Raw genomic sequence first — 227084 nt, forward strand, 5'->3', positions numbered from 1 at the left:
CTCCCAACTGGAGCCTGCACTTTGCACCTCAAAGCCCTGCCCCAGCCCTGAGCCCCCTCTTGCACCCCAAACCCCTGCCCCAGGTTCAGCCAATGCACAACGCACAGTTGAGATTGTTACACTGATTTGTGACAGTCCCTGAAGGATTTTGGATCTATAAACCACACACGACACTAATAAAAAGTGAAACTCATGAAATGTCCAGTGGATTCTATGAGATTAGGTGCAGTGTGACCACATGACCCCTGCACCCAAACTCCCTCCCAGAGCTTGCACCTCTCACTCCTACAGCCCAAACCCCTGCCCCAGGCTCAGTGTGGAGCCCCCTTCCACACTCAACCCCTTGGCCCCAGCCCAGAGCCTGCACCCCAACCCCCTGCCTCTGCCCGGTTAGAGTGAAAGAGGGTGGGGGAGAGTGAGCAACAGACTGAGTGGGGCAGGGCAGATCCTGGATTAATCTTAAATTCAAAGTGATTTTGTGCATATAAAGGTTGGAGACCACTGCCTTAGGCATAAGGTTTTAATCACTTCAGACTGCGAATCCTGTAGTTGACAACAGCACTTGGTTTCTTTCACCAGCAAGACTTATTGCATCTAGTGATAAATAATTAAATATATGCTACTTTGAAAGGGAATTTAGGAAGTAGCTGCTTAACTCACATATGAAAGCAAACAGAAATTTCTCAAAGTAAGCCCTTTTAAGAGACCAAGTCAGAGACATCTCCTTAATTTCATTGTTTATTTTAAAAATAAATTTATTTTAGACAATCAAACAAAATTATGTACAATATGTACATTGGGTAAATTTTTTTTTTTTTAAACAAATATACACTTTTGCTAAGTGTGATAGGTGCTTACAAGAGTTTCATAAGTCATATGTTATAACTTAGTGTCCATTATAACATTACCATCCTTGTCCTTAACTCTTACTCTCCCACAGACATATTTTGTTTCCTGGTGTCCATTCGCATACACAGTCTTGACAGTGCCATCTGGATATTCACGTCTCTTGAACTGTGGCGTATGCAGCTCTCTCTGGCCATTGTTAAATTCTATAGTTTTGCTTCCATCTCTGTATTAAATGAGTGTATACAATTAACTATAAAATACACAAAAGGCACTGTATATAGACTGACAGGGCCAGCCTTAAACTGAAATTCCAACACCATACTAACAGTTAGTAGGCAGGAATTTAATTGAATGTAGAAATTTGTAAAGATTCTCAAAGAGCATGCACTATTTTTCTAGAACTTTATAGTTGTCAAAAAACAAACTCATTAAAATCACAATAAAGTTGATAAATATCATCTCAGCTGATCACTAGTGTTGCAGTTAATTTTAAACAATACTAAAGCTGCATTCTGAAGGCAATTTTTAAAAAAAAAAAGTTCAGAGAGGCTGTCTTAATAGTTAAAGCAAGGAAGGAGAGGTAGAGATCACTGAAGTGTAAAAGTATGGGAATCATTAGAAACATGCATCTTTGGAAAGTTTATTCTTGATTTAGTTAAATCAAGGTATGAAATATAGCTTACCATCCTATTTGAAGCATTGGAAGGCCCAAACAAATTTGTCCCTGATTCAGGAAAAGTATTTAAGCATGTGCTAAAGTGCTTTCCTGTTTCAGGGCCTATATTAGTACATGCAATTAAATAAATGAATGCTTGGACTCTGTCTCTTAAAAGCAGATTACAACATGTACTTTGTGTAAATACATTATTCAGTATAAACTGCTACATTTCTTCTATATATCAGACATGATGTATCAAACTTTTTCAAGTGTAAGCTTCTCAAGAACTCAATGAGGTTTTAAATGAAGTCTTTTCTATTACTAGTGGATTACCACACAGTTATACAAATATTCATTTTTCATCCTTTCATACAATATATCCATCTTAACTTGAAGACAAGCACTGTACACAGAAAATGAGTACTCAAGGAAGGGTGGATGAACTTCAGTGTGCCAAGAACTCTTCCCCCTCCCCCCCACTGTGTGGGAACCTGTAGGGTATATTAAAAGTAAAAATTTACCTCTGCACACGAACAATAGTGCCATCTGGAAAAATGCTTTCCTCTCCCCCATCCATAAATAAATTCTTAATAGTTTGGTCAGGAAATGTAATTTCTTTCCTTCCATCAGGGTAATGCTTCTCTGTAACAATGTGCATATTTTGTTTCAAAATAACTATAGAAAGTTTTTATATGAAAATTAAACTATACAGATAAAAGGTTCATAGTTTTTACCTATTTGTCCATTTGAGAAATGTAAGACTTCTAACCCATCAGGGTATGTAGTATGAGTTGTCTGGGCATCTGCATAATAGTAAATCTGTAGAGAAGAATAGATCATAAGTGTCTAAGAAAATCTGGCCATATAAACTGTTGGGAAGATAATTTGGATACATACCACTCTTTGATCAGGCATAACTTGTTTCACATCCCCATTAAAGAATGTTACAGTTATGGTCTTTCCATCCGAACTCATTTCTTTCCGTGTTCCATTAGGGAAAAATATAAGATGACAGCCATTTTTTAAAACCTTTTCAACCTAAAAGGTAAATTACATAAAGGCGGATGTTCAGCAATAAAACTGGTATAACGTTTCCAACAATAATTTCAGTTAAAATTAAATTCTTTGGTCATTTTAGCAGTTTGACAGAGTTTGAGCTATTGACAGGCAAATCAGCATTAGACGAATATTTGTCTGGCTTTTGCCCAGACTTTAAGACTGAGCTCTTTGAGAACCAAAGTTTGTTTGCACTTCTCATCCAACCTTGAATTTCCATAACTTTCCATTGTCTGGTTTGACACAACAGTAGTAATAAAATGCAGCCAGAGACGCTGTTGTGGAACCAGAAAGCAACACACAGGAATAACCATTTATGGATTTGTCATCCACATTCCTGAAACAGTTTCTCACATTTTGTCAAACCAGTTCTCCAATAATTTTCTCCAATAAGCAAAGAAAGTAGTTTCTTTTCCCTTAATTGTATAAATTCTTGTTAAATTGGGCATCTGGCCCAAGGACTTATTTATTTAAAATAGAGGTTGGAAATATTATTTTTAATATCATAGCACTAGGGAGCCTCAGTCATGTACATTGACTATTAGGTTAGGTGCTGTACAAACAGAATAAAAAAAGACAGTCCCTGACCCAAAGAACTTAAACTAAGTATAAGACAAAGACTGATTGGGGTGGGGGGAGTGTGTACAAGAAACAAATGAGACCCTCATTTTCCCTTTTTTGCTGGTTTGGTCATTTCCAATTGGACTCAAGTAAGAAACCATCCTATGTGTATATATGGAACACTTTACAACACACAATTTTTATGAAAGTGATTTAGGTATTTAGATTTTAACATTTATCTTAGACTCTAAATGCCTCACAAATGAAAGGGATACCCACCCAACAGCCCCATATATAAATTGAACAAGAGAGGCACCGCAGCCCTGACAAAGATGAGTTCCCCTGAAAGAGTGAATTAATTGCCCAGATCTATTCTCTGTAGCCTCGTAAAGGAAATCTGATCCTACCTTTCCATCAGGATAGTTAACTTCTCCCTGTATTTCTTTACTACCTGTAGACACAAGAAAAGGGGACTCTAATGGCACACACGTTTCAGTAGGGGACATGTCCTGAAATGAAAAGATTTCTCTAGTAAGCAACTGTGACAGAGTACAACCCTGTATTAATACCCTCCACACTACTGTAATAATCATTGTACAAATTATGTCCTGTGAGGTATCATTTGAAAACTAATAACTCACTGTCAATATCACAATGAAATACATACAATATTACATATAAAATTCGGAACAAATTGAAATCATGACTGAAGTTTATCAGACAAGTCTGGGGAGGGGATAAACCTGTTTCTCAAAGACAAAGGACAAGCCTCTTGCCAGGTGTAAATCTACAAAGTGGCCATTCTTTGACAAAGAAGGGGGGCTTGAACAAACATCTGCATCTTAGCAAACAGCAGCATGAAACCTGGTTCACCTCAAGACTCCAGCCTCACAGCGGGAATGAACTTCATTTAAGGGTAGCCTTAAGGAAAATGTATTTCAAAGGGGGATGAGCTATAAAGTGAGGGGCAAAAAACCTCTAAGTTATCTCTCCCTTGATTTCACCTTGAACCAAGTCTGGAGTGTTATGTTTTAGTACTAGGAAGCATTTGATCTCTATTTCTCTTGTAACCATTTCTACTTTAATGCCTTTCACGTAAAACCTCTCTTTGTAATTAAATAAACTTGTTTTATTCTTTGATCAAAACTAGTCCAGTGTTGTCTCTGAACTGAATTGTGTGGGTAGCTCCATTTAAAGTAACAAATTGTTGGATATGGATCCCCTTAGAGGGGCAACAAATGTGAGAAAGCTGGAGAGGGCAGAACATGTTTTGGGGGGAAATCTGGGACTGGAAGTGTGTTGGGATCACCTTGCAAGTGGTAACCAAGGCTTATAGAAGCTGGAGTGAGCTGGCAGGCTGCAGCTCTACATAGCCACTTAGGGTGTGACTTGCATGCTGTTTGTTAGGGGCCCAGGTTGGGAGCTTACAGAAGCAAAGCATTGTGAGACACCCCAAGTTGCAAGGCAGGTGGCGAGACAGCCCCTCACTAGTCTGGATTGCAACCTGGAATTAAATCAAGCTCCATTTTTGTGGGATTTTTCTGGAACATAAAGGTAATCTAACTTTTCTATCACATCTGGTATCTTTTTTTATGCAGCCAAATTTGAGGGATTTTTTGGGAAGTGAGAAGGCAGCTCATGAAAGCAAGGAGGGACCAAGAGAATCATCAACCCAAAGCACCTAGAGAAAAGGTCTGATATAGCTTATTGGATAATGACAAATCCACACACAAGACTTGTTAGGTTTTGGCAATCAGCTTTTGCCCAGATTGTTAAAGTGGATCTCATTATAACAAATTCCAAACTGGTGCTTAACTTAAATAATCAGTAACAGATTCCAAGGCACGGAATCATTATTCAAGTTGCATATACTTCTAGCAAATGCTACATACAATAATTGATAAAGATGTATTATGTCTCAACTACCTGCATTCTTACAAAATTCACTGTTCTTTCTTCAGAAAAGAGATAAACATCCAGTTTTTTCTACAAACATTTATTAAAATTTGGTAAATTTGGTAAGATATTTTGCTTAGCTACAATTGAACATCACCAAACATCTCCCCCTGCTGTAACCAAAAAAAATATGGTTCCAAATACTAGATGCAAGTGTAATTTTCTGTACAAGTATTCTGCATTACCAAAGTGTAGTTTAATATTGTAGTCATTACTAAATCTTGTCTAGTGTTCTTATGGCAGTTTCACAAATCACTTTTCAGGCTTCACATTTATGTAATGCAGATAACTATTCTATTATTTGGAATCGAGTCAAAATAGACAACATTCTGGTATAGGACTTACTATCATAAAAGTCCTAGAGGAATCTTCTAGTGTCATCACTGTCTTGTCAAAGTTACTCTCATCACTAACAGGTGCTGATTTAGGTCTTCTAGAAGGCTTTCCTGTTCAAATTATAAAAACTGTTAATTTTACATCATCTCAGCAGCCAAGAAGCAGTTTGGGTGTTATAAGCAAATATAATGATCAGAATGATAAACTATACTGGATATCTGCATACCTCATGTGCAGTATTAACTTGAAAGCAGTATCTTCAGCTACTCAAGAAGAATTAATATCCAGTTAAGTGTGTTACCTCAGATATATTATTGCTTGCTATAGTAGCAAAGAGCTACAATTTAAGTTACGTGTCAGAGTAGCAGCCGTGTTAGTCTGTATTCGCAAAAAGAAAAGGAGGAGTACTTGTGGCACCTTAGAGACTAACAAATTTATTTTTATGCTTATTTGAGCATAAGCTACAGCTCACTTCATCGGGTCCATTCAGTGGAAAATACAGTGGGGAGATTTATATACATAGAGAACATGAAACAATGGGTGTTACTATACAGACTGTAACAAGAGTGATCACCTAAGGTGAGCTAATACTAGCAGGAGAGTTGGGGGGAAAAAACCTTTTGTAGTGATAATCAAGGTGGGCCATTTCCAGCAGTCCTTGCTTACAGACAGCCCCCCAACCTGAAGCAAATACTCACCAGCAACCACACACGACACAACAGAACCACTAACCCAGGAACCTATCCTTGCAACAAAGCCCGTTGCCAACTGTGCCCACATATCTATTCAGGGGACACCATCATAGGGCCTAATCACATCAGCCACACTATCAGAGGCTCGTTCACCTGCACATCCACCAATGCGATATATGCCATCATGTGCCAGCAATGCCCCTCTGCCATGTACACTGGCCAAACTGGACAGTCTCTACGTAAAAGAATAAATGGACACAAAATCAGATGTCAAGAATTATAACATTCAAAAACCAGTTGGAGAACACTTCAATCTCTTTGGTCACTCAATTACAGACCTAAAAGTTGCAATTCTTCAACAAAAAAAACTTCAAAAACAGACTCCAGGGACAGACTGCTGAATTGGAATTAATTTGCAAACTGGATACAATTAACTTAGGCTTGAATAGAGACTGGGAGTGGATGTGTCATTACACAAAGTAAAACTATTTCCCCATGTTTATCCCCACCCCCACCGTTCCTCGGACGTTCTTGTCAACTGCTGGAAATGGCCCACCTTGATTATCACTACAAAAGGTTCCCCCCCCTCGCTGCTCTCCTGCTGGTAATAGCTCACCTTAAGTGATCACTCTCATTACAGTGTGTATGGTAACACCCATTGTTTCATGTTCTCTATGTATATAAATCCCCCCACTGTATTTTCCACTGCATGCATCTGATGAAGTGAGCTGTAGCTCACGAAAGCTTATGCTCAAATAAATTTTTGTTAGTCTCTAAGGTGCCACAAGTACTCCTTTTCAATTTAAGTTATGAAAGTCATAATAAATGTGCTATCTATACTATATTTTATTTATAGATTTCAAATGATAAAAAAGGCACCTTTTCAAAGCTCTAGGTGCCTAACTCATTTATTAATTATATGATGAAATAACAGCACTGAAATAATCATTCCAATAGGAACTCAGCCAGCAAAACACCACCTACAGAGAGACTTTCTACCCCTTTTGATTTATAAGCAGCTCATCCTTGTCCTTTTCCAAAATAACCCTATAATGGTGTGTCCTTGCAGCATTCATGGAAGGTTTGGAACAAGTGAAGGGAACAATTTCCAGCATCTCGAAACCCTCACAGAGAACAGAAATGTCCTTCCAGCTACCCACTCTTTTATAGTGAGGGATGTCCAGTTTAGGCACTGCTGCAGACTGTAGCTGTGGCAACCTGGGACCAAAAGAAAGGTGATCTCTCAGGTACACCAGTCTCAAGATAGATAAGGCTTTATAGGTCATAAGCCAAGACTTAAACTATACCCAAAGACCAACGAACACCCAGTGAAGATCCTAGCATCAGATGCTCCCAACAAAATGCCTCACTCAGTAAGCGAGCCACACCATTCTGTACCAGCTTCATTCCTTGAATGATTTTAAAGATGTAACCCCATATAGAGTGCTTTCATTGAGATAATTGCAAACAGCAGCAAGGTTCACATCTGAAAGATTGCAACCTCCTAGCCAGACGCAGATGTAAAAACAAAAAAAAACCTGGACTACTGCTGTAATTAGAGAGTCAAACAGCAGCTGGGATCTGAAAAAAAAAAATCACTCCTAAAATGCAAATCTTAGTAACTAATGGTGGATAGATTCCCTCAAATCCAAGGGACCAATTATCTCCAGCTGCTTCCCCATCACCTCGACTTTTACTTCATTCTGATCTGGATTGAGCAGCCAACTCACAGTCATTCATGGCCCAATCTTAGTTAGAAGCTGTCTGAGTCACATCATCCAAGTTGAAAATGACAGATACACTTTTTGGTGTCATCAGCATACTGAAAACATACTTTATGCTTTCTTACTAACCCGCCTAATGGCCCCATATATATGTTGAACAGGAGGAGGTGACAGAATGGCACCCTGCAACATCCACCACTTTAGAGGTCTTCAGAAATTGCCTCCAACTACCTCTTTTGTGATTTCTCAGAGAGAAAATAATCACACCACTGAAGAGCAATCCTGTGCTCTCCCACTAGAGTCTGTAAGCACGCGAACACTACCTGGTGATCAAAACAGTATCCAAGGCAGTTTATCAATCTAATACTACTAGCACAGATACCTTATCTTCATCCATTGCCAGGAGATCATTGGCCAATGCAGTCTCTGGGCCATACCCAGTTCTGTACCCAGAGTGGGAAGGAAATCAGGGACACACCTACATACTGACAGAGCTGTGTCCACAACTTTCTCCACAGTCTTATCCAAGACGATATTTATTATTTATCAGAGCATTAAGTCTGATTTTTAAACTTTCACATGCATTATATTTTTGGACTATTTAATACATGCATTGCCTGAGGGAAATAAAGATATTACCAATTATCAGTTGCTGCAAACAAACATTAAAACTGGCAGTTTTCTTTTAAAGAGTTAATATGATTCTCCTATTGAATAAATATTTATACCTTTTACTGGTGAATAACCTTTGCCATTCATCTTGCTACTCTTTTCTATTTGAGGAACTGGAGACAGAAACTTTTTTTTTTGAATTCTAGTTGATGGACTCTGAAAATACATAATAAAGATTTTATTTAGTTCAAGAATGGTTTATTCATAGCGCTCATCAACACAGACCACTTGTCCACAATTTTTATAGCAATGACTGTTAATTATACACTTTTAAAGTATATTGTGAAGGGAATAAAAAGACTGAGCTCCTCTTTCCTCTACTTCCTCACTATGCACAATCCCAGAATTTTACCTTGGTGCAGTTAACCAGGGATAAGTATACTCCTTACATTAGTTTAAGTTTTTGTAGTCTAACTGTGAAATCTTTCAGTGAAGACTGGCTGGTTTCAATGGATAATCTTTAGAGTGCACAGGCACCAAAGTCAATTGCAACTGATTTCCCTATCGAACTCCAAAATAATTCAGTTTGAGAGAGCAAGATCCTGGAGAGCATGGTACCTGCACACAGTGAAAATCCAGGTTTATAGGGGCAGTAGAAATCAACAGCAGTGTACTGTCTTACAAGCACCAATACACCCCCATTAAATTAAATGAAACATCCAACTGGTCTCTTCTGAGTACCAACTGAAAATATCAATGAGCCAAAACTCACTATGCATCAGCAAAAATCAGTTTAAAATACCTCAAAACAAACAACTTACTATAGATTCTGCTTTCTTCAAATTCATTCCAGAACTTTCAGCCTTCCTGTTACTTTCAGCAGCTTCTGCTTTCTTCCAAACTTCTAGACGAAATCTTTCCATGATTTTGATCTCTTCTCTTAACTCTGTGTTCTCCTTTGTTAAGGTTTCTATCTGGTTTCTAAGGCGACCATGAGTAGACGACCATTTTGCTTCTCTTCGCTTTAAGTCTTCCTGCAAATCTGCAAGCTGCTGTTTTAAAGCCTTAGAAAAATATTTATCAATTGTTTGTAGGAGGATACAAGCCAGTCATTTTCTGCTGTATTAAAACATAGACTAGAGAAAATAGTAATCTTTTATTAGCAGTGACAGCACAGAAGACAGTGACCCAAAACTAGTGAAATCTTCTGTGTGGGAAGGGCAGGAAGTGTGTTTTCATAGAGAATCACAGAATCATAGAATATCAGGGTTGGAAGGGACCTCAGGAGGTCATCTAGTCCAACCCCCTGCTCAAAGCAGGACCAATCCCCAATTAAATCATCCCAGCCAGGGCTTTGTCAAGCCTGACCCTAAAAACTTCTAAGGAAGGAGATTCTACCACCTCCCTAGGTAACGCATTCCAGTGTTTCACCACCCTCCTAGTGAAAAAGTTTTTCCTAATATCCAACTTAAACCTCCCCCACTGCAACTTGAGACCATTACTCCTTGTCCTGTCCTCTTCTACCACTGAGAATAGTCTAGAACCATCCTCTCTGGAACCACCTCTCAGGTAGTTGAAAGCAGCTATCAAATCCCCCCTCATTCTTCTCTTCTGCAGACTAAACAATCCCAGTTCCCTCAGCCTCTCCTCATAAGTCATGTGTTCCAGACCCCTAATCATTTTTGTTGCCCTTCGCTGGACTCTCTCCAATTTATCCACATCCTTCTTGTAGTGTGGGGCCCAAAACTGGACATGGTACTTCAGATGAGGCCTCACCAATGCCGAATAGAGGGAGATGATCACGTCCCTCGATCTGCTCGCTGTGCCCCTACTTATACATCCCAAAATGCCACTGGCCTTCTTGGCAACAAGGGAACACTGCTGACTCATATCCAGCTTCTCGTCCACTGTCACCCCTAGGTCCTTTTCCGCAGAACTGCTGCCTAGCCATTCGGTCCCTAGTCTGTAGCAGTGCATTGGGTTCTTCCGTCTTAAGTGCAGGACCCTGCACTTGTCCTTGTTGAACCTCATCAGATTTCTTTTGGCCCAATCCTCCAATTTGTCTAGGTCCCTCTGTATCCTATCCCTGCCCTCCAGCGTATCTACCACTCCTCCTAGTTTAGTATCATCCGCAAATTTGCTGAGAGTGCAATCCACACCATCCTCCAGATCATTTATGAAGATATTGAACAAAACCGGCCCCAGGACCGACCCCTGGGGCACTCCACTTGACACCAGCTGCCAACTAGACATGGAGCCATTGATCACTACCCGTTGAGCCCGACAATCTAGCCAACTTTCTACCCACCTTATAGTGCATTCATCCAGCCCATACTTCTTTAACTTGCTGACAAGAATACTGTGGGAGACCGTGTCAAAAGCTTTGCTAAAGTCAAGAAACAATACATCCACTGCTTTCCCTTCATCCACAGAACCAGTAATCTCATCATAGAAGGCGATTAGATTAGTCAGGCATGACCTTCTTTCCTAAAATCAGGAGCTACTTTGTATTAATAACTTACCTGATCTCTCTCCCAATCAGGCAGCGAGCTTCATCCCTACTCAGGCCCCTTTACACTAGATAAAAGGTCCAGAGCAGTATAAAGGAGCCATAAAAGCCTTCCCTTGCCAGAACAGGGGATTACCCTGGTACAGGAACTGGAGTGCTTCAGAGGAGTCCTTCACAAACCTGGCCTCAGGGGCATACTGAGGATGGGGCTGCAGCACACAGCACTACAGAGGTTCTGGGCAGCCTGCAATATTTTAGACGGGTTCCTCCCCCAGGACTGCCTAGTTATATGGGTGGTCTCTCCAGCCTCCAGAGCAGCCCAAGATAGGGAGGGTGCAAAGGAGGCTTAAAAGACAATTTACCTCACCTTCTCCCTGGGCTGTAAGTTCTGTGCACAGTGTAACACAGAATCTCACCCTAGGTCCTAGGGAAGGAAAAGGACTTTTTCTTCATAGTGTTCAAGATTGTATTCTTGTCTTTTTTTTTTTTTTAAATTAAGAAAAAGCAAGCTAAGTTTCCCCATCTGTAAAATAAGGATAATGATATCACCTTTGTAAAGCACTTTGAGATCTTCTGATGAAAAATGCTACATAATAACTAGGTATCATTATTATACAGAGATGTCTAACTAGATGGTTTGACAAGAGTCATGGTGCCATGTAGATTATATTTGGTTTCACATTTCAAGCCAAAAAATTAATAAATGAATATTATATATAAATATGCATAGAAAAAGTCCATTGGGCATGATGGGCCAGGAAGCACAATCATGTATAGTTACAAGCTTAATAGCAAATAAAAGGATTTTTAGGGCAGTCTGAAAAACAAGAACAAATTTTCTATTCCTCTTTCCCTCCCCAAACAAGCTCACAGGAAATCAGGAATTAAGTAATTTGAATTAAACAACTGTCACCTTTTATTTTGATCACTTTAGATTAAGTTAACCAAATAATAATGGATAATTCAATCACTAACTTTAGCAAGATATTAAAAAAGAAATCCAAAATTCTAAAAGATAAAGGGAAAGATACCAAGATTACAATAAACTGCATTATTCAGACATTTTTAGCAACACGAATGTGCTATACACCCTAGTAGTGACTAACAAGTCTTATCTTGTTCTAAGCAATAGGATTAAACATGATGGAAATGAGAAGACATGTTTATGCATCAGACACATTATAATCAACATCTATTATGAGATAAAACTGTGCTTGGCACGCAACAATTATGGACAGAACGATGCTTGATACAGGTTCAATTTTGCATTCAATTCACTACAGCGAATGAATTTGTTTGCAACATACTTATTACAGTAATATTTTGTAACTTGATTTAGTTTATTGGTCTGATGTCATGTTCTTTGTTAGTGCCATTCTGCACCTTTTTTGGTATGGGAGTCTGACAGAAAGACAACAGTTCTTTAGTACTGTTTTTGTTTTGCTTTGTATTTTAAAGCAAAACAATACTTATGTGAAGCCTGTGATTTTCAGTGTGGGAATACTGATGGATGCCAGTCATCTTGGTCTAGTTTTATATATATATTTTCTTTCCTATCAAACTCCTTCAAATTAACAGGATCTACGAATTCCAAATTGCAGAACTGTTAAAAGCTGAAGTTTCACTGTGAAGATCAGAACAATCTTTATATTTTTCTTACCTGAATTTCATCACGCTCCTTTTTATCTGGCATCGCTCTAGCTGCTGTGGAATATTTTTCAAAAACTTTACGGTCTTTTTGCAGTTTTCTCATTTCTTCTTTTTTAACTTCTTCTATCCGAGCCAATTCTTTTGTTTTCTGCTGTTCAAAGTCTGCTATTTCTCTCCTGAAATTACACAAGGTAGCTTATTGTTCTGGAATAGAACAACTTCAAGTTTGGAGTATTTATATTTTTTTTGTGTTGTTTTTTAAAGGAGAAAATTAAGATTTAGAATTTTACTCCTCGGTAATTGAAAATAGTAGTATCTCCTGTTCCCAGAAAGACTTTCCAATGTAAATAAATTACACACACTATATATTTAGTCAGAAGGGTCTCCTCACTGCCACTGCTGAAGTCTTAAGAATCATCTCTTTGCAGTTCCCACTAACAAGAATCCGCTCCATATTTACTGTTGCTTTGACTGACAACTGGACAGGACCTCTTTTCAGAGACTGCAAATAACATTCCTTAATTGGCAAAAGGGATTGCTATCGTCTAACATAAGGCATTCCCTCTCCTTCCTCCATCCCTAACTCTACCCCATTTCCAGCCTACGTGTGCCCAGGAAGGTTTTTCCAGGAACAAACATCTGATCAAAAATACAGCATCAAAGTCACACTTTAGCAAGACACCAGGTAAAAGCATCAAGCTCTGGAAAACTGATCTTATTCTATTTTTTTTTTAAAAAAAGATTGAGTCATTTAAAACAATCTATAAAGCATATGGAAAAAAACATCTCCCAACCATATGAGCTTTCATACTGAACAAGTTGGGTATAGCTTTTTTAAATCATGTTTTGATCCATTTTCTAGAGTAGCAACTTGAGTGATTAATTATATAGTTTATTTATTGCATGTTGTACATTTAAACTACCTATAGTGTCAAACTTTTTTTTAACCTATCTACACTATTATATTCTAAGAGATGCCAATTACTTACCTGTATACTAAATATATCACAGGTGGCCAAACTGTGGTTCACCAGCCATAGCCAACTCTTTTACAGTTAAAGTGCGGCTTGCAGAGTCCCTCCATTCTCAACCTACCAGACTGGGGGCAGGCGGAGCTCAGGGCCTCTGCCCAGTGGGAAGGGAGTCTAGGGGCTTTAGCCCCGCAGGAGGCACCTGCCAGGGTTCAGGACTTAGGCCCCACTCCTCCTGAAGCCCCAAGCACTGGCAGGCACCATCCGTGGGGCTGAAGCCCAGAACCTCACCACCCTGCCGCCGGGTGGAAGCGGGTGCACCAGCACTCAGACTTCTGAAGATCATCAGAGGACCAGTAAGTTTGGCCACCCCTGAAATAGATCTCTGTAATATTTACTACTATCCAATACTAGTGTGCTTACCTGCAGATTTGCTCATTTGCCTATTTATAAAATAGCTCTAACTAAACAGTTAAGGAAATGTATTTACTAAGCAAATAAAATAAAACTGAAATACTCCCATTGAAAAACTACCTGAGATTTTCTAAGGAGCTCTCTCGTTCTTCACGGAGTTTTGTTAGAGATGCATTTTCAGCTCTGAATCTTTCAATTTCTGTTTCCAATTCAACAAGCTTCTCTCTTAGTACCCGGGATCGAACAATGTCTCCTATCAAGGAACAGGCATACCCAAGTTAAGAGACATTCATACAGAGTGTTGAAGTATACGCTAAATTGTCAGATATAAGTGATTTCATCAGTTGATCTTACTCTGAGGCATGAATAACTAGTCTCCAAATAATACAGTAGGTGATAAATAAGTCAGTCCTTGTCAAAGCAATCTGTGCTTCTTGTTCAACCATCTCAGGTTTTGAATGTATTTGTTGCACAGGCACAACAGGGTATGCAAGGACTACAAATTTAAATCTGAATCAGTCTTCAAAATAGAGTAATTCTCATTGAAGTTACGATCAGGGTTCATACAGGAGGCGGAGGGGAGGTGGTCAGGCTCTTCAAAGCTGTGCCCACAAAATAAACTCTGCCCATGCAGGTCAGCAAAATAAGACCAACTTCAAAGTTTATTATGCAGATGTTCAAAGTATGATTGTTCATACTCTCATTTCGGTGAGCCTGGCTCAACCTCAGTAGGTATATCTACCCAGCAAAAAGCAGAAAGCCCCCAGCCCGGATTGACAGACTTGGGCATGATCTAGGTCTCTTTTTCTTTTCTTTTCTTTTTTTAAACTTCCAATCAAGAAGAGCCTAACAGAGCCCATGGGTGTTTTCGACCTTTACATCTACAAAGCTCACAGCAGCAAGACTCGCAGCCTGGATCAACAAGCTTAAGCTGAAGTAAAGGTCGAAAACACCCATGGGCTCTGTTAGGCTCTTCTTGATTGGAAGTTTTAAAAAAAAAAAAAAAAAAAAAAAAGGTATCTCCCAACCACTTTCTACTTGGGGCACGAAAGTGAAATGGTGCTCAAAGTTTCTTGTGGAGATCTATGATCCTCCATCTCCTTTCTTACATGAGGAAAGGAACAGTTAATATTGATGTTTAAATCTTTGTCAGTGCACATCTGAATAAACCCATTCCTGAAATTAATGCGGCAGTTCTCTCTACATTGATTACACACTGACATTTTTTAAAATTTTCTTCTCAACCATAACACTAGAGGCTTTAATTGAAAAAAGCAAGCAAGTATATTCTGGATAACAAGACAAAGTTGAATCTATACCCCATTTATGGTATAAAATTATTTTGCCAGATATTAAATGATCAGCAATGTGCTTTTTGTATTTTAGTACCTATCTTGATCAATTTTGCTAAGTATTTTTCCAGTAATGGTTTATTAGAACTGCTGAATTTATTCCAGTAATTAAGAGAAGGCAGATGCGGATACAGATTGACAACAATGGGGGGGAAAAGTCTCTCACTTCTAAGACTTTTCAGCCAAGCATTAAGCATTACATTTGACAACGTAACACAGTTGTTTCTAAATCATCTACATACACAGATGTAGTGCTGAGTCCATCCTCCCAGCCCCAATAGCCTAGGAAACCTAACATCCCAGGATCTGAACTCTTAACACAGAGGCTGCAGTGCATTTTACAACCACTAAACCATTAACAAAGTCCAGGTCTGCAAAAAAAACCAAAACCAAAACCGACAATAATAAACAACCTTCCCTCACATATTTTGCATTAGAACAATCAGCTTGTGTACTTAAAAAAAAATCCTAGTCACCAGCAAATCTAACAATTATTAAAATTAGGTTGCTGTAAAGGATGATGAAAAACTAACAAAGGAAATGTAGCTACAATCCCAAAGATTGACTCTCTAGTAGGAAGAAGAATTGTGCTCTGAAGATTGTTAGGAAGCGGCCAATGGGGGCTGTGGGGGCAGTGCCTGCAGGCGAAGGCAGCACACAGAGCTGCCTGGCCACGCCTCGACCTAGCAGCTGAGCAAGGAGGATTTTGCCGCTTCCAGGGAACCCCCAGGTAAGCGCCGCCCAGGGCCTGCCTCATCCCACTCTGTCCCCTCCCATCACCCAAATTCTGCTGCTGCTACTGGGGGGATGGGGGGAGGAGGGGAGGCGCAGAGCAGGGTAGGGAGCCTACCGGCCCCGCCAACCCCCAGCGGCCCATCCCCAGCAGGGGTCCTGGGATGCACGCCACTGCCCGCCCCCCTCCCCAGCATCAGCAGGGGTCCCCCTGCCAACGGGGGTCCCGAGCCATGCACCGCCACCTGTCCCCCTCCCCAGCACCCAGGCCATCCTTCCCCAGCACCTGCGGCCCCCCTGGGCAGCCCTCACCAAGTGTTAGTCACAGGTATTTTTAGGAAAAGTCAAGGTCAGGTCACAGGCCGTGAATTTTTGTTTACCTGACCTGTCTGTGACTTTTACTAAAAATACCCAAGACTAAAACGTAGCCTTAATTATGAATTAAGTAGAGCTGGTTGAAAATGTTTTTTTACAAATCGCAGTTTTGTCAGACAACACAAGTTTGTTGAACCCAAAATGTCTCGTGAAACCAGGTCAGATTCAACGAACTTTTGTCAAGTCACTAGTAGGGTTCTGATGGAACCCAGGTTCCCACGGTCCACAGCTTAAGAGCAGCCCTGTCACACCAGGGCTTCCAGCATCCCTGTTGTGGAGCCAGGAAGCTCAAAGAACTGGGAGCCTGGAAACCCTGGGCTTAGGGCTTCCAGGATCCATGGCTCCCAGACAACCCCATCATCTGGATGGACATCCCTGGGCCAGAGACCCCAACGATTCCAGACTCTCAGACCAGCAGACTCTCTGTGCAGCCTGATTCCCAAGTGGCCAGCCCTGGGAGATGCAGACCCTGGAAGTCCCAGAGCTGACTGACTACTGAGGTTATTAGCAGTCGTGAAAATGAAAAGAGTGTCAAATTTCAGTCAGCAGCTTCCAGACCCAGGGAGCATATTTTGTTTCAGAAATACCAAGTGTTGGTGTTCCCCCAAAAATTCAGGATTTCCAGTTCACAAGAAATTTTGATAAATTTGGTTCTATTCTGATTTGGAACAAAACCAAAATTTCAAAGTAGCAAAACTTCTTGCAAACCAGAAATCTCAAATTTCAGCCCACTCTAGAACTAAGTTCTAAGGGCCTGATTCTCCCCTTACTTACACTATTTTGACAACTATAGTTTTAGATTTCACTGACGTTATTCATAATTTGCACTAGTATAAATGAGTGGAGAATCAGACTCTAAATATTGATATTTGGTATGAATCCCTTTCAGTAATTTCAATTAATAAAATATACAAATAAAGTGATCTGATCATCTCGTTAAAAATTTTTGAAATCATGTCACTGGCCACTTAAACATTTTTTCTAATGCAATTGCAAGAGCCCTGCATGGATACAAAATTTGTATCCGCATCCAAGCCATAAAAACGAGTCGCGGATATCCACAGATTTGCATGGCTCTAGCTATTGCTCTGTGCTGAACGGTTGCAATAATCAGCAACAGTTTATGACAGCACCCACTAAATTCACATGACTGATAATTAACAGAAACTGCAAGTCAACACCAGTAATTTTTTCATTCTTCTCCATTATTTTGATTGCATGTTTTAAGAACACCTAGTGCTCAATCTACAGTGAAGTCTGTGTGTATATATTATTCTCTTACCTCCTGGTTCTTCTTGTCCCACATTTGATTTGGTTTCATGCCTTGCATGACAGCCTGGCTTCTGTTTAGGTTTCAGGGAAGGAAAGAGTTTCATCATGAGGTCTGATGTGGGAGGTGCACTTGCATCACCATCTGTCACACTCTGTTTGGGCAAATCATCTCCCTTCTTTATTGAAGCAACCTTCCTCTTTATTGTTTTATCTGGGGCAGCCATTTCACTTTTATTGTAATAGTCAGTTTGTGGAGGTACTTTAATGGTATCATTTTGGGGTACTTCATGCTGAATCTCATTTTCTTCAAGGTCAGTCCATGTTCTTTCATCATCAAACTCAACCTTATTCCTATTTGTACATGAAACACTTCTTTGAGATTCAGACACTTTGCTATTACTCTGATTTGGTAGCACATTGGATTCATCACTACTATAATCTTTGTCTGATAAGTCAAGATCAACATCCCTACTTTTGCTTTCTTTGCTGAGGTCTTTGACAGGTCCTGTGCAATCACAGAATGCTGGATTATCTTCTCTGATACTCAAAATGAACTTTTTAGCATCCTCATTTGAACATTTTATGGTAGTCTCAAGTTCCTCCTCAGACTCTGTAGTAATGACACTGCTTCCATCATCCTTATCTTCATTTACATTCCATTCAGTACTTCTGAAAGTTGGAGATGCCGCAGTGGAAGAAGTCTGAAATATTTTACTATCTGTTTTATTGAATTGATCCCTTAGTCTAATAGATGCCCTCAAATCCAAGACTGTATGTGTAACTGCTCTGTCATTTTTATTTCCTTGTAAGATAATTTCTGCTTTTTTATTTCTATTTATAATATCTAGTGCATTCATCTGCTGTGGCATTGCTTTGACAGGGGTAGAAGACATTCTACGGCCTTTTGAAATTTGCTGATCTCGATCCAAGAACCTTTGTACAAATGAGGAATTACTCGAGAAAGATACTTCATCAGCAGCCTGTTCTAGAAACAAAAATTCATCTAATTCTATGTCCTCTTTTTCCTTTTCTTTTTCCCAGTTTTCCAACTTATTTTGGAATGAAAGTTCAAAAGAATGTTCTGAATCTTTTACAGGGTAACTTGTAGAACATTTGGAAAGAGAAAAAGCTGTGGACAGCTGAGGCTTTTCTCTATCTGAAAATTTGTCAGTAGGCCTGGCAAAATCCATTATGTTTTCCTTATTTTCAAATTTGCTGTTGATTTCTGATCCGAAAGAATCTTTGAACTGCCCATCAAGATTCTTCTCAGTCTGCAGTGTCGCTGTTGGTGGCGATATATTTTTTCCATTATGATTCTTGAGTACTATGGCCTTCTGAACAGGGAAGACAGAATCATTTGTTATTTTAGCAGGTCGGTTACATTTTTTAGACTGCACAGCAAAATTCTCAGAAACCTGTTCCTTGCTTAAAGGTGCAGTTTTCCGCTGTATTTGTGGTCTGTCCGCTTTAACAATGTTTCTGTCCTCCAAAGTAGTTTGCTGAGTCATCAGTTTGCTTTCTTTATACTTAGTTACTTTAGATTTGGCATTAGTGAACCTAATTAAGCCTTCTCCCCGTTTCAGAAAGGGTCGTTTTGTCTGTAGTTTCTGAAAGGTTGACCTTCCTACTTCCTTTAAATAAAATAAAATAAAAAAAAAAAAAAAATCAAAGGACAACATTAAAACTTCCATTGTATATTTACAGACTTATCTAAGTAAGGCTAACTAATATGTAAAGTTACACAGTACCTGTTCCACTATAGTTTTAAGGAAGGTCAGAATCTTAAAAATAGAATAATTGTTTTTAAGAACTTGAATATTGCATATATAAAGTTGTAAGCTCTTCAGGGCAGGGATCTGTCTTCTCACATGTTTGTAAAGTTTCTAGTACATTTTGGGAAGGTATATAAATAACTGTAGTATTTATAATAATTAACCTCTTGCTCCTCTTTTTGCTTCAGGCGCCGGTCTTCTAATCGTATCTGTTCTTCAAGGAATTCTTCAAACGTCTGTTTCCTCTCCTGAATCCCAGCTTTAATAGGCCTAGTATAATTTTTTTTAAATTACAAACTGCAATGTTAAAGTTAAATCTTTGTTTGACAATGCAATTAAAAATATAATTTATCATACAACATATGAAAATTATATAAGCAGGTAAGGAATTAAGAAGTTCTTTAGTCATTTAGGTATCCAATGGCAAAGCTAAGGCTATTTAATTTGAAGAATATGCTAGATTACCAGTGACTCTCAAAGACAAGCACAATAATATTACCATAGAACCTCAGAGTTACAGACACCTCGGGAATGGAGGTTCTTAACTCTGAATAAAATGCAGCTCTGGCTCCAGCAGTTCACACTCCGGGCCAGTTTCCAGAGGCAGCTTCCTTGCAGGCAGTTTCTTTACCGGGCAAGCTTGTCCCCATCCTGACTGGGATTGGGAGGGGAGGTGGTGGTGACGAAAACAGCACATCCACCTGCCGGGACAGGGTAAGGTGGTGAAAAGAGCCCCCAGGCCACGGGAGGGGGTGAAAACAGCACCCACAGCTTATAGGGAAGCAGCGCAGACCCCAGTGCTGCTTGTGCTCCAGCTGCCTTGGGTTTGCAATGGAGGCTCACAGCTTTGCCTGCGAATCTCAGCACCTTCACTTCCTAGCAGTAAGTGGGTGCCCTGTATGTGGGGGTAGGGGTGGGGACAGGAAGCCCAGATGTCTCTACCTTTAAGAAGCAATACAGGCACAGTACAGTATTTGCTTCTTTTTTTTGGGGTCTCTGCTGCTGCCTAATTGGTTACTTCTGGTTTCACATGATGTTAGATTGACCGATCAGTCCGTAACTCTGGTGTTCGTATCTTTGAGGTTTTACTGTACTTTATCACATTTGTTTTAAGTAACCATGAAAGGCACATGTGACGCATGACTAGAAAGGGTTAAATATCCTGCAAAATAAATAATCCACACAAGAAATGTGGGGAGATAATATTTGTGTTTTTGTGTATTTATATATGTATGAGTAGGGTGGACAATGTAATCAACAGTCCCTGTCTCTGCTGTATTCTGATAATTCAGCAGTCAAAAGAACATCCTATCATGTAAATGAATTGTAAACATGGGCTATCTCACTATTCATCTCTCTTTGAAATGTACTGTGAATGGTGGAGGAACAAGCAAATGGCCTTATGTTAATTCGTATAGTTAAGTATCAGTGATGGACCTCCTTCAAAGTCATCCTAATTACCTTTTCTTCCCTGAGGAATTCCAACTTGTCAAAAGACATGAAATTGTATAAAAGATCCTTGGGTCCTGATTCTGTCATCTCAGATCTGCTTAGACTTCATCAGGGGACGTTTGAGTCACAAGACTGAGGTCCCAGTTATGCTGGTACGCCCTGAATATGAGATTTGGATGTTGGACTGTGACCTGTGAACTGAATTCTAAAGGAACTCTTTCCAACTACACCATCTCTGCTGTGAATCTGAACCTCAATGAATTGAACTCATGTCTGTGGACGAATGGATGGATGGATATTTTAACAATACTCTTTTGTTTTTTAATAAATTTTAGTTTAGTTAATAAGAATTGGCTATAGAGTGTATTTGGGTAAGATCTGAAACATTTATTAATCTGGGAGGTAATGTGTCTGATCCTTTGGGATTAGTAGAACCTTTTCTTTTATATGATGAAATAAGATTTACAGAAATTTTCATCATATTTGATGTGGGTACCTGGAATAAGGCCTGAGGCTGGATCACTTTAAGGGAACTGTATTGTTTGGACTTCTAACCAGTCAGGTAATAAAAAGAAAAGGAGTACTTGTGGCACCTTAGAGACTAACCAATTTATTTGAGCATAAGCTTTGGTGAGCTACAGCTCACTTCATCGGATGCATACTGTGGAAACTGCAGAAGACATTATATACACAGAGACCATGAAACAATCCCTCCTCCCACCCCACTCTCCTGCTGGTAATAGCTTATCTAAAGTGATCACTCTCCTTACAATGTGTATGATAATCAAGTTGGGCCATTTCCAGCACAAAGCCAGGATTTCTCACCCCCCCCCCTTTCCAAAAACCACACACACAAACTCACTCTCCTGCTGGTAATAGCTTATCCAAAGTGACCACTCTCCCTACAATGTGCATGATAATCAAGGTGGGCCATTTCCAGCATAAATCCAAGTTTAACCAGAACATCGGGGGGGGGGGAGAGAGAGAAGGGTAGGAAAAAACAAGGGGAAATAGGCTACCTTGCATAATGACTTAGCCACTCCCAGTCTCTATTTAAGCCTAAATTAACAGTATCCAATTTGCAAATGAATTCCAATTCAGCAGTTTCTCGCTGGAGTCTGGATTTGAAGTTTTTTTGTTGTAAGATAGCGACCTTCATGTCTGTAATTGCGTGACCAGAGAGATGGAAGTGTTCTCCGACTGGTTTTATGAATGTTATAATTCTTGACATTTGATTTGTGTCCATTTATTCTTTTACGTAGAGACTGTCCAGTTTGACCAATGTACATGGCAGAGGGGCATTGCTGGCACATGATGGCATATATCACATCGGTGGATGTGCAGGTGAACGAGCCTCTGATAGTGTGGCTGATGTTATTAGGCCCTGTGATGGTGTCCCCTGAATAGATATGTGGGCATAGTTGGCAACGGGCTTTGTTGCAAGGATAGGTTCCTGGGTTAGTGGTTCTGTTGTGTGGTATGTGGTTGCTGGTGAGTATTTGCTTCAGGTTGGGGGGCTGTCTGTAGGCAAGGACTGGCCTGTCTCCCAAGATTTGTGAGAGTGTTGGGTCATCATTCAGGATAGGTTGTAGATCCTTAATAATGTGTTGGAGGGGTTTTAGTTGGGGGCTGAAGGTGACGGCTAGTGGCATTCTGTTATTTTCTTTGTTAGGCCTGTCCTGTAGTAGGTGACTTCTGGGAACTCTTCTGGCTCTATCATTCTGTTTCTTCACTTCCGCAGGTGGGTATTGTAGTTGTAAGAATGCTTGATAGAGATCTTGTAGGTGTTTGTCTCTGTCTGAGGGGTTGGAGCAAATGCGGTTGTATCGCAGAACTTGGCTGTAGACGATGGATCGTGTGGTGTGGTCAGGGTGAAAGCTGGAGGCATGTAGGTAGGAATAGCGATCAGTAGGTTTCCGGTATAGGGTGGTGTTCATGTGACCATTGTTTATTAGCACTGTAGTGTCCAGGAAGTGGATCTCTTGTGTGGACTGGACCAGGCTGAGGTTGATGGTGGGATGGAAATTGTTGAAATCATGGTGGAATTCCTCAAGGGCTTCTTTTCCATGGGTCCAGATGATGAAGATGTCATCAATATAGCGCAAGTAGAGTAGGGGCGTTAGGGGATGAGAGCTGAGGAAGCGTTGTTCTAAATCAGCCATAAAAATGTTGGCATACTGTGGGGCCATGCGGGTACCCATAGCAGTGCTGCTGATCTGAAGGTATACATTGTCCCCAAATGTAAAATAGTTATGGGTAAGGACAAAGTCACAAAGTTCAGCCACCAGGTTAGCCGTGACATTATCGGGGATAGTGTTCTTGACAGCTTGTAGTCAATCTTTGTGTGGAATGTTGGTGTAGAGGGCTTCTACATCCATAGTGGCCAGGATGGTGTTATCAGGAAGATCACCGATTGATTGTAGTTTCCTCAGGAAGTCAGTGGTGTCTCGAAGGTAGCTGGGAGTGCTGGTAGCATAGAGCCTGAGGAGGGAGTCTACATAGCCAGACAATCCTGCTGTCAGGGTTCCAATGCCTGAGATGATGGGGCGCCCAGGATTTCCAGGTTTATGGATCTTGGGTAGTAGACAGAATATCCCAGGTCGGGTTTCCAGGGGTGTGTCTGTGCGGATTTGATCTTGTGCTTTTTCAGGAAGTTTCTTGAGCAAATGCTGTAGTTTCTTTTGGTAACTCTCAGTGGGATCATAGGGTAATGGCTTGTAGAAAGTGGTGTTGGAGAGCTGCCGAACAGCCTCTTGTTCATATTCCGACCTATTCATCATGACAACAGCACCTCCTTTGTCAGCCTTTTTGATTATGGTGTCAGAGTTGTTTCTGAGGCTGTGGATGGCATTGTGTTCTGCACGGCGGAGGTTATGGGGCAAGTGATGCTGCCTTTCCACAATTTCAGCCCGTGTACGTCGGCGGAAGCACTCTATGTAGAAGTCCAGTCTGCTGTTTCGACCTTCAGGAGGAGTCCACCTAGAATCCTTCTTTTTGTAATGTTGGTAGGGAGGCCTCTGTGGATTAGTATGTTGTTCAGAGGTATTTTGGAAATATTCCTTGAGTCGGAGACGTCGAAAATAGGATTCTAGGTCACCACAGAACTGTATCATGTTCGTGGGGGTGGAGGGGCAGAAGGAAAGGCCCCGAGATAGGACAGCTGCTTCTGCTGGGCTGAGAGTATAGTTGGATAGGTTAACAATATTGCTGGGTGGGTTGAGGGAACCATTGCTGTGGCCCCTTGTAGCATGTAGTAGTTTAGAAAGTTTAGTGTCCTTTTTCTTTTGTAGAGAAGCAAAGTATGCGTTATAAATGGCTTGTCTAGTTTTAGTAAATTCCAGCCACGAGGAAGTTTGTGTGGAAAGTTGGTTTTTTATGAGAGTATCCATTTTTGAGAGCTCATTCTTAATCTTTCCCTGTTTGCTGTAGAGGATGTTGATCAGGTGATTCCGCAGTTTCTTTGAGAGCGTGTGGCACAAGCTGTCAGCATAGTCTGTGTGGTATGTAGATTGTAATGGATTTTTTACCTTCAGTCCTTTTGGTACGATGTCCATCTGTTTGCATTTGGAAAGGAAGATGATTGGGGGACAGGCCAGTCCTTGCCTACAGACAGCCCCCCAATCTGAAGCAAATACTCACCAACAACCACATACCACACAACTGAACCGCTAACCCAGGAACCTATCCTTGCAACAAAGCCCGTTGCCAACTGTGCCCACATATCTATTCAGGGGACACCATCACAGGGCCTAATAACATCAGCCACACTATCAGAGGCTCGTTCACCTGCACATCCACCGATGTGATATATGCCATCATGTGCCAGCAATGCCCCTCTGCCATGTACATTGGTCAAACTGGACAGTCTCTACGTAAAAGAATAAATGGACACAAATCAGATGTCAAGAATTATAACATTCATAAAACCAGTCGGAGAACACTTCCATCTCTCTGGTCACGCAATTACAGACATGAAGGTCGCTATCTTACAACAAAAAAACTTCAAATCCAGACTCCAGCGAGAAACTGCTGAATTGGAATTCATTTGCAAATTGGATACTATTAATTTAGGCTTAAATAGAGACTGGGAGTGGCTAAGTCATTATGCAAGGTAGCCTATTTCCCCTTGTTTTTTCCTTACCCCCCCCGACGTTCTGGTTAAACTTGGATTTATGCTGGAAATGGCCCACCTTGATTATCATACACATTGTAAGGAGAGTGGTCAGTTTGGATGAGCTATTGCCAGCAGGAGAGTGAGTTGGGGGGAGGGGGGGGGTGGAGGGTGAGAAAACCTGGATTTGTGCTGGAAATGGCCCAACTTGATTATCATACACATTGTAAGGAGAGTGATCACTTTAGATAAGCTATTACGAGCAGAAGAGTGGGGTGGGAGGAGGTATTGTTTCATGGTCTCTGTGTATATAATGTTTTCTGCAGTTTCCACAGTATGCATCCGATGAAGTGAGCTGTAGCTCACGAAAGCTTATGCTCAAATAAATTGGTTAGTCTCTAAGGTGCCACAAGTACTCCTTTTGTTTTTGCGAATATAGACTAACACGGCTGTTACTCTGAAACCTGAGGTAATAAAGAAACCGTTTTATGCTGTCTTGGTAAATCTAGGTATTGGAATATCCACCAGCTTTATGGGTATTGTCTGCCCCATTCTTTGCCATTCACCCTAATTGAGTGACCACAGCTGGCTCCCCACTAGGACCCCGGTCACAGCACGTCTAAATCTTGCTGCTTCTTCTTACACTGGATGTCAAAGACCTGATCCTTCCACTATGTCAATCTCTTATCCAGGCTCTGGTCACGTTCCAAATGCCTACACTGCCCTAAACACCCATGGCTGGCCCATGTCAGCTGACTCAGACTCATGGGCCTCAGGCCACAGGGCTATAAAATTGCAGTGTAGATGTCCAAGAGCAGGGAGTGGTCCCAGACCCGGGTGACAACCTGAGCCCAGACATCTACACTGCAATTTTATAGCCCTACAAGCCACAGTCAACTGACATGGGCCAACTGCAGGTGTTTTATTGCAGTGTAGACATACCCCTTGTGTCTTGACTTCTCCAATTTTGCACTGAGTGCATTCAAAATGCTACTGTTAAGGTCATCTTCCTAGCCTGTCACTCTGAATACATCACCCCTCCTCTTTCACTGCATCAAACACAGACTTCCTGTCCATGCTTTCAAGGACATGCACAATTTAGCCCTATTCTATTTAACCCCATGTTCATTTTGGTTTCGCTTCATCAGTAATGCCAGTCTTTACCACCCATTAGTCCATTTTACACCCCAAACACCTTCATTCTTTCTCCCCTGCACCCACACACAAGAGAATGCCTCCTTCTCAAAATGTATAAAGTCATCACCTTATCCTCTTCCACATCTCTCCTTCAGACTCACCTCTGCCATGATGCTTACAGAAAAAAGCCATCTGATAATAGCTATGCCAGAGAAAGTTGTGATTACTGCTACTGGATTGGCTTATTACAATTATAGTTGTGCACAGTAAAGCTATGCCAAAACATGATTTTGGTTTACCATTACCTTATCCCTAGACTCATTTATTTCATCCACCTGTTATGCCACACCATAAGAATTTAGGGGCAGGGACTTCTTTTGCCATCTCTCTGTATAATGCCTATCAGAATGGGGGCCCACTTGGTTGGAGCTTTAGATACTACTCGAATACAAATATTAAATTTTAAACCACTTTCAATCAATCAGGTCTTAGAACTTGGTCAAAAAAGATTGGATAAAACTATTATATATAAGCTTATATTTACCTTTCCTCTATGTTAGCTGCTTGTAAGCATTTTCTTCCATTGGGACTTCCAGACAAATCTACATTTCTTGAACATAAATGATCAGCGTCACTGTCTTCACCTCCAACAGAGTTTTCCATCTTTTGTTTTGGACACCAAGTGCTTTCTCCTATGAAATCATGGATATTTGTCTCTTTTTCTACAAGTTTTCAGCTTGTATTTAAAAACCAGGAACAACATTCAGAGGCGATTCACAGATTATGAAGTCAAAAGGGACTATTGTTATTTAGTCTGACCTGGGTAACACAAAGCCATGAGACTTCCCTCAATTAATTCCTTTTTGAACTAGAGTTTATCTTTTAGAACATCCAATCTTGAATTAAAAATTTCCAGCGTTGGAGAATCCACCACAACTCTTGATAGTTGTTCCAATGGATACTTAGGGTCATTTAAAAATGTGCACCTTATTTCCATTCTGAATACGTCTAGCTTCAACTTCTAGTCATTGGATTCTGTTATATCTTTGTCTACCAGGTTGAAAAATCATCTATTATCAAATTTTTATTCTCCACTTCTAGACTATGATCAAGTCTAACTTCCTCTGCATCGCGCTAGAGGCTCATGTTCAGTTCATTATCCACTGTGATCGCAATACTCCAGTAGCACAGTCAATTATTTCCTGGATAGAGTCCCCCATCCTGTAAGTACAACCTGCATACTGTGTTCCCAGATGTGACTTTATATTTGATGGTACTGAAATGCATACTGATGCTTGCACACAACTTGTCAAGTGATCTAAGCATTGTGTATCAGGGACCTGTCCTCTACATTATTTACCATTTCCCCCAATTTTGTGTCATCTGCAAACTTTATCTGTAATAATTTCATGTTGTCTTTCAGCTCATTGACAAAAATGTTAAAAAGCACGAGGCCACACGATATAAAGGACCTGATCTTGCTCCATTGAAGTGAATGGCAAAACTCCCATTGGACTTCAATAAGGGTAGAATTAGGCCCATTGGCTGACAAATATATAGTCTATTGACAGGCAACTAGGATTCAATTACCATCAAGCAAACAAATAATTAAAAGAAAACTAAATGTTTACAGTAGCCTAGGAAGATACTAAGATCAGTAACTATGAAAAGACTCCAGCTTATCTAGAAAATTGGGTCTTTCAATAAATTTAACTAACCAGTAGTATTTTTGTGGTCCTTGTTCTTCCAATCGCTTTACATTTTCAGAGATGCATCTAGACGAGGGGTTCTCAAACTTCATTGCACACTACCCCCTTCTGACAAAAAAAAATTAACTACATGATCCCAGGAGGTGGGACCGAAGCCTGAGCCTGTCCAATCCCTGCCACCCCGGGGGGAGGGGGGGGGGAGGGAGGGGGCAAAGCTAAAGCCCTTGCCAGGCAGGGAGCCTGTAATCTCAGCCCCACTGCCCAAGGCTGAAGCTCTCAGGCTTCGGCCCCAGACACTGGGGTTTTGGGTTCAGCCCCTGGCATGAGCAAGTCTAAGCCAGGTCTGGCAACCCCATTAAAACGGGCTCACGACCCACAGTTTGAGAACTGCTGATCTAGACACTGTTTCTCACTGACAGAATCTGAAGATAAACTGCTCTTCAAACATCAGATGAATTCCTTGTCGTTTAACTTTTGTAGTAATTCACTCTTGTGTATGTGAAGAAACAAAAGAAAGATCATCCAGGATAGAGCATTATCTCCACTGAGATTCTGGTACACAGGTGGTGGCAAGTAAGTCACAGTGTTTAAACTAGCTGGATGTCGACATCATTGACTCAGATCTTCTGACTTTCGAGCATAGTCTTGAAGGGGGAGGGGGAAAGATGCATTATGCTTTGTATTTCCATTACAATATTGTTGTCTCTGCGAGGAGGAGACAGCAGTTCCAGAATTGGATTGGTCACATGTTCCTAGGGATAGGGGTCCAGGTACTTTTACATACATCTGGCCAATCTGTAGCCAAGGGTTTTTTTTCCCTTCCCCTCCAGAAATAGCCTAAGGGTATTTCTGTGGGGTGGGGAAGAGTGAAAAAAGGGACTTAGGGTCAACAGTGATGAAGCAGGTTTTCTGAGACAGCTGAACAGAGAGAAGGGAAAGGGAAATGTTTTGGGGGGCAAGTTTAAGAGTCACATTTTTTAATTTTGTTTTTATGTTGTCGAGCTTTCACTATTTTTCTTTCTTTTCTATTTAGACTAAGTTCTCCAAAGCAAGGGCCCTATCATGCTACGTGTTTGTACAGCACCAAACACAACAAGAACCCAGTCCTGGTTGAGGTGTTTGGATGCTACTGTAATATGAATGTTGAGTAGTAGTTTTTAAAATGAACAGGAGTACTTGTGGCACCTTAGAGACTAACAAATTTATTAGAGCATAAGCTTTCGTAAGCTACAGCTCACTTCATCTGATGCATAGAATGGAACATATAGTAAGATATATACACACACACACACAGATAAGTTGGAAGTTACCATACAAACTGTGAGAGGCTAATTAGTTAAGATGAGCTATTATCAGCAGGAGAAAGAAAAAAAAAAAAACTTGTCACAATTGTATGGTAACTTCCAATTGATCTGTATGTATGTGTGTGTGTGTGTGTGTATAGATAGATAGATATCTATCTTACTGTATGTTCCATTCTATGCATCCGATGAAGTGAGCTGTAGCTCACAAAAGCTTATGCGCTAATAAATTTGTTAGTCTCTAAGGTGCTACAAGTACTCCTGTTCCTTTTGCAGACGCAGACTAACACGGCTGCTACTCTGAAACCAGTTTTTAAAATGTTATTTTAAATAATGCAGCGTTTACCTGGGACTAATCCAGTAGTTTTGTGATAGTGTGTGAAAACAGTACTCAACATTTTAAGTAGAATATTAAAATTAAAGTGTTCAATTTCCTTAAGGTATACTGTATACCTTACTTCTCCACTTACCAGGAAGTCCTTGATGGCCAGATACCATGATAAGTAGTTTCTTTTGCTCTTCCATAAGCCTTTGAAGTTGTTCCATCTGTTGCTTCTTCAGCTGTTCTTGTTTCTTATGTTGTATTTCTTTTAGCTTTATCAAGCATAAAAATTAAGTGTGTTTGAAGTCAATAGTTTTCTTAGAATCTACATGAGATTAACTAGCATGAAATGCTTTTTATATTTCTTGCCTGAAGATGCTTTATTATAACAAGTAGCATTTGAACAGGATATAAACAAGCTATGTTAAAACTAAGCCCTTCACTCACTAATGGTACATTTTTAAACAAATTATACTGAAGGTATTTCCATCAGTGCCCAATTCTTTAATAGTTCCACTAGCCTTTAAACGGACCAACTTGTAAATTATATAGAAAACCCCACCTTGAAGACTTTTTTTGTAAAATTCTTTTGAAAAATATCAAGATTCAGCTAATACTTACGTTTGTACTAGTACCTTTTTATTAATACTTGAAATATCTAATGAAAATGAAATCCTTATCATAGGAATTCATCTTGCTCATTTCTTATTTGAAGTCATAATATAACATGTGACATCTCAGTTAGTTACAGAGGAAAAGGCTTTGATGTGACACAGCAAATGAAAAACAAGAAGCACTAAAGACCATTTAGAGTCATAATGCCCCAGTGAGGTAGGGAAGTTTTATACTGATTAAAGTACAGAGGTATTAAGTGACAACCATGGGCCACTAACTGCCACCCTTACATAATAGTGCCTTATTCCACAGGAAATCCCATTGAAAACAAAGATTACTTGCAAAAGTAAAATACTACTCAAACATGAATAGAGGTGACAAGTTGAGAACAGATTCCAGGTCCTGACTCCAACTCTTGTATTCTTACCACTAAATTGTACTTCCTCCCAAAGTGTTCTATTCTCATGCTGGTGTCTTCGTTAAACAAACAGGAAAGTAACCACCTCCAAAACATATCACACACACACACACACACACCCCCCATTCAGAAAATGATTTCTAAATAGAACATCAATGCTTTTAAAGAGGCACACGGTGCTCTTTAAACCATCAACAATTCCTCTTTAAATATCAACATAAAATAACGTATAGTCTTTGCACCTCATCATTATTCCATATTAGTGATGTATTCATTTACTTATTCATATGTAAAATACTTTTGAAAAAACACAGTTTTTAGGGTGAGTTGTGACATTTTGATATGGAGTGTCTCGTTTTATTTTCAATGTTATCAAAGAGGGCTTTGTTTTCATAATAATCTGACTCCAATACTTTATCTACCTAACCCAAATTAAACAAGAATTATAATCAAATGGCAATTCAAGTAGCTTCCAGAACCTGCATATTCCTTTATTCCTCATTCATCTTTAGTGCAGAAGTATTGTAAGTATTGTACAAAAAAAAAAAAAATTTAACAGCACTTCGAAAACGTGAAGTCTACTCAAGACTCAAAAGATTCATCTTCTGTTTATAAATTTTATCTTGATTACCCACGTCTGGTTTTATAGTCTTTTCCCTCATCTAAATTTAACTTAAAAAATAAGCTGTTAGTGTATGTCCAAACATAAAGCTGTGCACCCAGTATGTGATCACATGTAGGTGATGTACTCAGCTGTCCAGTTCAATCCTATGGTCCCTGATCCTGCCATGGCATCTAAATGAGTGCAGCCCTATGCCCACACAGAGGCAGAGTATGTCATTTCCTCCCCAGATGCAAAACTACTCAAATGGAGAGAGATTTTAAAGCCAAATATATTGGTATATAAATTTTCTCAGGACTAACAGAATATTTTGCTATAGAAGAAATGGATAACAAAACTGAAATTCCTCACTGTGTCTCTTTAGCTTTCAGATTTCCAACTGCACTTTAACATAACATTTTAGTACTACAGGTTTTAAAAACTGCATTGTTTTCTCTCAACTTCAGTGGAACAGATGATGGAACATTCTAAAATAGCTGAACAAATAAATACTCTAACTTAAAGCAACTCACTTTCAGAATGGGACCAGGGTTCGGCCCTTAATATTGAGTATTATGAAGAAGAGAGAGCTAGATTAATGATTTACTGTGATTTGGAATTCACTCTTTAAACTAGCGTTGTTCTGAAAGTAAAAGCAATACCTCTTGCCATGTTTAGGTAGCTGCAGTCACCTTGCAGTTAACAGAAGATGTAATTATAGACTATAACAAGAAATCCTAATGAATGCATGTCAAGGGAAAAAATGTTTTTTTTACCTGTTCAAGCTTTTGTAGAAGTGGATCACTGTAATCTGCTTCATTCTGATCATCCACCTCATCACATACAGTGTCAGTTTTAGGGGCTTTCCACAGAGCTGGAGCATCTTTAAGTGTTAACATGGGTTTTTTCTTGACCAAATGAAATGCTGCAACTGGAAAAGTTGTTTCAGTTGTATTTAACTGAAGTCCACCTGGGCTGCCAGACTCCAAGATTTGTTCTTCATGCATGGAGTCTTCACTTATAGAACAGCAGTTTGAAACATGCAGCATTTTAACTGGGTGACTTATAATGTTTACAGTTCCAGATGACTTCTCTCTCTATTTGTTTTCCAAACATGGAAACTAAGATTTAGTATGTCTCTGGAACAGGAAGCATTGGACATCCAGTGTATGATAAAATTTTGTTCACTATTTAAATCTGCAGCAGTGACCATCTGGAAAAATGAATTTCAATTTAATCTGTTATGCAAGCAGCAGTACAACTGGCAAAGTAACATCTGTTTGGTTTGGTTGTCAACTTTAAAAAAAAAAAAAAAAAGTATTTCCAGGTATTGAAAGTTACACGTGAAAAAGGATAAAAAAAAGCTGTTAAATGTACCTACAAATAATACATAAAATTGCTTACAATCCACTCAATATATTTATAAAACTGAATCCTTGTGTATTGTTCCTAATACAATAGAACCCACTTAAACAACTACTTGCTGAGGAATACACATTATGTAAAGCAAAACAAACAATGATGCTTTTAAATTTAGTATCCATTGCAATCAAGTAAATGAATAACATTCCAAACATGCCAAAAGATACAGCATATAAGCAGTGAATCAAGTAACATATTTAGAGTGATGGAGCCCTGAGATTTTTAAATAGGGTCCCCAAAAGTGGGAAGAGAAAAAAATTACTGAGGAGATGCCAAGACGACGCATTTGGCATTTATTTTAAGGCTGCGTTTAAAGTCTCTCTATCTAGATGTGGTGAATTTTACTGTGTTTCACTGAAAGTTAAACACTTAAAACCTTGCTCATTTTTTGAAAACCCTTCATTCAGAGGGTCCTAGTTTGTGTCTGCTCTTGTTCAGGGTACAACATATTCTTAAGCCTAAACCCTGTTAGAGCTTCTGAAGTGCAATTGAATTGCAAACTGTTACAACAATGGGGCAAGACAGGGACGGGGGAGTTCCCACTCGGGCACTCATATTACAACCCCGGGGGGTGGGGGGCGACAGGGTTCCCCAGACTACACACGTCAAGCCTTGACAATTCCGGCCAGGGAGTTTTCCAATGGTTCTAAAGCACACAAAGCAAAAGTCCTGTTTTCATGAGAAGTCGATGCTTTTAAAAACTGTCTTTAGATGAACGTACGAAGGAGACCGTCTCCCTCTTGACAGAGAAGACTTGGCAGGTGGGACATCACATCAGTTTTGAAGCGAGTGGGCAGCAAGCCTGGTAACATTCCCCTCATACACTCAACAGTGCAGCTGCGGGGAGGGCAGAACAAACTACAGCGGCATGCGCCCTCATCACCCGCAGCATCTCCCCCACCCCAGCGCCTGGACACGGGCCGACGTGCCTCACGCCCTGACACAACCACTGGGTGCGAGGGACTCACCACGGCACGATTGTTACAAGCGAGGGACACCCCGCCACGGGGCCCAACGCCTGCCCTGTCCCAATGGTGTGCGTACCTCACCATCACCCCCCGTGAATAGTGGGGGGGGGGCACAACAGCCTCCCCCCGCCAAGAACCTCGCCCCTCCCTCAACACCTGTGGGGGAGGGGGCCCGAAAGCAGCCCCTCCCAGTAGGGGACCGCCACAGCTGCTGCCCCGGCCCGACAGCTCACCCCCAGCCCTGCGCACCCAGGCAGTTACTCCGCACGACCCCCATCCAGGCACCCGCTGAGCCAAGCGCGGCCTAGGCCCGGCTTCCTCATGCCCTACGTACCGACAGCCCCTCGGCCCAGCGCCCCCCGCCAGCTCCCTTTACAGACCTGCCGCCATCGTGCCGCCTCCCAGCGCCACAGGAGGGACAATGCCGGGCCCGGGGTATTGTGGGAGTTGTAGTCCCAACTCGACGACTTCCTCTCCGGGCTGGGAGGGAGCCTTCGGCGTTCGAACTACAGCTCCCGAGAGCCTCGGCCAGCAGCCGGGACGTTATTGGGCTTCAATGGTAAATCTCGAGCTCCCCCCCCACCTTCCCCAGCCTGTGGCAGTTAGAGGGCGGGACTGAATCATCAGTCACCTCCTCCTCCCCACATTGCTCCTGCAGCCCCCGGCTCTGGCTGAGGGAGCTCCCCTCCCCTCTCCACCGGGCGACCCCTCTCCGCCTCCCGGGTTGGGGAGGTGACTATGAGCGACGTTGGACAGTGGGATGCTAAGTTGAGCCTCAGGCTTTTAGGGGCCGAGGGTTTCTCAGGACAGCCTACAACATCTCAGGACTGCTGGCCAGCCACGGCCGGGGTGCTGCAGGTGCCACCGCCAGCAGCTCTGCAGTCTTGTAAAATAATCATAAACTGAGGCATGGGCCTGCCAGGGTGGTCTAGGAGGCGTTAGAGTCGTGTTGGGTGAATGTTACCTGCCTAGGGCGTGCGCGTGTTTGTTTAATAACAGTCTTTTGGTGTCAATTGAACAGGGAAGGGGGAAGGGCAGGAGTAAACAAAAGGGGAAGTGTTGAGCTTTGTAAGTTTCCCATTTTAGGCAGGTATGTGAACACTTTTGGTCTCCAGGTAACAAAGGTTTCAGAGTAACAGCCGTGTTAGTCTGTATTCGCAAAAAGAAAAGGAGGACTTGTGGCGCCTTAGAGACTAACCCATTTATTTGAGCATAAGCTTTCGTGAGCTACAGCTCACTTCATTGGATGCATACTGTGGAAAGTGTAGAAGATCTTTTTATATACACAAAGCATGAAAAAATACCTCCCCCCACCCCACTCTCCTGCTGGTAATAGCTTATCTAAAGTGATCACTCTTCTTACAATGTGTATGATAATCAAGTTGGGCCATTTCCAGCACAAATGCAGGTTTTCTCACCCCCTCCCCCCCCACACACACTGTGTGTATAAAAAGATCTTCTACACTTTCCACAGTATGCATCCGATGAAGTGAGCTGTAGCTCACGAAAGCTTATGCTCAAATAAATGGGTTAGTCTCTAAGGTGCCACAAGTACTCCTTTTCTTTTTGCAGGTAACAAAGGCGTTAGGTGACCAGCCCTCAGTTCCAGCAGCAGGTGACTCACCATTGTACACCCAGCAACCAGTGGTACATAACAGGCTGGGACTTGTCTCCACACCTTTGTATGAGGGGAGAGAGTGGAACAATGGGCTCCGGTTTGCACGAACTAGATACAGCATTTTAATTCCTTGCTAGTTGCCAGTATTGGTCGTAACCTTAGTATCTCTTAATTTCTTCCAGGTTTCAGAGTAGTAGCTGTGTTAGTCTGTATTAGCAAAAAGAAAAGGAGTACTTGTGGCACCTTAGAGACTAACCAATTTATTTGAGCATAAGCTTTCGTGAGCTACAGCTCACATCATCGGATGCATTCAGTGGAAAATACAGTGGGGAGATTTATATACATAGAGAACATGAAACAATTTCTTCCATATATCCTCTAAGTGTGGTTCCCTCCAGTCTAAACAGAGGCGAAGCATAGGCAGACAGGGTCACATGGTGCCGCAGGGCCCCTCCCTGTGGAACAGCTGAGCCAGGCCTGCTTGGGGCAGGGAGCGGGAGAGGCAGAAGGGGAGGAACACTGGGAGCTGCTGCTGCTGCTTGTGCTTCAACTCTGGGGGGAAGAGACAGAGGAACATCTGGGAGCTTCACAGAAGGGCTGCTGCTTTCCAGAACGGGAAGGGCTCTCGGAAGAGTGGGGGGCTTGACTCCAGCTGTTTGGGGGTTGTGCCCCCCCCCGCACACACTGTCAGCAGGCACCTGTCCATAAACCTTTCTTTATCCTTCGTTTGCAGTCTGTCTACATCTTTTCTAAATGACTGTTCCCCATACTGCATACACTGTGCCACTGATGATGTAGTTAGCGCTGTGTAAAAGGCAAGAACTTCCACATTTACCTTATATCCTTTTTTGAAACTACTGAATTTTGGGATTCTCTATTATAAAGTTTTAAATAAATTATTGTAGTGATTTGCCTTCAGTATTTGTTTATAATGAAAACCCTGTGGGCCCGCCAAAGATTTCTCTTTGACTTCTCATCTATGCTAAAAACAAAATAAACCCCATTGCTAACAATGGCTCCAATCTTGCATTTTCATCTCAATGTCCTCATGAAATCCCATTGAGGTTAATAGGGTTCTGTGGAGGCCCACTAGCATGGATTTAGATTGCAGAGGCTTATAGCCAATGATTGTCGGCAACAGATTCCCCTTTGCTTCCACCCTCACATGTCCCCTCATTTGCCTCTACTGGTACTGAAAACAGTTTAATACCTTTGCATAACAGTATTGGGGAAAGCTGCCTTGTCTAGCAAACAAATCCTTTTCAACTTCAGTTGATGGGTGATTGGTGTCAGGCTCATTGCTGACAACCATTGTCATCAATGAGTTACTTGCATAGTGTGGATGGACCCTTATTGTGAAGCTTTGCAGCTCCAAAAAATGAAGGCAAACCCTTCGTTAAAATTCGTCAAAGAGCACAAGCTAAATTCAGATCCTATATCAGGTAAAAATACCTGGTCAGATTAGACTGATTTTGGAAATCTGTGTGTGGAAGTAAAATGCAAACCCTTTTGTGTTAATCCTTAATAGCAAACTGATCCCTAAATAAAGGTGCCTGATTGGAACAGGGCATAGTTGGCTGATGAGTGACACTATTATGCTTTTATTATATCTATAAAACTAATACAACAAACATGTATTTGGGTCACTAGCCAGGGGGAGGATTTTGCTGTCTGTATTGAAGTCTCTCCCTATGGGGATGGGTGGAGAAGAGTCTGTCATAGACGCAGAAAGAGAGAGTAAAATCATCTCCACCCATCAACAAAGCGAAAGAAACAGCGGCGGAAAACCCAGCCCGGCAGCTCCAGTATTGTAGCGTCCACTCTGTATTCTCCAGAGGGATGAAACGGGCGGGCTGGATTCAGTTTCCTAATCCCTAAAAGATCCCCCAGAATTCACTTGCACTGTCAATATCGCCGTCTACGTGCATTTCCGGTGCGGCTCCTGCTGCCCAGTAGGAGAACCTGCTTCTTGTTCAATTCTGTTGATCGTCTGCTTCGTAGTCAGTGCTGTCTTTTGTGCCGTTTGGACAGTCCTTTCCCTTTAGTACCATTGGAACAGGAGAACATTCCACCCCCTCCAGTCATTACACGCAGCCTCTGTCACACATCTTTGCAGATACTGGAAGATCCCTCTGGCAGGAAGCTCGCTCCCAGCAAGTGAGTTTATCCAGTTTGTCTCACTCTGTAACACTAGATTTTAGTCTAGGGGTGGACTCGGGTGCTTCTTTACATCTATAGACGTGTGTTTCTTATTAGGTTGCAGACGAATAAGGGGGAAGATGAGGGAGAGTGAAATCTTTCCTCTCCTTGGATTTGCACTTCCTCCTCTGTTTACTGGGTGATTCAGATGTTAACTGTATTTGCAGGCCTCATCTCTTTAAGAAACTTCTCTCTTTTCTAGTTGAGCAGTAAGTAGTTTGACAGAGAAAGTGTAATATGGAATGCCCTTTTTGGTGCTTTCTTGGGAATTATTGCCATCTGTTTGGGTTGTTTCTTGAATTGCGGGATCAGATCTGGGTGTGTTGGCTAGATCGACATTTGTAATTATTTTCATTTACCTTAAACTCTAGAAATAATCTCATTGCTCTGGCTGCACAAATATGGTACATTATTTTTCTAAATGTGAGTATGACATCAAATTTTAAAAGGGGGTTGCGGGCCACAGTCTGTTCTAGAGGTTATATTGAGAAAATCCTTTTTTTTGGCAACTGTACATTCTCAGAGGAGGATTTGAGATGGACTGTGGAAACTGCATTCAAATCCAGTTTAGGTTCAGTCTAAGGTTTGGGTCTGACAGTGCTGAAATTATATGACTATTCACATCAAAGGGACCAAAATGGCAAGAGCTCTATTGATCTGGTAAGATTTTCACCACTTCAGGTAGTCTCAGAAGATTTCCATTGTTCCACTCATTCCAACTGCTTCAACAAATGGGCAGTGGTTTAACTACGCAATACTGATTCATCACCGAGCGCAGTCCATCCTGTGCAGTGAATGAGGCAGAAATAGTGTGGGAAAAATAGCATGTGATCATAATGTATACACACAAAGAAGCTCAATTAAGGTTGCTTGATTTGGGCATTTCCTAACTTCTGAGAGCTTGAATTTGCAAACATATTGTTCTTTTAATGTAGTATTTTTGTGTGTGATGTGACAAAGTGGGAATTTTTCATAATATTTTGTGTGAACATCATGTGGATTTCACTTTCCCCTATGTCAGGGGTGGCCAACCTGTGGCTCCTGAGTAGGGTGACCAGATGTCCTGGTTTTATAGGGGCAGTCCTGATATTTGGGGCTTTGTCTTATATAGGTGCCAATTACCCCGCACCCCCTGTCCCGATTTTTCACCCTTGCTATCTGGTCAACCTACTGCGGAGCCACATGCGGGTCTTCAGAAGTTAATATGTGGCTCCTTGTATAGACACCGACTCCAGGGCTGGAGCTATATGCGCCAACTTTCCAATGTGCTCACTGCTTGCGGATCACTGATTGGATGCAGATACAAATTTTGTATCCCCGCAGGGCTCTAGGAATTTGCATGTACTGTAATGCTATTGTGTCAGTAAGAGACAGAGTCATTTTGGCCTTGTCTAAGATAAGAAAATTGCCCACTGCTAATAACAGATGTGATCAACAGGTGCAGCTAAACTGATTTGGAACATGATTTATCTGCAAGTCTAGACCAGGCCAGACACTGTTCAGCAGCATTTCAGAAACTATGGTTAAAACCAATTCAGAGTGGCCTTGTTGATGGAACTGAAAAGAGTATTAATAACAGTGGAATCTTTTTGAATGTCCCTAGTGTAGACAAGAATGTAATGTTTGGTGATAGGTCACTTGGGTGGGGTATGGTATGCAAGGAAATTCTGGAAGTTTTGTGAATTAAAACACTGTTTGTTTGTTTTTTAATAGGATGACTGTGGGAATCTTTGCAAACTGTGTGTTCTTTCTTAAAATGAAACATTTACCCATTCAGGAGAAGAACAGACTGAGAACATGCATTAAAGAAAATGGTGGAATAATTTATTTTGTGCTAAATCATGAGGTATATTTCACTTTTTTTTCCCCTAATGAATATGGAAGAAGGTTAACTTTTGCCTCTGGCAGAAAAATCACAAATGGTGCAGATAGAATGAGTGAGAGTGCTTTCATGTATGAAGTTTTAATATAAATAGTTCTATTTATCAGTGCAGTTGTAATGTATCTATCACTGTAATCTCTAGATGACACATAAAAATTAAGAGCAATATCCTTTCTGTCCACAAAAGGACCACATGTTCCACCTTTACTTTGTTTTACTGTGTCATTTTTGATGGTAGTCTTTTTCCAGGAGAAAAATTACCAGGCCATTATTCTTCTCCTCATCACCGAGGGAAGGCGTCACACAAAATGACAGGTCTTGCATTAGGTCTTGTATTTTTGTTTGGATTAGTGTAGAATCATAAAAGCGTAGGACTGGAAGGGACCTCAAGAGGTCATCTAGTTCAGTCCCCTGCACACAAGGCAGGACTCTGTAATAACTAGACCATTCCTGACAGGTGTTTGTGTAAACTGTTCTTAAAAATCTCCAATGACGGAGATTTCACAGCCTCCCTAGGCAATTTGTTCCAGTCCTTAACTACCCTGACAGGAAGTTTTTCCTAATGTCCAACCTAAACCTCCCTTGCTGCAATTTAAGTCCATTGCTTCTTGTCGTATCCTCAGAGGTTAACAAGAACATTTTTTCACCCTCCTCATTTATTGTACTTAGAATCATAGAATATCAGGGTTGGAAGGGACCTCAGGAGGTCATCCAATCCAACCCCCTGCTCAAAGCAGGACCAATCCCCAACTAAATCATCCCGGCCAGGGCTTTGTCAAGCCTAACCTTAAAAACTTCGAAGGAAGGAGATTCCACCACCTCCCTAGGTAACGCATTCCAGTGTTTCACCACCCTCCTAGTGAAAAAGTTTTTCCTAATATCCAACCTAAACCTCCCCCACTGCAACTTGAGATCATTACTCCTCATTCCGTCATCTGCTACCACTGAGAACAGTCTAGATCCATCCTCTTTAGAACCCTCTTTCAGGTAGTTGAAAGCAGCTATTAAATCCCCCCTCATTCTTCTCTTCCGCAGACTAAACAATCCCAGTTCCCTCAGCCTCTCCTCATAAGTCATGTGTTCCAGTCCCCTAACAATTTTTGTTGCCCTCTGCTGGACGTTTTCCAATTTTTCCAAATCCTTCTTGTAGTGTAGGGCCCAAAACTGGACACAGTACTCCAGATGAGGCCTCACCAATGTCGAATAGAGGGGAACGATCATGTCCCTCGATCTGCTGGTAATGCCCCTACTTATACATCCCAAAATGCCATTGCCCTTCTTGGCAACAAGGGCACACTGTTGACTCATATCCAACTTCTTGTCCACTGTAACCCCTAGGTCCTTTTCTGCAGAACTGCTGCCTAGCCATTCGGTCCCTAGTCTGTAGCGGTGCATGGGATTCTTCCGTCCTAAGTGCAGGACTCTGCATTTGTCCTTGCTGAACCTCATCAGATTTCTTTTGGCCCAGTCCTCTAATTTGTCTAGGTCCCTCTGTATCCTATCCCTACCCTCCAGAGTATCTACCGCTCCTCCCAGTTTAGTGTCATCTGCAAACTTGCTGAGGGTGCAATCCACACCATCCTCCAGATCATTTAATGAAGATATTGAACAAAACCAGCCCCAGGACTGACTCTTGGGGCACTCTGTTTGATACTGGCTGCCAACTAGACATGGAGCCATTGATCACTACCCGTTGAGCCCCACAATCTAGTAAGCTTTCTGTCCACCTTATAGTCCATTCATCCAGCCCAGACTTCTTTAATTTACTGTCAAGAATACTGTGGGAGACCGTGTCAAAAGCTTTGCTAAAGTCAAGGAACAACACGTCCACTGCTTTCCCCTCATCCACGGAGCCAGTTATCTCGTCATAGAAGGCGATTAGATTAGTCAGGCATGCCTTGCCCTTGGTGAATCCATGCTGACTGTTCCTGATCACTTTCCTCTCCTCTAAGTGCTTCAGAATTGATTCCTTGAGGACCTGCTCCATGATTTTTCCAGGGACTGAGGTGAGGCTGACTGGCCTGTAGTTCCCAGGATCCTCCTTCATCCCTTTTTTAAAGATGGGCACTACATTAGCCTTTTTCCAGTCGTCCGGGACCTCCCCCGATCGTCATGAGTTTTCAAAGATAATGGTCAATGGCTCTGCAATCACATCCGCCAACTCCTTTAGCACTCTCGGATGCAACGCATCCGGCCCCATGGACTTGTGCTCGTCCAGCTTTTCTAAATAGTCCCGAACCACTTCTTTCTTCACAGAGGGCTGGTCACCTCCTCCCCATGCTGTGCTGCCCAGTGCAGCAGTCTGGGAGCTGACCTAGTTCATGAAGACTGTACACTTGCTTTTTCCACATCCTCTGTCACTAGGTTGCCTCCCCCATTCAGTAAGGGGCCCACGCTTTCCTTGACCACCTTCTTGTTGCTAACATACCTGAAGAAACCCTTCTTGTTACTCTTAACATCTCTTGCTAGCTGCAACTCCAGGTGTGATTTGGCCTTCCTGATTTCACTCCTGCATGCCCGAGCAATATTTTTATACTCTTCCCTGGTCATTTGTCCAATCTTCCACTTCTTGTAAGCTTCTTTTTTGAGTTTAAGATCAGCAAGGATTTCACTGTTAAGCCAAGCTGGTCGCCTGCCATATTTACTATTCTTTCTACACATCGGGATGGTTTGTTCCTGTAACCTCAGTAAGGATTCTTTAAAATACAGCCAGCTCTCCTGGACTCCTTTGCCCCTCATGTTATTCTCCCAGGGGATCCTGCCCATCAGTTCCTTGAGGGAGTCAAAGTCTGCTTTTCTGAAGTCCAGGGTCCGTATTCTGCTGCTCTCCTTCCTTCCCTGTGTCAGGATCCTGAACTCGACCATCTCATGGTCATTGTCTCCCAGGTTCCCATCCACTTTTGCTTCCCCTACTAATTCTTCCCGGTTTGTGAGCAGCAGGTCAAGAAGAGCTCTGCCCCTAGTTGGTTCCTCCAGCACTTGCACCAGGAAATTGTCCCCTACCCTTTCCAAAAACTTGCTGGATTGTCTGTGCACCGCTGTATTGCTCTCCCAGCAGATATCAGGGTGATTGAAGTCTCCCATGAGAACCAGGGCCTGCGATCTAGTAACTTCCGTGAGTTGCCGGAAGAAAGCCTCGTCCATCTCATCCCCCTGGTCCGGTAGTCTATAGCAGACTCCCACCACGACATCACCCTTGTTGCTCACGCTTCTAAACTTAATCCAGAGACACTCAGGTTTTTCTGCAGTTTCATACCGGAGCTCTGAGCAGTCATACTGCTCTCTTACATACAATGCAACTCCCCCACCTTTTCTGCCCTGCCTGTCCTTCCTGAACAGTTTATATCCATCCATGACAGTACTCCAGTCATGTGAGTTATCCCACCAAGTCTCTGTTATTCCAATCACATCATAATTCCTTGACTGTGCCAGGACTTCCAGTTCTCCCTGCTTGTTTCCCAGGCTTCGTGCATTTGTGTATAGGCACTTGAGATAGCTTGCTGTTTGTCCTGCTTTCTTAGTATAAGGCAGAAGCCCTCCCCTTTCGCGCTCTCCTGCTTGTGCTTCCTCCCGGTATCCCACGTCCCCACTTACCTCAGGGCTTTGGTCTTCTTCCCCCGGTGAACCTAGTTTAAAGCCCTCCTCACTAGGTTAGCCAGCCTGCTTACGAAGATGCTCTTCCCTCTCTTCGTTAGGTGGAGCCCGTCTCTGCCTAGCACTCCTCCTTCTTGGAACACCATCCCATGGTCAAAGAATCCAAAGTCTTCTCTCTGACACCACCTGCGTAGCCATTCGTTGACTTCCATAATTCAACGGTCTCTACCCAGGCCTTTTCCTTCCACGGGGAGGATGGACGAGAACACCACTTGCGCCTCAAACTCCTTTATCCTTCTTCCCAGAGACATGTAGTCTGCAGTGATCCACTCGAGGTCATTCTTGGCAGTATCATTGGTTCCCATGTGGAGAAGCAGGAAGGGGTAGCGATCCGAGGGCTTCGTGAGTCTCGGCATTCTCTCCATCACATCGTGAATCCTAGCTCCTGGCAAGCAGCAGACTTCTCGGTTTTCCCGGTCGGGGCGGCAGATAGATGGCTCAGTCCCCCTGAGGAGAGAGTCCCGCACCACCACCACCCGCCTCCTCCTCTTGGGAGCGGTGGTCATGGAACCCCCATCCCTAGGACTGTACATCTCATGCCTTCCGATCGGCAGAGTCTCCTTCTGTTCCCTTCCCTCAGATGTATCATCCAGTCCACTCTCCGCATTAGTACCTATGGAGAGAGCATGAAAACGGTTGCTTACCTGTATCTGCACTGTTGGTACATGGACGCTCCCCTTTCTTCTTCTGGAGGTCACATGCTGCCAGATTTCTTCACCGTCCTCCCGTCCCCGCTGCGCAGCCTGCTCTGAATCTTCAGAACATTGTGCCCGTAGAAGCATATCCTGACGTCTGTCCAGGAAATCTTCAGTTTCTCGATACTTGTTTCTCCAGACCTTGAACCTTCTCTTCCAATATGGAGACCAGCTTGCACTTTGTACAGACAAAGTCACTTTTGTCCTGTGGAAGAAAGACAAACATGGCACATCCAGTGCAGGTCACAACAGCTGAACGCTCCCCATCCATATTACTTTCCTTTTACGAGCTTCCTCAGGAGTTGTAGTAACTACTCAGAGAAGCCAGCAAGATGTAAGCCCCAGTGGGTTCTACCCAGGCGAACTCCCAGGCAAACTCCCCCTGTTAGCCTCTCTGCTGTTTGCCACTTAGCTGGTTCTAGCTGACTGGCTTTTTATAACAGTCAGGCCCACTCAAAGCTCACCTGGAACAAAGCACTCCCAATTCACACTTTTCAAACAACCAAGCAAACACACAGTCAAACTGTCCCCACAACAGACACTCAGATACTCACCAACACAGCCTCTCTAATGCAGCCCTTAGCGTACCTCCTCTCAGACAGATCCCAGGCAAACTCACTCTGTTAGCCTCTCTGCTGTTCACCACTCAGCTGGTTCACAGCTGACTGGCTTTTTATAACAGGCCCACTCTTGAAAACTGTTACCGTGTCTCTCCCCCCCTTCCCCCCCCCCCGAGTCATCTTTTCTCCAGACTAAACAAACCCAATTTTTTCAATCTTTCCTCATGGGTCATGTTTTCTAGACCTTTAATCATTTTCGTTGCTCTCCTCTTTACTTTCTTTAGTTTGTCCACCTCTTTCGTGAAATGTGGCACCCAGAACTGGACGCAATAGTCCAGAAGAGGCATTATTAGCACAGAGTAGAGGGTAAGAATTACTTCTCGTATCTTGCTTACAACACTCCTGCTAATATACCCCCAGAATGATGTTTGCTTTTTTTGCAACAGTGTTACACTGTTGACTCATATTTAGCTTGTAATCCACTATGACCCCCAGATCCCTTTCCGCAGTACTCCTTCCTAGGCAGTCATTTCCCATTTTGTATGTGTTCCTTCCTAAGTGGAGTACTTTGCATTTGTCCGTATTGTATTTCATCCTGTTTACTTCAGACCATTTCTCCAATTTGTCCAGATCATTTTCAATTTTAATCCTATCCTCCAAAGCACTTGCAACCCCTTCCAGCTTGGTATCATCTGCAAACTTTATAATCGTATTCTCTATGCCATTGTCTAAATCATTTATGAAGATATTGAACAGAACTGGACTCAGGACTGATTCTTGCGGGACCTACTTGATATGCCCTTCCAGCTTGATTGTGAACCACTGATAACTACTCTCTGGGAACAGTTTTCCAACCACTTATGCACTCACCATATAGTAGCTCCATCTAGGCCAGTGGTGGGCAATCTGTGGCCTGTCACAGTAATACACTGGTGGGCCATAAGACAGTTTATTTACATTGACCATCCACAGGCATGGCCATCCACAGCTCCCAGTGGCCATGGTTCGCCATTCCCGGCCAATGAGAGCTGCGGGAAGCAGCGTGGGCCACAGCGGATTATCCTGATGGGCTGCAGGTTGCCCACCACTGATCTAGGCTATATTCCACTAGTTTGTTTATGAAAAGATATGCCACATCTACTGCTTCCCCCATCCACAAGGCTTGCTGCCCTGTCAAAGAAAGCTATTATATTGGTTTGACACAATTTGTTCTTGACAAATGCTCATTGACTGTTACTTATCACCTTACTATCTTCTAGATGTTTGCGAATGATTGCTTGATTATTCATTCCATTATCTTTCCAGGTACTTGAAGTTAAGCTGACTGGTCTGTAATTCTCCAGGTTGTCCTTATTCCTCTTTTTATAGATTGATACTATATTTGCCCTCTTCCAGTCCTCTGGAATCTCTTCCATCTGCCATGAGTTTTCAAAGATAATTACTAATGGCTCAGATATCTCCTCAGTCAGCTCCTTGAGTATTCTATGATGTATTTCATCAGGCTCTGGTGACTTGAATATATCTAACTTGTCTAAGTAATTTTTAACTTGTTCTTTCTCTATTTTAGCCTCAGAATTGACATCAGTTTCACTGGCATTCACTATGTTGTTTACTAATAGGAAATTAGTATTGAGTAAACGAACTAGTAAACTGCAGTAGTTACCTATTTTTGCATCTGCATAATGGCTGTGATTTTAACCTCGTTTTTAGTGTACACATGTCATTGTGGATAATGTTGCTGTACTCAGCTCTTATCATCTGAAAACTATTGAGAAGTATCGACTCCCCATTGTAAGTGCTGATTTTGTATGGAAATCAGCAGAAGAAAGAAAACTTTTACAGATTGATGACTATGAATCTAGTAAATCATTGGAAGGTACTTCTGATCAAAAGCCAAGCTGTTACGGTAAGTGTATTTAGTGAAGTTTTTTATGGGCTGGTTACTTTGGAGAGGAAGATTTAATTTAGAACTAATTTCAAATGGATTAGCAACAATGGCTGTTTGCAGAAAAGTAATATAAATAGTAGCTGCAGAAAAGAAGCTGGGCATAATGGACCACACCACAGTGGAGTTTTTCCCATTGATTTTAACGGGCTTTGGATCAGGCCCTGAATCAGGAATATGGGTAAAATAATAAATTCAATCATGACAGTCTTTTTGAACCCACTGAAAAAATATCAGTTGTAGTTAGCTAGAAGCTTTAGTTTGATTCAACAGTAAATATTGGGTTAACAGAATGCTACAAAGAAGGGTGTTAGTTTCTGAGACAACAAACTTTGAGGAATTATGAAATCTAGAGAACAGGATGTAAGAGTAGAAGGATGAAATTAACAGCAATGAGTATGGAAGAAGGATTTCAACATACTATAATTAAGATACACAGACTTCAATTTTACTCAGAAAGAAAACTACAAGCAAAAAAGGTCCGTAGTGACACTGAGAGACTACTCAAGAATTTTAAAATAGACCAAATAATCTGTTTTAGGTTATTAGGCCCCTCATACTTTGTCTTCAATTTTTTTTTTCAGATTGAGACCCATTCATTATTTCCCCCCCCCCCTTTTTTTAAAACACTTCTAAGTAACTTTTATTTCTTTTTGCTTTTTGGTGATAGCAGTGTCTCCTAATGAATTGTCATCTGTGAGTTTTGTGTGTTGTTCACCCCCTCCATAAGATTGTAGTAAAGATGTTGTTATACTTTTCTGAACTCCTTGTAATGCAGAATTTAGTATCTCATGGATAAATTAATATTATGGATCAGTGTGGTCTTGAAAAATAAACGCAGGGTTAGGAGTCAGGAGCCCCTGAGTTCTAATCTCGGCTCTACCAGTGACTCACTGTTGGACGTTGGCCAAATAATTTTACCTCATTGCCTCAGTTTCTCTATTTGTAACCTGCTACTGTTTACCTTAGCTACCTGTTAGGAGTATTGTGATATTAATTATTTAGCGTCCATACAGTTCTTTGAACATATAAAGCACTTCGTAAATGCTAAGTAGCATTATTGATTTTTGAGCTATTAATATGTTAAACATAAGTAAACCAGGTAGAAGGAATTATGCCAAGTAACGTATTTTGATAACAGGTGAAAAAAAACCCTCATCTTCTGAGCATGATATTAAGGAAAAAGAGGATACCACTGAGAAGAATGAAAACTGTGGCCCTGATCCCACTCCCTTGGAAGTCAGTGATTGCTCTGGTGGGCCAAGTATGGAGAGCATCAGGTAATCCCTCTGCCTAGCATAAAAGAAAAAATGTATTTTGATATTAAGTGTGAAAGGGGGTCAGTTTACGAATTTGCCAGCATTCCTGTTAGATTTTTAAAGTTGAAATCTAACAAATTATGTTTACCAATATGTAATAGAATCCAATAGGATAAACCCTTTTCACTGAGTCCAGGGAATGTTAGCTTATTAGTTTAGCACTAGGTTCTTTTCAGGTCAACTTTCCTGATTGAGAAGTACTGCTCACTTGCTTGTTCTTAACCAATCAACAATTTATTAATTCACCAGAATCACATTAACATAAACAATCAACAGTTCCCGACACAAGTGTAGACACAGCCAAGTGTGTGTACTACAACACAATACGGTCTTACAAGCAATTATCACAGACCAGAGTTTGAGGCTGAGTAGTTATATCAGAGAACAATGCAAATTACCAAAATTTCTCATTACATTTACTTATGGATCAACAATTCTCAATCTGTTAGTACCTAACACATTTATCACAAGTGCAAAGGTGTACTTGTCTGTAAGGCATTTTAAAGAGCATGGTTACTTCTCTTTGGCTAGATTGGTGCAAAAGGGACAAGTTTACAATATTAAAAGCAAAAAGAAAAGGAGTACTTGTGGCACCTTAGAGACTAACAAATTTATTTGAGCATGAGCTTTCGTGAGCTACAGCTCACTTCATCGGATGCATGTAGTGGAAAATACAGTGGGGAGATTTTATATACACAGAGAACATGAAACAATGGGTGTTACCATACAGACTGTAACAAGAGTGATCAGGTAAGGTGAGCTATTACCAGCAGGAGAGCGGGGGCTGGGGGGGGAACCTTTTGTAGTGATAATAAAAGTGGGCCATTTGCAGCAGTTGACAAGAACGTGTGACGAAAATCTCTACGCCAATTTGATTGGACTTACAAAGGAGTTAAAATCTAAAATACGGTTATCTGAGGTATCACTAGGGAGTGTAGACTCAGCAAGATAACGTGCAGTTATTTATATTAAAGGTTGTTTTTTCCCTTTCTAATCTTTGAAAAGAAATCTCACTACCTCTTATCCTCCTAACCCTGGGAGGGGGAAGAGTCCTTTCCATATGTCTAGTCCAGGCATCAGTTGCACTTCGGATTCTGCAGCTTCTTGTGTTAGGTTCAATCTACGCTCTCGAGCACATTGTGACCTCAGTTTTATGTACTCTAGCTTCAGGTCTCGTTGGAGGAGGCCACTCTCTGATTCTTGTTGGGCATGTGCCAAATGGGTGCTGAGATTTCAGCTCTTAGTGTCTTTTCTACTTCCACTGGTACCCAGTAGATGGCGATGGTGTATAACAAATTTCCTTAATCTTTTTTATATCAGAGGCTTTTAAAATTTGATTCATTTCAAGCAGGCCGGAACTCCATCCCCCACCCCCACCCCTCCTCCTCTACCTCCTCCTGGGGCCCCGTCCTTTGGCCAGGCCAGATAGAGGCACACAGGAGCTGTGGTAGGGTGAGCACTGAGCATATTCCCCCTGTGCAGAGCTGCACCCCCAAAGCCCCTCTCCTTCCCTCTTTCTCCCCTCCCCCCCGCGTGGAGCTGCCCCCGCCCCAAGTCCCTTTTTGGCAAAACTGGGCATTTGTTCCATTTGCTCTTGCCAACTGATGATGAACAAATGCCCATTTTTGCCAAAAAAAGTTGGGAAGTCCGGGGTAGGGCTTAAAAGGGGACTGTCCTGGCCAAAACAGGACATATGGTCACCCTAAAGTGGGGGTTGGGGCCCCGAGGGAGTCACATGGTTATTACATGGGGTGTGGGTCACAAGTTGTCAGCCTCCACCTCAAACCCTGCTATGCCTCCAGCATTTATAATGGTGTTAAAATATATTAAAAAGTGTTTTTAATGTATAAGGAGGGGTTACACGTCAGAGGTTTGCTATGTGAAAGTACAACAGTTTGAGAACCACAGCCCTAGACTGTAGTAAGAGCTGCCCGGGCAGTGTTTTCCCCAGGAATTGAAATTAGGTGGAGCGTTCAAATATACGGGGTAGGGGGCAGGGCTGATGAGGGGTGAGACCATGAGGGTGATGGTGGGCTGTATGGCACCATAGTAAAAACGGAAAAATGTTTCATGACTATTTTATTAGATTTAACTCATGTTTTAAAATCATCACACAAATTAAAATTGGCTACTCAAGCCTTCTATGAAGCACTACATCTACATCCTTCTTGGTTTCTTGTTATAATTTTGCACAACTCTGTTAATGAACTTCTTGAATGCAATGCGTTCATCTTTGGTGGCTTCTTGTGTGTACAGTACTTCCATTCCTTCAGTTGATATGCTCATTAGTTCATTCACATGATCAGGCAGAAGGCGACTTCTTTCAGAACACAAAATTCTATTCAATGATGCAAAAGAATGCTCAGCTGTAGCTGTTGTGACTGGGAGTAGCAAGAGATGAATTCCTACTTCTTTCATCCCAGGAAACATAACACAAAGATCGGTTCAAGCCAAAATAAAAAAGAAGTTGAAGTAAAATCTTCATTCATTCGTCGTATGATATTCAACTCTGTGTTCAAATTCTCTATTCTGTCCTGAGTACATGGCAGCCCCATTTCTGCTAGTGCTTCATGCTGCTCAACTGTCGGTGTTTTATAGGACAGGGATCTGTAAAAGCTACGTAGAGGTTGAGTAGTATCTAGAAGTCGCTGTTGTAGATTTTTAAGAATCAAGTCTGTGTACTTTTTCAGTTGTCTTAACAAACACTTCTTGTCCTCTTCACTTAAGGATTCAATATTAATGTCTTCATTAGTCAACTTCTGAACTGAAGTCTTTGCTTCTTCCAGTACTTTTTCAATGGATAGCTCTCTGATTCATCCAAATGTAGCTTCTGTTGCTGGACAAAGATCTACCACTGTTGTAGCAGATGCCTGGATGGCATTGTTTAATGACCCAAATGGTTTCAACAGTAGAATTACAAGAAAGAGAATGGCAGTAGTCTTCTCTGAACGTAGTAGCAAAGGTAATCCACCAGCCTCACTACTTAGATCCATCCCATCTTGGTAGATACTTTCCAAAGTCAGTAATAATGGCTGGAGTAATTTTAAGACAACAGCCACGGATTGCTCATGATAAAGCCAGAGGGTTTCCCCGGTTGTACTAATTTGAACTTCAGTCCGAGTGTATCTTCTATATTTTCCAAGATATTCAATCTTTTTGGACTCTTGCTGAAAAAATAATACAATGAAGACATTAAATTTATAGCTTTTTAAATGTCTTTTGAAGAGTCTGCAGCTCGTACTGGCACTAGTTGGAGTATATGGCCTCTGCAGTGTGTACAGGAGAGATTAGGGTTACACTTTTCTCTGAGCAAAGCTTGTACTCCACCGTGTCTTCCAGAGAAGTCTGCAGCTCCATGAAATGCACAAACAGCCATCTGTTTGGGGTCCAATTGACAAGCATCTAACTCTTCTAAGATGTGGGTTGTCACAGATGCAGCTGATGTGTCTTCTATAACTTGAACATCTAGAAATGCATCTACTGACCTACCACTGACATCAAGATAACGTACACAATGACTTAATACTTGTTGCTCATTTGCATCGATGCATTCATCAGCCCCGTATGCAAATTTTTTGAATGTTGTGAGAGAGTTCTTCACTTTTTCAGCTGTTGAGTCTTTCACTGTTGCACCACATGCTTCTTGCCAGTCAGTTGAGTTTCTTGCAGAAAGATAGTGAGCATTTGCTGGTCTTGTTTGGCACCAGTGTTCAACTTCAGGATGAACAAGTGACAATGCACTTAACATTGGCCTCCAGTTTGTAGTGTGTGGTATCTCTTGCTTAAATAGAAAGTATGATGCCACAGCCATGTTTGTTCACATGAACTGTGTTGTGTCTCCAGCAATCTTAACAGTCTCATTAACTCTCACCGGTGTTGTCCTTGGTCAGTGGAGACTCAGAGTTCAGAGGTGCTTTCACATGAGTTCACCTCCCAGGTGGTGGGCAAGAAAGCACCTTGCTCGTTCCTCCAGCTGCTCACTGTTTGCTCTGGCCACTGTTGTTCATTGTGTCACCATTCACTTCATCGCTGTGTTGCCAATGGCCCTGCACCATCACCTTCTGCTGCCACCTGCCACTGTGACCTCTGCAAGTTGGTCTCTTGAGGTTCCACCCAACTTCAAGTGATTTCAGCTGAGCTCTCAGTGGGGGAACCTCGCTGCTAGTGCAGACTGGGCTGTCTCTTCCACAGAAACACTGTTCCACAGCAGGCCTAAGCACTTAGTCCTGATTATCAGTGATTTCAGCTGTAGTGGTCACTTAACAAAACAAAAGACTGTCTATGGCAGGGGTGGGCAAACTTTTTGGCCCAAGGGCCACATATGGGTATGGAAATTATATGGTAGGCCATTAATACTCACAAAATTGGGGGGTGGGGTGCAGAAGGGAGGGAGGGCTCTGTATGGGGGTACAGGCTCTGGGATGGGGCCAGAAATTAGGTGTTCAGGGTGTGGGAGGAGGCTTCGGGCTGGGGGGTGAGGGCTCTGGGGTGCAGGAGGGTGGGACCGAGGGGTTTGGAGGGTGGGAGGGGGGATCAGGGCAGGTGGTCAGGGGTGCAGGCTCTGGGCGGCACTTATCTCAAGCAGCTCCCAGAAGCAGCAGCATGTCCTCTCTCCGGCTCCTATGCAGAGGCGCAGCCAGGTGGCTCTGCGCACTGCCCCGTCTGCAGGCACCACCCCTGCACCTCCGATTGGCCCTATTTGCTGGCCAATGGGAGCTGTGGGGGCAGCGCTTGTGGTGGAGGGCAGCGTGCAGAGCCCCTGGCTGTCCCTACGCATAGGAGCTGGAGGAGGGATGTGCCAGTGCTTCTGGGAGCTGTGCGGAGCAAGCCCCCGACCCCGCTCCATGGCAGAAGCTTGAGGGCTGGATTAAAACATCTGAAGGGCTGGATGCAGCCCCCAGCCCATAGTTTGCCCACCCCGATCTATGGAGCCTAATCAGCTCTGTCTTTAAAGAGAGGAGAGGGGCAGGTCAAATAGTACTTGTGACTCACGCAGACCATCAAGCAAAACACCTGTCCCAGCCTCTCTCTTGATGCCCTCAATCAGCACAGGCTAAGTATAGTTCTACTGCCCTTTACTCATACAATAAGAATAACAACGTTTTATCCCCCCCCCCGAACCCACCGCATTCAAGTGATTTGTAACCCAGCCCCAGCCAAAATCTATCACCTGGGCAACACAGCTCTGTTTGCTAGATACCTAGGTAGATTAGGTGTGAATGTAATGTATATATATATACATTATATATATATAAGAAAAAGCACAATTTTTAGCTTTTTAATATCAGGAGTGGTAAAAGTTGTCTTCCTTAATGTTGCTAGAGGCCTAGAGAACTGTATGAGCTTTCAGTTAGAGGCAAGGATATTGAATCTTTCATAAATAGAGCTTTTTCTCCCAAGCATTTGCCAGGAGTTTGAGTTAAATAGGTGTTACAAAACAATCTGACTAAAATCCATTCCTCTTCCGTTTTGTCAGATTTTAATCTCTTGTGACATCCTAATCTGCTAGTTCTCAAGCAGTCTAGAGAGTCCTCCATCAAAAACAGGCAATTCAAACTGGAGATTTCTGATTCATAAAACCGCATGGCACTTTTTATGAAAGAGAACCTCCAGGCCTTTTTTTTAATACATCTTAAGAAAGCAAAAAAAAAAAAAAAAAGTTTTTCCCCATTTTTAGGTCACCTTTAACTTTGACTTTCTTGAGTTTTGTACTGGTTAAATAGACACATATAACTCAATCCTGCGTCCCTGGTACATGCAAAACTTCCATTGATCTCATTGGGAATTAAATAGGCAGAAAAGACTGTGGGCTCAGGCTCTGTGTTTAAAAAATTTAATATTATAACATAAAATATAGTTATTTATTCTAATTATTATGATAATATTATCATGTAAAATAATTGATTATGATTTTAAAAGTCCATACTATCTTAAACTAGAGTTTTGTTCACTATAGCCATTTCTCTGGCTACAGAATTCCTCTGCTAAAACAGACAGATTTTTGTTTACATTCCTGTCTGGTCCTTCTGTCACATAACACTCAATTAAACTGATTTTCAGAAGTGCTGAGCACCTGCAGCTACCACAAAGCCCCCAGCACAACTGAATCTCATGTGCATTGAAGTTACTTCGATGCCAGTTGAGAGCAAAGGGCTGCTTGTTACTGTAATTAAGGAGAGAGCAAGTTGCATAAGAAGAAACAACTCAGATACTCACATTTTTTTAAAACTTATTAATAAAATGCATATTTCACTGGCATTAAAAGCCATCAGTGGTAGACTAGATGTTAATTATTTTCTAGGAGTGAATCGGTTACAAATTATACTTATTTGCTTAAAATACTTGATGTTGAAGGGCATGACTTTAAGATTAGGACATATATTTAAAGTCTAAGGACAGGGTGGGAATTAATCTCCCACTGCTATTTAGGATTGCTAAAATGCAACTGGATGGGCAAAACCAGATAATGCATTTAGCAAATTAGTGGGCCAGGCAGGTAAATCACATTTGTTCATTTGATTGCCCAATGTTTTTTGCAGGATGAGTAAGGTTGAAAGCCAATCTGCATGTTCAGCTTCAGGTTGGACGCACTGATCAGTCAAAGTATCCATGACCTTTTAGTGCAGGTCAGCAGCTTGTATGGCAGTGATTTTTACTTGTTCAGAATAAGTTTTGGTTTTTCTGGGCTGTGGGAAAATATGCTTACATTGTATAAGTGTAGGCCCTTAGTGTGATGCTGCAACCTTGTAAAATTACTAATTTCAAAGATTTATTTTAAAATGTTTAAAAGAATTTCAATTATTCTGATTTCAGATTTTATTCAGAAAATGATCAAGATATTCCTTATTTTCCACAAGATTTTGAAGTTGCAAAATATGATGCCCTTGAAAAAGTAAGCATTTTTAGTGACATCTCTTATGTTAGTAGAATGCTGTAGGCTCAATAAATGGTTTGCAGTTCTGTATGCATTACTTTAATTTTTTGCTTTAATTTTACAAATAATTATTCCATAAGGGTCACAAAAACAAAGAACACTATTGACAAACAAATTTAAAGTAGTGCGTCTTTCAGTGCAGCCTAACTTTACTTGAAACAAAACTCTAATTTTTATCACTATAGCATCCCACAAGGTAACACACTACAGTAATATGTATATTCTTCTGGCAGTTTGTACAGTTAACAAAGATTTTATATAAATAAATTAAATGTAATTAAAATACAGTAAGTTTTCATTTCAACATGGAGAAGACTTTCAGATCTCAAAATATACAAGAAATTGTACATTGTCCAGCACAGTGAAGCTCTGATATTGACTGGAGCTTCTGGGTGCTGTGGTAATGAAAATAGTAAATAAATGCTGTACATTCCACTAATGCTTTCATAGCAGTAAATCATGATGGTTCCATATACAATGAGGGGGACGTGGGGAAGTATATGTTATGACAACAAACAGTTGAAGAAAACGTTAATGACAGTATGAACGGGACATGTATTGAAGTAAAAGGGTTGTTGTTTCTTTCAGATTAGTACTGAGAAAGGCAAACAGGTTGTAGTTATTGAATTGCAGTGTTCCCAGGAATCATGTGAGTTTCCCTTTCGAATAGCTGCACACTTCAGCATGTCAGAAGGATTTAAGGTATGAGCTGGTTTTGTCATTATTACTGGTTTATTTGTTAGTTTATTTCAGTGTATTTAATAAATCCATCCCATAGTGCCAGATGCTTATCATTCCTGTTTGCAATCAGATTACTAAATATAAATAAAAGAAAAAGTCATTCTATTAGCTTCTGACATAACTGACTGAAAGTAGGCTCCCAGACACAATGAGGCTAATTAATCTTTCCTGTGACTATTGAAGCCAATATCAGTGTAACACAAATGAGTTCAATTATTTGAATGTAAATCAGGATGAATTTGGCCCATTGTGTCACATCAAGGACCCTGCTTGGAGCCAATTATTTGCCAGTCCTGTCACTTCAAAGTTGGTAAAATGTCATTTATTTTTAAGAATCTACCCAGCCATTACAGACTTTGTGAGTAATGCATCATGCTTTCCCTTCCTGACCCTCTGGTTCTTCTCCAGCAATCCTAAAAACATTACCTCTTTGGGTATGTCTACCCTGCAGTAAAAGACCTGGGGCACAGCTGCAGCTGGCCCGGGTCAGCTGACTTGGGCTCGGACTATGGGGCTAAAAATTGCAGATTAGATGTTCTGGCTTTGGCTGGAGCCTGGACTGTGAGAGCCCCTCAAGGGAGGGGGCTCTCAGAGCCTGGGCTTCAGGCTGAGCTCAAACATCTACACTGCTATTTTTAACCCCACAGCCTGAGTCCCACTAGCCCAAGTCAGTTGACCTGGGCTCTGAGACTAGGTGCAACAGGTTTTATATTGCAGTGTAAACGTACCTTGTGTGATAGGGATTACATGTACAGGTGGTGCTTCCTAGTGGTTATTCCAGCATCCCTCTCCAGCAATTGTTCTAATGCAAGGTGGTCCACTTTTTGGTAGGTAGCAGCTAGGCCTTCTGGCTGGGTCACCAATTGCATTCACTTCCTTTCAGGGTAATGGAGTTGTCAAGGTTCCTTCCCCACTCTGAACTCTAGGGTACAGATGTGGGGACCTGCATGAAAACCTCCTAAGCTTAATTTTACCAGCTTAGGTTAAAACTTCCCCAAGGTACAAACTATTTTACCCTTTGCCCTTGGACTTCCACTGCCACCACCAAACGTTTATCTGGGTTTATTTTTATTAGGAAAGCATTGTTTGGAAACGTCTTTCCCCCCAAAATCCTCCCAACCCTTGCACCCCACTTCCTGGGGAAGGTTTGGTAAAAATCCTCACCAATTTGCATAGGTGACCACAGACCCAAACCCTTGGCTCTTAAGAACAATGAAAAAACATTCAGTTTCTGAAAAGAAGGATTTTAATAGAAGTAAAAAGAATCACCTCTGTAAAATCAGGATGGTAAGTACCTTACAGGGTAATTACATTCAAAACATAGAGAATCCCTCTAGGCAAAACCTTAAGTTACAAAAAGGCACACAGACAGGAATATCCATTCTATTCAACACAACTTAATTTCTCAGCCATTTAAAGAAAGTAATCTAACGCATATCTAGCTAGATTACTTACTAAGTTCTAAGACTCCATTCCTGGTTCTGTCCCCGGCAAAAGCATCACACAGACAGACCCTTTGTTTTTCCCTCCCCCCAGCTTTTGAAAGTATCTTGTCTCCTCATTGGTCATTTTGGTCAGGTGCCAGCGAGGTTATCCTAGCTTCTTAACCCTTTACAGGTGAGAGGATTTTTCCTCTAGCCAGGAGGAATTTTAAAGGGGTTTACCCTTCCCTTTATATTTATGACAGGAGTCCAATAAAATAGATACAGTCCAATGCCCTCAAAAAAGAAAGGGTCTTCAGCCCACCTCTGGACTCCTGTGGCTGGCACAGTCTTGACTCAAGGCTTACAATATCTCTGTACTCTCCTCCTCTCCAAGGTTGGGGGGGAGAAAGGGATTTATGCCCCTCCACACAAAGGGCAGTTGGTAGGGGAGACAAGCCCTCTCTCTCCACCAGGCTCTGACCTAAGACCCCTATGAGAGGAAGTGATAGCATATACCCTCTTCAGGACTGCCTCCCTAAGCCACTTCCTACCACTTGCTTCCCCAGTCCAAGGTTTGGTCAAATGTCTCATTAAGTGATCCTCCAGAAGCTAGAGCAAAACATTCTCTACTCTTAGGGAATGGCTAGCTCTTCCTTTAGGGCCTGGGGTAACTGCTGCTAGCAGAACTACTCTTGCAGCCAGGACCAAGGTAGGTCTCCCCCCCTTCTTCTTCATACCTTGTTCTTGGCTTAGAATCTTGCACCTTTCTCAGTATTCTTAAAGAATTGCAGAAGAGCTTTTTTTATTGGTCCCCCATTTTCCTTGTATCCTTGATAGTTGTTTCAAGGAAAATTTTATTATTTTAAGGCCTCTGAGTTTTGTGTATAAACACCTCCTTTCACTGGTACAGTTTTTACAATCCCAAAGAATATGATCTATCATTTCCTGGACCTGTTACACATAATTCATCTTTATTCTTGTTAATTAGAAATAAATTACTGCTTAACCCACAATCCCTGTTAGAAATATGAAAAGAACCACTTTGTTCTTCCTTTCAGGGTCTTGGATTATATCAACATTGTCAACTGTTTGGCATACTACTTGGAATTTTCTCCCCTTCATTTAGTTTGCTCACAGTTCTTGACATTCCTTCCTTAATTTATTTTTCATTAGGTGTTTAAATTTCAGTTTGCTTAAGGAGATTCCTTGGTCAATTTGTTCACAATTAATAGCCCTTTTGCCTGTTTGTCTTCCAGTCTTTTACCTGCTATCCCTACATGCACCAGAATCCATGCTATTTCTATTGTTATATCCAGTTGCGCCAGTTTGGTTGTTAGCAGTAATATTGCATTCAGAATATCATTTCTGATGTCAGACTTTCCATTGTAAATTGCCTGCTGTCCTAATAAGGAATCAGAGAAGGTGGCCATGGCAGCTGACCACACATCTAAAGCTCAGTTTAATGCTATCATAATCCCTGTTAGCTAAACTGTAAAAATGGATACAAAGTTAGTTAGCCTTAGAACTTTCTTGAGTCTGAGTGAGGACACGCAGAAAGCTGTTCCCACTCTTCCTGTTCCTTTGTCTTTTGAACGATCTGTATATACATGGCCGTAGTGTCCTTACTTATCACAAATATATTGATTTTTTATATCTTGTATATTTATCATTCTTCTCCTTTTATTTATTTCATTATATTATTTCATGCCTACCTCAGGGGGAATGGTTTTCCAATGATAGAGAATTTTCCCAATAGCTGTAGATTTTGATCTCTTTTAGTCCTTTTTTTTTTCATTAGGATCCTTTATCCACTTCTGTACCCTGGTTACATGGGGAACTTTGAATTTTTTCCCTACTTAGCCTCCACTTAATTCCAAATAATCATTATATATTTGCTGAGTGTTACCTAGTACTTTGGCCCACAAGGTTAAGTCTAAGAAGTTCATTCTAAGAGTGATAGGCACTTCACTGGCTGCTTTCTGTAGTGAACATAGAGGCATAAGAATGAAAGCACCACGTGCAATATGCAATGGCTGTACTTGGATATAGTCTAGTTTTCTCAGATTTGTGTTCACTGCTGACCTAAAGTCTTGTCATCCATACTCAATAAGTGGTCTAATTCCTGTTCTGTATAGCATTACCATTTTTTTCTTATCCACTCCCCAGTATGTTCCAGAGTTACTTTTAAGTAACTTAACTCTACCTTTGTGCTTTAATATTTTCAATATGGTCCATGAGAGGCAATCATGTAGCTATAACTTTACATCTGTTTGGATTTTCCTTGTTGTGAACATCAATCATTCCCTTAGTTTAGTCTATGGAGAATTTGAACGCCCACCTGTTTCCCTATTCTGCACTTCCCTTAAGTGCATAATTGAAAGCACTGCCAGAAGAATAAACATTTCTGCTTTTGGTCCATATGACACAAGACATCAACAAATAATGTGATCCCTATTCCTGTACTCATCTGCTTGGGGAGGTTATTTATCATGATGTTAAAGAGGGTTGGGCTAATTACACTGCCCTGTGGAGTTCCATTTGCAATTGTGTATGTGTTGGAAAAAGCTTTCCCTATTCAGACATGTTCATTTGCTGAAGTCCCATACCCATATATACATTCTTCCTATAATACCCCTGGAGCCTACTTTATGAAGTAGTCGTACTCTCCATAACACATCATAGGCTTTTTCTATGTCCAAAAAGGTTATTCTCCCCTTCCAAATTGTCTGTTTCCCTTTTACGATTGTCCTCCAACTGGAGCAAGCTCTGTATGTGTGGAGGGGTGGAGTCATCTGGGCCCAGAACTGCTCTTCAACCCCTTCTGTCCCAATGTAGGGTTTATACACCCCATCACACTCTAAAAACCTGTTATGCTAGAGCTCTAGATAAACTTTACGCACAAGTCTCTCAGCTGGTAGTGTGATGTGCCAGAAAACTGGAACACTTCTGTAAGTCTTCTTTTTCTTATATATTTTGATGTTGTCATTCACAGAGTAAAAAACAGTTCATAGCAACTAAGACTTCTGAAGAAGTAAGAAAAAATTATGAGATTTATGTTGAAGATTTGAAGAACCAGGATTTTATATTAAGAGAAACCTTTCCACCAGGTGCAGACAATTTAGCCTCTATGAAATTACAAGAGGTTGGCATGACTTATTTGTTTGTATTCTTCTGGTCTTCATGATTTATATTAGTATCTGATTCTCTGAGTGTGAGGATTATGGTTTAGATTTAAGTAGTAGAATATAATAGGGTAGGGAAAATGGTATTTATGTGCTAATGTTTTAAAAGATTTTTAGGAATAATGAACTAATGGTTTACATTACTTCACTCTAACATATGAAAAGCAAATTTAATTGATCACTTTGTAGAGAATTCCCAGTATCCTTATTCCACCATAGGTAAGTACATAGAATACTCCATCAAAGTCAGTGGGAGTTGTGCCCAAAAAATAATGTCAGAATATTGTACAATTTGATGTTTTCAAGTGCCAGAATTCTCACTCATTACTTATGTTCATAGCCTTGATCCAATTTCCACTGAAGTCTGTAGGAAGACTCCCATTGACAACAGTGAGCTGGATCCTGGCCCCAGGAGTATTTTTTCAAATAGGTTTGATTGTCTATCTGCTATTGAAAATAGATGTAGTGTGATACAATGTTTTTTCCATGTACCTTTTTACTGTAAGCAATCTACCCTCCCCTTTGCCCCAGATAAGCTAAACTACGTGTTGACACAAAACTGGCTTTGAGATAATATCACCTATATCCAGGAAATGTTAGAATCCCTTGTATTGTTTTCTCTGAAGCAATACAGCTGTTGTCACTAAAACTTCACTATCTTCCAACAGTTCTTTCCTATTCTAAGCATAGAGAAACATTGTGTTGTGTCTGATACTGCTGTGCAGTAACTGTTGGAAAACATTGACTTTATGGCAACCACTGGAGCTCAAAAATACTGCCAAAAAAAACCCAAAAGCAAATATTTTAATGATGTTCCTCAGTACACATTAGAAAATCTCTCCATACTTTCTTTAGCTGCTTTGGATGTATGGATTGCACTGGTTTTCATGCCCTTCCTTTCTTCTTTAGCTCTGCATCCCCAGTTTTTACCTGTATGAGAGGAGTGTCTGTGATAAACGTACACAATTTTTTGCGGCTTTTTGAACCAGGAGAAATAGTATGCACCCCAAATGAAGACAACAATCATTTTGAATCCATCCATCCTGAACTTACAGGAATCAACTGCATAATAAATAAAATAGTAGGGACATGCAGTCCGTTTTAGCAAAGCTTACTGTTTGCAGTCCATTGTCCTATTCATTGTATAAGCAACAGATCCATCAATCAGCAGCTGATTGGCTACTGCCCTTACTGAGATTGGGAAAGGTGTTGGAAGCAATTTTGGGGTAGTCTGTCACAAAGAATAATGGAGGAAAGGAAAGAAGGAGCAGGGAGCAATTGAGTTAGCTGAAGAGTCTGTGCAAGACAGAGACTCAGTATGAGTTTAGGGAATTGATTAGAAAAATTGTTCATAAGAGTTATGGCTGTGGTGAAAGTGGTTTGGGGATGTTTTAAAGGGAAAGGAGAAAGAATTGCAGTGTAGTAGAGCTTTTTGTGGAGTTTCTTCCAGCAGAGCTGGCAGAATATACCGCCTCATCTGGAGCTTGTTTGCACTATCTTTTAATAATAAATCCTATTCATTATCAGATAGCCCACTCAACTTTCAAGCAAGAACATGACCTCATGCTTTTCTATGCTCCCCATCCAGAAGACTTTTTGCAAGCAAGTCTCCCATTCAAGTCATTGGCCTAAATAAGTCATAGTAAATGTTAACACATATACTGTAGTATATCGCTTATCAGAACAGGGAAATCAATGGGAGTTTTACCAGTCTGAGAACTGGAGGAGCAAGTTCTGCATCTCTATTTCTTTTATTAATTGATATTTGTTTACTGCAGCTACTTCTAGAGGAAGCCATAAATTCAAGCACTTTATCCCAAGAAATTAGTGCTTTTGTGGAATTGATCTGGGCAGAAGCACTTGGTCATTTGGACCATTTACTACTTGAACCAGTAAACAACATCAGCCTAAATGATGTAAGTTAATTTTGCTTAGAAATGATGACTCTTTAGGAACCAGTGTTATCTAAGTATTAATGTAAGTATTTTGTTTCCAAGCAAGAGTATTTTGCCCTTTCCAACCTGGGATCAGAATTATACTAGATACAGTTGTATTTAAACACACCTCCATAACTGTATCTAGTGTGTATGTGTGTATATATGTATCCAGAGACCGTGGTGGGTGCATTTTATAAATCAATTAATATATAAATTAAATAAATTTAGACATACCATTTGATGTGGAGACGTGGGAACCTGTCTACTGCAATTTCCTATTCATTTTACATAAGTCACCAGGTATTTGGTAGGTAACATTCAATCATTGCCAGTGTAAATAAGATACGAACCACAGTCCTAGAAATGAAAAGGTCTGTATCCCAATGTGTCCCTCTGTAAGAATTAATTTGATAAAATTCATATGTTCTGACTGGCTTCACTGCCAAAGTAGTTAATTCGTAACAGAAACATCATTGTGTGCAATTTCCTAAGAAATAGTCTTAAGTTTTTAAAATATAAGAATTTAAAAGCTGTGGTTCAGTTAGCAATGTTGCCAAAGGGCCATTGTGAAGCAAGGACCAACCTTGGATCAGTATTGATATAGAGTACAACTTTGTTATGAAGTCCTTGGCTTATGTCACTACTATTACACTACTGGATATTGCTTATGGTTTGTGTAAATTTATTGAAGTTTGCCTCTTCTCTACTGCTCTGTGATCATCAAACCATCACATGGCATTCTGCAGAAAGGATCAAATGGGAATGTATTACAAGTAACAGCTATATTGAAATTCAGTACAGCTATGTGAACAAATCTATTACCTGTTTTTTTCAAATGTGGACAGAATGTCAAATCTATAATGGTACTTCAGTGCAATCTTCAGACTCTTGCTATAAATAGGTGTTTGCCTTATGTACCTTTGGATAAACTAATGATTTAGAAGTTTCATTAACATTTATTGTTATCTTTTTGTAGTTTCCAACCATAAACCCTCTGGGATTGTTTTCCATTATTTAATAAAGAGTTAGTCTGACCTTGTGGATTTACAAGAAACTATGAGGCATTTGCCAGCTAATCAAATCCATGTTCTTTTTTGTTATATACTTGGGGTACATCCTGCTCCCCTTACTTTGTGAGCAGTCCTACTGAAATCAGCACGACTACTTGCGGAGTAGCTCAGCATGAAGGTAGAATCAGGTACTTGGTTTTGAATGCCAAACTCAGATACAAAAAGACATTGTGCTGATGTTGCAATAACAAAGAATAAACAAAAAAGTATTATCTTAGTGTGGAAACAAATTACCCTCTATTTCTAGTATTTACCTTTTTCAGGCTTGTTGCACTGTTCTGTCAGGATTTCATATTTAATAATCTCTTCTCTTGAAGGTGAGCAAAGGGGAAGGTATTCTACTTCAAATAAAGAATGCAATGAATGAGGGAACAGCAGCAAAGGCACTGAAAGCGATGATGATGGAGTTCTATCGAATTATACGTCACAAAAGTGGAATAGACTATAATATTACCAAAAAACTGTTATCTAGCAAACAGGACCTCTGTCAGGTAACATTTTCAGATTGCTAGTAAGCACTGATGTGTCCTGTATAGTGTCACTTATAAATACTGTCACACCAGTGAGTAGGATATTTTTTAACTCTTGCAAGGACTACTAAAATGTAGTTCCATTGTGAATCCAAATAGCAATGGGGGCTTACTAGTGGTGCAAAAAAATTACGTTTAAAATATGGTCGATATAATTATCTTTGGCCATAGGAAAGTTTCTGATACCAGAAGTCTCACATCCCATAAATCTTGCCCATGACTGATGATGTGGCAGCAATATAATGTTTTTATAGTTTAATGTTATATAATTAGTTTGTGTGCAGATTAGGTGCCCCATCATGATATGTTGTTATACAGATCATACTGTATGATCACAATGGTTCCTTCTGACCTTGGAATCTGTGAATATGCATTAATAAAATTTGTGTGTGTTTGCCACTTCTCCAGGCATAAGCTGGTGCTGGGTTGCTTGGCCTCCCCACCCTGTCTCCATCCTCCAAGCAGGAAAACTCCCTGCTAAGATTTGGGAATTGGATTGGTCCGAGTCTTGTGATAACATGATCTCAATCCCTCACCTTTCCTCCCTCCCCTAGACTGTGAAGCCCAGCTTTGTGCATCGCTTTTACTGCCATTGCCCTCCTGATTGGCCAGTGGCACTGCTGACAACACAGGATGGCTGCTGAGTGGCAGCCAGGGTGTGGGGACGGGCCCAGGAGCAAAGTCAAAATGGCAGCCAACCAACAGAAAATACTGGTTTGCTGAGTTGTTGTGAGATGGCCCAAGGCTTGGATTGATTTGGAATTTTATGAAAGCAGTTTAAGTGTATCTGCCATGTTTTGTTTACATAAGGTGCCACACCTGGTCTCACTCTTGCTATACATGCTAACAGATAAATTGAAATAATCTCTGCTTTTATCTTCAGTTCCAGTATTATTTCACTGTAATTTGTGAGAATTATTTTCTTTTACTATAATTTTCTCTCTCTTTCTTTCTTCTGGGTTTTGGTTATTTTCTATATTAAATGTAACAAGTATAAAATTACCGCCCCAAAAAAGTCACCAAAAATGTAGAGAATTAGAACATTGTTCACTAATCACTACAATATATTATCCACATATCAATTCTAATTTATATCTTTATATTTTAGCTAATCAGAGACATGCTTAATGTTTGTGAAACAAGTATGTCAAGCCCTAACCCACCATCTCGTGCTAAATACCGGGCTTTAAGGTGCAAGATACAAGCTATCAATCCAAAGAGTAAAGAATTTCTCAATGTTAAACAGCAGGTGTTGAAAAACAATCACAGGTGGGTGTTTAATAGTGATAAGATGATCTCAGTAGTATTATAGAAATAATGCATAAAATACATATAATGAGGGGTGGGCCACCAGATTCTGCCACAGCAGTGAGATCTTTGGCTTCTGGAACACTCCACTCCACTCCAGAGCCAGCAGGATTGTGGAGTAGGCAGGGCTGGCCTTTACAAAAGCAAAGTAAGCAGGCATAGCATGTCAGGTGTTTATCTTATTCCTCCTCCATCTCTGAGACAAAAGGAAGAGGAAAGAACTTGCTCCCATACCTTCCTTAAGACCAGAACCAGATGGGAAGAAATTCATGCCCAGTCATCAGCTCCAGCATCTTGCGGCTGTGTCCTTGCTTGGGGTCCTGCAGCTTTTACAGCCAGCATGATGATAGGCCATTGGTAGCTCACTCTCAACTCTAAAAACAGCTGGGTCTTGGCCCCAGTTGTTCTTCCTGCCCATCTTTGCTTTGATCAGCTGCATAAGATATATCTTCCTCTACTATGATGTACATTTGGATTGAATAGAAACAAATTCATTATGACAGTATCTAATGAGACTGAAAAAATTGCTCTATTTTTTGTTTCATTATTCAAGGCCTCAATAATTTTGAAAGGAACTATTTTTAAATTTGTTTTAATTAGATTTTATGGCTTCTGTGTTTGTTTCTGAATTTCAGTGTTTATTTTCAGGCATTTTAACGCTGATCCTTTTTTAGGTGTAAAATTTTTATTTCAGCTGTTTTTAATTTTCCTTGTGTTATTTAAAAAACCTGCCCCCCCCCCCCTTTTGAGAATCTTCTTAGCCCCTTTCAAACAATTCTCATTCATGTAAAAAACTATAAATTAAATGTTCTTTGCTATATACTTTCAAAAAGCTTACTTGCTAATGTATATTTCATTTGGATTTTATTTAATTGTATTGGTTGGGGTTATACTAGAGACCCTATCTTGTAATTAACCAGTAAAATTAAACATGGAAAAATGAATAAATTCATCGAAATAAAGTTAGAGAGAGTACCTGATCTTAGTTTTTGGGACACTGCATTTGATTTTCTGTAAAAGATATTTTTTTCAAAAATCAAACTACTGTAGAAATAGATGTTGAAGGAGCAGGCTTAAAAGGTCTTCTAAAAAAGAAGCTTCATATAGTAGCTCCATAAGTAGGGACATTAAAAAATATTTGTAATCCTCAAAAAACCTACCTCGGGTAAAGTTTTCAGAAGTGCCTAAGTAACTTAGGAGCCTATCTCCTGTTTACAAAAGTGACATATTTCAGAGTAGCAGCCGTGTTAGTCTGTATCCGCAAAAAGAAAAGGAGTACTTGTGGCACCTTAGAGGCTAACAAATTTATTTGAGCATAAGCTTTCGTGAGCTACAGCTGTAGCTCATGAAAGCTTATGCTCAAATAAATTTGTTAGTCTCTAAGGTGCCACAAGTACTCCTTTTCTTTTTAAAAGTGACATAGGTACTTAGGAGGTGATAGCCTTGTCTACACTACAAATGGCTTGCTGGTATACTAGCAACATAAGCTGCATCTACACTAAGGACTCTGACAAAAGGAGTTTTTCTGCCCATGTAGGAATACCAAGTCCCTGAACCACATTGTCTACTCTGACAGAAGCACTCATCTGTCACCATAGCTGCATCTAAACGCGGGGGGTTGCTGCATAGCTATGTTGGCTGGAGGGGATGGGCTTTTTACACCCTGACTGACAGCAATGCCAACAAAACTTTGTGGTGAAGACCTGGCCTCATTCTCTTTGAAAGTCATTGGGACTTAAGAGCCTAAGGTTGCGGCCTGGTCTACACTACAAAATTAGATCAACATAAGCCACCTTGCGTCAACTTAGTTGTACATGTGTCTGTACTTACATTTATCTCTGGCTGATGTAAGTGTCCTACAGGGATGTACTACAGGGATGCAGTAACACCACCTCCTTGAATGGTGTTGAGCTGTGGTCGACATACTGAGGTTAATGCAGCACGAGTATTGACACTGTGTGACTTACGTTGACCCTAACAGTTCTCCAGCAGCTGTCCCACAATACCTAACACTGACTGCTCTGGTCACAGTTTTGAACTCGTCTCAGAGACCAGAAGCAACTACTGCTCCTTTAAAACCCCTGTATATTTTTAAAAGTCTTTTTCTGGTTGCCCAGCCTGGCAGGCACACCTACCATCTCTCCCTTGTTGTAAGCAATTGACCATGCTGGCTCCACTCACTAGATTTGCTACTGCTTGGAGCAGACAGTGGGTATTGGATCTCCTGAGCCTGTGGGGAGAAGAGACTGTGCAGACACAGCTTTGGAGCAGTCATAGAAACATGGAAATCTGCCAAAAGATTGCACAGGGGATGCAGGCAAAGGGGTATGGTAGGAATCACAGCAGTGCTAGGTGAAAACGAAGGACCTGCAGCAGGCATACTAGAACCAGGGAGGCCAAAAGTCAATCCAGTGCCTACTTACAGACCTGCTGCTTTTACAATGAACTGAATGTCACTTTTGAAAATGGTGCAAAGACCTGACTTAACCTCTGGTGTAGATGCAACAGGTTTGTTGGAAAAATGCTTCTGTTGTCCTAGCTACTGTCACTCAGGGAGGTGGAGTTCCTACAGCAGTGAAAAAAATCTCTTCTGTTGCTATAATCTGCATCTGCACTATGGGGTTACAGCAGCGTATGCTGTACTGCTGTAGCACCCATTGTGTAGACATGGCCTTAAGAGCCAAGTCACTTAGGTACTTTTGAAAAATTTACCCCTCATCTTAACTCTGAAGGTGGCCTCCTGTCAGAGGTAGAGCCTGGAAGTGATATCAATCAACAGCATGCTGGAGCATTACATGGAGCAGGATCCACAGATCTGCACCAAGTCTGGACTTCCCAGGATCTGAAAGGATACCAAAAAAGGCAAATTAAAAAAAGCTTTGCTAAATTCCTCTCTGCTCATGCTACTGAGGGATTCAGCACCTATTCCTACTACTCTGAACTGGTTATTTAAATATCTTTAAGAGAGGACCAAGATTGTTTTGTAATTGAATAAGTATTTTGTATGTAGCTGAGCTTGTGGCAGGATTGTTCGGGACTGAGCTTGTAGGCCCAGATCCTCAGGTGCCTAAATATCTTTAACTCCCATTGATTCATGGAGTTGGGCACCTAAATACCTTTTAAGCCTTAATCAGTGTGCAACAACTTCCAGCAGCCATTGGTCCTTTCTCCAGCCTCAACAGACAAGTGTCATTGGCTGCTGGGAGTTGTAGTGTAATGCAGCTGCATTCTGTGCAGACCATGAGCTAGAAGCTCTTCCCCTTAGGTCACCCAGACTGTTGACTCCAAAAGGACAATGAGTGAGTAAGCCTGATTGGTAGAAACTTCAAAATCTGTTTTTGTTAAAATTTTGGAAAACGAACATTTGGATTTTTTCACAGGTGTGCCATAGCTTGAACTCTGTGAAACATAAATACATTGTATAGAAAAGGAGGAAACCTACTATGGGATTACAGACAATCACAGATTAGATAGCTGCTGTTGAATTACAATTTGTATTCCTGTTTGCCTTTAATATTTAAATATTTCCAGTAAATGTTCCTTTGTATTGTGTCTGGTTGTTTTTCTTTTATAATTACAAGAAACGAAGAGTAGTCATTTCTATGAGGTACATATTAGTTCTTCACCCGTTAGTTATTAATTGAATTTGAATATACTTTCTAACTCACATGACCTCGAAGTTCATTTTCAATTTCTTGCAGTGACTGTCCAGTGAAAGTTCTACAAATATTCAGAGTTGGCAGAATAAGTGAAACAGCAGAGTTTCTGAGCAGTCTTGGGAATGTTCAATCCTTATTCCATGCATCATCTGTGCGCAACTTTGTTGGAATTCTCTCCCGGTAAGAACTTGCAGTATTTTTTCCTTAAGGTTTTCCAGCATCTTTTTACTTTTTTATCTAATATTTGGGGTTATAAAGGGAATCATTTTCTTTGACATCAAGCAAACGTTTACTTTAATGTTTGAGCATTAACATTTATGCGGGTACATCATAATGGAAAAATCTACCTTTTCTTTTGAACAGATGAGTTATAAAGACTTGATATTCTCTTGAAAATGGGTCTAAAGTGGATATAAGTGGTCAGACATCATGGTAATAAGCATAATTTAAATACCTGGGTAGAGAAAGAACTTAATTTTTTTTCAGTGTGTTCTATTTAAGCTTAATTACTAACCTAAAAAAATAGAGAGAGAGTGGAAAGAGTAATAAAATGTGAATACTATATCCCTTCTTCTAGCAAGCCTTCCATTGCTGACCTACGCCCTCCATTTTTAGATGTTATTTTTTAAAATATATTTGTGTATGTAATATTAAGCACACATCACTATCTTCTGCTGCTGTAACCCGTATCTTACCACACATACTGTTTATTTTCATCCTTTGTGTTGGATCTAATTAAGGATCAAACATTTGCAGCCAATAGTAGTACTAGTAGTACTAACAAATTCTATGGGACTACTCACGATAGTAAGTACTGAGTTCATTAATGAGTGTTCATGTGATCATCCTCTTTGATTGCAGCTCCTGAGGACAAGAATCTGTTAACTTTATTTGATTGTAAAGGGCCATGCACACCTATGATACTGTATAAATAATACAATGTTAGTTTTATTTCTATAGCCAAATAAAATTGATTTCTGTCATAATCTTAACAGAATTCATAGATTCTAAGGCAATAAGGGACAATTAGGTTGTCTGGTTGAACTTCCTGTATATCACAGGCCACTAAGAGTATGTCTACACTGCAGTTAAAGAGCCACAGCTAGTCTGTGTCAGCTAACTCAGGCTTGCGGGGCTTGGGTTACGAGGCTGTGGTGTAGTCGTTCAGGCTCTGGGACCCCACGAAGAGGGGTTGTCCCAGAGCCTGGGGTCCACCCTGGGCCTGAGTATTTACACCACTGTTAAACAGCCCTATAGCCTGAGCCTCGCAAACCAAGTCAGCTGATGACCCCTGCGTTGAGCCCAATATCGGTTTTTTTGTTTTTTGTTTTTTTTACTAAAACATACCTTTCAGAAAGACATCCAGTCTTGATTTGAAGAAATCAACAGATAGAGAATCCACTACTTCCTTTGTTAAGTTTAGTCCAAAGGTTTATCACCTTCAAAAATATGTGCCCTGTGTCTAATTTGAATTTGTTTGACTTCGGCTTCTAGTCATTGATTCTTGTTATGCCTCTCTCCTCAAGATTAAAGAGCCCGTCAGTACCAAGCATTTTCTCCCTGTCATGGTACTTATAAACTGTAATCGAGTGACCTCTTAAGGTCTTTAAGTTTCTTGCTGTAAGACATTTTCTCCAGACCTCAAATTATTTTTGTGGCTTTTCTCTGTGCCTGCTTCAGATTTTCAACATCTTTTAAAAAATGTGGACACCAGAACTGTATGCAATATTCTGTTATCAGTCTCACCAGTGCTGTAAACAAAGGTAAAATAATCTGAGAGCTTCTCTGTTTCTACGTCCAAGAACGGTGTTATCCGTTTTTGCCACAGTGTCACACTAGGAGCTCATGTTGAGTTTCTTAGCCACTGTGACTGCAAAATCTTTTTCAGAGTCACAGCTTTGAGGATACCAGCCCCCATTCTGTAGATATTGCCTGTGTTTCTTGTTCCTAGATGTATGACCTTGCATTTGGTTGTATTTAAATATATTTTGTTTGAATGGGCCTGATCTACCAACTGATCCAGATCACTCTGTATGACTGCCCTCACTTTGTCCTCATCCTTATTTACTACTCTGCCAACCTTTGTGTCATCCTCAGATATGATCAGCAGTGTTTGTTTATTTATTTCCAAATCACTGATTTAAAATATTGAACAGCATTGGGCCTAGTGCCAATCCATGAAGAACCCAACTAGAAAAATCCCCATTTGATGATGATTCCCCATTGACAACTGCTTTTTGAGTTCTGTCAGTTAGCTGTTAGTTCTGTCAGTTAGTTCTTAATCTATTTTAGATGTGCTTTATTTATATTATATAGTGCTAATTTTTTCATAAGAATGTCATGCGGTACTAAGTCAAATGGCTTATAAAAGTCTAAGTATATAACATCTATGCAGTTACCAATATCAACCAAATTTGTAAGCTCATCAAAAGTTTAAATCTGATTTGTTTGACAAGATCTGCTTTCCATAAGAGAAGACTAAAATTAAGGATCAAACTGCACTTCACTCTTGGACACTCTACCTTTTATGCCCACCCTTGTTTTGCTTAGATAATGTATGTGTCTGTGATAAGTGTACAGTGTTCCACATAGTATAGGTTATAGAAAAGTAGCACTATTTTGTATAATCAGACAAATATTAAGTGCTAGTTTCATGTTAATCTGGATGTTTGCCAGTGATCACTATTTTGTTTTCACTTTGTAACATGCAGTTCTTATGTGCTAAAACTAGAAAAATAAGGAGTATTTACTGTAATATCCTCTTGATGAACCTCACCCATGGATTTCCCCTATTGTGACTAACTCAGTAATGTCTCTGTTTTACTGAACATTTTCCAGAACTCCCTTTCCATGGTTTCTGTAAACTGTATTTTGTCTGGTTCATTAGTGACACCCTATTTACTCAGTCTGTATTAATCACAGGACTGTATGTCAGGATCCTTCTACCTTCATTAACTGTGATGCTATTTCTTTTCTAGGGGACTCCTTTTACCAAAGATAGTGGTTGAAGACCATGGCGTGGAAAGAACTGATATTGGGAACCTGGGGAGTGGCATTTATTTCAGTGATTCCATCAGGTTTGAAATACTTAGTTATAATACTGTGTTCTTTTGACTGTTAAAGAAATTTAAGTTTCTTTTTGAAATGTTTTAGAGCAGGGGTGGGCAAACTGCGGCGCGCGGTCCAGATCCAGGCCACCAGCCGTTTTAATCTGGTCCTCGAGCTCCCATGGGGAAGCGGGGTCTGGGGCTTTCCCTGCTCTGGTGTTCCACGCAGCTCCCGGAAGCAGTGGCATGGCCCTTCTCTGGGTCCTATGCATAGGGGCAGCCAGGGGGCTCCACTCTGCATGCTACCCCTACCCCAAGCACTGCCCCGCAGCTCCCATTGGCCAAGAACCACAGCCAATGGGAACTGCAGGGGCGGTGCCTGTGGTTGGGGCAGCGTGCAGAGCCGCCTGGCTGCACTTCCATGTAGGAGCTGGAGAAGGGACATGCCGCTGCTTCTGGGAGCCACTTGAGGTAAGTGTCTTGAGGTAAGCCTGCACCCCAGAGCCTCTCCCTGCACCCCAACCCCCTGCCCCAGCCCTGATCCCCCTCCCGTCCTCTGAACCCCTCAGTCCCAGCCCAGAGCACCCTCCGTCACCCCAAATCTCTCCTCTCCAGCCCTACCCCAGAGCCCGCATCCCCAGTCAGAGCCCTCACCCCTTCCTGCACCCCAACCCCAATTTTGTGAGCATTCATGGCCCACCGTACAATTTCTATTCCCAGATGTGGCCCTTGGGACAAAAAGTTTGCCCATCCCTGTGGTCGAGGAATTTTAAGATAATTTTGATGTTGAAAGTTATTCCTTTCCAGTTTTCTACTTTCTATTGAAACTTAAAATAGAAATGCATGTTAATGTAAACTGTATGTGTCTGTGTGTGTGATTTTTCTTTAACTGTAGTACAAGCATTAAGTATTCTCTACCAAGTGAAATGGACGGAACTCGATTGTTGGCTGTTTGTAATGTGGCACTAGGAACCTGCCTGGACTTGTATAAAAAAGATTTGTCATTAACTAATGCACCATCAGGATATAACAGCGTGCATGGAGTCCGTAAAACAGCAAACATCTATTCAGATTTTGAGGTACAGAAATCAGATCCAACCAAAAAAAGGCACTGAGGTTGTTTAAAACTGATTTATTGTGCCAGTGTTAGATAACAGGACAGAGGGAGACTGAATTCCTAGGTTCTATTCCCAGTTCTGCCACTGAGTTACTATGTGGCAATGGGCAAGTCACTATCACTTTTACCTCCATTTCCCCATCAGTAAAGTGCATACAATACCTGCATCACAGGATTTTTAAACATTTGTATAGAGCTTTTGGGACTGTGGCATGAAGGACGCTATTTAAATGAAAAATATTAATATTATTTTATATTACAGTAGAATTTTCCTATAATTTGCTGAGAGGGATTTTATATTGAACTTGGTTCTAACCAAGGGGGGGGGGGGGGCGTATCCTGAATTACTCTGCAACATTTCAGCAGACTTTCATGTCACATAAACCACATACACAATAGGATTTGGAGCCATGGAAGGGTCAACCAGGATTTTTTGTAATGGATGTTGAATATAGTTAGGCTATGTCTATACTAGCTGAAAACCATATTCCACCAGGGTTGCAGCAGTGAATCACAACTTCTTTTCTAGTGTAAACACATCCCTTTAGTAAAGCATTGCTTCACTTTGGGCTTGTCTACACTTACATTTTATAGCGCTCTAACTTGCTGGCTCAGGGGTGTGAAAAATCACCCCCCTGAGCGCAGCAAGTCTGAGCGCTTTAAAGTGCTAGTGTAGACAGGCTCCGAGCTAATCCCCTCATGGAGGTGGATTACCAGGAGCGCTGGGAGAGCCGTCTCCCAGTGCTTGGGCACGACCACACTCGCACTTCAAAGCAATGCCGCGGGAGCGCTGCCACGGGAGTCCTTTGAAGTTTCCAGTGTAGCCATGCCCTTATAGTGAACTTTCATTCCACTATCAACTGTTTGCATTGTGCTAGTTCCCTTGGAATATACCAATTCTTATCTACTCAGATAGGTGCTAAATGCTACATTTCAAGGAACTTTCCCCTGCATCCTATAATTATCACTTTCACATAGTAGAGGGAAAGGGCAAGGAGGATCCTGGCTCCGAGTCACGCTACAGTAGCTTCCAGTAGGGAGTAAAGAGGAGCTGAATAGTATTGCTAAAGTTGCTCCGCACTGAGGGTAGAGAGGTTGCCAAGTATGCAGTTTTTGCAGCCCATTGGGCTATTTATAACTGACAGCAGCAGGGATTTTTTAGCAGTTGCAGGTTGCAGTGTTTTGGGCTATTTTGCTGCCCTGTTGCCACTAGCCATGCTGCTCCAAAGTTGGGAGGGGGACTTCTGATCTGCCTCGCCCCCTGCCCTGCCGAGATGTCCCGCCCTGCTGTCAGGATCTCAGGTCTCAGCCCCCTTCTTGGGTTACATTTGCAGAATGGATGTAAGATGCTGCTGTGCCTTAGTCCCAAAACTTTCTGCTGCTCTCCTTCCCCATACCTGCTGGTGATCGCTGTGACTCCTGGCATTAAGAAGTTATTTAGAGGCATGCTCACTCACAGAAGCTTTTTTGTGTATGGTGTCACAGGGCTTCTGCACCTGTATTTCCCCTCAGAGGTTCAGCAAGGGCACCTGACACTCAGGCTTCCAGCTCTTGCCACTCTTGGGTGGAGACATGCATTTCCAGGCTGGACAGTTCCCTGGCCTTGTCTGTGTAATTCGTAGCACAGTCAGTCTGCCTAGACAGACCTTCTTGCTTTTTCTTCAGAGATGGATAACAGTTAAGGTTACGATTTTGTCATGGTTATTTTTAGTAAAAGTCATACACAGGTCGTGGGCAATAAACAAAAATTTACCGGAACTGTGGCATGTCCATGACTTTTACTAAAAATAACAGGGTAGAGGGGGCTGAGTGGGGGGAAAGAATGACAGCAGGAGCCCAATGGGGGGGGACTTACAGTCCCACCGTCGTGGGGGAGGGGGGCACAGCCCCAGCTTCAGCCCCCACTGCAGCCATGGGGAGGAGTGCACAGTCCTGACTTCAGCTCTGGCCAAAGCCGCGGGATAGGGGCACACAGCGGCGGCTCAGGCTCTGGCCCCAGCCAAGCTCCGGCCCTGGATGAAGCTGTGGGGAGGGAAGGTGCACTGCCCTGGCTCCTGCCACAGCTGTGAGGGGGGCCCACAGACCTGAAGCCATGGGTTGGGGAGGAACAGCCCCACCACTGACAACTGAAGGCGAAGTCACTGAGGTCTGATAAAGTCATGGAATTCATTACCTCTGTGACTAAATAATAGTGTTACAGCTACAGGTATAACTTACGACACAGTTCTTTCCAACCAAGCCTACTTTATTCTTAAGGATAAAATATTTTGGAGAAAACATATTTAAAACAATAAAAGAACCTACATGCATCTTAATAAGCTTAGCAGGCGTTACGCCACCCAAGGGTTTGTTTTTTTTTTGTAGTCACAAATTCCTCAGTTTCAGTTCAGGACAAGCACACGGTCTTTTGAGGTCTCTCTAGGCTAAATTCTTTCAGTGTTCCCATGAGGATTGGTGAACTCCATGGAACAAGGTTCTGCCTGTTTGGTGTATCAGGAGAAGGCCCCAAGTCATTTTAAACTTAGGCTTTTTATCCAAAGGCCTTTTCTTTGTGGGTCTCAGGAGAATCCAGTTTGGACTAGTCTATGCATCTGTAAATCGGTTTACAGTCTTTGTAGGAATACCTGTAGGTTTTATTATGTTTGTAAAATAATTCTCTTTGCTTGCAATAGGATGATGAATTTGTTGTATACAAAACCTGTCAGGTTAAAATGAGATACATTGTTAAGTTTTGTCTTCCTGGAGACCAAATAAAGCAGTTTCAGCCTGGAATTGTGACAGAATTAGCGCAAGATCTGCCAGCGACCTCACATTGTCATTTACAACCCGAAGGTGGACAATATTTCTTGTTTGTAACTGTATTTACATCATGAATGCTCTAGCTATTAATCAATAACTCTTGAATAAAACTGATCAAATACATTTTTAATATAATTTAAAAATTCTTTTGGATTGATTTGCAGCTGTCACCACGAGTTCTTAACTAATATTGGTATCTTGGAAGCATCTGTTTAACAGATTTCCTCTGGGAATAAATATTGAGGCTGGTTTTCTCCTCCTGACAAAGTGCCTTTCAAGAGGCCTAGCAGGAAGTATTCTTGCATAAGTCATCAGACGCTCTTTAAAGAATTCACATTTTACTCCCTAAGAGCTAAACAAAGGTCTTATGAAAGACCTGTCATCAACTCATGATCCCTCAGACAGCCTTTATCTCAGCAATAGAACAATACCATTGTGGGAATTCATAACAGACACTGAGTATTATTTTTAATCCATGTATGCTGAATTACAGTTGTAAACATGGGCCAAATAGCCATTGGTGTGTGGGATTGGCTATTACCCACCACCACCACCACCCAAAACCCCAAACCAAAACACTAATCTTTCTTCAATTTTTTTATGTTTAGACTATGCATTACCAACTGTAAATCTTTTAAACCATGTGAAAACTGGTCTTCAGGACACATCTGGAAACCCAGTCCCTCTTGAAGATATTCATATCAAGGGGAGGATAATAGACTTCATAGCACAGGTACAGTGCACTGTTTATTGTTAGCTCAACTTTTCAGCAACTGACTACTGAGAATTAATTCAAATTGTTATGTACTGTTGAGTCACTTTTAGAAAAATAGACAACTCAATCTCTAAATGAAGATCAGTCTCTTACAGGTCAAAGTATTTTTAAAGGTAAGCAGACAAGTTTTATTTGTAAGTTCTTTGGGCAATGAAAAGATCAGTGAATTTTTGTAATTCCATATTTCAGAATAATTTTTCTGCCTATATGTGGTTAAATCATTGCCAGGAAGAAAGTTGCTGCGATGGAATATGCCTTTCTTTTTTTTTTAAGGGGCTTTCTTGCCTGCCAATTTGATAACTAGGATTGGTGCATTGAGCTTACCAAAATAATGAAAGGCCCATCCCCACGGATGAGGGAGAGGCCCCAAACCCAGAAATCAACAGATTACATGGGAAAAAAATGAAAAAAAGGGATGGAGGTCCAGGATCAAAACAACGAATCCAGGGGGTACACCCATCAGAGAACCGTAGACCAGTGGTTCTCAAACTAGGACCGACACTTGTTCAGGGAAAGGAAAGCCCCTGGCAGGCTGGGCCGGTTTGTTTACCTGCCGCGTCTGCAGGTTCGGCCAATTGCGGCTCCCACTGGCCGCGGTTCGCTGCTCCAGGCCAATGGGGGCTGCGGGAAGTGGCATGGGCCGAGGGATGTTCTGGCTGCCCTTCCTGCAGCCCCCATTGGCCTGGAGTGGCGAACCGCGGCCAGTGGGAGCCGCGATCAGCCGAACCTGCAGACACGGCAGATAAACAAACCGGCCCGGCCCACTGGGGGCTTTTCCTGACGAAGCGGTGGTCCTAGTTTGAGAACCACTGCCCTAGACCATGTCCACTGCTCCGAGGAGTCTAAGGAGTCAGTGGACACGGTCCAGAGGAACCATGCCCAGATGCATGAACAGACAAGGGACTGGAAAAAGGCCCCACATTTGCAGAGATTTCCCCATCCAGCTTCCTCCTCAGGACTGATGAATGGCCATCTTGGATGTGCCAGGCAGTGGTTGATGAAAAGATCTCAGGACTTTGTGGGGACATAGATAGGGAGTGCAGAGAGGAACAGGTGTGGACATAAATTCAGCAGGAACCGCTGGCACTGAAGACTGAAATTCTCCATTTACAGAATAGATATTGTTCCTGGAGAGACAGCACAGGTTTCCCAAGTAGCCATGTCAGTAAAGCTTAACCTGGTTGGACTATCTGCCTTCCTGCCTACTCAGTCCTTCAGTCTTGAGGCTACCAGCACATTTGCAGTGGTGGTTTCTGTGGTGTGGACCCCTGTCCTGTAGACACCAGATTGGTGATATTTGTAAAGTTAGCATTTTCATATAGCCGCAGATGGAAATGATTTTTATTTACTCTTCGCTTAGAGGAGATTTGAATTGATGACCTAGAGATGAAAGACTCGATATTCCATTACCAGTTTCCTGAACCATCCATTCCTGCAAGCACCGGTAGATTTGCTACAATCACTATATGTATGTGTGTTTGAGGTATTCGTGTACAAATAGGGCTTCAGAAAGATAAACCAAGTTGCACTCTGCCTCCTAGCAACATTTTGTAGTGTGAAACATAATAGCACATTTATGCTGTTAAATTTAAAATAGTGAACTTAAACCAAAACCACTAGTACAGAATGACCTATGGGAAGATATACTCTCTACCTATTGTTTTTTTTATCATTATATTTTTTTCACTTAATAGGATTATAAAAGAGATCCATTTCTCTATTTCAGATAGTAGTGTTTCAGACATACACCAATCAAAATGATAATTACATTGAGGCAAAATATGTCTTTCCTTTGGATGGCACAGCAGCTGTATGTGGATTTGAGGCTTTCATCAATGGGAAACATATTGTTGGAAAGGTAAGATGATTTAATATTTCGCTCTTCTAGAGTGCTTTCAGTCCCAAAATTCAAAGCATTAATGAGCGAAGACACACAACATTAGTGTTACTACTACTCTCACGCTGATTTTATACCATTGTCACTTAACTAGATTTTGAGTTTATGGTGTACCACTAAATGACTCTTGGTTAACTGAGACAAGGTAGTTAACTGTGTTCCATATAAAAATAGTTAATTTACTGATTTTGGAGCAATCTTTTGCAGGTTAAAGAAAAGGAACAAGCACATAAGGAATATAGAGACGCAATCAGTCGAGGTGATGGAGCTTACTTGATGGACCAGGATGCTCCTGTATGTTGAATGTCATGGTTTACTATGCATTTTAAAAACCCCAGACTGGTCACATCGTATATTAGTCGCTGAAGTCAGATACCAACAAATCAAGTTTATGACATTGATCCCCAACCCCACAAATACACATGTACTTCACTTTACGCATGAGAGTAGACCCATTGGAATTGTTGCAGAATCATGTCTTTAATGGGAAGGATTTTTTGTTTTGTTTGTTTTTAAATAATGGAAATTATTTAGGCTGCACATTTGATCATTTCAGGAAATTAGTCAAAAATATCCACTGTACGTCCTACAGAAACTAGATTTTGCCAACTCTCTGTAAAATCCTCTTTTAAAAAACAATTTGAACTCTCTCTGTAAAATATTGATTTATGCATAGATACTACTGATGAGTTTTGTCCAGACAGGAATTTTTTAGTAAATTGTTAAAACAGCATAACTTCTTGCCCTTTATCACCATAATTAGTTTTCTTCAAGCCTCTTCGCTGAAGAAATATAGAAAACTAGCATTTGTTTTCTGTACATGACAAAACAAATGATTTATTGCTTTGGAAAATATATAGTTTAAATATGCAGATTAAAGCAAGCATCTCTTTTCTAGGATGTTTTTACTGTAAGTGTTGGAAACTTACCACCTAAAACTACAGTTCTTATCAAAGTCACCTACATCACTGAGCTTAGTTTTCAGGATGGCTGTATTACTTTTCAAATGCCTGCTGCTGTGGCTCCTTGGCAACAAGACAAAGCCTTAAATGAAAACACACAGGTTTGTGCATTTAAAGTATAAACTTAAAGTAGCATCTTATTGGTTTGAAGCAGAAGTACTCCTCTAAGGGTGGTGATTCCACAACAAGTTTGAGGGGAGTTGCAACCATCCTCCCTTTCTTATCTTTTTACATGTTCTTACCGTTTCATTTAAAATTGATTCTAACCCTTATGGCTAAAAGCAAGAGCCTCCAAAAATGTGAACCAAAACAAAAAATAAATCAATGTAGTGATGCCTGCCTGAATCTACTCGAAACAATAGCTCTAAGACAAGGTTCACAACCTGGGTATTGTGACCAGCCTGCCCATATTGTTAAAAGGAAAGTGGTCCTGACTACATGGGATGAAGGCCTAGCATGGGGAAAGGGGTTCCGGGATGGAAAAGGTTGAGAACCACTGTTTTAAAACATGAGTAAATGTAACAGTGTTAGTAATTAAGGGCCCAGGCCTATAGGCTGGCTACTTTTTATAGATGGCCCCCTACACATGATTTCAGTGATGTTCCATGTGGGCATAGAGGTTTTCCCACAGAGAACAGTTTGCAAGAAGGGACAAATGACTTAGTATGTTTTCTCTTTTTAAATATCATCAAGCTTATTCTCCTTCCCATATGTATGTATAATTCCCATATGTTATACTCGCATATTGAGGAAAGAGTTAACCACTGAAAGTGAAAGAAGCTGAGAAAATTGCTGGGTGCTGTGCTACAGTTGCTTTTCTAATAAAAGCAAGAGTGGCACTAAGATCTGTATATTTCATAACAATGGTACATTTATAGTTTTTTATTTTGTGTAGGATACAGTAAAGAAGGTTTGTGTTAAGCAAATAGGAACAAAAAAGGGGTAAGTAACATTTAATAAGATATTTGATAGTCAAAAATGATTTTAAATAGTTTCCTTATTTTTGTTACTAACATCTTAGATTCTTAAATGTGAAGCAGTGTGTAAAATTTAATTTTCACCATTTATGTGGGGTTTATGGCATTTCATTCAGGTTGCATGATGAAAAGACTTTTTACTTTTGATTCAGAACTGCTGCTCTATTTGGGTTACAAACACTACATGGCAATAATTTTTAGGCAAACTCCATCTCCACCCCACTTCGTTGAATATTTTGGATTGTTTGTTTCCTGAAAACATTTCCCTCAGTACCAGGTTTTATAAAAACTTTGCATCACAAAACCTAATCCCTTGGGCCTGCACTACCTGAAAGTGTACTTTTTAAATTGAACTGATTGTTAGCTTTTTCTTTTCATTAACATCTTTAATAATTTTTTTTAATTATATTTCAAATTGTGAATTTTTTTCTGATAACTTAATACTTCTTGAGAAATGGATAATTATAGTTCTACTTCATGCAATGCCTCTGCAGATATCCACTCGCTCCTATTCATGAGCTATTCTGCTAGTAGAAGCAGTAAGAGCTTTAATGGGCACTTGTGCTACTCCAGAAACTGAATTTTCAGTGTTGGAAACTACATAATGCCCATGTACATGTATGCACACAATGTTGCGGCAAAAAGGACTAATCCATAGGCTCAGGGGCTGGAGCACCTACAGGGAAAACTGGTGGGTGCTGAGCACTTACTGGCAACCCACCTATGGTGTTCATATTTTTAAAGGATGTTGGAAAAATTGGGGAGGGTACAGAGAAGAGCCATAAAAATTATTTGAGGGTTAGAAAAAATGCCATATTGTGAAAGACTTAAAAAGCACAATCTGTTTAGCATATCAGATACATGAGCAAGTGATGGCTTGATCATGGTGTGTAAGTACCTTCATGGTGAGAAAATACCAGGTACCAAAGGGCTCTTTAATCTAGTGGCAAAAAGACATAAAAAGAACCAATGGCTGGAAGTTAAAGCTGGATAAATTCAAATTAGAAATAAGGCACAATTTTTTTTAACAGTGAGGGTGATTGTTCCTATGGCTAATCTACCAAAGGAAATGTATGTTTTTCAGGAAGGTACTCTATATTCGTACACAAATTACTGGGCTCATTACAGGAGTAATTGGGCAAAATTCTATGGTCTATTTTATACCAGAGTTCAGACTAGATGATCTCATGGCCTCTTCTGTCCTTAAAAATCTATATATCTATGAATATCCTTAGTGAATCAGCATGTCCGCTGTTTGGAGTGTCTTGGGGATAGAAACTTTTGCAAGGGAAGCATGGGGCAGAAGAGAGCAAGGAGGTCAGATTAGATGATCATGATGGTCCCTTCTAACCTTGAAATCTGAATCTACAAGTCATGCACTGCTTATTGCCTTTACCCTAAGACAGGGGTTCTCAAACTGGGGGTCGGGACCCCTCAGAGGGTCGCAAGGGTATTACATGGGGGTCGCGAGCTGTCAGTGTCCACCCCAAACCCTGCTTTGCATACAGCATTTATAATGGTGTTAAATATATTAAAAAGTGTTTTAAATTTAAAGGGGGCGGGTCACACTCAGAGGCTTTCTTTGTGAAAGAGGTCACCAGTACAAAAGTTTGAGAACTACTGCCCTAAGAGCTGCGAAGGATAGGAAACAGACTGATGTGTTCTGATGGAGGAAGCATGGCATACATGCCAGATATCATCTTCTCCAAAACTGCTTTGTGTGTCAATTGTTTTTTCTTTTTTTAGTGGATTCTGTGTGGCCATGTCTATTGAAATGCCACACAGTATTGAACGCATTCACAGTTGGACGCATACACTTAAAATAAAGGTAAGTAAATCTTCTTGCAACTGTTTTTCTGTTTTAGAGTTTATGTCTTGTATTTTAAAAGGACCCTTTTATATTTTTAAAATAAATTGCATATGATGTTTATATAGGACTCATGTAAACTGGTAATTCCATTTCCTTATATCAAATTAATTTTTTTTCATGTGCACTTTTTAGAATGGAAGTCTTTTAATCTTAAAATACATTCAGAAAAGTGCATGTCACTCTAAAGAAACATATATATTTTTAAATGAAAACCACTATCTTAATGGTAAAAAAACTTCAGGACATCTCATACTTAATGTTACATCTTCAAGCCTGAGTTTTTCTTAAAAGCATGCAGTTTTGTACAATTGAATGCTATTTTGGCAGAAATTGATAAATGTTGGCTTTTTACCCTCTAGAAAACAGACTGCAAAGCCGTAATCAGGACTGTGGAGAACAGTTCCTTGGACACCAGTGGCTTTGCTCTAGAAATCTGGATTTCTCAAGTATATCTACCCAGAATGTGGGTAGAGAAGCATCCAAACAAAGAGAGTGAGGTACAACTGCTACTTCTACTATATATTATCAACTAATGGATTGGCTAAATTCTGCCAGGACGTACCGCTCATATAAATGCTATTGACTTTAGTGGAGAGTAAGTCAGACCAGAATTTGGCCTGATATGGTTAGTTTTGTACTTTGGAAAAATTTAAAGAAATATAAGCCATCAATGTTGAAGAGAAAAAAGATTATGGAACAGTATTTCTGCGTAATTGTCATGAATATACACTTTGTACCTGACTTACTTGTGGTAATGTCTTTTTGATCAATTTAACAAATTCACTCTGTACAGTCATTCATCTTATTGATCTACGTGACCCTTTCCCTTCAGTTTGCTTTCGTATTTTATTTAGCAAGTGCTCCACCCTTTTTGGTCTTTAACTTTAAAGTACACTTTAAAACATTATAAAGCAGGTACATTGAAAAAAGTCTATAGCTAAGTTTTCTTATGTACAGTATTAAAGCACATGCATAATAGCAACAAATTATCTCCTTAACTGTTAATTTGAAGCATTTTCCTGTAGGTCTTTAGAATTATATAAAGAAAAGATTTCTACTCAGATTTAAATCTGAAGAAAGTTATATATTTCACAGTGCACAGAACATAAATGCAGCCATATTTGCCAAATTCAGTGGGGAAAAAAGTACTGCAAAACGAGGGGTGAAATGCTGGCCCCTTTAAAAGCAATGAGAAAACTCCCATGGACTTCAGTGGGGCGAGGATTTCACCCAAAATGTCTTGAGGAGTGAGGAGGGAACTAAAATATGCAACTACTGTATTTGCATCTTTGCAGCCTGCAAGTACAAATTAGTAATAGTTCCTATCAGGACATAGTTCCATTGAAATGGAATTTTCATAATTCTACCTTTTATTTTAGTTGAACTTTCCATAGAATCTTTCTGATATAAGCCCCAGTCCTGCAAACAAGCACACACAAGCTTAAATTGACAAAGTGGAGAGGCCATGGCTTATGTACTCCAAAACCCAGAATGCTGCATACTGTTTTTGTTGCAAACTCTTCCAGTCTAATATTCCAGCCAGATTGGGTTCTACAGGAACAAAGGACTGGAAAAGTCTGGCTAGAAATCTGGCATGCCATGAGAAGGCAGCAAATCACCAGAGAGCATTCCATAGGTGGAAAGAGCTTGAGATGAGATTAAGGTTAAAGGCCATCGTAGATGATCAGCATCAAGAGAAGATTGCATCAGAGTCTCTTTACTGGCAAAATGTTCTGAAAAGGCTCATTGCCACTGTGAGAATGGTTGCTACCCAAAAGCGAGCACTGCATTGCACTTCAGATCAGCTGTATGTGCCAAATAATGGAAACTTCCTTAAAATTGTGGAGCTGATGGCTGAGTTTGATGCTGTACTCCAGGAGCATCTAAGAAGAGTCACCACCCCAGAAATGTACACACACCAGTACCTTGGAAAAACAGTTCAAAATGAGATCATACAATTACTGGCAACAAAAGTCAAACAGAAGTTTGTGGAAGATCTGAAGTCAGCAAGATATTACTCTGTTATTCTGGACTGCACACCTGACATCAGCCATACGGAACAAATGACTTTAATGGTGTGTTTTGTAACAACAGAACCTAGTGAAAATGTCCCTGCAGTGGTGACTGTCAGAGAGCATTTTCTAGAATTTATTGACATTGATGATACTACAGGAGCTGCTATGACAAATGTTCTTCTCAAAAAACTGGAAGATAGCTGACATGAGAGGTCAGGGCTACGATAATGGTGCCAACATGAGAGGAAACAACAGAGGAGTGCAGACACGGATCCGAGAGCTAAACCCTCAACCTCTTTTTTGTCCCATGCAGTTCTCATTCATTGAACTTGGTGGTCAGTGATGCAGCATCAGCTTCTAGTGAGGCTGCTGAATTTTTTAATGTAATTCCAAGCATCTATGTATTTTTCTCTGCATCAACTCATCGATGGCAAATTTTGAAGCGACATCTAGGAACATCCTCTCTGACACTGAAACCACTGAGTGCCACACAATGGGAAAGTTGAGTGGAGGCGATAAAGCCTATCAAACACCAAATTGGGAAGATAGATGATACCCTCATTGCCATTATGGAGGATAATGCTATGACAGGAACTGTTCATGGGAGAACAGTGGCAGATGGAAATGGAATCACCAGAAACGTACATAACTTCAAATTTATGTGGCTTAGTGTTGTGGCATGACGTACTGTTTGAAATAAATGTTGTAAGCAAGAGACTCCAAGGTGTTGACCTTGATCTATCTGGAGCAATGGAACAACTGGACAAAGCAAAGTCATACCTACAGTCTTACCGGTCAGATGAGGGATTTCAAAACATTCTGAAGAGTGCACAGAAGTTGGCAGAGGAACTTCACACTGAAGCTATTTTCCCACCCATTCAAGAATACAAGAGTCACTGAAGAAGAAAACATTTTGATTATGAGGCACGGGATAATCCCATAAGAGACCTCAAACAATAATTCAAAGTTGAATTCTTTAACCAGGTGCTAGATTGTGCAATACAGTCAGTTGAAGAACGTTTCATGCAGCTCAAGGAACACAGCAGTATATTTGGGATGTTGTACGATACTCCAAAACTCCTCACTATACCTGAAGAAGACCTACACCAGCAATGCAGGGCACTAGAGACAGTGTTGACACATGATGACATGCGCGATATTGATGCGAGTGATTTAGGTGATGAACTGAAAGCCCTTTCAAGATATATTTCAGCAGGATCAACTCCAAAGGCTGTTCTGGAATATATATGCACAAATAAGATGACCACCCTCTTTCCAAATGCTTTTGTTGCTCTGCGCATACTTCTAACACTTCCTGTAACAGTTGCCAGTGGAGAACCCAGTTTCTCCAAGCTAAAGTTAATAAAAACACTTCTACGCTCCACAATGACACAGGAGAGGCTGGTCGTCCTTGCAACCATCTCAATAGAGCATGAGCTGGCCCAGACTGTGGACCTTCAGCAGTTCAAACTTTGCAACCACGAAGCCACGGAAAGCACCACTTTGATTATTCAAACAGATAAAGATGCCAGTGTTTACTATGCAGACAAGAAAAGTTACATGTGCTGTTCAGGCATTTGAAAGTTAAGTGTGACTTAAAATTTTTGAACAACGCATTTTAAGTTGTTAGTTCTCCTTTATTGGGGTAGGTAGCACAGAGTACCATTAGAGGAGTAGAAAAGGAAGAAGGAAGACTTGAGACCATTCAATGTTTTGGCCCAAGGGGGTATGAGGGAGTCATTTGAGCTCCCCGCCTCAGGTGCCAAAATGTTGTGGGCCGCCTCTGCGTCCACGACCCGGCACCGGTCTCCCTCCATGGCTCCGGTCAAGAAGTTGAAAAAGACTGTGAGGGGAAGATCTCTTACCTCCCTCAAGGGAAAGGAGAGGGCAGGGGGCTCGCCAGGACCCATGCCAGGCAGCTCAGCTCCGCCTCGGGAAGTCGGGCCCCAGTTCAAGTCGAGCAGTGCAGCCTATCCCATGCCTTGCCTGCGACTCAAGATAGTGGTGCAGGCCGCGGACAGTTTCAGATGCTATCAATGCCCGAAGCCCTTCAAGCAGCTCAAGAGATCCTGACGCTCTCAGTGCCGCCCTCACCGGCTCCAGCGGTACCCCGATCTCGAGGAAAACCCGCACTGGGATATGTGTGTGTGTCCCCGCCTCAGCAGTACTGTTCCCCATCAAGAGGGATGTCCCACAAGCGTTCACCCACCTCTTCAATCCCCGCACCAGGGCATCAATCGAGGGATTCAAGGCGTACCTTGCTGGTAGATTGGCGCAGAGCCTCTGAGGCATGCGCCACCCCGCAAGAACTCCAGGACCGGCCCTGACCATCTTCAAGGGATCAGTACCAATCCCAGGACTGATCGGGAACCAGAGATTGCCGATCGCCGGGCCGTCAAAACCCGTCTCCAAAAAGAAGTTCACCCTACTCAGACGATCCTCCCAGCAACTGGCTTGTAGTAGCTCCCAGTCCCATTCAACATCCCAGTACCGGTAGAGGCATGAGGCGTGGATCGCCAGGTATCTGACGCAGATCTACCAAATGCCGTCGGTCCCCAAGATAGTGTCACTCGGACAGGTCAGCTTCAGGATGCAGCAACTGGCACCAGTCAGACAAGAGTCACTGCTTAGCCCAATCCTGGTCACCTGGGACCGATCACTCCTCTGGTAGCTCCAGCTCAGAGCAAGGTTCCCTGACTGTGGGAAAAGCCCCGGTACCGATGGTGCCGACTACATTATCATCACCAAAACCTGTCCCATGGCCCCAAGCGCAGTGCCCAGCGCCATGGTACCCGTGGAACCCTTGTGGGTTCACCCAGCCTTCCCAGGAGACTTTGGGGGTAAAACCCCGCAGGTCCAGGAGGACCCAGGGGAGCAAGCTGTTGGACCACCAATGGACATGGAGATTTCCACAGCACCGGCATCATCCTCGTCATCACCAGATGAGGCTATCACAGGACCCCCTCACCCAGTTCCTCAGGATGACGCCAGAGCGCACCAGGAACTTTTGAAGAGGGTCACTTGTAACCTGGGGCTTCAGGCAGAGGAACTGGAAGAGCCCTCGGACTGTCTGTTTGACATCCTCTGATCCTCAGCCCCTGCCAGGGTGGCTCTACCCCTTCATTAAGGAGTTTCTAAGATCACTAATGCCCTGTGGCAGACCCCCTCTTCCATGGACCCTGTCTCTAAAAGGGCTGAACGCAAGTACTTTGTGCCAACCAAAGGGCACAAGTACTTATACACCCACACTGCCCCAATTCCCTTGTGGTTGAGGTGGTCAAGGAGAGTCAAGGATAACCTGGGGCCACCCCCAGAAATAAAGACTTAAGGAGGCTGGATCTTTTTGGCTGTAAGGTTTATTCATCTTCCAGCCTTCAGCTGAGAGTGGCCAACCACCAAGCTCTCCTTTACCGATATGACTTCAATATGTGGCAAGCCATGGCCATATTCGAAGGGTCGCTCCCCAAGGCTTCCAAGAAGGAGTTCTGAGCGATCCTCAATGCGGGCACAACTGCGGCCAGGGCTGCCCTCCAGGTGGAGTCAGATGCTGCTTCCCACACCATGGCTTCCGCTATCTCCATGTGGCGAGCCTCTTGGCTGCTCCTCTCTGGTTTGTCCACTGAGGCTCATCAGTCAGTGCTGGACCTGCCCTTTGACCGGTGGTCCCTATTTGAGACAGCAAATTGCACAGCCTCAGAGACTCCTGCATCTCCCTAAAAACCCTGGGTCTCTACATCCCAGCTCTGGTATGTAAGTGGTTCAAACCGCAGCAGTCGCAGGGCCAGGAGAGTCAGCCTCGGCAGGACCAGCCCCATAAACAAGCCAAGGGCTACAAGCATCGCCCGAACCACCTGCTTCTACCCTCTGCCCAATTGGGCTTGACCCGTAATAAGCAGGGAGCCAAACGGTCATTTTGAGGGTGTGCCCAAGGGCGACCTACCAGACTATTCCCTGGATCCATCTTTCCCAGTGTTCTCCAACTGCCTTTCCCTCTTCCTCCCTGCCTGGACGACTATAACCTCGAACCAATGGGTCCTCAGCATGGTGGAACAGGGTTATACCCTCCAGTTCCTTTCTAACCCCCACTTCCCACTTGCCTTCCCCATCCCTCTTCAGGGACCCCTCTCTTGAGAGTCTCCTTGCGCAGGAGGTAAAGGGGTTACTACAGCTTGGTGTGGTGGAAGAAGTTCCTCTTGAGTACAGGAACATGGGGTTTTGTTCCCAGTACTTTTTAATCTCAAAGGCCAAGGGCAGTCTACGGCCCATGCTGGACCTGCGAGACCTCAACAAGTGCCTAAAGAAGTTAAAAGTTCTGCATGCTCTCTGGGCCTACTGGTAAACGACAAAAAGTCAACGTTAGTGCCAGTGTAGAGGATAGAGTTAATAGGAGCAGTCCTCAACTAGACCTGTGCCAGGGTATTCCTGCCGCTGGAAAGGTTCCACGTGTTAATGGACCTCATCACTGAAGTCTCCGCATTCCCTCTGATTACAGCCAGGGTCTGTCTGCGCCTCCTGGGTCACATGGCAGCGTGCACTTATGTGGTCCATCATTCCAGGCTCCAAATGCGGCCCCTGCAACAATGGCTGGGGATGGTTTATTCCCAGTCCAGAGACCCCCTGGAAAAGATTGTTACCATTCCCCAGGCGATACTTACCTCGCTGCGATGGTGGACCGATCGTAGGACAGTCTTGGAAGGGGTTCTGTTTGACAGCCCCCCTCACTCCATCGAGTTGGTGTCAGACGCCTTGGACCTCGGCTGGGGTGCTCATCTCAGCAATCTCCAGACACAGGTGATGTGGTCCCTGGAGGAGGCGAAGTTGCACATAAACGTCAAAGAGCTCCGAGCAGTCTTGCTGGCGTGCGGAGTCTTCCTGCCCCACCTGTCAGGCAAGGTGGTACGAGTCCTGACGGACAACACAGCCCCATCAACAGGCAAGGGGGAGCGCGCTCGTTGGCTCTCTGTCAGGAGGCGCTCCATCTATGGGACTTCTGCTTCAGCCACTAAATCCACCTGGAAGCTTGTCACCTTCCCGGTGTCAAGAATACGCTGGCGGACCAGCTCAGCAGGGACTTCTCTCACCACGAGTGGTCACTCCATCCAGAGGTAGCCTGCATGATCTTCCAAAGGTAGGGAACTCCCCAAGTTGACCGGTTCGCTAGCAGACAGAACCGGAAATGCCACCGGTTTTGCTCTCAACAAGGTCTAAGCAAGGGCTCGCTCTCCGATGCCTGCCTTCTTGTCGTGGTCAGGGAGCCTGATGTACGCGTTCCCTCCAGTTCCACTCATCAGCAGGGTCCTGGCAAAGATCAAGAGAGATAAAGCACAGGTTGTTTTGATTGTCCCAGCGTGGCCTTGCCAACATTGGTTCGGCACACTCATGAACTTGTCAGGGGCACCTGCCGGACCTACTGTGACAGGACCATGGTCAGCTCTTCCACCCCAATTTTGAGTCCCTCCACCTCTCGGCCTGGATGCTGCATGGCTGAATCCGGAGGAGCAGACCTGTTCGGAAGGAGTCCAACAGGTCTTCCTGCGGAGTAGGACAAGGTTTTCCTTCTGGGCATCTGAGCATGGCATCTCTCCCTCACATTCTTTCATACAGGCTGTCCTGGACTAACTGCTCCATTTGAGGAACCGGGGCCTGGCACACTTTCCCATTAGACTGCATCTAGCAGCCATTTCCACATTTCACCCACTGATCCAAGGACAGATGGTGTTTTCCCATGACATGACGGTCAGATTCTTGAGAGGGCTCAAGAAACTCTTCCCACAGGTATGGACTCCTGTCCCACAGCAGGATCTTAACTTGGTCCACCCTAGGCTCACCGGCCCACCCTTTGAGCCACTGGGTTCCTGCTCCCTTGCCCACCTGTCACGGAAGGCCGCGTTCCTGGTGGTGGTGACGTCAGCAAGATGGGTCTCTCAAATTAGAGCCTTGACCTTAGAACCTCTTGTACGCAGTCTCCTACAAAGATAAGGCTCAGTTGTGGCCCCACCGGGCCTCCTGCCAAAGGTGGTCTCCACCTTCCATATGAACCAGGACATCTTCCTCCCGGTGTTCTGTCCCACACAGCACAAGACCAGTGAGGACAGACGTCTTCACTCCCTGGACATCCAGAGGACCTTGGCTTTCTACTTAGAATGTACCAAGCCTTTCTGAAAATGGATTCAACTCTTCATCACTACAGCAGATAGGATGAGGGGTCACCCGGTGTCCTCATGCAGGATTTCCAATTGGATCACCTCGTGCATAAGGACCTGTTACGACCTGGCAGGGGTTCCGCTGCCGCTGATTGTCATAGCCCACTCAGTGAGAGCACAGGCATCTTCGACGGCCTTCCTGGTACCACATCCCTATCCACGACATCTGTAGAGCCGCAACATGGTCCTCTGTTCACACATTTACTGCTCATTATGCCATCACTCAGCAGGCCAGGGACGACACTGGGTTTACCAGAGCTGTGTTGTAATCCACACTTCTGTGAACTCCTACCCACCTCCAGGGATACTGCTGTGGAGTCACCTAATATGGAATGGACATGAGTAAGCACTCAAGGAAGAAAAGACAGCTACATTTTCCATAACTGGTATTCTTCGAGATGTGTTGTTCATGTCCATTCCACAACCCGCCCTTCTTCCCCACTGTTGGAACTGGGGGTGGGTGGGGGGAGCCAGCAGCATCCCTTATACCATGTCATGTGGGTGCCACTCCAGAGGGCGCTAGAGCCGGTCCCCTACGGATACTGCTGAGGGAAAAACTTCTGGCACCGGTGCATGTGGCGAGCACACACATCTGATATGGAATGGACATGAGCAACACATCTGGAAGAACACCAGTTATAGAACAGGTAACTGTCTTTTGCTGTTCCAGCCCTTGGAGTTATGGATCCTTTTAAGCCGGGGGGGAAAGTAATAAAGAAAAGAACAAAACAGCTCTTTAGTTTGTTTTCCTTGTGGGGAGTTCAGTCTCTCATTTTTTTCCCTTTTTATCAGGGTTGCTTAGTTCAAACGAACAATTAGTCAATCAAGATTTGCCTCTTAGGTGGTGGCCACCTACTCCCAGTCTTCCCTTAAGTGGGGAGGAAATGAGAGTGCCCTACTTCCTTCTCCGGGCTCCAATCCTCTCCTCTCTGTTTGAAAGTCATCTCTACTCTTCCGTCTCCTTCCACTGAGCACCTCCTTGTCCCACTGAAAGCCTTAGGGTTGTCCTGATTGGCTATACCTGATTAACTCCCTGGGTGGATCCTCTTATTCTAGAATTCTGAACTTTAGTTTTGGAACAGAAGTTGATTAAGCAAATTCAGAATAATTCATCCACACAAAGAATTAATCAGGAATAGCTATTTCGCTAGAATTGCACTTCAGACCTTAATTCGAATTAACTTCTACTGTAGACAAGCCCTTAGCTTTTTATAGTCTCTCTGTTCATAAGACACAGCTGGTGGTTTCACCTTTCCATTACCTAAAAGGCCACAGCTGTAGTCTCTCTCAAGTCCTGGCATCAATCTCTCATGGTTCAGCTGAGGATGGAATATGCTTATCTCACCACACCATAGATGGTAACCCATGATCATACTGGAGGGAGGGATTCCACTATGTGAGAAAATTTTAAAACAATATATACAATCTTTTGTATAACAAAGTAGGTACCTGCTGTAATAAACTTGTACTGAATTCATGGGTTTCTTTTCTGTATTTCCACTCTATAAGCTTAGAGAATGCAGGTTTTTGAACTTTTTAACCAATCACAAGTGCAAGGCAATACAGTGCACGCTTGTTCTCCTGTTTTCTTCAGGAAAAACATTGTACTTTTAAATAAATCTATTTTTAAAATTCTAGGACTTCTCATGAAGTGACGATGGTGTTGATGATTTTAAAAAAATAAGGCTGTTTCTTATTTCCGAGAAACAACTCCATTCTGATTGCAGAAAAGTAAAATAGATGGAACAGAAAACACTTGAAAACTTCCCACTGAGTTTCTTACCCACGAGGGATGAGCTAGGGATATGGGACAGGGAGAGCTACTCTCGTCAAGATTTAACACAAACAAACAAAAACCCCACTTGCTCACCTCTAGACCAGTGGTTTTCAACCTTTTTCCATTTGTGGACCCCTAAAAAATTTCAAATAGAGGTGCGGACTCATTTGGAAATACTAGACCGTCTGCGGACTCTCCGGGGTCCACAGACCACAGGTTGAAAACCACTGCCTGAGACATTTGGCTTTATTATGTTCAGATGCCACAATAATGGGTGACCTTATGAAAACCTAGATACATATAGTGATCTTTGTAAAATGTTTAGCACCCTTTTGGCACTATATAAATAACAGTGGTGCATTGTGTTGATTATCAAACTCTTCTTTCTTCAGGCATGCATGCTTGTATTTCAACCAAAGTTTGAAACAAAGTTTAAAGGAATCCAGCTGTCTGGAGAAATTATTATTTGTCTAGATTGCTCCAATTCCATGGAGGGTTCAACACTGCAACAAGCAAAGAAGATTGCTCTCCATGTTCTACAAATGTCTTGTTTTAGACAGAGAGTGAATGTTATCAGATTTGGCACAAGTAAGTTTTCTTTTGTTGGATGCTGACTTTTATTACTTTCTTGTCATCCTTATCTTTATGCTCATCAAGCAGTAATATATTAAACTGGAAACCTGACGGTCTCTATTATTTAGTAGTAGAGAATACTTTTATTGTGGTTTTTCTAATAGTAAAAATGAAACCATTCACTGCATAATGTCACCATTCCTAAGTTAATGAAATATAACTTAATGTTGAAAGGAAGAACTTAATTTCAGTTTTCACGCCACAGATTTCACAGAATTTTCTTCATATTCAAAGGATATCAAAAGTGATCTTGCAGCAGTGAAGGAGTTTATTATCGTAAGTAAAATTGTTTTTCTCTGCATGCTACTGAGTGTTTCTTTGCCCGCAGGGATTCCATGTAACGTCCACCATCATGTTGTTTTGTGGCTTTATTTGAGGCCACCTTCTAAATTACTTCCATGGCTTATTTGAGTAGTATCCAAGAGCCCATTGTCCCTGGTAACAGGTGCATCATCTCTGTTGTATGTCCTGTTATAGCTCAGTGAAAATTTAAGGTAACTCATGGTAGGTGTTAGTCATAGGACAATAAAAGTTGGAGATGGGAGAGTCATATTGGATCATCCAGTTGATCTTCCTGAAATTTAGGATTATTCTATATTTATGATCTCGTCCAGTCTGGTTTTAAATGATTCCTCAAGTGATGGAGCTTCCACTCCTTCCTTTGGAAAACTTCTCTGCAGCATAATAAATCTGACTACCAGGAAATCTTCCTGATGTTCCTCCTAAATTGTACCTTTTAAAATGTCATGCCCCCTCCCTTTGCCCTCTGGTGACTTTGTAGCAGGACAGGAACAGGTACAGACATCCATGTGAACCTCCCTGCTCTCACAGCACCATCTTTCTGGCAGTGAAGACAGCACTTGAATATGCCAGTGCACTTGGTCATCCCAATGAAAGGCAAATTCAATTGGCACTATCTTGGAAGGAAGATTAGATTGTAAATTCTGGAGTGAAGGGATTGTCTTTTTGCTCTGTGTTTGTACAACTTCTAGCACAGTGGGGTTCTGGTCCATGACTGGGACTCATAGGCACTGTCACAATACAGATAATAACTACTACAGGATGGCAGAAGGCAAGCTCAGATGTAAGAAGCGAGCAATCACTTGTACTTGGAAACCAGGAGAAATTTACCATGGGAAGGAAAACTTAACTCTTCACTATAGTTTATTCTGGGGAAAGTTAGAAATAAAATCCAAACTTTCAGATAATCATTTTATTATTTTTTCTCTTTAGTCTGCTACACCTACAATGGGAAATACTGACTTATGGAAAACCTTACGTTATTTAAGTTTGTTGTATCCTTCTCAAAGAGGGCGTAACATTCTTCTTCTATCCGATGGGCACATTCAGAATGAGAGCATGACCATCCAAATTGTGAAAGAGAATGTCAGACACACCAGGTTATTTACATGTGGTTTTGGGTAAGTACAAAATGAATGAACAGTTGTACTGTGCTGTGCTTCAGACTTAAAAATCACTGATCATTTTACTTGAAATGAAATGTCAATGTGTTGAGGATCATAAGGTTTGTGAATGTGTTGTCTTTATCATGTACATATAGATGGAATGCAAAAAAGTGAATGCCACATTCTACAATTAAAATAAAAAATTCCAGGAAATTCAAATTTGAGATTCCCTCAGTAGAATTTACTTTGCACATATGTAGTTTTGTCTATTCCTCTCATTCTTCTGAAATGTGTAATTTTAATATATTCCTGTTTAATGTGCAAAGCATGCCTTAGAATGGGAAATAATTAAAATTGTTGAAACTTTAACTTTTAACATTTCCTGACACCATAACTTTAATAGTGCAGTAACATCGTTTTCTGCATTGATTTTTTTTTAAATAAAGATTTAAAAAGAAATTACCGCTGCTTTCTAAAATAAGCACTTAATTGGTTCTAATTAGGCTTTGTCTAGACTAGGATTTAAAGATGTGTTAAAAGATGTTAGCTAACATGTTCTGACTAACATGTTGCAAGAGTCTAGTGTAGATTTTTGAGGGCTTGTCTACATTAGAAAGTTATACCACTTTTACTCTATTGGTACAACCCCCCTAGTGCGGCTGCAGTTATATTGGTATTAAAGTACTTTACACTGGTATAGTATTCCCACATGGGTAAGGGAATAACGAAACCATTACAAGTTACCTTTATACCGGTATAACTGAATCCATGCTCGGGCTCTTATGGTATAACTATTTCAGTAAAAAAATTACACCCAACATACTTATACTGGTGTAGCTTTTAAGCATAGACCAGACCTCAAAGTATACTGTTAACATATTAAACTGATTGAGTTAAAGTAATAATGGTGAATGAGACATAACAGAGATAAATTCACGCCTTTCCTGATGCTGTTGATTGGATAGAGACAGTTTTATGCAAAGCTGAATTAACAGAGAAGCAGTGCATCTTTTTATATTGTGATGGTTGTATATCGGCAACTGAAGAAAATAGATTTTTTTTTTTAAATGAAAGGTTAGAATTTTTAGAATATTGCAAAATGCAATAATGGTTGTAAAGAGACTTTAAAATTGTGCATGCCACGCTTTCTCTCAGGCCTGTGAATTTTGTCCTATTTTTGAGGTAAATGCAGTTTTATTCCTTCATTTTTATTGTTTTTTTTTTTCAATTAATTTTCACCCTGTCAATGGTGTAACATTTTTTTAGCAGTAAGTCCTTTATCTTGAGAAAATGGGTTTATCAGATCCTATTTTCTTTTTTTGCTATGCCACCCCACTTAAAGTTACAGATTATTTGAGACTTGTCATCCATTTTGTTAGGCAGTCTCTTTATTTTATACATTCATTGCCCTTCCCCTTCACATTACTTAATTACAGTAGCTTCCGTCCTTTGTAAATAGATCACACAAAATTCTGCATTAGTTAAAAACTCTTGTCTGTTAAGCAATTTTGGCCCTACAATCTTGATTTAAGATCACCCATTTCCAGAAAAAATTGCTTGACAGTTCAAAATGAAATGCCGATGGCTTTCAATGGAAGTAGGGCGTCTATTTAATGTAGGCCCCTTTGAAAACCCCTGCCTCAAAGTTCTTACATCTGTTATGGAGAAACTCAAGAATGCATTTTCCTTAAAACCCTGTGAACATGTACTTCATCCCTCATTTCACTACTTCCTGTGGGAAACCAATGAGTTGGCTTTTCTCTGTGTGTGATTTGCACTAATTGAATGCTGAATTTTCAGAGCTAAGACATGGGTTTTAAACCTATATGCTCTGGGGATGAACATGGGAAACGCTGCTGCTCTTGTTGGTTTTCACTCTTGGTAGCGTTAGAATAGTGATAAATATAGGCAGCCCTCTGTCAGGATGGAGCATGCGTTGGATCTTGCCAGTTCTGAGCTTTGTTTAATGTAAATGTGAATGAAAGAGGGGGATTTAAAGAAATTGGAGAACTTGCTAGACTATTAAAAAATTAAAATGTTTGGAATCAATTTCAGATTATCAGTTTTTACTTAAAAAACAAAAAACAAATCTTTTAAAATGTGGTTAGTTCCACAGCAAATCATCACATGCTGAGATCTTTGTCTCAATATGGCGCTGGAGCATATGAATATTTTGACCCAAAATCGAAGTATAACTGGCTAAAAAAGGTAAGTTTTATCAATCCTTAATATATTTTTTCTGAATTTTACACTATTGGCAGCTGATTTGGGTGGAACTCTTTGGGAGCCTCAAAGTTTCAAATTGGGAGGAGCATGTTCTCGGGATTGCGGGGTCTTTTTGTTTCAAACAGGAGTACTCTTGGTGTTTTAACAGACAGAGGACTGCTTTATATTGGGGAATGGGGCCTTTGTGTCTCAAAGAGCAGTTCCCCCTTAAGTGAGATGTTGGACTCCACCTGAAAAGCAACTCCCTCTAACTTTCAGATACCACACCAGTTTCAGACCAGGGACCTCATGAAAAGGAGAAGCTTCTGAAATATCTTTCCACCGCCCTTCCTCTTTGATGCCTCTGATTTTTAAAATATAAGTTCACCTGGGTGAAAAGTGGTACTTCTCTCTTGCGGGATATGTACACTCCATCCCATATGCCGGGTCACATATGGTGAGAAGAAAGGAAAAAACTTTATAGGAGCCAGTTGGGTCCTGTGTTCATGACCCTGACTATAAAACGTGGCAGTACAGCCTAGTGGCTGGAGTCAATAAAGTGGCCCTTCTACTCAGGGCAGCGCAGCCTAATGGCCAGAGTCAATAAAGGCGCCCACTTCTGGGGTACTGTGTGGCCTACTGGCTCGCTGGGGATGCGGGGCTCCACCTAGGGTATGTGGTGCCCAGGGTAAGGGGACTCAGGTCTTCCTTGCTCCTTTGAGTCCTAGCCCAGGGCCCTGGCAGTGATGGAGGTGCTCACCCCCAAGTCAGCAGGGGTCCTCCCAAAACATCTTGATTGGTTCCCTGTTTCGCTCACTGGAGAAAAGTCTAAGTCCCCTGGGCTGCTTTCTACTCTTTCTCCCTCAGCGATGCTCCATGGTTCTCAAGGGTCTCTAGGGTCCTAAAGTCTCTTCTCAGGGCTCATCAGGCAGCGTGGAGTCTGTCTGGAGCTCTGTGTACCAAGGCTCTGTAGTGGGGGCATGTAGCAATTCCCTGGAGAAAGCCTGTAGTCTGCGTCCTCCCCCTTCAGCTGCCTGTCCAGACTGAGTTGGGCAGGCTGCTTCCTTTTATACTCTGCCTCCAGGCAGAACATTCCCAGCAGGGTTGGAGGGGCGGGGCTTCCTCAGCCTGCAAAGCACAGTTAACCCTTTTGGGGCTGACATACGGTAGGTACACCCCATCACATTTTAGGAACTTGGTGGGACTATCTCAGTAGTTTATGATGCTGAGGTGATGTTGGCTGCTACTCTTTGAGGTGACCTCTGCTGGAAAGTTGCAGCAGTGTTCTCTTTCAACCAGAAACTTGTCAGTTTTCACCATTGTCTCTCCTTGTTTGAACATAATTTACATTATAAGGGAAGAGGAGATGGTATTTGGTGTGAATAAGAACCAAATTTCAGTTTTGTTCCTTGTTTACAACACTGAGAGAATAAAATAAAATTAAAAGACTCCATGAATTATTTATTTATTTTAGTGTCAGATTCTGTTGTACTCTTCTTGATTAGGGCTTGGTCTATACTTAAAACTTAGGTCAATGAAGCTACAGCATGCAGGGGTATGAAGGCCAAAAAAGAATTTGAAGAACAGCTAGCCAAAGACTCAAAGTAATAGCAAAATTTTGTTTAAGTACATCAGAAGCAGGAAACCTGCTAAACAACCAGTGGGGCCACTGGACAATCAAGATGCTAAAGGAGCACTGAAGGATAAGACCATTGTGGAGAAACTAAATGAATTCTTTGCATCAGTCTTCACGGCTGCGGATGTGAGGGAGATTCCCAAACCTGAACCATTCTTTTTAGGTGACAAATCTGAGGAATTGTCTCAGATTGAGGTGTCATTAGAGGAGGTTTTGGAACAAATTGATAAACTAAACAGTAATAAGTCACTAGGACCAGATGGTATTCACCCAAGAGTTCTGAAGGAACTCAAATGTGAAATTGCAGAACTACTAACTGTAGTCTATAACCTATCATTTAAATCAGCCTCCGTACCAAATGACTGGAGGGTAGCTAATGTGATGCCAATTTTTAAAAAGGGTTCCAGAGGTGATCCCAGCAGTTACAGACTGGTAAGCCTGACTTCAGTACTGGACAAACTGGTTGAAACTGTAGTAAAGAACAAAATTGACAGGCACATAGATGAAGATAATTTGTTGGGGAAGAGTCAACATAGTTTTTGTAAAGGAAAATCATGCCTCACCTATCTACTAGAATTCTTTGAGGGGATCAACAAGCATGTGGACAAGGGGGATCCAGTGGATATAGTATACTTACATTTTCAGAAAGCCTTTGACGAGGTCCCTCACCACAGGCTCTTAAGCAAAGTAAGCTGTCATTGGGTAAGAGGGAAGGTTCTCTCATGGATTGGTAATTGGTTAAAAGATAGGAAAGAAAGGGTAAGAATAAATGGTCAGGTCTCAGAATGGAGAGAGGTAAATAGTAGTGGGCCCCATCGATTTCAACATATTCATAAATGATCTGGAAAAAGGGGTAAATAGTGAGGTGGCAAAATTTGCAGATGATACAAAACTACTCAAGATAGTTAAGTCCCGGGCAGACTGCAAACAGCTACAAAAAGATCTGTCAAAACTGGGTGACTGGGCAACAAAATGGCAGATGAAATTCATTGTTGGTAAAAGCAAAGTAATACAGATTGGAAAACATAATCCCAACTATACATATAAAATGATGGAGTCTAAATTAGCTGTTTCCACTCAAGAAAGAGATCTTGGAGTCATTGTGGATAGTTCTCTGAAAACATCCACTCAATGTGCAGAATGTTGGGAATCATTAAGAAAGGGATAGACAATAAGAAAATATCATATTGCCTCTATAGAAATCCAGGGTATGTCCACATCTTGAATAGTGTGTGCAGATGTGGTGGCCCCATCTCAAAAAAGATATATTGGAATTGGAAAAGATTCAGAAAAGGACAACAAAAATGATTAGGGGTATGGAATGGCTTCCGTATGAGAAGAGATTAATAAGACTGGGACTTTTCAGCTTGGAAAAGAGATGACTAAGGGGGGGAATATGATAGAGGTCTATAAAATCATGACTGGTGTGGAGAAAGTAAATGAGGAAGTGTTATTTACTCTTTCTCATAACACAAGAACTAAGGGTCACGAAATGAAATGAATAGGCAGCAGGTTTAAAACAAACAAAAGGAAGTATTTTTTCACACAACGCATAGTCAGTCTGTGGAACTCTTTGCCAGAGGATGTTGTGAAGGCCAAGACTATAACAGGGTTCAAAAAAGAACTAGGTAAGTTCATGGAGGATAGGTCCATCAATGGCTATTAGCCAGGATGGGCAGGGATGGTGTCCCTATCCTTTGTTTCCCAGAAGCTGGGAATGGGCAACAAGGGATGGATCACTTGATGATTACCTGTTCTGTTCATTCCCTTGGGGGCACCTAGCATTGGCCACTGTCAGAAGAGAGGATACTGGGCTAGATGGACTGTTGGCCTGACCCATAGAATCATAGAATATCAGGGTTGGAAGGGACCTCAGGAGGTCATCTAGCCCAACCCCCTGCTCAAAGCAGGACCGATCCCTGATTAAATCATCCCAGCCAGGGCTTTGTCAAGCCTGACCTTAAAAACTTCTCGGGAAGGAGATTCCACCACCTCCCTAGGTAACGCATTCCAGTGTTTCACCACCCGCATAACGAAAAAGTTTTTCCTAATATCCAACCTAAATCTCCCCCACTGCAACTTGAGACCATTACTCCTTGTTCTGTCATCTGCTACCACTGAGAACAGTCTAGATCCATCCTCTTTGGAACCCCGTTTCAGGTAGTTGAAAGCAGCTATCAAATCCCCCCTCATTCTTCTCTCCCGTAGACTAAACATCCCCAGTTCCCTCAGCCTCTCCTCATAAGTCATGTGTTCCAGTCCCCTAATCATTTTTGTTGCCCTCCGCTGGACTCTTTCCAATTTTTCCACATCCTTCTTGTAGTGTGGGGCCCAAAACTGGACACAGTACTCCAGATGAGGCCTCACCAATGTCGAATAGAGGGGAACGATCACGTCCCTCAATCTGCTGGCAATGCCCCTACTTATACATCCCAAAATGCCATTGGCCTTCTTGGTAACAAGGGCACTGTTGACTCATATCCAACTTCTTGTCCACTGTAACCTCTAGGTCCTTTTCTGCAGAACTGCTGCCGAGCCATTCGGTCCCTAGTCTGTAGCGGTGCATGGGATTCTTCCGTCCTAGGTGCAGGACTCTGCACTCGTCCTTGTTGAACCTCATCAGATTTCTTTTGGCCCAGTCCTCCAATTTGTCTGAGTCCCTCTGTATCCTATCCCTACCCTCCAGCGTATCTACCACTCCTCCCAGTTTAGTGTCATCTGCAAACTTGCTGAGGGTGCAATCCACACCATCCTCCAGATCATTAATGAAGATATTGAACAAAACCGGCCCCAGGACCGACCTCTGGGGCACTCCACTTGATACCGGCTGCCAACTAGACATGGAGCCATTGATCACTACCTGTTGAGCCCCACAATCTAGCCAGCTTTCTATCCACCTTATAGTCCATTCATCCAGCTCATACTTCTTTAACTTGCTGACAAGAATACTGTGGGAGACAGTGTCAAAAGCTTTGCTAAAGTCAAGGAACAACATGTCTACTGCTTTCCCTTCATCTACAGAGCCAGTTATCTCGTCATAGAAGGCAATTAGATTAGTCAGGCATGACTTGCCCTTGCTGAATCCATGCTGACTGTTCCTCATCACTTTCCTCTCCTCTAAGTGCTTTCGAATTGATTCCTTGAGGACCTGCTCCATGATTTTTCCAGGGACTGAGGTGAGGCTGACTGGCCTGTAGTTCCCAGGATCCTCCTTCTTCCCTTTTTTGAAGATGGGCACTACATTAGCCTTTTTCCAGTCGTCCGGGACCTCCCCCGATCGCCATGAGTTTTCAAAGATAATGGCCAATGGCTCTGCAATCACATCTGCCAACTCCTTTAGCACTCTCGGATGCAAAGCATCCAGCCTCATGGACTTGTGCTTGTCCAGCTTTTCTAAATAGTCCTGAACCACTTCTTTCTCCACAGAGGGCTGGTCACCTTCTCCCCATGCTGTGCTGCCCAGTGCAGTAGTCTGGGAGCTGACCTTGTTCGTGAAGACAGAGGCAAAAAAAGCATTGAGTACATTAGCTTTTTCTACATCCTCTGTCACTAGGTTGCCTCCCTCATTCAGTAAGGGGCCCACACTTTCCTTGACTTTCTTCTTGTTGCCAACATACCTGAAGAAACCCTTCTTGTTACTCTTAACATCTCTTGCTAGCTGCAACTCCAGGTGTGATTTGGCCTTCCTGATTTCACTCCTGCAAGCCCGAGCAATATTTTATACTCATCCCTGGTCATTTGTCCAGTCTTCCACTTCTTTTAAACTTCTTTTTTGTATTTAAGATCAGCAAGGATTTCACTGTTAAGCCAAGCTGGTCGCCTGCCATATTTACTATTCTTTCTACACATCGGGATGGTTTGTACCTGTAACCTCAATAAGGATTCTTTAAAATACAGCCAGCTCTCCTGGACTCCTTTCCCTCTCATGTTATTCTCCCAGGGGATCTTGCCCATCAGTTCCCTGAGGGAGTCAAATTCTACTTTTCTGAAGTCCAGGGTCTGTATTCTGCTGCTCTCCTTTCTTCCTTGTGTTAGGATCCTGAACTTGACCATTTCATGGTCACTGCCTCCCAGGTTCCCATCCACTTTTGCTTCCCCCACTAAGTCTTCCCGGTTTGTGAGCAGCAGGTCAAGAAGAGCTCTGCCCCTAGTTGGTTCCTCCAGCATTTGCACCAGGAAATTGTCCCCTACATTTTCCAAAAACTTCCTGGATTGCCTGTGCACCACTGTATTGCTCAGTATGGATGCTCTTATGATCTTATGAAGAATCCACGCCCCTGAGCACTGCAGTTATGCCAACCTAATCCCCTGGTGTAGACGCAGCTGGGTCAACAGAAGAATACTTCTGTCAACCTAGCTACTATCGCTCAGGGAAGTGCAGCGACAAGAAAACTCCTTCTTGTGATATTTTTCCTATTAGAGTAATGTATTTAACTCATTTGCATCTTTTTTCACAGATAGAAAGCCAGAGATCCAGAATATTTTCTCCAGGATGCAGTTCTGTCTCTATTAAATGGCAACAGTTTGATGCAAATGCACCAGAGCCATTGCAGGCTCCTGCTCAAATACAGTCTTTATTTAACAACGAAAGACTTCTTGTCTATGGATTTATCCCACATTGTACTCAGGTAAGGAATGATACAAAGAAGCATCTTTTTTTTTGGGTGAGTAAAAATTAATATATACAGTGGAGTCGCATCTTACGCGGAGGTTAGGTTCTAAAGTCAGCACGTAAGGCGAAAATCGCGTATAGTCAAAATTACCCTTAAAAATCCCTTAAATCTCCCATAAAGTACAGTATACTGTACATGGTTTTGTGTACACAATCCTTTACAGTAATATGTATAAATGTATAATGTATACAGTAATATACAGTATATAATAAAGAGTATATATGCAAAATATAATTTTACAGTACTGTATTTTTAATTACAGGGGGGTAATTACAGGGGGTTGTCAGGGCTTGATGTCGATCCAGGACACAGAGATGATGGAGAGCTTGGGTGACTGAGAGCGAGTCGTAGACCAAGTGGTTGGCTCTGGTTCAGCTCGAGAAGTTGATTGTGTAGGCTCATCTGCTGCTGGTTGTTTTTCCTTGAAAAACATGGTGATCGGCAACTGTCGCTGTTGTCTCTTGAGCTGCTCAAACATTTCTTGATGCGGTCTCAAATCATCCGTAATACTACATGTGATCCCTCGTTCCATAGAGGGATCGTATTCAGAAATTAAATCATTCAGGTGTTTCGCTGCTTGGAACACTTCAGCAAATGTATGACGATTCCAACTTGCTGGCTCTTCCTGTTCATCGTCATCATCTTCGTCTTCTGTAGACGATTTTATCAGTTCCTCTAACTCTTCGTTAGTCAATGTTTCTCTATGGCTCTCAGTTAATTCTTCAATTTCTTCCTCAAGGATGTCAACGAAGCCATCACCACCCACTTGCCTGGCCACCTGAACAATGTGTTTCACTTCTTTGTCAATGGTCGGGAAACGCTTAAAATCATTCACACATTCTTTCCATAGGTTTTGCCAACATGCATTGACTGTTTCGGGCTTGATTATATCCATTGCCTGTTTAACATAAGTGATGCAATTGGCAATGTTGAAGGACTTCCAACACTCCATCACATTAAGATTAGGATCAGCATCCATAGCACTACGTATCCGTGAGATCGCAAGCCTCGTGTACGTGGCCTTGAAACAGCGAATCACGCCTTGGTCAAGAGGTTGGAGAATGGAGGTGGTATTGGGGGGGAGAAAGATGACATCAACGTCATTATGCGCAAACTGGAGTGCCACAGGGTGGCCAGGAGCATTGTCTATGATCAGCAACACTTTAAAGTCAAGTCCTTTCTCTTCGAGGTACCGCTTGACCTCCGGAATGAAACACTTGTGGAACCAATCCAGAAATAATGCTGCCGTCACCCAGCCTTTTTATTTGATTGCCAGAACACAGGCAGGAGATTTTTGTTCTTGCCTTTTAGGGCACGGGGATTTTCAGCCCTGTAGAGCAAGCCCGGCTTTATTAAATGCCCAGCCACATTGCCACAAAACAACACAGTCACACGGTCTTTAGCTGCTTTGAAGCCAGGGTCTTGTCTTTCTGATTTCGAAATGTAAGTGTGGTTGGGCTTTTTTTTCTAGAAGAGCCCAGTCTGGTCAGCATTAAAAACTTGTTCCGGAAGATAGCCCTTTTCTTCTATGATTTTCTTTAATTGTTCAGGGTAGGCTTTTGCTGCCTCTTCGTTGGCAGATGCAGCTTCACCAGTAGTCTGAACTTTTTTGTGGTTGAAGCGGTTCCTAAAACTGTTAAGCCAACCTTGGCTGGCTTTGAATTCCTTCTCATCAGAAGGCTGTCCCTCTTCGGCGGGAGGTTTGAACAGTACGTAGAGGCTAAGAGCCTTTTCTCGCAACGTGTTGCCATCGATAAGCACACGTTTACAGTTCATGCCTTCCAGCCATAAGTTTAATGCCTTTTCAGTCTTCACTAAAGTCTTATCACGCACCTGGCTTGTAACCTTAGCAGTTATTGGAGCACTTGATGCCGTGGCTTGATGAATTTCTCTCTCTCGAATCTTGGTGGCACGGATGCTAGATTTGTTGCAGCCATATTTACATGCCACATTACAACATTTACATGTTGGTTTGGAGACCAACATACCATCTCTTAATAAGTCCAACACAGCCAGTTTTTCCTCCAGCATTGGAACAGATCGCTGTTTCTTTGATTGAGCACCAGATGAAGTAGTTGGCTTGCGTTTAGGGGCCATGTTGTATGAAAAATACGTATCTTTAAACACTAGAATCACACTCAGGGCAGCGAGATGCTCACACCTATGAGAGGCATGCAGGAACTGAGACCGACTCAGGGAAGAGCAGATTCACGTCTCCCATCTCACACTCACTCCAGGGCATACGCTTATTGAGTGGAATGGTGGGCGGAATCGCCCGCACTATTTACAGGTATCTTGTTATTTTTCCCTTTTTTTGCTGAGCACGTATAGTTGAATTCGCATAAGTTAAGTGCGCGTATGATGCGACTCACCTATAATGCACTGCAAAGCTTCCTATATATTGATTGCTGGGATAAATTTTGTGTGACTTTCTTACACTGGCTTAAAAATGTTGTTTAAAAGCCTCACTGTGCCTGACCTGTAAGAAATATGGAGAAATAGGTGGTCCCTGCCCCAAGGAATGTACAGTCTTACCAACAGTCTGTACTAGGCGAACAACCAATTACTGACAATGATCATCTTATCTGTCTTAGGTACTTACATGGTCTCCATTACCAGAGTGCATCACTGTCTTTAATATATTTATCCTCACAACACCCCTATAATGCAGGGAAGTACAATCACCTGCATTTTACAAATTAAGAACGAAGTGTCTTGTAGAACAGGGACTTGAACCCAGATCTCCTAACCTAGTACCATAACCACTAGACCATCTATCCTTCCATAGGATCATCCTTTCCCCAAATTTTTCTCAACTGGCATTGAAAATGGCTCAGCTGTTAGTGTGAATGAGACAAAACTGTTTTCAGTACAGTTACAGAAAGTACTATTGACACTTGTGTTCCCTGTAAGCTGTGCGCTTGAATGGCGGCACAGGAGAGATTTAAGTGCCACCCAGCTGATTAGGAGAGTGCGCACTGCCGGCAGCATGTGTTCAGGTACCCCTCCCCCCACATTGCTCTATCCTGCAGCTGCTCCCAGGACCCTCCTGCTGGCTGTGCAGAGTGTCGGGGGGAGGGTGCTGATGTCAGGGTGTCCCCCTCTACCCCGCCCCTGTACCCCATCTCCACAGAGCAGGGGACACAGCTTGGCTCAGGACTCAGAGCTGCTGCCGGGAAGGGTGAGTGACTGAGTGCCTTTCTTAAAGAGACAGTGCACGGTTTCTGAGATTTCCCATCCAGCAGCCAGCTCACACAGTCTCTCTCTCACCCCCCCCCCCCACACACACACTCGCTCTCTCTCTCTCTCTCACCCCCCCCCCACCCATGTACCCCATCTCTGCAGAGTGGGGGAGGGAAGACAACAGGGGTCAGGACAGAGCAGGAGAGCTTTCAGTGAGTTTCTTAAAGAGACAGCGCAGGACGTCTGTCAGAAACTTTCCCAGCAGCCAGCACACACACTGTCTCTGTGTCAAACACACACACTGTTTCTCTCTCACACAGATGTGCAGGTGAACAAGCCTCTGAAAGTGTGGCTGATGTGATGTGATTAGGTCCTATGATGGTGTCTCTTGAATAGATATGTGGACAGAGTTAGCAACAGGCTTTTTTGCAAGGATAGGTTCCTGGGTTAGTGTTCTTGTTGTGTGGTGTATGGTTGCTGGTGAGTATATGCTTCAGGTTCGGGGGCTGTCTGTAAGCAAGGACTGGCCTGTCTCCCAAAATCTGTAAGAGTGAGGGATCGTCCTTCAGGATAGAATGTAGATCCTTGATGATGCGCTGGAGAGGTTTTAGTTGGGGGCTGAAGGTGACGGCTAGTGGTGTTTTGTTACTTTCTTTGTTGGGCCTGTCCTGTCGTAGGTGACTTCTACCAATGTGATATATGCCCCTCTGCCATATACATTGGCCAAACCGGACAGTCTACGCAAAAGAATAAATGGACACAAATCAGATGTTAAGAATTATAACATTCAAAAACCAGTCGGAGAACACTTCAACTTCCCTGGACACTCAATTACAGACCTAAAAGTCTCAATTATTCAATAAAAAAACTTCGAAAACAGACTCCAACGAGAAACTGCAGAACTGGAATTAATTTGCAAACTGGACACCATTAAATTAGGCTTGAATAAAGACTGGGAGTGGATGAGTCATTACACAAACTAAAAACTATTTCCCCATGCTAATTTTCCCCCTACTGTTACTCACACCTTCTTGTCAACTGTTTGAAATGGACCATCCTGATTATCACTACAAAAGTGTTTTTTTCTCCTGCTGATAATAGCCCACCTTAATCGATTAGTCTCGTTAGAGTTGGTATGGCAATCCCATTTTTTCATGTTCTCTGCATATCTATCTATCTATCTATCTTCCGACTGTATTTTCCACTGCATGCATCTGGTGAAGTGGGCTTTAGCCCATGAAAGCTTATGCGCAAATAAATTAGTTAGTCTCTAAGGTACCACAAGTACTCCTCGTTCTTTTTGCTGACACAGACTAACGTGGCTACCACTCTGAAACATATATTCTCTGTAATTTTATTCTTTCAAAGTGTGTTATTTTAGTGTTTTGACTGGTCTATGCATTTCATAATTTTTATTTCTCTTACACTTAAATTGAATTCTTTGAGTAGTGAGTTCTATAATGCCCATAATTTTCTGTCCTGGCTGGAGTAATTATCCCTATTTAACTTTTTTAAAATATATATTATATCTAGGTTTTTTGTTTCTGCTGGTGGCGTACATCCGCACATACCTTGGTGCACATAACAAAATTTATTCTGCACATGGATGGAAAAAATTAGAGGGAACATTGATTGACACACTTTTTGTTAGCCACCAACCTTTATCATACAAGTTGTAGAGGGAATCCAACTTTAATAGAAACCATCCTCTGAATAAAATGTCGTATGTGATGTTCCTGTCATTGTGCTTAAATACATTTAGGATTCCTTTTTTGTGGGTCTTCTGTATAGATTCTTTTGTGTACCAGGGAACATGTTTTTAAAGATATGCATCTGATTACTCACAACTCCAATTCTGTTTGCATTTCTGAAAACGGAGCATCACTGAAGAAGTACTGACAGCACGGAATGATAGGGAAAAATGAGAAGAATACATTTCTTATTTCTTTCAGGCCACCTTAAATGCACTAATAAATGACCAAGAATTGCAAGCAATGGTATCAACCACTGAATTACAGAAGACAACAGGAACAGTGAGTTAGGCCAATGTTATTTATACATACCATATGTTAGGGGGCTTATTCCTTCACCCACTTCCTTCCCTGGTCCTTCTCGCATGAACAGAGAGCAACAATACCCGAAGTCCAAAGGTGCAAACAATTCGATGTTTATTGGGGTAAACTTCCAGCAAGCATGATTCCAGTTTCCTTTCTTAGTGTCCCCCTTTCCAGCTCTGACACCACAGAGCCTTACCTGTGTCCCTGTTCCCATTCCCCCCCCTTAGCAAAACATGATTCCAATTTCCCCACCCCCATTTCGTTCCCATTCCCTCTCTTAGCAAAACATGATTCCAATTCCCCACCCCCATTCCATTCCCATTCCCTCCCTTAGCAAAACATGATTCCAATTCCCCATCCCCATTCTCTGTTCCCTTCCCCCCACCCACCCTACTCACTTCTTGATTGACTGCAGACTATATAGTAAAACTTGAGTTCTGCTTAGCTATACCTTAACCAATCATTTTACTGAAATTTAACTAACCAATCCTAACATATTGTAACATGATTACCAATTATATCCCACCACCTTAATTAGTTTACACCCAGCAAAATTAATTATACAGCAGACAGAAACAATCACAGAACCAGACAGAGATTATACAGACAAACAATAGGGAAACGGGGACTACAGTGATAGAACAAACACAGAAATGAGGATTTCACATCCCAGCTATTGATAAGTGAGTTCTTGCCAGACAGGCTGCTATCAAACTAAGTTTCCTTTTACATCTTTTAGGCACTTCCCTTTCTCTGGAGGCAATAGGCATTATCAGGACAGGACTGTATTCCTAACAGCCCAATAGCACCTTATTTCAATGTGACTAGTTCGGAATGTGAGGATGTGACCGTTCACTTCCCAGCTTATGGCTGCCTCTGCTGCTTAGCCAAAGGCCTTAGCCTAAGAACAGGGCCTCAGACTGTCACAGTAAGAGAAAGCTCTTACACTGGCAGGCAGTGATTTTGATTCTTTCTTTTATACCTCTATAACTAGCTAAGTGATAAGAATACACCTAAATTCTTAGAGTATAGGCCTTTACAGACAGGCCTGAATATCTATATCCTAACACCATATACATGTTGTTTTAAAATAGCACATACCCTTGTTTTCAGCATTTTTGCTGTTTTAATAAAGAACCTCAGCCTCATTTGAAGGAAGCTTTTAAAAAGGCAGCTGACCTATGTGGGATAAGTGAGCACATTTCCGACATGCTTGATGGCCCAGACTGATTTGTAAAATATAAACTTACCTGGGTGGAAGGTGGTTCTTCTCATTTTAGGAATTTGTTGGGGCTCCTCTGTAGTTTCTGACGTTGAGGTGATGTTAGCTGACCTTTGCTGGGGATGATGCAGCAGCGTTCTCTTTCAATACTTAAGCCATTGCTTTTTGGAAAAATTCTAAAAGAACTGAGGCCTGTTCTACACTACATAGTGAGGTCGACGTAGGGCCGCTAGTTATGACCTAATTATGTCAGTGTACACACTAAAGCCTTGTCCCGCCGATGTAAGTGCCCAACTACATCGACATACTAACTCCACATCCACAAGAGGCATAGGGCTTATGTCAGTGTAGTTAGGGCAATGCAGCATCTGTGTAGACACCTCATTACTTACATTGGCTGTTGGCCATTTCAGGGCTCCATGCTGGATCCGTGAAATTGATGAAAAAACTCAGGGAGGTGAGAAGCCCGGGTGGCTCACTCCCGCTCCCAGTGGGGAGGCGAGAAGCTGAGAATCCGGTGGGCAGCTGGCCTCAGCTCCCAGTTGGGAGGCAAGAAGCCAAGCTGGCTCCTGGCGGGGAGCTGCGCCTGGCTCTCAGTCCTGGCTCTCGGTCCCCAACACTATCCCTCTTCAGTCTCTGGAAGTGTTCCTGGTGAGGATGTGCACCATTGACAGGAAAGTAGTGTGGACATCAGTGACTGCAGTAATTGCTGAGGTGGCTGTAAGTCAACCTAACAGGTCAACTTAAGTCTGTAGTGTAGACTGTAGTGTAGATTCCCTGAGAGAGGAGGAATTGTAAAAGGCAGCACTATCCAGTGTGACCAAAGGTTGTGACTGTTTCAGTTAATATTGAAAAAACTGCAAATCCACTCCCTATGGGAAAGCACGGCAGCAGTCCTAAATAACTTCCTAAACTGAAAAGAGGAAAATGGCTAAAAGAGGCATTTATTTACTTTTCAGAGCTTGTGTACTCCTGGAAATTCACCTAAATAACTATTCCAGAATAATTATTTATTAATAATTATTTTGAAATCGTTACTTTGGTGTAAATACATGTGTGAGCATTTTTATTTATTAATGAGTGCATCTTTGCTGTTTATCTTAATCCACATTGGAAGCTATTTCAGTAAATTTCCAAGCTCTCATACAGACAAACTGGGTTGGTGCGAATGGGGAAGGTACTCACTTATCCTAATGAGTCAGGTACTCTTTAAACTACTGTCCTGAGAGGTTCAAATGTTCATCTGGGCTTCAGATCAGTATTCCTCTTCATGGGTCAAGTTTTTAGTTTGTACCTCCACAAATCACACTCCTTCTTTTGACCCCACAACTAATCAAAGGTGCAGAAAGGACAAATGCAATTTTGACAGGTGCAAATTGTGATTGCAAAAAGAGAAGCTGCCTTATGAAAATCTGGGCCAAATTTCGAAGATGAGTGTTATTTTTCTATGCCTCAGATAGAATCTGAGAATTCCCACCATTTTTTCCTTTCCCCCGTATCCAGAAAGATCCCTTTGTTTTGGCTACCAACATCTGGCCAAAAAGGACTCACCAGGGGTTCCCTTCTGAGTCAGTCAATGTTTTTTTTTAAAAATGGACCTGTGGAGATGATTGGATGACACATTGCTCCATGTCCTTACTGGGCTGGGTTTAACAGTCCTCAGTACTCCCACTCCTTGTTGGCTTTAACATATTACAGATGTACAGATTATTTTCCTCCTCTTGGCTAGAGTGGTACAGTTGAAACAGAAATTACATCACCAGTTTGCACAGTTCACTGTCCCCCAGAGCAGGAATTAGTTGATGGTATAAAGGTATGATGACTTTTAAAAGTTAAAAAAATGCGCACTAATCATAAAAATACAAAATTATTTCAAACAAGGTGTGGGATGTAATGCTCCTCTATGGAAAATACTGCCTTGAAACTTTTAACATTCAATAAAATGTAACTTTAGATGCCAGTTATCCTGAAACTGAATCCTCATTGATCAGAAGACTTTAAAAATCAGAAAACCTTATACATAAAATGGAGATTTTTAAATACAAGGTTTTAAATTGGTGATCATTTGAACTTGTCTCTTTTCCTTAATGTAGCTTCTCCACAAACTCACAGCAAGAGCCATCATTAGGGATTATGAAGATGGGATACTTCATGAAAATGAAACAGAACATGAGGTTTGTCATTCTAAAGATAAGAATATGAACTAGGAACCACTATTTTATCTCAGTTTATGCTTAAAACAAGAACTGTTAAAGGGGTTCAGTGAAATGGGGATAGGAAGAGGAGAGGTGGAGAGAATGTTTGACTTGGGAATGGAAATTGGAAGGTTGCAGTATGAATTCCATAGATTTTAAGGCTGAAATGGACCATTATGATCATCTAGTCTGATGTCCTGGATAACACAAGCCAAAAGAACATGCCCAGTAACTTCTGCATCAAGCCCAGAACTTCTGTTTGAGCTATAGAATATCTTTTAGAAAGAGAGATAGTCTTGATTGAAAACCTTCAGGTGATGGTGAACCCATCACATCCCCAGATAAGTTCCACTTAGTTTCTGTTCAAGAATTGTCTACTGTCGGAAATCTTTACCTCATGTAGGTACTTGTAGACTGTGATCAAGTCACTTCTTAACCTTCTGTTGGATAAACCAAATAGATTGAACTTCTTAAGTCTCTCACTAGAAGGCATGTTTTCCACATCTCAAATCATTCTTGTAGCTCTTTTCTGAACATCCTATTTTTCAACATTCAGTTTCACATATGTTTATAGACATGAGGGCATAATCCTGTAAACCTTTACTTGCTTGTATGTGTGAGGACCTGATTATGCAAACTTTATTCACCTGAGTAGTCCCACTAGAAGTCAGAGTTTTAGAAGCCAGTAGGACCCTCATGTGAGAAAAGTTTGCAGGAGTGGGTCCCAAGCTTTGGGGTCAGATTGGGGGGAAATATAGTAGTGGTACTTTCACAGCTCTGCCTACAAAATAAGCTCTATCCATGTGAGTTGGGTGTAGTGCTGCATCACAGTAAATCATGCAGATGTTTAAAATATGATGGTGCATGTTTTCAGAGCTCTACTATTTCCTTGAGCTTGTCTCCCCCTCACTGGGACTTGATTATGCCCATGTGCTCTTCTAGGCAAATTGGGGTTGATTGGGGGGAATAAATAAGTGATGGTACCTTCCAAATGCCATCCTCTTGATGCAGTAAGTGAGACAGTTAATTCACAGATAGTAAATTTTGCAAATCTGTGACACCCCCATACTGCTTTCTTACAAATAGTTAACATTGTTGACATTTAAATGATCGTTATTGGGCATTTGAGGAAACACCTCACTAAAATGAGTGGGCGGGGGGGTCAGTCACACATTTCAGAGCTACTGGTCCATGCTCTGCATACCAACAGAAATCTCCGCACCACTTACACTCAGTTCACATTTTTGAGATTTTCTTCACAGCCATGACAGCTAGAGGCTTACTTTATTTTCATTAAATGAAAGCTGAGATTCTGGAGAACATGATTGTTTGTTTGTTTTCAGAGAGGTCTCAGTATATCGTATGTCTGTGTACAGGATGTTTCTGAGTCCTGAACAGGCTTGAGCATTGCCATTCCTGACTTGACACAAATTGTGTCCCATAGGTGCAAGGTGTTTTGCTTTAGTTGTGCTGCTGACATGCTGACCTTTAGGTTTCAGTAATGACTGTCATTGATGCAGAATCTGATAAGGAGTCATATGCTTGCACTGGAAGGAGCTGGAAGCCCAATGGAGCCCTGATTGACTTGTGACAAGACCATTCCAGTGCAGTTTTTCTTTAAGAATTACCAATTCCAGTTTCCTCTCCCCCAGCACAAGTGGATAAATCTGCAAGTAGCTGAGAGGGTTAGGATTAGCCCCTCTCCCTTCAGAACACTTCTAAACAGGAAGCAGGAAATTGGGTACACAAACATAACCATATTTGCACTGCTTAGAAATAGCTGCAAGCTGAGCTAGCTTACTTACATCCATAGTGCATAAGAACATATTGTGTATATTCAGTTTTGACATTGACACTTATTCTAGCGAATATTGTTTTCACCTGTATGTTTTGTTTTTAAACATATTTTGTCATTATATAACAACCTAGATGAAGAAACATACTTTGAAAGTCCTGATTATTAACCTCAGCATGGAGAACTCCATCATAACCCAGTTTACAAGCTTTGTGGCAGTAGAAAAAAGGGTATGTGTTTCCATTAAAATATCTCATTACTGTCTATATGTCTCTAAAAATTCTTTAGAAAATAACTGAAAAGAAAAACAATTACTGTAATCTTGTAAGAATTAAAGCACATATTGCTTAATATTATCACAGTGAACAATTTTAGTTCTTTTACAGAAGAACTAAAATTATTTTTGCAAAAGCTTGTGTTCTTTGATGCTTTTTGAATTATATGTTACTTTCCTTATAAAGCTTCTTTTATATCATACGTTGTTGGAGTACCTAGGCATCCAAACAAAGTCTGTTTCTGTCCCACCCACTACCCAGACTGGATGTTTGCAAGTGAACCAACAGAGAGGCATAATCTCTGTGTTTATTTTGGAGATACTTGCTTTTTTAATGATTTAGAAACTGCAATTTTCTTTTTGTATCTGTGTATGCATGTGGCGGAGTTCAGAACTGTGCAAGTGTTCTGACTTTGGGACTGTATCTGTAGGCACAACTCCTATAAAGGCACCATCTCTGGTCCAGAAAGAACTTTTTAATCTAGAAGAACAACACTTTTACCCTGTAGTGCTGCAACTGTAATTGAAAGAAACTGTTTGGATTGCGGGCAGCAAGTACTGTGTCTTCCCATATGTCTGTACAGCATCTAGCACGTTAGGAACTATTATAGTATAAGTAATACTGATAGTTATTAATTATTATTTATTTAGGATTATAAGTATACTAAAGGAAAATAATCAATTCCCTATTATGGTATAATTATCTGAATGTCATGGAGGGCACTGAGTAAGTTGAACTAACTTAAGGAACAGGAGACGTCCATATTTTGGACCATTACATTTGTACTGCATTTAAAACTAAAAATAGGCTGGCACAGATTTTGTTCATAGAAATAAATATTGTTTTGTTTGTGCCTTTTAAGAATATAACTTATACATTTGACAGATGTCATCGCATGTATAATATCCCAGCAATCCTGTGTAATAGTTATTGGTGGAATTATTGTCCCTTTCTTGTAAATACGGCTCCTTAATCAGCCAAAGATTTACTGTTAAGCTCTGTGTGGCACCCCTCCGCACTTGGTCACTATCTCCCTAGCAAAAATCTAGTCAGAGCTTTCACTCTTCTGGCAGTTCTTGCTCTGATTTTCAGACAATGTAATCATCTGTGTTGTTACCTCCTGGTAATGATCTTTATATAATACAAATTTTATAAATAAAGTGCCATTCTACTCAGGCTCTCTGATTACTGTGAAATATCATAAACAACAGTTAAACGTAAACAGTATAAACTTGGCAGTATAAAAATCAGATAACCTGCTAAAAAGCATACTGGTTCCAATACATTGGAAAACATCTTTATCATATACATGTATAATAAAGCAGGTCATGTGTCTTGTACATATATCAGAAAAAAGGAAATTTAAACATCATCTTTTTATTTAGGATTCTGTACATTCATCTACCATATTCCAGACCACTGCATTATACTCACAGAAGAAATACTCTTTTCTTTTCGTAATCTACAATATGTTGGTGTGTTTGGTTGCTCTTAACCATTGACTTATATACGGGAGTTGTGATGGGGAAGTGACACATGAGTAACAGCTGACATCCAAAATTAAAAACTGTCTGATTGATCTGCCCGCTGAAAGCAAGTGAGAGGGTAATTTCTGAACTGAAGTTACATAAGATACAGAAGAGGTTTCTCAAAATACTTGGAGGTGCATTGGCAGTGTTGTGTGCCAGTCCATTTACTACCAATAGCGTGTTATGATACGACAACCCTTAATGCAGTCAGGCATTATAAAGTTACATTTACTCCGTGTTTGTGTGTACTGAGCATCTTTTATATACTGAATGCACCTCCTCTCTATATTTCCTCGCAAGTTTCACCCAGCATTTGACTCTCAACCTTACATTGTCTGATAGAGAAGGAATCTCTGGCATAACAAGCATCACTTTTAAGGATTATAATAAAATTAAAGACAGTTCTCTAGTTTGTAATTCTGTTGCGTTTTAATTAAGGATGTTAATGAAGTTAAGCATGCTGGTCTTCCAAACATTCTTGAACTTATAGCTGAGGAAGATATAGACTTTTTACCCTACATGGACTGGGAACATGAGACATCTGGACATGGATACCTGTCTTCTAATAGAGGAGTGGGATTTGGCAGATGTGAATCGGTAAATATGCTTTATGTGTTCTTGTTTTTAACATTTTTTGTGTATTACCCAGTTGTGGTAGTAGATGGTTTATAAGGTAGCAGTTGGTAGTTGTTTATAAAGTCTGCACCATTTCTTATTATTCTGGATGCAATTAATTTCATAAATGTTTGTGTGAAGTGCAAAAAATCAGAGGACTCTCTCCCAAAGAAAGCAAGGTACATAAAAGGTGGTGTGGCATCAGGCCCCATTGCAGCAGAGATCTTTGAGAGAGAAGAGGATTCTAGTGGCCCTTTACTCTCTTCCAGGATAAATTCTTCCCTTTCCATCCAGGGTCTTATACCATGCTTTCAGGCTGCTGTTTCCCTCTCTTGGGAATATATACTTTATATATACTGCGCATATATATATATATATGCTTATTAACAAGGAATGTATAGAAAACAAAAAAAAGTTTCTTTGCTTATAACCCCAAGCCTCTTTGGGTCTAGTGCTAGCTAAAGATCTCTCTCCCTTGCTTTTTCAGGGTCTTATACCATACTTAAATTACAGGTTGCTGCTTCACTTTTTTGTGCCATGTCTACACTACCAATTTGTGTCAACAGAAGTGATGCTGACATAATAAAAATCACAATTTCGTGTTCATTCTTGCTCCCTCTGTTGGCAGATCATGTCCACGGTGTGGCCTCCCTCCGATCCACAGGGGGAGGAACCACTTTATGTGCCTGGGTGGGTGGAGTCAGGCCGGGTTCACCCTTCTCACTGGAAATTGAGAGAGAGGACGGGAAGTACAAAAAGAGGAACCTTCAGCTCAGTTGGAGCTGAGGCAGGGCAGGAGACAGGCGAATATTGCTCCCTGGTGGCCTCTTACTCTGCTGCTGAACCAAGCGGTGCCCTGACCCCAGAGGAGACCAAGTCCAAGGAGGAGCTGCTGATGGCTGTGTACCCCCGGGAGATGGACGACACCTACAGAGCCCAGGTACCAAACAAAGAGGTAGTAGAAAGTGGCCCAGGGACACTAGACTATAGTCTGGTTGCATGGTTGCCTGAATCCAGGTCTGTGTGTTTCGGGCGGATCCCCATTGACCCACTGACAGAACATTCTGCCACCTATAGCCTGGGGCTGAGAACCAGTAGAGTAGGGAGGGCCTGGGTTCCCCTACCCCCTGGTGTTAAACCCACCCCAAGGGTGGCAGCCTCCCCACCATAGGTGAAAAGGCCTGTGTTTGTCTGCTGTCTGCCAGATCTGAGACAACAATCTGTGTAGTGCTCTGCCCTGCACGAGGGCCAGAGCCTATAGCCTGGTTGTTAGCTCTGCTGTGCTGGAGAGCCAGAGCCCACAGACGGTTTGGCGCGCCACCCCACCAAGAGGGTCAGGGCATTAGCACCTGATTTGCTAATTCCCCTGATGTTAAGCAGTGACCCCAGTGACATAATGAGGCAGTGTGGCTTCCCTCCGACCCAGATGGGGAGGGACAACCACCACCGCACTACATACCCCTTTTTGACCCAAGCAGCTAGTCAAAATTTGAGGCCCTGGTATTCCAGTTGGGGGTAGAAATTGATGAAAGACTCTGCATCAAAAAATATCCTGATCTTGCTTATTAACAAGGAATGTATGAGGTCCTGGGTCCCCGAAGGTAGGAAGAACCAGGAAACAACAAACAGTTTCTTTGCTTATAGCCCCAAGCCTCCTTGGGTCTAGTGCTAGCTAAAGATCTCTCTCCCTAGTTTTTTCCATGGTCTTATACCATGCTTTCAGGCTGCTGCTTCCCTTTCTTGCTGTTTGTCTCTTTGGGATTGGGTATGAACGCACCCTATAATTAACATAACTGGCAGGATATGTTAAGCAGGAGCCCCTGCCCACCCAAGACAAAAGCATCTGTGAACCCACCCAGGGAACATGCATACACTCCTTGCCGAAACCCCATTCACCACTCAGTCCAAAACTCCTGGATGGGTTCACAACACCTTATGGCTTAGGTGAGGAGGTCGTGCTTAACTTACCCTGACAGTCATGTTAATTGTAAGAGCGCAGTCACATCTAATTTCAAAGATGTTTTAACTAAGCCCATAACAATACCTTCCCTTCCACCCTGCTATACACATCCTCACCCAAGATCCCACTATGGATAAGGTCCTGTGTAAATCATGATTTCATGGATTACATGGAAATTGTGAAATTAGCCCAATACCGTGATGTTTCCTACAGCAGGGAGACTGTTGGAAAAATCATGGAATTGGGTTCAATTGGCTGCTCATGGGGAGGAGAGGGAAGGGCATTGTCCTGGATGTGGGGTGTCTCACCATGTGGCACTAGCTGGCAGGCCCGGGGCAGGGATTGGGGCCTGTGCTCAGTTTCATAGAATCATAGGACTGGAAGGGATCTCGAGAGGTCTTTTAGTCCAGTTCCCTACACTCAAGGCAGGACTAGATATTATCTAGACCATCCCTGAGGGGTGTTTGTCTAACCTGCTCTTAAAAGCCTCCAATGATGGAGATTCCACAACCTCTGTAGGCAATTTATTCCAGTGCTTAACCACCCTGACAGTTAGGAAGTTTTTCCTAAAGTCCAACCTAAACCGCCCTTGCTGCAATTTAAGCCCATTGCTTCTTGTCCTATCCTCAGAGGTTAATGAGAACAGTTTTTCTCCATCCTCCTTGTAACAACCTTTTATGTACTTGAAAACTGTTATCGTGTCCCCCCCTCAGTCTTCTCTTTTCCAGACTAAACTAACCCAATTTATTTCATTCTTCCCCTTCTTGACCTTTAATCATTTTTGTTGCTTTTCTCTGGACTTTCTCCAGTTTGTCCACATCTTTCCTGAAATGTGGCACCCAGAACTGGACACAGTATTCCAGTTGAGGCCTAATCAGCATGGAGTAGAGCAGAAGATTTACTTCTTGTGTCTTGCTTACAACAGTCCTACTAATACATCCCAGAATGATGTTTGCTTTTTTTGCAACAGTGTCACACTATTGACTCATAGTTAGCTTGTGATCCACTGTGATCCCCCAGAATCCTTTCCGCAATACTCCTTCCTAGGCAGTCGTTTCCCATTTTGTATGGTTGTAACCAGTGATGAACTGCCAAAAGCTGAAGAACTGGTTTCTTCACTCACTCCGGGACTTCGGTGGCAGGTCCTTCAGTCGCTCCGGGTCTTCGGCAGCACTGAAGGACCTGTCGCCGAAGAGCCGCCAAAGTGCCACCGAAGACCCGGAGCGAGTGAAGGACCGGAGCGAGTGAAGGATCTGCCGCCGAAGTGCTGCCGAAGACCCGGAGCGCCACCGGGTGAGTAAAAATTAAAAAGGGATTCTCAGGGGAGCTTCCCCAGCCGAGAGCTCAGGCGGGCCGGACAGGATGGTCCCGCAGGCCGGAGTTTGCCCACCCCTTTAACAATCAGTTCTAAACCAGCTTCAAAATTTACCAACCGGTTTGCGCAAACTGGTGCAAACTGGCTCCAGCTCACCACTGGTTGTAACTGATTGTCCTTCATAAGTGGAGTACTTTGCATTTGCCTTTATTGAATTTCATTCTATTTACTTCAGACCATTTCTCCAATTTATCCAGATAATTTTGAGTTTTAATGCTATGCTCCAAAACACTAGCAACCTCTCTCAGTTTGGTATCGTCCACAAACTTTATAAGTATACTCTTATAACATTATCTAAATCATTGATGAAGATATTGAACAGAGCCAGACCCAGGATTGATCCCTGTGGGACCCCATTCGATATGCCCTTCCAGCTTGACTGTGAACCACTGATAACGACTATCTGGGAATGGTTTTCCAACCAGTTATGCACCTAACAGTAGCTCCATCTAGGTTGTATTTCCCCAGGCAACCACTGCTGCTTTCCTGTCTGGCCAGCTGGTGGGGACAGGGGGTATCCCTGACAATGCCCAGAGATCAGAAGGCATGGCCCTACCAACAGCAGCCTTTGGCAGGCCCAAGAGAGACACTGCAGTGCTGGCTCTGTCTGACTGGCAAGGAGCTGAGACCAGGATCCGCTGTTTGGAAAATGAGCAGGTATGTGAGGGGTCCCTGCCCCAAAGCGGGGATCAGCAGCCCTGCATAGCCCATAAAAATCAAACACTTACCTGTGGTACTGCTGTGAATTTTTTTTAAAAGCAAACTAATTTTCACTGAGCCTCAGCTATGGGTCACCATCCTGATTTAATGTTCCCTCCCACATCTCCAGTACTCAAATAGCTGGTGACCCCTCTGTGGATCATAAGCTGATACGTTTGTTCTAACAAACCACAGGTGGCAGTGTGGAGCTGGTAGCTGAGGGAGTGTGAGGAGAGGGACGACTTACTCCTGTCCTACTGCTGGCAGACCCAGGTGGCTGCTGATAGTTCACTCTGACAATCACCGGATGGCTTATGCAAGCAAGAGAATCAGCCCTTGATCCACAACTGAATCTCCATTTCAGTAGTGGCTCAGCCAGAGTTGGGGGATTACTGAGATGGGGGTAGGCATGTTTGCTGGTGGAGGAGGAAGTATTGTTGCATTGTGGGGGACAGAGATTGCTGTCTCGGCCAGCTGAGAGACTACAGCACAGAGCAGAGGCTTATGGAAGGGTGGGACCATGACTGGGGAGCATTTATAGTGGAAGGGGGAATCTGAAGAGGACATTGCTGTAGAGGCCATGGGCAAAGAGGGGATTCCGACCTGGGGAACTGAGGAGGGTTGTTGGCCAAGGGAGTTGTCAGCACTGGAAGCTGTCAGAGTCATCTGCACCGATTGTGCCAGTGAGATGCTTCTACACTGTCACTCAATTAACTGAACCGTAACTGATCATGGCTTTACTTCTCCAAGTTACATAGAGATTGCCACCATAAATTGTGGTAATCTACAACATATTGGTGTGCCAGGTTGCTCTCAACCATTAACTTGTATAAGGAAGTTGTGATGGGGAAGTGACACATGAGTAACAGCTGACATCCAAAATTTTAAACTGTCTGATTGATCTGCCCGCTGAAAGCAAGTGAGAGGGTAATTTCTGAACTGAAATTACATAAAATACAAAAGAGGTTTCTCAAAATACTTGGAGGTGCATTGGCAGTGTTGTGTGCCAGTCCATTTACTACCAATAGTGTGTTATGACACGAAACCCTTAATGCAGTCGGGCATTATAAAGTTACATTTACTCCGTGTTTGTGTATACTGAGCATCTTTTATATACTGAATACACCTCCTCTCTATATTTCCTCGCAAGTTTCACCCAGCATTTGACTCTCAACCTTACATTGTCTGATAGAGAGGGAATCTCTGGCATAACAAGCATCACTTTTAAGGATTACAATAAAATTGAAGACAGTTCTCTAGTTTGTAATTCTGTTGCGTTTTAATTAAGGATGTTAATGAAGTTCAGCATGCTGGTCTTCCAAACATTCCAATGGCTCCAGAACATTTAGACGTTTTACCCTACAAGAACTGGGAGCATGATACATCTGGATACCTGTCTTCTAATAGAGGAGTGGGATTCGGCAGAAGTGAATCGGTAAATACGCTTAATGTATTCTTGTTTTTAACATTTTTTGTGTATTACCCAGTTGTGGTAGTAGATGATTTATAAGTTAGCAGTTGGTAGTTGTTTATAAAGTCTGCACCATTTCTTATTATTCTGGATGTAATTAATTACATAAATGTTTGTGTGAAGTGCAAAAAATCAGAGGACTCTCTCCCAAAGAAAGGCAAGGTACATAAAAGGTGGTGTGGCATCAGTCCCCATTGCAGCAGAGATCTTTGAGAGAGAAGAGGATGCTAGTGGCCCTCTACTCTCTTCCAGGATAAAGTCTTCCCTGTCTGTCTAGTCCAAGGCCTTGTTTTCTTTAGAGTACTCAGATGGTGGTACTTCTGTCAGTTGTATTGCACTGATTGACGTACCATTAACTGTCCAGTGTAGCCACCCTGAATCAGGGTAAGGCTTGTCCTTGCTTAGATCGATTTGGATGTGGGATGTCATATATCCCTCAGCTGCTGTTTCACTCTTTTGGGCCATGTCTACACTACCAATTTGTGTCGACAAAAGTGATGTCGACATAATAAAAATCACAATTCTGTGTTCACACTTGCTCCCTCTGTCGCCAGATCATGTCCACAGTGGGGGCACCATCATCGACAGTGTGAATAATGCACTGTGAGTACCTATCCCACAGTCCTTCTGTCACTAGGTGTTGTGGGATGACGGAGTGAATCATGGCACATCTTGGGACAGTGTTAAATGTCCCGTGATGCATTGCTTTCTGTCCCAGCACTCCATGAGCTTCCGACTTCCTTTTGCGGTGTTTTTTCAACGGCCCTTCTTTGCTGTGCACCCCGGCATTTTTGTGAGAAGGGTTGGATCCCGCACTGCTCTCCTATGCTCTGTTAACTGTCATGAAGACATTGCGGATGGCAGTGCAGTTAATCGTGAAGTTTCTAACTGAGGAAGACTCACAGGCGCCTTACATTCTGCATGATATGAATGGGAGCAACTTTAGATTGCTTTTGGCATTCACTGAGCAGGTGCATAGGATAGACCGTCACTTTTGGGCTCATGAAACAAGCACTGAATGGTGGGATCGCATCCTCATGCAGGTGTGGGATGATGAGCAGTGGCTATAGAACTTTCGGGTGCAGAAAGCCAGCTTCCTGGAACTATGCTTGGAGCTTGTCCCAGACATGCGGCTCAAGGACACCAGAATGAGAGCTGCCGTCTTGGTAGAAAAGCGTGTGGCAATTGCTGTGTGGCAGCTGGCAACTCCAGACTGCTACCAGTCAGTCATGAATCAATCTGGAGTGGGGAAGTTGACCATTGGGGCTGCGTTAATGCAAGTGTGCAGGGCAATAAATTGCATCCTGCTACGAAGGACTGTGACTCTGGGAAATGTGTGTGAAATAGTGGACAGCTTTGCAGAAATGGGGTTGTCTGTGGAGGGGCGATAGATGGCACACGTATTCCAATTTTGGCACCAGACCACCTTGCAACGGAGTACATCAATAGGAAGGGATACCTCTCCATGGTGTTGCAAGCATTTGTGGATCACCATGGGCATTTAACTGACATCAGCATAGGGTGGTCTGGGAAGGTGCATGATGCACATATCTTCAGAAACACCGGCCTCTACAGAAACCTGCAAGCAGGGACTTTCTTTCCTAACCAGAAGATTGGGAGGGGGCGGGGGGGGGAGGTGTTGAAATGCCCATAGTGATCCTGCGGGACTCTGCGTACCCCTTACAGCTGTGGCTCATGAAACCTTACACGGGACACTTGGACAGCAGTAAGGAGCAGTTCAACAACAGGCTCAGTAGGTGCCGAATGACAACTGAATGTGCCTTTGGCAGATTAAAGGCACACTGGCGATGCCTTCATGGCGGGTTGGACCTCACTGAGGATAATATTCCTATGGTCATAGCCATGTGCTGTATGTTGCATAATCTCTGTGAAGCTAAGGGTGAAAGGTTTGCTCAGGAGTGGAGTGCTGAGGCAGACCGCTTGGCCGCTCATTTTGAGCAGCCAGATACCAGGGCTGTCAGAGGTGCACAGAGGGGAGCTATTCGAATCAGGGAGGCTTTGAGGCAGCACTTTGACAATGACCACCATTAATATATATCTGTGTCTGAGTTGCTTCAATGTTACATGCCATGTCGTTTTCTAGGGGGCAATAGTGACATTTGGAGCCTTATATTCCTATAATAAAGTGATCAGACTGCCTGTGCATGTATTAGCAGTGCCTGCAGTCTCACCTTGTAGAAAAAAATTAAAGATGATTTACCATTATAAAAGTTTGCTTTTATTGCACAAGAAACAGCGCGCACACAAACACACAGATGCTTGCCAGGAAAGGAGGAACCAGGGAAGGGCAGACTTTCACAGCTGCGTGGAGGTCCAGCTATCTTTGTGAAAGTTGTCTGAGGAGGTGAAGTAAAGGGGAAACGAAGAATCCTGGAAGGTGGAAAGGAATGTGTGGGCGGAACTTGGGGGGCAGGGAAAAGAGTTCTGAATGTACTGCAGTGGAGATTGAGCACTGATCTGCTCAGTCTGCAGCATTATTAAGGACTTCAGCATCTGCATTTTCTCCTCCATTACTTTAATCATCAGCTCAGTAGCGTCCTTAACAAATGTGTAACTCTCTTTTCTGTCCTGCCCTTCAGCTTCACAGCATTCCTTTCATTCCCTTTTTTCTGCATTGGATCACTGCAGGACCTCCCGGAACATGTCTTCTTTGCTGCATCTTGAGCGCTTTCTTATCTGGTGGAGACTCTCGGCCGGGGTGCGTGGGGCCTGAAGGCCACGTCTGGTGAAGCACAGGGTTACAATGCACAGAAGCGAGATTATTAAATTCACGCACAGAATTGAAACATTTCTGTTAAATACACCTTTTGCAACATTGCAATCACTTTCTCACTGACCCTAGCCAGGCACACATCTCTGCAAACACCCAAAGCATTCTGAGTGTTGGTGTGGGGGCGGGGGGTCCACATGGAGAAAAGAGCACACAATCTTTGCAAGGGTCATGGTGCAGCATACTAGGGAACAAATTCTAAAATTCTCCCACACTTTTCCACAGGCGGGAGTCATTCTAGCAGATATCTCACTGCTAAGGGTAAGCAGGGAAACAAGGGTACTCCATGCTTGTGGCTTCTGCCCTGCTCCCTATGCTGCTCACCTGTGTGCCGCTTTGGTTCCTGCACAAGTGATTGCCGAATGGTGCAGAAAAGTTTCCTACAATGGGGAAGGAACAAAGCTGCTCTGCCACGGAACCTTCAGCAGAGGATTACCGAATACCTCCAGGAAACTTTTCTGGAGATCTCTCTGCAGGATTCCCATGAGATCTCAGCGTGCATCAACACCCTGTTCCGCTGTACTGATTAGCTACACAGGAAAATGTCCATCTCACAGAAACACAGTCAGGCTCCCACATTTCTATGCCCTGAACCCACGTCTCCACGACACAGGCCACAGCCACTTACCAGGAGTTTCATCTCCTGCTTCTTGCTCACCAGAGAGCAACTGCTGAGACTGGCTAGACACCTCTGGAGTGGAGAACCGTTCCTGGCTGCCTGCCCCACCGGACGACCCAGGTGGGAGCTGCACATCCTCATCTAACTCCACCTCTTTATCAATAACTTCGTCCTTGGGTTAGGTCCTCTTTCTGCCACAACAGGGCTCTTGGCTATCCACCGAGGTTAGTGTCCAGCTCCTTATAGACCCAGCAGATCTTAGGTGCAGCACCAGAGCGACGGTTTGCCTCCCTCGCCTTATGGTACGCCTGCCTCAGCTCCTTTATTTTCGCTCTGTACTGCAGCGTGCCCTGATCACAGCCCTTTTCGCACAAGTCTCGAGAAATGTGCCCATAGGTATCCCATTTCCTATGGCTTAAGGCAGCTGTGACTGCACAGCCTCCTCTCCCCATATGTTGATCAGATCCAACAGCTCTGCAGTGGTCCAAGCAGGAGAGCTTTTGCTGTGATAACCCACCATGGTCACCTGGGAAGATGCGATGAGACCTCTTCACTCTGAGCAAACAGGAAATGGAATTTCAAAAATTCCCAGGGCTTCTAATGGGGAGGGGCGGATGGTTGTTTACCTGGCTGCGGGGCAGTGGAGTTCAAACTGCTGACCAGAGCAGTCAGAATGGGCATTGTGGGACACTTCCTGGAGGCCAATTAAAGCGATGAAATGAAGCGTGGTGTCTACACTTGCATTTTGTCAACCAAAATTTAGAGGAAAAAGACGTAAATCTCTCATGAGGGTGGATGTATTTTGTCGCCAAAACCAGGCATTTTCCCTGACAAAAGTCACCTTGCAGTGTCTACACTGTTTGGGTCGACAAACAGCAATTTTGGTGACAAAACTTGGTAGTGCAGGCAAGGCCTTGCTGTTTGCCTCTTTGAGATTGGGTGTGAATGCACTCTACAATTAACATGACTGTCATGATAAGTTAAGCAGGACCCACCCCTCATAAAACAAAAGCAGTTGTGAACCCACCCAGGGAACATACATATCAAAACAATATTCAGAATAACCCCATTAACCACTCAGTCCAAAACTTCTGGGTAGGTTCACACCCCTTTTGTCTTTGGGGGGCATTCTGCCAACCTTATCCTGACAGTCATGTTAATTGTAGAGTCCATTCACACCCAATTTCAAAGATGTTTTAATTTAGCCCATAACAAGGTTTCACCCAGCTCATAAGAATACCTTCCCTTTCACCCTGTTCTACAGGTCCTCAGCCAAGATCCCACAATGGGTAAGATCCTGTATAAAACATAGGTTTCAGAGTAATAGCCGTGTTAGTCTGTATTCGTAAAAAGAAAAGGAGTACTTGTGGCACCTTAGAGACTAACCAGTTTATTTGAGCATGAGCTTTCCACGATATGCTATGCATCCGATGAAGTGAGCTGTAGCTCACGAAAGCTCATGCTCAAATAAACTGGTTAGTCTCTAAGGTGCCACAAGTACTCCTTGTATAAATCATGAGTTCATGAATTGCATTGAAATTGTGAAATACCTCACTATTAAAAATGTGCACCTTATTTCTAGTTCGAATTTGCCTGGCTTCAGCTGCAAGGAAAGAAGTTGCTTGTTTAATTGACAAGAAGAATAGGCTTTGTGTTGAGCATGATGATCATTGGATTGATACTGAGTCTAATGAAAATATGGTCTTAATCACAAAAAAAAAAGTTGGTTTAAACTCCAGAAATATTTTGTTTTCTTATAATTTTACTCGACAGGTTCCTTTTCATGCAGTAACTAGTGGTTTTTCTGACCATTTCCTAACTGGAGGAGATAAACAGCTGAAAAGTCTCCAATTTCGAAGTGACGAAGAAGTTCCCTTGGTTGAAGAGTGCATTTTACCAGATTCTACTGAATTGAGTTTTATAAAGGCTGCTAAAGTTAAATATGATCCTGGTGCCGCTAGAGTTGGACTATTTGGGTCTATCTCTGTGCCACAACCAAAATTCAGCCTGCATGATCAATCACTTTTAAACATCAGGCTTCCCAAGCCTCCAGCTAGTAAGCCTTTTTCTTTTCAAGTTTCTATACCTCCTCCTTGCCCTCTTCCTTATGCTGCTTCTTGCCCTCCTCGCCCTCCTCCTTGCGCTCCTCCTTGCCCTCCTCCTTTCCCTCATGAATTCACTCGGGGGCTTTGGTCAGATTTAAAGAGTTCATTTACTCCTGTGGGCAGAACCCTGAAGAAGGCAAATTTTGAAACACAAGTTACTCCTGAAGTTCTTGCTTCATCAGCTAGGTTCAGACTAGGATCACCAATGCTACAAACTGCACCAAAGTGTGGAGAAAAACTTCATCGTGAGCTCAGCAAGGTTAGTAGAAATCTGAATTATGCTTTGCCTTTCTCTGATGTTGAACATGCAGCCAAAACAAACAGGAGTAGTTGCTCTCGATCGCATTGGACTTCTGCATCAAGGGATACTGAAGAAGAGGAGGTAAATTCTGCTCTTTTATAGTGATTTATATTTTGGAGGTTTAATTAACTTTTAATGGAGTGTTATAAACTTAGATCTTGTTTCTTCCACCCTTATTCATGTTGATTAATCTTACTTTACTACACTAGTAGTCTCATAGATCTCAGTGGAATTAGTTGTGTGATGAAGTACTATTTAATATGAATAAGGCAGAATCAGGTTCTTAGTGACTATTTCTGGTTTTGTTTTGTTTTTAAAGGATCTTTTCTTAACAGCAATGAGGAAAAAACAGCTTGGTAAAACATCACCACAGATGAGGATTCAACAAAGCCCACCAAGTGCTGTAAGCTGGACTCAGATTTTTGAGCTCCAAAATCAGGTACAGTGCCCTTGTTTCCATATCTGCTTTACTTAAAAGCAAGATACAAGGAATAACTTTTTTTAAATTATTTTTATTACAAACAGTGTACTTTGGGTTCTTCTGTTGGCATCTAAAAGTAAATCTACATCTAGCAAAGAGTTCTGCCGGGTCCTACAGGAGAATTTACTTAGTATTCCTCATGGTTCCTCAATATAAATAACAATATTGGTATCTCTGACAGGGTGCGCTCACCACTCTGGCACCTCCTGCTGGCTGTCTTGGGAATTAGCTCTGCATGTTAGTGTACCCTCTTTGGGTAGTGCCTCGCCGCCGTCACTCCTGCTCTAGGACCCACATCTCTTCAAGGACCATGGCATCCTCTTTAATGACACAGCCCTCCAGCTGTGCCACACACTGTGCTCCCCCCTTCCAGGGGACCTGCAGTCCCCTGTTCAGCCACTTCCCTTAGTGGCTACTGCCGTGAATTGTCTGGCCACTTCCTCATAGCCCCAGCATTCTCTTTGCCCTTGCCTCAGGGCCTTAGCCTGCAAACCGCAGTAGCCAGCCAGGAGCTGTCTTCCACTCCCCCAGTCCCTGCTAGCAGCACTGCTCTGTTCAGGGTGCTGGCAGTTGTCTCAGCCCTCCAGGGACACAGTCCTTCCTCCTTGGGCTCCCAGCAGAGAACTGCACTCTCTGCCATGCAGCTCCCTTTTTATATGGGCCTGATTGGCTGCTCCCTACAGCCCTTCTCTGATTGGCTGCCTCCGGCACAGCCTCCCTACGGCTGCTTTTAACCCCTTTTTTGCCAGTGAGGGGCAGCCACCACATCACACAATCTAATTTATACTGTGGATTTACTCAGAAAGAAATCAATTTCCCATATGTTGCCTTTTTGAAAGCCAGTTTGTTCAAAAAGCAGTTGCACTTTCAGACAATTCAGTCCTGCCATCATATAAGCAGGTTTGCATTGTGCAAATTCATCTTTCTTATTTGTTTATAATCTAATTTTGTAAGATGCACAATGAGGCAAAATCTTGGATGAGTTTGTTGATTTCATTGGCAGCTCCAGTGATCCGACTAGGAATCCTCAAAATTGCCTCCTCACAACCAAGAGATGTGTCTCAATATTTTTGAGATGCTGAAATTATAAGATAAATTTTCAACTCAGTATTCTGGTACAATTAATAAGTCAGAATCTTTAGTATTGTATTAATGGGAGCTAGAGTGAGAACATGGAACAGCCATACTGGATCAGACCAATGGTACATATAGCCTGCTATTCTGTCTTCTGACAGTGCCTGAGCCCAAATGCTTCAGAGGGAATGAACAGAACAGAGCAATTATTTACAGATCCATCTCCCGTCATCCAGTCCCAACTTCTGGCAGTCTGAGTCTTAGGACACCCAGAGCATGGGGTTGCATCCCTGACCATCTTGGCTAATAGCCATTGATGGACTTGTTCTCCATGAACTTATCTAATTCTTTTTTGAACCCAGTTATATTTTTGGCCTTCACATCATCCCTGGTAATGAGTTCTACAGGTTGACAGCGTTGTTTGAGGAAGTACTTCATTTTGTTTGCTTTGTTTACAATAATTTAATCAGGTGACCCTTCATTCTTTTGTTATGTGAAGAGGTAAATAACACACTTCCTTATTCACTTTTTCCACACCATTCATGATTTTATAGGCCTTTTTCATATCCCCCTTAGTCGTCTCTTTTCTAAGCTGAACAGTTCCAGTCTTTTTAATTTCTCCTCATATGGAAGCTGTTCCATACCCCTAATCAATTTTGCTTCCCTTCTCTGTATTTTTTTTCAATTATAACATATATTTTTTTGAGATGGGTCAACCAAAACTGCACACAGTATTCAAGGTGTGAGTTTACGATGGATTTATATAGTGCATGATGATATATTTACTGTCTTATTATCTATCCCTTTCCTAATGGTTTCTAACATACTATTATCTTTTTTATCTGCCTCTGCACATTGAACAAATGTTTTCAGAGAACTATCCACAATGACTCCACAATCTCTTTTTTGCGTGGTAACAGCTAATTTAGACCCCTACATTTTGTATGTATAGTTGGGACTATGTTTTCCCATGTGCATTTCTTTGCCTTTATCAACATTGAAATTCATCTGGCATTTTGTTGCCCAGTCATCCAGTTTTATGAGATCTCTTTGTAACTCTTCACAGTCAGTTTTGGACTTAACTATCTTAAGCAATTTTGTATTATCTGCAAACTTTGCCACCTCACTGCTTACCCCTTTTTCCAAATCGTTTATGAATATGTTGAACAGCACTGGTACCAATACAAACCCATGGGGGACCCCGCTATTTACCTCTCTCCACTATGAAATCTGACCATTTATTCCTACCCTTTGTTTCCTGTCTTTTAAGCAGTTACTGATCCATGAGAGGACCTTCCGTCTTATCCCATGACTCCTTAGTTTGCTTAAGAGCCTTTGGTGAAGTATCTTGTTAAAGGCTTTCTGAAAGTCCAAGTACATTATATCTCCTGGAACTCCCTTGTCCACATGTTTGTTTATCCCCACAAAGTATTATAATAGATTGGTGAGGCATGATTTCTCTTTACAAAAGCCATGCTGACTCTTCCCCAGAAATAGTGTTCATCTATGTGTCTGATAATTCTGTTCTTTACTATAGTTTCAACCAGTTTGCCTGGTACTGAAGTTAGTCCTATTGGCCCGTAATTACCAAGATAGCTTCTGGAGCCTTTTTTTAAAAATCAGCATTACGTTAGCTATCCTCTAGTCATCTGGTACAGAGGCTGATTTTAGGTGATAAGTTATATACCACAGTTAGTAGTTCTGCAATTTCATATTTGAGTTATTTCGGAACTCTTGGATGAACACCATCTGGACCTGGTGACTTATTACAATGACTGTCAATTAATCGCAGTTAAACAAGTGATTAACACAAAACAAATTAACTAGATTTTTTAAAAATCATGATTAACCACAGTTTCAATTTACATTTATTATAAATATTTTTGGATGTTTTCTACATTTTCAAATATTGATTTCAGTCACAACACAGAATACAAAGTGTACAGTGATTACTTTATATTATTTTTATTACAAATATTTGCACTATAAAAAAGATAAACCAAAAAATTAGTATTTTTCAATCCATCTCATACAAGTACTGTAGTGCAATCTCTTTATTGTGAAAGTGAAACTTATAAGCATATAATAATTTTTTAACATAACTGCACTTAAAACAATGTAAAACTTTAGTGTGTACAAGTCCACTCAGTTCTACTTCTTGTTCACCCAGTTGCTAAGACAAACAAGTTTGTTTACATTTATGAGAGATAAGGTGTGGGAATCTCTCTCACATCTTCTGTAGTGAAGTCTGATGTGAAGAATTTATTTAGCTTTACCACAGTGGCCTTGTGTTCCTTGAGTGCTCCTTTAGCAACTCGATTGGTAGCCCATTGATAGTCTTCCTACTTCTGATATACTTACAAAAATTTTGCTGTTAGTGCTTGTGTCTTTTCCTAATTGCTCTTTAAATTCTTTTTTGGCCTGCCTAATTATACTTTTACAGTTAACTTGCCAGAGTTTATGTTCCTTTCTATTTTCCGCAGTAGGATTTTATTTCCAGTTTTTAAAGGGATGCCTTTTTGCCTCTAACTGCCTCTGTTGTTTTGCCATGGTGGCATATTTTTGGTCCTGACCTACTCTGTCATTCCTACATATTTTATACCCTAGTATTACCATGTGCTCCTTTGCACCTGTTGGCTTTCCCTCAGCCCTTCGTTTAAAAACTCCTCTACAACTTCTTTAATTTTACATGCCAGCAATCTGGTTCCTTTTTGGGTTAGATGGAGCCCATCCTTCCTGTATAAGCTCCACCTTTACCAAAACCCTCCTCCAAAAACCATCATCTCATCCATGCTTTGAGACCCAGCAATTCTGCCTGTCTAACTGGGTCTGTGCATGGAACTGGAAGTATTTCAGAGAATGCTACCGTCGGGTTCCTGGACTTTAATCTCTTACTTAGCAGCCTAAATTTGGCCTCCAGGACTTCTCGCCTACCTTTTCCTATGTCACTGGTACCTACATGTACCATGACCACCGGCTCATCCCCAGCATTGCACATAAGTCAGTCTAGATATCTCAAGAGATTCACAACGTTTGCGCCTGGCAGGCAATTCACCATGTGGTTCTCCTGGTCATCACAAACGCAACTATATTTCTAATAATTGAATCCTCCATTACTATTACCTGTCTGTAACATACCAAGGTACAATCTAGACCAGTGGTCACCAACCGGTTGTTCTTCTTTGAGTAGTGTCCCTATGAGTGCTCCGCTGTAGGTGTGTATGCGCTCTTGCGCCTCTAATCAGAGATTTTTGGTAGCAGTGTCCGTTGAGCCCATGCATGTGCTCTCCTTCCCTCCTGGTCTGGCACTGCAGGGGCAAAGCCCCCTCACTTCCTTCTCAACCGCCTTTGGCCTCAAACAGAGCGAGCAGTCATCCCTTCCTTATCTGTGTCATTAGCATAAGTAGTAGTTGTTTTTGTTTCTTTTGGTCTCCTTAATCGTTAGTGTTTCATTTTTATTTACTCCTTTGGGATTAAAGGAGAAAAAAAGAGAAAGAAAGAAAAAAAACTTTAGTTTCCTGCCCTGTCTGAGGGCACCCCCACCTCCCAGGCATTTAGTAGACTCTAAGTTTTTCAGTTTATTTAAAAAAAAAAAAAAAGAAAATAAAAAGGAAAAGAAGAAAAGGAGTAAAGAAGACCTTTTTCTGCATTCCCCACTGCTAGAGGATGATAGCCCCCTGCCCGGGGGCATGTCTGGTTCTCCCTACTCCAAGAGGTGCCTCTCCTACAAGGAGTCAATTCCTGTAATGGCCAGACACTCTTACTGTGTCTGGTGCCTGGGAGAGCCTCACAGAAGTGCTTCAACTGCCACAGCTAAAACAGGAGTCTCACAGGAACTGGGACCTGAAGTTAAAACTCCTCCTTATGGAGAAGGTACTTCAGTCTCCAGGGGACTCCGGGGTTGACCCCGGATCATCCTTGGAGCCTCTAAAGGTACGTCTACAGTACGAAATTATTTTGAAATTATTCTATTCAAATTTTTGGAAGCAATTTTATACATTTGGTCTTGTGTGTCCCCACTAAAGCACGTGAATTCAGTGGAGTGCATTCACAGTACCGAGGCTAGCATCGAATGTCAGAGCGGTGCACTGTGGGTAGCTATCCCACAGTTCCCACAGTCCCCGCTGCCCATTTGAATTCTGGGTTAAGCTCCCAGTGCATGATGGGGCAAAAACATTCTCGCGGGTGTTTCTGGGTGTGTGTCGTCAGTTGCTCCTCCCTCCGTGAAAGCTACGGCAGACAATCGTTTTGCGCCTTTTTGGTATGCAGACACCATACTGCTTTCAGTAGATGGTGCAGTACGGTGCACTGCTTCTCTCCTAGTACTTTGAATCCACCTCACATTTCCTCTTGTCTTTCTATGTAATCTCTATAAGTATCTACTCTTTCTATTCCTTATCAACCGCTTCCCCTGCCAACTCTGCTTGGCCATCATGAACCGAGCAGCACAGCTTCCACCGCCAACTCTGCTCTCCCGCTCTTGCCGCGCTACCGAGCTTCTCCATGTTGTCTGTCTTGGATCCCACCTCCGTGAAAGCTACAGAAGACAACCATTTCCCACCTTTTTTTGTTTATCGTGAACCAAACAGCACCTCTTCCGCTGCCACTCTGCTCTCCTACATTTCATGCCCTTTTTCCAGGATTACCCATGCAGGCGCCTTAGCACAGCAACCGTGGAGCCCACTCAGATCTCCGCTATAGTTTTCACCATTGTAAATACCTCGCCCATTATCCAGCAGTATGTGCAGTACCTGCAAAACCAGGCGAGGAAGCAACAATAGCGCGATTACTCTACTGTTGAGGACATGGACCCAGACATTCTTAGAAGCACAGCATGTGGCAATTGAGTGATCATGGTGGCTCTGGGCCAGGTTCATGCCGTGGAACGCTGATTCTGGGCCCGAGAAACAAGCACAGACTGGTGGGACCGCAGAGTGTTGCAGGTATGGGATGATTGCCATGGCTGCGAAACTTTCGTATGCATAGGGCCACTTTCATGGAACTTTGTGACTTGCTGTCCCCTGCCCTCAAGCGCAAAGACACCAAACTGAGAGCAGCCATCACAGTTGAGAAGCAAGTGGCCATAGCCCTGTGGAAGCTTGCAACGTCCAACAGCTACCGGTCAGTCGGGAATCAGTTTGGAGTGGGCAAATGAGGGGAGAGGGATAGCTCAGTGGTTTGAGCATTGGCCTGCTAAACCCAGGGTTGTGAGTTCAGTCGCTGAGGGGCCATTTAGGGATCTGGGGCAAAAAAAATTGGGGATTGGTCCTGCTTTGAGCAGGGGGTTGGACTAGATGACCTCCTGAGGTCCCTTCCAACTCTGATATTCTATGATTCTATGAAATCTACTGTGGGGGCTGCTGTGCTGCAAGTAGCCAATGCAGTCATTGACCAGCTGCTATCAAGGGTAGTGACTTTGGGAAATGTGCAGATCATTGTGGATGGCTTTAATGCACTGAGGTTCCCTAACTATGGCGGGGCTATAGGTGGAACGCATATCCCTATCTTGGCCCCAGAGCATCGGGGCGGCCAGTATGTAAACTGCAAGGGGTACTTTTCCATGGTGCTGCAAGCACTGGTGGATCACAAGGGTCGTTTCACCGACATCAACGTGGGATGGCTGGGAAAGGTGCATGACGCTCGCATCTTCAGGAACTCTAGTCTGTTTGAACAGCTGCAGGAGGGGACTTACTTCCCAGACCAGAAAATTACTGTTGGGGATGTTGAAATGCCTATAATTATCCTCGGGGACCCAGCCTACCCCTTAATGCCATGGCTCATGAAGCCGTACACAGACACCCTGGACAGTAGTAAGGAGCAGTTCAACTATAGGCTGAGCAAGTGCAGAATGGAGTTAGAATGTGCTTTTGGATGTTTGAAAGTGCACTGGTGCAGTCTACTGACTTGGTTAGATCTCAGCACAACCAATATTCCAATCGTAATTGCTGCTTGTTGTGTGCTCCACAATATCTGTGAGAGTAAGGGGGAAACGTTTATGGTGGGGTGGGAGGTTGAGACAACTCGCCTGGCGGCCAATTTCACACAGCCAGACAACAGGGCAATTAGAAGAGCACAGCAGGGCGCGCTGCACATCAGAGAAGCTTTGAAAGCCAGTTTCATGACTGGCCAGGGTACGGTGTGACAGTTGTGTTTGTTTCTCTTGAAGTTACCCGCCCCCTATATATATGAAGGGAAATAAAGTCACAATTGTTTAAAAAATGTTCTTTATTATTTGTTGCACAACACATTGAGAGAAATCAGAAGATAGACCCGGGGGCGGTAATTGGGTTAAGGGGGTGGAGCAGGAGGGAAGGACAAGTTCAGAAACCAAATCAAAATTTCGGATATGCCAGCTTTCTGCTGCTTGTGCAATCGTCTGGGGTTGAGTGTGCGGGTCCCTGTAGCCTCCCCGCCGCCCCCCCGTGTTCTTGGGCGCTTGGTTGAAGAAGCTATGGAACTTGGGGAGGAGGGAGGGCGGTTATACAGGGGCTGCAGCAGCAGTCTGTGGGCTTGCTGCCTTTCCCGCATTAGATCCACCATACAGCGGAGCATGTCAGTTTGCTCCCCCATGAGCTTGACCATAGCATCCTGCCTGCTCTCATCGCGCACGTCCCTCCTCTCTTCCTGTTCTTTTAACACTTTACGGGACTCTGCAATTGTTTGCCTCCACACATTCAGCTGGGCCCTATCAGTGTGGGAGGACTGCATGAGCTCGGCGAACATGTCGTCCCGAGTTTGTTTTTTCCACCTTCTAATCTGGACCAGCCTCTGGGACGGAGTAGATAGGGGCCGCGTTGAAATATTTGCACCTGCGGGAGGAGAAAAAGGGAGGGTAGTATTTTAAAAGATCATTTTAGAGAACAAAGGGGACACTCTTTCCCAGTGAAACAAGCAATTCATAGTACACAGCACATGTTCTTTCTGTACAAGGTCACATTTTGCCTCTTACACTGAAGTGCCTGCCACTTTGGTGTGAGTAAGCCATCACACATGGCCAGGCAACAGAATTCAGCTTGCAGGCAGCCATGTTAAGCCCTAGGGGCACACAGTGTTCTGCTTCTTCCAAATTCATTTCAATGCTTTCAAACTGCCGGGCCCCCTTTCCCATAGCAAGTAATTCCTGGTGGGTTTGCCATATAAAAGGAGGGCCTGTGGGCTTTCTGGGATTATTGCTTCACACAACACACACCCTCACCCACTGCGTGGCTCCGATGAGGCCATGAGCAGGGATGAGCCATTTAAACTAAACGCGAACAGCCCCGGGTGGCTGGGTTTTCCCCCACCCCTCACCGCGTGGCTCCAATCAGGCTCTCACTTACCAGAAGTGCCTTCTCCAGGGTCATGGTCTGGGAGCCCACCTTGGGAGTCGGGGGAGGCTATTGGGTCCAGCGTTAAGAATAATTCCTGGCTAGGGTTGGGAAACGGATTCCCCACTTGCCACCTGTGCACTGTCATCCTCCTCCTCCTCCTCCAATAACTCATCCTCCTCGCTCTGTGCAACTCCCCCCTTGCAGGTGTCCATGGACAGTGGCGGGGTAGTGGTGGCATCACCCCCCATAATAGCATGCAGCTCACGATAGAAGCGACATGTATGGGGCTGTGACCCAGAGTGCCTGTTCACCTCCCTGGCTTTTTGGTGTGCTTGCCTGAGCGCCTTGATTTTTGTACGACATTGCTCTGTGTCCCTGGAGTAGCCTCTTTCCGTCATGGCCCTGGAGACTTTAGCGTACGTATTTGCGTTTCTTTTTTTGGAACATAGTTCTGCCATAACAGATTCGTATCCCCAACATGCGATGAGATCCAGTACCTCCCATTCAGACCATGCTGGAGCTCTTCTGCGAATCCGGGACTGCATGGTCTCTTGTGATGGTGGACTCTGTATGGTCACCTGTGATGGTGGACTGTGCTGATGGTCACCTGTGCTGATGGTGACCAAACAGGAAATTAAATTAAAAAGTTCCCTGAGCTTTTACTGCCTACCTGGCTAGTGCATCAGAGTTGAGATTGTTGTCCAGAGCGGTCACAAGGGAGCATTCTGGGATATCTCCCTGAAGCCAATATCGTTGAATTGCGTCCACAGTACCTGTAACCCAGAACTGCGATCTCGATTTTAGCGCTACTCCACTTGCCAAGGTGGAGTACAGAAATCGGATTAAAGAGCCCTTTAAATCAAAAACACCGGTTTGGTTGTGTGGACGGAATCCATTTTATTTCAAATTAACTCGGCTAATTCCGAAATAACCATGTACTGTAGACCAGGCCTAACTTCAAAGGGGATAGAGTCATGAAAAAATACAGCAGACCCCCTGTAAAGGCTCATAAAAAGGGGCTCTGAGTTGTTGGTCAGCCAGAGGGACTCCCCAATGCAGTCACCTCAGTACCAACTGCACCAGCAACTCTGAAGCACGGTACCAAGAAGGGGGCCTTCACTATGAGCTCTGCTCTGCAGCACCAGAATAGCCAGGGGCTCTGGCAGTCAGGCTCTAAGGCAAGGGTACCGCCCCCTAAGGAGACAGACAATTACTGTACCGTCTCTAAAAGAGCGACACAGAGAAAACCTGTGGTACTAGGTATGACAAAACTCCTACCCTATGGAGTGCTCTGCACCTTCCCAACCATCAGTGCTGACAACATACCACAGAGTGAGCCCATGGTACCACATGAGCTCTGGTACCCTGGAGACCTGTTTCCCTGGTACCCAGGGAAAGACAATTACTGTACCATCTCTAAAAGAGTGGCACCAACAAACCTTTCTGTACCGGGCACAACAAAACTCTCATTTATGGAGTGCTCTGCACCTTCTCAACCATCGGTACCGACAAAGTACCATGGACACTTCTCCGCAGTACCCAGTGAGCCCAGGGTACTGCATGAGCTCTGTTACCCTGGAGACCTGATGGTTCGGGAAGAACTGCAATCCCCATTACTCGGTACCAGGGCCCCGGTACCAAGCACATCCCGGCACCTGGAATCGCTCTTAGCACCGGGTTGTGTACCACCAATCTCCCAGTTAGTGCCGCGCTTACCCAGTGACGAGTCTGACAGTGCCCAGGAGGAGGTCATTTCCCTGGCCTCTCATTGTGGCCCACCATCACAATACAAGGGCCCTCCCCAATTCCATCGAGCCAACTCACAATTGTGATACGGGCCCCCTGGAGTAACCTCACCGCCCATGCCTGCCCTCCTCCCCACCACCCCGCCCCCATGGCCATATTGCAATCCTTGGGCAACATACACACACATTGCGGCTGTCCAGTGTCTCTCAGAGAGAGTCCACCAGATGGTCTGCTACAGCCTGGCTGTCCAGAGTCCCTCAGCCAGGGGAAGAGGAAGCTTTTTCAGAACAGGAAGAAAGACTCGAAGGTGAAGTTACCCTCTCCAGAAAACTTCTCCTCAGCTCCACCAGATGAGGCTGCAATGCCTCCCCCGCCATCACTAGGTGATGATTTTAAGAACTTTCTGTATCTTACCAAGAGGGTGGCAGATGAGCTGCAGAGTCCCCTACATGAGATGGCAGATACCCATCACAAGTTGGTGGATATTCTGCATACCTCTTCCTCATGCAGAGTTGCCTTCCCAGTTAATTCTAGATCCTACCAAAGTCATCCAGCAGACATCAGCCTCCATCACACCAACCAGCAACAGAGCCAAAAATTAATTAAAAAAAAATACTACATCCCTCCCAAAGAGGCAAACTTCCTGTTTCAACATCTGCAACCCAACTCCATCATAGTGGGGGTGGTTAATGCACAAAGCAAGCAACATAATGCCAAGTCGACCCCATACACTCGGGCTTAGCAGGATGGCATGTTTGTCGGCGACATTACCATTTAGAGTCATGAATTACCAAACTGTCATGGTCAAATAAAATTTTATTAATTATGGGAAACTCAATGCGTTTCTGGAGCATTTACTGGAGACAAAAAAGGAGCATTTTCACACCATTCTTAGACAGGGTCAGTTAATAGCCAGACTGGTGCTAGAGACAGCACTGGATGCAGCTGATACAGCAGCCCGCCCAGTCTCCATGACAGTGGTACTGAGGCAGGCTTCTTGGCTACACTTTTCTGGATTTCCCAAAGAGCTGCAGAAGACTTCCTGTTTGAAGGGCCCAAACTCTTCGCAGAGAAGACAGATTCTTCTCTCCACATCCTGAAGGATTCCCAGACCACATTACACTCCCTAGGAAACTACACTGTGGGACAGAAGAGAAGATATACCTCTCAGCCACAACATAGATCACAATCTCCTCAATATCCACCATCTCAGTGCTGTTACTAGCCCTGGTGTAAGAGAACCAGAGCTCAAAAGCAGAAGCAGTCCACGACCTCTGAAACCGCCTCTTCTAAGCGCTTTTGACGGGTTGGTCAAGGGCCTGAACAATTATACCTTTCAACATCAGCTGCCACCTACACGCTTGTCACCTTCAGAAGTCACCTGGCCCTATTTCACAGCAGTTGTGAGAATATCCCCTCTGACAGATGGATCCTGGAGATTATTTCGAAGAGTTACACCATTCAATTCGTCTCCCTCCCCATTCCAACCCTCCTTCCCCGTCCCCCTTCAGGGACCCTTCTCATTAGAACCTACTTCATCTGGAAATATATAATTTGTTATGCCTAGGGACCATTGAACCAGTTCCGGTTCAACTCAGGAGCAAGGGGATTTACTCTCATTTTCTGATCCACAAGGCGAAGGGAGGTTGGAGGCCCATTTTAGATCTAAGGGCATTAAACAAATATGGGAAGGTGCAGACATTCAAGGTGGTCACACTAGCAGCCATTATTCCAGCTCTAGAGCAAGGAGATTTATTTCCAGCCCTCGACCTACAAGATGTGTACTTCCATATCTCAATACAACCATCGTACAGGAGATTTTCTACAGTTTACCTTTGGTGCAAGACCATTATCAGTACAGACTGCTCCACCCAGGGTATTCTCCAAGGTTCTCTTCATTGTAGCAGTGCACTAACCCCGGTACAGCAACTGGAGTTTATCAGCATCAACCTTGATACAGTACAAGCGAGAGCATTCCTCCCACTACACAGACTCACCACCCTGGGACGAATGCTTCCCTAATAGGCTGGGGAGCTCACCTACACAACCACAAGGTTTAGGGCAAATGGCCGTCCACAGACGTCCATATCACTCTTTGGGAGCTAAGGGCTGTTAGGAATGCCTGTGCACACTTCCTGCCTTTCATCAAGAACACCCACATGAAAGGCATGATGGACTTAACATGACCTGTATGTTTTACGTAAATCGCCAAGGGTGTGCCAGATCTCTCTCCCTCTGCAAGGAAGCACTCAAACTTTGTAATTGATGCACCCATCACAATGTGCTCATCTCAGCTGTCTATCTACCAGGGATACAGAACATGACAGCCAACTGTCTCAGTCAGAATTTTTGTCACGACCATGAGTGGGTACTGAACTCAGAGGTGCTTCAAGATATATTCGCCCTTTGGGGAACTCTGACTATGGATCTCTTTGCTACTTCCCAGAACAAAAAAGGTGCTCATTACTGCTCCAGGGCTGGCCTGGGAAAACATTCACTGGAAGACACCCTCATCAGTTTCCTCTTCTATCCAAGATCCTGTTAAACATTCAGTGAGACAAAGCAAGAGTTATCCTGATTGCCCCTCCTCGCCATGACAAGTCTGGTTCCCTTACCTGACACAGATGGCAATATGCCCTCCTGTTCCTCTTTGGCCCATACCTCACCTTCTCTCTCAAAACAATGGGCTGATTCTTCACCCCAGCCTGCGGATTCTCCGCCTCCAAGCTTGGCTCCTTCTTAGTTCCAAGGCTTAGAGGCAGAATGCTCTGATGAGCTGAAAGACATGTTGCTACACAGCCAAAAGTTGACCACCCCACATACTTACCTACAAAATGGAAACGATTCCAAGTTTGTTGTCATTCTAAACACATAGACCCAACCTCATCTTCCCTCCCTCTGATTTGACACTACATTTTAGACCTCAAGAGGTCAGCACTCTCTCACAGCTCCCTTAAGGTACATCTCTCAGTGAAAATGGCTTTCCACTGCCAGGTAGACAGATTCTTGGTGTTTGCTCACCCGCTGATGCGTAGATTCCTTAAGGGCATTGGGAATCTCTTCCTGCATCAGCCTGGGATCTTAATCTAGTTCTCAGGGCTTTGACTAGACCTCCCTTTGAGTCCATGGCAACTTGCTCTCTCTTACATCTGTCCATGAAAACAGCATTTCCAATTGCCATTACCTCAGCTAGGCACATAGGAGAAAAAGCGGTCCTGATGGCATACCCACCATTCACGGCCTTTTTTAAAGACAAAGTAACCCTAAGGCCATATCCCAAGTTTCATATGGAAAGTGCAGAGAAAGTAGGGAGAATCAACAGATTCATCTCCCTGTTTTTTCCCAAAACCGCATTGTGATAACAGGAAGACAATTCTGCATATGCTGCATGTTAGAAGGACATTAGCATTGTGCTTGGACAGAACTAAGGACTTTAGGAAATCCCCTAAATTCTTCCTTTTGTCCACAGAAAGATCCAAAAGCTCTGTGAGATTGGCTCAAAGACTATCCAAATGGGTCTCTGGTTGCATTAATCACTGTTATCAAGGGCGGAATCTGCTTCCATCCAGAGTCCATGCGCACTCCACAAGGTCAATTTCTACCTCAGTCACATTACTTAAAGATATCCCTATCGCAGTAATCTGTAGAGCAATGACTTGGGCCTCTGTCCATACTTTTGCAGAACATTATGCAATCACTTAAGATTTGGCCCCCAACGCCATCTTTGACTCCACAGTACTCTCTGTAGTGACAGACTCCACTTCGAAGTCCCAGACTCCAGTGATGGGTACTGCTCGGGAGTCACCTATAGTGGAGCACCCATAGGGATACTACTCGAAGAAGAAGAGGAAGTTTCTCACTTTGTGCAGTAATGATGGTTCTTCGAGATGTCTGTCCCTGTGAGTGCTCCACAATAGCCCTCCTCCCCAATACTTTGGAGTTCTCTATAGGGCTCTGCAGTGGAAAGAGAAGTGAGGGGACTTCGCCCGCGCAGCGCTAGATAGCCTCGAGGCAGACCACGAGGGAGGGAGAGCACATATGTGGGCTCAACTGACACTGCTACCAAAAATCTCCAATTAGAGGCGCAGGGGCACACATACACCTACAGTGGAGTACCCTTAGGGACAGACATCTCGAAGAACCATCGTTACTGCACAAAGTGAGTAATTTCCTCATTGCAATTGACTGGTCGATCCTGGAGACTCTCCCAGTCGATCACGATCTCTAGGCGCTAAAAGTCTGGTGGTGTAGCGGGGCTGCCGCTAAGGCAGGCTCTCTGCCTGCCCCGGCCCCATGCCGCTCCCGGAAGTGGCCAGCACACCCCCACAGCCCGGGGAAGGGGAAGGTGGGCACGGGTCTCTGCACACTGCCCCTATTTGCAGGCACTGCCCCTGCAGCTCCCATTGACCAGGAATGTGGAACGGTAGCCAATGGGAGCTGCGGTGGCAGTGTCTGCAGACGGGCAGTATGCGTACCCACGTGCCCCCACCCCAGGGGCCGCAGGGGCGCATTGGCCCTTTCTGGGAGCAGCATGGGGCCAGGGCAGGGAGGGAGCCTGCCTTAGCCCCGCTGCGCCGCCGACCGGGAGCCACCTGAGGTAAGTGCCACCCGGTGGGAGCCCACAGCCCAACCCTTCTCCTGGAGCCAGCACCCCATACCGCCTCCTGCAACCGAACCCCCTCCGAACCCACCCCAAGCCTCGGCCCCAGCCCTGAGCCCTGTCTCAGAGCCAGCAGGCCATACCCCCTCCTGCACCCCAACACTCTGCCCCAGTCAGGAGCCCCCTCCTGCACGCAAACTCTCTCCCAGAGCTTGTACCCCTCACTCCCTCCTGCACCCCAATCCCCTGCTCCAGGCTCAGCCTGGAGCCCCCTTCCACACCGCAAACCCCTTGGCTCCAGCCCAGAGCCCGCACCCCCTCCCGAACCCTAACCCCCTGCCCCAGCCCAGTGAAAGTGAGCGAGCAGCGGAGAGAGGGGGAGATGGAGTGAGCCGGATGGGGCTTTGGGGAAGGGCTGGAGCCTCAGGGAAGGAGCAGGATAGATCCTGGGTTGCCATTTAAATTCAAAAAGTGATCTTGTGCATAAAAAGGTTGGAGACCACTGCTCTAGACTAAAGAGTAGCTGTGCCACCCTTGCCCTGCAATCTTGGGTGCCTTATGATGCCATGCTGAAGGAGTTCCCACCTGGCTTGCTCACAAACAGCCTTCCAGCGTGCAAGCCATACCCTGAGTATTTGTGTGTAACTGCAGCCTGCCAACCAGATTTGGGTTACACTCCAGTTCTCACCAGCCTCGGTTATACTGCAGCGTGACCCCAACATACCCCCAGTCTTAGATTTCCCCCCAGAAATGTATGTCCTTTACTGCCCAGCCCTCTCCTGGACAACAGAAGTTATATAAAGTCTGTTTCAGAGTAACAGCCGTGTTAGTCTGTAGTCGCAAAAAGAAAAGGAGTACTTGTGGCACCTTAGAGACTAACCAATTTATTTGAGCATAAGCTTTCATGAGCTACAGCTCACTTCATCGGATGCATACTGTGGAAACTGCAGAAGACATTATATACACAGAGACCATGAAACAATACCTCCTCCCACCCCACTCTCCTGCTGGTAATAGCTTATCTAAAGTGATCACTCTCCTTACAATGTGTATGATAATCAAGTTGGGCCATTTCCAGCACAAATCCAGGTTTTCTCACCGTCCACCCCCCCCCCCACACAAACTCACTCTCCTGCTGGTAATAGCCCGTCCAAAGTGACCACTCTCTTTACAATGTGTATGATAATCAAGATGGGCCATTTCCAGCACAAATCCAGGTTTTCTCACCCCCCCCCTCCAAAAACCACACACACAACTCACTCTCCTGCTGGTAATAGCTTATCCAAAGTGACCACTCTCCTTACAATGTGTATGAAAATCAAGATAAGCTATTACCAGCAGGAGAGTGAGTTTGTGTGTGTGGTTTTTGGAGGGGGGGGGGTGAGAAAACCTGGATTTGTGCTGGAAATTTGTGGACGGGTAGTGATCGATCCCCGAATCGACACCTGTACTCCACCTCAGCAGGAGGAGTAAGCGGGGTCGATGGGGGGAGCCGCCGCGGTCAGCTTGCCGCCGTGAGGACAGCCAGGTAAGTCGAACTAAGATACTTTGACTTCAGCTACGCGAATAGCGTGGCTGAAGTTGCGTATCTTAGTTCGAACACCCCTCTCCCACAGTGTAGCCCAGGCCTTAGTTACATTCAAAGCAAAGTTTTCTCACCACATGCTTTCAGCAGTCTTACTGACCAGACTTCTTAAGTCAGGACCTCTTTTCCCAGAGTCCAATGAATGCTTTCTTTGTCGCTTCAGGTGCCGTTAGTGCGATGGGCAGGGAGAGGAGGTGTCATGGGGTGTGTCCCTTTTTTTTTTTTTATAGTTTCAGTTCCCCACTTAAAAAACATTTCCAGCTGGATACCAAGAGACAAAAAGTCTATGGGGAAAGATGTTTCCTGCTGCTTTTTCCTCACCGGTTTCAGCTTTCTTTATTTCCCTTCGTGCTTGATAACTCTGTTTGCAGCTTAAACTCAAATTAAGCACACATTCCTTTGTTTGAGGTAGACCTGTTTGCCAACTTCTGCTTGGGTAGGGCTGTGGTTTGGAACATATGTTAATAACATCATACAGGGAAATTTTATAACTTAACATACAGTGTTGCCACACATATTTTATCAGGATAGTATTTACTAGCAAATTATGAATTTTCAAATGATACCTTACAAGACATGCTTTGTACAAAAAAAAATTACAATTGTGTGGACACGGATACATTCTGTCACACTGTCTCTTCCTAATAACTGGGGTCCCCTCCACTGGACAGGTATCCTAAGTGCAAGAGGATACCATGACATCATCTGAAAGGAGGGTCCCAACTATGGGATTATTTCCCTCTACTCCAGTTTGACGTTTTCCTTCCCCAAGTCTTTCAACCTCCTCAGCAGCACAGAGGCTGTTATACTGGGAGAGGGACTGTTTTACTGTGTCCTGGAAAATCTCCTCTACGTACATCTGTTTCTCTTATCTCATCTAGTTCATTCACTCTGGTCTCAAAAGCCTGTACTTGGTATCTGAGGGCCGTGAGCTGCTTGCACTGAATGCACACACATGCCACCTGCCCCCAAGGCAGGTAATCGTACATGCTACATTCAGTGCAATAAACTGGATAGCCCCCACTTTGATGTTGGACGTCTGGCTGCATTATTTTTACACTTATAGGGTTTTTTGGGTGCAGGGAGAGGGGAGCAGTGTTTATTGGCCTAAGTTTAGAGAATGTTTATTGGGTATATCTGGCTTCATGTTCCCTCTTTAAACTCACTCTCATTTGCTTCTCCTGTTGCCTGTCTCCTCTGGTCATTGTAACAGCCTTCAGCTGTATTGTCTATAGCAGTTGTTCTTCACTTTGGGGTCAAATCTAGTGAGTTGCAACATTATATAATTCCTGCAGGATTGCCAAACTTGAGCATTCATTAAAGAAAAAACGTTTCTAGTACAGTGTAATTTACTATTGTAATTAAGTTTAATGGGACAGATTTTCCAACACCTTGCCTCCATTTTAATGTTACTTTGTGTTTACCTGATTATGCCTTTAAATCAGATATTTAGTCATCTAAATTACCTTAATTGTGTCCGCAAGTAACTGTGGGCACAAAATTGCACTTGCAGTTTTTTGTTCTTGTAAAGCTGCAAGAACAAAAATGCAGTTCCAGTTCAGGCTAGGCTAAACATTTAGCCTATTGAATATTTAACATTAGAGAATCAATATTTTTAAAATTATGCAAAATCAGATTTGATTTCAAGATCATTATACTTATCAACTGGGACACATTTTGATTTGAATGTGAAAGTTCAAAGCTTTGTGTTCCACCTGTTTTGAGAGTAGCAAACGGTCTAGTGTGTGTCTTTTTCCTACTTATCAGCATTTCCAATCTCGTGTCAAATAAAATGGAATGGGATTTAATAAACTTCACATTGTATTTTACAGTGCAAATAGCACATTTACTAATTTCATGGAGGCTGTTTTCTCAGTGGAGCGGATCCTTTTCTGCTGAATTCAGTTGGGGAAGTACTCTACTTTGAGCGTTATTTTTAGGGTAATTTTCAAATTATTTATTTTAAAACTTCTCGCAAGTTAATATTTTATTGTTTGGTTTGTATCTAACTGAGTATCTGAAAACAAAGAACTTGCTGCTGGTGCCGCCACTGCTGCCCCACTTCCCTCTGAACAGGGCCGGCTCCCGGTACCAGCGTTCCAAGCAGGTGACTGGGGCAGCAGTCAGAAAGGGGCGGCAGAGTTTCCGCCACGGCGGCTACTGGGCAGCAGCTTCTCCGTTCCGCCGGCCACGGCGGCAATTCGGCAGCAGCGTCTCTCTCTCTTGCTGTCTGCGGCGGCAATTCAGTGGCGGCAGGTTTTTTCACTGCTTGGGGCGGCAAAAATGGTAGAGCTGGCCCTGCCTCTGAAACTCAATGTTCCCACCTCTTGTGCTTTCTGATCCCCTGTCTCAACCTCCCTATCCCACAGAGGTTCACTTCCCACTCAGCATACCCCACTCATTATTCTAACCCACACATATCATTGCAAATAACACACATTACTGTATGTGGGATAAATAATGGAAAGAAGCTAATGGTTTGCATTCATCTTATTGGCTTGTTTTTAGTACTCCATTGATGTAGGACTGGTCAGATAATTTATTCCAGAGGTTCTCCAACTGTGGTACATATGTCACTGTTAGTATGCCGGCTGCGGCCAGGTAGTATGTGGATTGGTTAAGGTATAGCCTCACAATAAGAATCCATTTTAGCTACACTAGTTAATGTCGATACATCATGTTTTTGAATTTTAGATCTTAAAGTTTGAGGATCACTGACTAATTCACTAAAGTTCATTATATTTTTTGCATAAGTCATTTGAACATTTTATTGTAATTACTTTCCTAGCTGTACTTTGATATTTCTAATGTGATTTTTGCAATGTCTTGAATGTTTTAGGAAGACTTTTGTCTGTTTTTTTTGTTTGGTTTATTTCACAGGATGGTTTTTGGAATCTCAGCCCAGAACTTGGGGTTATCTTGGATCTTGATGTGGATTATTTAACCAATATTTTCCTTGCAAAAAAAGGCATTTGGTCCCTAGGTAAATCAGTTGTTTTCTCATTCATTAAAAGTAGCTGGACAGTAGTACAGTTAATGTTTTGGTTTTTTTTAAATGTACATGTGTGCAGTAGAGCTTATATTAATGTATATTTTCCATATTACTAACAATGGCTTAAGATTGGCTCACCCTGAATTTTAAATAGACACTATCAATTTGAAGTGTTCTGAAGTAATTAATTTTTAAAAATTCAAGATTCTGCTAGAGCGTCCTTTCAGAGGTGTGTTCTGGCTGCTGTGTGCCTGTCCTATGGAGGCAGCACGTTATGGGCATCCGTGGAGGTTCTTTTTGTCCCGGTTATGATACATGCTAGATTAAGCAACTCTGAAATGTTTAATTGTATTAGCAAAAAAATCAGACTCAAATGTTCCCACTTTCATCCTCAGATGGGTGGGGCCCCTTCTACATAATGGGGAGGAAGGCAAAATGGGGCCCAGCTGAGGCTATCCCTCCCCCAGCACCCTGCTGGACCCAAAACTATGCAGGGGAGTCCCCCCTATATTCTGGGGGCAGTAGGACCCAGGTAATGCTGCTCCTTCTCCCTCTTCCCTCCATGTGGGCTTGGAATTAAGCAGCAAAGAGGAGCCAGCCACTGTCTCCAGCCACTAGTGACAGAGGCATACAAAGCAGGGATCTTGGAGAACTTTCTGTAGACTAGACTTTCTCTGCCCTGTGCTGAATGACTGTTTGCTTCAAAACTCCCCTCCTCTCCTTCAGTTTCCTCACCTTAGCTTTACTCCAAACTTGTTGCCCCTTTTACCCTCTTCTCCCCTCACCCTCTTCCCTTCACTTTCCATTTAGCTGACCTGCTACCTCTCCCCTTCATAAAAATGGAACTATCATGACATTTGGATGCCTATAGCCAATCGTCTGCTCAGCAGATTGGTTGAGGGTAGAAGTGAACAGGGACCAGTTGGATGCTTTCCACGCAAAATGTCAACGTCATATACTGGGCATAAAGTGGAATGACTTCATCTGTAACGCAGATGTTTATGGTTGTTCAGGTCTACAGACTACTGGGGCCATTGCCTGTAGGCAGTGCCTGATGATTTTCAGACATGTCACTAGGATGCCACAAGACATTCCAGTGAACGCTGTTCTCCGGGTGGCTTGTAACATCCGAGATAAAATTGCACCAACCGAGGGGTGGAGGCGGCCAGAGGCAGACCCCCTATGACATGGGTTCATCAAGTCTGTTCCAATGTTGGATTCTCAGGCTGTCAAGCCTTTGCGGTTGGGCAGGAACGGACCAAATGGCGAACAATTGCTATGGCCAACTGTCTGGCTAAGTGTTGAAGAAGCATGACATTTGCTTCCATCATATTGTTCACTCTGCTTGTGTGTATACCCTTCCCTCCACATCATGTGTTTGTGTTGTTTGTTTAGATTGTAAGCTCTTTGGGACAGGGATTATCTTTTTGTTCTGTCTGTAGAGTGTCTAGCACAATGGGATCCTGTCCATGATGGGGCTCCTGGGTGCTAACGTAGTGCAAATAATAAATAATAGTACATTCTGTGTCATCTTCCAGCTCACACATACATTCCAAACTACACTGATGTACTGCTTCTTCCCACCCTTTTCTATTATGTTGTTTACATCTTTCATGTACACATGTCCTTATTTCTTTTCAGCTATTGCTCTGTGCTGTTGGCAGGCAGAAAATTAACATGAACAAAGTTTGTCTTCTCTGAATCACTAGGGGACAGGCTTAAAGTGTGCATGGGGAGTGCAAACTGGGCAAAAATAAAAATTGGGTTGAGGTATGCACTTTAATCACTGTCTTACCAAAGCTGCTGCTCCAGTGCTTCATCAGAGATCAGAAATCCTACAAGTTTCCCCTTGCTGCTTGCACAAAGACCTAAGTGGAACATGATGGAAGCAACCCCAGACCACAAAAACCCAGCAAGCAGCACACTGCCAGCCCTTGGGTTCTGACTCCAACCCAGGAGCGAACTATATGTCTCCGAAACTGCTTTTAAAAAAGCATGGATTACTGTGTATATTGGGTGATGAAACAAAATTAAACAGCATTAGGATAACCAGATTTTGTGAGCATGACTATTACTTTGCCAGCAAGTACTACAAAATATCAAATATTAACTTTCTATGTCGACAAGTAACAATTATACTAAGAATCACACCTTTCCCCCTCCTTTTTAGGTCCTAAAGGAAGAGAAGTATTGCAGTTGATTGCTACACTTTTGGTGCTGCAGTTCATACGTTATAAACAGCAATTGGAAGGGATAACCTTCAAATCTCTAATGAAACTGGATGATTCGCCCACTTCAAGGTGTGCTTTAGATTCATGCATACATTAAATATTTAATGTATGAATGTAAACTGAACATTTTAACATGTATAAAATGAATAGTTATTGGGTATTGGTAACTAATATAATACAGCATATGGATGTAGACGAAGAATGAAAAGTATAATTGACAGTGTCGATGCATTGCTTCTTACAACAAAATCTTTGTTTTGAAAATACGGTCTATAAAATTAAGAAATACATAAACAATGTCCTGCATCAGCAAAAAACCTTTATTTATATAGTAAATGGGAACAGAATTAATTTTAGGGCTCGATGAGGCTCTTAGATATATGGCACAGATCATCTACCCCTGATATCAACATCCTCCACACCACAGTCCCCACCCTGTCCATTAACCCTCCAAGTGGCCTGGGAAATGCAGATGCTCCCCACACAAGAACCCTCTGCAATGTAATACAGCTGCATGCTATATTACGTTTTGCATGGACGATCTCTGCATCATGGAACTCCCCTTTACTGTGGGGTATAATGAACACCAGACAGCTGGGGAACCTGTCAGCATCACTCCACCAAAGGGAAGAGGGAGAGCAGCAGAGATCTAGGAGAGCATGAAGGAACAGGAATACCATACAGATGGCTCTGGCCTCCAGCAGATTCCTCATGGTATGTGAATTCTGGGAGTTGAACCGCTGCATGTAGTGTGGGATTATACCCCACCTTCCTTCTCCTTCCACCTACCCCCAAAAAATTATAGGAACTTGCAGCAAGGAAAACCTTGCAAAATCTTCCTCTGCAGTCTCTCTGCCTCTGGTGTTTCTGTGGGAGATGTTATCTGGCTCTATATACCTAGCGTTTCTGTGACAAGTTACAAATAACACGATAGATGTGTCATGTTGCTTAATGCGCTACTGGAAGGCACACACCTACTACATGCTGAGTATGGTATAAAAACCTAAATAGACTAGAGAGATGCTTAAATTGGTTTTGTCCTGTAACCTCAATCAGGAATGCAGTACATAATAAAATGTAATGTTGGGTTAAAACACAGTAGGGAGAGAAGGAAAATGGGAGGAACTCTGCATAGATGTGAACACATTGAGAACCCAAAAGTTGAGAATCAAATCTGATATTACTGTCTTGATGAGATGTTTTTTATGGACTAATTTCACGCCACCGAGATCGCTGGAGTAGCTAGTGCACATTAGCTACTCTGCATTCTTACACTTTGGAAGTGTATTAAGCTAGAGTGCCTAAAGGCACTCAGTGCGAATTAAGAGAGTCCACACAGGGAGTTTGTGCGAAGTAGACAGTGCACTTTCAAATCACTCCCTAGCTTATTCCACACTAACTTCCCCATGTAGACAAGCCCAAACATTTGTGAATTTGACCCTACATCTCTTCCTCCATGACAGCTGCTCAGGCTAGACTCTGTTTTTTCTTGAAATCTCTGCCTCAAATTATCATATATATATAAAGCGATCTTTTGTTAATGATTGGGTTGAAATATTGTTGATATTTTCTCCACCAAGTGACTTTGTTGGCAAGGACAAGATTTTTTTCTTGTATGCTGTGGTGCATTTGATTGTACTTAGTTTGTAGACAGCTGCAGTAGCTGCTCGGTCAAGTCACTGTTCTCATATTTCAGTATAATCACACTTTATTTCTATATACAGTGCTATTCACTGGGCTTTTGCTTCAGTAAAGAAAGCAGTGGAATGGGTAAGAAGAGTTGACAGACAATTTCCAGCCATCTGCCATCGACTTGAACTTGGGAAGGATTGGGACTCTGCCACTAAGAAGTTGTTGGGTATCGAGTTAATCAGCACCAACTTTCCTCCAAGTATTTAATCACAGAAAACTTCTATAAGAGTTAACTACTTTACTTTACTCATTTTGCAATTATAAGACAAATTACAGGAGTTCACTGCATTAATAGATAATTTGATTTTATATCTGTATAAGGATTGGGTAGTTTTAATATCCAGGAAATTAACCAAGGACATGGAAATTTGGGGTCTTTTCTTATATTGTCATCAATAAGGACAGCGTAATTTTAAATTTAAATATAGTGTTTTACTAAGAGTAAACATATACTGCAATTCACTGTTTAAAACTCAATGTCTAGCTTCCATGTTAGATGATTTTTAATTGAAATTAACCATTTTGCAGTGCTAATGCTTTTATAATATGTTTAATATAAACTTGATTTCTTCTATAAATCTTATCCACTTCTTTGGACCAGTAGCACTATATAAAAAAACTGTAATATAATAAAGGAATTACATCAGCAAGGAAATACTTCAATACACTGATGTTGACAGGTATAAGAACCTGAATAATAAAAAGCAAATAAACATTCTTTATTACATTTCAAGGTTTTCACTTAGGTAGTTAGATAATTCATTCAGTTGAGTTTCTCATTGAAATGCAACCAGAAGAAACTGCGTATCTGTGATAATCATTAGGGGCATATTACTCTCTCATGTCAGCAATCTGTGAATTATTAGATCCCTAACTGCTTCTGGATGTCCAGGTAGCAACCTTTTCTTTCCAACACAGACATTGCTACTTTTACCTGTGTCTTTGGCACCTTGTGGTTGGACTACTGCAATGTGTTTTAAATGGAACTGCATTTTAAGACCGTGTGGAAAATGCTGCAAATGCAGAAAATGGTTATCTGCTTATTCAGAGAGACAATATAATGCTAAAAATCTCACTTTGGTTTGAAAACTTATTATCTACTGTACAGTTGTTACAATAAACACCTAATGACTAATCTCTGAAAGTCATTTAAAAAAGCATATTTTTCTGGCTTTTTCAGATTGTTTAACAGCATTTTGCGCATAGTCAAATTCCCCTGTTTGTGTGAGTCTTTTACACAAGGAGAGAGAGAGAGACACTCTTGAAAAATAGGAAATGTGATTGCAAAACCACAAAAATTGGCAGGGAAACTTGGGGCCGATTTAGGCCTCTTCTACACCACAGAGTTTTGTCAACATACAGCAACTGCTTTAATTAAACCGCTGTTGCATGTCTACACTATGCTCCTAGTGTTGGCAGAGTGCATTCACACAAGCAGCTCTTGCATCGATATATAGAGCAGTGCACTGTGGGTAGCTATCTCACTGTGCAACTGGCCACAGGGTGCTTTGGGAAGGGTTTGCAGTGCATCATGGGGCAAGTACAGCATCATATGATGCACATTTCTCAATCCCATTGTTCCATGGGCATCCTACTAGATTGCCAGCCACTTTTCAACTGAAGTGGGGTGGGAGGAGAGTGTGTGTGTGTGGGAAGAGACAGAGTGTGTGGTGTTGGGGGAGTATGAGAGAGAGTGGGTGGGGGGAGTGTTGTGGGAGAGTGAGGGTGTCGGCATGCTGTCTTTTTAAGTTCAGACAGCAGCCAGAACCAGCTAATCCTGAGGCAGGGGGAAGGAGACACCCCCCTCCCCCCCCACACACACATCAGGCCCCGCCTCCCTCCCTGGTTCTGTACAGCATACCAGTCTCTCCCCACCTCTCCCACTCGCAGCAGCAGCCTTCTCTGCCTGCCACTGTGTTCCTAGTGCGAGGGAGCGCAGGATTCCACATTAATGGTTCTGTGATTCCTCTGACTTTTCCCACTTCCCTCAGCCCACAGAGCAATGATCCACCCTTCCCCTGTAGTCCAGGCAGGAGAGCATGTTGCTGTTTTCCTGCTGGGAGCTGCATGCTCAGCATATGAGCTCTCCACGCTGAGGAAATTAATGTCAAAACTTCCTGGAGCTTTGAAAGGGGAGGGGCGCATGCCTGCAGAGAAGCAGAGTTCAAAAGAGGGAGCAGAATGGTCCCAGCAGGCATTGTGGAATATTGGGGGAGGCCAGTTACGGCGATATAACGAATGGCGGCGTCTACACTGATGCTTTGTCGCTTTAACTTTGCTGCAAAAAGCTCTAAGCCTCTCATTGAGGTGGTTTTATTTTGTCAGCAAAACAGGAGAATTTTGCCACAAAAAGTAGCATTGTATGGACACCTCCAATGTTTTGTCAGCAAAAGCTGCCTTTTGCTGACAAAACCGTGTAGTGTAGATAAGGCTTTAGTTACTGAAACTACCTTTAACTCTTCTTTAAAAATTACATTTCAAGCTAACATTGTCCCATTAAGGATTATTTCTCACAGAAATTCATTGATTCCAAAGCCAGAAGGGACCATTATGATCATCTAGTCTGCCCTTCTGTATAACACAGGCCATAGAATTTCCCCAATAATTAATTCCCAGAGCATATCTTTTAGAAAATCATCCAATCTTGATTTTAAAATTGCCAGTAATGGAGAATTACCATGATCCATGGTAATTTGTTCCAATGGTTAATTACCCTCACTGTTATTTCCAGTCTGAATTTGTCTAGCTTCAACGTCCAGCCACTGGATCTTGTTATACCATGTCTGCTAGACTGAAGAGCCCATTAACAAATATTTGTTCCCCATGTAGGTAATTTTAAACAGTGATCAAGTACTCCTTAACCTTCTCTTTGTTAAGCTTCAATAAATTGAGCTCCTGGGATCTCTCACTATAAGACATGTTTTCTACTCTTTTAATCAGTCTCCTTGCTCTTCTCTGAACCCTCTCAATTTATCAACATCCTTCTTGAATTGTGCACAGTATTCTAGCAGCAGTTGCACCAGTGCGAAATACAGTGGTAAAATAACTTCTCTCTGCCTATTTGAGATTCTCCTGTTTGGAGATCCAAGGATTGCATTAGCAGAGCCAGTGTCTGGGCCCCCTAATGAGCACAGCTAGCCTGTAGTAGGCTGCCTGATTGGCTATGCCAGTGGGTCTCAACCAGGGGTACATGTATGCCTGCGGGCACGCACAGGCATATATTCCGGGGGAGGGTACATCAACTCATCTAGATATTTGCCTAGTTTTACAACAGTCTACATAAAAAGCACTAGCGAAGTCCGTACAAACTAAAATTTCATACAGACAATGACTTGTTTATACTGCTCTATATAATATGCACTGAAATGCAAGTACAATATTTATATTTCAATTGATTTATTTTATAATTATATGGTAAAAATGAAAAGCAATTTTTCAGTAATAGTGTGCTGTGACACTTTTGTATTTTTATGTCTGATTTTGTAAGCAAGTCATTTTTAAGTGAGGAGAAACTTGGGAGTATGCAAGACAAATCAGACTCCTGAAAGTAGTCTGGAAAGGTTGCGAGCCGCTTGGCTATGCTACCGAGTTGGAAGAGTCAGCACACCAGCTCTTAAGCCCAGCAGCGACATCAGTTGCTCAAAGCATTTGACCATGGCTGTGATAGCTCCTGCACTTGCTTGTTTTCAGTCCTGCTCCTGCCTTGTTCCAGGCCTGCTCCTGCCTTGCCTTACTCCAGGTAACCTGGCTCTGACCCTCGGCCCTGGCATCTGGCCTCTGACTCCAGTTCTGACCCTGTGCTCTGATTCCTTACTCAGGCTCTGACACTGGGCTCCATGGGTGGTGGGTGGAGCCCTCCTCTGGGGAGACTAGCCCCAAGCTCTGCCCCTTCCACCTGTGCCCTTCCCACGGCAGGAGCCCTGAGACCCCCCTACACCCCCCACCCAGAGAGCCTCCCCCAGCCGCAGGAGTCCCGGGCTGGCTGAAGGCCTGAGTCCCTCCCTCCACATGCCCGGAGGAGCCCCGGGCCAGCCGCAGTCTGGAGCACACACATACACACACGGCTGGAGGAGCCCCAAGTTGGCCGAAGCCCCAAGCCACCCTGCCTGGGGGAGCCCAGGGCTGGCCGAAGCCATGCCGTGCCTCCCCTCCCTGGACCCAACCAAGCAGGGAAAAGCGTCTGTTAGAAGACACTTTTGATATGCCCCATGCAGATTCCAGGGCAGCTGCACAGGCGGTATGGGCCTCCTCAGCCACCCTGGAACCTGCCTGGGGCATGATAAAGCAAAAACTTTGCTGCGAAACCCTGCAACTGGGGGACCGGCGGCCACGGCAGCACCAGGGGAGGCAGAATTTCCCCCGGTCTATTATACCCGCCACCCATGCTGGGCTCCTAGCCCTGGCTACCAATTCCTGCTCTAACCATTAGAAATAGGGTGACCAGATAGCAACTGTGAAAGAATGGGACGGGGTTGGGGGGTAATAGGTGCCTTTACCTATTGGGATATCTGGTCACCCTAATTAGAAAGAACCATCCATGTCCTGGGTACTGACAGTCTGAGCAGCGCAAATAGAAACTCTAAGAGAACTACAGCTAATACATGAAACATGAATTCTAGAAAGGCCAATTTCTCTCTGATGAACATAGTGGGAGCCCTACAGACCTTGCAGGCCCAGGCTGCCACCCTGCAGGTACAGAATGTGGTCCTACAAGCTCAAGCCATGCCACCTTCAGCTCCAACCCCGCTCCCTGCAAGCCCAAGCTTCCTGCCTGGCAAGTTTAATAGCAATCATGACAAATTTTGTGGGTTTTTCAATCAGTCATAGCCCAGTGACCAAGCCCGAGTAGTTACCTGACTGATTATCAGCCTACTTACCGGGGGAGGCCCTAGCTTGGGTGTCTCTGCTCCTAGAACAATCAAGCCTGCTTCTAAGACAATTTGAGGACATTTTTAGAGTTATGATGATTTTTGTTGATCCAGGTTGTGAGTGTATGGCCAAAGCTATGCTTCACCTGTTGCAGGGACCCCAGCCAGTGCTAAATATGCAGCAGAGTTCTGACACTTTGGTAGTAGACACTAGGTGGAATGAGGGCACCCAGAGTTATCATTTCTGACTTGACCTCAACAATGATAGATGAACTGGCACAAGTGGAATCCCCATCCAGCCTTAATGCTATAGTCGACCCATGCATCAAGATCGATGACTGCCTGACCAAATGTCGCTGAGAGAAAAAGATAGTCCTCCTGGCTCCCGCCAGCCCTTCCGGCTCCAGCCTCCCATATCACCAGTCCTTCCTCTGTTGCTCAAACGCATGCAAGTCAATCAGGTCTGACCCCACCTCTCTGACATGGAGAAGAATCAGTGCTGGGAACCAGGACACTTTGCATCAAGCTGCCCTGTGAAGGTCCAGGCTGCACCCTGATCAGAAAACACCAACCCTCAGCCCTGATAGGGGGAGTCCAGGCTGGGTTGGTGCTATTCCCCTTTCCCCAGCAGGCTACTCGAACACGCTGGTTTTGGTAGAGTGGTGTTACAAGCTGCACGTCTGTGAACTCTGAGCCCACCTCCAGGGATACTGCTTGAGAGTCACCTAGAATGGAATCGACATGAGCAAGTGCTCAAAGAAGAAAAAACGATTACCTACCTTTCATAACTGTTGTTCTTCAACAGTGTGTTGCTCGTGTCCATTCCATTACCCGCCCTCCTGCCCCTCTGTCAGAGTTGCCGGCACAAAGGAACTGAGAGGGTGTAGGGCCGGTGGCGCCTGATATACTGACGCATGAGCGCAGCCCTCAAGGGGGTGCCACAGCCAGCCCTAGGGATATATTGCTAAAGCAAAAGTCTCTGACAGCTTTGCACATGGGCGCGCACACACCTAGGATGGAATGGACATGAGCAACACATCTCGAAGAACAACAGTTACAAAAGGTAGGTAACCATTTTATCTGAAGCCCCAGTCCTGCAAAGATGTATACTTGCTTAAATTTAAGCATGTGAGTAATCCTTTCAATGAAACCATGCATGTGCTTAGAGTTATACCTCATCAAAGCCCAGCTCTCACTCCCATTGACTTAATTAGAAGCAAGCCCTATACTATTAATGCTATAATTTATTACTGTTGCCAGATTTTATGTTACTATTTGATTATGAGTGAGCTATTTATTTATTTTGCTAATTTTCTTGCATATATTAGTAGGTTCAAGCTGAATCCATACTGTGAGTGGAAAGTTAAAAAAAACACTGACTTGAATCTTCCATAGATTTTGTAGATTGTAGATTTTTAAAATGATTTAAATAGGCATTTTAAAATTAACAAATGTTGATATGTAATCTGCAAGTGGTATCAAATTGATCAACTTCTACCCTGGAATGATAACCTTGAGAGATCAGTTACAACAACATCTCTCTCCCATGCAGTCCAAAATCCAAGGAGAGGAGTTAAAGACTTGTTAAAATGGAGAAGAAAAAGACCATGTGTTTATTCCTGGTTCCATTTTAGTCAATGACAAAACTCCCATGGATTTTAATGAGGCCAGAATTTTACCCCATATTGTCCGAAACTTACAATTCATAACCCGATGAAAGAAGGAAAAAAGGTACATTAACTGTGAAACCTGACTGAAAGTTGCAGCTACTGAAGAGTGAATAATTCACAACCATTAGTCCTAAGGCCTGATCTGAAAGACTGAATGAAAGAACAAACATTTATGCCAAATTCGTCTCTGATGTAAAGGAAGTCTATCAAGTTAAGTAGGGATGAATTTGGCTGATTATCCCAGTCTCTCTGCCTGAAAGAAATTTGCAGGTTAAATAGTTTTTAGTTAGAGTCAATACTATTTTCCATCAACTCATCTCCATTTTTTCATTCTTGGATGGGTTTAAAAGTGGGACATTAAAAATTGGTAGGCTTTGCTGCAATTTAAAACATATTTATGCCACATGCTATCTTCACAAGGAAACAAACTAGGATGCTGGTGCCTTAAGAGCAAGAAAGTCTGCAGCATGTACGTGCTTGTATAACAAGAAAAGCTTCTAAGTCTGTGGTTTGTGAAGAAGCTTTCGTAATGTAAACTGATGCACCAGTACAGACTGAAATAATAATATGAATAGAAGGTAAACTTTCCTTCCTTCATCTTCATTAACTATATTAATAGCAACATGTAACCACTTCACTGATCATGATGCAGCCTGCACATGTCCATCTACAGCGCAACTAGACAGACGTGGCACGGCCTGACATTCCATAGGAAACTACGCTGGAATATATTAAAATCCCAGCAGCAGTAAAGTCAGTCAAACAAGCAAGTGGTTTGGGTTTTTTGCCCCTACAGGAAAAGGATATCTCTGCCATTTTCCCCTGGACTCTTCTGTAGAAAACAAAGATATCTGACCAGAGCTGGGATTGTCTTTAAACATCACTTGATTATTTCCAGATGTAAAATACTACTCCATTTAAAAAAATTAACTGAAGTGCTTGTTAAATTCCTCCTTCCCAACCTTACACAGGCAATCTCTGTATTTTCAAACCCCTCTGTGGAAAAAGCAGTGTCTGTGCCATTGCTGCTGCCCAGTGCTTGTCAAGGAGTAACAGCAAAGAAATTGATGTGATCTTTGTCAATTTAGCACTGCTAGTTCACTGAAAAGGAGCTATGGCTAGCATCAACTCAGGCGGGATCATTTGCTGCAGATGGGAGAGGATTCCTCTCTCTACCACCGCCCCCCAAAAAAACTTCTGACCCTCCCCATCACTGGTGAAGGACCACATTTATGTCTCTGTTGTATAGACCATCACTCCTAGAGATACCCACCAGCAACAGTAGAGCAAACCAGATAAGGATCACAGCATGTTCACACTAGAGCTACTGTCACTGAAGAAGCAGGGTGGCTGCCTAGAACCATGTTATATCAAGAACGGGAGGATGGACAGAGAGATCCAACAATGGAGAAGAAAAAAAACAAAACAAGGGGAGATGGGAAGGACAAGGAAATATATGAGAGGGAGATAGATAGACTGAAAGCAAGGGATAGCTGCATGTCTAGGAGAGCTCATATTAGTTTGGCACTAGCTTCTTGGGTGCATAGGGCCTATGAACACTAAAACAGCATACTCTGCCCACCAGATGAGCCAAGCATCTTGTACCACTCTTATACAACCCCCTTTGGCTGACTGAATGTGCAGTATTTACAAGCTAAAAAGTAACCTGTAGGCTGCCAAAATCTTACTGTGATAATGATTTTACATTTAGGATCCATTTTTCATTCTGGATTACTATTTATATAGTATCCTAAATCTGATGGGACTGTACATCAAAGTAATAAAATGTGCCTGCCACAAAGAGCTTACAGTAGGGGTTCCAAATGATTTATAAACAGTAATGCCCACCCCAAGCATTCTATAATAATGAGTCAAGACCCAAAATCATGAGTTAGCTAAAAATAATAAAATGTGGGTTCTTTTTATTTGACTAAGGGCTGATCAACACTGAAAAGTTATATCAGCATATCTTTGTCTCTCAGGGGTTTGATGTAGTTAAGACAATCTAACTTCTAGTTTTGACAGGCTGGGTTGATGAAAGAATTCTTCCTTCTAACTAGCTACCCCTCTTGGGGATGTGGATTATCTACAGCAACAGAAGAATCCCTCCCATCACTGTAGTAAGTCTACACTGAAGCACTGCTGCAGTGTATGTGCCACTGAAGCTATGCCATTGTAGCATTTTAATTACTCCTGGGAGAATATTGCACTACCACACAAGTGCAGAATTAATGTCACCCCCAGTCCCCCATCCCCCCCCCCACCCCCGCAGAATAATTGCTTCTGATGGGGAGGCAAAGGGAAGCTGCAATTATACCTTTCACTCACCAGGGACTGATGTGGTGCCAGAAGAGAGGGCAGCTAGATTACTGGCTAGCCAGCCATGGAGAAGGAGGGGCAGAGGTTGCCTTCCTCACAGCGCCGTGCCCATGGGACCAGGTGAGGAGGCATGGGATATGGGGGTTGGACAGGGCAGGTCACAAGGAGCTGCTGGGGTGGCGGGGTCACACAGACTGGGGTTCAAAAGGGCTAGTGGGGAGGACAGACTGGGCCAGGAGAACAGGAGTTAGTGTGGTGACATTGAGCCAGGCACTGAATGGCAGTGGAGGTGCAGGGCCACATGGGGGTGGGGGGAAAGAGGTGGCTGAGTGTGGCTGCAGGGACACATGGAAACAGGGACAGATATGCCTGTTTGCATGGTGAGTGGGGGGTGCAATGCCACATGGAAATGGGAGGAAGTGGGGGTACAGGGCCACATGGGGACACATGCAGCTATCCCTGGCTCAAGAGACATGGGGGTGCAAGGACACATGGGGATGGGGCAGATGTGCTTGGCTGAATGGGAGAGGCACTGCATGGGGGATGATCACCAACTCCCTAACAATCCCCCTCTTCCCCAGCAAAAAACTGTTCCATACTTCTTCCACCCACACTCAGCAACCCTCCAGGTTCACTCCCAGGCTCCTTCCCAGCAATTACTTCCCTCTCCCACCCTGACTCCCCCAAGCCTTTGTGCTGCTTGTGAGGGGCATGGGTAATACATTTATGTATTGTAGTTTAAATGAATTATTGCTCAAAGTTCTGTATTAATATGCCTAGTAAGGAATATATTTGTCAATAAAACATTCCCTGAATCTTTTTTTGTTCTCTGTATTGTTACAGACATAATTGCTGACAAGTATTTTGAAATAAAGACAAAAATAAGTGAAACTGCCATGATTATATTGTGTTATTTTGACAAACAAAATATGCAGAATTTTACAGAATTTTTAAAATTGTGTGCAGAATTTTTAATGTTTTGGCACAGAATTCCCCCAGGAGTATTAAGTGTAGACATAGCATACGTGATTTCTGAGCTTTAGGGTACACTTGGTTCACATTTGCTGGCTATTCTCTGCAACGTGAAGGCTAATAAGGTTTTCTGGGTCTTATAAATGAAAATTGAGATTCTTAGCTTCAGGACCTGGGGCTATAAGAAGCACAGTAAATATTGTGAGACTCTTATTGCCAATGCTATAGAAACTATAGAGAGTTCACATTATCCACCTCTGAAATGAAGCCACTTCTAACATGAAACACAATAATGAAAATATGCAGTAGTTTAGAACAGTAAGTGATAATACTGTGCCCACCAGCCTTTGCAGGTGATATGGGTGATGGATTGTACAGCATCCTAGATAAGAAGGTTCTGATCCTGATTGGGATCTCTAGGCATTATTGTAATACAATACTAATAATCAATGTGGGCACAGAGGTATGCACGGGGGGGGGGGGGGGGCAAGTAGGAGAACAGCCCCCTCCCAGTCATCGGGGGCACAGAACTCCTCCAGTCCTAAGGCCGCGGTGGCAGAGAGAGGGAGCTCCTCCTGCCTGGGGCTGCAGGGAGGAGAGCGAGCTCTTCCTGGACCCAGGGCAGGAGAGAGGGAAGAGCGAGTCCTGCCAAAGCTGGGGCAGGAGGGAAGAGCTGAACATGCCCCCCCAAAAGGGGTCAAAGTTGAATTTCTGTGCACGCCCCTGTGTGGGCAGAAAGCAATTACTATGAGTATAATGTGGCGAGTACACTTGAATTAATGTGACAGCTTTCATCTTTGCCAACACACTGGAAATTGCACTGAGGAATTCCAGAGTTGAATAGCAAAAAGAACAGGAGTACTAACAAATTTGTTCATCTCTAAGGGTGCCACAAGTACTCCTGTTCTTTTTGCGGATACAGACTAACACAGCTGCTACTCTGAAATCTGAGAGTTAAACAGATGAATCGCTGGAGACCGAGTCAAGTAGCTGGCTTTGTAGGTGAGGCTGTAATAGACACAGAACCTCTGTGAATTCAACCCTTGATAGTCAAGATATTAAAATTGTGTCAAAACGATGGGACCTTGTGCAGGGCATTGAAGGAGAGGCCCTCTGAGATCAGTACACCACACTCCCCTTGGCTAGTAGGGTCACATCCTGAAGGTGTTCACACTGGTCCGAAGCTGACCGCCTGCAACAAACTGGTTGATCCGCCTCGTAGCTGAAATGGCCAAGAGCGTCTCTGCTGCTGAGGCAAGTGACCAATGAAACCCTGAGAAAGGGCCATTCCAGACAGTATCCTGCAGGTTGTGGCAAAAGAGAACCTAGCCAGAGATCAGTCCGGTTTCTGCTTTGGTATCTGCCCCGATGATGACGGCGACCAAGCATCGCACCTTCTGAACGCTGAGGGTAATTAACCATTGGCACAACCGACACAGGGCTAGGGCTCTCCACCTCTGGCAATTTATAAATAAAGAGCAGGTGTTTTTCCTTAAAGATACGCTCCATTTCCAACGGGAAGTCCTACGGCCTGCGTTACACAGGAGGTCAGACCAGACCATCCCCGTGCTCCCTTCCTGGCCCTGGGACCCCTGCCGGGGCTGCGGGCGGCAGCGCTGTGCCCGGGACGCGCGGCTCGGCCCGGCAAGCGGCGGGCACCGAAGGGCAGGGAGGGGCCCGCTAGAGGAGGGGAAAGAGTCGCCACAGCAGCCCCGCCCTTTGCCGGGGGCAGGTCTGCGGCTGCCCGCGGCCGCCGCCACGCCCCCGCCACCGGCCCCACGCCGGGATCAGACCAGCGCCCCCCGAGCGCCGCCCTGCCCACCCGCTGCGGGAACTTCTCCCCGCCCCGCCCCTTTGCTCCTCTTCTTCCGCTTGGCACTTCCCTGCGGCGCCACCGATTGGCTAGTTGGACCTGTCACTCTAAACGCCGAGCGGCTCCTGGGATTGACCCCGCGGAGGGGCTACGTTGCGCTTCGGCTCGCTGATTGGCCGCAGAGGCTGCGTCACGGCGCTGTCCGCCTGGCCGTGGCTGTCGCAGCGCTTTTCGCTTGTAGTCGCTTGAAATTCACCCCAACATGGCGGCGGCCGGGAGCGGGGAGGAGGCGGCGGCGGCCGAAGCCGAGGCGGAGAAGGAGAAGGAAGCGGCGGCGGGGTCTGGCAAGGCCGGGGGCGATGCGGGCGGCGAGAGCGAGGAGGAGGAGGACGTGTTCGAAGTGGAGAAGATCCTGGATGTGAAAACGGAGGGGGTGGGTGAATGAGGGGAGCCCCGGCCCGGCGGGGACCGGGGGGTGGGGTGAATGAGGGGAGCCCCGGCCCGGCGGGGACCGGGGACCGGGGGGTGGGTGAATGGGGGGAGCCACGGCCCGGCGGGGACCGGGGGGTGGGGTGAATGAGGGGAGCCACGGCCCGGCGGGGACCGGGGACCGGGGGGTGGGGTGAATGAGGGGAGCCCCGGCCCGGCGGGGATAATGGGAGCTAGAGCTAGCTGCTGTTGTGGACCCTTCCCTGCCTCTTACTTCTTCCATTCATTCCCTTCTCTTTTCCTTTCCCCCAGAAGCTCCCTGACTTCCTCCCTTCTCCCACAGTCCCTGCCTCCTGTGTCACTCTTGTCTCACCCTCTCTCTCCCGTGGCCACATATTCCTCGCATTCCTGTGTTCTGCACCTGAGTCCTAGACCCCTGGCTAGACGAAGGGTGAGGGGCTGTGAGGGGAGCAGCCAAACAGCTGATGCCTTCAGGTGGGCTGACTCCCCATCTCTTCCCCTCACAACACAAATGCCTTTGTTTTCTAATGGTATAACCAAAGGTAGCAGGGTAGCATCTTGCACAGGCTTGAATTTGGGTTTCGGTTCTTTTTGTTTCCACCTTCATATGGCTACTTATAACTCAAGCTGCCTGAAGCTAATTTAAAATACTTTGCTTTAGGTACTTCATTTAGCATAACTGTCTCTACCCAGTGGATCAGTTAGTCTGGGATCTCAAGCTGGGAGTGTCAAATCCTTTCTTTATGGCTACATGAAGTGGTGAAACTTTTCTGTGTAACGTGGAATAAAGGCACAAAGGAGAATCATTTTTAAAGTGACACCGACAGAAAATTGTTCCTAAAATACCTTCATTTTTGAGTCCCAATCATAAAACCAACAAAGACACACAGGTGCCAATATTTGAGGTTATATGGATTCTTGTGGGTCAGGTTTGTCTGGGGTGATTTTTTTTGTTTTTGTTTTACTTGGGCTATAACCCCATGAAAACAGTGCTGTATCTTAGTGCTTTTATTATATAACCCAAATATAAAATATGCTCTTTGTAGCTTTGCATGAAAGAATTATTAGGAAAAAAATAATTTTGACTTTTTTCCTGGTAGTTGCAGTGGTAAAATACATTGTGAAAATACCCGTTTTCTGGGTCAGTGGCTCACTGGTATAAGATTCTGACAAATGTGGTCAGTTAGTAAATGTATTATCTCAGTGAACACATTGTTTAATCCATCTTGAACTTCCAGTTGTTTCTGAATATAACTTAAATCATCAAAAGTATTCTAAGTTCCCACTGCTGTTGTATAAAGTTACTTTCCCTGTAGTGGTTTCTAGGTAGTTTTCATGCATCTGTTTGGGGCACAGAATCTCTCAGGCTAGGAATACAATTTTAGAGACAGCAGGAATGTCTTTCACAACTTAAGTTAGCTTTTCTTTGAAATGTTGAGATACTCTTAGGGCTTGTCTACACTGCACCTGCGCCGCTGTTGTGCTTCAGTGCTTTCTCCTGTCAGCCTAGCTCTGTTTACACGGGTGGTTAGGTCAGCTTATTTGCTTCATTCAGGGAGGTGGATTTTTTATGGAGAAACACAGTTATACTGACCTAATTTCCTAGTGTAGACCAAGCATTAGGGTTTGAACTCTGAAGTTTGTTGAGTAGTATTCTGTGTGTTTTTATATAGGTTGAATTCTGCATCACTTATACAATTTTTATAGGCATGTTGATTGTGGAGAAATAGCCAAAATATACAGGGAAAACTAAATAATCCTTCAGATTAAAACTGAAGTGCAAAAGCTTCAAGATTTATTACATTTATGTGCAGCTTGTTGATGCTCACTATCTGGCAGATCTGTAACACCTCATCTTAGAACTCTTCTGTGTTGGCTTATGGAGTTAGCCTTAATTTCTTGAATTTTGCTACTTAAAACATCTAACTTTTTACTAACATATACCCCAGTGTAAGATGTATCTCCTTCTGAAGTCCATGTTCACTTGCACCAAAAAAAAAGGGTGAATTATTTTGGCTCCCAGTTTCTGTGTAGACAAACCTTAAGGGTGCTCAGTAAATGAAGGCAGGGATGCAACATTTTAGAAATAACGTTAGAAGTGAAAAGAGCACAGTAAAATTGCTATGGCATACAAAAATAAAGTCTCTAGACAGACTAAATAAATCTTTAAATGTGTTAAATATCAATTTGGCTATATTCATGAGTTATTTTAATCTTTGTTAATTGCTTCATTCACTACATGCTGTTCATCATGTGCTCTAAAGGCCAAATTATGTTCAGATACTCCAGTGTAATAAATGTAAGCCCACTGACTATATTCAATAAACTGAAGTATGCTCCAAAACCCTCAAGCTTGGTCAGCACTAGGAATTCATATTGGTATTGCTGCATCCCTCGGGGGAGGGTGTGTGAAAAATTCATACCCCTGAGAGATGTCGCTATACTGACTTAATTCCTGGTGTTGACAAATGCTAGGTCAAAAGAATTCTTCCATTGACCTAGCTACTGCCTTTTGGAGAGGTGTAGTACCTACACAGATAGGAGAACCCCTCCTGTCAGTGTAGTCAGGGGTAGACAAACTACAGCCTGCAGGCCGGATCTGGCCCACCAGCCGTTTTAAGCCGGCCCTCAAGCTCCCGCTGGGGAGCAGGGTCTAGGGCTTGTCCCCGTCCGGTGCTCCAGCGGGGGAGCAGGGTCAGGGGTCGTTCCACGCAGCTTGCCCTACACACTGCAATGGGAACTGCAGGGGCGGTGCCTGCGGACGGGGCAGTGTGCAGAGCCGTCTGGCCGCACCTCCACTTAGGAGCCAGAGAAGGGACATGTCGCTGCTTCCGGGAGCTGCTTGAGGTAAGCACCTCCTGGAGTCTGCACCCCATAGCCTCTCCCCAACCCCCTTCCCCAGCCCTGATCCCCCTCCGAACCCCTTGATCCCAGCCTGGAGCACCCTCCTGCACCCCAAACCCCTCATTCCCGCCCCAGAGCCTGCACCGCCAGCTGGAGCCCCCCCCCCCGCATACCACTGCCCCACCCCAGCCTGGAGCCCCCTCACGCACCCGGAACTGATTTCTGGCCCCACCCCAGAGCCCTCACCCCCTCCCACACCCCAACCCCAATTTTGTGAGCATTCATGGCCCGCTGTACAACTTCTATTCCCAAATGTGGCCCTCGGGCCAAAAAGTTTGCCGACCCCCGGTGTAGGTTGTGTCTCCACTGTAGTGCTACAATGATGCAGCTGCGCTGCTGCAGCATTTTAAATGCAGATACACCCTCAGTGCGCAGCACCAGCGGCTGCATGGCAGGCTAGAGTGCTGTAGATTTGTACCCCAGCGTGCTGTGCCCTAAGACTTCATGTAGACCCACCCTATTTTTGTAATTTGAAAAAGAAGCTAGAATTAAAGCACCTTTAGTTCTCTGAGACTCTCTGGTATGTATTGCTTAGTGCATTAATAACCTTAAAAAGGAGGGTAAAGCAGACAGGTGAACATTTTGGAAATTTATTTAAAGAAATGTGACCCCCGCTCCCTCCCACAACAAATTTGATTTTCAAAATATCCTTGACAAAGTTCATTACAAGAATCTGTAAGGTAGTTAAGTATTAAATAAAGTACTGTCTTGAATTAGGCTATGTCTGTATCACATCATTTATCGTGGCACATCACTGGAAGCATTACGGCAGCATATATATGAAGACACTCTGCCATCGGCTTAACTCCTGCCTCCAGGAGATGCAGTAGCTACGTCAGTGTGAGACGCTCTCCTGCCAACAGAGCGTGTTCTACACTGGTGCTTAGATCAGTATAATTTACATTGCTTATAGGGTGTGGATTATTCACACCCCTGAGTGATGTAATTTGTAGTATGGACATAACCTTAGACACTGACCTGTATAGAAAACAAATGGGAATAAATGGTCAGTGTTCAACAGTGTAAAAGATTAAGTGGGATGTAGCAAGGTTGTGTACTAGTGTTTAATATATTAAAGGATCCGCGAAAGGGGATGAACAGTGAGATACAGAGCTTGCAGATGACAAATTTATTTAGGATAGTCAAGAGTAGCAAAGTTTCTTTTGAAACTTCTCTTTCCAAAATTGTTGGAAAACAATGTAATTTTTGAAAACCACTGCTCTCTATTGAGGGAAAGTAACAAAATCCTCTTGCATCTAAAGTGCTTTAATCCAGAGCCAATAGTGAAATTGTCTCATGTCATGGATATTCTGACATGGAGTGTATTTAATAAAGAATTAAAATACGGTAGCATAATTAATACCAATCAGCATGGTCTTACGGAAAATGGTCTTGTCAGACAGACTCGATACTGTTTTTTGGTGAGATTGGTTGATAATGGTAACCACGTTAACAGAATTATATATTCTGTTAATCATATATATATATATATATATATATATATATATATATATATAATTAAAATCATATATATTCTGTTAATCTGTGTTATGTATAAAATTCTGTTAATCAACCACCATTCCAGAGGACGTGCTTCCATGCTGATGATGGGTTCTGCTCGATAACTATCCAAAGCAGCGCAGACTGAGGCAAGTTCATTTTCATCATCTGAGTCAGATGCCACCAGTAGAAGGTTGATTTTCTTTTTTGGTGGTTTGGGTTCTGTAGTTTCCGCATCAGAGTGTTGCTCTTTTAAGACTTCTAAATGCATGCTCCAGACCTCGTCCCTCTCAGATTTTACATGGCACTTCAGATTCTTAAACCTTGGATTGAGTGCTGTAGCTATTTTTAGAAATCTCACATTGGTACCTTCTTTGCGATTTGTCAGTTCTGCTGTGGAAGTGTTCTTAAAACGAAACGTGCTGGTCATCATCCGAGACTGCTATAACATGAAATATATGCAGAATGCGGGTAAAACAGAGCAGGAGACCTACAATTCTCCCCCCCCCAAGTAGTACAGTCACAAATTTAATTGACACATTATTTTTTTAACGAGCATCATCGGCATGGAAGCATGTCCTCTGGAATGGTGGCTGAAGCATGAAGGGACATATGAATCTTTAATGCATCTGGCATATAAATATCTTGCAATGCCATGCAAACACCTGTTCTCACTTTCAGGTGACATTGTAAATAAGAAACAGGCAGCAGTATCTCCCGTAAATGTAAACAAACTTAGCGATTGGCAGAATAAGAAGTAGGACTGAGTGGACTTGTAGGTTCTTAAGTTTTACACTGTTTCGTTTTTGAGTGGTGTTCTGTAACAAAAAACCCCCCTGCATTTGTAAGTTATACTTTCACGGTAAAGAGATTGCGCTTCAGTAGTTAGTATTTTTCAATTCACGTCATACGTCTTTTGTTTATCATTTTTACAGTGCCTATATTTGTAATAAAAATAATATAAAGTGAGCACTGTGCACTTTGTGTTCTGTGTTGTAACTGGAATCAATATTGAAAATGTAGAAAAACATTCAAAAACATTTCATAAATTTCAGTTGGTATTCTATTAAGTGCAATGAATTGCAATTAATTTTTTTTAGTTAATCGTGTGAGTTAACTACGATTAATTGACAGCCCTAATTTATTTTTATTTTTTTTTTGCTCCACCCTGCACTTCAGTTCAAGTGCTTCTGGGCACGTGTCCTGCAGTGTGAAGCCAGGAAAGGAAAAAACTGAATTCTTGTAGCAGACTTCGTTCTTGTGAAGCTGAGTAGTCGATATGTGTCCCCTATCAAGGTGTATCCTGATCTAGGAAAGTGATTTGTTCATCATTGTAATGTGAAATTGCTAAATTTGTTTGGAGACGCAGCAAAGAACTTTGGGCAAAACCAAATGGTTTAGTGAACCTTTAGTGAACTACTGTAAGAAATAAGTCTTATACTCACTGTACTTAAAACCTCTTTTGTGTAATACTTCAAACTATGAGAACATGTTTGCATGAATGATTATAGCAAAACATGGCTCATCTCCCTTTTTAGAATTAACATTTTCATCCTATAAAATGACATTAGACTAAACCATTATACATTAAGATTCACAAGAGCAAGTCGATACTGTAGAAACCCCCCCTATAAACTCTTGTTTTATAAGTACTTTTTGCTCTCTCAGGGTAAAATTCTGTACAAAGTGCGGTGGAAGGGATATACCTCGGACGATGATACCTGGGAACCAGAGGTTCATCTGGAAGACTGTAAGGAAGTGCTGCTTGAATTCCGAAAAAAAATAGTGGATAGTAAGCCTAAGCCTGTTAAGAAGGACATACAGGTATGTCTGCTTTTCCCCCACCTTCCTTTAAAGACGTCTTTCCCTTTTTAGGCCTCATTTTCTGGTATTAAATGTTCTATGGAGTTGTGTTCAGACTCTAAAATATAATCAAAATTTCTTTTTAGTAGAGGCCTTTATTATTGGAATGACCATTGCTTGCTCGCTTGGGAGTTGCTATTAATTAAAGTTTGGGTAAGATTACAAAAATCTCTTAAATTAGGAAAAAATACCCTAAGTGCCCCTTTTGGCCAAGCTTGTGAGGTCCTTACATTTAATTTGATGGCATTTCTCTTTATGTAACATAACTTGTGAACTCAGCATACGATCAATTCCAAAGTTATTGGGAATGTTCAAGGCGTCAGTGGCCAGAACCTCACTGATTCTGGGGGGAAATTGGAAAACCAAAAGGCGAGAAATGGAAACCCTACCATCAGATTACTACAATCACTGTTTCAGGCACCTCTGCAATTGTATATAGTTCAAGCAGCCAGTTGACGACATCAGTTAATGCCTTGTGGCATAAAAATATTCCTGCTTGGCTTCTTAATACAGTTTAACATGTAACAAGATGCCTTGACTGACTAATCACCCAGATAGATTGGGAGTGTCTGGCGTAGGGGAAAGGGACTGGTGGTGAATCATAGAATATCAGGGGTGGAAGGGACCTCAGGAGGTCATCTAGTCCAACCCCCTGCTCAAAGCAGGACCAATCCCCAATTTTTGCCTCGGATCCCTAAATGGCCTCCTCAAGGATTGAACTCACAACCCTGGATTTAGCAGGCTAATGCTCAAACCACCTAGCTGTCCCTCCCCCCTCATTTGGGGAGAAGGAGGTGAAATAAGGGTGCACACAGAGCTCCTATCATAGGTGATAGAGAATGGGGGACCCGGGAAGTGGGGGCCATACAGCCCTTGCCATGGCAGGGGGAGAGAAGCTGGGCCTGGGGCATGCAAAACCCATGGTAGCAGGGAGATTGTGAGGAGTTGCAATGAATCCCTGAAAAAGAAGGGGAATGTGCGAGTGCAACACAGAAACCTTGTAAGGGAAGATGGAAGGAACCTCTGGTTTGTGCAATAAACTCAGCCTATACAAGAAATAAAGTGTGTGACCTGCTAGTATAGTTCTTTTCTCCTAGAATAGTCATAAACAGTCACATTTTTCTACATTTCTATATAAAATTGGCTCTCCTATTAGAGTAGTTTGAAAACATTCCTTAACACTTAAGTTTTGATGGGTATATGGGAACATATAATCTTCTTTTAAAGCCTACTGTAGGTTTTCATGCTTTCCTGCTGGTTTTAATATCTTTACAGTGTAAGACGAGAGATTCATTTTGTATATTGGAATGCTTACTTTTCAGTCCATATTGTGAAACAAGATTAACTAGATTTCTGAATATTTACACAGCAGTTATCTTCTGAAAGCTAGAATTACAGCTAGGAACTGTTTTTTCTCATTAATAGTAACAGTTATGTGTCTATACCAGTGAAATAATTGTAGGCACAGAATGCAGAATCTGATGTCAGTCTTACCACCATTTTCTTCTCTCTCGTAGATTAAGCTTTTGCAGGGAGGGCAGCAGGAACGGAGACCATTTTGGATAGTCTTTTTAGTTTAAAGCACTGCTCTGTTTTGCTCTACTTTTTTTGTTTGTTTTTTTTAAAGCCTCAGCCTTGCTATTATTGTTTGTTTTAGACAGTTTTCTGCATCAGCCAGGGAATGAATTTACCCTACCCAGATTCATCTCAAAGTTTAATTAAGCCCAAAGTTAAATGGTAAGGAGCCAGTCTAATCAACACTCAGCAGGCAGTTAAATGCAAATCTTTCTACCATCCCCACACCCAAACCCTATCTTCTTCCAGTGAGAACTCTTTGCTCACTCATTCTTTGAAGTAGTACTTTCCCTCCCTGCCTTGTTTGGATATTCTTTGCCCACTAATCCCTGGGAATTTTTCTTTGTTCCTGTTTAGTTTATAGTAAATGTAATGGATGATGGGCACATGGGTTTTTAAGAGGCTCTTATAGGGTATGTCTGCATTGCAATAACACGCTGCAGTTGGCCCATTTCGGCTGACTTGGACTCATGGGGCTCAGGTGGCAACACTATAAAATTGCATTGTAGATGCTCAGGCTGGAGCCTCAGGTCTGGGACCCTCTCCCCCTTGCTGGGCTCCAGCCTAAGCCCAGATGTCTACGCTGCAGTTTTATAGTCCTGGGGCCTGAGCCCCACAAGCCAGAGTCAGCTGACTCAGGCCAGCCTTGGCTGTTTTATTGCAGCGTGGACATACCCATGTGCTTTAAAATAACCTACAACAGGTTTCTTTGGAATCTTGTGCCTTACTTCTGAAGAATCAGTAGATCACCTTCGCAATATCAAGTTAATTAGACCATGTCTACATTATGGGTGCTACAGCGGCACAGCTGCAGCTATGCCACTGTAGCACTGTAATGTAGACACTTTTTACATTGACAGGGTATTTACTGCAGGAGAGGAAATCCACCTCCCCAAGACACGGTAGCTAAACTGATGGAAGAATTCTTCTGTCAGCCTAGTTGTCTCTACACTGGGGGTTATGTCAGACTACCCTTTAAGTGTAGACCAGGACTGACTCTTGCAGCAAGGAAGAGTCCAGAATCAAGTTTGTGCTCTATTTTGCTGCTCAATATAGCTACCCAGATACATCCTGCCTGTTTTTATTTTATTTTTTTTCCCTCCATGTGCCTGTTAGTGCCACTTCCAGAGGTAGTAACTTGAGTAAGGGCTTGTCGACACAAATAATTCGTTCGCAGTAAGCAGGGGTGTGAATTTCCCCTGCACTATTCTGCCGTGGACTATCTGTCCACGTGGACCCTGCTGGCATGCATTAAGTTTGTTAATGCACTTTGATCTAGTCCTGTTTCAGAGAGGACTTAGTAATGATGAGCTAGAATGGGAACAACCACTACAAGCTACAGTTGTGTTTAAAAATTTGAAATCTTGCACTACCCTGGGTTTGGGCTCTATCGATTTAAGCATGTATAATACTGTTGTGCACTGAAGTACATAAATAATAAAGTTTAATTGGGAAAGGAGGAAAGAAATGTTTCTGTTTTTCTTCATTTTATAGAAGCTGTCTTTAAATGATGAATTATTTGAAGCAGAATCTGACAGTGACTTGCAAAGTGAAGCAAAAGAAGACACATCACCAAAGAAGAAGAAAAAAAAATCAAAAGATGGTGAGGATAGAAGCCCAGATGATTTGAAAAAGAAAAAATCAAAGTCTGCAAAATTCAAAGAGAAACCCAGGCTGGAACGTGAAAACTCCTCAGATAGTTTGATTTTAGATTCGAAACCAAAAAAAAGAACTTCAGAAACCAAGGAAGATTCAAAAGATCCTAAGAAGCAGAAGAAAGAAGATTCTAAAGAAATCAAGAAAAAGAAGGGAGAAGTTAAAGATTTAAAGACAAAATGTAAAGAGGATTCTAAAGAAAGTAAAAAATTGCGAAAGGAAAAACATGGTGACCTTCAGTTTGACTCTGAGTCAAGCACCCTAGATGATTCATTTTCTCAAGTAGCTGACAATGAAAATTCAGACTTGTGTTCTGAGGGTAGAGAGGAGAAACACAAGATAAAAAGTGGAAAAGAGAAATCTGAACAGGAAATGGTTATGAAGGATTCCATTGCTGACAGGCAGCCAGATGGGTCAGCAAGTACTGAAGAGGACAGCATTGAGCTGAAGGTTAAAAGGAAAAAGAAGAAACTTAAAAAGGCTGAAGATTACAAAGAGGAAAGTAAAAAAGTGGAAACAAAGGACAACTATTTGGAGAAGAAAAATATGCACAAAAAACAAAAAGCTCAAGAAAAGGCAAAATCTTCTGCAGAGTTAGACAAAGTTTCACCTACACCTGCTCCAGTGCAAAAAAGTTTGAAATTGTGCACTGATGAAAAAGGGCGCAAGTCGACTGATTCAGTTGGGGAGGTAAGCAGTGTTTTGAAATTTGAAAAACAAAGTTTAAATCAGACAAATATTATGCCAGGGACATACCTCAGACACCTCAAAAGCCTACTATTTCTGATCGCAAAGACAAAAATATAATTGGGAGAGTTAATGAGGATAAAATGAAAGAAGCCCACTGCACACTCTATAGGGGAGACTCTGTTTGAAAAATTTTCTCTGTATACTGAACATAATAAAGAAGGGAGCATGTTAGGAGAGAAGCCTGTCTCTAAATGTTATCTGAATGTGGCGGACATGTCAAAGGGAAGAGGCACTTTATCAAAGGTAATCCTAAAATTGTTCAGAAAGTAAGTATTGTACATTAAGTTAGCTTGTCTTTAGTTTAGTGTTCAGTAGAGTTTAAGTCAGTACCTATGGAGAGATTTAATGAGTTGTCAGGGCATGCTCGACCCTCCCCCCGCTCTGCCCCAGGCCCTGCTCTCACTCTGCCCCTCCCTACAAGCTCCCACCCTGCATCTTCCTGCCCCTGTCCTGCCCACACCCCACCTCTTCCCCTGCCTCTTCCCGCCCCCTCACCCGCCTCTTCCTGCCCCCGCAGCTGATCTGCAGTGGGAGGGAGTGGGAGGAGCTGATTGGCGGGGCACAGGTGAGTAGGAAGTGCTGGGGGGAGGAGGCGCGACCTGCAGGGCTGCCAGTGGGTGCTGAGCACCCACTGTTTATTTTCCATGGGTGTTCCAGCCCCAGAGCATCCATGGAATCACGCCTGTGAATCTCTCCAGCTTCCTGTTTTCAGTTGCTTGAGAACTGGTTAGGTTTCATTCTAAACAACCTTTGTACTATCTGTTTTAGCCACTTGTCCGTTACCTTGTACCTCTGACCACCTTCGGTTTGGCATTCTTCCCCTTATTTTATAGTAAGGCATTCAGCCGTCTAGTGAGTGTCCAGTTATTATCATGCTATGAAGTGTTCTTATGTGGCATGGCTAACATGCCATCTCTGTGTTTTTAAGTATACCATTACTGTAATTTGTGTATTTTGGTATCTAATTAGGAATTGGAATCCTGAAATCAGTTATAAACCCGAGTCTCCCAAATAGCTGTGCAGCAGGCTTGTCTCGCTAGAGTTTCTTTTTGTTGTTTTTAGATATAATGCAGACAATACAGAATAAAAACCTGAAATTCAGCATTTAAGACACACACCCTTCAGATTAATCTAAAAACATTTCTGAAGCAGTACGTTTCTTTGCTTTGAAGTACTGTTATGTTCCTCACTGAGCACAAGATTATATTTTAAGGAGGATCTGGGGTAGAAAAGGTAAAGAATAAGTGTACAGTACTGGGAAAACTAAAATGGCCTTCTATGAAAAATGCTATTGAACAATGTAATGTTTAGCTGCCTGAGACCACTGCATCGCTGCTTGCAGTTTGTGCACATAGCAACTGGCATTCTGATTGTAGCAAAAATTACAGACAAAACTCCTCAAAAGTAACATTCTTTTCAGTGATCAGTGGCAAATATGTCTGTATCATTAGTTCAGCTCCGGTACTCTAATCAAGGTAATTGCATACATTCCCTGAGCACCTTTGAGTGGGCAAATCAGGTTCAAAAACAGAATATAAATATCAAATGTAGATACTGCCTTCAGAGGAAGAAAACAAAAGTGGAACTAGAGAAGCCGAAACCCTGTCCATACTAGAGTTTAATGATTGTGACAGCTATTCTAAACATGGTTAAGCCAAGCAACTTGGATGGGGCATAGCCGTATTTAAAACGTTGTGGTGGGTTTTTTTTTTTAAAATAAGCCTTCTGTTCTTCCTAGTCCTGTAGCAGTTGCCTAAACATTGTTAAAGACTGAGATCTTCTTCATGTTAGCTGGCTTAAGTGTTAAATCCTGTGTAAAACTTTTACAGCAAATAGTTCAAATCTAGAAAGTATTCAGCCAAAAATGAGAGACAAAGTGAATCAGGTAGTATCTTTTATTGGACCAGCTTCTGTTGGTGAAAGAGAGACGCTTATTCTCATAAACAGAAATTGGTCCTATTAAAGAGATTACCTGACCCATCTTGTGTGTCTAATATCCTGGGGTTGACACGGCTATAACCATACTGCATTCAGACAAAAATTACACCGGCTGACAGAAATAAATTTAAGCAAACAAGCTCTGTCTAAACAAGGAATTTGAAAGTTTTTCAGAACAAGTCCTCTCTGAACAAGCGTTGAAAACAAAACTCGTAGACAAGAAGGCATAATTGAGTCTGTCAGGATTTTTGTCTGACCTAAATTAGTACATAAATGTTCTCAGCAGCAGCTCAAGAAGATTTGTCGGCAAAGGGTCAGTTTTTTTGTAGTCAGGACTTTAATAAAAAAAAAAAAAAAAAAGGTAGATAAAGAGACTTGGTAGAACTGACTGGAAACTGCAAGAGAACTCCCAAATGGAGTTGCTGTCTTATCCAGGTACTTATTTAGGAAATTCAAGTTCTTGGATATTTAACTTGAGATCACTTAGCACGAAGTATAAACATGTACAAACAGTAAGTTTGCAAAGTGTGTTATACTTACTGATCCAAGTAATCTGAAGATTTAGAAGTTCGAGAACAATAATGAGAAATGATCATGTGTTTGAAAAATTATTCAGTTCCTAAAAATCTTTTAAAAGCCACTGCATTTGTATTACTGGAAAACCTTAAATCCCACCATTTGTACCTTCTGCAGACTCTAAAGGCCTGTTTGTCACTTACATTAGGGGTGGGGAACCTATGGCACGAATCTGGCCCACTGCTTAATTTCATCCGGCCCCCAGCAAGTCTCCATTCAGTGCCGTTAAAAGTCCAGTCAGCTGCATGTAGCTCCCGGAAGCGGCTGGCATTTCCTTGCGTCCCCTTGGTGGAGGGGCAATCAGGGAAGCTCTGTGTGCTACCCCCACCCCCAGCAGCAGCTCTGCAGTTCCTTGACCGGGAACCTTGGCCAATGGGAGCTATGGGGGTGGCTCCTGCAGACGCGGGCACTGCACAGAGCTGCCTGGCCACACCTCCTTCTAGAGGCCAGACATGCCAGCCGCTTCTGGGAGCAGCACAGAGCCAGGGCAGGCAGGAAGCCTGCCTTAGTCATGCTGTGCTGCCAACTGGGAGCCGCCTGCAGTGAGCTCTGCCCGGCCGGAGCCTGCACCCTGAACCTCCTGCCCCAGGTCAGAAACCCCTCCTGCACCCTAACTCCCTCCCAGACCCCGCACCCCCAACCCCTTGCCCCAGCCCTGAGCCAAATTCCTGCACTCCAAACCTGTTGGCCCCAGCCCAGAGCCCTCTTCTGTATCCCAAACCCCTCATCCTGAGCCCCAGCCCAGAGCCAGCACCTCTGACTGGAGCCCTCATCCCCTACTGCACCCCAGCCTAGAGCCCCCTCCTGCACCCTGAACCCCTCATTTCTGGCCCCACCCTAAGGGAAGCCCAGAGCGTCCATGGCCTGCCCCCCGCGGGCTGTGTGAGGCCGATGACTGATTTTTTTTTTTTCTGTGTGTCAGTGGCCCCTGATAGAAAAAAAAAAAGTTCCCTACCCCTGCCGTACATGGACTACTCCTGCATAGTGAACAAGAATTGGCAAGATTTTCATTGTTACATTTCCACTACATGGTTTCCTTGAGGACAGGGTTTGCCACCCCTTAAACGGATCACTGTTCAGTGCACCTTTTCTGGATCTTATATGAGTCATGATACCAGGAATACCTCTGTTGTCCTTCCAGGAAGTCCTCCAAGTTTGAGAACGGTAAAAGAGGATGGGCAATATCCTGCCCCCTCCCACAGGATAGACCATGCCATAATGGATGTGGATTTTTTTTTTTTGGTTTGTTTCTGCCTGCCTCCCCCCCATCAATGGCAACCTCTGTTCTGCACACACCCCAATCTGAGTTGAAGCACCATGGTTGTAGCTGTGAAACCTACTGGCAAAATGTGTATTCTTCCTCATCTAGAGGCTGATCTGCTTAAAGGAAAACCGCCTACTACTGTTACAAGTTACTTAAATCTGGTGGTAGAGATCTGTGCTGTGGGTCTAAGGTCCAAACCTTGCTGATGACCTATCAGATTTGGGGGTAGAAGTGGTCACTGTGGTTTCTCATGATTTAATTTCTATGCTTTTTTAACAAGCAAACTGAAACTTAAGCTACATTTAAAAACTATATTAAAAGAATATTAAAGTTGCAAATTTAATTCATCCTGTTGTGTATACATTATGATATAATCTTTAATGGTCACATGTTATGTTTCATAAGACTCTTGTGTCATTCAGTATGTAGTATGAATGGTGCTCAGGGAATGTATCAAAGTTGCGTAATATGGAGGCTATCTGACCTTTTCCTTGTTTGTTCTACAATTTGAAAGTTGTAGGGACAAAGGGGAGGTCTCTTGGTTGAGGCCACTGAATGCTACCTTGGAGAACTGGATTATATCCCTGCCTCTGCCACAGAGTTCCTATGTGATGTTGGATGAGTTACTTAAACCATACTTACTTTACAGGTGGCTACTAATTAATCCTGGGGGAATTCTGTGCCAAAAAATTAAAAATTCTGCACACAATATTTTAAAATTCTGAATTTTTTTATTGTCAAAATAACACAATATAATCACTCCAGTTTCAATTATTTTGGTAATTTATTTCTAAATACTTGTCAACAATACAGACAACAGAAAAAAAATTCCCCCAGGAGTAGAAAGTTAAAGAAACTCCTATGACAACCAAGCTCCAGGTGGGAGTGGAGGTGGCTGCATGGGGCCCCCAGAGTCCAGACCTCCGCACCCCCTTTCCCCCCAGAGCCCAGATACCTGCAACCCTCTCCCCTCCAGAGCCCAGCCATGGGGGCCTCCCCCAGAGCTTTTACTCCCTCCAGCTTCTTTACTGTCCCGCTGGGGGATGTGGTGTAGTACAGCCCTGCCCTATCCTTCTTCACCCTTTGACAGAGCTGGCTGTCCGGAGCCCTCTCATGCCCAGGAGAATGAGGATTGGGGGTCAAGCCCGGCAGCCAGAGCATGCAGCCTCCATCCCTGCCAGGATGGGTGCTCTGCTCACTGCGAGCTGGCCTCTGCAGAGAAGAGTGGCCCCTAGTGGTGGCCAGCAGTGCTGCAACCCCAATTCGGTGGGAGAATTCTGCACAAATTTTGCATTACACAGTAGTGCAGTATTCCCACAGGAATAACTAATCTTCCTTATTTTCTGTATGCCCAAGTTACCAAACAGTCACCAGGTTTATCAGAGTTGCTGAGCCTTTGCAACTGGAGATTGTCAGTAGGAACTTATAATTTTGGCCTTAATTTCTGACTGTAAAATTGGGGATAATTCCATCTTGCCTCACAGAGGTGTTGTAAAGATAAATATGCATCTGTGTTTTTATATAATCAAAGAATCTTTGGACTGGATCTTTTGTTAACCTTTTCTGATTTATTGTAGTGATGATTCCTTAACGTGTTAAATAATCCTAATCACTGTTTCCTCAGTGCCCATAAATGAATTTGTAGTAATTACTTTTGAAGACATTAACACTACATCATGTAGGTGGATTGATTTAAATCACCGGTTCTTCTTCGAGTGCTTGCTCGTATTGATTTCAATTAGGTGTGTGTGCGCCGCATGCACAATCGTTGTAAGATTTTTACCCCAGCAACTCTCAGTGGGTCGGATGAGGCGCCCCCTGGAGTGGCGCCTTCATGGTGCCGGATATATGCTCCAGCTGATCCAGCGCCCCCTCAGTTCCTTCTTACCACCTGTGACAGTCCTTAGAACTGTGGAGCGCAGCGTAGCTGATCTCCACTCTCCCTAGCTTTCTCTCTTAATACCTGTTAATAGTTGTAACTAGTAGTTAGTGTACTTAGTTGGGTGGAGCGGGGTCTTCTCCCCTCTACCCGTCCTGATACAGGGGCCCATGCCTAGGTCTCCGGGCTTCAAACCCTGCTTGGCTTGCCTGAAGCCGATGCCAACGGGAGACTCTCCACGACCCTTGCCTAAGGTGTCTGGGGGAATCCCACCAAGCGGACAAGTGCCACAATTGCAAAGCCTTCAAGCCGAGGACCAAAAAGGAGCGGGACTTTAGACTCCTTATGGAGGTGGCACTTAGCCTGGTCTCTTCCTCCGCGCACTGGGACTTGGCATCGTCTTCGGTGCGGAGTGCCCCTGCGGCACCGACTGGTGCGGCACCACGTTTGGACTCTGCTAAAGACTTGTGGCGTCATGCCCCTCCGGCACCTCCACCACCGCGGTGCCAGTCCCTGTCCCCGGGCCAGAAGAAGAAGCAGCTCAAGAAGGTGCCGACTGCTTCTTCTTTGTCGATTCAACAGCCACCAACACTTCCCACACCGGAGCCGCATCCATTGCTGGAGCACACAGGACAAGTAACGGCTCCTACACCGTTGACTCCGACGCCGTAAGGGCCGTCTAGTCTGGTGCCTGTTAACTCCCCAGTGCACACCGCAGTCGAGCTAAGGCTCCCCTCTGCGCCAGAGACCTTTTCTACAGCGCGGGACTTGATCGCGCTCACAGAGCCGACTCCCTTGCAGCCAGTGGCACCTCTGGTGCGGGCGGTGCCATCGAAGGGAAAACCATCCCTGATACAATCACCGTTGCCGAGTGAAGCAGGGCAGCACCAGTCCTGGTCCCAATCTTGGTCCCGGCACCTTTCATGGCGTCGCTCGCAGTCCCGGCACCAATCCCGTTCTCGGCGCCAGTCGTACTCGCGACGCTGCTCCGGCTCGCAAAGATCAGAATCGCGATACAGCCGGTACCGATGGGACTCTTGGTACCGCTCCCGGTACCGGTCAGAGCGGCGCTCGACCCAGAGCCAATCCCAGCGCCGGTCTCATCGAAGGTCGCCATCGAGATCCAGATCAGGCTCCCGGTATCGATACAACCGCAGGCACCGATCAACATCTCGGTACTGTTCTACATCTCTCCACCAGTCGCTGGCACCATGGCACCGTACAGCACCGGCGGATTCTGCGCCAACACGTTCAGCACTGCCTTGGCCACCTCGCTCCACCTCCACGTCGTCACGCTCACAAGGTGGCTCTCTCACCCATGACTGGGGCGAGGATGGTGCAGGCCAGTGGCTGGACGAAGGCCAGGACTTGGGCCAAGGACCTCCACAGTGGTCTTTTTAGACCCCCTGGGCATACCATCAGGCCCAAGGGATTCCTTTGTGGGCTTCCCGTTCCTCCCCTTCGGAGCCCCGAGTCCCAGAGGTCACTGTGTCTCGCCCCCCCAGGAGGTTCTGAGGGGACTGCTCCAGTGTCAACACAGGCCCACGCCCCTAGCGTGGTGGACCTTGGGCAACAAGTTCCTCCAAATGAGGACCCCATGCAGGATCTCTTAGTCCCGGGGGTATCTTCCTCATCCTCGCCTGATGAGGTAGTGGCAGGGACTACGGTTTTGGGCCCTCCTCCTATGGACCTCTGCACCCACCAGGAGCTGTGCTGCAGGGTGGCGCACAATATGAACCTCCAGGTAGAGGAGGTGGTGGAGGAAGAGGACCTGGTGGTTGACATTCTGTCCCTGGAGGCACCGTCCAGGGTGGCCCTCCCAGTCATACGGACTATACAGACCAATGCCAAGACAATCTGCCAGCCTCTATTCCACCTACGGCCAAGGGGGTGAAAAGGAAGTACTTTGTCCCCTCAAAGGACTACGAGTACCTCTACATGCACCCCCAGCCGTGTTCCCTTGTCATGGCTTCGGTTAACAAGAAGGAACGGCATGGTCAGCCCGGGTGCACAAATCAAAGGATGCTAGATGCCTAGACTTGTTTAGGCACAAGGTGTATTCGGCCGGAGGCTTGCAGCTCAGGGTGGCCATCCAGCAGGCACTCCTGAACAGATACAATTATAATTCGTGGCACTCTATGGAGAAATTCAAAAAAGAGTTGGTTCCACAGGAATCCAGAGAGGAATTTGGGGCCCTAGAGGAGGAGGGCAAGAAGGTGGCCAGAACCTCCCTGCAAGGCTCTCTGCACGCGGCGGCTAGGACCCTAGCCTCGGGCATAGCCATGCGCCACATCTCGTGGCTGCAGGTCTCTGGCTTACCACCAGAGTTGCTTCAGACACTCCAGGACCTACCCTTTGATGGCCAAGGCCTATTCTCAGACAAAACAGACTCAAGGCTGCAGAGTCTGAAGGACCTGAGAACTATTGTGCGCTCTCTGGGAATGCATACCCCAGTAACGCAGAGAAGGCCCTTCAGACCGCAGCCTCGGAGGTCCTACCCTCCCCCTCGGCCAAGACAGGACTTCTTTAGAAGATGCGGACGAGGTGGTAGAAGACGACAAACTGGTCGCCAAGGCCATGGCCCTCCCAAGCCATTGCCTGGGCCTAAGCAGAACTTTTGAAGGTGCGCCCAAGGACGGAGCACCAGTCTCCATTCAGGATCCTTCCCTGCCTTTCCAAGATCGTCTCTCCCATTTCTTCTGTGCGTGGTCTCACGTAACATTAGACCATTGGGTCCTTTGCACCGTGGAAAGGGGTTACTCCCTTCAATTTGCTCCCCCCCATCCTCCTACCCCGTCGCTCTTCAGGGACCCTTCTCACAAGCACCTCCTTCTACAGGAGGTCCAATCACTCCTAGCTGTGGGGGCGATAGAGGAGGTTCCAAGAGAGTCAAGGGGCAGGGGTTTTTACTCCCGCTACTTCCTAATCCCCAAGGCCAAGGGCAGGCTTCGGCCTATCCTGGACCTACGCGGACTCAACAAATTCATGGTAAAGTTGAAGTTCCGCATGGTCTCTCTAGGTACCATTGTTCCTTCGTTAGATCCTGGAGACTGGTACGCCACCCTCGACATGAAGGACGCGTACTGCCACATTGCAATCTACCCAGCGCACAGACGCTTCCTTCGTTTTGTGGTCAATCAACAGCACTTTCAATTCACCGTCCTTCCTTTTGGCGTATCTACGGCCCCCAGGGTGTTTTACCAAGTGTGTGGTTCTTGTGGCTGCCTCCCTTCGTTGACAACGGATCCAGCTGTTCCCATACCTCGACGACTGGTTTATTCGGGGCCACTCCAGGGATCAGGTGCAGTCTCATGTCCAGCTCACCATAAACATGTTCAATCGACTGGGCCTCCTGCTGAGTCACAAAATCTACTCTGGTACCAACCCAGAGGATAGAATTCATAGGAGCAGTCTTAGACTCAGGCCTAGCCCGGGCACTTCTGCTGGAAGCACGCTTCCAATCCCAGGTGAACATCGTCCACAGCCTGCAAAACTTCCCAACCTCGACCATGAAAACATGCCTGTGCCTCCTGGGACATATGGCCTCTTGCACATATGTGACCATGCACGCCAGGCTGTGGCTATGTCCACTCCAAGCCTGGCTATCAACAGTATACCGCTCGGGTCAGGACAGCTTGAGCACGGTGGTTACTGTCCCGCCAGGGATATTAGCCTCTCTAGACTGGTGGCTGGACCCCAAATCACTGTGCGAAGGGGTGCCATTTCACACCCCGCAGCCCTCCATGTCCCTAGTCATGGATGCGTCATCCCTGGGATGGGGAGCCCACCTCGGGGTCCTCTGTACACAGGGGCTATGGTCGGCAGGAGAGTTATCCCTGCACATTAACGTACGGGAGCTCAGAGCCGTGCGCCTGGCGTGTCAGGCATTGCAAGAGTGCATTCAGGGCCGTTGTGTTGCAGCCCTCACAGACAACACAACAGCCATGTTTTACATCAACAAGCAAGGGGGAGCCCAGTCGTCCCCCCTCTGTCAGGAGGCCACTCATCTGTGGAATTCTGTATAGCCCACTTGATCCATCTGATGGTGTCATTTCTCCTAGGAGTCCAGAACACCTTAGCGGACCACCTCAGCAGATCATTTCAGACTCACGAGTGGTCGGTTCTCCCGGACATCATCCACTCTGTCTTCCTGAAGTGTGGCTTTCCCCTGATAGACCTATTGGCCTCTCGTGAGAATCGGAAATGCCAAGTGTTCTGCTCTCTACAAGGACGCTCTCCGGGTTCCCTGTCAGACGCCTTCCTAATACAGTGGAAGGATCACCTGTGCTACGCTTTCCCTCCATTCCCACTAGTCTACAGGGTCCTGCTCAAGCTGTGCAGGGACAGAGCCCGTCTGATTTTTGGTTGCCCCGGCGTGGCCTCGGCAGCACTGGTATACCACTCTCCTAGAGCTGTCGGTGGACATTCCAGTTCCACTCCCGCTGTGGACAGACCTGACCACTCAGGACCACGGACAACTCTGTCATCCCGACCTGCAATCTCTCCACCTCACAGCGTGGATGCTGCATGGCTAACTCAATCTGAGTTGTGCTGCTCTCGCTTCGTACAGCAGGTCCTTTTGGGTAGCAGGAAGCCCTCTACCAGGTCCACGTACTTAGCCAAGTGGAAGCGTTTTTCCTGCTGCTGCGCTCAGTCATATGGCCCCGGTACAGGCGTCAGTACCTATCATCTTGGACTACCTCCTGTCCTTAAAACAGCAGGGCTTGGCGATATCATCCATCAGAGTGCACCTGGCAGCTATTTCGGCTTTCCACCCGGGCGAAAACAGGCGTTCGATCTTCTCCAATCCCATTGTCAGCAGATTTCTCAAGGGGTTGGAGCGCCTGTTCCCACGAGTTCGACAACCGGTCCCTACGTGGGATCTTAACCTGGTTCTCTCCAAACTCATGGCTGCCCCGTTCGAGCTGATGGCCACCTGCTCACTCCTGTACCGTTCCTGGAAGACATCCTTCCTTGTAGCTATCACTTTGGCAAGGTGTGTGTCTAAGTTCAGGGCACTCACATCAGAACCACCATATACGGTGTTCCATAAGGACAAGGTACAGCTGCGACCCCACCCGGCCTTCCTCCCTAAGGTGGTGTCTGCCTTCCATCTCAACCAGGACATCTTCCTCCCTGTCTTCTACCCGAAGCCGCACGACTCTCGACGGGAACAACAGCTGCACTCCCTGGACGTTCGCAGGGCCCTCGCCTTCTACATCGAGTGAATTAAACCTTTCAGGAAAACATTGCAGCTGTTTGTTGCTGTGGCAGACCAGATGAAGGGCCTTCCAGTCTCCTCCCAGCGCATCTTGTCCTGGATCACATCATGCGTCTGTTCGTGCTATCACTTGGCTGGTGTCCCAACTATGCACCTTACCACTCACTCCACATGGGCTCAGGCTTCATCTTCTGCTTTCCTGGCACACGTACCCATACAGGAGATATGTAGGGCAGCTACTTGGTTATCGGTGCATACCTTCGCCGCCCACTAAGCGATAATTCAGCAGTCCGGGGTGATGCTGCATTTGGTTCAGCGGTCCTTTACTCCGCGACATCTCACTCCAACCCCACCGCCTAGGTAAGGCTTGGGAGTCACCTAACTGGAATCGATATGAGCAAGCACTCGAAGAAGAAAGATGTTACTCACCTTTATAACTGTTGTTCTTCGAGATGTGTTGCTCATATCCATTCCAAACCCGCCCTCCTTCCCCTCTGTTGGAGTAGCCGGCAAGAAGGAACTGAGGGGGTGCTGGGGCATATATCCGGCACCATGAAGGCGCCACTCCAGGGGGCGCCTCAGCCGACCCACCGAGTGTTGCTGGGGTAAAAATCTTCCGACGATCATGCACGTGGCGTGCACACACCTAATTGGAATGGATATGAGCAACACATCTTGAAGAACAACAATTACAAAGGTGAGTAACCGTCTTTTTTTAATCATTATTCAAATCAGCAAGGTGGAAATCTTGATTTAAATGACCTTTTTTTTTAGAATCATTTTTCATTTGTACTTTTGCATTGTATTTCTAAAGAGAGTTTGATTGTCATAGGTTGGTAACTATTAAAACATGTTGATTTGCCACTAAATACAGTCTTTAGACTACATTTGGTTCTTTTTGTTAAAGAGAAAGTTATACTATGTATACTCATTTAAGCAATGATGTAACTTAATATACGTTTAGTCATCTTTCTTAAGATTCTTAGTTTTTTACTTTGTTAGAAAATGGTGAATGATACATTCCTTTACTAGATTATTTTTTACTTGTGATTTATGTCAAGGTCTGTTTGGATGGAAATTCAATTAAAAATGTACAAAGCCAGCGTTTTAAATTTTTTTATATAAAAACCTACCTTAAATGTGCTGGTTACATAAGAAAAATGATTTATTAAACAAAGGAAGTATGATCTGTAGTTAGTGAATTGAACTGTTTGTTTCTAGTCACCATGTTCTTCAAGATTTTACAAGTAGTAGGAATCTCATCTCACACCAAGTTTTTTTTTTAATTCATAGATTGGAAAAGGGAAACAAGCTTTCCATTTTCAACTCACAATTGGTTTCTTAACTTTGAATGAACTGGAAGTCATTGAACTGAACTAGTTGAATAAACTGAAATGAAGAAAATATTCTCTCTCCATCTGCAGAAGAGGGTATTGCTATCAAAGGCTGGTTTAATACTTCAGCAAACTCTGGTTCCAGGGGTTTAGCCAGTGACTTTCACCAGTTCATTGTTTTGATTTTCTTTAAAACTTGGCAGAAAAATGTACTGCTTAATATTTTTTGTATTCAATATATTATGATACCCTATGTTTATTTTTTAAAATCTACATTTAATTTTAATTTTTAAAAAATTTGATTTTTAATTTTTTAACTATTCTCCATCTGCACATCAAGATGTGAATGTTTTCATTGAGTAATAGCAAGATCTTTTTGTAACCTGTGGCTTCTATCACACTTTCTCCTCCCTATAGTTTGTCCTAATTTTAGACATATCACAAGAAGGGAAACTGTAAGGTCTTTGAAACAGAGACTGTGTGTATTTTTCATGCTAGAAAAGCACCCAGCATACTTGGGGTATTGAAAGAACAAGAAATGTGGATGCTAATAGTTCCTACTCTCTTCCAATATAAAGTAATTGTAGTATAAATTGCTTAAAGCTTTGATTGAAAAGTGCTAATGTTGGTGGTAATTTTACCATGTGAACATCTGTTCAATGGGAGCTGGACTAAGGGCACTAAACATTTTTAATGTAAGTTTGTGACAGATCAGATTACTTTTATTCACTAGCAACCTTGTCTGGATTTTAAATCAGCAAATCAAATGTGAAAGGCTTTGTATCCCACTATAGGTCACCTGTGCTGTTCACTCTCCATTTTATTATCCCCCTGTTCCCCACACTAATCTAATGTTAGTGATGGCTCTGGCAGAGAAATGCAGAACTCTGAACTTTGGTTCTTGGCAGTTGAAAACTGATCATTTCACTTTAATATAGCATAGCACTTTAATTTTATCTTTTGCCTTCAGTACCAGGAAAAGGAAGTAAAGAAAAATGAAATAAAAGAAAAACCTCAGAAACGATATGACTCCGAAAAGGAAGAAAAAGGCAGAAAAGAGCAGAAGGGATTAAAAAGTAAGTTATAATCAAGGGTTTTGCACAGTTAGAGAGAACAAAGAGCTTTTAGACCAGTGGTCCCCAACCAGTTGATCCTGGAGCCTCTGAGTGGCAATCCTGGTCTTAGTCCCCCATCTCGTCCCGCCACCCCCTTCAGGATCACAGCCAGCTAGGGGAGTACATCCCACCCACCCTACCATGCTCTCAGCCAAAGAGGTGGTTTTCCAACAGTAGACGGTGCTTTAACAAAGTGCACGCTGCAGGGACAGTACAGCCCAAATGCTAGATGCGCCCGCTGAACTCACAGTACAGCTGAGATGCGGCTCTCTGTCTGAAGCACAGGCTGCAGTGCCAGTCAAAGGAAGCCCCAGTTTGAGAACTGTCCTGATTAAACAAGCAGCCGCAGACAGGTTAATTTACACACATGCAAGGCGCATACCAACCCCATCCCAAACAGATCATCAGCCTTAGCCTAACAGAGACTGCAGGGGGTTAACAACAACAGCCACCTTGGTAATTGTCATGACATGAAATGAAATACTCCAGTCTCCTGACTGGGGCTTTGAAATACCATTAATGGAACAGAGCCTGTTTCCAGTGCAAAACCTGGTGCTCCCAGCCAGGCAGGGGAACTAAATAATTGATTGCCTTCTCGCTATGAATTCAAAATGGTGTTTGATGTCCGGTCATTCATTGTTGTAACTGGAATAACAACACAATTCATTTGGCTAAATTGGGATGATGAATGAGCCATTTGGGGAGCCATTTGGGGTGCCATTAATGCTGAATAGGGAGAAGGGACTGGCAGGGAAGAGGCTGCACTAATCTCAGAGAGGGGCGGGACAGTGCTTCTGCCTTCCCGAAGAAAATCCAGTCACTTCCCAGGGTGTTCAGCAAGGCTGTTTTGAAAGCTCAATGGTCATGTTTTACTAAACCAGCAGCAAAAGGGGAGGCTTCTGCTGAAGCATCGTTTCGTGTTTGCCATCTGCTGGCAAAACACAAGAAATAGTTTATGGATGGAGAAGTATTTAAAGAGGCAATGACTGTGGCAGCGGACTCCTTATTTAAAGATTTCAAAAACAAAAATAAAGAGGAAATAATGACGGCAATTCAGAGCATATCACTTGGTGCTTCCATAGTAGCAAGACGGGTGGAACGTTTGTCCGAAGACCTCTTTCAGCAGCTACCGCAGGATTTGAATGACTGTGGATGCTTTTCACTGCAGTTTGATGAATCAGTTGACATGACTGACACAGCCCAAGTAGTTATTTTTGTTCAAATGGTTTTTAAGGATGAGATAACTAAAGACTGTTTTGCCTCTTAAAGAGAGAACAAGAGGTGAAGATATCTACAACGAATTCAAAAAGTACATGCTTGAGAAAGTCATTCCAATCAAGTAACTTGTTTTGATCATAACGGATGGTGCACCCTCCATACTTGGCGCACATGCAGGCTTTATTGCATTTTGCAGAAATGATCCAGATTTTCCTTTATTTGTGAATTACCACTGTATAATCCACCAGCAAGCAGTAGCGAGTTAAGTTATGGACTTCTTATATGTAATGAAAATAACCGTCAGAATTGTAAACTTGATTGGGGCAAGAGCCTTCCAGCACTGCCTGTTTTAAATCTTTACTTGACGAAGTGGATACTGCTTACGGTGAGCTGCTCCTCCATGCAGATGTGAGGTGGTTAAGCAGGGGGAAAGTCCTGCAAAGATTTTTTTGGATCTAATGCCCAAAATCATCACTCTTCTGAAATCAAGGAATAAAGTGTGCAATGAGATGTCAGACAACGCATGGCTGCTAGACTTCAGGTTCCTTACTGACATAACGTCCAAATGGAACGAACTGAACTGCGAACTGCAGGAAAAGGACAGACTTATCACATATGATCAGTGCGGTGAATGCATTCAAATTGAAACTGAGTCTGTGATCCTCCCAGTTAAAGGATAAAATGCTGCAACACTTCCCGAGTCTGGAGAAAATACTAGAAAAAATTGAAGACAAAGGAAAATGGTTCCACCCAGAAACATTCTGTGCACAGCTGACAAATTAGCAGAGGAATTAGCAGAGGAATTCAACAGGCGATTTCAAGAATTACACATGATGATTGACTCCATCATGTCTATCTCAAATCCATTCCTTCCAGCAGACATTGGTGGGTTGGCTGCAAAAATCAATCAGGTGTTTGATTTACAAAGTAGTGGAATTGATATGGAGATAATTACCATGCAAAGTGACATTGAGCTGAAAGCCAGATCAAAGGAGAGCGATTTTTGTGGACTCATAAACCAAGACAAGTATCCCCTTCTATTGTCCTGTGCTTTAAAAGTGAAAGCTTGCTTTGGTTCCACCTATCTGTGTGAGATGGCGTTTTCACAAATGAAGATTGTCAAGTCCAAGTATCGCACCCGCCTCACAGATGCACATCTGCAGGACTGCATCTGACTAGCTATTTCAAATTACAACTCGAATTTCAAGACATTGGTAGATAATGTGCAGTTACAGATGTCACACAGACTCAGTAAGCAGGGAAAATGTATAATTATGTATATTAAGCAATTGATTTCCACTTTATATAACATCATAAAATGTTGTTTCTACATTTTCTTTGTGGTAAATCCTGGGTTGTACTTAAATTCAAAAGGTGATCTTGTGCTTAAAAAGGTTAGAGATCTCCGTTTTACATCAATAAAGCCTGCCCAGTCCTACAGAGTAGAATATAGTTCCATATATATATATATATATATAGAATGCACATGAGAATTTACACTTATGCTATACTTAATGTTAGCTTCATTGCACCTTTTAGTACTTTGGTTCTGGTGGCTTTTCAAGAAGTAAAAGCAACTCCATGACTTAACATTTGGTGGTTTTGTAATTTCTTAATTTCACTTTTTAGATTTATTTTTTACATCCTATACTTTAAATCTTAGAACACAGCAGAATATTAAAATCCAATGCATCTTCTCCACCTTGAATTGCAGATTCTTCTTCTCTTCCCCTCTAGGAGTGTCAGCCATATTTGCATATCATACTCTTAGTAATAAACTGTGTGTGCTTATGTCATGTTTTAAGACTGGATATTCCAGGAGTTGTTCTACCCTGTAGACGCACCTGTTGAATGTTAGGGGAGTGTTTACTGAGCTTCTCTGACTGTTTTCTTGATGGCTGTTACTGCAGTTTAGAGTATGAGTAAGTTCATGGCTCATGTGCTGTAGCTCACAAAGATAAGTTGGTGACTCTGAAACCTCAGAAGATTCTCTCTCAGCCTGGTGACAGATTTTCATTTAAAACAGTATAATAGACTGGTGATGTTCTCAGGTCTACTTCACTTAGTAAAATTTATATAAAAATGTGTTCTGAAATTATGGTTAATATTTTGGAGCCACTGACCCTGGCAGTGGCTGCCTGCCATAACTCTTAGTACCAGCTAGGTTGAGAGAAACACCGTTGGTCCTTTCTTTAAAAAGATTTAGGTTCATGTCTTGAATTAGGCTTAAATTTTTTTACCGTACATAGAATCATAGAAATGTAGAATTGCAGTGGACCTTGAGGTCTTCTAGTCCAGTCCCCTGCAAACAAGGCAGGACTAAGTATTATCTAGACCAGGGGTAGGCAACCTATGGCACGTGTACCAAAGGCAGCGCGCAAGCTGATTTTCAGTGGCACTCACACTGCCCGGGTCCTCGCCACCGGTCTGGGGGGCTCTGCATTTTAATTTTAAATGAAGCTTCTTAAACATTTTAAAAACCTTATTTACTTTACATACAACAATAGTTTAGTTATATATTATAGACGTATAGAAAGAGACCTTCTAAAAATGTTAAAATGTATTACTGGCACACAAAACGCTTAAATTTGAGTGAATAAATGAAGACTCGGCACACCACTTCTGAAAGGTTGCCGACCCCTGATCTAGACCATCCCTGGCAGGTGTTTGTCTAACCTGCTCCTAAAAACCTCAAATGAAGGAGATTTCACAACCTTCCCGGGCAGTTTATTTCCGTGCTTAACTATCCTGACAGGAAGTGTTTCCTAATGTCCAGCCTAAAGTCCCTTGCTGCAATTTAAGAACATAAAACCAGCCACACTGGGTCAGACCAAATGTCCATCTAGCCCAGTATTCTGGCTTCTGACAGTGTTCAATGCCAAATGCTTCAGAGGGAATGAACAGAATAGGTAATCATCAGGTGATATATCCCCGGTTGCCAATTCCTAGCTTCTGGCAAACAGAGGCTAGGGACACCATCCCTGCCCATCCTGGCTAATAACTATTGATGGACCTATCCTCCATGAATTTATCTAGTTCTTTTTTGAACCTTATTATAGTCTTGGCGTTCACAACATCCTTTGACAAAGAGTTCCACAGGCTGACTGTGCATTGTGTGAAGAAATACTTCCTTTTGTTTGTTTAAAACCTGCTGCTTATTAATTTCATTTGGTGAACCCCCAGTTCTTGTGTTATGAGAGAGTAAATAACGCTTCCTTATTTACTTTTTCCACACCAGTCAGGATTTTATAGACCTCTTATCATATCCCCCCTTAGTTGTCTCTTTTACAAGATGAAAAATCCGAGTCGTTTTTAATCTCTCCTCATATGGCAGCTGTTCCGTATCCCTAATAATTTCTGTATGTATTCCTCTTCCAATATATCTTTTTTGAGATGGGTGACCAGATTTGTACGAAGTATTTAAGATATGGACATGCCATGGATTATATAAACACACTATATTTTCTGTCTCATCTATCCCTTTCCTAATGATTCTCCCAACATTCTGTTTGCTTTTTTGACGGCTGAGCGGATTGAGCGGGAACATTGAGTGGATGTTTTCAGAGAACTATCCACAATGACTCCAAGATCTTTTTCTTGAGTGATAACAGCTAATTTAGACCCCATCATTTTATATGTATAATTAGGATTATGTTTTCCGATGTGCATTACTTTACATTTATCAACATTGAATTTCATCTGCCATTTTGTTCCCCAGTCACCCAGTTTTGTGAGATCCTTTTGTAGCTCAAAGGCTGTTAAACTGGGAGTGGGACTGTTTTGCTGTGTCCCGGAAAGTCTCATCTATGTACCTCTCTGTCACCCATAGCTCCAGTTCAGCCACTCTGGTCTCTGAGGGCCAGAAGCAACTTGCACCAAATGCGCGCACACACTGCCCTCCCAGTAGGCTCATTCTTTCTTGTCCTGTCCTCAGAGGTTAACTAAAACAGTTTTTCTTCTTCAAGAGCTTGCGTACGTCCATTCCAATGTAGATGTTTGCGTGCCCCAAATACAGTTGCTAGAAATTTTCCTCTCAGTGGTATCTGTAGGGTCAGCTCTGGCACCTTCTGGTGCTGTGTACTCATAGCGCTGGTATAAAGGGCCCCTCAGTTCCTCCTTATCGCCCGTGACAGTTGCTGGAACTGTTCTAACTTGCTATCGCAAGTTTCTCAGTGGACTGTGGTTTTTTGTGTTAATTGCATATAGTTCTCTTTATAGTTGTTAGTTAAGTCTATTAGTGTAGTTTAGTTTTTCTCTATTAGCAGAGCTTAGGACTTCAAGTCTTGTGCCCCCTACAACGAGGCTATGCCCCTGAGTGACCTGCACTTCAGATAATAGGTGCTGACTACATGGGTGCTTTGGGACTGGAACACCCATGGGGAAAAAATAGTGGGCGCTCCCCCAGCAGCGGCCCCACTGATCAGCTCCTCCCCCTCCCTTCTGCCAGAGATCAGCTGTTCAACAGCATACAGGAGGCACTGAGGGGGAGGAGCAGGGGCAGAAAGAGGCAGGGTGAAGTGGGGGCAGGGCCTGCGGTGGAGCGGGAGTCTAGCACCCCCAGGGAAACCAGAAAGTCCGCACCTCTGCTTCAGATGCCTGACATGCTTGGGTGGGGCTCACACCAAGGACCCACTGCAAGATTTGCAGGGATTTTAAGCCCCTTACCAAGAAGGATCAGGAGGCCAGCTTGAAGTCCCTGCTGTTGGAGGCTGTGCTGAGACCTTCCTTGGAGCCGTGCCGATCGGACTTGGCACTGAGCACTTCATCGTGGGTGAGGAGTGCTCCTCCCACCATGGCAGTCTTGGCACCATTCAGCATCCCCAGTGCCAAGGAAGAAGCAGAAGAAGCTGCAGCTGAGAGAGGTCGTTTCCTGTCCCCAAAGGAGGAAAGGCACGGAGAGCAGAACGGAGTGCGACCTGTGTCAGGCCACTCCTGCCCCGGCAGCCCAGAAGCTGGTGCCGTTGATTCTGGCCCTTATGTGGGTACCATTGAGTCTGGCTCTGGAAGACCCACCCACACTGGAAGGTCGGCACTGTACCAGTGCTGATGACATAGATGGCACTGCAAAGACGTTTGTTGCCACCAGGGACATGCTTTCGCTGTCGGTGCTGGCATCACTGGCAGTTCAGGAGTCAGTGATGTCGGTGCCAGGGAGCACAAGGGAGTATGCAGTCACTGGTCACCATTCGGAGGCCTGGTACCATTGAAAGGGTAACTGTTCATTTGGTCCCACCACAGTCTTCCCCACCTCAGCACCGATCTCCAGTATCTCTGGGAACTACTCATGGTCACCAAGCAGAGACTCATCATCTGAGTCGGGGTCATACTCCTCCCATCTGAGGAGTTGACCCCGACATGCCTCCAGACATCCCTACCCAGCTGTGGACTTGGGCTCAGGAATGACATTGGGTTCTTTGCCTCCGGGTATTGGCCCATGCCCATGCAGTGGCTTTTTTGGAAACTGTGGGCATTTCCACCTGTGCAGGGGCCCCAGTCGAGGTGCTCCTGATCGGTGGCCTCCGAAAGAGGAGCACCGCCATTCCTTAAGGCAGCGCCTCATCTGGACTCCAGTACCAAGCTCAGTGCCGAATATCAGGAGCTCGTGCTGTGGGATCAGGTCGGCGAGGAGTGCCATCAGCCGGTATCAGCGTCCACCTCCTCTGCTGCTGAGGCCATGTCAGGAGCAGGCATGTTACCTTCCCATGATGACTACAAGACACACCAGGAATTACTGAAAAGGGTTGCCAAAATTTGGGGTTACAGGTGGATGTAGTAAGAGTCCTCAAATAGTCTGGTCAGCATCCTGCTCATGGTGGGCCCATTGAGAGTACCCCTCCCCCACCCCTCAATGAGGCCACTGTGGATCTGTTTCCCTACCTCCCATGGCTAAGAGTGCCAAGAGGAAGTACTTTGTCCCTGCTCACGGCCATGAATTTCTATATATTCATTATTGTCCTCCTCCCCGCTCCACTCCCCACCTCACCCCTTGCGGATCCATGGTGGTCTCCCAACGGAAGGGCTCCAAGGCAAAGGACTCCAAGAATCTGGACCTGTTTGGAAAAAAGTCTACCCCACTGGGGGGTCTGCAGCTTAGGATTGCTAACCAGCAGGTGCTGCTGGGCAGATATGACTTCAACAAGTGGTACTCCATGTTGAAGTCCAAGGACTTGCTGCCACAGGAAGCTAGACTGGAGTTCTCCCTGGTGGAGGAGGAGAAATCCATAATGAGGGTTTCCCTGCAAGCAGCCCCTGATGCAGCAGGTTTGGCAGCCAGGTCCATAGCATCTGTGGTAGCCATGTAAGTGTTTGTGGCTTCAGTCCTCCGCCTTCCGCAGGAGGTTCAGTATACCCTCCAGAACCTACCCTTTGAGGGTACTTCACTTTTTTCGGAGTAGACCAATACAAAGCTTCACTGTGTGAAAGACTCCAGAGCAACCCTTAAGTCCCTGGGTTTGTATACCCCCGCTACATTGAGGAAGCACTTCAGATTGAAGCAGTCCTCCTGGTTCTTTGACCCTCCCACACACAGAGGAAACAGAGCTGGGACTTCAGGCATAGGCCACCGCTCCCCCACCGCTTCAGTCTGCCCCTTGCAGTCACTTGGGCAGCCCTAAGTCCCTTGACGGGACACTCAAGGACGTTGTATCAGTTTGATTTTCCGGATCCTGTTTCCCCTTTGTTTACAGACTGCTCGTCCCACTTCAAATGGGCATGGTTCCATAAAACTACAGACGGTTGTGTGTTGAACATGGTGGAACTGGGATATACTATCCAGTTCAGTTCTACCCCTCCTTTCCAGTCCCTCTTCAGGGACCCCTCTCATAAGCAACTTCTGGACTACAACATTCAGCTGCTCCTTTGGGTGGGAGCCGTGGAAGACGTTCCACAGGATCTAAAGAGGAAAGGGGTTTATTCCCATTATGTCCTAGTTCCAAAAGCCATCCTGCGCCAGCTCAACAGCTACCTTAAGAAACTGACGTTTTACATAGTCTCCTTGGTTTCCATTATTATTCCCTCTGGATCCAGGGACTGGTCCACTGCCCTCAAATTTGAATGATTCCTACTTTCACATATCTATCTTCAAGGTCACAGAAGGTTCCTCAGGTTCATTGTGAACCCCACGCACTAGCAATTTGCTGTTCTCCTGTTTGGCCTGTGAGTATTTACAAAGTGCATGGTGTGGTAGTAGCAGCCTACTTGAGGAGACAAGGGGTACCCGTATATGGACGAGGCTGGTCAGGGGTCAGTATAGCATCCACCTTATCCCGTCAACATTCAAGGCTCTAGCCTGCTAATAAACTTTTAGAAATTCACTCTCACTCCGGTGCAGAGGATAGTTTATTGGAGCGGTGCTCAACTCTACCCAAGCCCCAGAGCCTTCTTCCCAGAAGTCCAGTTTCAGGTGATAGTGTTCTTGATCATACACCTCAAGAACCTGTAGCCCGATCTATAGATTAAATTATATATAACCCATATATATAAATTATAGGTTACTTAAGAATCCCCACTTGTCATTTGGAGGGTTGACAGATTCGGGGGGGTTGACAGATTTCGGGCTAGAAATAAGTGAATTAATTATGCTTTTTTTGGTCAAATGTTTCTTTTCTCCTATCTTAAGAAGTTAGCATAGCCAGTGCTACACTGCCATCTAACAAACAATGAGGTCAATAGTGAGAATACATAAAAGGTAGGGCTGTCACGCGATTAAACAATAATAGAAAACCATTTATTTAAATATTTTTGGATGTTTTCTACATTTTCAAATCTTGATTTCAATTACAACACAGAATACAAAGTGTACAGTGCTCACTTTTTAAATGACAAATATTGGCACTGTAAAAAACAAAAGAAATAGTATTTTTCAGTTAACCTAATACAAGTACTGTAGTGCAGTCTCTTTATCATGAAAGTTGAGCTTACAAATACAGAATTTTTACAAAAAAAACTGCATTCAAAAATAAAACAATGTAAAACTGTAGAGCCTACACGTCCACTCAGTCCTACTTCAGCCACTCAGGCAAACAAGTTTAGTTACAATTTGCAGGAGATAATGCTGCCCGCTTCTTGTTTACAGTGTCACCTGAAAGTGAGAACAGGCATTCGCATGGCACTGTTGTAACTGGTGTTGCAAGATATTTATGTGCCAGATGTACTAAAGATTCATATGTCCCTTCATGCTTCAACTACCATTCTAGAAGATATGCATCCATGCTGGTGATGGGTTCTGCTCGATAATGATCCAAAGCAGAGTGGACTGAAGCATGTTCATTTTTATCATCTGAGTCAGATGCCACCAGCAGAAGGTTGATTTTCTTTTTTGGTGGTTTGGGTTCTGTAGCTTCTGGATCTGAGTGATGCTCTTTTAAGAATTCTGAAAGCATGCTTCACATCTCGTCCTCTCAGATTTTGGACGGTACTTCAGATTCTTAAACCTTGGGTCGAGTGCTGTAGCTATTTTTAGAAATCTCACGTTGGTACCTTCTTTGCATTTTGTCAAATCTGCTGTGGAAGTGTTCTTAAAATGAACAACATGTGCTGGGCCATCATCTGAGATTGCTATAACACGAAATATATGGCAGAATGCAGGTAGAAGAGAGAGCAGGAGACATACAATTCTCCCCCAAGGAGTTCAGTCACAAATTTAATTAACCCATTTTTTTTTTTTTTTTTTTTAACCGAGCATCATCAGCATGGAAGCATGTCCTCTGGAATGGTGGCTGAAGCATGAAGGGGCATTCGAACTTTAAGCATATCTGGCACATAAATACCTTACACTGCCGGCAACAAAAGTGCCATGCAAATGCCTTTTCTCACTTTCAGGTGATGTTGTAAATAAGAAGCAGGCAGCAGTATCTCCTATAAATGTAAACAAATTTGTTTGTCTTAGTGATTGGCTGAACAAGAAGTAGAACTGCGTGGACTTGTAGGATCTAAAGTTTTACATTGTTTTGTTTTTTGAGTGCAGTTATGTAACCAAAAAAAACTACATTTGCAAGTTACACTTTCATAATAAAGAGATTGCACTACAGTACTCGTATGAGGTGAATTGAAAGCAAATACTCACCAGCAGCTACACACCACAACACAGAAATACTGACCCAGGAACCAATCCCTGTAACAAACCCCATTGCCTACTCGGTCCCCGTTCTACTCTAACGACACCATCGGAGGACCTAACCATATCAGCCACACCATCAGGGGCTCATTCACCTGCACCTCTACTAATGTGATATGTGCCAGCAATGCCCCTCTGCCATGTACATTGACCAAACCGGACAGTCTGTATGTATAAGAATAAATGGACACAAATCAGATGTCATGAATGGTAACACACAAAAGCCAGTAGGAGAACAGTTCAGTGTGCCTGGACATTCAATAATGGATTTAAAAGTAGCCACCCTTCAACAAAAAAAATATTCAAAAACAGACTTCAGAGAGAAACTGCGGAGCTACAATTCATTTGCAAATTTAAACCATTAATTTGGGCTTGAATAGGGACTGGGAGTGGCTGGCTCACTACAAAACAACAGATTTATTTGGGCATAAGTTTTCGTAGGTAAAAAACCCCATTTCAGATGCATGGAGTGAAAATTACAGATGCAGGCATAAATTATACTGACACATGAAGCAAAGGGAGTTACCTTACAAGTGGAGAACGAGAGTTAACAAGGCCAATTCAGTCAGGGTGGATGTGGTCCATTCCCAATAATTGATGAGCAGGTGTCAATACCAAGAGAGGGAAGATTGCGTCTTTAAGGTGCCACCGGATTCCTCGTTGTTTTTGTGGATAGAGACTAACATGGCCACCCCTCTGATACTTGAAAAATACTATTTTTTGTTTATCATTTTTACAGTGCAAATATTTGTAATAAAAAAAATATAAAGTGAGCACTGTACACTTTGTATTCAGTGTTGTAATAGAAATCAATGTATTTGAAAATGTCGAAAGACAAAAAAAAAATTTAAATTGGTGTTCTATTCTTTAACAGTGCGATTAATTGCGATTAATTTTGTTAATCAGGATTAATTTTTGAGTTAATTGCATGAATGCACTGCAATTAATCAACAGTCTTACAAAGAAGCAATATACTTTCATATTATAATTCTAGTTAAATTAACATTCTAAAGGGGGATGAAATTAGGTTTTGAATCTAGTCAGGATTCAGACTTGCATAGGGTAATCACAGGTAAATAATCTTCACTGAATTTGGCTTTTGCACATACTTAAGTGATCTAATTTGTTAACCTGGCTCCAGGCCTTGGTATTGATAACCTCTAAAAGGTAAATTAAAAACTTAAAAATCTGGCTGTTTCAGCCAACCACCAACCAGGACTACTTATTTAATAAACTTCTGTGGCTTGTATATGTAGTCAGTCCCATTAAACATCTCTCAATTATATTCTAGGTTTGAAGGAGAACAAAAGTGCTTTTGATTTGTTTAATATATCTTCAGAAGAAAAAAATGAATACTCTGAGAATAACCGAAAAAGAGAGGACTCTTCAGTGGACTATAAATTCATAGAAGAATTCAAATCAAAAGAAAACAAACAATTATACAAGGAAAGGAGGAGCATAAGAGATGAGACCGATACCTGGACGTACATTGCTGCAGAAGGTGATCGGGAAGTGGACAATGTATGTCAAATGGAGGAGAATTCTGGTAAGTAATAAAAACAAGTCCACTGTTTTTGCTGTGCAAAAATTGAGTCATACTGAGTTCTACAAAGTTGTATGGCTGTAACTGTCCACTCACATTGCTCTCATCTGAGGAATCTGTTTTTCTGGACTGACACCCAGTATTGGAGTCTTGGCAAAGGATCTAAATTTCTAGGGTTCTGCACTAGTCTGTACAGGGAGTATAGCATTGTCTAGACCAGTGTTTCTCAAATACGGACCCCTATGGCCACCAGGACCTTTTTCTTGGGATCACTGCCTCCTGGGCTGTGATGGGGGCGTACAGAGCAGTAGCCCCTCTCCCAGGGCTGCCAGCAGTGGTTGGGCCCTGCCCCGCTCCAGAGACAGAAATGCTGGAGGTGCAGGCAGTTGATGAATTCTCCACTTTCCCCTAGGGTAGGGGAGGCAGGCTTTGGCCATGGGGCTTCGGGGTCCATCCATGCAGTGGCAGGTTCTGGTTCAGGCTTTGGCCCCAGGCTCACCCCCCGTTCCACCGTCCCTGGGCCCCGCTGCTTCTATGCCCACCTCCCCATCTAGGGCTTAATTTGTCCCAGGGCTTGCCGGAGCTGAGTAAGTCTACTGTGAAAAGTGATATTAACAAACATACTAATATCACTTTTCACAGCAGAAGACTTACCAGCTAGCAAGTCTTGGAGAAAGGGCAACCAAAAAAGCAAAAAAAAAAACCAAACCCCAAAACAAGACAGAGCATGCAAAACGCTTTGTGTTTCTATTCTGTTAATGTCCAGTAAAGAATAGAGACAACTGTAAATTATTTTTATTACTGAGTCTGAAAAAACCCTATATAAATAAATTACAATTTGGACATGTATATGTGCATATATTTGTTTTTCCTAAAGTTAATTAAGTGTTTTAGGAAAAATTGTCGGCATGGCCACCAGCCAGAGTTGGTGGCCACATTCTGAGGCCACCAAAAAATTTGTTGTGAGAACCCCTGGCCTAGACTGCAGAGTTCATGGTCTGTTTACTTTGAGCCCTAAGAAATTTGAAGCACGGGGTTAATGAACAACTTCGGAGCAAATTAACTTGGTTATTACACAAAAGGTATTAACACCTGCTGAAATGGATTGTTCATTTTAATGATGTTAAATGTCAGGACTAAACAAGCATTAACTTCTTTGACACTATCTCCTAAAACATAATTATTATTTTTTTCTTTAAAGTGAGAAGAAAGGTAACAGTAGGTGGTTTTTAGCCTGATTAAATTCTTGGGTCAAGGAAATAGTTCCTGCCAGTAAAATCATTGTGTATCTTTTAATTAGTTAGCTCTGCTTTTGACCACTCAGGTTACTGAACACTTGTGCCAATTTGTAATGTAACATACTATTTGGCGTTTTACCCCACTATGGATCATTACCTCCAGTTTGGCTCTGGAAAAATAAATGTGCAGGATTCTGTGCACATTATACTGCCAGTCAATACAGACAGCAGGCAGTGATTACATTTTGGTGGTTAGACAAAACAAGTAACTCATTTGGGGTTTGTATGATAGATGGCAGGCAGCAAGTCTTGAGTTTGGGAATGGACATGCAATTAGAATGGCTGACCCTGGAAGACTTTCAGAAGCATTTGGATGGAGAAGATGAGACTCATTCTTCAACAGAACCAATATCAAGTAGTAAGTAATTTTTGGGAAGAGGGAAAAATTTCTTATCTGGTGTTCTAAAGCGAATATTCCAATTGAATGAATTTTCTTTCAGCTCTACTGAGGGATGCTGTTAAAAATGGAGACTATGTTACAGTAAAGATGGCGCTTAATTCAAATGAAGAATATAATCTGGATCAAGAGGTAATATCTGTAAAGAGGAGGTATTGAAGGGAAATTTTGTACAAATCTAGTGTATGGAAGAGGAGACTTTACATAGAGCTCTTCAGGTTAAACTGTTCAGATTTGAAATTGGTAAGCAAAAATGTGCGTAGTTAAATATTACAAATATACTTAAATAGAACCCTAGATTCTAAATTGGCAGGTAAGCAGGAACTAACTTTCAGGTATTTGGTTTTTAAATCTGACTAGCTTATATTTAGCATACACATATAGTTGTGTTTTGGGTATTTTAAATGGTTATTGATCTCTTCTCCATTTCCTTTAAGTAAAACAGTCAGTCAGTTAACTCTTTGGGGGTTCGTTTCTATTGCAAATGACTGTATGCTGTAAAACTTGACAAGTATTTCTAAAATGTATGTACTTCTAAAACATATATATATAAGCATGAGAAATGGATGGACTTAAATCACTGATTTTCACCATGATTTAAATCAGCAAGCAGGAAACACTGATTAAATCGTGGGTTTTAATCTTGTTTTGCATCTGTACTTTTTAGTTATTTTCCTAAAGAAATGTTGATTCATTGGCTGGTATCCATTACAACATGTTGATTTGCAACTAAATACAGCATTTACACTAAATTTGGTAAGTCTTGCTAACCAGGAGGATACATTATATCTATACCAGAGCTTGTGGGAATGATTTGAATGTGGCCTGGTTATAGTGCACTTGTCCCCCCAAGCCCATTTACATATGTCTTGCTTTTTTTTTTTTTTTTTTAAATGTAGGTGATCCATGATGGTATCCCTGAACTGTGCTGAAGCACCGGGCTATCAAAGATTGTAGCACATTTCAGAGACTTCATTGTGGTCCAACCTATACTTACATGGAACTGTGTTGTAACTGGGTGCCTTTACAGGTGTAGTTAGTGTAAACAGGCTCCCATTTGTAGATTTTTGACTGAAAAGTAAACAATTTGTTGCAGGATTCAAGTGGAATGACGCTAGTGATGCTTGCTGCTGCGGGAGGGCATGATGACCTCCTCCGGCTCCTTATCAGAAAAGGAGCTAAAGTCAACTGTAGACAGAAAAATGGAACAACTGCATTGATACACGCAGCTGAAAAGGTTAGTTCCCTTCAACAGTATTCCTACATCTTGGCTTTTATTTTATGTTCAAACTCTCATTGCTTAGCTTGCCGCATCTAGTTAATTGAAGTATTTGTTCCAAATTTGCATCTGCGCCAGCTACTCAGATTGGTTAGTTGACTGGTGACCTTCAACTGATATTTCTGAATGTAGTTAATGAAGACAATCTTGCAATATGAATGTTTGTTTGAAAATTGTAAATATCAAACTGCTGCTTGTGAAGACTTACTGACAAAGCAGGCAACGTTGATCCTATGACAAAACTTCTGTTTTATTTAATCATTTTCTTACTGTGTTTAAGTAAATGAAATAAGACAGTATCAATTTATTTGAAACTTCAAAAGATAAAACACCTTACTGTAAAGTTTTATATGTAACAAAGTGTCAGCTTTTTCATTTGGAAGTTTAGCTGTTCATGAATTATCTTGTCTTCATTCAGAACGAAAATCCTCCTGTTCATGACTTGTGGGGGGGACTGTTAAAAGCTTGCAAGTGAACCTGACATCCAGGGGTAACGCAGTACCACTTTGGTGCCTTATTTTAGGGTCTTACACGCTACTAAAATCTTAATCATTCTACATTCTGTATTTAGCTTACTGTCTGAAATATTTTTAAATTTTAAAGTTTAACTGTTCTGTTCTTTTCTTTTTTAAGAACTTTCTAACTACAGTGGCCATTCTTTTGGAAGCTGGGGCTTATCTTAACGTCCAACAGAGCAGTGGTGAAACTGCTTTAATGAAGGTAAATGCAGTTTTAGCCTGATGTTGTTTGATATTGTCTAATATTCAGCATTTTAGCAAGCATACTATAGGAGGACGACAGTGTGGTATGTACAGGTATGTCTGTGGCCAGGTCTGTTTCCATGGTCTTCTTTCTCAAACCACATTTTAGCTTTAAATATAGGACAAAGATCTACTGTATGTGTCAAAGCCCTCAGACCGCTGTCATTAGTGCAGTAATCTTTCAGTCAGTGTACTAATGCATCTCTTACTAAATGGAAAAGCTTATGATAATGCAACAGTAAAGTTGCATGTTGCATGTAATCCCAAAATACACGTGTCATCTGCACACGGGTTTAACTGCAGGTTGGTTTCTCTGTTCACTTCCCAGATCAAGAGAATGTGAGTTGAGGATTGCAGGCCAGTCTGGTTCCTTAGCAGGAGGGCAAAAATGCCAGAAAGTGAGAGATGCCTCCACACCCAATTATTTTTGCCCCCAGGTGATAACCCAGAGTAGGGTTTTCCTGTACTTGTTTTCTAGCAAGAGAAGGTCGGTCAGTGTTGTAATGGGGAAATGCTGAGACCCTCAATGTCCCTGGGAAGAACAAGGTTGGTGAGGTAATGTCTTTTATTGTGCCAACTTATGTTAGCAAGAGAGACAAGCTTTCAAGACACACAGCGCTCTTCTTCAGGTCTGGGAAAGGTAGGTACACCCAGATTCACAGCAAAATGCAAGGAGGAACAGATTGTTTAGCGTAAGTAGCAAGCAAATATTGTAAGGTACCATTCAAGGTAGAGTGGCCCATTAACACCTCTGCAGCCATAGGACAAAGAGTGTTGTAACAAGCCATAAATTCAGTGTCTCTGTTCAGTTCATGATTTTTAGTGTCTAGCAGAGTAATGAATTTAAGCTCCCAGACTCGTCTTTTAAAAGTGCTGTGCAGGTTTCCTTTGAGTATGATATCGTTCTACTTTGCATTTTGCTGTGATGCTGGGAGTACCTTTCCCAGGCCTGAAGAAGAGCTCTTGTATGGTTTGGAAGCTTCTCTTGCTCACCAACACAAGTTGGTCCAACAAAAGATATTACCTCCCTCACCTTCTCTCTCCAATATCCTGGGACTGACATGGCTTCAACTACCCTGCATACAACCTGGGAAGAACGGTCAGACAGGTGGACTGTATTTAATGTTCTATCCAGCGACTCATTACATCAGCGCTCGCAAGGAATGTTGAAGTTCTCATACTAGGGTTAGATTGTCCATGGTAAGTGAAATGCATAACTTTTGTGGACAGCATAATCTATTTAGAGGGAATCATCAAGAATATGGATGACACGTATGATAGGTTTATAAGTAGGAGACTTGTAATTTAAAATCTGAAATTAACATCCAGAAAGAATTAAAAGTACTGGAGTGTAACCTGTAGCTATTTTATGAACTCCTCAATCCCCAGTTAGTTTTTAAAATACTGATTCTGCTGTAATTCAGTTCTCATTATGAAGTATTTTGCTACTTCACGTGTGTGTTTTTTCCCCTTTCATGTGTAGGCTTGTAAGAGAGGAAACTCTGACATTGTACGACTTATGATTGAAAGTGGAGCAGATTGTAACATTTTGTCAAAGCATCAGAACAGTGCACTTCATTTTGCTAAACAGTGTAATAATGTGCTGGTGTATGATCTGCTCAAGAGTCACTTGGAAACGTAAGTAGTCTGTGTAGTTCTTCATTGTCTGAAACTTCAGATGTGGTTCATGTACCGCATGATTTTGGCTTAAGTCACTGAGAAGAAAGTCAGAGAAATGCTAGGGAAAAATGCAAGTTTCCCCTAGACAGAAAAAATAAATTAAGCGGTCCCAAAATCACCCAGGGATCGGCAACCCAACAGTTTTTGAAACATTGAATAAAAGTGCAGAAAGAGGAGGCAACTGACAAGCAGCTTGGGCTAACGTATTTCACTTTATAAAAATGTGCCTGTGTAGTGCTCTGGGGGCTCTGTTATTCAGTAGCACCCACAGTGTGCTAGGTACTGGTCAAACACCTGAACACAGTCTGTGAGTTGAAGAGTTTTCAGTATAATACCACCACCTTTATGAAGAGAGGGGAGGCGGTATAAAGATGTATATATTTTAACTACACATTTTTATATAAGTGTCAGTTATTCCTACCTGCCCATCAGTCTACTTATTATTAGTTGACTAAATCTTTTAGCACTGCTAGGTAGAGGGGAAGAAACAATTAAAACTAAACAAATAGACCAATATCAAGCCAACTAGGCCCTTCCAAATCCTCAAAGTCCTTCAGATCCAGAGCTCACTATTTTCCCTCTAGGTCTCTCATGAGAAAACCAGAGGTTTTAGTTTGAGTTCTGGAGATAGTCTCAACTACCACAGACAGGGAGAGGGTGATCACTGAATAGGAATAATTTAAAGCTTTAAATTGAAACCAGTGTCTGTAAAGTTGAGAACCAAGAACCCTGGAGTTCTAATTCAGCCCCTGACCTTGGTTAAGTCATTTAACCCCTGTCTGTTTCAGGATTCCCTGTTTCATATGGGTGTTTAGTAACTACTTGTAAAGGTCTAAAATGCTAAGTATTATTGACAGATGCTGTCTTTCCCTTTGAAAGTTCGGTTGTCTGCTGCTAGTAGAAAGGCTTTGTCTGACTCCCTCATCACAGTCACTGCACAAATCAACTCTTCAGTGGGAGTCTTATCTCTCTCAAATTGAATTTTTACTCAACATGAATTGGGAACTCTATCTGTTCTCACATGCAGCATCATAAGTAAAACTACAAATCAGCCTGGCTGCAAGCAAAGTGCTAATCAGTACAGTAGAGATGCTGTCTCTGCCTGGCCATTGAGTTATTCCAAGGGCACTGAGTATTTCCTGTTGTTGGAATTTTGTTTCTGTATTGGAGAACTTTCCAGACCTGTCACCAATTTGAATTTTTTGAAGATTCTGCGGTGTACCTGTCTCAAGCTCATTGTGGTATTTAACATCTGCAGACCAGACATAAGCAAGCAAATCTCACAACCAAACTAGATTCCTGATAAAATTTGATAGCAGCTCCTCATTTCTAGGAATTGGGATATTCCTCCTTTTAAATGTAAAGCAGGATGTATTCGCTTTTGGAATTCGGAATCCTAAATCTTACTCTCTAGAATCCTTCTGTGCTTCAATAACTGGTACATCTATTACTGATAGTAATCTTTGTACAGTGATATGATCCTTATCTAGAAGGGAATACAGTTGCTCTAAATCTACTGTAAGCATCATTTCTTTGCTTATTTAGGCTCTCAAGAGTAGCAGAAGATGCAATTAGGGATTACTTTGAAGCTCGTCTTGCCTTGTTGGAGCCTGTCTTTCCGATTGCATGTCACCGTCTCTGTGAAGGACCAGATTTTTCTATGGATTTCAACTATAAACCCCCACAGAATGTGCCAGAAGGTAAGATTAGAATCTGTTTCTAATCTGCAGTTAAAACAATGTATGGTATTACACAACGCTAATTTAACCATAAATTCCATCTTTTCAGAAACGTCCCCTTATTTCATTAGTTTTTTTTTTTTTTTTAAACCAAACATCCTCCCTACTTCATTCCTTTTGGCCTTATAACTCACTCATTTTTCAGGGCCTTCCTTCTACTTGTTAGTCAGGTCCTTTCTTTACGACATACATTTCCATTGCCAAACTTAAGCTAACTCTAATTCTTTAATTTCATATTTATCCTACACCTTGCCCCAATGACAAAGGCAGTCATCCTGCAATGAGCTTGCTTTCCATTGGTTTGGGAGTCTAGAATCTTTGTGGTTCTGAACAGCAACACTATGGACTAGTTATGCATCACCAAAGCAGTAAAATTTAGTATTTGTCAATATTTGCCAACAACCAAAATGGCAATCTTATAATAATATACAGTGTATTAGTATGAAGTTCTGTTTTGTTTAAAAACAAAAACCACAGTACCCTCCATCTAAATAAGGATTTAGTCAAGATACAGTGGATCTAGTTTTGGTCTCCTTTACCAGTTTGGGGACGGGGGTGTAACTTTTTAAAATCATAAACCTTCTAATTTCAGATTGATCAATTTCATAAAGAAAATGTGATCTAATTGTCCTCTCTTTAGGATCTGGAATTCTTCTGTTTGTTTTCCATTCAAACTTCTTTGGTAAAGAAGTCATTGCTCGGCTCTGTGGACCATGCAGTGTGCAAGCAGTGGTTTTAAATGATAAATTCCAGCTTCCTGTATTTTTGGTAAGTATTGTTCATTTAACTAGTTAATCTGCTTTTATAGCACCTCTACAAAAAACAAACTTGTAATCTGTGTAATTTCAAGGGATTTGATGTGTACTTCAGTCCCAGAATATTTCTCGTAACAGACCTTTTAATATAGTAAATTGCAGAGGTTTCTTCGTTTCAGAACAGATTTTAAAAAAAAAAAAAAACACTGTAGAGAAACTGCAGTAGAAATGGTTATTAAATATTCCCATTTTCCTGTCTTCAAGGCTAGTGAAGATCAGGGTATCAGAGATGAAGCACTGTCAGTAGGGAGTTGAGCAGGAAGTGGGCAAATTGTCAATCTTAGTACCTTTTCTGGTCAGCTTCAATCAATGACATGAGAATTTCAAAAGCTCAAGAATCCCAGTCTCTTAGCCATGAAAGAACTAAGTTTGAGTTAAACTGCTTTGTATTAAGTATACTATCCTGAAATTTGTAGCAATTAAACTTGTATTCCTAAGTTTACCTTTCATTAGTGCTTCAATATAATCACATTCCCTAGTTCTGTTTCTTCACAGAGAATGATGCACGTACCCCAGAGGGCTTAATTAATGTTGTCTCTGAACTATCTTTCCAAAAATACACTTGTAGCTATGGATGAGATGTTCTTAACTCCAATCTCTGTGCTTCTCTGGGCACTTTGAGGTTAAATGCAGAAGTATTTGCCACACACCAACACTAACTTATTGTAATTTTTTCTTTTAGGATAGTCACTTTATTTATTCCTTCAGTCCTGTTACAGGCCTTAACAAGCTTTTTATACGGTTGACAGAAGCGCCTGCTGCCAAGGTGAGACATGCTTACCTGTCCAAAATGTGCGTAATAAGGTGGTGGTAGAGCGATTTTATTTTGACAGATGTTTCAATGTCTTTCTGTTCCAGGAGTCTCAGTACTACAAATTATAGGCCTGGCCTATAAATGTAAAATTATTTAAGGTGTTCCTCATTTCCTTCCCTTCAATTCAGTAGCCAACCCTTTTCAGCCCCTGTCCCAGTCTATCTGTGATGTTGCCAAAAGTCACTTAGGGTCACTGCTGATGAGATTCACTTTGAAGTTGGAAATATTTCCATCATGAATAAACAATAACCAGAGTAATTCATACCCCAGAACAAAGTGCTTAAATTGCAGTAGGACTAAATTATTGCAAATGGTGTTTACTAGGTCAGTAATAGGGAGCAAGTAAAGGTAGCAGCTACCAGATGTGCACTGAATGATGTGGGCACAGACCAACTACCAGCCATCTTTTGTTAAACCTGTGTAACTGGTTTCAGTGCTATGGAAAGTTCAGAAGCTGTTACTCAAGAGCATGCATTGAAGTGAGGGTGTGCAATTTCCTTTTTAGAAGTGTAGAAAGTCTGCTAGATGCTGCCAGATAGTTCCTGCAGTGGTCACAATAGTCACCACAAGAGTAATGATAGGTTGATTCTGTCTAATAACACTTCTGGGAGGAGGAGTTGTGGTTCTTATTCTCTCTAGCACTACAGAATAATGAGGTTTTCCTGTATTTAATTATGCTGCCTATCAAATACAGTAGCATTTCATCCAAAAAGCTTTTCTAACAACCTGATTGCTGGCTAACATGATAAAGGAAGGTAATTCTATTGAAGCTCCTGGTCAAGGTTTGGAGTACGCTAATTTACAAATTTGTTTGCTGTATGAACAGAGGATGCTTAAGGTACTTCAGAATATTAAGTACTTTCCTTTTAATTTTGATTTTCAAACTTCATTTTAGAATATGGGTCCAAAAAATTCTGATCCACCAAGTACAGATTATATAAACTCCATTTTCTTCAGTTACTAGCAAGTTTCCTCCACCTCCCCTTTACTCAGTATTTTTACCTTTGTGCAAGATATATGGATAGTCATTTGAAGCATTTTTTCCCTTCTTACAGGTAAAGTTGCTAATGGGGGCATACAGAGTGCAGCTGCAGTGACCTCATGAAGTTGCAAGGATAATGATTTCACTGAACTCTTTGGACATACTTCTGGTTCCTCCCTCCATTTAAAAACTGATAAAGCAGTTTGGAACTTTTGGCACATCCACTATTCTCAGATCGTGTTCCCACTTTAACACATTTAATCAGGCAATCTACCTGAAAGTACCTGTTGGATAGCCGATCAATGTTCTACTCGAATTGGTGGGACAGGTGTCAATTTTATTTTGTACAGGTGTAGATGTAAGTATTTGTGCCAATACCTGTAATTCCATTTTTTCTTTAATATGTAGAGTGAGCCCAGACTGCATATTTCAGCTTTTCCACAATGTGGAATGGTGCATATAAGAGCTAGTTAAGAAAATTAGAGGAAATGTCTTTTTTTTTTTTTTTTTATAGTAATTATGAAGATCTTCACTTGTAAACTAAAATTTTCTACTTGTCCTAATGGTAATGTTTCTATGTAAAATGCAAAGCTGTCATATTCTTGGAGCAGTGGGCAGAACTAACTTCAAAGTTGCTGCATTACAGACTTAACCTTGAGTTGCTAAGGGCTGCATTCTTAATGGTGGATAAAGGAGATCTGTCATCAGTGGGACTTCATGTCAAGAATAAGCTAGCAGTTACACTTAAATGATTCCTTCAAGTAATGCCTACGTTTGTTTTGAAAGTATAGTTTATATTAAAGTTTAAAATCTACTTTTATATTGGAGAAACAATTGATAGTTTTACAGATAATCTGAATCTTTCAGGTCGTCTTGTGTAGACATAGAGGAAAATAAACACATACCTACCAATAAACTAGAAAACTTGTAATTACTTTCAGTAGCCAGATGATACTTTTGTAGACAAAAGGATGCTCACCGGGTTCAGACCATCTAAAACCTTTGAAGTGGGATTTCATATATTACCCTCTAATCCAGACATTAGTTCCTCAATGCAAAGAGCTGCTATCTTTTATTTAAATGACCTGTTTTATCAGATGACAGCATTTCTGGAATGGTTTTGTGCTTTTAAATACAAATGTAAAACTTCTGCATGAAGTATAGAACAATATTTTTGTTTGTAAATTAAACGTCACTTTGAAAGGTAAAAATCCAGATTGTGCCTTTGCTGTTCTGGTTGCTGTGTGTAATTTACATGCCGCTATGTGCCTATATTGTTACCAAAACTATTTGTGGAAGAAATGCTTATTGTATTAGAGTGCTCACCATTAAAACAGTGCAACTGTATTATGTATCCTTTTTAAGAACTGTGATTTTATGTAACTTCAAACAGATTAACTTCTGGTTCTGAAAGAAAAGCTAAAGGATTTAACTTTTTAAAAACATGAAACTTTTTAGATACCAAATTACAATAGTTTTAATTAAAGCACATGATTTCAATCTTGTGGAATGTCACATTAAACTAAATAAAACGAGAACAGTGACATACGCCCTTTGCAAATATACATTCTACTTTGTATCAAAATAGCTGTTTATCCTTTTTTATTTAAACACTATGTATGGAAATTAACAAATGTGTTCTGGGGGAGATGTAGCTACTCTGCAAAAATTTTGTAATGTTATACCTCATTTATTACTTCACTTTCACACATCATATTATGTTTAACACCAGTTCAGGATCAAGTACTTTTGGGAATCTTGTATAAGTGCACTTTTCATATTTTGTGTGTTGCCTTGTTAGCAGTTTACTCATCTTAAACTCTGCTGTTGTGAAATAAACCTGAGTTTTAGAGGGCTTGCTCCAATAGAAGTCAGAAGCAAAACTTGCATTGATTTCAATAGGAACAGGATCTGTTCCTGAATGCCTCAATTTTCCTATTTCAGAAGGTTTTTTTCAAATGTGTAGTGGACTAGAGTAGTCATTTCTCAGTTAGTTTTACAATTCCATATGTATGCATAGTACCTTCAACAAAATGTGATTGATGTGCCAGAGTGCATTACAGAGTGACATCTCTTTTCTACTGAAATCTTCAATGATGGAGGTTTGAGGAATTCAAGAGCTGTGTGAGGACTGGGACAAAAGATCTTTTAACAGATTACCTTAAGCAGTCTTATTTTATAAACATAGCCACCACTTGGAAATTACTCTCTCCAGTGCAAGGTACATAAAACTAACCTAAAACATTTCCAGGAACATCCGTTGCTGCTCTCCAAGTTACCACGGTTTGTCAGTGCTTGGAGGTTTTCTTTGGGGGGAGGGGAAGAAATAAGTAAATTGATGCTTTTTTTTGGTCAAATGTTCTTTTCTCCTATCAAACAATGAGATCGAGAGTGAGACTACATAAAAGATAGGGCTGTCAAGGATTAATCACGCTGTTAATAATAGAATACCATTTATTTAAATATTTTTGGATGTTTTCTACATTTTCAAATACTGATTTCAGTTACAACACAGAATACATGTACAGTGCTCACTTTATATTTATTTTTGATTACATTTACATTGTAAAAAGCAAAATAAATTGTATTTTTCAATTCACCTAATACAGGTACTGTAGTGCATTGTCTTTATCCTGAAAGTTGAACTTACAAATGTAGAACTTTTACCAAAAAAACCCCTGCATTTAATGTAAAACTGTAGAGCCTATACATCCACTCAGTCCTACTTCAGCCAATCACTCAAACAAGTTTTGTTACAATTTGCAGGAAGTAATGCTGCCTGCTTCTTGTTTACAATGTCACCTGAAAGTAAGAATAGGCATTCACAGGGCACTGTTGTAGCCGGTGTTGCAAGATATTTACATGCCAGATGCGCTAAAGATTCATATGTAACTTCATGCTTCACCATTCCAGAGGAGATGCATCTATGCTGATCGATTACGATCCAAAGCAGAGCGGACTGATGCATGTTCATTTTCATCATCTGAGTCAGATGCCAACAGCAGAAGGTTGATTTTCTTTTTTGGTGGTTTGGGTTATGTAGTTTCTGTATCTGAGTGTTGCTCTTCTAAGAATTCTGAAAGCATGCTGCACACCTCGTCCCTCTCACATTTTGGAAGGCACGTCAGAGTCTTAAACCTTGGGTCAAGTGCTGTAGCTATTTTTAGAAATCTCACATTAGTACCTTCTTTGTGTTTTGTCAAATCTGCTGTGGAAGTGTTCTTAAAATGAACAACGTGCTGGGTAATCATCCGAGACTATTATAACATGAAATATATGGCAGAATGCAAGTAAAACAGAACCGAGACATACAATTCTCCCCACAAGGAGTTTGGTCACAAATTTAATTAACACTTAAAAAAAAAAAAAAAAAAAAAAAGCATCATCCACATGGAAGCATGATGGGGCATACAAAGGTTTAGCATATCTGGCACGTAAATACCTTGCAATGCTGGCTACAAAAGTGTCATGCAAATGCCTGTTCTCACTTTCAGGTGACACTTTAAATAAAAACTGGGCAGCACTATTTCCCGTAAATGTTTGTCTTGGCAATTGGCTGAACAAGAAGTAGGACTGAGTGGTCTTGTAGGCTCTAAAGTTTTGCATTGTTTTGTTTTTGAGTGCAGTTAGGTAACACAAAATCTACATTTGTAAGTTACACTTTCACAATAAAGAGATTGCACTACAGTACTTAAAATACTATTTCTTTTGTTTACAAATATTTGCCCTGTAAAAATGATCAAAAATAATATAAAGTGAGCACTGTACACTTTGTATTCTGTGTTGTAATAGAAATCAATATATTTGAAAAATGTAGAAAAACATCCCAAAATATTTAATAAATTCCAATTGGTATTCCGTTGTTTAACAGTGCGATTCATCATGATTAATTTTTTTGAGTTAATCACGTGAGTTAGCAGCAATTAATCAACACCCCAACTCTTCCCTTTGGCTCCTCTCCTGGATGAATGGAGACTATTTCAGCACATAACTTCCATCCTAATGCTTCAATACTCAAAGAAATCAATGGACATAATGAAAAGTTGGAAGAAGGCTGAAGTAAAGCACCTACTGTCTAGGTTCCCAGTGCCCAGAGAGGAAAGCCTACCTTGTATCCTTATTGACCCCATAAGATTAGTCTCCACTGGTGGTGGCAACATGATGTCCTGGTGTCTTAGTGTTGCTCTGCCTCAGCTCTTTACAAAGCCTCCATAAACGTATGCTACTTCCTGCATGTTTCAGCTTCTCTCAGCAAAATGCCAGTACGCTGGCATTTGAGGTCTTGTTTGCTTCCCCCCCCCCCACCCTGTGGCAGCCAGTTTAACTTGGGAGAGTTCCTCTTTGCTGTCCATGGTTGTCAAGGTTCCTCCCCCACTCTGAACTCTAGGGTACAGATGTGGGGACCTGCATGAAAACCTCCTAAGCTTACTTTTACCAGCTTAGGTTAAAACTTCCCCAAGGTACAAATTAATTTTATCCTTTGTCCTTGGAATATCCACTGCCACCACCAAACTCTAACTGGGTTTACTGGGAAATGTAGTTTGGACATGTCTTTCCCCCCAAAATCCTCCCAACCCTTGCACCCCACTTCCTGGGAAAGGTTTGGTAAAAATCCTCACCAATTTGCATAGGTGACCACAGACCCAAACCCTTGGATCTGAGAACAATGAAAAAGCATTCAGTTTTCTTACAAGAAGACCTTTAACAGAAATAGAAGTAAATAGAGGTAAAGGAATCACCTCTGTAAAATCAGGATGGTAGATACCTTACAGGGTAATTAGATTCAAAACATAGACAATCCCTCTAGGCAAAACCTTAAGTTACAAAAAAGATGCACAAGACAGGAACAGTCATTCTATTCAGCACAATTCTTTTCTCAGCCATTTAAAGAAATCATAATCTAACTCATACCTAGCTAGATTACTTACTAAAGTTCTAAGACTCCATTCCTGGTCTATCCTCGGCAAAAGCAGCATATAGACAGACAGAGACCCTTTGTTTCTCTCCCTCCTCCCAGCTTTTGAAAGTATCTTGTCTCCTCATTTGGTCAGGTGCCAGCGAGGTTACCTTTAGCTTCTTAACCCTTTACAGGTGAGAGGATTTTTCCTCTGGCCAGGAGGGATTTTAAAGGGGTTTACCCTTCCCTTTATATTTATGACAATGGTGTAATCCTGTTTCCCACATTTAGTGCTTCCTATTGCTATGTCTTGTTGGAAAAGCACTAGCTGCACCTCCTTGCTTCTTACATGGGGCAGGGGTGCAATTTTCCATGGGTGCAACCTCTCTATGAATTGGCTCAGGAAGTGGAAACAGAATCTGTGCAGTTTTTTTTTTTTTCCTCCCAGATAATACTGCTGTGGTGGTTTTTCTGGGAGTCCTTGCAATGGGGTTTTGGAGTGGTATTTGAGTGAGGTGCTCAATTATGCTTTAAGGGGGTAATTTGAGAGGGAGGGAGCCTGCCTTCATCTACCTTATGATCTTATTTTTCAAGCAGTAGTTTCCAGAGGCCTCAGCATGTTTAATACTGTTAGAAGTACATGACCCCCCCAGAAACTTAGTTTAATTATTCACTCTTTCTGTAGCTGCTTGCTACATGAGAGGTGTTGGTTTTGCACTAGCTTATATAGCATTGTCTCAGGACAGAAGAGACGGGGCTCTCCAAAAGGGAAGTTACTTACCTTTTTTTGTCACTTGAATTTTTTGACGTGTGGTCCCTATCTGTCTTCCATTGTAGGTATACATGTGCCTGGAGCCTGCAAACTTTTGCCAGCTGTATCTGTTGGTCTGTACCTGTGCCCCAGATCTCCTTGTGTTTCAAAACAAGTGTATAAGGGGCAGGAACGATGCCACTAAAGTTTCTTGTACCCTGCTAGACTGTGCCCTTACCCCATGTGGAGGAAAAAGCTGTGCCAACTAAAGTAGCATACAACCAGAGATCCACATCAATTCTCTGAGCATAGTTTGGCCCCAGACTCATTGGCAGGTAAAACCCCAGTGCTTGTCGCATGTTGAAATAATGTCTCCTCACGACACACGGGGCTTCAGAAAAAATGCAAGTAAATTAATCTGACTGGCTTACGTGAAAATCTGAAGCTATTTTACGAGAGAATTTAGGGTGTAGTCATAGCAAGACTTTGTTTTTATGGAATAGTGTGTATGGAGGACCAGCTGTTAGGGTCCTGAGTTTGCCTACCCTTCTGGCCAAGGTGATGGCAATGAAGAATGCAATCTTTCTTGACAGGAGGGAGAGGGAACATGTAGCTAGCAGTTCAAAGGCTGACTTAGTGAGTGCTGTAAGTACTACGGTAAGGTCCCAGTGAAGAGTTGGTTTCTTCACTGGAGGGAAGATTCTACTGGGTGTTTGTTACTGGGTGAATAAAAATTGAGTACCTATCCGTTGATGGGTGACGTGCTGACAGGTGGACCTACAGGGAGTTCAGGGAGAGAGCTGTTGTTTTAAGCAAAAGATCATGTAGAATAACACAAATAGCCACTGGTGCTGGAGATGTATGCTTTTGCAGGGTCCAGATACCAGAAACATTTCACTTGGCTAAGTTGCATTTTCTGGTGGGATCCTTTCTGCTATTAAGGACAATTTACATGGCTTTGGAGAAGGGACATTATGGATGTGATGCCCAGCCAAATACCAAGCAAGGAGATGAACTGCTGCAGTGTTGGGATGCTGGACCCTGCCACTCTCCTGGGTCAAGAGATTCAGGAAGGACTGAACATTGATTGGCAGGCAGGATGACATTCATAGAAGACTTGGAAAGCAGAACTGCCTGGGCTGACTGGGGGTAATGAGGATGACTCATGCCTTATCCTGTTGAATTGTCTGTAGGATGTGAGGCAGTAGTGCGATGTGAAGGCATGATTCAAGGCATTAGGAGAACATTGCCTCTGGAGTGTTGCCTTTGAGCTCCCTGGATCAGTAAATGCTGCATTTCCTATTTGATACTTAAGCAAGTCCAAAGTGTGGCATTCCCCACTCAAAGAAAATGTTACACAATTCAGTAGTGAGCATGTTCCACTCATGAGCGATATTGAAATATCTGCTGAGGCTGTCTACCAATAAATCCTACGTTCCTGGAAGGTACTTTACTGATAGGGTGATCTGGTTTCTGATGCACCAGTTTCATAAAGTGACCGCTTCTACATAGAGAGGAGTAGTTCTTGCTCCTGCTTGCTTAGTTATGTTGCATGATTTGAGTACATGATGAAAGCAGATGAATGGTAGAAAGGCTTTGCAAACTTTCTGGGCTGCCTGGAGTCCCTGAAGATTGATGTGCATTTTTCTTGGGGTGTCCAAAGTGCCCTGAGCCCTGTGACTGTCCATAATGATCTTCTTGTCAGGTGTGGGGGAGAGGAATGGAGCACTCATACATACTCTTTCGGTTTGTTCCCACTATGGTAGTGAGGACTTGACATTGGAGGAAGTTGTTACTATGGTATTCCTATTGTGTGTGTTTTGTGTGTATAATGTTCACAGCCAAGCCTTCAGGCAGCAAAGGTGGAATCTGGTGAACAGTGTGATGTAAATGTGTGAAGCCATGTGTCCCAGGAGAGAGGCGCAAATCCAAACTGACATTCGAGGGTTTCACATAACCTGGTCTATCAGATTGCTGAGGGAGTGGAATCTGATGTTTGAGAGATAAGCCCTTGCCCAAATTGAATCTATGGTCACTACTATGAATTCTGTAGCCTGCGATGGAGTTGAAATAGACTTTTCTAAACTCCCACAGATTAGGGAATATGAGAGCTGAAGCATCAACAAAGTTGACATGAGGGCTTCTTTGTGGCAAGAAGCATGAGGTTTTGGGGAAAATACTGGTAAGCAGATGGTCTGATTTTGTGAGAAACTTATTTTAGGAATGAATTTTGGATGGCGATGAAGAGAGACCTTCTCTTTATGAAAAGTGGTATATAGTTGGATCTGCCACAAGGGTCTGACTTTTCTCTGGGTTTGGCAGAATTCACACCCTATTATTATTGTCAAAATTTTTGTACAAGATATGCCTTGTATCATTAGAAAACTCATAATTTGCTGGTCAGTATTGTCCTAATAAAATGTGTGGCAACATTGTATTTGAAGTTATAAGATTTCCCTGTATGATATTAACACATGTTCCAAACCCCACAGCCCCAGCCACGCAGAAGTCAGGTCTGTCTTGAAGGAATGTGTGCTTGCCTTAATTCGCATTTAAACAGGAAACAGGGTCATCAAGCAGTGAGGGAAAACAAAGAAAGTTCAAACTGGTGGGGAAAAAAAACAGCAGGGAATATTCTTCCATGTAGACTTGTCTCCTGGGTCTCAGATGGAAATGTTTTTCCAGAGGGGGACTGAAACTATAAAAAGGAGGTACAAACACTCCGAAGAAGCTCATCTCTCTCTCTCCCTGCCCATCACATTCTCTGCACCTGAGAGGACAAAAGAAAACAGCTGTTGAAAAGTTTAGTCAGTAATCTGCTGGAGCATGTGGTGAGAGAATTTGCTTTGCAACTAAGAGTTTCTTAAGTAAAGATAAAAGGCTTACTAATATCTATTTTTCTTGTAACCATTCTGACTTTTATGTCTCATTACTTATACTCACTTAAAATCTCTTTGTAGTTAATAAACTTGTTTTACTGTTTATCTAATCCACTGTGTTGAAGTATTTGGATAACTATTTAAGGTAATAAAGTGGCATATTGTGGCATAGGGATTAATATATTTGTACTGTCCAGCAGAGGGCTGGGAGTACAGGACATGCGTTTCTGGGGGGAAATCTGGGACTGGGGGTGTGTTGGGGTCACCCTGCAGTATAACCAAGGCTGTTGAGAGCCAGGATGTAGCTGGCAGACTGCAGTTATACAGACCCTCAGGGTGTGGCTTGTGGGAGCTACTTCAGCAAGGGATTGTAAGGCATTCAAGGTTGCAGGGCAGGGGTAACAGCCTCCCACTACTCTAAATTGTACTCCAGTATGTTACAGGCTCCAGCTCATTCACCCTTATGGCTGATGTGATGGTGACTAGGAAGGCAACTTTCATTGAGAGGAGGGACATAGCACATGTGGCTATTGGTTTGAAGGAAGGTCTTAAATACTGAAATGACAAAATCAAAATCCCCTTGCAGTGTTGGTTTCATCACCAGTGCAAAAGTTCAGATGAGTCTCTTCAGGAATCTAGTTGTTTGAGTGAAGGTAGTATGGCCGTCAGGTGGAGAATGAAAGGTGCTGATTTCTGCAAGGTGGACCCATAAGGAGCTTATGATTAAGGCCCAATGTCTTAAGGGTGAGTAGGTAGTATAAAATGACAGGAATCCCTGTGGATTCTGGAGACAACTGTGCTGTTGTGACAAAGAAATGTCTCCTTTTAGCCAGATAACATCTTTTGGTAGAATCGGTGCTGCTTTGGTTGAGAGTGGATTGGACTGCTATCGAACACGAGCCTTCTGTATCTGATGCCTATCCGAATACCAGGCCATGAGTTGTAGAGGGCCTGGGTTGGGATGCCTGGTTGCATCAGTAGATCTGGAAGTGGTTGGATGCTGATGGGAGGATGGGTTGAAATCCTCAACAGGTCCGAGAACCAGAACTGAAGATGACCTGAGCTTTATGAATCTTTTGCAGAGCTTGTGGTAGAACCATAGATGAGGGTTGGAAGAGACCTCAGGAGGTCATGTAGTCCAACCGCATGCTCAAGGCAGGACCAACCCCAACTAAATCATCCCAGCCTGGGCTTTGTCAAGCCAGGCCTTAAAAACCCCTAAGGATGGAGATTCCACCACCTCCCTAGGTAAGGCATTCCAGTGCTTCACCACCATCCTAGTGAACTAGTGTTTCCTTATATCCAACCTAGACCTCCCCCACTGCAACTTGAGACCATTGCTCCTTGTTCTGTCATCTGCTACCACTGAGAACAGCCGAGCTCCATTCTCTTTGGAACCCCCCTTCAGGTAGTTGAAAGCTGCTATCAAATCCCCCCTCATTCTTCTCTTCTGCAGACTAAATAAGACCAGTTCCCTTAGCCTCTCCTCATAAGTCATGTGCCTCAGCCCCCTAATCATTTTCACTGCCCACCGCTGGACTCTCTCCAATTTGTCGAAATCCTTTCTGTAGTGGGGGCCCCAAAACTGGACACAATACTCCAGATGTGGCCTCATCAGTGCCGAATAGAGGGGAATAATCACTTCCCTTGATCTGCTGGCAATGCTCCTACCAATACAGCCCAATATGCTGTTGGCCTTCTTGGCAACGAGGGCACACTGCTGACTCCTATCCAGCTTCTTGTCCACTGTAATCCCCAGGTCCTTTTCTGTAGCACTGCCACTTAGCTAGTTGGTCCCCAGCCTGTAGCAGTGCATGGGACTCCTCTGTCCTAAGTGCAGGACTCTGCACTTGTCCTTGTTGAACCTCATCAGATTTCTTTTGGCTCAATCCTCCAATTTATCTAGGTCACTCTGGACCCTATCCCTACCCTCCAGCGTATCTACCTCTCCCCTCATCTTAGTGTCATCCGCAAACTTGCTAAGGGTGCAATCCATCCCATCATCCAGATCATTAATGAAGATGTTGAACAAAACCAGTCCCAGGACCGACCCCTGGGGCACTCCGCTTGATACTGGCTGCTAACTAGACATTAATACTAGTAGGATGGGAGAAAGGGCATATCTGAGAGGCATCTGAAGAAGTGGGTTTTTTACCCTTGAAAGCTTATGTCCAAATAAATCTGTTAGTCTTCAAGGTGCCACCTGACTCCTCGTTGTTTTTGTGGATACAGAGTAACATGTCTACCTCTCTGATATCTGAGGTGGTCCATGCAAGGTAGCAGAAGGGCATTGCCCTTCGAGCCCCATGCCCAGAGCTCCTCTAGCGCACTTCAGGAAGAGTTTCCTGTTTGCCTGTGAGACAGAGGTTCTAAGACATAGACCCTGCATAGGGTAAAAAAATCTTTCGGGATGGAATCGTGAATCTCCTATTGGTGGTCTATGGAAAATTGTCTGTGCACATGGTAGGTATACTGCCAAGAGACTTATGTGGTTTCTGATGCACCAATTAACACAGCAAGGAACCTTGTTCTCCATGTTTATGTAGAAGACAGTTGTCATGTTGTCTGACATTATCTGGATATACTGGGATCAAATGAGTGGAAGGAATGTATTGCAGGCTCGATGGATGACCCTTAATTCCAGTAGATTGATATGCATCCTGGTCTCTTAGGGGTCCAGGTGCCTTCTGCAATGTGATTGTCCATGTGGACTACCCAACCTAAGAGGGAAGCATCTGTGATGATAGTTGCCTCGCCTATAGGTCAGATAAAAGGAATTCCCACCTGAATGTTTTTCCTGGGTTGCCCACCATACAAGAGAAAATGTGACACTGGCCAAGGTAACAATTCTGCCATTTATGTTGTCTTTTTCTGGTGAGTGGTCAGACTGAAACCAGATTTGTAGGCAGTGGAGGTGGAGCCTAGCAAACGTTACGTGGGTGCATGAAGCCATCTGGCTGAGAAGGGAAAGGAAGACCCTGACTGTAGTCTGAGGGTGACCTGTTTTATCAAATTACTTGTGGCATGAAATCTCTCCATCAGCAGGTAGGCTTTTGCTGTAGTTGAGTCCAGGGTCATGCCTATAAAATCTGTGATCCTTGTGGGAATCAAAGTGCATCTTTATTGATGCAGATTCCCAGGGAAGATAATAGGTTGAGTAGGAATAAGGTTCCCAACTGGACTTCCTTGCTGGATCTGCCTGGCAGGAGCCAGTCATTGAGATATGGAAAGCAGGTAAAGCAGTCTCTTCTCATCTAAGCCACCATCACTGAAAGGACTTTTGTAAAGATCCTTGCTGTCGCAACTAGCCCAAATAGGAGAACTCTAAATTGGTAATGGTTTTGCCTAAGGAGGAACCCTAGGAATCTCCTGTAGGATGGGTGAATGTCTGTTTGAAGGTAAGTGTCTTTCATGTCGAGCCATGAACCATGTGCCCTCTTCCAGAGAAGGGATTATTGATGCACATGTGACCGTGCAGAATTTTAATATTCAGATGAGAATGTGTCTCCATCCTTTGTTCTTTTTGGAGACTAAGAAATAAGATGAGAATCCTTTCTCTGGATCTTGAGGTGGCACGCATTCTACAGCTCCTTGATGGAGAAGAGTCCATCTCCTGATGTAGGATTTCCTTGTGAGATTGGTCCCTGAAAAGGGACAGGGAAGGGGGTTTGTAGGCAGAAGGTGACAAACTCAGCTGAATAGCTGGAGTGAATAATTTCCTGCATCCACTTGTCTGTTGTTGTTGCCCTCCAGTTTTGGAGAAGGGGGGCATTAAAAACAAGGGGGGCAGAATGAGGCATCAACAAAGGATCATGGATCTCAAATGTCCCATTAAAAGAAATTCTTGGTTGAGGAGGGTGGAGGATGACCTGCGGCAGTAGGTGTCAAAGAAGCTGTGTACATCTGTCTCTGTATCCTCCTGTTTGCAGGGTAATTTGTGACAGCGCTGATGGTGAAAGAGTGGAGGAAACTGTGTTGGCCTGGGTGATGTTATCTGATTAAAATATTACTAATATATCATTGTTGCAACCACTATTATATATTTGCAACAAATCTTGTACGAAATGTGGCATGTAAGGTATCTATGAAAAGGTTATGATTTGCTGGTTATTATGCCATCTGTATGCATATATCATTTTTGTATTTGAAGTTATGAATATGGCTCTAATACCTGGATTTCAAATGTTTGCCCACGAAGTAGTTAGCCAGCATATCTGGGAGGGACTACTCAAATTGAGTGGTCTATCAAAAGGATACTTAACTCAAAATGGACCATGGGAAACGCCCATCCACACTGAGTGGTGCTGTCTGAAACACAGGTAATGGCTTCCTGCAAAGACTAAGCAAAATTGGGCATGAACATGTGACTTGCCCATCTGAATCCAAACACTATCTGGTCACCTGTGATTCTCCACTACCTGTGCTGAGGTTTTTGTTTGAAACAGTGAGTTTTCCTCTACATGGCAGAGGATATAAATGGCCCTGGAAACCCATCCATTTTGCCTCTGTCCTGCTCAAATCTCTGGACTGTGGACTTACACTAATGGGAGCATTCTAACCAAGGGACTGAGGTCCTTCCAATGATTTGGAAGCAACCAGAGACTTATTAAGCCAGCAGTTTATTCCATAACTGCTAAAATCCTAAACCAAGAACTTTGCACTTACTGTATGTATTTAATTCCTTTAACCAATTTTAACTCTCACCCTTCTTTCTTTCTTTTTTATAAATAAACCTTTAGATTTTAAATACTAAAGGATTGGTATCAGCGTGATTTTTGGGTAAGATGAGTTCTATATTGATCTGGGTGTGTGGCTGGTCCTTTGGGATCAGAAGAACCTATTATTTGATGAGACTGGTTATAAAGAACCAGTCATCTCTAAATCCAGTATTTTTGGTAGTGACATAAGAACTGGAATGCCCAAGGAAACTGCTTTTATGACTTCTTGTTAGCTAGTATAGTGAAACAGAAGTTTACTTTTGTTGCTGGTTTGGTATATCCTATGGGGAATTAGCCACCAGTCTTGGGGTGGATCTGCCCTATTTCTCAGCAGTTCATCCTGAATTTGGCATCCTCAGTTGTGACCCACTGAGGCACGGTTACAGCCGGTACACCTGTTTCTGGTGCTTACTTTTTGGGGCTGGGGTACAGATGCCCAGCGAGTGAAGTGGTTGTTAGAGTCCTTAAAAGAGTGAAAAGATTCTCTCTTTTCATTAAACAAGTAAATTTTATCAAAGGGCTGGTCTTCAGTGGTACTTTGTACCTGAGGACTGTAACTAGGATTCTCTCCTCTGAACAATTGGAGTAGTCTTCCCTTTGTAAGTAGTATCAGTAGCATCCACTGCTGACTGCAGATGTTTTGGCCATGAGTTTATATTTTCATCTATTTGGTTCTGGAATTGGGCTCTATCATCTTGTGGGATTTGTCTTTTTAAGTCCAAAATCTTCACATAATTGGTGAAATTGTATTTTGCTTCAGGGTCTGGTAGATAGCAACTGAAATTTAAGTCTTGTTAAGGAGAAACTTTTCTTCATAGGAGATGGAGGCATTTGGTACCCTTATCTGAAGGTGTCATCTTGGAGTGTTTCAGCCTAGATCTCTGGCTGCTTGTACCATCAGGAAATTGGATGCTTGGTGTGAGAACAAGAACACTTCTCCTTTAGATGGTACAAAGTAGTGCTTCTTAGCCTTTTTGGGGGTAGGAGCACATGAGGCAGAAGTGTGCCCCACTATGCTGGCTGGAACCATAATTGCCTTATTAACCAGCAGAGCCACTCAACTGGAACGAAGAATTGCAAAATGTCCAGTAGTCAATGTTGAGCTCTTGGAGGACCTCTTTGAACTAGATCTGGAACTCAAATGCCACTCTAAGAGCTCCTGATTTGTGCCTGTGATCATCAGGCAGAGATGGTGAAGACTGGGTCCGCACCTCATCTGGGGAGGACAATGAGAGAGCCACTGGAACCATTAGATCCAGCTCAACTTTCTCCTCCTCATACTCAGATGGAGATTGGTGTCAGGTAGAGCAGGGTACAAAGGATTCATGCACAGAACCAAGGTGCCTAGAGTGAGAGCCCCCGGGGGCCATAGTAGTGCCAGTATGAGAGGTCCACAAGTTGGGGCGGATCCCATAGCATTGGGAACCCCAATCTCTCCTGGAGCTTCTGTCCAGGCTTGCCTCCCTATGTAATGGTAGAGGTTCATCTTGGTCTGCTGACTCATCCAATGAGAGGGCTGGTTCCCAATAGATTGGCATAACCATCTGTACCAATGGATAGGTACCGGGGTTTGGAGATAGGAGAAGAGATTGACCCTGTATCTTTGTGGAGGTTTCTTCCTTCAATGTTACAGTATCTCCAAATAAGGTCAGAGCTGAGGACTGAAGATAAGGCAGAGCAAAAATGTCCTCTGGGGAGATACAGGTCTCAGACTGTCTTAGGATGCAGGTGGCAGCTGTTGGATCCAACACTTCCAGTATGGCCGTTCTTAACCCAGGGTCAGACCAAAGGTCCATCTTCCAACAGTGGCCAATGCCAGGTGCCCCAGAGAGAATGAATGGAACAGGTGGTCATCAAGTGATCCATCCCGCTGCTCATTCCCAGCTTCTGGCAAACAGAGGCTAGGGACACCATCCTTACACATCTTGGGTAATAGTCATTGATGGACCTATCCTCCATTAACTTATTTAGTTCTTTCTTGAACCCTGTTATAGTCTTGGCGTTCACAACAACCTCTGGCAAGTAGTTCCATAGGCTGACTTTGCATTGCGTGAAAAAAATGTTTATTTCGTTAAATTTTTGTTTATTTTAAACCTGCTGCCTATTAATTTCATTTGGTGACTCCGAGTTCAGGAGCAGTAGAGATTGAATTCCTTGTTTTGTTTGGGAGGCAAACAGATCCTAAGATGGTGTTCCCCACTGGGTGAAGATTTTGGTCAAGACAGAATTATAAAATTTCTCACTCATGGTCTACGGAGAAGTGTCTGTTCAGACTGTCCACTAGAGTATTCTGCACACCTCATAGATATGTTGCTGAGTGTAATGTGGCTCTTGATTAATCAATTCCATAAACTCACTAGATGGTCTTCCTGTCTCACATTATCTATCTGTCATGGGACCACATGAGCAGGCGGAATGCATCGCAGGCTAGATAAACTGCCCTCATGTCCAACAGATTGGTATGCATTTTGGTCTCCTGTAGTGACCATGTGCCATTTGCACTGGGATTGTCCACATGGGCTCCCCATCTTACAAGGGATGCATCCATGATTATGGTTGTGCTGGTTGTACGAAACAGGACTCCTGCTTGCACGTGGTCCAGTTTTATCCACCATATGAGGGACCAGGTGCTTCAGATGGAATGAACAGAGCAGGTAACCATTAACTGATCCATCCCATTGCCTATTCCAAGCTTCTGGTAAACTGAGGCTAGGAACACCATCCTTGCCCATCTTTGCTAATAGCCATTGATGGACCTATCATCCCTGAATTTATCTAGTTATTTTTTGAACCCTGCTGTAGTCTTGGCCTTCACAATATCCTCTGGCAAAGAATTCCACAGGTTGACACTGCGTCGTGTGAAGTACTTCCTTTTGTTTGTTTTTAAAACTGCTGCCTATTAATTTCATTTGGTGACTCCCCTAGTTCTTGTGTTATGAGTAAATAATACTTCCTTATTTACTTTCTCTGCACCCGTCATGATTTTATAGACCTCTATCATATCCCCCTTAGTCATCTCTTTTCCAAGCTGAAAAGTCCCAGTTTTATTAATCTCTCCTCATATGGAAGCTGTTCCATACCCCTAATAATTTTTGTTGCCCTTTTCTGTACCGTTTCCAATACCAATATATCTTTTTTTTGAGAGGGGGAGACCACATCTGCATGCAGTATTTAAGATGTGGACATACCATGGATTTATATAGAGGCAATATATTTTCTCTTACTATCTATTGCTGTCCTAATGATTCCCATCATTGTTAGCTTTTCTGACTACCGCTGCGCATTGAGTGGATGTTTTCAGAGAACGATCCACAATGACTCCAAGATCTTTTTCTTGAGTGTTAACAGCTACTTTAGACCCCATCATTTTATATGTATAGTTGGGATTCTTTCCTGATGTGCATTACTTTGCACTGAATTTCATCTGCTATATTGTAGCCCAGTCAGCCAGTTTTATGAGATCCCTTTGTAACTCTTTAGTCTGCTTTAGACTTCACTATCTTGAGTAGTTTTGTATCAGCTGCAAATTTTGCCACCTGTTTACCCTTTTTTCCTGATCATTTCTGAATATGTTGAATAGTACTGGTCCTGTGGGGGACCACTATTTACCTCTCTCCAAACTGACCATTTATTCCTACCCTTTGTTTCCTATCTTTTAAGAGCCTTTGGTGAGGGATCTTGCCAAAGGCTTTCTAGAAATCTAAGTACAGTATATCCACTGGATTCCCTCTTGTTCATATGCTTTTGACCTCCTCAAAGAATTCTAGTAGATTGGTGAGGCATGATTTCCCTTTACAAAAACCGGGTTGACTCTTCCCCAACAAATCATGTTCATCGACGTGTCTGATCATTCTGTTCTTTACTATAGTTTCAACCAGTTTGCCTGATACTGAAGTTAGGTTCACGGGCCTGTAATTGCTGGGGTCACCTCTGGAGCCTTTTTTAAAAATTGGCATCACATTTGCTATCCTCCAGTCATCTGGTACAGAAGCTGATTTAAATGATAGGTTACATACTATAGTTAGTAGTTCTGCAATTTCACATTTCAGTTCCTTTAGAACTCTTGAGTTCTGAAGGATCTCAGGATCTGAGTGTGATGTGAGGTCTAAGGGTGACTTAATTCTATCAGGCTGCCAAAAAACTGAAATCAGCCTAGAGAGAGGCAAGTTTTTTTTTTTTTTTTTTCTGGAGGCTGAGTCTAGAGCTGCTTCTATGAAATCTGTAGTCCTTGTAGGAGTCAAAGTTGACTTTTTTTGTTTACACAGACTTCTGAATGATATCAGAAGATGCAGTACAAATATGGTTGCTGACTGGCTCTCTTGGCTTGATTTGCCTGTTCCTAGCCAGTCATCCACATACAAGAAGACCTGTAGCTATTGTATCGCATCTGGGCTACTACCACAGAGAAGAGTTTCATGAAGACCATGGGTACTGTTACCAGCCTGAATTGGAACACTCTGAACTGACTGTGCTCTTGTCCTTCCATGAATTTGAGAAACCTTTTGTGGGAGTGGTGAATATCCATATGAAAGTAAACATTTCATGTCAAGGGTCGTGATCCCTGTGTTCTGGTCCAGGGAGGTAATTATTGATGGCAGTGTTATCATGAAAATCTTGCACATAAATACATTTACTTGACTAGATTGAGAATTGGTCTCCATCCTCCATTTTTCTTAAACTGTGAAATAAGGGAAGTAGAACACCTTTGGTTGGGGTGATATGTGGTCTATGGTCCCTCTCTGGAGAAGGGTTATCCTCCTGCTGAAGGATTTCCTCCTGAGAAGGGGCCAGGAAGGGAGTTTGTGGTGGGGAGGTGAGAAACTCGATGGTGTAGCCAAGGTAGATGATCTCTAGTACTCACTTGTTGTTGCCATCCTCTCATTGTGTGTGTAAAGTGATTAAGGCACCCACCAAGATGAGGAGCAATACAGCATGGCACCAATAAGTACACAGACCTTGAATGTCCTATCAAAAGAAAAACCCTTAGATGGGACTGGCAGAGGTCAAAGCTGCTGCGCAACCCTTTGTCATTTGCATGGTGGTTCTTTTGGGCTGGATATAAATGCCTAGAGAGAGGAGTGTGTATAGTGACTTTATTCTCATTGAAGAGATTAAATGCATCAAAGGGGAAGTCACTCAAGAACACTCTGGATCTCCCTGCAGAACTCCAAGCAATGAAGCCTTATGACTGCAGTCATGGTGATGGCTCTAGCTGCGTTGTCAGCTGTGTCCCCTGGTGTTCAAAGTGATGTCTTAGACACCAACCTGCTTTCAGCAGTGAGGGCTTTGTACATTGAGGGGGTAAAGATGCTGTTCCTCCTTTGAAGTGTGCTGTTTGAGAAAGAAGGTCAACAGATCTATGGATTGATTGAGGTAGAAGCAAGAAATCACTGTCAGTAAATATGTTATGCCAGTTCAGTGAGACTCTGTCCTTATGGAATTTAGAAAAAAGGGGATTTGCCAACCCTTCCTGCCCAGGTAACAGTGACGAGGAAAGCAAGAGGGAACAGGAGGCCAGAGGTTCAAAGGGCAAGTTTATCAATGCGGGAAGGACAAGGTTGAGGTCTAAGGAGCAATAGGCTGTATAGGTAGGTATTTCATAGAATCATAGAATATCAGGGTTGGAAGGGACCTCAGGAGGTCATCTAGTCCAACGCCCTGCTCAAAGCAGGACCAATCCCCAATTTTTGCCCCAGATCCCTAAATGGCCCCCTCAGGGATTGAACTCACAACCCTGGGTTTAGCAGGCCAATGCTCAAACCACTGAGCTAAGGCCCTTCCAGTATCAGGCAGTCAAAGGGTGAGTGAAAACCAAATGTCCCTCCAAAGGAGGTTGCAAAGTGCTGATAGCTGCTACGTGCACTTTGATGGAGTTGAGAGAGCTCAGAGGCCTTCACAGATGAGGAAATAGTCTGAGAGCATCAGGATGCTAGGCCCAGGAAGTGAAACGTGTCCATTTGGGCTGGTGACAATGTGAGCCTTGCCAATCCACTAAAGGCCTTTACTGGTTTTTGTCACTGAGAAGAGATAGGGCAGAAGCCAGTTCTTAAATCCTAGGACTCATGGCATAGTCCTCCTTAGGGGTGGAGAACTAACTTTACTAGCTGTAAAAAACCAATCTAAATTTTCTAGATTGGAAATAGTTTTTTTACATTATTGAAAACAGACAACTTCTACTGGACCCAGAATTCTCTCCTACTGCTGCATGGTCTGAGCTGGAACTGAAGAGCGATTCATAGGTGCCAACTTTCAAGCGCTGGGAGGGAGAAGCAGGACGGGACGGTTCGCTCAAGGGAAGAGGCAGAGGTGAGGTGAGCTGAGCTGAGCTGGGGCGGGGGGCAGGTCAGGGAGCTGCTGGTGGGTGCAGAGCACCCACCAATTTTTCCCCATGCATGCTCCAGCCCTGGAGCACCCACAGAGTCGGTGCCTAGG

General features: G+C 42.9%; 3 protein-coding genes across 18 annotated transcripts; 2 read left to right on the plus strand and 1 right to left on the minus strand.

Moving 5' to 3' along the window:
- Positions 1-819: 819 nt before the first annotated feature.
- Positions 820-35316, minus strand: CENPJ (centromere protein J). Of its 10 annotated transcripts, none has more exons than XM_043530166.1 (16): positions 35172-35316; positions 31934-32088; positions 29672-29795; positions 26736-26883; positions 19656-19761; positions 17730-19350; positions 14109-14241; positions 12614-12779; positions 9266-9508; positions 8561-8660; positions 5426-5526; positions 3532-3633; positions 2405-2545; positions 2242-2326; positions 2029-2149; positions 820-1072 (listed from the first exon to the last, which is right to left on the minus strand). In XM_043530166.1, the coding sequence occupies exons 1-16, from the start codon at positions 35284-35286 to the stop codon at positions 880-882; spliced, it is 3654 nt and encodes a 1217-aa protein (XP_043386101.1). In that variant the 5' UTR covers positions 35287-35316; the 3' UTR covers positions 820-879. The 10 variants fall into 10 exon arrangements, 9 of the variants coding, with proteins under 9 accessions (XP_043386101.1, XP_007059191.3, XP_027677384.2 ...); XM_007059129.4 differs by lacking the exon at positions 35172-35316 and adding an exon at positions 33928-34303; XM_027821583.3 differs by lacking the exon at positions 35172-35316 and adding an exon at positions 33882-34047.
- Positions 35317-36923: 1607 nt separating this feature from the next.
- PARP4 (poly(ADP-ribose) polymerase family member 4) lies at positions 36924-151259 on the plus strand. Of its 7 annotated transcripts, none has more exons than XM_037890587.2 (38): positions 36924-37322; positions 39078-39210; positions 45866-46061; positions 47242-47380; positions 54233-54311; positions 54942-55055; positions 59511-59660; positions 61479-61616; positions 63025-63198; positions 64346-64506; positions 68247-68384; positions 71183-71281; positions 72147-72330; positions 75041-75200; positions 75776-75900; positions 77669-77800; positions 78047-78133; positions 78738-78902; positions 79697-79743; positions 81525-81606; positions 82008-82145; positions 92036-92231; positions 92482-92552; positions 93510-93697; positions 95791-95890; positions 101981-102151; positions 107332-107412; positions 110752-110832; positions 112783-112878; positions 114891-115049; positions 115696-116007; positions 118871-119059; positions 120390-120536; positions 125756-126346; positions 126708-126827; positions 146065-146167; positions 148347-148476; positions 150132-151259. In XM_037890587.2, exons 2-38 carry the CDS (start codon positions 39079-39081, stop codon positions 150304-150306), a joined length of 5550 nt encoding a protein of 1849 aa, XP_037746515.1. In that variant the 5' UTR covers positions 36924-37322; position 39078; the 3' UTR covers positions 150307-151259. The 7 variants fall into 7 exon arrangements, 6 of the variants coding, with proteins under 6 accessions (XP_037746515.1, XP_037746539.1, XP_043386168.1 ...); XM_027821579.3 differs by having other exon boundaries at positions 37073-37322; positions 118856-119059; XR_006286120.1 differs by lacking the exon at positions 146065-146167 and having other exon boundaries at positions 37071-37322; positions 118856-119059; positions 150132-150268.
- A 10649-nt stretch (positions 151260-161908) lies between these two features.
- MPHOSPH8 (M-phase phosphoprotein 8) lies at positions 161909-208754 on the plus strand. The gene is made up of 14 exons (XM_037890621.2): positions 161909-162174; positions 168264-168419; positions 171528-172379; positions 185622-185727; positions 197391-197645; positions 199173-199298; positions 199381-199469; positions 200434-200574; positions 201250-201336; positions 202861-203015; positions 204603-204757; positions 205437-205564; positions 206294-206377; positions 207481-208754. The coding sequence occupies exons 1-14, from the start codon at positions 162004-162006 to the stop codon at positions 207520-207522; spliced, it is 2547 nt and encodes an 848-aa protein (XP_037746549.1). The 5' UTR covers positions 161909-162003; the 3' UTR covers positions 207523-208754.
- Positions 208755-227084: the final 18330 nt, after the last annotated feature.

This window comes from Chelonia mydas, chromosome 1 (assembly GCF_015237465.2).
Source record: "Chelonia mydas isolate rCheMyd1 chromosome 1, rCheMyd1.pri.v2, whole genome shotgun sequence".
NCBI classification, from domain to species: Eukaryota; Metazoa; Chordata; order Testudines; family Cheloniidae; genus Chelonia; species Chelonia mydas.

What these genes read in the sequence shown, in the direction of transcription:
- CENPJ (XM_037890529.2), bottom strand. Translation starts at nt 32,206, where the DNA reads ATGCTGCATGTTTCAAACTGCTGTTCTATAAGTGAAGACTCCATGCAT. An exon ending in TTCTACAAAAGCTTGAACAG is followed by an intron (nt 29,796 to 31,933) that starts GTAAAAAAAACA and finishes TGCTTGATAAAG; the next exon opens with CTAAAAGAAATACAACATAA. An exon ending in ACTATTGTTCGTGTGCAGAG is followed by an intron (nt 1,073 to 2,028) that starts GTAAATTTTTAC and finishes CATTTAATACAG; the next exon opens with AGATGGAAGCAAAACTATAG.
- MPHOSPH8 (XM_037890621.2), top strand. Translation starts at nt 162,004, where the DNA reads ATGGCGGCGGCCGGGAGCGGGGAGGAGGCGGCGGCGGCCGAAGCCGAG. An exon ending in AACAGAACCAATATCAAGTA is followed by an intron (nt 199,299 to 199,380) that starts GTAAGTAATTTT and finishes ATTTTCTTTCAG; the next exon opens with CTCTACTGAGGGATGCTGTT. An exon ending in TGATACACGCAGCTGAAAAG is followed by an intron (nt 200,575 to 201,249) that starts GTTAGTTCCCTT and finishes TTCTTTTTTAAG; the next exon opens with AACTTTCTAACTACAGTGGC.
- PARP4 (XM_027821579.3), top strand. Translation starts at nt 39,079, where the DNA reads ATGACTGTGGGAATCTTTGCAAACTGTGTGTTCTTTCTTAAAATGAAA. An exon ending in TTGTCATTTACAACCCGAAG is followed by an intron (nt 75,201 to 75,775) that starts GTGGACAATATT and finishes TTTTATGTTTAG; the next exon opens with ACTATGCATTACCAACTGTA. An exon ending in TTGTGGCAGTAGAAAAAAGG is followed by an intron (nt 112,879 to 114,890) that starts GTATGTGTTTCC and finishes GTTTTAATTAAG; the next exon opens with GATGTTAATGAAGTTAAGCA.